This window comes from Mauremys mutica, chromosome 4 (assembly GCF_020497125.1).
Source record: "Mauremys mutica isolate MM-2020 ecotype Southern chromosome 4, ASM2049712v1, whole genome shotgun sequence".
NCBI classification, from domain to species: domain Eukaryota; kingdom Metazoa; phylum Chordata; order Testudines; family Geoemydidae; genus Mauremys; species Mauremys mutica.
The window spans coordinates 92,591,391-92,811,514 of NC_059075.1; the positions used below are offsets into that span (position 1 = coordinate 92,591,391).

At 42.7% G+C, this 220,124-nt stretch overlaps 1 protein-coding gene across 4 annotated transcripts; it reads left to right on the forward strand.

Moving 5' to 3' along the window:
• Window positions 1-56,039: 56,039 nt before the first annotated feature.
• On the forward strand, window positions 56,040-218,048 carry HIPK3 (homeodomain interacting protein kinase 3). Of its 4 annotated transcripts, XM_045014289.1 has the most exons (19): window positions 56,040-56,058; window positions 58,742-58,801; window positions 63,353-63,434; window positions 114,346-115,447; window positions 183,112-183,235; window positions 192,240-192,359; window positions 194,737-194,823; window positions 196,408-196,592; window positions 197,612-197,771; window positions 198,146-198,269; window positions 198,988-199,095; window positions 204,193-204,314; window positions 204,528-204,652; window positions 204,750-204,908; window positions 205,333-205,629; window positions 208,192-208,332; window positions 209,869-210,104; window positions 210,380-210,507; window positions 214,024-218,048. In XM_045014289.1, exons 3-19 carry the CDS (start codon window positions 63,413-63,415, stop codon window positions 214,498-214,500), a joined length of 3,717 nt encoding a protein of 1,238 aa, XP_044870224.1. In that variant the 5' UTR covers window positions 56,040-56,058; window positions 58,742-58,801; window positions 63,353-63,412; the 3' UTR covers window positions 214,501-218,048. The 4 variants fall into 4 exon arrangements, with proteins under 4 accessions (XP_044870224.1, XP_044870227.1, XP_044870225.1 ...); XM_045014291.1 differs by lacking the exons at window positions 56,040-56,058; window positions 58,742-58,801; window positions 63,353-63,434 and adding exons at window positions 78,414-78,511; window positions 79,199-79,268; XM_045014292.1 differs by lacking the exons at window positions 56,040-56,058; window positions 58,742-58,801; window positions 63,353-63,434 and adding an exon at window positions 77,048-77,152.
• Window positions 218,049-220,124: the final 2,076 nt, after the last annotated feature.

Sequence of the window (220,124 nt, forward strand, 5' to 3'; positions counted from 1 at the left end):
TACCTTTTCCAATTCCAATATATATTTTTTAGGATGGGTGACCAGATCTACACACACTATTCAAGGTGTGCACGTACCATGGATTTATATAGAGGCAATATGATATTTTCTGTCTTATTACCTATCCCTTTCTTAATGATTCCCAACATTGTTTGCTTTTGTGACTGTTGCTGCACATGGAGTGGATGTTTTCAGAGATCTATCCACAATGACTCCAAAGACTCCAACACTCTTCCTTGAGTGTTAACAGCTAATTCAGAAGCCATCATTTTGTATGTATAGTTGAGATTGCTTTCCAATGTGCATTACTTTGCATTTATCAGCATTGAATTTAATTTGCCATTTTGTTGCCCAGTCACCCAGTTTTGTGAGATCCCTTTGTAGATCTTCGCAGTCTGCCAGGGACTTAACTATCTTGAATAGTTTTGTATCATCTGCAAATTTTGCCACCTCACTGTTTACCCATTTTTCCAGATCATTTATGAATATGTTGAACAGCACTGGTCCCAGTACCAACCCCTCAGGGATATCACTATTTATCTCTCTCCATTCTGAAAACTGATAATTTATTCCTACCCTTTGTTTCCCATCTTTTAACCAGTTACTGATCCATGAGAGGACTTTCCTCTTACCCCATGATGGCTTACTTTTCAAAAGTCAATTTAAATTAAATACTTTTTTTTTTAATGTATATTTTTTTAGAAATCTAGACCTGTCATGTGTTTTGGTGTAACTTGCATTATTCTTATGTTAAATTTGCATAATCCTAACAAAACATTTACTTTATTCATATCTCTTTTATATATCTCATTGGTCCTGACACCCCCCCTGTAAATTCGAACACCCCCCCTAATTTCAATTCCTGGGGAAACCACTGATCAGTCATCTCCCACCGTTAGGATGACCAGATGTCCTGATTTTATAGGGACAGTCCTGATTTTTGGGTCTTTTTCTTATATAGGATCCTATTATCCCCCACACCCGTCTCAATTTTTTACACTTGCTGTCTGGTCACCCTACCCACCGTCGACTGGTTGAATTCCCCAATGCACCGACATCACCTACAATTTAAGCAGGCATCCTGCCCTCCATAAGGAAAGCATCAACAATGTCCACCAGCAGTGGATCAATTTTTTCACCTAGCAGGCCCACGTCAGCCAAAAGGGACTCCTCTTAAAAGGACAGGTTATACGATGAAGAGCTCCCAGCACCTCTAGTAACTTAGTGAGTATTACGCCAAACTCATCCAGAGAAGACAGCGTTTATACTGCTTTGCAGCCACAGAACCAGACAGCTCACCCTAAATCTGCTCAATTTTATCTGCAAAATAATCAGAAACTTCTCCACAACAGGAAGAAATTTAGATTAGCCAACCTGTCTACTTTGAGAAACAAATCCACTATTTATTATTTATTTGCATTATCACAGTACCACTGCCTAAGAACCTTAGCTAAGGTGAAAGCCAAAACCTCTTTGCCTCCTGCACAGCAATAATGTAAGAATTCTGAATTCTGTATGATACAGTCACTCAGCTTTAGTTAAAGACTTCTGATACTGGCATTCTAGTCAGCTTCTCTCCTGCCACATCTTTCACTTATCATCTGTTAAACCATGGAAGCAGGGCCAGCTCCAGGGGTTTTGTTGCCCCAAGCAGCCAAAAAAAAAAAAAAAAGTCGGTGGAGTGCATTCACAGTACTGAGGCTAGAGTCAACTTTCGGAGCGTTGCACTGTGGGTAGCTATCCCACAGTTCCCACAGTCTCCGCCGCCCATTGGAATTCTGGGTTGAGCTCCAAATGCCTGATGGGGCAAAAACATTGTCGTGGGTGGTTCTGGGTACATGTCATCAGCCCCCTCCCCCCCCATGAAAGCAATGACAAAAATCGTTTCTCGACTTTTTTCCTGAGTTACCAGTGCAGCCCAGAATTCCAATGAGCGGCAGAGACTGTGGGAACACTACAGTAAGCCAACCCTGTAAGCCATGTCATCAGTCGCCCCTCCCTGAATGAGAGCAATGCCTGAGAATCGTTTCGTGCCTTTTTTCTGCACAGATGCCATACCATGGCAAGCATGGAGCCCGCTCAGATCGCTGCGGCAGTTATGAGTACTGTAAACACCACGTGCATTATCCTGCAGTGTATGCAGCACCAGAACCTGCAAAAGCAGGCGAGGAGATGATGCAGTGCGGTGACGAGAGTGATGAGGACATGGACACAGACTTGTCTCAAAGCACAGGCCCCGGCAATTTGGCCATCCTGGTGGCAACGGGGCAGGCTCATGCCATGGAACGCCGATTCTGGGCCCGGGAAACAAGCACAGACTTGTGAGACCGCATAGTGTTGCAGGTCTGGGATGATTCCCAGTGGCTGTGAAACTTTTGCATGTGTAAGGGCACTTTCATGGAACTTTGTGACTTGCTTTCCCCTGCCCTGAAGCGCAAGAATACCAAGATGAGAGCAGCCCTTACAGTTCACAAGCAAGTGGCGATAGCCCTCTGGAAGTTTGCAATGCCAGACAGCTACCGGTCAGTCGAGAATAAATTTGGAGTGGGCAAATCTACTGTGGGGGCTGCTGTGATCCAAGTAGTCAACGTGATCACTGAGCTGCTGCTATCAAGGGTAGTGACTCTGGGAAATGTGCAGGTAATAGTGCATGGCTTTACTGCAATGGGATTCCCTAACTGTGGTGGGGCGATAGATGGAACCCATATCCCTATCTTGGGACCAGACCACCAAGGCAGCTAGTACATAAACCAAAAGGGGTACTTTTCAGTGGTGCTGCAAACACTGTGACTGGTGGATCACAAGGGACGTTTCACCAACATCAATGTGGGATGGCCGGGAAAGGTACATGATGCTCACATCTTCAGGAACTCTGGTCTGTCCCCAAAATCTTCATCCCTGTTGCATCAGAATCCACTGATGGGGCCCATGCACAGGGCTGGGGTAGTTGTAGGGGCACCCCCTAGAATGGCATGCAGCTCATCATAGAAGCGGTATGTCTGGGGCTCTGACCCAGAGCGGCCGTTTGCCTCTCTGGTTTTTTGGTAGGCTTGCCTCAGCTCTTTAAGTTTCACGCGGCACTGCTGCAGGTCCCTGTTATAGCCTCTGTCTTTCATGACCTTGGAGATTTTTTCAAATGTTTTGGCATTTTGTCTTTTAGAACAGAGTTCTGATAGCACGGATTTGTCTCCCCATACAGCGATCAGATCCAGTACCTCCCGTTCGGTCCATGCTGGAGCTCTTTTGTGATTCTGGGACTCCATGAGCTGATGAGCTCTGCATGGTCACCTGTGCTGATCAGCTCGCCACGGTGGCCAAACAGGAAATGAAATTCAAAAGTTCGCAGGGCTTTTCCTGTCTACCTGGCCAGTGCATCTGAGTTGAGGGTGCTGTCCAGAGCAGTCACAATGGAGCACTCTGTTAAGTTGACAAAAATGGCTTCGTCGTGTGGATGGGTAAGAACATAAGAAAGGCCGTACCGGGTCAGACCAAAGGTCCATCTAGCCCAGTATCTGTCTACCGACAGTGGCCAATGCCAGGTGCCCCAGAGGGAGTGAATCTAACAGGCAATGATCAAGTGATCTCTCTCCTGCCATCCATCTCCATCCTCTGACGAACAGAGGCTAGGGACACCATTCTTACCCATTCTGGCTAATAGCCATTTATGGACTTAGCCACCATGAATTTATCCAGTCCCCTTTCAAACATTGTTATAGTCCTAGCCTTCACAACCTCCTCAGGTAAGGAGTTCCACAAGTTGACTGTGCGCTCCGTGAAGAAGAACTTCCTTTTATTTGTTTTAAACCTGCTGCCTATTAATTTCATTTGGTGACCCCTAGTTAACCCTAGTGCGGGGTTAAGTTGATCTAATGCTGCAAAATTCGACCTAAACTCGTAGTGTAGACCAGGGCTAAGTTACAGAAATAAAATTCCTTTAGAAAAATGCCTGTAGATGTTTTGGTTGTTGCAAGTTCTGGTTGAAGCTTTGAATTATTTTTCAATTATGTTTATTGGCTTTCATGAAAGTGTGATTGAAAAGGAATTTTATTTTATGTGTGGGAGGTGAAGTCTGTTACCTAACAAGAGTCAGCCCAAATGCATTTGCAAAGGCAGTGTTGTTTAAATTATAGATTGTTGTCCCTGCCAGCAGGTAGGGGATCTTGGGGGACAATTACCACATGGGTGGGGTGCAAAATAAACTTTATTAAGAAAATGCAAAAACTGGGAAAATTTAATAGTGAGGGGTGTGGGGTTTGTTAAGGTAGACAATTGGGGAGGGGTTTCTTTTGGTGAACAGTATAGGGGGTTTCAATAGTGGGGTACAATACAGTTGGTAAACAATTAACACTGAGGTATAAATGTAACAGCTAACAATTTCTATGTAGAAAGGTGTGTCACAGCAGCATATAACCAACTAACAGTTATGGAAAAATATGTTAAATAACAAACAATTTTAGGTAAAAATGTGTCACAGTGGTGTAAATGTAGAATGTGAGGTGTATCAGAGAGGAAAAAGTAACCAATGGGGTTTTATGCTAGATTGGGATGGGGGAAGAGGAGCACGTGGTGGAGCAGAGGGAGATTTAAACTTAGAGAGACACAGAGAACAGACAGACTGTAAGGAGTCAGAGGGACACAAAGAAGCTGGTGGGGGGGTTGCAGTGGAAAGACAGACTTAACCACAATTATGCAAAACACAGCAAAATCTTATCTATGATCTAACTTAACCAAGACTACACAAATTAGCAAGTAACAAAACACAATGCAACAATTCTCTAAGCCTAACTTACAGAGTATAATGCTAAACCTAACTTAACCTAATGAGTGCACCTTATACTAGGGGTGGTTCTCCAAGGGTGTGGCTGCAGCAGTGGAGCAACTGCAAGTGAGCTGCCCAGGATAGAATCCAGGGAGGCACAGGGTTATTTCTAGCAGCAAAGGAGCTGCAGAACCAGAACCAGATTACAGATGCAGACCAAGGAGTTAACTTGGGTCTGTCTGTTGGGGAAAGAAAGGCCAGCAGCCAAGACGGGGGGGTTTGCAAGAGGGGGTTCTTACCAATCCCCAGGACAACAGCAAAGGCAGAAGCAGGCACAGCAGCAGCATCAGAGGACGCAGAGAGGACTCAATTTGCTCACAATAATCAGGAGATCTCCAGGCAAAATTCGTTGTTCGTGGGAGGGGAGTTTAAAAATGGGGGTACGCTCAAAAACAAACGAGAGCGGGGAGAGGGCCTCCCAAAGACCCCTAGCTGATCAGACCAGGAGGCAAAGCAAGGACCTTCTCCGAGGTCTGCTTAGAAAATGTCTGGTTATATAGGCAGACTTAGGCAGTTTCCCGCCAGTAACTTTGATTGGTCCCCCTTGTTAGAGGGGAGGAGAGAAAGCAGGGAAAAGTCTTCAGGTGTGCACAGACGTGTCTGGGCTAGTTCTAAGTCACAGGCATGACTTACATGCTCAGCTATGTGGCCATATAAGGTCTTGCATTCTTGGGCAGCACCCCCTACACCGAGCCCAGGTCTGAACAAAGGAGGCAGAGGCCCACCCCCACCTGAGCAGAGCAATGGCTCCGGTTAGTCTGCAAAGGCCATTCCAATGAGCAGGGCCAGGCTATGACTTTTGCTAGCCCATGGCCGGGAGGGGCGGACACACAGAGAGGAAAACAAAAAGGAATGCAGCAGGGAGGCAGCTGTAACAGACAGTTGTGTTTGGAAATAACATGAAAAACAGTTTATAGATCTGAGCTTGCTTGTTACACAGAGCTTCTCTTAATTTTTTTGAAAGGCTCACATAGTTAAAGCAACAAGACAATTTCTAATTTGAACTACACTGTAGTGATTCATGCTTTGTTCAGTAATAGGCATGAAGCTGAAGGGCAAATACACAACTAGATGTGAATTATTTGAGTAATTCACTGTGGACTCCACTGCTCAATAACTGACTGTGGCAGGAGTTATGCATCAGTGGATGAACACAAAGGAGTTTATGTATGGTACCAATATTTATAGCAGCTGTTACTGTGGCACCTTAGGTGCTTCAATTACAAAAATTAAAGATACAAATTACATGCTGCTTGAAGAAACAACTAAAGTAGGATCAGTCAGTCAAATGCTAAACAAGATAAATGGACTTTACATTACACCCTGAAGGTTGTGAATTTCAAACCCTGGCAGACCACAGAGTGTAGCAAATTTCAAAGGCAGCTGCTCTCAGAGATAGCCCAATCATTGGTTGCCCAGCTGATATTTAACTGCTACCTCAGAGTATAGGGTAAGAGGTAATTGTTCAAATAATTGAATCTCAAGCTATTCAGAAGTTTCTTGCTGTCAAACATTCAGCCCACTTCATGTATGTGGCCCTCATGACATATTCTAATTGTCAGAATCTAGGCTATAGTGTTTTAAAAACATAAATTTTGAAGAAAACCTACTAAATGTGAACTGAGTGTAGTGGATAACTATGGGCTTGGCTACACTGGAGAGTTGCAGCGCTGGTAGTGGCTTTACAGCGCTGCAACTCACTCACCGTCCACACTTGCAAGGCACATACAGCGCTGTATCTCCCTGGCTACAGCGCTGGTTGTACTCCACCTCGGCCTGGGGAATAACGACTATAGTGCTGCTGATGCAGCACTGCTCCGCCAGTGTGGCCACTAAAAGCGCTGTTATTGGCCTCCAGAGGTATTCGGAGGTATCCCGGGGGAATGCCTGTTCTGCCACTCTGCTCATCAGTTCGAACTCTACTGCCCTGGCCTCAGGTGACCTGCCCTTTAAATGCCCCGGGAATTTTAAAAATCCCCTTCCTGTTTGCTCAGCCAGGTGTGGAGTGCAATCAGTGAATCTTTCCAGGTGACCATGGCTCCTCGTGGCAAATGAGCCCCAGCATGGAGCAATGGCGAGTTGCTGGACCTCGTCAGTGTTTTGGGGGAGGAAGCTGTGCAGTCCCAGCTGCGCTCCAGCCGTAGGAATTATGATACCTGGGCAGATATCAAGGGCCATGCTGGAAAGGGGCCATGACCGGGATGTGCTGCAGTGCAGGGTTAAAGTGAAGGAGCTGCGGAGTGCCCATTGCAAAGCCCGCGAGCGAAACCGCCACTCCAGTTCTGCCCCCACGACCTGCCGTTTTTACAAAGAGCTGGACGCAATACTTGGGGGTGACCCCACCACCACTCCGAAGACCACGATGGACACTTCAGAGCGGGGGGAGCAGGAGGAGGAGGAAAGCGAGAGTGAGGGTACTGGGGTGGGGGGACACACCCCGGAGTCCCTGGAGGCATGCAGCCAGGAGCTCTTCTCAAGCCAGGAGGAAGGTAGCCAGTCGCAGCAGCTGGTACTTGGTGGAGGACAAACAGAGGAGCGAGTTCCCGTTAAGTGGCTTTTATTTTCATGATGGAAATTTTTCGGGAGAGGAGGGAGGGTTAGGGCTGCATGCATGCATGCCTAGATGCGGAATAGCGCATTGATGTGGTCTATCACGTCGTGGTAATCGGCCTCGGTAATCTCTTCAAAAGTTTCAGCCAGAGCATGGGCAATGCGCTTGCGCAAGTTTATTGGGAGAGCCACGGTGGTCCTTGTCTCAGTCAGGCTAATGCGTCCGCGCCACTGTGCCGCGAGGGGTGGGGAGACCATTGCTGCACACAGACAAGCTGCATAGGGGCCAGGACGGAATCGTATTGCTGTAGAAGACCCTCCCACGCTTCCCCAGAGTCATGGTTCTTCTTAGCAGGATGCGATTAATGGCCCTGCAAACTTGCATCAACATGATTCCAACGGTCGACTTTCCCACTCCAAACTGGTTCCCGACCGATCGGTAGTTGTCTGGAGTTGCCAGCTTCCAGACTGCAATAGCCACCTGCTTCTCCACCGGCAGGGCAGCTCTCAATCTCGTGTCCTTGCGCCGCAGAGTGGGGGCGAGCTCCTCACACAGTCCCATGAAAGTGGCTTTTCTCATTTTCTGCAGCCACTGCTCGTCATCCCAGACTTCCATGACGATATGATCCCACCATTCAGTGCTTGTTTCCCAAGCCCAAAAGCGGCGTTCCATGGTGTTGAGCATTTCCGTGAATGCCACAAGCAATTTCGTGTCGTACGCGTCACGCGACTCGCTACCATTGTCGGGCTCCTCATCACTTTGGATCTTAAGGAATAACTCAACTGCCAAACGTGATGTGCTGGTGAGACTTGTCAGCGTATTCCTCAGCAGTTCGGGCTCCATTTCCCACAGAAATTGTGCTGCACAGAAACCATTGAGAGAGTCAAGATGGCACCAAACGTGGACGGAAAAACAGGGATTGCTGGGATGTGAAGTGATGCATCACGGGGTGTTGGGACAGGAAGCAGAATGACCCGCACCCTCCGCCCCCTTCCCACAACCCACGGCGCCAGAATAGGAAGAGGTGCTCTGTGGGTTAGCTGCCCATATTGCACCACTCCCAACACCACTGCAAATGCTGCAAATGTGGCCACACTGCAGCGCTGGTAGCTGTCAGTGTGGCCACACTGCAGCACTTTCCCTACGCAGCTGTATGAAGACAGTTTTAACTCCCAGCACTGCACACCTGCAAGTGTAGCCAAACCCTACGTCTTCCTGAGTCTAGAGACATCCTGAGGCTAGTTCCTCACTAGAAATAGTGATACAGAAGCATAGTTGCTGCTGCGGTGCTGTAGCACTGTAGTGTAGACCCTATAGCAATGGAAGAGGTTCTTTCATCATCAGCAAATCCACCTCTCTGGGCTTGGCTACACTTGCAGATGTAGAGCGCTGGGAGTTAAACCAGCCTTCGGAGTCTGCAGCAGGGAAAACACTGCTGTGTGTTTATACTGTCAGCTGCAAGCGCACTGGCATGGCCACATTAGCAGCTCTTGCAACACAATAAAGAGCAGTGCATTGTGGTAGCTATCACGTGGCTGCAACGTGCTTTTCAAATGCGGGGGTGTGTGTGGAGTGTGACAGGGAATGTGTTGTGTGTAAGTGGAGGGAGAGACAGTGTGGTTTGGGGGGGCTGAAAGCGTGTCAGCATGCTGTCTTGTAAGTTCAGACAGCAGCAGACTCCTCCTCCCCCCGCTTCTCTCTCTCACACACTCACAACAGCAGCATTCCACACTAATGGTTTGCTTTGTCCTGGAGCAGATAAGCATGTTGGCTGTCAGAAACGGAGCTTTGAAAGGGGATATCCGCATGCCTGCAGCCAATTTCAAAACAATGAGAAGAGTGGCCACTTGACTTCAGGGGATTATGGGATGTTTCTGGAGGCCAATCACAGCACACTAATGCAACACCTTGTCCACACTGATGTGTGGGTGTTTCAGCCGGTGCATAGCAAGCTTTATGCTTCTCATGGAAGTGGATTACCAGGAGCGCTCCAGCTGCAGAGTCCAGGTGCTCTACGTGCCTTGCCAGTGTGGACACTTCAGGAGTTATGGCGCCCAGGGCTGCTTTAATGCTTTTTATCTTGCAAGTGTAGCAAAGCCCTGAGAGGTGGAAATAGGTTAATGGAAGAATTCTTCTATCGACCTAATGCTGTCTACACTAAGGCTTAGACTGGCTTAATTATGTAGCTCAGAAGTGTGAATTTTTCACATCCTTGAGTGACGTAGCTAGGTCAACTTAAATTTTAAGCATAGAGCAGGCCTGAAACAATGTCTCTAAGAGGTGTGAACTGTCCTGTTCAATTCTTATGGGTTATGTCTGAAACCCAGAGCTCTTCACCTCATCAGAGGGCTCTGTGGGAAGCCTTTACTCTTCCCATTCCATCATAGTTCTTCTGGGGTAGTGGGGTAGTGCAGAGTATACCAAACAGAGTCCTTTACTGGGTAGGATGGACTGTTGCTTGCCTGAAGACAAGGAAGCGTTGGTCGGAGGTTGTGGGGGGAAGGAGTCTGTGGTGGGCCCCACCATCAGGTCAACAGATATCTTGTGTGGGTGGCCCCATTACTACATAAAGGCTATATTCTACCCTTGAATTTTGTACGATCTTCCCATTGATTTCAATGGGTGTTCTTTGGTTTGAAGGGAGAATGTAGTCCAAAATGCATACCTCATCTCCACAGACCATAATTAAAAAACTGAATTCATCTGACATTCCACACTACACTATAAATGGAGAGACCCTAACTGTATTTCAAGAATCATGGACACCTTTGATATAGCCACCTTTTGCCAAAATAATTCAGCTGAGCTGTACCATTGGCTTTGTTGCTGCTCCCAGACTCTCAGATACAGTGAGGGTCCCTTTTATCATCTATAATGGCCAGAAGACTATAGTTATTTCTGATTTAAATTGCAGCAAGGAAGATTTAAGTTAGACATTAGTAAAAACTTCCTAGCTGTAAGGAGTGCACTGGAACAAATTACCTAGAGCAGATGTTCTCAAACTGGGGAGTGCAGAATGTATTCTGGGGAGCCTGAGAAGCTTTAAGGAAAAAAAGTTTACTATGCACATTCAGAGCTGGGCAGCTAGAGAGTGATGGCTGCTGGATGGCTGCCCAGCTGTGAAGGCAGTGCCATCGCCAGCAGCAGCTCGGAAGTAAGGGTGGCAATACCATGCCATGCCACCCTTACTTCTGTGTTACTTCTCGCGGTGGCACTGCCTTTAGAGCTGGGTGCCTGGCCAACAGCTGCCACTCTGCTCTGCCTTCAGAGCTGGGTGGCCAGAGAGTGGCGACTGCTGGCCAAGGTCCAGGAGGGTGTAAACTACCTCAGACACCAAGAAGGGGGCATGATCAAATAAGTTTGAGAACCACTGACCTGGAGAGTTTATGGAATCTCCATCATTGGAGGTTTTGAAGAACAGGTTAGTTAGACAAACACCTGTCAGGGATAATCTAAGATAATACTTAGTCTTGCATCAGTGCAGGGGACTGGACTAGTTGACCTGTCGAGGTCCTTTCCACTCCTACATTTCTATGATTCTTTCTGATTCATGCACTCCTTTGTCATCATCAGTCTTGAGTACGGCAGGTATCCCCACATACCTAGGGATAGCTTAAAAGATCAGCCAGCAGCTTCATCTGATGCAGGATGCCTTCTGAGCAGAATGGGGAATTGCAGGCATCTAAAGTGTGCTCAAGTCTTTGTGATCATAGCTTGTTCACTACCAAGTGCAATTCAAGGTGTTAGTGATTATCATTGATTTTGTCAGCATTACAAATGAGTGAAGTTCTATGGCTTATGTTATGGAGGAAATTAGACTAGATGATCATAATGGTACCTTGTGGCTTTAAAACCTATGAATCTATGAAATACTTCTGTCAGAGGACCCAGATACTATGTGAATAAAGGATGGTTCCATTTTGCAGAGTAGACAGGAACTTCTTATGTTTTAACACTAGTACACAAAAGGATGTGGAAGATGCTTAGAGATTCGGAATATTAGAAGTAGTCAGAGATGGCTTAGTGAACAGAGTGCAGGAAGGGGTGAAATGCGTAAATTAAATGTAGTTTAGCACAATAATATAAACTAAGGAATTTATTGATTTTTGTCACTGACTTCAGTGGGGCCAGGATTTCACCCTGGTTGTGTGTTTTAGCACAATACTGAAATAAAAATGAACATCCTTAGAAATATTTGGGTCAGCTTTCCAGGAAATATATACAATTCACCCATATTTAGATTTATTTCTCTCTCCCTAATTCCTGTTCCTTTTTAACTTGACTACTCTTCTCCACTCAATCACTTATTTCTTCCTTTCTTATACAAATATTAGTCAACTTTTATTATTTAATAATTTATTTACATTGTTCTTGTAAACCTTTTTGGAAACTTAATGAGCTGGAATCTATGGCTGCAGGTCTTTCTATTAGCACTTTATTTTCAGGGTTCACTTTTTAACTGAAGATGGACTGCTAAACATCAGGAACAGCATGACATCCACTTTAAGCCAACAATTAGATATTCTGGCTCTCAACTGAAATCTTTAGGAGTGAAATGGAGTCTATACAAAAGAGAATTATATGTTTTTCAGCTAATTTGAGGGCAGAGAGCAATCCTCTTTTGCATTAGTAATTTAAGGCACAATCCTGTGAACACTTATGCTTGTTCTTACCTTTAAGCCAGTGAGTAGTCTCATTTGCCTCAGTGGGAATGGTCACATGCTTAAAGTTAAGCATAGACATATATATTTGCAAGATTGTGGCCTAATTGTGTGCCCCACATTTTCTAGGTTCAACCTGAGACACCTAGGGCCTCCTTTTCAGAGGAGCTGAGCACTCACCACTGAAGCCGGAGATACAGCTCAGCACCTCTGAGAAACCAGGCTCTGCATGTCTCAAACTGGGCACCCAAAATGTGTGGATACTTTTGACAATGTTGGCTTTAATCTCTCAGTGATTCAGTTACCCTCGCTCTTAGTGGGGTTGTAAAGATAAATTAATTAACATTTGTGAGGCATTATGAACTTACTAGAAAAGGCCATGAGGAAATTAATACTGTATTCAGTGAAAGCTTTGGATGGTGTGCAGTAAATAAGGCATCACATGATGAAAGCAAAAAGAAATATTGATCAACACTATCTTACCTATGCACCGAATGAAGGGAATAGTATGTGAACATGTAATAAGAACTATGTATACTCACAAAGGTACATAATTAAGGTTGCACAGACAACCTTAGTTCTGGCATTTGCAAACTTTTGAGTGCTAGACTTTGCAACTTAAATAACATTCTTTTAACATAGACATTTTTGTGTGCAATTAAAACATATCTTTACCACCACCAAGTGATAACCAAATTTTTCTTTCTCAGGGTATGTCTACACTACAAGAGTAGTTCGAATCAACTTAAGTCGAATTTGTTGAATCGACCTTACAAAGTCGAATTTGTGTGTCCACAGTAAGGACACTAATTCGACTTTGTGAGTCCACACTAACAGGGCAAGCGTCGAAATTGGAAGCGGTGCACTGTGGGAAGCTATCCCACAGTTCCCGCACTCCCCGCTGCCCATTGGAATTCTGGGATTTCCCCCCAATGCATGCTGGGGGAAAAACTGTGTTGAGGGTGGTCTTGGGTAACTGTCAGCATTCAACCGTCACTCCCACCGGCGGGAAATCAGTTCGTGCACTTTTCCTGTTAGTGACAGCGCGGACGCCACAGCACTCCACTGCGATCATGGAGCCCGCTGCGATCATCGCTGCACTTATGGCCGTTGTCAACTCCTCGCACCTTATCGTCCACCTCTTCAACAGTCAGATGCTGAGAAATCGGGCGAGGAGGCTCTGGCAGCGCGGTGAGGACATGAAGTCTCAGAGTGGCACAGACCTCTCAGAAAGCACAGTACGTCGCGCCGTGGAGATCATGGTGGCAATGGGTCATGTTCATGCTATGGGACGGCGATTCTGGGCCCAGGAAACAAGCACGGACTGGTGGGACCGCATAGTGCTGCAGGTCTGGGATGAATCACAGTGGCTGCGAAACTTCAGGATGCGTAAGGGCACTTTCCTTGAACTCTGTGACTTGCTGTCCCCTGCCCTGAAGCGCCAGGACACCCGGATGCGAGCAGCCCTGAGTGTGCAGAAGCGAGTGGCCATAGCCCTCTGGAAACTTTCAACGCCAGACAGCTACCGGTCAGTAGCGAACCACTTTGGCGTGGGCAAATCTACCGTGGGGTTGCTGTGATGCAAGTAGCCAACGCAATCCTTGAGCTACTGCTCTCAAAGGTAGTGACCCTGGGAAACATCCAGGTCATCATAGATGGCTTCGCCGCGATGGGATTCCCAAACTGCGGTGGGGCTATAGATGGGACTCACATCCCTATCCTGGGACCAGCCCACCAGGCCAGCCAGTATATTAACCGAAAGGGCTACTTTTCAATGGTGCTGCAAGCAGTGGTGGACCATAGGGGACGTTTTACTAACATCAACGTTGGGTGGCCGGGCAAGGTTCATGATGCGCGTGTTTTCAGGAACTCTGGTCTGTTTAGACGCCTGCAGGAAGGTAGTTTCTTCCCGGACCACAAAATAACTGTTGGGGATGTGGAGATGCCTATAGTGATCCTCGGGGACCCAGCCTACCCGCTAATGCCCTGGCTCATGAAGCCCTATACAGGCACCTTGGACAGTGACAAGGAGCTCTTCAACTACCGGCTGAGCAAGTGCAGAATGGTGGTGGAGTGTGCTTTCGGACGTCTCAAGGGGAGATGGCGAAGCTTACTGACTCGCTCGGATCTCAGTGAAAGCAATATCCCCATTGTTATTGCTGCTTGCTGTGTGCGCCACAATCTCTGTGAGAGCAAGGGGGAGACCTTTATGGCGGGATGGGAGGTTGAGGCAAATCGCCTGGCTGCTGATTACGCTCAGCCAGACACCCGTGCAATTAGAAGAGCCCAGCGGGAAGCGCTGTGCATCCGGGAGGCTTTGAAAGCTAGGTTCCTCAGGGAGCGGGGTAACCTGTGACTGTTCAGTTTCTTTACAGAGAAGCTGAACCTGCCCCTGCTTCAGTTACTGTTGACTTTCTTCTGCGGTTACATACCCCGTTTACCACGTTTCCCCCCTTCCAACACATGTTTAAAAATAAACTTATTGGAATATTGTTAATTAGCAACGTTTTCTTTAATAATGATTTCGTGTTAAAGGGTTGAAACAGGGACGCAGACTGTGGTGGGTAGGGTGTGCAGTGATATACAGACCGCTTCTACACTCGAGGAATGACAGGCTCCTGCCCCTAGAGCGGTCTGCACTGCCGGACTGGTTGTTTCAACGGAGACTGCCATCCCTCCTTTTCGGGACTCTGTGTGCGGGGACTATGTGGCCTTGTGGCGGGGGAGGACTGGGGGCAGGACGTTTACAGGTGGGTGTGAAGGAAGGGGTGAGGGGTGCAGGCTCTGGGCTAGGGGTGGGGGCGTAGGAAGGGGTGAGGGGTGTGTGGGAAGGGGGAGGAGGTGTAGGGGGATGAGGGCTCTGGCTGGGGGTGAGGGTTTGGGGCATTGGAGAGGCTCAGGGCTATGGTGGAAGGGCAGGGTAAGGGTAGCCTGCCTTGCCATTTGTGTATGGCAGGCGCTAGGACCCTGGGGCACCAGACAGCATTTCTGCAGGGAGCCACTCTACTGTCAGGCAGGTACGGAGTGCGGCGGGGCGGGGGGGAGACCCATGGGGGCCAGGGCCCGATCCAGGCAGGAGCGGGGGAGAGACCCAGCTCCAAATATAGCTGGAACAGGGCACCTGCCGCCTATGCACAGAACATGAAAAACACCTCCCAGACTGACCAGGGTGCCTAGTGACTGCACTATGTGTGTGTGACCGGCTGTAGATCCTGCCCCCGTGTATGTATCCAGGTAATGGTGACCATCCTATGCAATTACCAAACCCCTCCCCCCCCTTCACACAAAGTCTTCTGTAAAGAAACATGACGGAAACAGTAATGAAGAGCAAACTATTTTTAATAATCAACTACACAGTGAGGGAACGAAACTGGGATTTGGGCTTGGGTGATCCAGGAAGGGAAGGACTTCTCAAAATTTAGCGAATGAGAGCTTTTTGGTACTTGAGCACTCTGCTGGGGTGGAGTGACAGTTTTCACGGCCCCTGGCACACCTCCTTCTTGTTATTTTGGGTGAAGGGGGTATGGGACTTTGTGGCGGGGGAGGGCGGTTGCAGATACCCTGCAGGGGGGTTCTGTCCTCCTGCCTGCGGTCCTGCAGAACATCCACAAGGCGCCTGAGCGTGTCCGTTTGCTCCCTCATTAGTCCAAGCAGCGTTTGAGTCGCCTGCTGGTCCTCCAGACGCCATCTGTCCTCCCGTTCGCTGTGTGAGCGCTGCTGCTGAGAGAGGTTCTCCCTCCACTGGCTCTGCTGGGCCGCCTCAGCTCTGGAGCAGCCCATAAATTCTGCGAACATCTCGTCCCATGTCTTTTTCTTGCGCCGCCTAATCTGCGCCAGCCTCTCTGAGGGGCATGCTGGAGCAGGTCGGGATACAGGTGCAGCTGTGTGATGGGAAAAAGGGATTGACTTCCTTATAAAGATACATTTCCGCAAAGAGGAAACATAGTCTAGTCAGTCTCTGTGAACAAGACCATGCACAGCACTCACTCAGGGAAAGTTCGAATTTTCGGAATTCGCTTTCATTGCCTGGGGGATTGCACTGTAGACCAGACAAGCGGGGCGGGACAGCAGAATCCGTGGAGCAGCCAGGCATGGTAAGCCAAAAACTTTTGGCTGCTTAAAAGTCAATGTATACCACTGTCCTCTTGCTACAGGCAATCCTGAAAGCATAAACTCTGCCCCTGTTGCACCCCCTCGCGTCTGTTCCCTGGGAAAGATCCCTGTATGATGCCACTCTGCAGCCTCCACCACGTGGCTGTAAAGTGACGCTCATTGTTATGCAAAGGAACAGTGAAGGACTCCCAATACTAATAGTACACAAATTACTGTAATTAAATGCAGGAGTCTCTGAGCGAGATCACCCTGAGGAGGGTCACTGAGGCAGATAGAGAGCGCATGCTGCGTGAAAGCCAGCACAAACCAGGGGCCTATGCGGCCATGCTCATGGAGGCAATGCTCCCGGAGTACCTGATGATAGCCTGGCGCGGAAAAGTGTGCTACCACGGAGCACCCAATAAGGCAGCTCTCCCCAGGAACCTCATGCGGAGGCTTTTCGATTACCTGCAGGAGAGCTTCTCGGAAATCTCCCAAGAGGATTTCTGTTCCATCCCCATATAGATTGACCTTTTCGCATAGTTAATATTCCTGTTCTGTTAGAAAAAAATGTTTACATGTTTAAAGCACTTACCGACTGATCCTTCCCCTGATTCAGGGTCCGGGGTAACGGCTGGGGAGGGTTGGTAGGGGATCTCAGTGAGGGTGATGAAGAGATCCTGGCTGTCGGGGAAATCAGCGTTGTAAGCGCTGTCGACTGCCTTGTCCGCGAACATCTCCGAGGAACAGTCCGTCGACAGTATCCCATCCTCAGAGTCCACGCACACTGGTGGGGCAGTGGTGGCAGACCCACCGAGAATGGCATGTAGTGCCTCGTAGAACTGGCATGTCTGGGGCTGGGCTCCGGAGCGTCCGTTTGCCGCTCTGATTTTTTGGTAGCCTTGTCTCAGCTCCTTGACTTTCACGTGGCACTGCGTTGTATCCCGGCTGTATCCTCTGAGTGCCATGGCTTTGGAGACCTTCTCGTAGGTCTTTGCATTCCGTTTGTTGGAGCGCAGTTCCGAAAGCACAGACACCGCGCCCCACACAGCGATCAGAACCAAGACTTCCTGGTCAGTCCATGCTGGGGCCCTCTTTCTAGTCTGAGATTGCATGGACACCTCTGCTGGAGAGCTCTGCATCGCTGCCAGTGCTGCTGAGCTCGCCACGACGTCCACACAGGAAATGAGATTCAAACTGGCCAGACAGGAAAAGGAATTCAAATTTCCACGGGGCTTTTCCTGTGTGGCTGGTCAGAGCATCCAAGCTTGGACTGCTGTCCAGAGCGTCCACAGAGTGGTGCACTGTGGGATAGCTCCCGGAGCTACTAAGGTCGATTTGCATCCACACCTAGCCTAATTCGACATAGCCATGTCGAATTTAGCACTACTCCCCTTGTCGGGGAGGAGTACAGAAGTCGAACTAAAGAGCCCTCTATGTCGAATTAAATAGCTTCGTGGTGTGGACGGGTGCACGGTTAATTCGAATTAACGCTGCTAAATTCGAATTAAAGTCCTAGTGTGGACCAGGCCTCACATCCCTTCCAATTCTGGCAAGTGTTCATTTCAGTGTTATTCACTAGATGGCAGACTAACACAACTCCAGCAAAAACTCTTTAGTTCTGGAAAGCATGTGGTCATGAGACTCAGCTCATTCCTGGCAATAGTCCCACAGGGAAAATGGAATCTCTGTAATTTCTGGTGGTTTTATATCTAGATTCCAGAACTCTACCCTCTCACATTCCTATGTCACATCGAACGTGGCTTTCTATGACTCCCCTCCAGGACACTCATCCTGCAATGACGGGTCACTTTTTAAGTATTCAAAGTATGCCTTATTTCAGAAGGATAGTTCTAAAGCTGTTTGCACTCAAGGTAGAGATAAAAGTAGCAAGCATGGAGATGTGGGAGGGAGGAAGCAGATGTTAAAGGCTGAATGGCACTCAGAGAGGGAACAGCTCCTAATATTGAGGCTATGTCTACACTACACAGCTTTTAGCGACATGGGTGTGTTGCTACAGCCGTGCCGCTAAAAGTTGTGCAGTGTATCCGCTGTTTGTCGGCTCTCCTGGCAACAAAAAACTTCCACCCCCAATGAGTGTGTTGTCAGCAGGACGCACTGTTCACACTGGCGCTTGTTGGAGCAAAACTTTTGCCTTTCGTGATTTTTTTTTAACACCTCTGAAAGACAAAAGTTTTGTCGTTCTATTGCCAGTGTAAACAAGCCTTAGAATAGTTTGAGCAGTGATTAATATCCAGTCATTACAAAAGAAAATAAAGCTCGAGGTGGGGCAGAGCATATTTGTATTTTGTGTGTCACATGTTTGGGTATCAAGTATCTGCCTTGAATGGTCCCTTAGAATATGTGCTAACTACTTATGCTATACAATCTGTTCACCTTACATTTAGTTCTGAGACGTGTAGTATCTTTCCTCGACCCGAAGAAGAGCTCTGTGTGGCTTGAAAGCTTGTCTCTTTCACCAACAGAAATTGGTCCAATAAAAGGTTGCAATTAACGCTTTCTGTCAGATGGCAGTTTCCCCAGCCATCCTCCCGGAGCTGGGCTTGTGGTTTAAGGCACCTGCAGGGTTTTAACCAGCTTCACCTTCATCTGGGGCCCCTTCTCCCTCTACTGCTCCTGGTGGCTGCCTTGTTGGAGGGAAGAGACAGCATATATGCTGTTCCCTATCTGTAGAAGGGGCACTCTCACCTCCTGAGTACCCCCTGGCAGTAGAGTGTGACTCTGTGTCCTGCCTTGGGTGGCCTCACTTAATTAGGTAACAATGAGGCCACATAAACAGCCCAATGAAGGAGAAATCAAACATTCTACAACAGTCTGTCTCCCTTTAATAAAGCCTTATGCAAGTGTTTAAAGGCTCTTACCTCAGAGCCCAAATAAAACTTAAAAAATCCTCACACATCTCTGTGTTCCAGCAGCAGAAGCAGCTCAGGCTTCTCTGCTGCCTGGTGAGCTCTGCAGCCTCTCCCAGACCTCCCTGCCAGGCTGGGCATCTGACTCCCTTACAGGGCCAGTCCTGTGACACCCTCCTAAAGCTCATTCCAGCCCTACCCAACCCACTCTTCAAGGCTCCTGGTTCATGGCCCTTAGAGAAAAAGTGATGGGATTCTTCCCAAACACTAATTACTGGGAGAGAGGAAGTAGACCCAGGAATATCTGCTTGGTCTTTGTATTTCAGACCTCCCAAAATCTTAAAGGGGCCATGCTACCTGCTAGCCACGACTACTCTTAAGCAGTCAGATCATCCCATCATAGGCAGCCACTAATATACATCAGAGGGGTAGCCGTGTTAGTCTGGATCTGTAAAAAGCGACAAAGAGTCCTGTGGCACCTTATAGACTAACAGAAGTATTGGAGTATAAGCTTTAGTGGGTGAATACCCACTTCGTCAGACACATGTGATGGAAATTCCCAGAGACAGGTATAAATATGCAGGCAAGAATCAGTCTAGAGATAACGAGGTTAGTTCAATCAGGGAATCTTTGTTTAATCCTGAGCTGATGGTGTCAAATTTGTAAATGAACTGAAGTTCAGCAGTTTCTCTTTCGAGTCTGGTCCTGAAGTTTTTTTTGCTGCAGGATGGCTACCTTTAAATCTGCTATTGTGTGTCCAGGGAGGCTGAAGTGTTCTCCTTTTAGGTAGGGATTGTCCAGTTTGGACAATGTACATAGAAGATGGGCATTGCTGGCACATGATGGCGTATATTACATTGGTGGCCGTGCAAGTGAATAAACCGGTGATGGTGTGGCTGATCTGGTTAGGTCCTGTGATGGTATCTCTGGTGTAAATATGTGGGCAGAGTTGGCATCAAAGTTTGTTGCATGGATTGGTTCCTGACTTAGAGTTACTATGGTGCGGTGTGTGGTTGCTGGTGAGAATATGCTTAAGGTTGGTGGATTGTCTGTGGGTGAGGACTGACAATCCACTGTCTACAGCTGTAAGCAGAGTCAGGATGAGCTCTACCCTGACATCTGGTGGTGAATTATGGGGAGTGTGGAAGGAATTTCAAGGAGTGGCAAGGATTTGCATTGCAATAGCCCATGGCAGCATGGGAGCATTATTTTGGCAGCTGGGATCCCCAATTTCTTTGTTATTGGGACAGGAAGGAAAAAAAGCGCTGTCACCCTAATTATGTGAATGAGGAACTATGAGACTGCTTTATAACAGAAATGACTCAACCTACATTAAATAGTACTTGCTAGACAAGGGACAGGGGTTCCAAAACCCAGTAAATTGAGAGAGGTTGGGGACTGGTGTGTGTACCTGATGGTATGGGCACCTTTTGAGGGCCTGGAACACCAATTGCACATCCTCCTCTCTCCATTGTTAAAGAGCAGAGCTAATTTTGAATCCTTTAGGAGTCCATCTAGAGGCTGCTGACCTGAATTCATGTTGGGCCAATGTGGCACTGGGGCTTCCCTACTACAAGCTGAAACCACTAAGAGCTGAAATCACTAAAAGAGCTAAGCTTACTGAGCTGAGATCACAGAGTGCTGTGTTAACTAGTTGGGGAGCCTGAAGCTTTATCGCTAAGTGGCTGGCAGAGTGGAGCAGTCTGCAGCACCTTGGAGCAGCCCATGGACCAGTGAGCAGTGTGGAGCGGTTTGTGGGGACGGCTGATGCGGTTCACGGGTCGGCTGGAGGAGCGGCACAGCTGGTGGAGTGGAGTCAGTTGTGGTGAAGGCTGCAGCAGAACTCCACGGAGAGGCGGAGCAGTCGGCCCTGGCCCACCTAAGGTGTCCCTTAACACCCTGTGTGTGCCCCCCCCCATTTCCACCCAGGCTGGGGGGGGGGTAAAACTCTGCAGATAAACTTTTGAACTCTGGGGTGGCACTGACCAGAGACAGAGACTTTTGGGTTGTTGGACTTTGGGGTGATTGGACTTAAGACCCTAAGGGGGAAAGGACAGTGCCAAATGTACTTGGAGGTGGGTTTTTGCTTATGGTTGTGTAGCCAGAGGCATGCTGGAGAGGTCGCTGAAGGCCGCCATCCGCGCGCTCTACGTGGACACCCTGAAGAAAAAGCCGGACCAGGGCAAGGCTTTCGAGGTCACCAGCAAGTGGGACTCCAGCAACCACTTCCTCCCCTCAGGCAGCTTCATCCGTTTCGCCGACTGGCGGTTCATACACCGCGCCCGGCTGAACTGTGTCCCCCTCAACGGAGCCATCCGCCACGGGAACCCGGACAAACGCTGCCGGAGGTGCGGGTACGCCATGGAGACCTTGCCCCACGTCCTGTGCAGCTGCAGGCCCCACGGCAGAGCCTGGCAGCTGCGCCACAACGCCGTCCAGGACCGCCTGGTGAAGGCCATCGCCCCGCACCTGGGAGAGATCGCTGTCAATCGCGCCATCCCTGGCACCGACAGCCTGCTGCGCCCGGACATCGTCATCACGGATGAGGACCGGAAAAAGATCATCCTCGTCGACGTGACGATCCCGTTCAAGAATAGGACCACGGCCTTCCGCCAAACCCGAGCCCGCAAACTCGAAAAGTACGCTCCCCTGGCTGACACCCTGCAAGCAAAGGGCTACGAGGTCTACACCAACGCTCTGATCGTTGGGGTCTTGGGCGCCTGGGACCCCCTTAATGAACGCGTGCTGCGGACCTGTGGGGTGGGCCGTCGCTACGCGCGGCTCATGAGATGCCTAATGGTCTCGGACGCTATTCGGTGGTCCAGAGACATTTACACAGAGCACGTCACTGGCCACCGTCAATACCAAGAGTGAGCCGGCGTGACTTCGCGCACCCACAAGGGGGAAGAGACCTGTAAACTTCCCCTGTTGGACTTTATCCCCTGAGCCCTGAACCAACCAAACTGAACTCTGCCCTGTGAGGGTCATCCTATCATCATTACCCAGTCCGCTCATTTATTCATGCCCACGACTATCCATAACCTGTTTGTATGAGTGATGTGCCCTCACTGCTTGCTGGCTGTACCTTGAACTCACCCACCGTATACCCCGCATTGGGGACATGACAGACTGTGTATATGTATATGCCGTCCAATACCCAAACGCTAACATCCCCCTACAACCTGTATGTTACCCCCAATGACACAATAACTTCAAACACTTTGTATCGTTTATTTTTAAAATATTCTCTAATAAACTTTAAATCCTGTTTGTGGTGTCTGTCCAATGTGATGCTGCATTGTTTCCCTCCTTTATTAAAAGGATTTTGCTACATTTGGACTCTGTGCTTGCGAGTGGGGAAGTATAGAGGCGCCCGGGGGGGGGAGGGTGGTATGTAATTGTCCCAGGTCACTGGGTGGGGGCTCGAGCTGGTTTTGCATTGTGTTATTGAAACGGAACCCCTGGATACTGAACCCGGCCCTTGTTGCTGCCAACTCAGAGGGGCAGAAGGGTTACACAGCCAAGCCCTGAGGTATAACCGCATTTGGTCCAACCCATTAGACAGAGACCAACACCTACAAGATCTTCACCAAGCATTCTCAAAACTACAATACCCCCACGAGGAAAAGAGGAAACAAATCAACAGAGCTAGACATGTACCCAGAAGCCTCCTGCTGCAAGACAAGCCCAAGAAAGAAACCAGCAGAACACCACTGGTCATCACTTACAGTCCTCAACTAAAACCTCTCCAATGCATCATCAGGGATCTACAACCCATCCTGGACAACGATCCCTCACTTTCACAGGCCTTGGGAGGCAGGCCAGTCCTCACCCACAGACAACCCGCCAACCTTAAGTATATTCTGCCCACATATTTACACCAGCAACACCATCACCATCTGTGTAGTTCCCATGTACTTAGCCTGTTTGCTTAGGCTGTAGGCAAATATCAGCATTTGGCCCAAAGAATATGGTTTTCCCCAGTGGCTGTAATGAGATTCTGTAGTAAAAGGCACAGGAATCCAGGAGCTGAATGCCAGAAAAAAATTATATCTGGGCCATGGGACTGTAGAGGACCCAGGTACAGCCATGAGTCAGAAGCAGAGGTGCATGTGTTAACCCAGTGCATAGAGGTTACTACTGAGTGACTACAGGCTGCCCGGTCTTCACTTTGGAGCAAAATCAAGAGTAAAGGGGAAAACAGAGGTGCGGGCAGAGGGGTGCTAACCATAGTTTGGCCGGGGGAGGTGTCTGCTTTGGGGGACACAAAGTTCTTGATCTGCATAGGACCTGTTTGTCCGAAATAGATTGCGGTCCGTTAAAGCTTGGTATTGAGTGAGGAAAAACAGGCAGGACCAGAATAACAGTGAAAAGCCAAGTGGCTGTGTTTATTTGGGGGATAATTACAACTTGGGCCAGGGGAGTAGGCAACTTTGGCTGGAATGGTATTAAAAGTAACAACACACCCCAAAACACAGTAATAATACACTTTATACTGCTCACCACACCACACCGGATAGGCAGGCACACCAATCACACAAGATGGGAATCGGGTTCGTCAGGGCGGTGCCCGGTGCAACACAGAGAAAGAGACCCACGGGCCACTGCCTCAGCCACCCTTGCTTTCACACTAAGGGTAACCCAGAGTGTGGTGCGGCTGCAGCTGGGCAGATTCCACTCACTCAGACCGCGGGGACGGGAACCCCTTGGTCTGCTAATCTCCAGGTGGAGACAGCTCCCAGATTCATGCACTCCGGACAAAGACAGAGCAGTGATTCACACACATGAAACAGTTTGCAATTAACAATTCACTAACAACTAGAACAACTATACAAGCTAGCTAAGCAATTGTGCAATTCTGAGCTCATTAATACAATCCTGATATCCTGAATAGATACTTGGTACAGAGTTAGGGAGGGGAAAAATAAGAGGCTAAATAAGCTAACTGTCAGATATCAAAAAGCAAATACCGCACTCCAGGCGCAGCTGACCAGTAGAACAGACACCGGAAGCATGACGAGCTGACAGGGATCGGGTCCAAACGACAACGAATCCAAACGATACGACACGAGCGCGCTTTACCGGGAGGAGACCCTGGCCGAAAGGGTGATCAGGTCCTTCAGCTAACACGCGGATGCTCCACACAAATTTTGGGCGGAAACCTAGTTTTATTGAGAGGTCTCACTCCCTCGTATCAGTATCTGATTGGCTCCCTGGTCCCTCCTCCCTCCAGGCTTCAAGCTGTTGCCACCCCACGTTAGCAGGATTTGCACACGGCACACTGGAGTTGACAAGTAAACAAGCTTGACCCTTAGATGACTGGGTCCAAAAAGAGTGGGAAAGTGAGTCGCTGGGCAGGATTAACCTGACCTCCAGACGACCGGCCCAAAAAACAGGTTGCCGGGCAGAACCAGGCCTTCACACACAGAACTAGCCTGACCTTTAGATGGCCCAGCAGGAGAGAGAGAAAAAAAAAGAAAACAGGAGAGCATACACAGCCAGTGTTGCTGGGCAGGATTGAGTCTCTGCCCTCTCCTATATACAAGAACCTAGTCCAAGATGGAGGCAGTCCTGTCCTTTTAACAGGACAAGATGGCCGTGGACCGACAATTGGCCATTCAAAGCCATAACTTCATATCGGATTGCGACACTGTTGAGCCTCCAAACTCCTTGCAGGAATCTAATCCTCTCTTGTAGATGTGTATATAATTGCATGTTTAAATTAAATAAGAGGTCAGTGCATCAAGAAAAGAAAACACCTCACAATGTGCTATGATGTGTATATATGTTCCCAAAAGCTCAGAACATAATCCTCAAATCCCCTTTGTGTAGGCTGTGTATAAAGAGGGACAGATTTTACATGGGGCATCAAAATGACTTCCTTCTCTATCCAGTATTTTTTGCACAAACAGTTGCAAGACCCAAGTACCTGTATATGCAGATTTTAGTGCAGGGGTCGGCAACGTTTCAGAAGTGGTGTGCCGAGTCTTCATTTATTCACTCTAATTTAAGGTTTTGCGTGCCAGTAATACATTTTAACGTTTTTAGAAGGGCTCTTTCTATAAATCTATAATATATAACTAAACTATTGTTGTATGCAGTGATGAGCTGCCAAAATCTTAACAATGGGTTCCCTATAAAAAGTTCTGATTTAACAACAGGTTCCCTATAAAAAGTTCTGATTTAAGGGATGTGCGACAGCATGCATTTTTTGTACCAATAGGGTTACCATACATCCATATTTTCCCAGGAGGTGATTAAGAACCGAAAAGCCTGACATGTACAATGGGTCAATGATATGATATTCTTAACCTTTTTCCAGAGGGTATGGCTGGAGAGTCTTGCCCGCATGCTCGGGGTTCAGCTGACCGCCATATTTGGGGTCGGGAAGGAATTTTCCTCCAGGGTAGATTGGCAGTGGCCCTGGAGGTTTTTCGCCTTCCTCCGAAGCATGGGGCAGGGGTCGCTTGCTAAAGGAGTGGGTGGATCGGCTTATGTGGCCTGCATCTTGCAGGAGGTCAGACTAGATGATCATAATGGTCCCTTCTGATCTTGAATTCTATGATTCTATGATTCTATGAAAATACAGATGTATTTTAACCCTACCTAAATTCTTTTTTAAAAAGATGGGGCTGAACTAGAAATGAGCTCCGTTTCACATGTGTGGGTGGTGATCAGGGACAGTCTCAATTTTTGGGTCTTTTTCTTATATAGGCTCCTATTATCCCTCACCCCCGTCCCGATTTTTCACACTTGCTGTCTGGTCACTCTAGGGTGTGCAGATGTGTGGGTCCCAGCTGCTCCCTGCCCCCCTCATTAAAGCAGGTGTGCAGGGTTACTGCCCTGGGAACTGCAGGGCACCAGTGGATGTGGGGCTGGCTGCAGATAGGGGCGTGGGGCAGGGCTAGCTGGAGGCAGGGAGTGACACGGGCTGGCTGTGGGCAGGTGATGCAGACGGGCGGGCTGCGGGTGGCTGTGGGCAGGGGGTGGCTGCGGGCGGCTGTGGGCAGAGGCTGGCTGCAGGCAGGGGGTGGCTGTGGCAGGGGCTGCGGGCAGAGGGTGGCTGTGGGCAGAGGGCGGCTGTGGGCAGAGGGCGGCTGTGGGCAGGGGCTGGCTGCAGGTGGCTGTGGGCAGGGGGTGGGGCAGAGGGCGGCTGTGGGCACGAGGTGGCTGCGGGTGGCTGTGGGCAGGGGCTGGCTGGGGGCAGGGGCTGGCTGTGGGCAGGGGCTGGCTGCGGGCAGAGGGCGGCTGTGGGCAGGGGCTGGCTGTGGGTGGCTGTGGGCAGGGGCTGGCTGCGGGTGGCTGGGGGCAGGGGCTGGCTGGGGGCAGGGGCTGGCTGCGGGCAGAGGGCGGCTGTGGGCAGGGGGTGGGGCAGGGGGCGGGGCAGGGGGCGGCTGTGGGCAGGGGCTGGCTGCAGGCAGGGAAGGCGGGGGAGGGGCGCAGACACTCACACGGGGGGGGGAGCAGCTGGGAGCAGCAGGACGCAGCCGGGGACTCACCGGCAGCAGCCGGAGCCTCAGGGCCAGAGGTCCAAAGAGCAGGAGCAGCAACAGGGCCAGGAGGCAGCTCACATGGCTCTCGCAGCACAGCGCAGCGCCCCCCGGCGGCCGGGAGGAGGAATTACAGGCTTCCCAGGCAGAGCCCATCAAAGCTTCCCTCGCAGGGAAGCTAGTTAACAAGCGGTTCTAAAACCGCTTCTAAATTTAACAACGGCTTCGCGCGAACCGGTGCGAACCGGCTCCAGCTCACCCCTGGTTGTATGTAAAGTAATAAGCTTCTTAAAATGTTTAAGAAGTTTCATTTAAAATTAAATTAAAATGCAGAGCCCCCTGGGCCAGTGGCCAGGACCCAGGCAGTGTGAGTGCCACTGAAAATCAGCTCGCGTGCTGCAGGTTGCCTACCCCTGTTTTAGTGTATCAATACACATGAAAAGGTGGAGGCTAGGGCCTGAAAAATAAGTATCAAGTTCCTGTTTGTGACAGATAAGACAATATCCTTTCTGAATTAAGCATAGGTACTTTAGGAGTTAATTGTATTAAAAATATAAATGCAGTGTTTATGTACTATTGTGGGATTATATGTAATTCCACAGATCTCCAGGAACTAAGAACAGTGGTGGGGTGGTTAGGCAAATTCACTGAGGTTGTAACACCTCCAGAGAGCTACCACCACCTGGAAAGGCTCACATATACTGGTTTGAACTAGATTTTCAAGGAACCAACAGAAAAAGAAAGGATTTTTGTTAAATAGCCTCAGGGCCACCCAGAGGATTCCGGGGGCCTGGGGTCTTCGGCAGCGGGGGGCCCTTCCGTTCTGGGACCTGCCGCCGAAGTGCCCCGAAGACCCGCGGCGGGGGCCCCCCCACCGCCGAATTACCGCCAAAGTGGGACCCACCGCCGAAGTGCAGCCCAGTCTTCGGCGGTAATTCGGCGGTGGGGGGCCCCCACCGCGGGTCTTCGGGGCAGTTCGGCGGCGGTTCCCGGAACGGAAGGGCCCCCTGCCACCAAATTACCACCAAAGACCGAGCTGAACTTCGGTGGCGGGTCCCGCTTTGGTGGTAATTCGCCAGTGGGGGGTCCTTCCGCCCCGGAGCGGAAGGACCCCCCGCCAGCGAAGACCGGGAGCGGAAGAAGCTCCTGGGCCCGGCCCCGCAAGAGTTTTCCGGGCCCCCTGGAGCGAGTGAAGGACCCCGCTGCAGGGGCCCTGAAAAACTCTCGTGGGGGCCCCTGTGGGGCCCGGGGCCTGGGGCAAATTGCCCCTCTTGCCCCCCCCTCTGGGCGGCCCTGAATAGCCTGAGTTTAAACTAACTCAGGGTCTTCTTTCTGATCCAGCAAATGGACAGGTCCTCTGGTCTAAAGGTGGCCCCCACCCTTAGGGAAGGGTTTGAAGGTCTTTGGCCTACTGAATCCCAATAACACTTGGTGCTTGTTCTGAGCTAAAGCTATGATGAACTTGTGACCACAAGAAAAACTCCTGTGTGGAGTTTGAAGGACTAATCACCAACACCAATTGTTGAAATATAAGAATGGCCATACTGGGTCAGACCAATAGCCCATCTAACCCAGTATCTTTTCTTCTGCAAGCGCTGGTGCCAGATGCTTGAGAGGGAATAAACAGAACAGGGTAATTTATTAAGCGATCCATGCCCTGTCCCTAATTCCAGCTTCTGGCAGTCAGGTTTAGGGACACCTAAAGCATGGGGTTCCATCCCTGACCATCTCAGCTAACAGCCATTGATGGACCTGTCTTCAATGAACTTATCTGTTTCTTTTTTGAACCTAGTTATACTTTTGGCCTTCATAACACCCCCTGGCAAAAAGTTCAACATGTTGGCTATGTGTTGTGTCAAGAAGTATACTGCTACCTTGATATAACGCCACCCAATATAACACAAATTTGGATATAACACGGTAAAACAGTGCTCCGGGGGGTGGTGCTGCGCAGTCCGATGGATCAAAGCAAGTTCAGTATAACATGGTTTCACCTATAACACAGTAAAATTTTTTGGCTCCCAAGGACAGCGTTATATCGAGGTTGAGGTGTATTTTCTGATGTTTGTTTTAACCTTGCTGCCTATTAATTTCATAGGATGACCCCTGGTTCTTGTGTTATGTGAAGGGATAAATAACACTTGCTTATTCACTTTCTCCACACCATAATGGTTTTATAAATCTCTAATAACACCCCTCTTAGTTGTAGCTTTGCTAAACTGAACTGTCCCAGTCTTTTTAATCTCTCTTCAAATAGAAGCTGATCCATACCCCTAATAATTTTTGTTGCCCTTCTCTGTATTTTTTTCATTTTAACTCAAACAACTAGTAATGTTTATTTCTCAAGGAAAATGTTCTAATGTTTAGAGTGGGGAGCGGGAGTCTAGATTCCCAGGCCTGATCTGCACAAAAAAGTGGCACCGGTTTAAACTAAATCAGTTCAAAAGTCATACCTTTAGTTAAACCAGGCCTGAGATTCTGTGTCCCACCAACTCGCTATGTGACTTTAGCCACTTGGGGAATAGTTCAAGACTTTGGAACAAACTTCCAGAGGAGTCAAGGCCATCCCATCACAAACCTCACCACCTCCCGCTATAGGTGCAAGGTGCACTTCTCCAACTTTGCCTTCTCTGAACACACAGCAGCCTGTGCATTAACCAAACCTCCCCTCCAAAAAAAAAAAAAAAAAAACCCCAAACAAAACAAACCCCCAAACCTACCAAAATAAATACTCGACTGCACACAAAATTCTCCTCCTGGGAATAGGATGGGAGAATAAACCACGTGTGACAGATGTTAGTCACATCACTTAATGCACTACTGGAAGGCACCCAGATACTGTGGTGATGAATGTAGTATAAGAACCTAAATATACTAAAATATCACTTAAGCTTAGTCCCCATGTCTGTAAAATGTGCATAATACTACCTGTTTCTTCACAGGGTTCCTTGATCCTGTACCCCCTGAAGTCAATCGTAAAGTTCTTATTGACCTCAGTGAGCCAGTATCGGACACTATCATCTACAGGTTCTCTATAAATTAGGGCTGTCAAGTGATTAAAAAAATTAATTGCAATTAATCATGCGATTAAAAAAATTGCAGTTAATAGTGCGATTAATCACACTGTTAAACAATAATAGAATACCATTTATTTAAATATTTTTGGATGTTTTCTACATTTTCAAATATATTGATTTCAATTACAACACAGAATAAAACTGTACAGTGCTCACTTTATATTATTTTTATTACAAATATTTGCATTGTTAAAAAACAAAAATAGTCTATTTCAATTCACCTAATACAAGTACTGTAGTGCAATCTCTTTATAATGAAAGTTGAACTTACAAATGTAGAATTATATACAAAAAATAACTGCATCCAAAAATAAAACAATGTAAAACTTGAGAACCTACGAGTCTATTCAGTCCTACTTCAGCCAATCGCGCAGACAAACAAGTTTGGTTACAATTTGCAGGGGCAGGAGATAATGCTGCTCATGACTTGTTTACAATGTCACCTGAAAGTGAGAACAGGCATTCACATGGCACTGTTGTAACTGGCATCGCAAGATATTTATGGGACAGATGCACTAAAGATTCATATGGCTTCAACCACCATTCCAGAATATATGCATCCATGCTGATGACGGGTTCTTCTAGATAACGATCCAAAGCAGAGCTGACTGATGCATATTCATTTTCATCCTCTGAGTCAGATGCCACCAGCAAAAGGTTGATTTTCTTTTTTAGTGGTTTGGGTACTGTAGTTTCCCCATCGAAGTGTGGCTCTTTTAAGACATATGTAAGCATTCTCCACACCTCGTCCCTCTCAGATTTTGGAAGGCACTTCAGATTCTTAAATCTTGGGTCGAGTGCTGTATCTATCCTTAGAACGCTCATATTGGTATCTTCTTTGCGTTTTGTCAAATCTGCTGTGAAAATGTTCTTAAAATGAACATGTGCTGGGTCATCATCCGAGACTGCTATAACATGAAATATATGGCAGAATGCAGGTAAAACAGAACAGGAGACATACAATTCTCCCCCAAGGAGTTCAGTCACAAATTTAATTAACGCATTTTTTTAAACAAGCATCATCAGCATGGAAGCATGTCCTCTGGAATGGTGGCTGAAGCATAAAGGGGTATATGAATGTGCCATGTGAATGCCTGTTTTCACTTTCAGGTGACATTGTATATAAGAAGCAATCAGCAGTATTTCCCATAAATGTAAATAAACTTGTTTGTCTTAGCAATTGGCTGAACAAGAAGTAGGACTGAGTGGACTTGTAAGCTCTAATGTTTTACATTGTTTTGTTTTTGAGTGAAGTTATGTAACAAAAAAAAATCTACATTTGTAAGTTCCACTTTCACGATAAAGAGATTGCACTATGGTACTTGTATGAGGTAAATTAAAAAATACTATTTTATCATTTTTACAGTGCAAATATTTGTAATAAAAATATTATAAATTGAGCACTGTACACTTTGTATTCTGTGTTGTAATAGAAATCAGTATATTTGAAAATGTAGAAAAATATCCAAAATATTTAATAAATTTCAATTGGTATTCTATTGTTTAACAGTGCGATTAAATCGGAATTCATTTTCTTAATTGCAGTCAATTTTTTGAGTTAATCTCATGAGTTAACTGTGATTAATCGACAGCCCTACTATAAATACTTAAAATACATAGATTCATATTTGTAAAATGCTTTGAAATACTTGGTAAAAAGATGCCCTACAAGTATCCTTATTATATGCAGATTAGGCACACTTCATTGGGTTGTGGAAAACTACCTGTCACAAAACCTGGAAACCCCTGGGGAGGAATCATCTGCTCCCAAATGAGCTCTCGTAGTCCAAAAAATGGACAGGGAATTGACTGTGATGTAGTTTTTATTGTCATTTCATATTGTATTTACAGTATTTAAAATACATTGATGTAGTTTTTATAACCAGTAACAGAAGTACAAGCACTCAAATGATCTGTTAATCATTCCGAGATATATACAAATTACAGCAAAAACATAATGAATATTTAAAAAAAACATAAGTAGATTAAAATATTCTAGGGTTGGTTCTATGCAAGGCTGAGCAGCTTCATTTCCCACTGACTTCAGTGGGAGTTGAGGACACTCAGGACCCTGCAGGTTGGGCCATAAACCATTAAAACATTACAAGAAAGACAATACAATAGAGTGTGTAAAGCATTCTACCTGATGGGCCTTCAACTGGAGATCAGTTTAAATTGGGCTGACTGTTTTCACTGCATGATGTGCAATACGAATCCGTATATCCTTTTACAATAATGAAGGCTAATGAATGAATAGAAGATAAACATACAAAACCCTCTCAAACAAAAACAACACATAAATAATTGTGGTTCAGCTGAGGAGTTGGAAGGGCAAGGTCCTTTCTGTTAATTAAAACTGATCACAGATTAGATAAGGCAATGGCTGTGCTCTTCAAACAGACCTGATAGAGTAAAAAGAAGATTACAGCTTTAATAATAATTCTGCAGTATAGCAGAGTAGCATGGATGGCAGGAGTTTTGGACATTTACCTAAGCCGCTGAATCACCACTGTTCGGCGGCCTCTGTTCAGGAAGTTCCCAGGACTTTAGACTAGTCAGTAATGCTGTGCATTGGCAGAGCTTTGAGGGGAAGCTGCATGGTGTCTGTTCACATCATGCCTGGCTCCAGCAAGTGGTGTTATTTTCTCACTTGCATCAGTGCTATCTTTCATTCAAATTAATTGCAAAATCAAATAGAGTTTAATGGATACATAAAAGTGAGTTAGTACCTTGCTCCCCAATTTAAGGCTAGTTTGTGCCCAGCTCTTGTGTGAACGTACAAGGGGAAGAGGAATCATAGAATCCCAGGGTTGGAAGGGACCTCAGGAGGTCATCTAGTCCAACCCCCTGCTCAAAGCAGGACCAAACCCAACTAAATCATCCCAGCCAAGGCTTTGTCAAGCCTGACCTTAAAAACCTCTAAGGAAGGAGATTACACCACCTCCCTAGGTAACCCATTCCAGTTCTTCACCACCCTACTAGTGAAAAAGTTTTTCCTAATGTCCAACCTAAACCTCCCCCTCTGCAACTTGAGACCATTACTCCTTGTTCTGTCATCTTCTACCACTGAGAACAGTCTAGATCCATCCTCTTTGGAACCCCCTTTCAGGTAGTTGAAAGCAGCTATCAAATCCCCCCTCATTCTTCTCTTCTGCAGGCTAAACAATCCCAGTTCCCTCAGCCTCTCCTCATAAGTCATGTGTTCCAGCCCCCTAATCATTTTTGTTGCCCTCCGCTGGACTCTCTCCAATTTATCCACATCCTTCTTGTAGTGTGGGGCCCAAAACTGGACACAGTACTCCAGATGAGGCCTCACCAGTGCTGAATAGAGGGGAATGATCACATCCCTCGATCTGCTGGAAATGCCCCTACTTATACAACCCAAAATGCCATTAGCTTTCTTGGCAACAAGGGCACACTGTTGACTCATATTCAGCTTTTCGTCCACCGTAACCCCTAGGTCCTTTTCTGCAGAACTGCTGCCCAGCCATTCGGTCCCTAGTCTGTAGCAGTGCATGGGATTCTTCCGTCCTAAGTGCAGGACTCTGCACTTGTCCTTGTTGAACCTCATCAGATTTCTTTTGGCCCAATCCTCTAATTTGTCTAGGTCCCTCTGTATCCTATCCCTACCCTCCAGCGTATCAACCACTCCTCCCAATTTAGTGTCATCTGCAAACTTGCTAAGGGTGCAGTCCACACCATCCTCCAGATCGTTAATGAAGATATTGAATAATCAATAGACAAAGAGAGCATGCCCCACCAATTGTGTGCTCCACACTAGGGCCAGACAACCACAGTTCTGCTCTTGGGGAAGAGCAGGAGCTTCTCCCTCCATTGACCCCAAAGGACAAACATTGGACAAACATTGCCACAAAGGAGGTGGGGACATAGAATCCTAGAATTGTAGGGCTGGAAGGGACCTTAAGAGGTCATCTAGTCCAGTCCCCTGCACTCATGGCAGAACTAAATATTATCTAGACCAGTGGTTCTCAAACTTTCTTTTTTGCGGACCACTTGAAAATTGCTGAGGGTCTCAGCGGACCACTTAATGATCTTTACAAATGTTGTTTGTACCATTAGCTAACTATTGTAAAGCGCTTTGGGGTGCAGGCTCCGAGTGGCACTTACCTCAAGCAGCTCCCAGAAGCAGCGGCATGTCCCTTCTCCAGCTTCTACGCTGAGGCGCAGACAGGCAGCTCTGCATGCTGTCCCATCTGCAAGCATCGCCCCTGCAGCTCCCATTGGAGCACCAGAGGGGGCCATTGGAGTGCATAGGAGCCAGAGCGGGGCCATGCTGCAGCTTCCAGGAGCTGTGTGGTGTGGCCCCCAACCTTGCACCCCAGCTGAAGCGGGGACAGCCCTAGACCCTGCTCCCCAGCAAGAGCTCGTGGGCCAGTTTAAAATGGCTCACGGGCTGGATCTGGCCCGCAGCCTGTAGTTTGCCCACCCCTGCTCTATAGGCTCAAAACCCAGAAGCCAAGTAAAAGGAACCCACAACTGATTATCTTAATTTAGTGAGGTTTAAGTCATTGTTATGATTTTTTTGGTGTGGGCACTATTGATAGTGCAACTTTCACACACCCAGGGACTCAGGAAAGGAGCTGTGCACCTGCTCACTGCTGCAGTGTAAAGGGACTTCTGTGTAAATGATAATCAGGGTGGATAAAATTCAATGTTTTTAAAAAAAAATCAGATTTTTTGGATAAAATGCTTTTTGAGGAAAAAACCTATCTAAAGATGGTTTTAATCAAGATATATTATAGCTCAAAGATATCGCATCATGCAATAGGAATTATAAAATTCTAATTCTATAGTAGGAGACAATATATTCATGTAAAGTTTAAGAAAAGTTTTGTAAATGAGTTCCAATAGTTCATGGATTAGGGACCCAATCTTATGGGGCTCCAGGGGCTTCTGTATAGATTATTTAGGTTAATCTTTCTATCTACCCAATGGGACTCAGTGCTCAGTCTAGAAGATACCATCAGACATGCTTAGTTTTGCAGTTCTCAAGCTGTGGATTTATGTCTCCAGAAATAACAGTCTTGTTAAGAGCAAAAAATGTTTTAAAATAAATAAATAATATATAGAAGTGAGAAATAACAGACCTCAATCCTACTGTCCCTCTGCAAATTTGTATACACAGAGTCAATCCCTTACCTTTCTTTAAAAGTGCAAAGTTTCAAAAAGTTCAATGAATAGAAGATTATTGGGGGCGGAACAGATCGGGACGAGGAGAAGTCTGAAGATAAATGTGAAAAGGGAGGGACAGGTAGTAGAAACAAAAGTGAAACTGTTTGAGCAGCATATTCCAGAAGACTTGAGGTCTTTCTGAGTGTAGCCTTCACTGATTTGAGATCTACCATACCATTCTGTCACTAGAAGGGAAAACCTATAATGGCAGCAGGCCGTAAAAGAGCCCAGTTTCGGAATATTTTAATGACGTTACTCTAAACTGGAGGTAAGACAGGAATGCGTGCAAAATGCAAACAGTGCAACAAAGAAATGCAAGGCCTGGTTTCCCAAATGAAACAACATTATGAGAAATGTTCCTTCTCAGGAGGAAGCTGCATTGAAGATGATGAAAAGAACATGTCTGAACATGCAGGATCTTCAGGTTGGTAAACTTTTTTATTTCATACGTCTTTCTTAAGGACTGCCTGTCTTCCTTCTGGACTATTCTTGAATTCTCATGTTTGAGCAAAAAATATAGTTGTTACTCTATGGCAGGGCCGCCCAGAGGGGGGGGCAAAGGGGGCAATTTGCCCCGGGCCCCGGGCTCCGCAGGGGCCCCCAAGAGAACAGCGGAGGCTCCCGCCCCTGCCCCTCTCCTGAAGCCTCAGCGCTTGATGTCTCCGGCGGAGCCCCTGAGCCCCGCCCTGCTCAGAGCCACGTGGTGAGGGGGCGGGGCTGGGAGCTCCGCTCCCTCCGCTCGGCGTGAAGCTCCCAGCCCCGCCCCCTCACCACGCGGCTCTGAGCGGGACGGAGCTCAGGCCCCGGCGGGGACACGCTGCCGCTGTTCCGGCGAGGCGCTGAGACTCCGGGCGAGGAGGGAGCCGGGGGTAAGAGGCTGGGGCCGGGGCGGGGGGGAAGCGGGACCCGCCGCCAAAGCGCAGCCCGGTCTTCGGCGGCGGGGGGTCCTTCCGTTCCGGGACCCGCCACCGAAGTGCCCCGAAGACCCGCGGCGGGGACCACCCCCCCGGCCGCACTTCGGTGGCGGGTCCCGCTTCGGCGGTAATTCGGCGGCGGGGGGCCCCCGCCGCGGGTCTTCGGGGCACTTCGGCGGCGGGTCCCGGAACGGAAGGGCCCCCTGCCGCCGAAGATCCCGGGCCCCCGGAATCCTCTGGGCGGCCCTGCTCTATGGTACTATCATTTTAGATGCAGTTCTAAAAATAAATAGCTGAAATAGGCAGGTCTTCCTTTTACAATGTCACCATTAAAATAGTACTGAGTATCAGTGAATGCAATGAGTAATACTAAATGAGCAGTATGCTAACAATAATTAAATAACTGCATACAGGATTCTGAAGACTATCCACTTTCAAGATCACCATCATTTTCTATAGTTTCAGAGTTATCTGCCAATGATAGTGTTTCAGTCACATCATGTATGTCACACAGCCACAGTATATCACCTATAGCAAAAAGAAAAAAAAATCTCCATCATTCAGAAACAACCATAGATAAGTTTGTGATAAGAACCAGGAGATTGCAAAAAGAGGTAATTGATTAAAAGATTGCCTGGTTTATTTATACAACAAACTCTCCTTTCCATATGATTGAGAACCCATACTTCATTAACATGGTTCAGTCATTAAGACCAGGATACAGTCCACCCAACAAGCAGATGTCGCAGGCAAATTGCTAGATAAAGTATATGAAAGAGAAATTGAGCACTGTGCGAAAGGTCTAGAGGGTGAAATTGTTAACCTGAGTCTTGATGGGTGGAGCAATGTCCACAATGATCCTGTTGTATGTGCTTGTGTGACAACAGAAGAAGGGAATGTCTTCCTTACAGAAACAATTGATACATCAGGAAATGCACACTCAGCAGAATACTTACAAGAAGTAGCAGTAAAAGCTATAACAAAATGTGAAAAAAAATTCAAATGTCTAGTATGCAGCTTGGTCACAGACAATGCTGCAAATGTATCCAAGATGAGAAGAAATTTAGAAGAGAGTGAAGAGAGTCCCAAGCTAACAACATACGGTTGGAGTGCTCATTTGATGCACCTCGTAGCCAAAGACTTCCGTGTTCCAGAAATAAAGGCTAATGTTGTTGAAATTGCAAAATACTTCCGTAACAACCACTTTGCAGCAGCTGCTCTGAAAAAAGTGGGAGGAACCAAGCTAACTCTCCCACAAGACGTGTGATGGAACTCATTGGTGGACTGTTTTGAGCACTATACAAAGAACTGGCCTAATCGGATGACAATTTGTGAACAAAATCTTGAAAAAATAGATGGCACTGTCACAGCCTAAATTCTCAACATTGGGCTTAAGAGAAATGTTGAATACAGGCTGAGTACCCTGAAGCCTATTTCTCTAGCCTTGAACAAAATGCAGGGAAATAGCTGTTTTATTGCTGACACTGTTGAAATTTGGAAGGAACTGAGTGAGATCTTAAGAAGAGAGAGTTAAATTACAAACATTAAAAAAACCCAGATGAGACATGCACTATCTCCAGCTCATTTTCTTGCAAATATTCTCAATACTCAGTTCCAGGATCAAACCTTAACTGCTGAAGAAGAGGAGTTGGCTATAACATGGACATCCAGCAATCATCCGTCCATAATACCAACTATAATAAGCTTCAGAGCTAAAGGTGAACCATTCAAGAAATATAAGTTTGCTGATGATGTTTTAAAGAAAGTCCCATCAGTTCACTGGTGGAAGTCATTTAAGCACTTGGATTCAGATACTGTTGAAGTGATAATCTCACTTTTAACAGCACTAGTTTCTTCTGCCAGTGTAGAAAGAATATTTTCTTCCTTTGGAAAAGATAAAACTAGATTAAATGAGCATTAACATGAATCATGAAAAACAATGACAAACATGTAAGACTCAAGATATTTAACTGTAAAGTGAGAAACAGACTGGGAGGACAAAACTTGTTTCACATAGTCAACAGAACAGCAGTAGCTCAATTTTTAAAGATTCTTTTCATTTTTACACAGTAAATAATCTTTTTCCACCAGGTTTCAGAAGTACTTTTAGTTTATGCTCTCTGAAGAGCCGAGGTGGCTATTGAAGACTGTTTCTGAAGTCAAGACTATGGCAACTGATCAGGATTCTGTTTATTTTTTCTTTTGTAGTCATGAGGCTTCCCTCACACATGAGAGCCTTTGCATCTTTAGTCACTTTTAAATGTCTTCAGCTGTTTGTCTCTCCCCCTCCTGCTGACTTATTTAATCCACCCCCAATAAGCGGCCGTAGCTATGCTGGCGGGAGAAGCTCTCCCAACGACACAGTGTTGTTCACACTGGCGCTTAGGTTGGTGTAACTTATGTCACTCAGGAAGGTGGCTTATTCACACCCCCGAGTGACATAAACTATACTAAAATAAGTGATAATGTAGACTAATCTTAGTCTATTACTGTTTCTTGGAAATGGAGCATCTCAATCCACCTATATTATACCCTCCCAAGAGCATCACTAACCTCCAAAATATCACAGTTACTTAGACACCCCTTTGAGATCTCCACCCCAAAAAGAAGTGAAGCCTCTGGTTTATAGTTTAACTCCCTCAGGGACCCACAGCAATTGTGAAGCATATAACACACTTTGCAGAGTCTAACACATTAATGTACTTTTGTATATCCCTGCCTCAGGTTCCTTACCACTGCAGGGCACTTTTTGAGTTGGAGTCTGAGTTTCTTGAGTTGTCTAGAATTCTTAGAGCAATTTGGGATAAAAAAGGCAGGCAGGACATCCTCCCTCCCCCCATTAGGCTGCTATATGCTGGGAAACCTCTCTTTCCTGCCTAATGCTTTCTCTGCTTGTCTGGGAATTCTATTCCTGTATAGCTTTATAACAGGGTAGCTGGCCCATTAAAGGAAATAGGGCTCAGACTGCTCTCCAGTTCCAGTGGAGGTGTGCACTAGTTTAGTGTAATCAGGAGGGTGATGTTATAAGTTAGAGCTCAAAAGGCTGAAAGGGGAGTTTACAGACATACCAACTCTTGCAAATTCCTTGTGAGTGATGCGATTTCTAAGTAAAAGTAAGCCTGACTCATGATCGCGCGATACAGCTCTCAAATGTCAGGATCTGGTTTTTGGTTTTTTTTATCCTGACATTTGAGAGTTCTAGCCCCAGAACATGATTCATTATTAACTTTACATACAAATCGCTAGGGGGCTCCTGCTGTCATCCAGCTCCGGTTTGCCGGGGCTCCCACTGTCAGTCAGCCCCGGTCCACGCTTCCGCTGTCAGCTGCCCAGGGGCTGAGTGCAGGATCCCCTCCTAACAGGGCAGGCTGACAGGCAGAGCCCCTGCTCCTGCAAGGAGAGGCTCCGGCTGTCAGCCAGCCCTGGTCGATGCTCCTGCTCTCAGCTGCCTGGGGCGCAGGCAGCAGGGCCAGGCTCCAGCTGTCAAGCCTCGAGCATGGTAGGGCCAGGCTCCTGTTGTCAAGCCCCAGGTGCAGGGCAGCAAAGGCTCCCACTGTCAGCCCTGGGTGGCTGCTCCCATGCTAGCCTGGGAAGTGGGAGAGGGGACCTCACTGCATCCCCCCCTAGGCCTGGGGAGAATGAAGAATGCGAAGGAGCAGAGGTGAGGCTGGAGGGCTGAACTATGGCCTAGGAGCTGCAGGAGGGCTGAAGTGAAGAGGGTGGGGGCTGATGGGTTAGGGGGGCTGTGTGATGGGGGGTTCTGAGAAGGTGGGGTGAGTGCTGCGAGAGTGAATTGAGGGCGAGGGGAGTTGCTGGGATGGGGGGCTGAACTGATGGGGTTGTGATGATGGGGGCTGAGGGGACTGAACTTGGGGGGGGGGCTGAATTGATGGGTGTTGGATGGGGACAGAACTGATGGGAGACTGGGGGATAGGATTATTTTCTGGGCAGATGTAGGGGTGAGAGCTCCTGCAGCAGGGGCCAAAATCACCTTATCTAGTACATGGGAGAGTGGGCAACACAAATTGTCACATGCAAACACCCTGGGTGTGGGCTGGGGGAGTTAAAAAATCAGGATACTCACCTAAAACACATTATAATCTTGTTTAAAAATGTCATGATTTTGGGAGGTCCGACTCACGATTTTTGATCTCTTGAAGTTGGCAATACTGAATTTAGAACCCAGAGGCCCGAATCCTGACACAGGGATAGAGCAGGGGTAGGCAAACTTTTTGGCCCGAGGGCCACATCAGGGTTGTGAAATGGTATGGAGGACTGAGTAGGGAAGGATGTGCCTCCCCAAACAGTCTGGCACCCACCCCCTCCCACTTCCTGCCCCCTGACTGCCCCCCTCAGTACTCCAAACCCATCCAACCCCCCCGCTCCTTGTCCCCTGACCACCCCCACCCCAGGACTGCCCCCCCAGGACCCCGCCCCCTATCTAACCCCCCCCTGCACTCCCTGTTCCCTGACTGCCCCAACCCCTATCCACACTCCCACCCCCTGACAGGCCCCCCAGGACTCCCACGCCTATCCAATCCCCCCGTTTCCCATCCCCTGATCACCCTCCCCAAAACCTCCAGCCCATTCAACTGCCCCCTGCTCCCTGTCCCCTGACTGCCCCCAGGACCTCCTGCCCCTTATCCAACGCCCCCCCCCCCCGCTCCCCTCCCCCTTACCATGCCACTCAGAGTGGCTGGACTGGCTTATTGGAAAGCCTGGGAGGTGGGCGGGCCCGGCAAGAGCAGGCCAGAGTGCTGCCTGCATGGCTGTGGGGGTGAGGAGCAGCAGGGGAGGGGCTGAGGGCCAATCTCCCTGGCTGGGAGCTCAGGGGCTAGGCAGGATGGTCCCGCAGGCTGGATGTGGCCCACAGGCCATAGTTTGCCCACCTCTGGATTAGAGGGAGAGTTTAGAATTTAAAAAATGAGAGAGTCCAGCTGAGAGTCAAAAAGAGAAAGTGAAAGTCAGTTTTAAGTTTGGTGTTCCTTGCTGGCTGAGGCAGCATTTTCAGGAATCCAGCTGTTTATCAGAAAGTGGTGCCTTGAGTCAATCTTTGAGCCTGCTTGGAAAGAGACAGGCTGGAGTCTGGGAATTTCCCTCAAGGGCAGAGCCCACAAAGGCTTTGCCCAGCCCAAGTGTATTTACCCAGAGGCCTGTCTGCCCTTGAGTACTCCCCTTCCACTCTCTTTTCTTGCAGAGTCTTTGTAACCCCAACAAGGCTGGGCTCAGGATTTCTGAGGGGGGGGCTTGACCCCCAACCCTGCTGTGGTTACCTAGGACAGAGGCTAGAGCGTTCCCACACCGGGGTACTCTTTCTGCACTGGGCACCTCCCTGACCCACTGATTATTCCATACAATTTAAAGCAAATACAAGTTGTTTACTTAACAATTAATTTAAAGAAAAGAATAAGGAAAAATGGGGAAGGTGAAAGGAAAACACATCACCCTGCTCTGTGGCAAGGGACATTACAAATAGTGTCTCTGGACATCAAGGCACTCTGCAGTTTGTTCCTTGTAAGTCCCAGATCATCTTCTTAGGCCCTGGCTGTGCTGCAGGTATGCTGCGGGTTGGACACTTGCTCTGGTGCTGGCCACACACCTCTGGGCTTTGGGTGGTGGGACCCTTCTTCCCAACATCAGCCCCCGTCAGGTTAAGATCCCCCTCCCAGTCTGGCCTGCAAGGACCCTTGGCTGGGGGTGTCTTTCTGTGCTGGGCCCTTTGCCCAGGTTCCTCCCTTGACTGGCCCCAGTTGCCCACTGCACCCAGCTCTGTGGCTGCAGCTCTGCTTCCAGCACAGGATCTGCTCTCCCTAGGCTGTGTCTCTGGTTCTGTGGCTGCAGCTCTGCTCCCAGCACAGGATCAGCTCTCCCTGAGCTGTGTCTCTAGCTCTGTGGCTGCTTTTCTGGACCCTCTGGATCTGGCAGACTTCTGCTCCTGAGCTCAGCTTCAGCCCCTGCTTTCTCCTTAGCTCAGTCCCACTCTGTCTGACCCAGGCAATTTTAACTCACATGGAGGACAGGACCCACCCTGGCCACCTGACGCCCTGATTAGCCTGCCCACCCTGTCAATCAGGCTGACCTGGAGCCAGGGCTGGCTCCAGACCCCAGCGCGGCAAGCACGCACGTGGGGCGGCCCTTTCCCGGGGTGCGGCAGGCTGGGCCGGCGGACCTGCCGCAGTCATGCCTGTGGGAGGTCCACCGGAGCCCCAGGACGACCGGACCTGCCGCAGGCATGACTGCAGAGGGGGCGCTCGTCCCGCGGCTCCAGTGGACCTCCCGCAGGCATGACTGCGGACGGTTCGCTGGTCCCGCGGCTCGGCTGGACCTCCCGCAGGCATGACTGCGGCAGCTCAAGCGGAGCCACCGGACCTGCGAACCGTCCGCAGCTGCGGGAGGTCCAGCCGAGCTGCGCAACCAGCGGACACTCTGCAGTCATGCCCGCGGGAGGTCCGCTGCTCCCGCGGCTCCGGGGCGCCTCCCGCGCATGACTGTTTGGGGCGGCCAAAAAGGTAGAGCCGCCCCTGCCTGGAGCATTGGCCTCTCACCATTGTTCCTGGGGACTGTCAGTCTCAGGGTCCTGATTTCCTATCGACCCCTCCCCTTTTAGTGCTGAGAGCTAGCAACCAAAACACCCCCTCTGAATGTTAGTAAGGGGGCAATAGTCCCCTTACACAAGGTTATGCTTCCTGTGAAACTCAGGGGTTTGGCTGCATGATCATCAGGGTGATGCAAGGCACAGTTTACAAAGTAACCCCTCTTTTTATAAAACAGAAAGAGTGCTTCCTCTACAATTAATTCATTGCTCCATGGCCTGCAGGACACCAAGCAATTTGCAGTAAGCATTGAAAAGCCAGAAATCTCCTGTGACAATCATACCTCTCTTCTGCATTCCCCTATGTAAATACCAAATGCCCCTGCACCAATCACATCAAATAAACTGCATTTCTCCAAATCAAAAACCAGATATTCCCCCATGTTAGAGTGGAACCGTCCCAAAATGCAGAGTTCAAGTCCCAGTCCTGGGCCGACTGACTCCAGGATAGCACTGTCCCGGATTCCCTGCAGTGCCACTCTGTGCCTACTTGAGACTCAGGGGCGGCACCAGCCTCTTCCTAGTTGGGGAGGCTGAGGTGAGCCTTAGCCCCCCTCATCACCATGAGGCCCCACCCCCTGCTTCTCCTCTCTCTGCTGAGGCCCTGCCCCCTGGCCAGGACGGAAGCCAACCAGAGCCAGGCAGTAGTAAGAGCCGCCCAGATAGTCCAAGCTGCTGTGGGGAGCCTTGGAGCCTCTGTGGCGAAGTGGGACTGTTCTTAATGTTTTCTCTGTATACTGTGTGGGTGCCTCAGTTTCCCCTATGCATTTCTTAATTATCTAGGTGGGGGGATAAGGGGGTGTGATTGTTGCAGAGCCCTAGAGGGCCAGTATGAGGCTGTCTGCACAGAGAATGGCCGACACCCTGTCTCCTGGCAACTGATGGCCTGGGCCCCTCCCCTGCAAGTGCCAACTGAAGGTGTTGGAGAACAAAGAGATCAGGTGGCCTCCTGGCTTGGGACAGAGACAAAGGCCAGAGGAGGGGCTGGAGAGTTTCAGTTTAGAGCTGGCTGGGGAAATGGAGGGAGGCCCAGATGGGGCTCTGGCCTCCCTGCCCCCCCAAGATGGACCTGACTGAGGGGTCCTGGTCTCTGTACCTATAAGCTCTGTTTTAGATCATGTTCCTGTTGTCTAATAAACCTTCTGTTTTACTGGCTGGCTGAGAGTCACATCTGACTGCAGAGTTGGGGTGCAGGGCCCTCTGGCTGCCCCAGGAGCCCCGCCTGTGTGGACTCACTGTGGGAAGCACACGGTGTGGAAGGGGATGCTGAATGCTCCAAGGTCAGACCCAGGAAGGCTGAATCTGTGTAAGCTCTTGCCCTGGAGACAGTATGCTCACAGAGAGAGGAGGCTCCCCCCGAGTCCTGATTGGCTTCATATGGAGTAGTTCCAGAGCATCGCCCGGTGACTCCGTGACACCCTCCACCTGCCCTTGGCAGGTGGAGGGTCCAGGACTCCCCACAGTGGCCTAAGCCCGCTGGGTGGTTCTTACCAGGGCCTGACTCTGCCTTCTGGCCTGGCCAAGGTGCAGGGCCTTGAAGGGGAGGGGAGAGGAGGAGCAGGGGGCAGGGCCGGGGCTCCTGAATGTGTCCCCCTTTTGCCTTTTGAAAAGGTGGTCACCATACCACATGTGGTTTCCCTGTTGTAATCAACCACCTCCCAGTTCCTGGGCCACTGCTTTTCGAAGTATATACCGTGCCTTTAAGAGCAGAGCACATGCTAATGAGAACTGGTTGGAAGCAGTCTAGCAGCAGCTTGATCAGATACACAGCTAGGAGTACATAGCTCTCCTACATAACTGTTTTGGCTCTAACAGAGCCTTACTTCTAAGGGTATGTCTACACTACAAGATTAGTTCGATTCAACTTAAGTCGAATTTGTGGAATCGACTTTACGAAGTCGAATTTGTGTATCCACACTAAGGACACTAATTCGACTTTGTGAGTCCACACTAACGGGGTAAGCGTTGACTTTGGAAGCAGTGCACTGTGGGCAGCTATCCCACAGTTCCCGCAGTCCCCGCTGCCCATTGGAATGCTGGGTAGAGCCCCCAATGCCTGCTGGGGGAAAAAATGTGTCGAGGGTGCTTTTGGGTAACTGTCATCATTGAGCCGTCACTCCCGCCCTCCCTCCCTGAAAGAGCCTGCGGGCAATCTGTTCGCGCACTTTTCTGGTCAGTGACAGCGCGGACGCCACAGCACTGCGAGCACGGAGCCCGCTGCAGTTATGGCCGTTGTCAACTCCTCGCACCTTATTGTCCACCTCTTCCACAGTCAGCTGCTGAGAAATCGGGCTACTTTTCAATGGTGCTGCAAGCACTGGTGGACCATAGGGGACGTTTTACCAACATCAACGTCGGGTGGCTGGGCAAGGTTCATGACGTGCGTGTGTTCAGGAACTCTGGTCTGTTTAGACGCCTGCAGGAAGGTACTTTCTTCCCGGACCACAAAATAACTGTTGGGGATGTGCAGATGCCTATAGTGATCCTCAGGGACCCAGCCTACCCGCTAATGCCCTGGCTCATGAAGCCCTATACAGGCGCCTTGGACAGTGACAAGGAACTCTTCAACTACCGGCTGAGCAAGTGCAGAATGGTGGTGGAGTGTGCTTTCGGACGTCTCAAGGGGAGATGGTGAAGCTTACTGACTCGCTCGGATCTCAGCGAAACCAATATCCCCATTGTTATTGCAGCTTGCTGTGTGCTCCACAATCTCTGTGAGAGCAAGGGGGAGACCTTTATGGCGGGATGGGAGGTTGAGGCAAATCGCCTGGCTGCTGATTACGCTCAGCCTGACAGCCGTGCAATTATAAGAGCCCTGCGGGAAGCACTGTGCATCTGGGAGGCTTTGAAACCTAGGTTCCTCAGCGAGCAGTGTGACCTGTGACTGTTCAGTTTCTTTACAGAGAAGCTGAACCTGCCCCTGTTTCTTTACCCAGTTACTGTTGACTATCCTCTGCAGTTGCATACTCCGTTCACCCCGTTTCCCCCCTTCCAACACACGTGTAAAAATAAAATACATGTTCCATTGTTACTTAACAAAGGTTTCTTTATTAATGACTTTGCGTTAAAGGGTTGAAACTGGGATGCAGACTGTGCTGGGTAGGGTGTGCGGTGATGTAAAGACCGCCTCTAAACTTGAGGAATGACAGGCTCCTGCTCCTAGAGCGGTCCGCAGTGCCGGACTGGTTGTTTCAACGGAGCCTGCCATCCCTCCTTTTTGGGACTCTGTGTGCGGGGGCCATGTGACCTTGTTGCGGAGGAGGACGGATACAGATTCCCTTGCTGCGTGGCTCTGTGGTCCAGGACAAGGACCGCTGCATAAGATCTGTAACCGCTCTCCCCCGCTACAAAGTCACGTACCCCCCCAACCCCCCAGAACATGGAAACCACCTCTCATACCGACCAGGGTGCCTACTGACTTCACTGTGTGTGTGACCTGCTGCTGATCCTGCCCCCGTGTCTGTACCCTGGTAAAGGTGACCATCCTATGCAATTACCAACCCCCTTCCCCCCCCCTTCAAACACAGTCTTCTGTACAAGAACATGATGGAAACAGTAATTAACAGCAAGGATTTTTAATAATCAACTAGACAGTTAGGGGATGAAACTGGGATTGGGGCTTGGGTGAGTCTGGAAGGGAAGGACTTCTCAAAATATAGGGAATGGGCGCTTTTGGGTACTTGAGCACTCTGCTGGGGTGTGGTGACAGTTTTCACGGCCCCTGGCGCCCCTCCTTCTGGTTATTTTGGGTGAGGGGGGTATGGGACTTTGTGGCGGGGGAGGGCGGTTGCAGATACACTGCAGGGGGGCTCTGTCCTCCTGCCTGCGGTCCTGCAGAACATCCACAAGGCGCCGGAGCGTGTCCGTTTGCTCCCTCATTAGTCCAAGCAGCGTTTGAGTCACCTGCTTGTCTTCCTCACGCCACCTCTCCTCCCGTTCGCTGTGTGAGCGCTGGTACTGAGAGAGGTTCTCCCTCCACTGGCTCTGCTGGGCCGCCTCGGCTCGGGAGCAGCCCATAAGTTCAGCGAACATCTCATCCCGTGTCTTTTTCTTTCGCCGCCTAATCTGCTCCAGCCTCTGTGAGAGGGATGCTGGGGCAGGTCTGGAGACAGTCGAAGCTGTGTGAATTCCTTGCAAAGATACATTTTTGCGAACAATGAACACAGTCTAGTCTGTCTCTGTGAACAAGACCATGCACAGCACCTATCTCGTGCGCACTCCTGCTGCAGGCAATCCGGAAAGCATAAACTCTGCCCCTGTTCCACCCCATTGCAGTCTCCCCCGACCCTTGGAATTCTGGGTTGAGATCCCAGTGCCTGATGGGGCAAAAATCATTGTCGCGGGTGGTTCTGGGTAAATGTCGTCAGTCATTCCTTCCTCCGGGAAAGCAACGGCAGACAATCATTTCGAGCCCTTTTTCCCTGGATTACCCTGGCAGACGCCATAGCGTGGCAACCATTGAGCCTGTTTTGCCTTTTGTCACTGTCACCATATGTGTACTAGATGCCGCGGACAGAGGCGATTCAGCAGCGCTGCACAGCAGCATTCATTTGCTTTTGCATGACAGCACAGATGGTTATCAGCCATATTGTACCATCTACCATGCCATTGTAAATTGGCAATGTGATGATGGTTACCAGCCGTATTGCATTATACTTTCTGCTGCTGTCATAGGTGCCCCTGGCTGAGATCAGCCGGGGGCGCAAAAGACAAAACTGGGAATGACTCCCCGAGTCAATCCTTCTTTTATGGTATCTAAAAATAGAATCAGTCCTGCCTAGAATATGGGGCAAGTGTACTAGGGTTCCAGTGTATCAGAGAACTAGAGAGCACAGACGCTCCGTGTCAGATCATGCAGGAATGATGAGCCGCATGCCATTCACAGGGGGTGCCCCTGCAACAACCCCACCTGTTGCTTCCCTCCTCCCCCGGGCTACCGTTGCAGTGTCCCCACATTTCTGTGCTGAAGTAATAAAGAATGCAGGAATAAGAAACAGTGACTTGTTAGTGAAATGAAATGAGGGGAAGGCAGCCTCCAGCTGCTATGATAGTCCAGACAGGACATTAAGCAGTGTGGGGGAGAGGAGACCAGCATCCTGCTGCTATGATAGTCCAGGCAATACAGAATCTTTTCTTTACACATGCAGGGCGGGGGCTGATGGAGCTCAGCCCCCTGTTGCTATGATGAAGACGGTTAGCAGGCCGTCTACTTATGGGCTGATGATGAGGATGGATAGCAGTCCTACTGCACTACACCATCTGCCACAAGGCTGATGATGACAACGGATACCAGTCGTATTGTACCATCAGCCACCCATGAGGCGGGGGGGGAGGATGCTATAGTACAGTGCCGCAGCATCGCGTCTACCAGCAGCATTCAGTACACATAGGGTGACATTTAAAAGAGTCAAGAGACGATTTTTTTCCCTTTTCCTTCTGGGGGTGGGGGGTGGGGGTACATTGACGAGCTATGCCCTGAACCACCGCGGACAATGTGTTTGACCCTACAGGTATTGGGAGCTCAGCCAAGAATGCAAATGCTTTTCGGAGACTGCAGGAACTGTGGGATAGCTTGCGTCCTCAGTCCCCCCTCCCTCCCTCCATGAGCATCCATTTGATTCTTTGGCTTTCCATTACGCTTGTCACGCAGCAGTGTGCTGAGTCTCTGCTACGCCGTCTGTCTGGAGATTTTTTAAAAATACTTTGGACCAGGCGTGACATTACAGTAATTCCCCTAATTAGGTGCAGGAGTCGCCGAGCGAGATCACCCTGAGGAGGGTCACTGAAGGAGATAGAGAGCGCATGCTGCGTGAAAGCCAGCACAAACCAAGGGCCTATGCTGCCATGCTTGTGGAGGCAATGCTCCCAGAATACCTCATGAAAGCCTGGCGCGGAAAAGTGTGCTACCACGGAGCACCCAATAAGGCAGCTCTCCCCAGGAACCTCCTGCGGAGGGTTTTCGATTACCTCCAGGAGAGCTTCGTGGAGATCTCCCGGGAGGATTTCTGTTCTATCCCCATATATATAAACCTCCTTTTCACATTGTTCAGATTCCTGTTACAACAATAATAAAAGTTTACATGTTTAAAGCACTTACCGACTGCTCCTTCCCCTGATTCAGGGTCCGGGTTAACGGCCGGGGAGGGTTGGTAGGGGATCTCCATGCGGGTGATGAAGAGATCCTGGCTGTCGGGGAAACCAGTGTTGTAAGCGCTGTCGACTGCCTCCTCCTCCTCATCTCCTTCCTCATCTTCCCTGTCCGCAAACATCGCCGAGGAACTGGCCGTCGACACTATCCCATCATCGGAGTCCACGGTCACTGGTGGGGCAGTTGTGGCAGACCCACCGAGAATGGCATGCAGTGCCTCGTAGAAGCGGCATGTCTGGGGCTGGGCTCCGGAGTGTCCGTTTGCCGCTTTGGTCTTCTGGTAGCCTTGTCTCAGGTCCTTGATTTTCACGCGGCACTGCGTTGCATCCCGGCTGTATCCTCTGTATCTCATGGCTTTGGAGACCTTCTCGTTGGTCTTTGCATTCCGTTTTTTGGAGCGCAGCTCCGAAAGCACAGACTCCTCGCCCCACACACCGATCAGATCCAAGACTTCCCGGTCAGTCCATGCTGGGGCCCTCTTTCTATTCAGAGATTGCCTGGACTCCTCTGCTGGAGAGATCTGCATCGTTGCCGGTGCTGCTGAGCTCGCCCCGATGTCCAACCAGGAAATGAGATTCAAACTGGCCAGACGGGAATTCAAATTTTCCCAGGGCTATTCCTGTGTGGCTCGTCAGAACATCCAAGCTCGGACTGCTGTCCAGAGCGTCAACAGAGTGGTGCACTGTGGGATAACTCCCGGAGCTACTAAGGTCGATTTCCGTCCACACCTAGCCTAATTCGACATAGCCATGTCGAATTTGGTGCTACTCCCCTCGTCGGGGAGGAGTACAGAATTCGAACTAAAGAGCCCTCTAGGTCGAACTAATTAGCTTCCTGGTGTGGACGGGTGCACGGTTAAGTCGAATTAACGCTGCTAAATTTGACATAAACTCCTAGTGTAGACCAGGCCTAAGAGTCCAGACTGTGCTTCCTTCTTATGACTCCACCCTTTCCCTTTCCTTGCCCCGCCTTGCCCCCATTCCAACCCCTTCCCCAAAGTCCCTGCCCCAGTTCCGCCCCCACCTTGCCCCTATTGGACCCCTCCCCAAATCCCCACCCCAGCCCTGCCTCTTCCCCGAGCGCGCTGCATTCCCCCGCCCAGCGCTTGCCACGTGAAATAGCTGTTTTGCAGTGCAAGTGCTGGGAGCTAGGGGGAAATAGTGGCACGCTCAGGGGAGGAAGCAGAGTGGAGTGGAGGTGGAGGTGAGCTGGGGTGGGGGGAGAAGCTGCCGGTGGGTGCAGAGCACCCACCAATTTTTCCTGTGGGTGCTCTAGCCCTGGAGCACCCACAGAATGAGTGCCTGTGCTAGGACAACAGGTTCCTGCTTCATTCCTACTTGCTACTTAGCACCTCAGGCTAGATTTTGCAGTTTAGTGCCAGTCCAGTATGCCTTGGTACACAGTGGATGCATACCTGCTACTGTGCCAGGGTGCAACTTTCCCTTAAGTTGTATAGTTCATTGATCTGCTGGAGCTGTCTCAGTTTTTCTCAGGAACATCCACAATAGATCTCTCTGTCATAAAACAGTTCCACTGGTCTTGATTCACATAATCAGGGTAACAACACTTTATTCTTCCTGCCCCAATAACAGAGAAACTGGGGATTGCTGAGCTCCATAGTTTTACCCTTTTTTGAATTTAGCAAGTATTCAGGTCTTGTGGTTCATTTCTGTTAGAATAAAAATGTCAGGTATGTCTGTGCTGCAATCCTCTTCACCTACAAAGAATATGCCAAAAGCCTGGTTCACTGCATGCAGTAGGATCAAACAGAGATAGTTTCCTTGATCACAATACCTTTCCGGCCATCACTCTTTCCAAACCACGGCCAATGGGAGCTGTGGGGGCGGTGCCTATGTGCGCAGGCAGCGCACGGAGCCTTCCTGGCCCTCTGTACACCTAGGGGCCACAGGGACCTGCCGGCCGCTTCCTAGGAGCCACTTTTGGTAAGTGCCACCCGGACCCCACACTCCACACTCTTTCCTGCACCCCGAACCCCTCAGCCCCAGCCTGGAGCCCCTCCTGTACCCCAACCACCCCCCAGCCTCAGCTCCACATCAGTCTCCACACCCCCAGCTGGACCCCCTCACCTCCCCCACACGCCCCCAACCCCCTGGCCCAATCCTGAGCCCCTTTCCATGTCTGCACCACCCCCCCCCCGCACTCCAAACCCTTTGGCCCCAGCCTGGAGCTCTCTTCTCTACCCCAAACCAGTCATTCCCCAGCCCCACCCCAGAGCCTGCACCCCCAGCTGGAACCCTCGTGACCCCCCTGCATTCTAACCCCCTGCCCCATCCCTGAGCCCCCTTCTGAACCCCAAACCTCTCATCTGAAGTGACCTGTAAACTTCCCCTGTTGGACTTTATCCCCTGAGCCCTGAACCAACCAAACTGAACTCTGCCCTGTGAGAGTCATCCTATCATCATTACCCAGTCCGCTCATTTATTCATGCCCACGACTATCCATTACCTGTTTGTATGAGTGATGTACCCTCACGGCTTGCTGGCTGTACCCTGAACTCACCCACCGTATACCCCGCATTGGGGACATGACAGACTGTGTATATGTATATGCCGTCTAATACCAAAACGCTAATATCCCCCTACAACCTGTATGTTACCCCCAATGACACAATAACTGACGCTTCAAACACTTTGTATCGTTTATTTTTAAATATTCTCTAATAAACTTGGAATCTAGTTACAGGCTGCTGAGCTAAATTCACTTTGGGCCTATGGTGCACTCAGTCTCTTCTACTATGAGCTGAAATTACTAAGAGCTGTGATCAGTGAGTGCTGAGTTAACTAGTGGGGGAGCTGAAGATATATTGCTAAGTGGCTGGCAGAGCAGCTGGTGGGGCAGAGCAGAGTGCCTTGTGGTGAAGGCTGCAGCAGAACCCCATGGCGAAGTGGGGCAGTTGGCCTCTGACCATGTAAGGTTCCCCTTAAAACCCCGTGCCCCCCCCATTTCCACCCAAGCTGGAGGGGTAAATCTCTGCAGATAAACTTTTGAACTCTGGGGCTGCACTGATCAGGGACAGAGACTTTTGGGTTGTTGGACTTTTGGGACTCTGGTTGATTTTTGGGTTGCTGGACTCAAGAACTAAAGGAAAAGGACATGGCCCAATTTGCTGAGGTGGGTCTTTGCTCATGGTTTGGTCTATTAATTCTAGTTGTGGTGTTTTCCCAATTTAATGCTGATGTCATCTACCACATGTTATTTAAAATTTTCTGCTACACTGAGACTCTGTGCTTGCAAGAGGGGAAGTATTGCCTCTTTGAGGCGCCCAGGGGTGTATGTAAGATTTTCCCAGGTCACTGGGTGGAGGCTTGAGCTGGTTTTGCGTTATGTTGTTGGGAGCAGACCCCTATGTACTGAACCCGGTCCTTGCTGCTATCAACTTGGCCTGGCAGAAGGGTTACACCTTCATATATCCTCTGGGCCATGCAGCCCTCCATTAAGTTATTCTTAAACACAGATTTTGCCCAGTTTTGTCTGCCACTTGACTCATGGAAATAATGAAATTCAGGGGTCGTGGGTCCCATAGGCTGGGGGAGGCTGTGGCTCCCCAAACAGCTAGGCATGGCCCCACCCAAACTCTGCCATGCCCAGGCCCCCTCACTCCTGCTTACCACCACTCTATGTGTGTGCGGCGCCAACTTCCAGTCCCCCTGTGCTCTGGCCAGGGCTGGAGGGGCTGCAGCAGTACCCTTGTCTGCCCTCCTGGTGCTCTGGGGCTGGGGATTTGGCGGGGTTGAGGCCCCATGCCACCCACTTTCCCATGCTCTGGGGCTGGGGGGCTAGCCTGGAGTGGGGCTTGGGGTCGGTAGCACCAGTGGGGAGGGCTCTGGGGCTGCGGGGGTTGAAGGGGTGAGGCTTCAGACAGAAGAGGCAAGGCTGGGGCTAGCCTCCCCAAGCTGTTGGTTCATGCACTGCCCATGATGTAATGCTACGTTGTACGTCTCATCTGACTGGATAGCAGGCTCATTCAATGGCACAGAGCTCCTGCTGCTGCTCAGCAGGGAGGGAACTCAGTGGGGAACTAGATTTAAAATAGGTTCAGGTAAAATAAATTTGCCCCCAACATTGATGGACCAATGATTCAGCAACAGGCACCTTGCAAAAGGATGGTGGTTCTCCCAGTTGGAAATTGATGTTAGACTCTTGCAGGGGGCACAACACACTTCAGTCATGCATCAGGCTATTTTCTTTCCCAGTAAGATGGCAGGCCCACTGCATCCAGAGGATTTCCTCTCTCTCAGTAGGGCCAATTTCACTATTTTGGCTGGTTTCACCATTTTGTTTTGTCTGAGTTGTTGTTTGCCCTCCATGCTAGTCCCCTTTCTTTATCACCCAGTTGGTGCTCTTTCTGAAGTTTGGTGGGAACTTGTATCAGGAAATAGTCATATGACTTGTAATAATCCGCCCGGCAACGGGAGGTTGCAAAAGGACTGTGTGCCCAGCACCAAGTGCTGTCCACCCAAGTGGCAGCCCAAGCTAGAACACCACAGTTGGGCTGGAGAGAGCTAAAGGCTGAGAGCTGGAGAGGGAGATGCTTGCTGGCTATCTGAGCTAGAGACCTAAAGTTGGAGGACTAGAGAGGGTTGAAGGCTGGGAATGATGGAAGGCTGAGCTGGCAAGAGCTGCCTGGAACCATAACTGGGAAGGAAACAGGGTGGTGAAAGATCCCAGGTATAGGAGCTGGGGTGAGCCGTGGTGAGAGATACCTCAGCTGAGCTGAGCCATGGTGAGAGAGATGCCAGAACTGTACCCAAGATGGGGTTTGGTGAGAGATGTTGGATGTGAGGATGAATGTTCTGTTTGGATTGTACTGGGGGCGAGGGGGATTAGGGTGACTAGATGTCCTGATTTTATAGGGACAGTCCTGATATTTGAGGCTTTTTCTTATATAGATGCCTATTACCCCCCACCCCCTGTCCTGATTTTTCACATTTGCTATCTGGTCACCATAGGAGGGATTCTGGTTTATGGTAGTGGTAGTTTTGGTAAAAAAAAGGCTTCTCAAAAAAGGGCTGTTCATGTACTCTGAAGACTGTTCTGAGTTCATGCCAGGAATTGAGGGAAACTGAGACAAGGGCCCACTTGCAGGCTGCCCTGAGAGCACGTGTTTACTTACTATCTAACATCCTCCCCCAACTCCCCTGTCTCAGCTTCCTTTGTTCTGTCTTTTTAGATAACTTTCCACCATTCCTGCCTTTTCCACCCCTTCAGAGGATTTAAGCTAAAGCTGGTTTTCTAAGGATGGAGCTCACCCATTGTTTGTTAGTCCTAAACACCACTCCAGTGTCTCTCTCTTTGTGTACTGTACAGGACATGTCAGCAATAGTGGAGCCACATACATATAGGCATTCACGACACAGCAGTTTTTCACAGTACCAACCAGAATTCATAAATTGTATAGATGTAGCCCCAATTCATCAAAATAGCATAGAATTATAAGACTATATTAACATTATAAAGCTTTTAAAAGCTATTTGTAGTGCATCTGGCATGAAAACCAAGCATTTCTAGGCGGGAGGGGGGAGAAAATAGAGTAATGTTTGAGGTAAATTTGATGGTGGAAGATGGGACAAAACATGAGGCACTTAGACTAATTTAATTAATGCCCTGGTGAATTTAAGAATATAGTATCCTCCATGAGCATAAACTCAGATCAGTAGCTGAATTAGGGAAGCACTATTAGACTGCACCTGTTGGGTTTCAAACTGAATTCAGGCCTTGTTTCAGTATTCCAGTTGGGACTGGCAGTTGCTGTAGGGATTAAATTATTTAAAGCCTTCAGCTGGCTAGTGTAGGCAAGGTTATAAAACACTTAATCTATTTTTTAAAATCTCTTCATATGGTTGCTTTACTTAGATTGTAAAAGTATACATGGCACACATCTGCCACATTCTGAAACGTCTTTGTAAGATATTTAAAATTTATAAAAAAATAATGTTCTTTAAACATTAACCATTTGCTTTTTTTTTTACAAAATACTTTTTTGTGAGATTGTCTTCAGCAAATGATGTAACAATATAAAGGAAAAAACAAAACAAAACAAAACAACCAAAAAAAAACCTGACCGCAGTTTAAATTTCTTTTATAAGGGTTAGATTTTGCAACTGTATCTGTCCCAGGCAATCTAGCCTTCTGATAGTTAACTATTGTTTTTCTTCACAATTTCTTTAAAGAAAACTGGTAATAGTATAAAAATTACTCTCAAAATTATTATTTTTCTTCTCTTTTAATTTGGACTATGATTAAGAATGATTGCAAAATTACTGAAATTCTGGAAATAGTTTGACTGTACAGTAGCAGTATTGGGGTCTACCTGTGCAGTAGAACAATAAAGCAGTTCAAAAATAGGTAATGTAGTCTTCCTTGTTGCAAGATGTTTTACTTCTTTCCAGAAAGCTAACAGTAAGTAACAAATAGTTACATATGGAGTAGACTGAGAAGCAATCTGGATAGCTCTGCAACACAGGATTAATTAGGTAAATCCTCTTAGGTTGATTAGCCATTACTTAGATCTCCAGTTTATTTTTTCATTGCTTGCTCCTATTAATGTCTTTTTCCTGTCAGAGTTGATTACTCTGGTTTCAGTTCTGCATCATTGCTTTTTCTGCATCATAATGAAGCACAATAGATTAAATGTACATCCTCTTAAAGCAAAGAACAATAATACATCCAACTTATATTACTTGCACTCACTATTAGCTCTTTTTCATCAAGGGGATTTTTGTATGCATAATTTAAGATAAAAGAAGTATTGCATTTTGGGCATGAATACAAAGTAACAGTACAATAATATATAGTCTTCTCATGGTGTGAGGATTTGGATACCTATCTGGTAACAAAGATGGGTAAATCACCATCCATGGAAATAAGATCACTTCCACAGTATACTGTTTATAGAGTATGTACTGTATTTTTGGTAACATTTGTTCATTTTCCCCTATTTTCCATTCAACTGAGACAGTATAGAGGGCATCAGGCAGGGAAGTAGGAAAGTTATGTTCTATTCTGAGTAACCCTCTGACTTGCTGCGTGACTTCTGGCAAATCATTTTATTACTCTGGTCCTCAGATTCCCCATGTGAAAACAGGAATCAGAAATTTACCTTCCCTTGTAACTGCTTTGAGATATATGGATGAAGAGCAGTATGTTGGAGATGAATATTACTACTGAATTTTAGTAAAATTAGTTTTGTGATTTATCCACTGCAAAGTGATAAATCCAATTAATCTATTCTGGATTTTGTTTAGCTAATATACAGCATATACTTTTAAAATTTTTAAGTCTGATTCAATAAAGCCCTTTTCTGTCTTAAATTCCTCTTCCTTACTTGAGAATATGATCACTTCAGGTGTACATGGGAATAAACTCAGAAGTTATCATGGAAGGAATGGTGGTGGATTATCATAGAAGGGAATGACCAGCACAGAGAGGGATACATGGTTTGTGACAGATCACTAGGAGGTCAGCTGCTGAGTGTGGGAAGTTAGCAATGGATTGAGAAGGCTTCCGAAAATTCTGCTATGATGTCACAATATTCAGAAACAAATAAATGGATTTTACTTACATTGTACTCGAGAAGACGGGGGAAAACATAACTCAGGGTGAAAATACATATGAGCAGAAATAGTGAGAGGTAGTGCAACCTTTTGCAAAATAGCCACATTAAGATTGCAGCTGCTTGGCTCTGCAAAATTTAAAGGGTCAGGCCCACAAAGGAATGTAGGGAAGAGAAGCCTAGAGCTTCAAAGGTATTTAGGCTTTCTATTTCCATTGATTTTAATGGAAGTTAGGAGCCAAAGGCAGGGCCGGCTCCAGGGTTTTTGCCGCCCCAAGCAGCCAAAAAAAAAAAAAAAGCTGCGATCGCGGTCTGCGGCAATTCAGCAGGAGGTCCTTCGCTCCGAACGGGAGTGAGGGACCCTCCGCCGAATTGCCGCCGAATACTTGAAAGTGCCGCCCCGCTCTGGAGTTGCCGCCTCAAGCACCTGCTTGATAAGCTGGTGCCTGGAGCCGGCCCTGGCCAAAGGATCTGGGCCAGCGTTCCTAAAGGAGGGCAATCCATGTCTAACTGTCATTGCAGTAAAAATACCAATGACTGGTCAACAAACTGCCTCCCACCTTTTCCCAGTATGTGTCTCTGCCTTGGTAGAGTTCCCTGAGCTGGAGCTGAACACTTGCTGGGCTGCTGTGGTTGGGTCCCACCCAGGGCCGTCCCTAGCCATTTTGGTGCCCTAGGGGCTGGGGCGGAGTAGGGGTGAGGGGAAGAGGCGAAGGGCTGGGGCGGAGCAGGGGTGGGGGCCATGGGGAAGAGGTGGAGCAGGGGCTGGAGCATTATGCAGCTGCGCAGGGCACCAGAAAATGTGGTGCCCCAAATTCCCTGGTGCCCTATGCAGCTGCATACTTTGCATATGGGTAAGAACAGCCCTGATCACCATAATGGGCCTGTGTGCCCTTCAGCTTCCCTTGTTCTGAATGGGCTGCAGCACTGTCTCATTCCTTGGCCTCTGTGGCACACTTTTTTTTTTAAATGAAAGCATAGATTAGGTACAACAAAGTTCGCAACACTTTCCAACTTTCTCAGAGAAGTTATAAGTAGAGCTTGCTGGAAATGTTCCAAATTTCCAAAACAAAGATTTTCAAACTTTTTTTGTGGGGAACTTCAAAATTTTTACTCTCCATTCCAATTCTGGAAAGAGGAAGTTTTGAAATATTAGAATTTCCCATAAACCACAAAGTCCAAATTTTGACCAGCTCAAGTTATAATCCCTACACAGATTGTTTCTTATAACTATAAGCTTTTACACTCCGATTTGTCCTCTGTGCACCATTGAGGATTAGTGTGAAAAACAAGGTTAACTTTGTTAAGCTAAATCAATTTTGTGTTGAGTTAAACAAAAAAGGTAGAAAAATGTTCAAAAAGTGAAAACACATCCCTTTATGAAACCTCATAATCCCAAAATGGTTTATCCAATTAACCTGAAATTAAAAAAAAAATTCTACCAGGGAAGAAACTACATAAGAAATATTATGGAAAGTTAGCTTTTTCAGAGAGTCAGAGGGGAGAGTGTCAAAAATAGCCCCATAATGGAAGCTAATAATTTCAATTCTGGAATCATTCAGTGAGTGTCGATACTATAATTATATTATTATAACTACACACAGAAAATCTACAGTAAAAGAACATTACTAAGATTGCAAAAGCAAGCACTCAAAAGTTAAGAAATTCCACTCTGTGGATCTCTTTGCTAGATCAGGATCTTATGCTGAAAACATTTTTAAAACAGGGAGACAAGTACTTATATCTAGGTAACAGCTTAAATTTATGAGGCAACAGAGGAATAGTAATATTCATTCATTAACATTACAAATGTGTCTGCAAACAACTACCCTGACACTGATAAAATTATTTTTAAAGTACCAGGAACATAATTAAAAAGTACACATTTGTAAGCATTAAGTATGCATTTCCCCACTATATTTGAATTAAAACATAGTATTTTGAGGTTGCAACTGAAGTAGGAAGGTGTTAAAGTAGCTACTGCTAAACATTAACTAGAGCCAGGGGCAGCTCCAGACCCCAGCACGCCAAGCGCGTGCTTGGGGCGGCATGCCGTGGGGGGGCGCTTTACCGGTCGCCGGGAGGGCGGCAGGCGGCTCTGGTGGACCTCCCGCAGATGTGCCTGCGGAGGGTCCACTGGTCACATGACTTCAGTAGAGCATCCGCAGGCACGCCTGCGGGAGGTCCACCGGAGCCACGGGACCGGCGACCGGCACAGCGCCCCCCGCGGCATGCTGCCGTGCTTGGGGCGGCGAAATAGCTAGAGCCGCCCCTGACTAGAGCTCTTCAACATCCTCCCCTCAGCAATATGCTATTCTAATTTTAAAACCTATTAATTAGCAGATAAATCAACCTTTCACACAGTATGTAATAGATACAACTATTTCATAAAAGATGGATGAAAAAACACATGCCCTGCTGTGAAGTAGTTATTAGTTTCTAATACAGTAGATGAATTCTCTCTGTGAGTATTGAAGAAATGCAATTAAATACTCAGAATAACATTTGATAAGATTGGTAAGAGTAATTATTGGCAAAGATTTTGGTATTTTAAAAGAAAAATCTTTTATACTCTTTCTAAACGCACAAGTCAGTAGTTGTCATAATGCGAATTTGGAGAGAGTTTCATGTTTTTTGTGACCGCTAAAGGGGAAACATTGAGTCTACCCTATTAAATGCAGCTGGGATCCCAATCAGGTATTTGTAGTTGCAATTTCAGAAACCATGTATGTTTAAATTATTTTTCTTATTTCTTTTGTAGGTCTGCAGAATTACTGCCTACTGGCTGCCAACTTAGTGCTTCTGCCAACCATCTGAATGTGTATGGAACTGTTGGCATTAGTAACAGTCGTGATCAGGGCTTGAAAATCCACCCACCTACTTGTAGATGGAAGGTAGCTGTTAGGGGCCATCATTTTATACTTTGGTTAGTGAGTTTAGTTCTCAGGGTTGTGGGTGTCTGGTATATTTTTCAAGCATTTACCTATGATCAGTGTCAGAATGGAAAGTCTGTTTATGGAGAAAAAGGAGGCAACAGGTGAAATCCTGATCCCATTGAAATCAATGGCAAATCTCCCATTGATGACAGTGCAAGTTTTTACCCCCAGTGTTTTCTGCAGTGTTGCACATTTCTCTAAGGTTCTCAGTGTTTTTATTTCATCATTCAGGGAAGGAAAAAAATTAGGGATCCATAAAATACTAAATAACCCTGGAGCAAACAAACCCTGAAGCAAACTACCTTCTGGTCTTAAGGACTTGTGAGACAGTTAGGGTGCTGGTACGCTGATACCAGAATTACCTATTATGCTGACCAGTATTGTCTCATTGATTCATTCCTTGTACTCCCCCATCTGTCTTCCTGTATCCATCTCTTGTCTTATACTTAAATTGTAAGCTCTTTGGAGGCAGGGACCATCTTTTTGTACAGCACCTAGCACCATAGAGTCCTTGTCTATGACTGGGATCTCTAGGTGCTATGCTTATACAAATAAATAATAATAAACATATAATTAATATTGCTGGATTATTTATATTGTGAACAGCTATCTACTAACCCCCTTTTGTAGACAGATAATGTTACTGTCTCATCTCAGAAAGTAAGAGACTTGAGTTATCATAGGATCATAGAAATGTAGGGCTGGAATGCACCTTGAGAGGTCATCTAGTTCAGCCCCCTATGGTGACGTGGGCCCAAGTATATTTAGACCCTCCCTAAAAGGTGTTTGTCTAACCTGTTCTTAAAAACCTCAAGTGACAAAAATTCCAGAATCTCCCGTGGAAGCCTATTCCAGTTTAGTTAGAAAGTTTTTTCCAATATCTAACCTAAATCTCCCTTGCTGCAGATTAAGTCGATTACCACTTGTCCTACCTTCAGTGGACATGGAGAAAAATTGATCATTGTCCTCTTTGTAGCAACCCTTAACATATTTGAAGACTGTTGTCAGTCCCCAGCACCATCTTTTCTCAGGAGGAAACATGTCCAGTTTTTTTAACCTTTCCTCAAAGGTCAGGTTTTCTAAACCTTTTATCATTTTTGTTGCTCTCCTCTGGACTCTCTCTAATTTGTCCACTTCTTTCCTGAAGTGTAGCCCCCAGAAATGGACAAAGTACTCCATCTGAGGCCTCACCAGTAACAAGTAGAGCAGGACAATTGCCTCCCAGGTCTTACATACAACACACCTGTTAATACACCCTGGAATGATATTAGTCTTTTTTTTTCTTTCCAAGTGCACCATTTTGTTGACTCTCATTCAATTTGTGATCCACTAAAACCTTCAGATCCTTTTAATCTAGCCAGTTATTCATCATTTTGTAGTTAAACATTTGATTTTTTTCTTCCTAAGTGTAGTACTTTGCACTTGTCTTTATTGAATTTCATCATGTTGATTTCAGCCCAATTCTCCAATTGTCAAGGGTTGCTCTGAATTCTAATCCTGTCCTCCAAAGTGTTTACAATCCTGCCCAATTTGGTGTCATCTGCAGATTTTATAAGCATGCTCTCCACTCCATTATCCAAGTCATTAATGAAAATATTGAATATTTTCCTAGAACAGACCTTTGTGAGGTTCTCTCAGTTTAACTGAAAATTATTGATAACTACTCTGAGTAGGGTCTCTGAACCAGTTTTTCACCCACCTTATAGTTATTTCATCTAGCCCACATTTCCCTAGTTTGCTTATGGGAATGTTATGTGGGACTATGTGAAAAGCCTTATTAAAATCAAGATACAAGTTATACCTGAACTTGGCTCAAACCACATCACTGTTAATCCACTGGCTCATTCTCAAATCTATAGTTAATGGATAATAACGTTGTTAAAGATAACAGTAATCCTTGTTGCATCATTAAAAACCTATCAGGAAACAGGATGTCTAGAGGGATTGTATGAAAAGTGTAAAGAGAAGAGGAGAAATGGCAAATAAGAAAAAGGATTCCCTGGTCACATATTGGGCACATTCACAATTCTCTGCTGTATGTAGAATTATGTGTGCATTGCTCATAGCTGTTGCCATGGAAACTGCTGAAAACTGACCCATTGTATCAATGTGGTACATCTGTAGTATGGGGAAACCTTCAGTACTTTCAGATGCAAATCTCCCATTGAGGCCACTATCCAAGTGATGTTTCCACTTACTAACTAAATTCAGTAAAGCCTCCTCACAAGACCCTGCCTTTTAAAAAAATGTGTTGCATCAATTTTTAATATATTCATGTAACATATAAAACAAACTAATAAAGTCAATACTAAAAGCTTATGTACATGTATACCAAATATTTGTAATGCTCCAAAACAAATTAAATAATAGTTTAAAATCTTCAAGCAGGTGATTCAACATTACTTTAAATGTATAAGAAGCAATAGATTGGAAAGTCCACAACTATTGTGTTAATAATGTTTTCTCTCCTATCCAAATGCGTGTGCGGGGAAGACCCAGGGATTTGAAGCTGTTCTCTGAAACTACTCCTTTGAGTTACTTAAGACATTCCAATGTATTTTACTTACATGGCTGTTAATATATCATGTCTTCTTTTGACCTCTTCTCTCTTGATATCATACATAACCTTTTCCATCAGACAACAGGGGCATTTTGAAGAAATATCCAGACGTGTAAAATGCTATTTTATGAGAAATGGTATACATGTTGTGAAGGACCTAGTGTAATGTTAAATACAGTGTTTAACATTTGTGAAATTGTACTGAATGCCAAAGCAGCTTAATGTTCCAGGCCTTTGACTCTTGGATGTGTATTTTTGTTACTGATTTAGAATCTGGTTTAGAGAGAAATCTGTAAATCTGAAAGTGCATGTTTTTATTTAAGTTGGTAAAAGATAAAATTAGTTTTCAATTACTGAGTGGCAGTCCATGTTTTTTCCCCCTCTTAGTCCAGGAGAGCTACATTATTTTTGTAATAGCTTACATTGTTGTATTATTATGGAAGCAATCTTTTTTGAGGAGAGAACTGTAATTGGTCTGATGTCTAAGCATAAATATTTGAAGGTCAATTTGGCAACATTTGTGGCTTTAAATAGTATCTTTGCAATAATCCCAATTTTTCTGTTTGTTTGTTTGTTTTTTTCAAAACCAGTACTCTATATCACATGAAACTGAAGATAATTTTACGGGGCTGCTCTTGTGCTTCTGTTTCCTGATGTTAATTTTCCAGTTGTTTCCCATCCCCTCTCAAAAGAAGCAGCAGTAGAACGATTTGATTGGTATTGTGGAGTGTGGAGAGAGATCATCAAAGTTGTTGCATGTACAATTTAAATAAAATCCCACTATAGCCTCTTACATAGCCTTCACTGTTGTATCCAATGTATCCATGTTAGATAATACATTCATTTCTTCACCTATTGTAACCTATTCTCATTTATTTTAGCATTGAGCATCAAGTAACATCAAACTAAATGGTTACTTATGAATACAAGTTTGCCATTTTCCTTTTCACTGCTGCTTTGCTATCTTGTGTTAGAGTCAAACACCACATACTGTACATACGATGTGGCACACACTTTATAAATGCCAGATAGCAAGCACTAATTATATCAAAGTATAAAAAAGAAAGGCACCCAACCATATTTCCTGACTCTGCCATAAAAATTTGGATCGTGTTACACAGATATAACATTGCTTTCACAGATACCACTAAATGGTGGTTTTGTGATCTTCTAATATATTTTAAAAATTAGTTGTTTAGTCCAGAAAGTGTTTCTGTACATCTAAATCTATGTAAAAAAAAAAAGAGCTAAGCGGTTACGTGTTACTATTAACAGGATGTAAAAAATTATCAGCAACTTCAAAAATACTACTTAAATTAATTCTTCCCCAAAAGTAGTGAAATCCCTCTACACTTTATAAACCTAAAATATTAGGGAAAAAATCAGTTAGCCAAGGAAGAAATGTAATCCTAGCTTCCCCTCCATTGTTTAAAGGGATATTGCATAGAGGTTAAAGAATTTTGTGGACTGTCATGACAATCTGCTGCTATTGTTCTTGTGATGTGATACTTTTTGCCAAATGTCTCATTACTAAGAGTGGACATGGTGTATTTCACTCTGTCAAAACAATTCATTAAACTGCTGTTGAACATCACGTTTCCCCTTGGAATGGAATCAGACTCTTGTTGGTTTGGAACATGAACATTATTAACAAAACATAAACACAAGCCCATTCTGTGAATCTTGTCTGGTATCTTGTAACATATTGGAAAAATGTATTTTAAAAACATTTTTAACTCAGAATAAACAAGAATTGAGAGGAAAATATGCTCGTTATTATAAATAGAAATGTTTTTCTTTTAAGCATTTGCAAGTCAGTCTTCTGGCTTCATAACTTGTGTGATTAAATCTTTCCTGTTTTTGCTTCTGCCAAAAGGAGAGTCTACCGAATTGTAATGGGAAGCCCTAGCAGTTTTCTTTAACTAATATTTCATTAATGACATCTCATTGGAAAAAAGGTGGGTGACTTTGAGGTAGCTTTTACGTAGCCTTTCAAAATTATAAAAACAAGTCAATACATACAATAGTGTTATGTAATATATAGTAATATATTCTACCACTAGTAAAGAGTTCAGCATCTTGGGAACATCAAGTACATTAGAAAACTTGTTGTAAGTAGTCTCAAACAGAACTGCTGAACAAGAAGGGCCTGTGTCAACACAGCAAAATTTACTGTCAGGGCCCTAACATATTATAGCAGAGTTTTTTTGTGTGTGGGAATGGTATTGAACTATTGTAATCATGTTATAGCACCAGATCCTCAGTTACTCTCAGGGCATACATTAGGAGGGAAAGGGACATGAGCGTTTTCTCAATCCAATGGGAGGTTTGGGATTGGTTCAGCCCCTGGCAGAAGTTAACCTCAGAAGTAATCTAACTTGTCCCAGGAGCAAAGGCCTTGTATCACTGGAACACAGAATGCTCTGGCTGTTTGGTGGGGCGGGAGCAGATTGTTTAGAGCTGGCTAGACTGTCTTTATATCACCCAGAGATTCACCACCATGGGGGAATCCTTCAACTGCCCCTTTTGGATTTGCTTCCTTGTCTATACAAGTAAAGGCAATAACAGTTTGGCATGCCCCAAATATGTTGTAAAATGGATCACACCCTTTCATATTAAAAATACGGGGCCTCAACATGGAAAACTTTGCTGTGCAGACAGATCCAAATGCTAAGATTCACATGATAATGAGGGGACTGATGATAAAGTAAAAAGGTCAGAATAAAAGAAAAAGGAACAGAGAATATTAGACCAGATGCCATTTCCTGTTCCTAAAATGTTCTGAGGTAAGAAAGTATATATTTCCCCATTCTCAAATGTATCCATAGAGATAGGTTCACAGAGATGTTACAGATTTTGGTTTGCAATGTATCAATTTAGCCCCATTTTCCCTCCAAAATAAATTTACATGACTTATGTGCCCGGAATACTCACTATTCTAGTATCTATTCTAATGCTGTAATGTGCTTACATTGTAAAACCAGTTACCAAGGGGCACTGAAGAGTGACTCATACCCACTGAAGATTAAGTGCCTTACATCACTGTTTTGCTACCAGACCAACAGGTTACAAGATTTGCCCAAACTAGGACTCCCACAGGACAGTGCTTCCTAAGGACCTGATTCCCTTTTACTTCAGTGGACTTTGGATCAGCCCTAAGAGCCCACTCTTAGAAACTGTTACTCAAATGAGTAGTTTCATTGAAGTCAGTGAAACTACTCACTAGTAGTCAGGACTACTCACTAAAAACTACTCACGTGAATAACATTTTACATGATCAGGCTCTAACTGAAAAATTTGACTGGCCTATGCCAGCTACTTTAATGACATTCACATTCAGGAACAATACATTTAGGAAAGTGAGGTCAGTTGGAACAGTTGTGGTGTTCACCTGTCTCCTTGTCTGGATCTTGCTATGGGTCAGTAACTAAAAAAAGAATGTGATCAGTCAATGAGTAAAAAAAAGAGGGTCAGTAATATTACTGGAGAGCACTCCTATTTATAGTCATGTTTTGTGTGACATGCAGAAGACACTTCCAGATAGCATTAATTACAATTATTTCTATAAAAAATAATTGCAAAAGCAACAATGATGTTATACTAAAATTTCTTTACATTTTATTTAATCATTCAGTTTTCTCTCCTGCTTAGAAAAAAGTCTCATGTACTTTTCTAGTTTGCTTTTTGAGGTAAAAATATTTTCATCCAACTTTGTAATATTTCTCAGAGTTGATTTTCTTACCGATTATTTTTAAACAACAAACTCCATACTTCATAGAATCATAGAATATCAGGATTGGAAGGGACCTCAGGAGGTTATCTAGTCCAACCCCCTGCTCAAAGCAGGCCCAATCCCCAGACAGATTTTTGCCTCAGATCCCTAAATGGCCCCCTCAAGGATTGAACTCACAGCCCTCCCTGGGTTTAGTAGACAATGCTCAAACCACTAGTTAGTGTGTAAAACAAAGTCCCATCTTTCATAGTAGGTAAATAGCTGTATTTTTTGTTTTTTAAAGTGGCAATATGGTCTATAGAACCTGAGTTCTAATCCTGCCTATCTCATTGCACAGCCTTGGGTTACTTCTCCTTTCTATCTCTGTTTCTCCATATACAAAATGGGCATAATTCCTGTTTACCTACATCACAGCTGTGTTGTAAGACTGTGTGTCTGTACAGTACTCTGAAGTTGCAAAATACTGTACAAGTGCTGAGTAGTAGTAGTATTTAAATTTGTTCTTATCTGAGGTGCTTTCTAATTTTTTTCTTGCATTAATTTTTTAATTGTTTTGAGTTAGTTGAATGCTCATGAAAGGTATGACTTATCTTTTCTGTACTTTTTTCTACTAAAGAAATAACAGTGTAGGCTTTTCCACATTGTCCCATCAATGAGCCTCCGTTCTGTTCTGGAGGCACCACTGTCAGGGTGATAGTGTAGTTCAAGCTCCATTACTTTGTCCTTATTCTCTTTGCTTTAACTACCAGAAAAGTAGACTTTAGTGCCAACTGTGATGGCTTTATTGTAATGTGAACACAGTAGGTGTGACATTATCTAATTAAAATATGACCATGCAAATAATTGTTGCTACTGTTATATAATTGCAACAAATCTTATACAAATGTGACATGTGCCCTGAAAAGGCTAAGCATTCTGCAGGATAAATGATCCAGATTCAATCTTTAGAGACATGTTAGAAAAGTATGTGAATGGTAATTAGGGCCATTCCATGGTAGATAGGCTAGAACTTTGAAATGCAAACCTATGTTGTTAGAAATTAAAGGGGATACTAATTGTATGTGTGTATTCATATCTTGTTAAATGTTAGCCATGTAAACAGACAGTTCCTGTCTGTCACTATAGCTATTGATTCAAAGATCAAAAGGGAATATTAACATGTAGATGAATCTTAGGTGAAATAATGTCATTGTCTATATGTCTCTTTAAAGTTTGTGATAGACTGCCTAATGGATAAACTGCCTTATGATAATTTGTGTAGCTAATTACTGGTGATGCTTAGGAAATACGTCTACTTCAAAATCCCCGTAATTGCCTATTGTTCGCCTAAGGACTCTGATTTGTCAAAGAAGGCCTGGAGCTGTATAAAAGACCCTTGGGTCCTGATCTTTTTTATCTCAGATCTGCTTGATGCTTCATGCATGGGAAGCTTAAGTTATAAAGCTGAGATCTCCACTCTTGACTGGATCTCCCAGAATATGAACTTTGGACTATAACCTATGGACTATTTCTAAAAGAACTCTTTGCAACTACAAAGTGCAGCGTCTCTACTATTAATCTAATCTCAAAAACTGTACTTATGTCTGTATGTAGACTGATCTTTTATCCAATACACACTCTCTCTCTCTCTTCTCTTTTTTAATAAATTTAGTTTAATTAATATGAATTGGCATAAGCATGTATTTGGGTAAGATCTGGAATATTCATTAACCTGGGAGGTAATGTGTCCGATTCTTTGGGATTGGTAGAACTTTCTTATATGATGAATAAGATTTTCAGTAATCCTCATAATATTTGACTTGGGTGTCTGGGGGGAGGCCTAAGGCTGGCTTACTTTAAGGGAACTGTGTTGTTGGCTTTTGGGTAACCAGTGAGGTATTATAGAAGCTGTTTTGTGCTGGTTTGGTAAATCTAAGTATTGGAATATCCACCAGCTTTGGGGAATTGTCTGCCCCATTCTTTGCAGTTCACCCTAACTGAGTGACATCAGTTGGCTCCCCTGGGACTCTGGTCACAGTAGGAAACGGACTATTTTTGTTCAAAATGTTATTTGAGTGTTTTATGCTGTGGTGTCATAGCTGTTGGTCCCAGAATATTAGATAAGATAGGTAAGGTAATATCTTTTATTGGACCAACTTCTGTTGGTGAGAGAGACAATGTTTTGTCATCCTCATTTATTTTTTTACTAAAACATTTTTGTCTGCATTGTTTAGCAGAGTAAAAATAATAAAAAGGAATGGTAATACTTAGGAAGTCTTTCTATCTGCTCCTTATGGCCCTCATTACCATAGTATCAGAATGCCTCACAAATATTTATGGGTTTAGCTTCACAACACCAGTGTAAGGTAGGTAAGTGTTCTCTCGTGTACAGTTGGGCAACAGACATAGATTAAGGGCCTGATGCAGGGTTCACTGACCTCAATGGGCTCTGGATCCTAAAAATCTAGATACATAGATACCACAAAAAGGCTTTAAACAAAAAAGTTTAAAGTAGCAAGTTACAAAATTAGATAATCAGTTTATACTTGGTCAAGTCAAAGCATTTAAGCAGCTCTAAATAATTCTGGGTCACTGTGAGTGGCCTGCTATTTTCAACAGCCCCAATGTATGTGTGCTCAAATCAAATAAAAAACAATTTAAAAAACACAGTAAAAAACAAAACATGCGAAGTCAGTACTCACTGCTGTGATATTAACACAAGATACAGATGCATAGAAATAAAATTTCTACAATATTCCAGTGTGAAATATGCTGTAACATTTGGCAAGGTGCCAATCATCTATTTGAAATGTAGATGTCCCACTGGGCATTTTCAACGACTCTGGTCCTCAACAATTAAAAGAATAGGGATATTGAAAAGGCAAATGTCTAAGAAATACTCATCTGAGGAAATTATTTTTGTAGTGATTGTTTTTGTAATACAAAAGGAATCTTTGACATCAATGCTTAACACTTAATTCAAGTTCCTCTCATTTTCTGCATGCTTTCTGTTGCTTGATAGACAACTATGACAAAAACATTATAGACTACAATTGTGTTGTCTTTCCATAATGCTGTTTTTGAAAACAAGGAAACATTAGTAATTCCCAGTACATTTCCTTTCCAATAGATAAACACCACCCTATGAGATCTTCAAGGTTATTTTCTGATATACTGTTTATTTACCAACCTTCCTAGCAAGTGTCTCCAGTGTAGACACTACAGTAATGGGACGTACTAATGTATGCAGCCTTGTATTTTCCAAATAACTTTAATGCTAAGATACCTTAAGAAAATAAATTATGTAATTTCTTAATTAAGAATGCACAGTGCTTTGAGTTTGAAAGTAGTTTTCCCTATGTGCATAGCAACAGAATGTATGCACCTAGAATTTTGGATGTGTATGGAAAATGAATCTGCAATGGAGAGCACTTTGAAGTAAGTTTAGTAGGGCCCAACTCATAATGCAACCTTACGCCCGCTTTACTTGCACTTACTGGTGGCTGTTCAATGTAATGGAATGCTATTTCTGCAAGTTTTGAGCATGACTGATTTTAGTTGTCTCTGTGGTGCAGAATAAAGGTTGTAGTTATCTGAGAATGATTGTGGTTTACTTTGCAAGTGCAACCTTAGTTTAAAATGTCCTGCTTTTCTATTTATTTGTTTTACCATTCCTGAATGGTACAGTAATATACAGTCAATACACTGATGTGTGTGCAACCTCAATTTCAGCATAATGAAGGGAGGGATTTTCAAAAGTTATTACCATTGGCCCAACTCAGCAACCTTTGAAGTTAAATTTCAGCAGGAATTAGGCCCTTATAAAACTTAATTCAAAGTGCACACCATTGCAGATTAACTTTCCATACTTTAATTCAGACTTTCCATACTTTAAGGCAGAGTTAGGCCAGTGCTAAGCACTTCTGAAAATCTCACGAAGTCTTGTTCATAGGAATTTCTTTATTTAAATATACTAAGGCATCTACCATAACTCTAAATACCTGTAACAATTCTGAAAGCACAAGAGGATACATATCCTAGACACAAAATACTTTAGCCCATGTAACCGCACAGTAAACCACTATAACAATTAATTAAAATCCGACCATAAATAATCCCCTGTAACAATCACTCCAAGTCTCTCAACCTACTTCTCTTAGGGAAGCCCCAAACAGATAAACCTTGAAAAAAGCACTGAGCTTAATGCTTCAGCTTCCCAATAACACTCAAGAGAACTCTCAGGAGGCCTGTGTCTTGAATTTATGTTCAGCTGTCCCAAGTATGATGAAATTTGCACTGTACACAAGGAGGCCTTTAGTCATAACACAGCATATACTTTACACGATAAAGTTAAAAAAAAACAATTGAAGGAGTATTGCATATACTTTACACAATAAATGTTTTTAAAAAAACTATTGAAGAAGGTTTCAGAGGGACTTGACAGATTACTTACTCATGATTATACTGTTGTAGTTTGAGTGTCAATCTGGCATGATCTAATTAACAAAAAACTGGAACAACATAAGGACAACATTGAAAAACAATGCAGAGAAGCTTTGGAAACTTTCCATTACTTAGCCAAAATGACTGATCCAAAATTCAAAGGTAAGCCCAGAGCTTTATAGTCCTGAGTTCCTTCCTTCTCTTCTAGTTTTTAAAATCCAGATTTTGACTCCAAATCTGTTTATGTAGGAGGTCATGTCACAATGTGTGGCATCAAAATGGTGGAAAACTGAGGTTAAAAAAAAATCATTGAACTCAGGATAGCTGAACTCAGAATACTATAAATTTTTAGAAGATCTGCACTCAGCCAATTCAGCTTCAATCAAGCTTTAGCACATTCACACTGAGTTGGTCAAAAAGTTTTAATAAATCAGGTGCTCAAAAAGTAAGTAAATTAGTAAAAATGTGTCAGTATTTAAGGGCAGATTCAAAAGCCTATGTAGTTAATATGTGGGAGCTTGGCTTTGCATTCTTGTGTTTTTTTATCTACAGCTTACAAGTTCTTTATTATCAACAACAGGTATACCTTTCTGAGAAATAAATATGCATGAGGGTGTTGCAAATAAAATGGAATGTGTTGTGGGGAGAAGACAAGAGTAAAAGGATATGCATGTTTGCATAGACTGGCTACGTGTATAGATTGCAGGTTACATTAAATGAAAAAAGGGAACATAAGTATGTAAAACTCAGTTACTTGCTCTAATCCAAGATTTACCTTGGGGTTGGCTGTTATTTGGAGGAACAGTGGCCCCTTCTTACTGCCTCTTTGCCCTGTGTGGGCTGAGTGTTACCACCAGAGTCAAGAATCCAATTTGCAGCAGTTGGCTAGTCCTGCAACCAGCAACTGATATTTTCAAGGTAATTGTGGTATGAGGGATAAAATGCCCCCCTGCATGCATTCCTGTGATTGTGTCAGGAACTGTGGGAGCAAGGAAAAAATGCTGCTATTGTCATGTGGGAAAAATATTGCTTTGCTTTCTCCTGTGAATATTTTGGTGATGTTACTTTAACAGCGGGATCAGTAGGTTCTTCTAGTGCTGGTCCCTATGTATATTCCACAGTGTCTTATGCATGCATTCCATGTGTCTGACATCGAACTAGCAAGAGTAGTGTTGGGATGGTAGCATGGGTAGTGGAGACATGGCTTAGCTGACTATGTACCTGCCTGAACCTGAACCCTGTAGCTAGTAGTGTAGACACAGCATAAAAGACTCAACAGCAACCTTCCTGTTCCTTGGGTATATATATATATATATAGGTTGAAATATCACAAGCAGTCCCAAATGTTTACAACGGTATTCTCAGTAGAAGCAGCATGTGTCTGTTGCAACAGCTCGATAGTCTTTCCTTACACAGACAACTGATCCTTGATAGGCAAGTTCTGGTTGAAAGTTCTGACATCAACTTAATCTCTGCTGAGTCTTCCGGCATCACTGGGGATTTGTGTGAATTTAGAAAAGTCTATCTTGTCTGCAACACAAACTATAGAATTCATCAGAACAACTTTGGACTCTATCAGGGAAAAAGCTTATCTTCCCTTAGACAGATTCCAGTCAATGAACAATTTAATCAACCAAAAAGAGTCCACAGACATCAGTTTGTTTCTGCCTTATCCTCTTGGGTCACATAGGGCATGTCTACACGATGAAATTAGGTCGATTTAATAGAGGTCGATGTTTTAGAAATCGATTTGATACAGTCAATTGTGTGTGTCCCCACTAAGCGCATAAAGTTGGTGGTGTACGTCCCCAGTACCGAGGCTAGCGTCGACTTTCAGAGCATTGCACTGTGGTAGCTATCCACAGTTCCCGCAGTCTCCACCACCCATTGGAATTCTGGGTTGAGCTCCCAATGCCTGATGGGGCAAAAACATTGTTGCGAGTGGTTCTGGGTACATGTCATCAGGCCCCCCCTCCCTCTGTGAAAGCAACAGCAAAAAATTGTTTCTCGCCTTTTTTCCCGGGTTACCCGTGCAGACAATATACCACTGCAAGCATGGAGCCCGCTCAGCTCACTGTCACCATATGTCTCCTGGGTGCTGCTGGCATATGCGGTACTGCAGTGCTACACAGCAGCATCCCCTTGCCTTGCCTTGCGGATGGCAGACGGTGCAATACGGCTGCTAGCTGTCATCATTGTCCTGTGGGTGCTCCTGGCCTACCTCAGTTAGGTTGGTCGGGGGTGCCTGGGCAGACACGGGTGCTCCTGGCCAGCCTCGGTGAGGTTGGTCGGGGGCGCCTGGACAAAAATGGGAATGACTCCAGGTCATTCTCTTCTTTAAGTTTCATCTAATGGAGATTCAGTCCTGCCTGGAATATCATGCCAGCTGGAGGCTGCTCTCCCAGTCGGCAGCACTGCGCGGTCACACCTACCCCAGCCTAGCCCTTGCTCCCATGGCTCATGAAGCCTGGACAGTAGTAAGAAGCAGTTCAACTATAGGCTGAGCAAGTGCATAATGGTGGTAGAATGTGCCTTTGGATGTTTAAAAGCTCGCTGGCGCAGTTTACTGACTCGGTTAGACCTCAGCCAAACCAATATTCCCATTGTTATTACTGCTTGCTGTGTGCTCCACAATATCTGTGAGAGTAAGGGGGAGACATTTATGGCAGGGTGGGAGGTTGAGGCAAATCACCTGGCCACTGATTACAGGCAGCCAGACACCAGGGCAGTTAGAAGAGCACAGCAGGGCGCGCTGTGCATAAGAGAAGCTTTGAAAACCAGTTTAATGACTGGCCAGGCTACGGTGTGAAAGTTCTGTTTGTTTCTCCTTGATGAAAACCTGCCCCCTTGGTTCACTCTACTTCCCTGTAAACCAACCACCCTCCCCTGCCCCCTTTGATCTCTGCTTGCAGAGGCAATAAAGTCAGTGTTGTTTCAAATTCATGCATTCTTTATTAATTCGTCACACAAATGGGGTGATAACTGCCAAGGTAGCCCGGGAGGGGTGGGAGAGGAGGGAAGCACAGGGCTGGGGTAGGTTGTAGGGGCACCCCCTAGAAAGGCATGCAGCTCATCATAGAAGCGGCATGTCTGGGGCTCTGACCCGGAGCAGCCGTTTGCCTCTCTGGTTCTTTGGTAGGCTTCATGCGGCACTGCTGCAGGTCTGTGTTATAACCTCTGTCCTTCATGCCCTTGGAGATTTTTCAAATATTCTGGCATTTTGTCTTTTGGAACAGAGTTCGGATAGCACGGATTCGTCTCCCCATACAGCGATCAGATGCAGTACCTCTCGGTCGGTCCATGCTGGAGCTCTTTTGTGATTCTGGGACTCCATGGTCACCTATGCTGATGAGCTCTGCATGGTCATCTGTACTGATCAGCTCGCTACACTGGCCAAACAGGAAATGAAATTCAAAAGTTTGCGGGGCTTTTCCTGTCTACCTGGCCAGTGCATCTGAGTTGAGAGTGCTGTCCAGAGCGGTCACAATGGAGCACTCTGGGATAGCTCCCGGAGGCCAATACAGTCAAATTGCATCCACACTACCCCAAATTCGACCCACCAGGGTCGATTTCAGCACTAATCCCCTCGTCGGAGAGGAGTACAGAAATCGATTTCAAGAGCCCTTTAAGTCAACAACAATGGCTTCGTTGTGTGGACGGGTGCAGGGTTAAATCGATCTAACGTGCTAAATTTGACCTAAACTCGTAGTGTAGACCAGGGCATAGTGTCATGCACCCACGTGACATCTTTTGCAAGGTTTCATCTCTGTTGTCTATAAACTTAGCTTCAAACAGATTGTGTGCCAAGAAAACACAGCATGGACACAGTAGTAATGATCCCCTCCAGACTGAAGGGTTCTCTAAAGTGGTAGATGAACAACGAATATGTGTGTGTGTGTGTGTGTGAATCCCCTTCATTCCTCCCTCCCACACTACAACGAGTGTGTGTGTGTGTGTGTGTGTGTGAGAGAGAGAATCCCCTTCATTCCTCCCTCCCACACTACGACGAGTGTGTGTGTGTGCGTGTGAGAGAGAGAGAGAATCCCCTTCATTCCTCCCTCCCACACTAAAGAGAATGCTGAACACAGATGAATTCCTACTTTTTACGGTGCCCATCTGGATACAGCAAAAGCATATGGACTTCTCAGGAGGCTAGAATATATATAAACCTAGTAGAAGCAAGAACTGTCCAGGAAGCTTGCAAAGCTTTTTTACCAGTTATATGATCCCATCATATTCTAGTGATGCTGGATAACAGGACTACAGTGTTCTACATCAAGCAGCAGGAAGGGGCAAGATCTCTACATAGAAGCAGTAAGTCTGTGAACCTGGGGCATTCAACATGAGACTACCCTATCAGCAGTTCACTTCTGGGAAAAAACAGTTCTCAGCAGACAGCCTCATTGGACATTTATTGACCGACCATGAGTAGATGTTACACAATTTAGTTGAAAGCCCTGTATTAGGCCCTCTTTGCATCCCAAGCGATCAGGAAATGCAAAATGTACTGCTCCAGAGGGACCGTGGGTCAGGGCTTTAGGGGCATTGCCCTGCTAATCTCATGGATACCTTTCCACTCATTGCACTCTTTTCTCAAGTCCTGTAGAAGAACCACAGGATACAGCAATAAACATTCTCGTGACTCCCATTTTCTTCACCTGTCAACCTGTCCATCTGTCAGCATCCAATTCTTTCCAGAGTCCTTGACCCAGGACATGGCAAGGTCCAACATGCCCCCCACTCTCCATTTCATAGCTGGTATTTGGATGGACATCAAACCTAGAACAGAGGTGTTCAGAAGACAAGTCATCCTCACCATAGCAGGAAAGAATCCACCAGAAAATGCTATATAGCAAAGTGGAAGAGATTCTCCATTTGGGCTCAGCATCATTACATGTCCCCAGAGAAAGTGGGGATTTCTGCTATCTTGGATTATCTCCTCACCCTCAAGTCTGCTGGCCTTTCCTTTAGCTTGCTGCAAGTTCAGATGGCAGCAGTCAGTGTCTGACACCCTTCAATTAACAACCAGACTATCTTCACCCACATGGTGATGGTATGTTTTCTCAAAGGTGTAATTAGAACCTTACCGCCAATAACCAAACCAACTCCAACCTGGGATCTTATCTTGGTATTCTTAACATTAACTAGACCACTGTTTGAACCATTAGGAATGTGTTTGTCTCATTTATTGATGACAATCACCAATTTTAGTTGCCGTCACTTCTGCCAGAAGCATAGAAAAACTTGGACCGCTGATAGGTGACCCATTGTATACAGTATTCCATAAGGAGAAGGTCTCATAGCAATTGGACCCTGTAACAGGGTATACTGTTAAGAGTGAAAGGGTCAGAAGACCCTGTTCCAGGGAGTTTGAATGAACAAGGTCCCAGGAAATGCCCTGATAGTGGAAGAGAGGAAGGGATCGGATGGGGAAAAACACCAAGGCATTGTTCCTTTAAAGGCTCAGGATCAGGAGCCATGTAGCATAGGATGGGGCAGGGCCTCCCCTGTCTTCCAGCTGATCAGGAGGCGCTCTCTGGAGGAAGGCAGTATATAGACTGCCTTTTTGCTCAGAACAGGGGATACACTGGTAAGAGTAGGAAGTTAGAGGCTAGAAGGCTAAACTCCAGGGAGACATAGCTATGAAACATGACCCTGTGAAGAGTAGGCTGATAGAAGAGCTCAGTATGGATGGCAGAACCTCTAGAAATCAGTATGAACCTTTGGATTGCAGTGATGGACTTAATTGGTGGGACTGTTTGAAATGGTTTGTGGGCACTAAACCAGCCCCAAGTGAAGGGCAACGGGACTTCTAAAAAGACTGTGGAGAGTCTCTAAAGGTATGTCTACAGTGCAATTAAACACCGGCAGCTGGGGCATACCAGCTGACTTGGGCTTGTGAGGCTGTTTAACTGCAGTGTAGTCATGTGGATTTGGGCTGGATCCCAAGCTCTGGGGCCCTCCTCCTCTTAGGCCTGGTCTACACTAAGAAGGGGGGTCGAACTAGGGTACGCAAATTCAGCTACGTGAATAGCGTAGCTGAATTCGAAGTATCCTAGTTCGACCTACTCACCCGTCCAGACGTGGCGGGGTCGAACTCCGCGGCTCCCCCGTCGACTCCGCCACCGCCGTTTGCAGTGGTGGAGTACCGGAGTCGACCGCAGCACTTCCGGAGTTCGAACTATCGCGTCTAGATCAGACGCGATAGTTCGAACTCCTAGAAGTCGAACTCACCGCGTCGACCCGGAAGGTAAGTGTAAACCTACCCACAGGGTCCCAGAGTCCAGGCTCCAGCCTGAGCCTGAATGTCTATGCTGCAGTTAAACAGCCCCATAGCCTGAGTCTGAGTCAGCTGGCACGGATTTTTAATTGCAGTATAGGGGCGCTCAAGAAAAAGAGAGCGAACAGAAGGAGGTAGCTGCATAGGGAACTCTGGCCATGAGGGACTGCTCAGGAAGCAGGGGCCCTGTTAGTTTTTGATGAATAACTCCTAAAATAATTTAATGTAAATCAGAGAAGACAACTACCTCCAACCTCTCCTCCCCACAAAAAAAAAAGTCTCATACCAGTGTTGAGGATAAGAGACTCCATTCCTTGCTGTGCATCAGCCTTTTACTAGCAAACAACAAAATCTATCTGGAAGTCACATGGACTATTTGTTTCCCTAGTGGAATGAATGAGAGGTCAAACAATCTCCTTTCTAAGTGGATTTCAGGTTACATCCTGCTCTGATATCAATTGACACATCTTCTTCCTGCACAGGGGGTGAGAATCCAGTCTACCAGACCACAAGCACCTTCAGTAGCATTGCTTCAAGAAGCATCACTCCTTGATATAAGCCAAGTGGCTACATGGCGTTCCATTCAGACCTTCATGAGACACTATGTTATAGTACAAGCCTCCACAGTGGACATCCTTTGTGCTTGTCAGTCACCCATAGTGGAATGAACATAGGCACTGCACTAAAAAAAGAAAAAGAAGTTCCTTACCTTATAGTAACTGAAGTAGTTTGAGGTGTGTGGTCCCTATCTGTATTCTGCTACCTCTCCTCCTTCCCCTCTGCCTTGGTCCGTGGTGGTGAAGGAATTTGAGAAGGGGTCTGTCCATGCTGCCCCTTATACTCTTGGTTTGCAATATGAGAAGGGTGTAGGTGCAGATTAATAGACACTGCTAGTAAGAATCTTCCAGTCTCAGGTGCCTAGAGCACGTGCACATCCACATCCACCAGTAGAATACAGACAGCGACGGCACATCTCAGAGAACTCTAGATGCTCCAATGTAAGTAACTTCTCTTTCTCTGGCCATCAGGGATCTGTTTAACCAGGAAGAGATGGAATAGTGCAGCCAGAAGGTTCCAAGGCAGTTGGTGATTGGCAGTGGACCCTCCTGGCTGCTGAGAGCTGCTTTCTATGGGAAGTCTCTGACAGAACATTAATGCTTGAAGCTTATAAAGCAGCAGTGCTGGTTTAAACAAATCAGGGACACCCTTCTGTTAATTGCATCTTCTTCCTGTCTGAGCTTGTAAGTTGCAAGAATCCATCTCTTGTCCTTACCACCATCTGCAGGGCCATTCCTGTTAGGTGTCCTGCCACGGTCTGTGTGTATGGACTAGACATTAAGTAATTCTACTGATGTTTCCTGCTTTAACCAAAATGTATCATTTTGATGTAAATGAAGTTACAACAAAAAACTCCCCCCCAAGCCAAAAATTAGTTGATTCCTTGCCCCAGCTCTATTTCTGTGAGCTAGAAGAGTGGGAATGGGAAAGGTGCCAGAGTTAGGACTGTGGTAAAGGGGAAGGTACCCAGATTTGTCAGGGGCTTCTTAAAGAGTTCACAGGCAGCACAAATCTGTCCTCCTCCACCCCACAGCAGGCTGGACATGAACAGTAGATATCAGACTGGCATTTCAGCCTGTCCTGTGTGACCTACTTCAAAGAGCACTGGACTGGAACCAGGAGACTTGTGTGCTAATCCCGGCTCCACCACTGACCTGACACACAAGTTCAGGAAAGTCATTGCACTTTCCCGTGCCTCAGTTTCCTCATCTGTAAAATGGAGCCAATGATGTTTACTCCCCTTTGTGAAGGGGTTTACTAGCTCCAGCTAGAAAGTGCGCTAGATTAGAAGATGTAGGCGTTACTGCGTCGGGGGAGGGCCCTGGCTGAACCAGGGAGTTTGACTTTGCGCTTCCCCTGCAGGCAAGGGGCTCACCCGCGGCTGCAGAGGGAGCAAGGGGCTCTCGAAGAGGGGAAAAGGGAACGATTCAACCGTCTCCTAGGGGCGGGAGCAAGGGCCTCTTCCCTGGGCTCCAGCGAGGAGCGTGGCAGAGGGGCTGGCGCGGAAGAAGGGAACTGGGGCAGCAGGCGGCGAGGCTGATCCCCCGGCGGGACTGAGCGGGGGTCAGGGCCGGGGCTCTGGGCAGCAGCTCCGATTGCGGCGGCGGCAGGCAGGGCCCGGGCGGGGGCGCTGCCGCTGCGGCGGAGGCCTAGCGCTCGCCCAGTCTCCGCTAGGGAGGGCCCCATAGCTGGGAACCGAGCCATGTCCAAGCGGGACTGAGGTGCAGCGAGTCCCGCGGGCCCCTCCGCGTGCACCATGGGCCCCAGCGCCTAGGCCGCCGGCGGAGAGAGGAGCGGCCGGGGGAGAGCCGGGTCCCTCCCCGGGAAGATGAGGCGGAGGCCTGGGGAACTGAGCAGGCTGAGCTGGGGCTCCTTCCTCTCAGCCGCCAGGACAAGATGGCAGCGTCCGAGGCGCCGGCGGCAGCCGCAGGAGCAGCAGCCGCAAAGAGCTAAGCCCGGCCTGGGAGGCGCCTCCCCGTGACTCTCCCGGACATGCCCAGGGCGGCGGCAGCTCGGACACTCGCGCTGCCCAACCTGTGAAGGTGAGGGGGCGGCCCTGCCTGCCGAAGGGGGGGGGGAAAAGACCCGGCTCCTGTTCTCTGCCTGGGGCCGGGGTCGGGCACCCCCCATGCCCCGCTGGGGGTGGGGCTGTGGGAGCTGAGAGTCCGGGCGGGAGAGGACGCGGGTCCGTCTCTGGGGAGTGGTAGCAGCTCGGAGCCCGCTGCTCCCGAAGGCGCCTCCTGCCAGGGACCAGGCGAGTCAGGGCGTGGGGAGGGGGGCGACGACGCTGGCGCTAACAAACTTTGAGCCATGGGCTGAGCCGCCCCTACCCTTCTAGCTTCTTCCCCAGGCCGTGGGGCGGGGGCAGGCGGTGCCCCACCTCGCACACGCACTGCGCAGTTCCCCTTCCAGCTCCCCGGGCACTGAAGTTTGCCCAGGGAGGTGACGCTCCCGCGAAAAAATCTAGTGGTAAACAAGCAGTCTGGTCCCACACCGAGTCTCCCTTCTGTTTTCCCGTTGTTCCAATTTTATCATCCCTTCCCTCTCTCTTACGCCCAAAAGCTTCCCTTTCCTTTATTCCTTTCCCTGGCTTTGCCCCATTCTCCAGTGCATTCTGCAATTTCCCTTTGGATGGGTTTGTTTGACGTGTGTAAAACTAACCGGAGGATCTGTGTGTGATGGTTGTTGTGATCGAAGAAATGTGATACCCTCCGTTTGCAACTTGTCAGGCCAGCAGGAAGGCGTGGCTGCCGAGCTTCTCTTGTTACAGCGATTATTGCTTCCCTTTGGGACACAGAGGTAATTTGCAAATGTAGTTTGGGAAGGAGTATGTCTATTTCCATTTCAGAGGGGGAAAAGAATAGCTTAAAATGGTATGTGGGACTGATGACAATTCAGTGGAGCTCCTTTGGAACTTACGTTGCTGCGATTTCTTCCCCCTTATTCTCCCCCCACCATGATTTAGTAATAAGTGTTAGTTTAGTCCTTGTATGGTGTTCTCAAACTCTGTGAAATGCTGCTGCTGTTCCCAGGTGACGGTATATTTATTCTGTTTATTATGAAGAGCTTGTTTCGAAAATGCTTATTTGTTGTTGTGTTGGCTCTTTAACAGTTTTGTTTTTAAATATCTATTCTTTGGCTGTTTTAAATCAGTCGAAATAGGAGCTTGACAAAAATTAGATAGGATATGCTGCTGCTTTGTACAGAGTGTGGCCAAAACTAACAATTCGCAGCGTTTCAGATGCTTTTTATTTTATGTTGACCTATCACAAAGGCACTTATTTTGAAAGGATTTTAAAGTACTGGTAAGCTAATGTCTTCTTGTATGTATAATTTGACTATTAAAAAACAACAACCAGTGTCTTGTTTGAACAAAACTTTGAGCAGACTCCACAGTTATAAAAAGTAACTCTTCCCCCCACCCCGGAGTCATTTCTGTATCCCAGCACCATTTTGGTTTTAGGTGCTGAGTGTTTTATCATACTTGTACCATATAAAATCAGCTACTGCATATGGATTAGTTAACTTTGTAAGATAAATATTGATAACTCCTTTTATATCAAGCCCTAAATGAGCTAGAAATCCTATAGGTAGTATTTTAAAATGATTTTTGTAGAGGTTCTTTTGATATTAGATGCTAAATATCTAATTTGTAAAATGAGAAAGCCAGAAACTAATGTATACTGCTTCCATCCTATGGTCAGCAGGTTATTCTTAGAACGTTTTGATTTAGCTAAGACTTCTGAATTTACTTAACAGATCTTAAATGTTTTTTAAATACCATTTTAAAAATGTGTTTTTGCTTTGATCACTAGCTTTAAATGCAGGCCAAGTACGTTGTTAGTGTGGGGGTAACATGTTAAAGCTGCAGGTCACTAGTAACAAGACTTAGAGTTAAATATAGTTTTGTATTTTCTCAATATTACTTTCACATACCATTACACCAGTTGCACAAAGTGTCTGTTCAAACAGAGCAGCTGATTTGAGAGCAAAATAAAAATATTGGCTAGTCTCCAGAGGTTTGGTTTATAGAGAGAGACCTTTGGCAAATTAATATTGTTACAGGAGGAACTATGTTTGAAATACACACTGTAACTAAAAACTGTCTTAACTTTAACAAGCGTGTCAGCCAGCAGAGTAATTAAGCAGCTGAAAAATAGGTCAGGACTGTATTATGAAGTGGCACGATGAGGTTGCAAATAGAGTACAGCAATATGTAAATTTTTTTGTAGGTGACTTAAATGAAGAAAATTGATATGATATTGATGACTGTATTATCTCAGCATATATGAAACATGCCAGTGAGTATATTGTAAACCAGATTTATCTAATCATGTAGAAGAATTTGCTAGACTAGTTATGCTTGTTTACTACGCTAAATGTTGGAGACTTCAATTGTAATGCTATTTTGCTTTCCATCCATGGCATGGTGTTATGTTGGTAAATTATTTCTTCATAGATTTATTTGAGTAGAAGTTATGACTGGTGCTTTTGTGGTATTAATATGATTCTGTGTATTTGCAAACATTTTAGAATTAGATAGACTCCATCAACTTGAAATCTGGTTAGTTTAAAAAAAAATAAGGTGGTTTAAGGAGCTACATCTGCCTTGAGCCCCTCTGCCAACTTCTGTGGTTTCTTATATTTGGATGTCACCTTCTGTCATCTTTGTTTTGTGAGAGACCCCCACACACAAACAGGGAAAACAAAGTGATATCAAATATACAAAGTAAAGAAATTGAGGGGGAGAAATCATAGTTATAACAGTATTAGAGAAAAAATTTAGACAAGTGTGTTTGTTTTGTTTTACTAGACTGCTTTAAAGGAACAACATGTGATGACTTAGAGGTGTGATTAGTGTGTGGACTTGATACCGCTCTCATTAAAGTCTATAGGAGTTTTACCAGTTAGGCCAATGCTGAGTGGTTCTGAAAATCCCACCCTAGATGTATGGCTGAGGGGTGAAAACATTATCTAAAGTTGTATCTGAACTTAGGACCTGATTCTTCAAGCTCATGTTCATAGGGGTCCACCTGCATGTATGAGCTTGTGGGTTTGGTGCCTTAATATGTTAGTGTAGAGAATAAAAATCAAAATACAATTTTCTCTTTTCATGCTACCACTATACTGATAAATTATAAGGTGTTCTTATTTATTCTGACAGACTTCTGAAGTTTTTTTTTTTTTAAATTACAAGTTTTCCCTCACTTGTAGAGTTCTCAGTTGATGAGTCTTTTTGCCAGGGACAATGATGTGATTACACTTGGCTGGGCATATTTTTTCTGAACTTCAGAAGTAATGTTAAATGCAGATGGAAAAACTTCAGTTTCAGAAATCTGGTACTATTTAACTTTCAGCTAATATATTGATTAATAACTGTAACTATTGGTGGTTGTGTGTGTACACGCTCCATCAGGCATGGAGGGTATGCAGTTTGGATGAAAAATACTACCAAACACAAAATAAAGTTAAATTGTATAAATTTAGAAGTCCTCTACATTATAATCTGCACTGTTTTGTCAAACAGTCTACAAGTTACAGGGTGAGTGTGTGTGTGTGTGTGTGTGTGTGTGTGTGTGTGTGAGAGAGAGCGAGAGAGTGAGTTTATCAACCTTATTTTTCCTGATTTGTGTTTATACTACTACAGTAAATGTAGTAAAGGTAGGTAGAATAGTCTAATGAGCAAACATGAAAAAATGAAACATGGCAATGACTATTAATCTTCTTTAATGATGTACTTCATGTTGGGATTAATAAAATTGCACCCATATCTCAGTGTAAGAGAGTTTCCAGTCATCTGTAGCTTTGCAAACCCCCTTAAGATGAATTCACTGAGGAGCTCTTGTTGTGACTGCTGCACAGTTACAAGAGAATTTAAGATTATTGCCCTAAAGTTAATTTATTGAAGAATGCGTTCTGATATGTACTATTTCTTCAACTTGGATTATGGTGGTCATTTAGATGGGTAATGTGGTCTGCAGAAGGTCAGGCTACTAATTTCTGACTGTTCTAAATATTAACTCTACTGCTATTTTAAAAATGTGGAAACAGCTGTAGATTGCACTTCGTGCTACAGTATTTTTAAAAATATTTTTATGTAGACGCAAATGCACTTGTTTCCAAAACAAATTTAAGTTTTTACTTCTAAAAAACTTTTGTATTGAAAACTAGGAAGATGCAATTAGTTAAGGGAGCCTTCACTAACACCTAAAGGATTTATGTTACTTGAGGGATGAGTGGGGGGAACACCATTTCTACATTGATGAAGCATAAAAGCTATTCTAAATTAGGAAGGATTACAGGCCACGTTTTATTCCAGTATGTGAACTTTTGGGCAAGAAGTAGTACAAGGTGAACTGGAAAGAAAAGAAAATAGGAAGTGTGTGTTCAGTGGCTGAAATGAGCTGATTGCACGAGACCAAAGTTCAAGAAAACAAGTTGTGAAATATTGTAGGAAAGAATTTTGGGCAGTTTTAGAGAGAAGATGAGTAGGCCACATATACCTGCTAACGAGTCAAAACAGTTTTTAACAGTTTAGTATTCCATTATATATTACAGGACTTCAACTTGCATATCTGTATTTTCAAGCTTTTTCTTGCCATTTCTGCAGCTAGCACAACTTGTTAGCAATGCCCTCCATATTTTTTCCCACAGGAAGATAATGCAATTTGAATGTTTTTTTGTTGATAATTTATCAGCTTTAGCACGTCTTAAACTGCTTTCCCTGTAGCATAAGAGAAGGTAGACAAAAGCAGACCTGAACTAGAGCATGTGGTTTGAAAAATCCTACTGCTCATTTGTCTATAGACAAATCTTAATTTAAAACCTGTTTTTTGTCTTAGTCTTTATTACATTGATGCTGTACTTTCCTTTTGGGGCATTAACTTTTCAGAAGCAAATAAGAAAAATATAAAGATGGCATTCAAAGTGAATGTTCTCATATTCCTGGCTAGTCTCCTAATTATCTTTTATGTTATATTGTATGGGTGCAGTTTGTTTATTTTTTAAAAGCTTAGTCTGATCCACCAGGTGTTCATTTGAAAAAGCTTTTATTTCTACATATACTTTAAGCTTGTTCTTTTAAAAGCGTTCTTCTAACAAGGCTATTGTACAATTTATTGAGAAAATACAGTCAAATTGAATGGGGATTTGCTTTTTGACATCTTGCAGAAATTTCTCAAGATGTGATCTCTCAGCTTGAGGTTGAGGGCAGGTAGGGAACATTTATAGTTTTGTTTTATACTATTCTGAAGGGTCATAGTAATCTGAAGTAATTCATCTTTCTGTATAAAGCCAATCATGTTAAACCCTATCCTGGGAATAGGAGGGCCTGTTCTACATTAGGAAATTAGGTCAGTATAACTATTGCTCAAGGTTGTGAAAAATCCACACCCCTGAGCGATGAAGTTAAACCCTCCAACCCTGGTGTAGGCACTTAGATCTATGGGAGAATTCTCTTGTAGAACTAACTGGCTATCACATCTCAGGAAGGTGGAGTACCTATGCTGACTGAGGAACCTCTCCCATTGATGTAGGTAGTGCCTTCACTGAAGCGCTACAGTGACGTAGCTGCAGTGTTTTAAGTGTAGACAAACCCAAAAAATAACGTTTTGTGAACTGTCATGACTTGTGTGCTGCACTCTCTAGTTCTAAAAGTTAATTTCTAATTTACTATTTTGCGTTAAAAGTGGAAGAGAAAATAATTATTTTTTAAAAACAAAACCTTAAATCAGTCAGCAATTTTATTATGAAATATTTCTGGCTATTTAAGGCTTTTAGATTAAACATTTGACCTGACTTCTACACTGCTGAAAACTTATGTGGAACATTCTCTAACTTCTTAATTAGAACTACATATTTCGAGTACACCCATAATCGTGTGTGAATATAAACCCTCTCTATTTCAGAGATTATTTAAAATGACTTACTGTTATGTGATCTACTAAAATATAGTTGTGATAGGGTTGCCAGGGTGCAGTCTGAATGGTGGGACCATGGAAACCTCTATCCCATCCCATCAACCTGGGGTATCCCTTCTGTGGTGCTGTTGGCAAGCTATAAACCTCTGACAGATACTGTACTTACACAGACATCTACAGGCAGGGACACCTCCAATTGAGTTACAGGAATGCTTCTCCCAGCCAATCATGAACCAGCAATAGAGAGGCTCCAGCCATGTCCCCCCAGCTTCCCAGCCTTGCACCCCAGAGCTGTACCATTTTGCCCTGGTCAGAAGCCTGATCAATGTAAGTTCATTACCTAGTCTGTCCCTCCCTCAATGTGGAGAGGACACATACTAGCCTTTGTAAACTGAGCTGAGATTTCCCAATTAATTCAACCAAAGCACACTGTTTGAGGTAAAATATAAAACAGATTTATTGACTACAGAAAGATATATTTTAAGTGATTATAAGAAGCAAGTGTAGAGATCAAAGATGGTTACCTAAGAAATAAAATAAAATGTCAGTCTAAGTTCTATAAATTAAACAGGATTTGAATCAAGCAGTGGCTTACCCTTCAGTACACAGGCTGAGACTTTCCTCCAGCCTGGGGCCACCTTCCCCCAGTTTAAAGTCTTTGTTCTCCAGATATGCTTCTAGGTGTTGAGTTGTTGGGGAGTGAGGCCAAGTCATGATGTCACTTCCTCTCTTTATAGTTTCTTCTAGCTTGCTGGAAAGATCTATGCTTGTGATGTGGGGGGATCCACCCCCATTGGTTAAGCATTCTCCATTGTCTACATGCTCTCTCTGAGAAGTCTTCTGGGATGGTTGTTGGGAAAGTGGATTCCCTTTACTGGAGCATCAGCCTGTCTGGCTATTCCATTGTTGTACCTGAAAGGCTGGTTGTGGGTTTTCCCAACCTCACAACATATTTCAGTAACACACACAGCAAAACTTCATAACTTTGCATACAATGATAGCACATACAAACCAATGGAATATTCATGTTCAACAGATCAAGACTTTAAAAATGATACCTCACAAGGCATACTTTATACATGACATATCATAATTATATGACAGTGGTGAATATGGAGGTTACAGGGTGCTGCTTTGAGGCACAGAGTGCCACAGTAGTGTAGTGTGTTCCTTTTCTGGCATGACTGAATGTTTGTGAGTTTGTGTATATGTGTGTGTATATATATATATCTCAGACATTCTCGCATGGGCTTATCTGATGCTTCATAGCCAATTTCAGGATTTTTGGGGTGGCATAGAAATGATTCTTTAGGGCTCTGCAAAACTGGGCAATGTATGGCTACAGAATCCACAGGCATCAAAAATAAACTCTGTGTATGTATGTCTGGTGAGACTGAATAACCAGGGATTGTTAGGAAAAATTACCATGACATACTTCCAAACTTAGTGAACATTTTCCATATTTAAGGCTATTTTAGAAAATAAAAGGGTTAGAAAAATAGCCTTATAAAAATAAGGCTATGATTAGTATTGTTGTTAAAATTTGCTCTACAATGGGGGGACTCACTTTGGCTCTCAAACCCCCCAATTCCATGGTGTCCAAAAATATTTGGGCATAATAAGGTGCTGTGTAAGTTGTAGCTGGGGCTAAACAAAACAGCTATGTTAATTTTGGCTTCCTTCAAAACACAGCAATAAAATAGTTGCTGGTAAAATGGATTAGAACAAAATTAGTAGGGGAAAATATTATTTTTTAGTTTCTAAGGAGATAGTGTAATCATATCTGTAAAAATATGAATGCCCATTTAAAAAGTAAAGGAATGAGGTAGAATGGTTCAGAAATGGTAAATTTCTCTGCAATGGGTAACCTATAGAATACTCGTTGCGAAAATTGGATATATTGCTAAACTCTTCCCCAGGAAACAATTCTTAATTTAAAATGTAATCTTTTTAAACTGAGCACATCTCAGTCTCTCATCTATTTAGTGATACCAAAATAAATCAATAGTTTTGGAAAAGAATATCTTCATTGTGTGGTGTCACAGCTTTCAAACAATTAATGATTTCCCGTTTAGTACCTCTTAAATTACTTTTAATTTAATGCGTGGTTTAACTTAATTTTCTATTTTGATTTCTTTCTTTTCCATACACTGTAGACTACTTGCTAGAGAATAGAAAAGATACATGTTTCCATAAATATAACTTACTGGGTACACACATAGAAGCAGTAACTAGTTATCCAAAATATATAGTAGAAATGTTATTGTCATGGAACTAAATATTTTCTGAAATGTTCATGGTTTTGAGGCAAACAAAGTATGGAATTTGGTGTTTTACAGACCTTGACTTGTGTCGTCACAAGGGTTTTTATTTTGGTGGCAATGTTGTAAAGAACATGAACTGTAAAATGGGTGATGATTTCATTTGTACAGTGCCCATTATGAAAGATGATAAAGAAACTCTTGCAATTAATGTCTAGGTTCCAGTATTGAAAAAACTTGACATAGAACAAAGAATAGATAAACTAAAGTTATAAAACGTTTATAGTGATAAATAACCATGCTTCACATGTGGTGGAATCTTTTTATTGCAGAGAGGTTTTCTTTTTATATTGGAATCAGAGAAATCACTAAGGCCTTGTTGATCCTACAAACTCATGCACATAGAACTCGTTAGGCCTACACAGAGCTCTATTGAAGCCAGTGATGCTCTGCAGGGGAACAGGAATCTGTACATATATAGGAACTTACTCATTTTAAGCCATGATCCTGTATGTTGTCATATAAAATGCAACTGTTGCAGTGAAATTTGACTCAACAAATGCAAATAAAAATAAGAATAAATTGTAGTTATTGGGAAAGTAATACATATCAACATTTTAAATCCAAAATGAAATAAAAAAAAATCCCCGTTGTAGGACCACAATAACCATTAACTATAAGAAATCAATGAAAATAGACTGGATAGAGTTTATTATAAAGTTATAACCTAAAATTGCAAAACAATTAAACTGTCGTTAAATGTAAGCAGAAATTTACGAACACCTTTATCAGTATCCTACATAGTCTGTACTGTATAGATTTTTAATCTTGGTTTTTGATTAGAATTTAAATGTACCCAACACCTATTATTTTAAGGATTGAGCCTGCTAGCCTACTCAAAAACGTGTGCAATTTCCCTCTCCCTTCATGCTATGCATGTTTAACTTCTATTCAGTCTTCTCCATCTTTACTCCTGGGGGAATTTTGCACTAAAAAAAAAAAACTTCTGCGCACAGTATTTTAAAACTCTGCAAATTTTATTTGTCAAAATAACACTACATAATCACGCCAATTTCAGTTATTTTGGTAATTTATTTCAAAATACCTGTCAGCAAGTATATCTGTAACAATACAGACACACACAAAAATTCCTCCAGGAGTAGAGAGTTAAAGAAACCCTTATGACAACCCAGTTCCTGTTTCTCTGCCCCCACCCCTCCTGCAGAGCCCAGCTGGGGGGCCAGATACCCACAATTCCTCCCCCCCAGAGCCCAGCGATGGGGCCCCCTCTTGCCTAGATACCCACACCCTCTTTCCTCAGAACCCAGCTGCAGAGCCCCACCATCAGCCCAGACACCTGCCCCCCTACCTCTCAGCCCAGGGATCCAGAGGGAGAAACAGCCTGATGCTTCGTCCCAGGCTTGTGTGGAGTTTCCTGTGTGCTGCTGTCTCCTTCCCTCAGGGGGTGCAGGGAACTGCAGCTGCTGGGAACCCTCCAGCTCCTCCTCCCCCACCCCCGGCAGTGTCTTCTAGGTGCAAGCTGGGCTCTGCCAGGTCCAGCAGCCCTAGTGGTGGCCAGCAGCACTGCAGCCCATTTCTGTCGGGGTGGGGGGGGGAAGGAAATTCTGCATGCACAACATTAATTTCTGGAAGACTTTGCATTGCGCAGTGATGCAGAATTCCCCCTGGAGTACACCCTCTAAACACACCCTTCAGAAATCTCTTTGCAGGGCTTCCTTTTTCCCGAGCTGAGAAGTTACTACTGCTTCTCTCCATAGCTTGGACAGGTTTTCCTGCCTGTCAGCTTCTCTCTTCAATCACTCTGCTCCCTGTCTCCCTTTTTTCCTGTGAAAGAGTCAGTAGCTCTTCAGACCACTTGCTAGTCCACATTTTCTATTTGTTTTGGTTGAGATTTTTCCAAGCCTCGTTTCTGACCATGTAAGCTATTTTCTTATGATGAAATTCACCCATATAGGAGGGGGTCCACACAAGGTTCTCTCCAGTCATTTGAGAATTTATTTTCGTAGATCTGCTGTTTGAGGTTAATGAAGGATAAATTAATTTTTAAAAAAGAGATCAGACTGATAGGTCTGCGTGTAGATGCTCAAGCTAGTTTAGATCTACTATTTGTGTTGAGGATAGCCTATGCTGATTCAGAGCTGGTGGCAGATATTTCATTTTTCTCCCTGTGCATACTAGTTTATTGCTTGCAAGCAAAGGTGGAAAAAATACGTTTGTTCATCCCATTTGTGTTTATCACTAAAATCGTATTGGAATCACAAAGTTTAGCTTTTGATGTGTGTACGCTATGAATATAATGATTATGCCTTTGTGCCTTCTTTAATATTACTGTTGGTATAAATGACTTTCAGAATAATTTAGGATACCACTAAGTCATGTGAAAATTCCTTTTTATATTTTATTAGTCTAACACTCGTTATATTTAAAAAAAAATGGAGTTCTGACCAATTTCATTTGAATTTATATTGCCAGTAAATGTTTAATCTTTTTCCTGTGAACTGAAAATCACATGATAGGAATGGCTCTCATCATTCTCTTCACCTATTTGTTTTGAATTCTAATTCTGTAGATAAATACTATACTTACCTGACCAATGGGGAAACTGAGGTTGCGTCTTGTCTATTTCCCTATTACAAGTCTGTTGCAAAGTTGGGAACAGAGCCCAGAATTCCTTATTCTCATTCTGTGCCTTCTCCTGATTACTTATCAGTTTTTGCCTACCAAATATTAACATTTAATATTGAGATAAGTGCAATATATCATCTGTGCAGTCCTACTCTTGAGATTGAAATGATGTTGGTCCCTAAGAGATTAGTATTGGATAGCTGTGCAAACCAATACCCCTCCCCCCTCCAACTCGTGGTTGCATGCCACCTCCTCTCATTCTTAGCTTGCCCTACTTATAATCTTCCAGTCAGTTATTTCAATGAATGAGCTTTCTGTAGGAGCTTTATCTCTTCTCCTGCTGTTCTGGCTCTTTTACCTGCTCAGTGCTTATCCTGCATTGAGTATCCTTTTATGTCTCTCCCTGCATTCCAGTCAGGTAGGAGTGTATGTGCTAAAGTATTTCCTGACCCTGGAGCTTTTTCAGGCTCTTCAGTACCACCAAAGGCTTGTCTACACTATGCAGCTTTTGGCAACAAGGCTGTGTTGACCTAAAAGTCAGCAAGTGTGAATGCTTTTTTGCGGTATTTTTTCGGCACTTTTGCCAACAAAATACTTCCAGCCCCGCGAGTGGCATAAGCTTTGTTGGCAGGAGAGTGCTTCTGCCGACAAAGCTGTGGTCACACTGTTGCTTGCGTCAGCAAAACTTTTGTCTTTTGCGGGCGGGTAGGGGTTTAAGTACCCGCAAAAGACAAACATTTTGGCGACAACTGTGCTTTGTAGACATACCCTAAGATGCCGGCCTCCATGGACTTGGGAGGAAACTGGACTCTATAGCCTTTGATTTGACTCCAGATATTTATTTGCCCTTGTGTCAGAAGCTCAAAGTGCCTCTATGGAGTTAGAGAAATGATAGGGTTTGATAAATGACAGCACAAAGGCAGATCTCCCTGGGATGGGATCTGTTGTGTCCCTTTACCCTTCCACCAATGGAAATGGAGGGTATAATATGGTCTGTTTGTTTTACAGTCTCAGTATTCTTCCATCCATCTCTTTCTTTCATGAGTGTGGGAATTCACCTTCATATACCTCTTCTTTCAGTTTGGGGAAGAAGCTGCATAATTTTATTAGAGTAAAAACTTAAGAGAATTTAAAGTACGATAGAAGTATAAGTGAATATAATCCCCTCTATTCATTTGCATGACTACTGTTATCTTGAATAGCCAGCAGGCTTGCATGCAGAGGAGGATGTATACAGAAGCCCGGTATTTCTTCAACTTAAATATACTTTATATCAGTGGGTCTCAAACTTTAGCAACCCGAGGACACCCATTTTGATTTAAAATTTTTCACAGGCCCCCAAATCCCCTGCTCAGCCCCAGGCCCTTCCCCCACTCCACCCATTCCCCCAAGGCCCCACCCTGCCCCTCCTCTTCCCTGCTTCTTTCTGCCCCCTCCTCTGAGCGCACCCCCTCCCTGCTCCTCCCCTCACTCCCAGTGCCTCCCACACGCTGCTGAACAGCTGTTCCATGGCGTGCAGAAGGCACTGGGAGGGGGAGTTGATGATCAGCGGGGCTGACGGCCCCAGACATGACTTGCGAAGTCCCAGAGTAGTTTGCGGACCCCAGTTTGAGAAACTCTGCTTTATATAACATTGTGACCAATACCACTCCAACTCAATGTCTTGCTTGGTCTTTTGGCTTCCCCCTTGTGTTACCATCTGGCTGTAGCAGGTGAACATGTCTGTAAGATGACACATCTGTTCATGCCCCTTGACCAAGAATCAGAGGATGGTATAGTTTCCGGAAAGTGTTTACTCTTCGGTACTTCTCCTTGCAGGTTACAAGGTTCTCTTCTTTTTGGGGACCTCTGCATGAAATTACCCATACAACAGTAATCTTAAAAGTAAGATTGATTAAAAACAGGAAATAACTATTTACTTACTATCTGGGTTTGCATCTTCCACAAGCTAAACTTAACTAAGGCATTTTAAGGTAGTTACAGAGAGAAAAGAAAAGTGTGGAACTCCTTACCTGAGGAGGTTGTGAAGGCTAGGACTATAACAGCGTTTAAAAGAAACTGGATAAATTCATGGTGGTTAAGTCCATAAATGGCTGTTAGCCAGGATGGGTAAGGAATGGTGTCCCTAGCCTCTGTTTGTCAGAGGATGGAGATGGATGGCAGGAGAGAGATCACTTGATCATTGCCTGTTAGGTTCACTCCCTCTGGGGGACCTGGCGTTGGCCACTGTCGGTAGACAGATACTGGGCTAGCTGGACCTTTGGTCTGACCCGGTACGGCCGTTCTTATGTTCTTATGAATAACGTACATCTCTTGAAAGCAATCTGCTCTCTGATCCCCCTTTTGGTCAGGTTGTCATGATTGCTTGATGTCCAGAGACAAATTTCTCATGCTGTGTCCAGAGATCTTTTAGGATTTGTCACATTTTGTTTTTGTATCAATTTAATTCTGTCAGTTTAGAAACAGATCAAGTTAAATCAGTGCTATCCTTTAGTGTAGAGAGTTATACCAGTATGTAGGGGGGCTCATGTCGTTATGGCTTATTTTCATAAACTTGTGAAATAGGCAATACTTCTATCAGCATCTTTCTACTAGTATAACTGTGTTTATGCTAGGGATCACACTGATTTAACTATTTGGAAACCACTCATAATAAAAGGTAGAACTGAATTATGCCTTTGGAAAATTTGAAGTGCCTTTAAGATGGGGGATAACATACTAGGTTGGTGTCTTGTACAGTGTGTTTTAAAATATAATGTAACAGTAAGCTGTCAGTAATGGTAATTGGAACCTTGTATTTGTTAGCAAATGTAGTATCTGGGGAAATCTGTTTAGGTAATGTACAGCAAAATGGTTTTAACAATTATGATTTAGAATTAGATGCTCACTAGTAAAAAATGGTCTGAAAGACGTTAGAAAACAAGTTTTTGTTAAAGTATAACTACTGTTTTAGCTTTGTAGCATGTGGTTAAGCTTTGCATATTATTATGGTTTCTGCCACAGCAACAGTAACTTGTACCTGATTATTACTGTAACTGTATATTAAGTAACTGTTTATACTTTAGTTAAAGCAGTTCTAAAATAGTGTGAACAGTTTCTTGAATATAAGTGCATAATTTTCAGCAATATAAGTTTTCTTTTTTTCTGGGATGGGGAAATCAAATGTCATTAAGAAGTTAATAATTAGTGTTGTAAAACTTGGAACAGTCCATGCTTTTCAAGGTTGTCACAAAGACTGCCAAGTTTGCCGTGCTTACAAACTTTCTAAGCCTTTTGGAAGACTGCAAAAATAATTGTAATAAACTTTGGGATCCTCTGAGCTTCCCTACAACAACTAGTACAGAAGCTAATAATATAATGTATTCCATTTCATAGTGTAAAAAGTTCGAGAGTTGCATGTAAAGTTCTACAGAAACTTCAAACTTGGTGTGAGGTTGTGAGAACTGTGTACTATTCTACCTCCTGTTTCTCTCTTTTTGTTAATTTGTAAACCTAGAGAGAATTCCTCTTGTGCTCCTGAACAGAACATATGTGAACATGTGACTCTCCCAGTTGATTTGTTCCAAAACAGTCTATATGTTCAGTGTATGGTCAAAACTCATTGACTTCCTGTGGTTTAACTATTTGTTTAGTAGAATGACCAGTCCAACTGTTTCCTCTAGGTTTGGCTGCTCAGCCGTCACCTCTCTGCTTTATACCCAAAATTCTTCTGTCAGGGAGACCCAGTTCTGAAGCCTGCTTTCTTTTGTTTTATTTCCTTCAGTTAGAGGCCCTCCCTCCAGACTTATTGTTTCTGGCAGGTGTTGTGGGACAGGGTAAATGTTAGCTCCTGTTTCCAGGAGAGATCATTAACTCTTTTCTGCCTCGCTCCAGTGTGGACTTGTCCTATCCTATTACATTTGAACCTGAAGATGAACTGTGGAGATTAATTCAGTTTGTGCATGCCAATGCCACAAGAGATGATCTGTGTGCTGGAATATAGGTATGATTCTCTTCCTTTAGCAGGGGAGGAAGACTATACAAACGTGAAAGAGCAGAGGTGAATGAGGCATACAGACAGAAGGAAGAGTAATAAAAACAGCAGGGAAGGGGCAAACAGACTGAGAAGAGAAGCAGTTCTGTTGTCTTAGTGACAGTTAATGAGAACTGTTGGGTTTGAGAGTGATGTGGAAGAAACAAAATCAGCTTCTCTAGTAACCCAAAACTTTGGATAGCTGATGAGGGTATCTGAGCAAGGAAAGGGGTTCCAAAAAAGGGTGGATGCTAGTTTAAATAACTGTGAGGGAAGAGACACACGTGCAAAGGCTCAGTGAAACTCGTCTAAAAAGTGGATAAAAATGGACTAACTCCTTGTAGGAGGAAGTGTATTCTAGTGTTTAGAGAAGAAACAAAGAAGTCATTGCTCCTGTTAGTAGTCTCAGCAAGAAGGTCCACACGAATGAGAATCTGAGTCCTGCAACAGGCTGATGTGGGCACTGTATGCAATTCTACTAACAAAAGTTCTTTCCCTTACCCTATCTTGTCCACAGGTGCATAGGTATGGCCTTTTTGGTCAGCATCTGAACCAAATTCTTTTATACCATACTCTACTGACTGTCTAGGTTATGGTTCAAGATTTCAAGTAGTGCTACTGTTTTCAAAGCAGTTTTCTCCCACCTTGTGTTTTGGCTGACATTAGTTTTCCTTGATAAAATAGATTTGAATGACAAAGGCTGTGGTTGAGTTATTGCTGGGTGCTTAATGGCTCCCATGTTAGACTAGAGTTTCTCAGTGTGGATTGATTTAAATCGCCAAGTGGAAAGCCTCGATTTAAATAATCAATTTTAATCAACTTTTCCATTTGTACTTCACTTCTTTTTTTAAAGAGAGGTGTATTCTCAATGGTTGAGATAACCATTAAAACATACTGATTTACAACTAAACAGAGCCTTTACATTAGAGATCGTACATCTTTTTGTTACCTAGGAGGGTACTGTATCGCTATATACATTTATTTAAGCAATTATATAGTTTAGTATTTTCAGATACATATTAATTGTACATTTTTAGTATGTTAGAAAATGGTGAATGATATATTTCTTATTTATACTGTTGTGCCATATTTATAAAGGTTGATCTCCAAATTTAGATGTTTTTCCCCTGATTTTTTTCTATCTATAGAAAAGCAGCCTTTAACGCTAATGTTTTTGATAGAGGCTAATGAATTCAGCATATTTATTTTTTTCCTTAAATGTTGTAAGAGATTTTAATAAGTTTAGGCCTTAATATATATTATATTAAATTCAGATTCCACTTTAAAGAAATTTATTTTTAAAAAGAAAAACATAATTTAACAATTAAAAATCCAATTTTTATTCACCCTGCTGTTGCTGCATTATCACTCTCTAATCTGCTCCTTTGTGGAGCAGTTTGGGGATCCTTGGATATGATTGGTTAGTTTGTGTTTGTACAGTGTTTTGAAAATGGAAGGCACTATGTAAGTACTAAGTTTTAAAATGAAATAATTACTTTGATATGTTTGTAAGGAAGGTGCCGAAAAATGTTATGATGGAAGCTAGTAATGAAAACTAAAATCTGTTCTATACTGACCCCATAAAGGTGACTTGCAGAAGAAACACAGGTTTATGCCGCGCGCATGCGTGTGTGTGTGTATATATATATATATATATAATTTGCTTTCTGATGTATAAAGAAGGCCTAACATTTTTAAAACCTTTTTTCCCCCCCTCCCCCCGCCTGACTTTTATCCTAGGGACAGGACTTAACATTCTTGAGGATTTTCAGGTTAAAAAAAACTTACAACGTTCAGACTTTCTTTATATATCACAAAGAAAGGGGGAGAAAGAGTAGAACAAACAATTTTTCTCTTTCCTTCACAGAGCACCTTTCAATTTCTAGTTTACAAGCATGCCTGAATAGTTGCATTTATGAAAAATCTCAATTCTTTCTATAATGCTCTTCTATTTTTTATTTAACAGATTATGGTATTTAATATTTTTTTTAATTATGAAGATAAATTTTCTCCACTTTATAATTAATTTATCTCATGGTCATGCTACCTATTTAAGTCAGCCTGTATTGTATAAAATATTTGTGGAAATATTAGTTGTATTTATAACACTGTTTTCTGACTGATATTTTGTACTGATTGCATTACACATTCCAGCAGCTATAACAAAAAATCCAGTATCTTCTTTACTGTTCAAACTTTTAAATATTTTTCTAAGTTATATGAATCTATTTAACAGTGAGCCATGCTGATATGTTTAGTCAGTATGTTCTCTAGATTCAGTTACAGTACAGCTGGAAAGTTAAACAGACTTTTGCATGCATATGAGGGTGACAACTAAACCTAATGAAAAGTCAATTAGTAAATTTTATACTGAGATTTTTAAAATATGCACACTTGCATACAGGGAATACTGAGGATTTTAGTAACTATTAATGGATTGATGAAAAGAGTCTACAAAGGCCACCACTCAAGCCCTACTCACAGGAACGGCCATACTGGGTCAGACCAAAAGTCCATCTAGTCCAGTATCCTGTCTTCCAAGAGTTGGCCAATGCCAGGTGCCCTAGAGGGAATGAACAGGTAATCATCAAGTGATCCATTCCCTGTCACTCATTCGTAGCTTCTGGCAAACAGACAAGGGACACCATCGCTCCTGCAAACATTTTTGCCTGTGTTTGGACTAGGGCCAAAGCTATATTTAAAGTTTTATGGTTTAGCATAATTTCACCAGTAAATCTATTTTCTGGAACAGTTCCTCTACTTTTATTATTTAAACAATTTTGGAACATGTTGTAGCATCTGCAAAACCCTACAGCAACCCTGAGTTGCTACTAAAATCCAGTACACTGTTACGTGGACTGCTGAAAAAGACACTTATCTCAACAGCTTTGGAGTTGATATAGGCTGAAAAGAACAGAGCTTCACATGAAGAATAACGTAGAGCACATATAGCCAACTTTTGCTGAAGTAGTGTCTTCTTTGGATGCAGATTTGAAACACAGGTTTGACTAATTACAATAGAAACTTGCAAAAGAAAATACAGGGATCTTCAGTGCTTTTACCATGCAGGGTAGTAATGTTGTCATTTTTTAATTCCCTGTCTGCTTACTATTTTATCACAGTTGTCCTCCGAATGGGTGGATGGATTAATGTATTTGCAAAAGGAAAGTCATCCTATTTATAATTTTGAGTTCTCAGAATTAAAACCTCCAGCAATCCCTTGCATTGGGTGACTTAATCTGCTACTCTTTCATGTTAATCAAGAAAAGATGCTACGAGTGAAGGATACCATCTCTGTGCATTTGGGAGGAGGGTTTACAATGGTGCCTTCACAGTAGTACTTTCGTAACAAAAATCAAAACCAAACTCGAGTAAAAAAGTTGATGTTATTAGCCTCAAATGGCTGGAGCATGGCCGCTCCTAGCAATCTGGGAGTCTGGCCACAGATGATCACTTAGACCCATGGCATTGCCGTCGGGAATCCCTCTTCCTACTGGCATGTCTTTTTGGTAGATAGAGCATTAGAGGCATGGTGTTTGAGGAGATGTATGAAGTCATTTTAGTGTCTCAAAAGGAGACCCTCAGACTTAGTTTGGGTGGGAGAAGCTTGTGTTTTGGTGCAAAAAAGTTTGTGTGGATTTTTTTTAGATATATCATGCACAGAAACTGCTTAACCACCACCTTTACTCTTCTAAGATAAACACAACATTTTCTTAATGGACAGTTAGCTATTTGTCTCTCATGAATGCACCAAAAGTATATCAGATTATCTGCAATCCCTTATAACATGTTTTGTGTACGGCTTGATGCATTAAACGTTTTTTTTTTTAAAAATCCCCACGCACATCATACGACACAAAGTATTGAAAATGCTATTTGAGCAGTTTGAGAGATCAAGTTTTGTACATCTCGATTTTTTTTTTCTTGAGGCACTGTTTTGAGTCCACAGAGTGGTGAACTTCAGGCTGTAATGACTGGTCCACCTTGCACTATTGTCTACAAGGTTAAGATGATGCTAGACATGTTTTGAAGGGCTGGATTCTCCAACTGAGCTGTTTAACACTAGACTGAAAGGGAAGTAGAAAGAGTGAGTTTGTGTCTCCTTGATACTCCTGGGTTGGTTTCCTGTTGCAGTTTATAGCAGCTCATGTTGCTCAGAATTGTGCTGGGTGCCAGTAGACCATAGGAACCAGTGTGACTGTAGAGATTTGACAAGTTTTTGGGGTTCCCTAGGAACATTCCCTGTGTTGGGATGCAGTATGTGTGTAGCTATGGCAGCTATAGACTATTCAAAGATTCCACTATGTTAGGGGAATCCTCCACTGGCTGGATCTTTGCCCTAATATACCAGAAAATGTTGGCTTTCATTTTTTCCAAAGTTGGCAATAAACTTGCATCGTAGTAAGCTAATTGCCATGCCTACCAGCATGCCTGTGTTGGCAAATTGCATTTCCACAAGCTTGATGTGACAAGGTTTATAGGTTTTTATCTGGAGTGTATTAGAGCCCTTAGATTGTCGTCCTCCCTCCTTCCCTGCTCTCTTTCACTTCAACCCAATGCAGTAGTTTCTGCTATTAATCAGCGAACCTGGTGTAAATGACTACCTGTCTTTGTTTCTCACTGTTACAGTTTGACAGGTCTGTAGCTTGAAGGTCATGTCATTTGGGGCAGAGCAGCTTGGGTGGCTAGTCAGGACTGTTTCTATCCAGGAGATGAGCCAAGCAGCTTCATGGTTATATCTGTATATGCTTATAAAGAATTATTGCTTAGATTAGTAATCTAAGCAAGAATCCAGGTTTGATATTGGTATTACAGAACATATTCCACCTTGAGGGATGCTCAAATTCTTCCAACACCAAACACCTTTTAGATGTATCTAAAGGTAGAGCAAGAATGTGGGTGGTGGGCACATGTTGAGAAGTGGGATAGTAGCGAAATGGAGCTGAGTTATATGAGAGCGCATGGAGAAATGAAGTTTGAAGTGGGGGTGCACTGAGGACCTAAACTGAGAGAAGCAGAGCAGAGAGGAGCTCTGTCCTTATGAATTTGAGGTGGTTCACCAAAGATCTCTGCTGGTGTGATGAACTGGAATGAAGTACTACTTCAGCTTGAGGCTTCCCCTGCCAATACATGTATACCTTCAACATTCCCTCCCATCCACTCCTCATTCCTGCTCAGGTCCCCAGGTTTACTGTACATGGCTGCTCATCCTGTCCACTTTGACTCCCTATGGTGTTGCTGGGGTTTGGGCAGCTGTGGTGTTGGTGGGTGGAGTTACTGTGGGTGTGGAGGACAGGGACAGAAAGTGGGGATGTACGGGGGCAGGGATCCATCCATGCCGTTCCCCCCTTCAGTTCTGGAAGAAGTATTCATCCTCTTCACATGTAGTCCACAGGTTGTTCACCAGTGGTAAAAGGGGTCTGGTGACAAGGGGAGTCTAAAGTCTTCATAGGCATCTGTGGCTCCTAGCTTCTCCATGTGGGGAAGTCTTTCAAGCACTGGTGCTTTATGCTGAGGCACTTTGCTACTGCCTGAGTTTGCCAAGGAGCCAAGGCAGCAGTGCTTTTGGAGCCCTTCACGTACTGATTTGTCAGTGCAAAGAGACAGAGATCCCTTTCTACACCAGCTTTGTCTCATTCCCAGCTTAGGGCCCCCACATCCTTCAGACTCTCACTCCTATCCCGATATGACTCAACAAGCTATGTGCAGAGCACAGCTGGTGAGCTAGCAAGACTAAGGGCTTGTTTACCCTGGCAATTAACAACGCTACAACTTTCTCACTTGGGTGTGAAAAAACACCCCCCTGAGCGCAGCAAGTTGCAGCTCTGTAAAGCACCAGTGTAAACAGTACCCCAGCGCTGGCAGCTGCCCCCCTCTTTGAGGTGGATTTTTTAGAGAGCTGGGAGAGCTCTTTCCCAGCGCTGTGCTGCGACCACACAAGGCATGTTAAAGTGGTGCCAGTGTAGACTAGCCCATAGAGTGTTGAATCTGAGCAGGTCTGTGAGCAAATCTTAGTGAAACTCAGGTTATCCTGAATTAGGAAGACAACTTTTGTGCTTAATTTCGAAATTTCTAAGTGGCTGGTGTGACAGATTGTCAATGTCCTGCAATACTTTGAATGAACTTTATTAAATTGTTGTACCCTATTGAAGTAGGGTTAATATCTTTGTGGTACATTGTATCAAATGCAACCTGTATATGTTGTTGTGACATTATTTGTACCTTCTTTAGTAGAAAAGAGGGAAGTTCTTCCTCTGTTATCATCCCTTTGAAGCCACCCCACTGGAGAGGCAAGCATATACTAGTTCAAATTAGATTTTCCATGGACCAAAAGACAAAGAAAGGTTTTTTTGATAAATAATCTGGCTCCAAACTGGCTGATGGCTCTTTTTCCTGATCCAGCAAATGGACAGGACCTCTGGTACATGGAGGACCCCAATCCTTGTTCTGAGCTGGAGCTGTGATGAACTTGTGACTGCAAAGGAATCCACTTCAGTGAGGCATTGAAGGACTGCTCCTGCCAGAATCTATATTAGAGTTGGGGTTAATTCTGGTAAGCTTATTAACAAGCGTGTAGGTTTTTATTGTTTTTAATATGTTTTCTCTCTTTTTTCCCCTTAAGAATAAAGTAGTCTTGCATAGGACATGCTGTGTGGTTTTACCTGTATAACTAGCAATTACACCTGTTAACCGCCTCTGAAGAGAAAGAAAGCAGTGTCCTAAGGCAACCAGTCTGTGCTGAGAAATACACAGTGAAAGCAGGGAACTGTGCAGCACAGAAATAACCGTGTCAGACAGGGGAGAGATGCATGTCTACACCCAAGAGAGGCAACAACTGAGGACCTGGAAGCCTTGTTTGGCCACCAAGGTGAAATACAAGTGCAGTGGCCCTGAACTATATTGACTGGTTTGTGATATTACCTATCTGGGTGAGAGAGAGAGGGAAGTTTCATGTTTGTGGGGACTCTAGTAGTTTAGGCAGAGGAACCGAAGAAATATAAGGGAAACATTAAAAAAGGGAACTCCTTTAAAATGTATAATTCGCAAAATTTAATAAATATTGTAGTAAAACTACCTAGAAAATTCTGTTGTCATGGGAATTAGTGTGCTGAATTTGCAGACTAAATTAAATCTCTAAATTGTGATACTGGGATTTTAGATTTGCTTTATGGCAATTGTTGCTACTGAAACCTCCATAGCTAGTTGAATACATTGAAATATATGTACATCCTCAGGTGCCTAATGGGAGCCGGATTTGGAGCTCTAGCTACTCCAGAAGGGATAAAATGAGAACTCAATTAAACAATAAAACTGTAGTATAACAAAGACATAGGCCCTTATTCAGCAAAACGTTAAGTAGGTGCTTAAATTGTAAGGGGTAGTGGCTCTCACTTTTTACTGGAATTAACACTAATACTCATGGGAGAATAGATTCTCTCCTAATATTTTAAAGAAATAAAGTAACAAAGCAGCATCACCACCTAACTGGTGGATGATCAAAGTCAAAATATCCTGTCCATCTATGGTGGATTGCAAAACAAACACAGTTCTTACATACAACACTTTTCTTGATTATCTCTGAGTGCTTATGGATCTGGGCCAGGGGTGGGCACACGTTTTGGCACGTTTTACACATTTGGGTATGGAAATTGTATGGTGGGCCATGAATTATCACGAAATTGGGGGTTCGGGTGTGGGAGGGGGTGAGGGTTACGGCTGGGGTGCGGGCTCTGGAGTGGAGATGGTGGGGTGCTGGAGGGTGCTCCGGGCTGCAACTGAGGGGTTTGGAGGGCAGGAGGGGGATCAGGGGTGCAGGTGGTGCTTACCTCAATCAGCTCTTGGAAGCAGTGGCATGTCCTCCCTCCGGCTTCTACACAGGGGAGCAGCTAGGTGGCTCTGCGCACTGCCCCATCCGTAGTCACCGCCCCATGGTTCCAGGCCAATGGGAGCTGCAGAGGTGGCACTTGGGGCAGGGGCAGCGTGCGGAGACCCTTGGCTGCTCCTATGCGTAGGAGCCGGAGGAGGGACATGCCTCTGCTTCCAGGAGCTGCGCAGAACCACAGCACATGCAGAGCGGGGCAAAATCCCAACCCTGCTCATCAGCTGGAGCAGGGCAAGCCCTGGACCCTGCTCCCCGGAGGGAGCTCAAGGGCCGGATTAAAACATCAGAAGGGCCGGATGTGGCCCCCGGGCTGTAGTTTGTTCACCCCTGATATAGGCCTTGAATCAGCAAAGTATTTAAGCTTGTGCATAGTCCTGTGTGTTCAAGAACCTTGGTGAATCAGTTTTATGGTGGTGACAGTGTTCTGTCTTCTGAGTATTTTCACAGTATGCTGTTGTGTTAGTTCCCTTGCTCAACACCACAAGGTTGGGCAAGGAAGGTTTCCTACAAGTGAAGAAAGTTTCATAGCCATGATACACTTAAAACCTGTTGTGAAAGGACTGAATGCCTTATATAAAATAAAGAATTTGTGTATTTTTATTAATATTTTACACTTCATAAGTAATATATTGGATCAAATTCTCTTTGTGATCTGTTCCATAATTTCAAGTTTTTGTATTGTGATAGGATTACAGTATTGTACCAAGCTATAACTTTCCATTATTAAGGTAGTTTAATTTTTACATGAATATGTGGTCATTTTAATAGAATCCAACAATCAAATTGTAACTTTCTTATGTACAGTTGTAGTTGAAAAGAAGCAAATCTCTGCTTTTCACATTTTTTTCCTTTTGAGACTTTCAGTAGAACTTCTGTGTGATTAGTGTAACAACTGTAGACATTTTTTAAATTGAATGTAAAGGTTTAAAAAAAAAAGTAAAAATATAAATTCAGAAGATACCATGGTCATATTAAAGGTATAAATTTCTGATCTCTAATACGGTGTTACATTGTAGGAGAGCCTCCTTTCAAATAAATGAAGTGAGGTGGTAGGCTAAGTCTTTTGAGGGAGAGTGGTTGGGTTTTTTTTGGTATTAACTGTTGGTCCAAAGTAGGTAAATGTGTAGGGGTTTAAAAGGATTGTTTACATTTCTGTTCCAAATATTTGTATCTTTACTCACGTCATTGTGTATTAGAAACAGTTGCTACATGAGCCTTTAAAACAAATGCACTGGACTATAGGCTGTTACTTCCTTGCTTTTGATAGTGTTGTATTACATTCTTTTGTCCTGTATGAACTTTCATTTGTATATCTGCTTTCTACTGGTAAAGGCATAGGTTTCGAATGAACAGATTTTATTTAATATACCTGTTGAAATAAAATACAGAAAAGGGATATTTTCCTGTTTGCCAGTGGCAATATAAAGGTCAGCAATTACAAATTGGCCTCCAAAAATGGATCTGTAGATTTAATAGAGGCAGCAATTTGCATACTCAGAGCCTGAAAAAACTGGGTGGTTATGTGTGGCATTCAGGGGCGGCTCCAGGCACCAGCATGCCAAGTGCGTGCCTGGGGCAGCAAGCCATGGGGGGGGGCGCTCTGCCGGTCGCCGCGAGGGCGGCAGGCAGGTTGCCTTCGGCGGCATGCCTGCAGAGGGTCCGCTGGTCCCGCAGCTTCAGCGGACCTCCCGCAGGCGTGCTGCCGAATCTGCGGGACTGGGGACCTCCTGCAGGCAAGCCGCCGAAGGCAGCCTGCCTGCCATGCTTGGGGCGGCAAAATACCTAGAGCTGCCCCGGTGGCATTTTTGGAGAAAAGTTGTCTCAAAATACCAACTTCAGCTTTTGTCAAATATGGCATAAACATAAATTAGAGACCTGGAGATGATTTCTTCTTGTAGCTGTGTACTAGATAACAAGTAAGATATTACTGTCCCTTTTTAAGAACTAAGTATATTGTCATGAGTGAAACTTCCTGATGCAATGAAAATTCTGTATACAATTTTTAATATCTGAACAGTTGTATTCCATTGTAATAATTATTAAAATAAATATTTTCTTACAGTAAACCCATTATGCTTTCCATAAATCAAAGCATAACTTTAGAGTTGCTATCAATTTTACAATTCATAAAATAAAACATTGCTATTTCTCATTTTTATCGGCTTCAGAAATGGTGTATGTATACAGTCAGAATGAATGATACAAATAAGAATACTTCTGAACAAAAATGAGGAAGTTAGTTGAACAGAATTTAAAGGGTACAGTGCCAAAAGTGAAATCTCTGCAAGCTGCATGGAAACTTTTAAAAGGCACCATAATAGAAGCTCAATTTAAATGTATACCCCAAATTAAAAAACACAGACGACCAAAAAACTGCCACCGTGGCTAAACAATAAAGTAAAGTAAGCAGTTAGAGGCAAAAAGACATAGTTGAAAAAGTGGAAGTTAAATCCTAGTGAGGAAAATAGAAATGAGCATAAACTCTGGCAAGTTAAATGTAAAAATATAATTAGGAAGGCCAAAAAAGAATTTGAAGAACAGCTAGCCAAAGATTCAAAGTAGCAGCAACAATTTTTTTGAAGTATATCAGAAGCAGGAACCTGCCAAACAAACCAGCGGGGTGATGCTAAAGGAGCACTCAAAGAGGACAAGGCTGTTTCAGAGAGACTAAATGAATTATTTGCATCGGTCTTCACAGCTGAGGATGAGAGGGAGATTCCCAAACCTTAGCCATTCTTTTTGGGTGACAAATCTGAGGAACTGTCCCAGATTGAGGTGTTGGTAGAGGAGGTTTTGGAACACATTGATAAATTAAACAGTAATAAGTCACCAGGACCAGATGGTATTCTGACGGAACTCAAATGTGAAATTGCAGAACTACTAACTGTGGTATGTAACCTATCATTTAAATCCACTTCTGTTCCAGATGACTGGAGGATTGCTAATGTGATGCCAATTTTTTAAAAAGGTTCCAGTGGCGATCCCAGCAATTATAGGCCAGAAAGCCGAACTTCAGTACTAGTCAAATTGGTTGAAACTATAGCAAAGAAAAGAATTATCAGACACATAGATGAACCTGATTTATTGGGGAAGAGTCAACTTGGTTTTTGTAAAGGGAAATCATGTCTCACCAATCCACTAGAATTCTTTGAGGGGGTCAACAAGCACATGGACAGTGGTGATCCAGTGGCTATAGTGTACTTACGTTTTCACAAAGCCTTCGGCAAGGTCCCTCACCAAAGGCTCTTAAGCAAAATAAGCTGTCGTGGGATAAGAGGGTAGGGCCTCTCATGGATCAGCATCTGGTTAAAAGATAGGACACAAAGGGTAGGAATAAACGGGCAGTTTTCAGAACGGAGAGAGGTAAATAGTGGTGTCCACCAAGGGTCTGTACTGGGACGTGCACTGTTCAACATATTCATAAATGATCTGGAACAAGGGGTAAAGAGTGAGGTGGCAAAATTTGCAGACGATACAAAACTACTCAAGATAGTTAAGTCTAAAGCAGACTGTGAAGAGTTACAAAGGGATCTCATTAAACTGTGTGGGCAACAAAATAGCAGATGAATTCAATGTTGATAAATGCAAAGTAATACACATTGGAAAACATAATCACAACTCTACATATAAAATGATGGAATCCAAATTAGCTGTTACAACTGAAGAAAGAGATCTTGGCTTCATTGTGGATAGTTCTCTGAAATCATCTGCTCAATGTGCAGCAGTAGTCAAAAAAGCCAACAGAATGTTGGGAATCATTAGGAAAGGGATAGATAATAAGACAGAAAATCTCATATTGTCTCTATATAAATCCCTAGTACGCCCATTTCTTGAATACTGCATGCAGATGTGGTTGCCACACCTCAAAAAAGATATATTGGAATTGGAAAAGGTTCAGAAAAGGGCAAGAAAAATGATTAGGGGTATGGAACGGCTTCTGTATGAGGAGAGATTAATAAGATTGGGACTCTTCATCTTGGAAAAGAGACAGCCAAGGGGGGATATGATAGAGGTCTATAAAAATCATGACTGGTGTGGAGAAAGTAAATAAGGAAGTGTTATTTACTCCTTCTCATAACACAAGAACTAGGGGGTCACCAAATGAAATTAATAGGCAGCAGGTTTAAAACAAAAGGAAGTATTTCTTCACACAATGCATAATCAACCTGTGGAACTCTTTGCAAGAGGATATTGTCAAGGCCAAGACCATAACAGGGTTCAAAAAAGAACTAAATTTCATGGTGGATAGGTCCATCAATGGCTATTAGCCTGGAGGGGCAGAGATGCAAAACCATGCTCTGAAGTGTCCCTAGCCTCTGTTTGCCAGATGCTGGCAATGGGCGATGGGATGGATCACTTGATGATGTTCATTACCTCTTAACCAGTTGGTATTGGCCACTATTGGAAGACAGTATATAGTAACTCCGCACTTAACGTCCTCTTGCTTAACCTTGTTTCGATCTAACGTCCCTGCTCAATTACAGAACATGCTCCATTTAAAGTTGTGTAATGCTTCGCAATAACGTCATTTGGCTGCCTGCTTTGTTCACAGCTGGCAGAACCCCTATTATCTCCCCTACACCCTCCCCCCCAGTGCCTCCCGGCTGCCGGCAGACCCCGCACATCAGCACCTTCCCCCTCCTCCCCCCGCTTCCTGTCCATGGCAATAAGCTGGCTTGTGGCGTTCAGGAGGGAGGGGGGAGGAGCGAGGAATCGGAGCACAGGCTTCCCCTCCCTACCCTGCCTCCTGAATGTTGCAGACCAGTTGATGGCCGCTGGCAGGAGGCAGGGGAGGGAGGGGGGGAGCCTGTGCGCCAAGTCCTCTCTCTTCCCCCTCCTGCCCCCAAACATCGCAAGCCAGCTGATTGCCGTGGGCAGGAGGGAGGGGGGAGAAGTGAGGATGCGTGCGGCGTAAAGGGGGAGGTGGTGGGGGAAGAGGAGGCAGGTGGGGGCTTGGGGGAAGGGGTGGCGTGGGTGGGCTGAGGGTTGAGCCCTTTGCCCCTGGTGCTTGCAGAGTAGGGGAAGCTGTCGCTGCTGCTGCACAACATGCTTCTCCTAGCCTATAGCACCTTCAGCCTCCTTGCTGCCTCAATGTCTCCAGTGCTAGTGGGCTGTGTCTGTGTGGAGTAAGGCAGAGGCACCTCCCAACTATAGTACTGTACTGTATGGCAAAAAAAAAAAATTCCCTGGATCCTAACCCTGCCCATTTACATTCATTCTTATGGGGAAATTGGATCCGCTTAACGTCGTTTCACTTAAAGTCGCATTTTTCAGGAACATAACTACAATGTTAAGTGAGGAGTTACTGTACAGGGCTAGATGGACCACTGGTCTGAACCAGTATGGCCAGTCTTACGAATGTTCAGTATACCATTTCAGAAGAATGAGTTACTCTTGTTCAACCTTTGATGGATATGTATTGCTGTCTGTTGTATCCAGTGATGATATCACAACAGCTTGTGTGTTCTCTTGTGGCTGTATAAACCAATCTGTGAGGAGCAAGGTTGTGAACAGATCTCATGTAGGAATGTGTAGGCTCTCACTGAAGACTTGGCATTATTCTTTGCCCTTTTATCAATCAGTTTTTCATGCCTGTCTTTCAATAAAGGCTGTTAACTCTTTGAGGCAGTGCTGTCCACTCAGGTCTGTCTTTTGCTCTGTTTTAGAAATTATCAATATTTATGCCTCATGAGTTAAGATTTGGCTTCTGGGTATCTTTGAAGCATTTACATTGCCTGCCCTTCCTGCGCTTTCTGAGTTTCAGCGCACCGTTGAGGACTTCTTTCAGGAGTCTATAATCATCCATTCTGATAAAATTACCTGTCCATCGAAGCTGAGCTTTGATAATCATTGCCTTGATGCTGGTTGTATTTTCTCTTTCAAGGATATTAACGTTTAACACTTTGTCTTGCTAGTGGACCTTCAGAATAGAGCAAAGACAGTAAAAGTACAAGTTGTTATGTCTAAGGTAAACTGTCTGTTTCACACTCATGTAAAAGGGATGCTCGCACTACTGCATTGTATATCACTTTTGTTGACAGTTTGATAGCATGCTGGTTGAAAGAACAGGAGTACTTGTGGCACCTTAGAGAGTAACAAATTTATTTGAGCATAAGCTTTTGTGGGCTACAGTTTATGCTCAAATAAATTTGTTAGTGTCTAAGGTGCCACAAGTACTCCTGTTCTTTTTGCGGATACAGACTAACACGGTTGCTACTCTGAAACATGCTGGTTGAGTATCCTATAGCAAAGTCTTCCAAAAGCCTGGCTTGCCTTTCATATTCTGTTTGATATTTCTTGATATTTTTTGATCCAGGCAACCATCACTTCAAATGGTACTGCCAAGGTGGTAAAGTTACTGATGATCTTTAGTTTCATTGATGGGGCTGTATGGATGAGGACTTCAGTGTTTTTTCAGTCTAATGGTGAATCCAAACTGTTTAGTTGCCTCAGAACCTGTGAAGGATAATCTGAAGTTCACTTTGACTAAGTAAAGCACAATATTTTGCAAAAAGAGCATCACATATGAGTTCCTCAAGGGCTTTTACCTTTGCAGTAAGATAGACATGATCTCTGCCAACAGATTATTATGCCTGCCAGAATTATTCTGTCTCCTGTAGGCTTTTTGCCTTACACTTCTTTTTTTCTGCACACTGCAGTCAGTTTTGAATCCTACTACTACTATTATTTACCTTCTTTCTAATCCAAATTTTAATTCTTCACAAGCAGGACTGAGCATAAGGAACAAAAATTGTTAATGCAAACTGCCCTTGCAATCAATCATATCCAGGTCAATTTGTGTTAATAATTAGGAAGCTGTTGTTTATCCTGGAGGTGAGAAAATGGAGACACAGTCCTTGTCTGATGTTGGAAATAGTGGTATGTTGTCACAGCAATAAAGGTGTGGAAAAAAGCAATTTTTGCTCTCTCATGACTTCTCGTCGCTATAGTCATGAGTTTAGGAATAGGAACACTAATTATCCAGGATTTTTAGTATTAAAATCAGAACTAAATTAGAATCTTCCTTTTCCCTTGATTAGTAGCCATATAGTGTGATCATATAGTGTATACAACTCCTGATTAAAAAAGAAACAATCACTTCAGGGATCCCAGACTATGGGGATTTATTTTACTATAAAATGAACTTTTTGGAGTGAAGAAGGCACATAGACAATACAAGGCACAGTCTTCTTAGAAGGGGAAGATATTTTGTCAGACTTCTTGGAGGCCCTCCCCCATCACACCAAAGTGAGAGATGTGACTAAATATTAGGGCTGTTGCGTAATTAAAGAATAATAGAATACCATTTATTTAAGTATTTTTGGATGTTGTCTATATTCTCAAATATATTGATTTCAATTATAACACAAAATACAAAGTGTACAGTGCTTACTTCATATTTATTTTTGATTATAAAGATTTGTACTGTAAAAAACAAAAGAAATAGTATATTTCAATTCACCTAATACAAGTACTGTAGTGCAATCTCTTTATCATGAAATTTGAACTTACCAATGTAAAATTACATACAAAAAAATTCATTCAAAAATAAAAAAATCTGAAATTTTAGAGTCTACAAGTCCACTCAATCCTATTGCTTGTTCAGCCAATCGCTAAGGCAAACAAGTTTGTTTACATTTTTGCAGGAGATAATGCTGCCTGCTTCTTATTTACAATGTCACCTGAAAGTGAGAACAGGTGTTCTCATAGTACTGTTGTAGCCAGTGTTACAAGATATTTACTTGCCAGATGCGCTAAAAATTCATATGTTCCTTCATGCTTCAAACACCATTTCAGAGGACATGGATCCATGCTGATGATGGGTTCTGCTCGATAACAGTCCAAAGCAGTGCAGCCCAACCAGTGTTCATTTTCATCAGATGCCACCAAAAGAAGGTTGTTTTTCTTTTTTGGTGGTTCAGGTTCTGTAGTTTCCACACTGAAGTGTTGTTCTTTTAAAGTTTCCCAGGTGCTCCACACTTTGTCCCGCTCAGATTTTAGAAGGCAGTTCAGATTTTTAAACCTTGGGTTGAGTGCTGTAGCTATGTTTAGAAATCTCACATTGGTACCTTCTTTGCATTTTGTCAGATCTGCAGCGAAAGTGTTCTTAAAATGAACAACATGTGCTGAGTCATCATCTGAGACTGCTTTAACATGACATATATGGCAGAATGCGGGTAAAACACTGAGCAGGAGACATACAGTTCTCCTCTAAGAAGTTCAGTCACAAATTTAATTAACACATTATTTTTTAATGAGTGTCATCAGCATGGAAGCATGTCCTCTGGAATGGTGGCCAAAGCACGAAGGGGCATAGGAATGTTTGTCATATCTGGCACATAAATACCTTGCAATGCCGGCTACAAAGATCCCATGCGAACACCTGTTCTCACTTTCAGGTGACATTGTAAATAAGAAATGGGCAGCATTATCTCCTGTAAATGTAAACAAACTTGTTTGCCTTAGCGATTAGCTGAATGAGAAGTAGGGCTGAGTGGGCTTGTAGGCTCTAAAATTTTGCTTTTTTTTTTGTTTTTGAGTGCAGCTATGTACCTTTTCAGGAGGCTGATTTGTCTTGCATACCCCAAGTTTCACCTCACTTACTAGCTTAGAAAATCAGACATAAAAATACAAAAGTGTCACAGTACACTATTGCTGAAAAATTACTTATTTTTCTCATTTTTACTATATACCGGTAATTATAAATCGCAACACCGAGGTTGAGAAAAACGGATGCATTATAAACAAGTCACTGTCTGTATGAAATTGTAGTTTGTAGTGACTTTGCAAGTGCATTTCACATAGCCTGTTGTAAATCTAGGCAAATATCTAGCTAAATTGATGTACCTTCTGGAAGACCTCAGACTCCTGAAAGGGTACAGTAGTCTCGAACGGTTGAGAACCACTGTTGTATGGCACCGAGCATGCTACTGACATATACAGTAATACATTTAATTTGTAAGCTCTTTGGGGACAGATTGTATCTTAATACGTGTTTCAGTACAGTGCATAGGCAAAATGGAGTCCTGATCCTGAGTGGGGCTTCTCGGCAGGACCGTAATACAAAAACAATGATGGTTTTAGTCTGATATGCTAACATTAGTAGAAATTCATGTTTTATTTGATCGTAGGATTCTGACACATCAATACACAAATTCTGAACTTACCATCTAGTTGAGAACCTGGTTGAGAACTACTGCTGTACAAGATAAAATATATACAGTCTGTGCCCTGATGAGTTTGAACAGTGCAGACCTAGAGTGGATGAGATGCTGGAAAACCCTAAAAAGGGAGTGACTAGGAGTCCTGGTTGACTCACTATTGGCAAGTGTCATTGAAGTGAGTCTTTAGGAGGGAATTGAATGGAAATGCTGCTGGCTTGGACTATATTTGGGACAGGATGGATTGATTTAAATTATTGGTTTTAATCATTATTTAAATCAGCAAGCAGGAAGCATTGATTCAAGTAATCAATTTTAATTTTGTTTTGCATTTGTATTACTTAGGTAGTTTCCTAAAGAGAGGTTCACTTCTCATTGGTTGGTAACCATTGTTACACTGAATCTGTTGCTTCCCTTTGCTACCTGGGAGGATACACTATATCTGTTCACATTTGTTTAAGCAATTATATCGCTTAATTTACATTGATTAAGATTATTAATTTTTACATTTTTTATTGTTAGCAAATAGTGAATGATGCATTTTTGTATTTACTATATTAATTTTTATTTGTATCCAGCACTATTTCCATGGAAATTAGAATTCAGTTAAAAATGTACAAAACCAGCATTTGTTTTTTTATTAGTTACATAAAATTACCTTAAATGTACCAGACATATATGGAAAAAAGTTTATCAAAACAAGTTTTGCATTTAAAAGAGATTGATTATACAAAAGTAGTATCCTCTGTAGTTAGTGAGTTGAATTGATTATTTCAGTTTACCATGTTCAAGATTTTAGAAATAGTAGATCTCATCGTTTCACACTTAGTTTTTGTTCACAGATTGGAAAAGAAAAATAAGCTTTCCTGTTTTTTTTTTTCAACTTCTAATCAGTTTCTCAACTTTGAATGAACTAATCATTGAACTGAATTAGTTGAATAAACACAAATGAAGGAAATAGTCCCTCTGCACCTGCACAAAAGGTTACTGTTGTGTAAAGCTGGTTTAGCACTTCAGCCAATTCTGCTTCTGTGTGCCTAGACCTTGACTTCCATCAGTTCAGTGGCTTGACTTTCTTTATAACTTTGGCAGCAAATGTGTACTGCTTAATATTTAATTTAATTTAAATAATTTAATAATTTATGGTAAGTTTAAACCTTAACAGATAGGTTGTCATACTTTAAAATTTAATTTTAAATAGGTTAATTTTTAAAAAAAAGACACAATTTAAATTTAAAAAATGTTATTTTAAACCCCACATTTATTTGTATCCACCCTGATTGAGGAAGGCATGTTATAAACAAGGAGGTTGTTGTGGAAGAAACAGATGAATGAGGCATTGAGGCTGGTATCCTTTACAGAGGAGAGGGGATGGTGTTCTGGGATGAATAAGAGATGAAGCTAGAGATATGGACTAGGATGGTATTATTTAAGGCAGGGGCAGGCAAACTTTTTGGACTGAGGGCCACATCAGGTTTCGGAAATTATATGGGGGGCTGGTTAGGGGAGGCTGTGCCTCCCCAAACAGCCAGGCTGGCCTGGCCCTGCCCCCTATCCAACCCCCCCTGCTTCTCGCTCCCTGACGGCCCCCCCGACTCCTGCCCCATCCAACCCCCCTGTTCCCTGACAGCCCCCCCAGGACCCCTCCCCCAACCACCCCCCCACTCCCTGTCCCCTGACAGCCCCCAGAACCCCCTCCCCTGACTGCCTCCCGTCACCCCATCCAACCCCTCGTCTCATTCCTGACTGCCCCCCTGGGGCCCCTGCCCCATCCAACCACCCCTTCTCCCTGTCCCCTGACTGCCCCCCGCCCCCCCATCCAACCCCTCCTCTCCTTTGCCCCCATTATAACCCCTGTTCCCTGCTCTCTGAGTGCCCTGAGCCCTATCCACACCCCTACTCCCTGACCACCACCCCAAACTCCCTTGCCCTCGATCCAACCCCCCTCCGTCTCCTTACCATGCTGCCTGGAGCACCGGGGGCTGGCGGTGCTACAGTGGCACTGCCCGGCTGGAGCCAGCCACACCATGACGCAGCACAGAGCACTGGGTCAGGCCGGGCTCTGCAGCTGCGCTGCCCCAGGAGCTTGCAGCCCCACAGCCCAGAGCATTGCGCCGGCAGCGCAGTGAGCTGAGGCTGCGGGGGAACAGAAGGGGAGGGGCCGGGGGCTAGCCTCCCGGGCCAGGAGTTCAGGCGCCGGGCAGGAGGGTCCCGCAGGCCGCATCCGGCCTGTGGGACATAGTTCGCCCACCTCCGATTTAGGGCCTTGAAAACAGGACAGATTTAACTTGATGCAGCGTATATGTAAATCAGATCTTTTTTCATTGTACAGTACTTTTGTATCTGTGTAAAGCTACCTCCCATGGAATTTCTTGGGAATGTTGGGTTATAAAATACATTTAAATGTTTTATATGCTGCTGTATTTTTAGGGTACACCTAAATAGATAGTACTGTAAGATTAATTAAATATTTTATCTACACAACAGATATCTGAGATTTTCTGTTTGGTATACAATCAATTTTCTGTGTACAGTTCAGAAGTATAGTAAGCATCTACATTTTGTAATAGGATTAGATGGTACATTTATAAATTATACATTGGTTTGAGAATATTTAATTTGTGTGTGTGTATATATATATATATATATATATATATATACACACACACAAATTAAATATTCTCAAATATATATATACACAGAGAGAGAGAGAGAGTGAGTGAGTGTATTGCAAGTCCTGGACACAAAGCCTATGTCTCACTTACTAGACACATCAAAAATAAGAAATCGTTTACAGCGAGTTGTGCAGGTCTTCATAATAGAATTCACCTCTTGTGTGCTCTGATAGAAATGATGTTAGCTGATCATCCCTCTTTCATATATGCTTTTATCATAGTGAAATGGTAGCAATGTTGACGTTTTAAATTAACCAGTTTCTGAGTTAATACTTCAGGATATTAGCAGCAGCGGCTCCAGGCACCAGCGCTCCAAGCGCATGCCTGGGGCGACAAGCCCCAGGGGGCACCCTACCGGACCCTGCGAGGGCGGCAGTCAGGCTGCCTGTGGCAGCACGCCTGCGGGAGGTCCGCCGGTCCCATGGATTCGGCGGCGTGTACGCCGAAGCCGCGGGACTGACGGACCTCCCACAGGCGTGCTGCCGCAGGCAGCCTGTCTGCTGTGCTTGGGGTGGCAAACAAGCTAGAGCTGTCCCTGGATATTAGGATATGCTCACACCCAGAGCTATTGTTGCTGGCTATCTGTAGACTCAGGCAGACATCACTGCATCAGATTGTTCTCTGCTCATAACTTGAAGATTATCTTCACAGCCATGAGAGCTAGGTTCTTTTAACTAAAGCTTAGATTCCGTAGTGCAAGAAGATTACCTTCCCCTTCCCAAAAAAGGATGGTGTTATTGAGCTGCTGCAAACCATCCCAGCGCCACCCTGTACAACCAGTCCAAAATGTACAGTAGCCATGACTCTAAACTCCTGAAATGTATACATTACACACACTGGCGGAGAATGGAGGCAATGTGAAACCAGGCTAAACCTTAATGGCGCTGCCGTCCCGTACAGTGGTGAACAGGGCCGAGCCTCATGGGACAGGAGCTGCAGCTTCAGGGTGTATGTGAGGCGGGCTCACTCTCTAACCTTGCTCCACACTGGGTTGGGATTAGGGTTGCAGTGCCAGGGCAGAGCATGCTGCCACATGTGGTCAGTGCCCCTTCAGAGTGGTGAGGAGGGAGAGGATACTGGCCTATGATGAATTTGGACTCTGAGTGGGTTGCCAAAATAGACAAAATGGAGTTGGTGGGTCGCCTTGGTGTAAAAAAAAATTGGGAACCACTTACTTGGGTAATTTAAGTATCAAACCATTTAATGGCAAACTGAAGTGGTTAATTTGAGTGTTCTAATTTCTCAGAGGAAGAAATTGCTACAAACTTTAAATTGTGGTTTGTTCTTTTTTCCCCCCCACCCCCCAACTTCCTTCTTCAGGTATGGCCTCACAAGTCTTGGTTTATCCACCATATGTTTATCAAACCCAGTCAAGTGCCTTTTGTAGTGTGAAGAAACTCAAAGTAGAGCCAAGCAGTTGTGTGTACCACGAAAGAATCTACCCACGGATCTATGTGAATGGTAAAAACTTTGGAATTGCTCATTCTCCCAACAGGGTTAGTACTTATTTTCAGACTAAGAACCCATTTGACAGACCTCGAGGACAGAACTTTTTGTTGCAGACAAGTGCTGTTGCTTTAAAAAATACTGTAGGTGCTACAAATGTATTAGCAGCGCAGGCGCAACAACCTCAAGTTGAGGCACCTCAGACAGGTACACAGGGAACCAGGTTAGATTTACTGGATGGATCCCAGCGATGTGGATTGAAGCGTAAGAGTGAAGAGTTGAATAATCAAAGTAGCGCAATGCAGATCGTTGATGAACTGTCTATATTACCTGCAATGTTGCAAGCAAATATGGGAAACCCAGTGACGGTTGTGACAACTACTGCAACTTCAAAACAGAGTGGTACTGGTGGAGATGGAGATTATCAGTTAGTACAGCATGAGGTGTTGTGCTCTGTGAAAAATACTTATGAGGTCCTGGATTTCCTTGGGCGAGGGACCTTTGGACAAGTAGTAAAATGTTGGACAAGAGGAACAAATGAGATTGTTGCAATCAAAATTTTGAAGAATCATCCTTCTTATGCACGCCAAGGACAAATAGAAGTGAGCATATTAGCAAGACTAAGTACTGAAAATGCAGATGAGTTTAATTTTGTGAGAGCTTATGAATGCTTTCAGCATCGTAACCATACTTGCTTGGTGTTTGAGATGTTGGAACAGAATTTATATGACTTTCTGAAGCAAAACAAATTCAGCCCTCTACAACTAAAAGTAATACGGCCTATTCTGCAACAGGTGGCCACTGCACTGAAAAAACTAAAAAGTCTTGGTTTAATCCATGCTGACCTCAAACCGGAGAACATTATGTTGGTGGATCCTGTCCGGCAGCCATACCGGGTTAAAGTAATAGACTTTGGGTCTGCCAGCCACGTGTCAAAGACTGTTTGTTCAACCTACTTACAGTCTCGGTATTACAGGTAGGTGCTTATTCTATTTTTTTGCCTTGTTTTTTCTTTTTAATGAATATTAAAATTCTCTTCCATGAAAAATAATGCCGAAGTGTTTTGAAAGTACAACTTTTAAGACAGTAAATAGTAATTTGATTCAAATTGACCATGTAATCATTTCATTAATTGTAAAATAAAATAGTTGATAATGATTTTAGATATAATTTGCTGACTTTGAGTATTTACAGCACTGGCAGTAAGTTTGTTTTGTACATTACAGTGAGTTCCCTCCAGAATTATGTTTTGAATGTTGCATTCTCTCCTAATGCACCATGCATTTGTCAAGCAGAGACTTTCTAAAAGAGAGCTTTTTTTTTTTTTAAACTTCATGGTGTATATTTTTTGTTAGATTAAAAGCCATTAAAACAAAAGTCTATGTATCAATTACACGTAACTTCCTGTGCAGAGTGCCTTTTTCCTTGTCTAACCTAATATACAAATTTCTCTTTTTAAGCAGCTGGAAATAATGTGGCATTTGTAGTGGTATCTTCTATAGAAGAGATTATAGATACCCTTTCTTTATATTTTCTCTACCGTGTATGTAAACTTATGCTAGATGCTATGTGCCCTCAACTCCAATCAGTTTCAGTGAACTTCAGGGACTAGTGAAGTGAATCCTGTACTTATGGCTCGTAGAGGTCCCAGAGCCTGGCCTCCAGCCTGAACCTGAACATTACACTGCTACTTTATAGCCCCTATAGAATCTGAGTCAATTGACATAGGCCAGCCGCAGGTGTTTTATTGAAGCACAGACATACCCAAAATCTTCTCAGTGAGGATCCTACAACAAAGAGAGGCTCATGCACAGCTGCTGTTCTCCTTTAGCAGTTCCACTTCTGCCTCCCAGTTCCCCTGTTGCTTAATCACTGACCCCAGTTAAGCACTAAAAAAACCCCAAATATCTGCACACACATCTTCAATGGGAAGCAGTTAAGAGTTGCTACACACACACACACACAATGTGCTTGACACAAACTCATAAAAGAGAGGAAATGAAAAATTAAGTGACCTAAGCATGCACTTTATTGTTCCCCAATTCAATTCCTGGCAGCCTTCAGGATTGGAAGAGGGTAAAGGTACCAGTCACCTGGTACCTGCTAGGAGTGCCAGTCCCCAGGTGGCATGCCTGGGGCTCAAGCTCTTAACATTTAGATGTCTAGCATAGCTAAGAGCACAATTCAATAGGTATTGTCTGATCCTGCAAGGTGTTGAATAGCTCCCTACTTAGAGATTTTATTAGCTCTGATGTTGGCTAGAATATTATAGTTTTGGCTATTGATGTATTATTTTTTGTGCTTTGAAAAGTGATGGACCAAGACTGTATGACCCTACTGAAACTTGCATAGATCTACTACTAAGTCATTTTTCTGCTTCTGATTCAGGTTGTACATCAGGCACTGACAGTTGTACAGCATTATTATGTTGGTGCAATTATTCTGCTCCCTATTAAACATTTTAGTCTTGTATTTATTTTCTTTGTGGTTACATTGACAGTCAGTGTTTTTATAATTTTCGTGTACCCATTGAAATTTACTCGCTGTGCTCTCAGCATAGAGAGAATGTGGACTATGGAAAGTTCTTATCAGAATAGCATTTTTTTCTAGCTTTCTTTAAATATGAAAAAAATACAGCATGTAAAACAAGGAAAGGTCAGACTGTCATAAATATTTATTTTCATGCCATAGAATTTGGACACATTCATCACGTGGAGCAAGTCTGTACATTGGAAAACTAACATGTAACCTCTTACCCAAGTTATAATTTAGATATTAGTTCTGTTGTATAGCACTGTACCTTACATGTATAGTGCTTGTTGTTGAATACATGCATTTAAAAAGTATTTCTATGTAGGAAAAAGTAATATCTCTAAATTAAGAGTGCTCAGATTTTGTAGGTGTATGATTTTTTGTGTGCCTACAGTCACTTTAAGAATTTCTCATAGAGAGAAGGCGTTAGCCTCATATCAAAGGATTATGAGGGACAAATGCATGTAGGTGCACATGCTGTAATTTAATTATAAGGTGCCTTGTAAATAGTCTGTTTGGTAGAAGATTATATTATTTACTTCCCAGAGTTTTATAATTGTGTAAAGCTATGTTTAAAAACATTTTTAAAAATAATTTTTTTTCAGAGATAATAAGTGTGATCTACTGATCTTGCAGCCTTCATGCTGCGAACACAAGTCCACCCACATGGAGCAGCTTGCAGGACTGGGGTAGAAATAAATTATAACAGATCTATACTGTATTGTAACTCATAGCTATATCTGTATGTGAAATATATTGAGAATTGGACTATTTGGGGGCGGGACCCCCAAACCTGTTAATGCTGATACTATTCTAAAACTATTGTGTTAATCCTCCAGCCAGAAACCTAACCCTTGGAAAGAGACTTGAAATTTATTACTTTGAATTTTCTGTCTTGTTCCAGTAACTGCAGTTTCATTTCAGTAAGTTGGGTTGCATTGCGGGTGCATAGCACTATAGACATTGAGCAATTCAAATTCCTTTGGGGTAGCTTGGCATGCTGTATGACTAAGGGCATTGCTGTCTAAAGCTAATAACACCGCTATAACCCTTGATACTATACAAGCACTTAGATAATGTTACTAATGTTAGACGATAATGGCTTGGTCTTGTAAGTTGCTGAGCACCCTCAACTCCCACTGACTTGAATGAGAACCAAGTGTGCTCATCACCTCACAGAACTGAGCTCTAATAGGGAATTTGGAGCGGAGAACAGCAAGGAAGTAGAGGGGAGAGACATGCAGTTCAGAGACTATATAGCATAAGAGAGCATATAAATGGGGAGAGGGTTGGGGGGAGTAGAGAGACAATTTATTTCACAATAAACAGTGCCTTTTGCCATCCAGGCCAAGATCTACTTCTTTAATAAATAAATGAATAGTGTAGCCTTCTCTAAATGTTAGATCCTTTTATTTCCTCCATCAAATTTATAGCACTGTTAAATTTACATAGAAAAACATAATGTATTCAATTTTAATAGAGATGTAATTGGATTTATAGAGATTAGCTCTCTTTTTATAAGAGGTTCTATTTAATGAAATGTCCATCAGGAGTAATTTGAAAATAGAGATTTTGTTTAATAGTTTAATCCCTCTTCTCTCCTCACATTCTCATTTGCTGTGTTTACTGTGATCATGTTGATTATACGTAGGTGCAAAGTCTTCAGCACTTGCTAATCCTTTCATTTGCTGTCATGAGTTCTATGTTTAATTCTCACTGGGGAGAATTTTGTTGTACAGCTGCCCAACAGGGCAAGCAGGGTAAGAGAGATTCTGGATTCAACCCAGATACTTTTCTCACAAACATATTTTACCAAGAAAATAACTGTACAAATATTAGTGTAGTGAGAGTGTTTTTTTTAAAGTATATTTTGAACTATAGATGCAGTCAGTACTGTAAGAGGTTTATGATATAAATGTAGGAACAGACTTGCCCCATTTTCTCAGCAAAGCACATAAAATCTTGATGCATAGTTATTTTTGAAAATAGGACTTAAGATCCCAAGTCACTTAGACATTGGTGAAAACTTTGCCCATATACTATTTTTAAAGTTGTATGATTTTGGAATTATTATTAATGATAATAAGAATACACGTTATTACCACGACACCAATTCATCCAAACCCTTTATTAAATCTAAAGTCTGAATGGTATTTGTATAATTGTTCTTAACGTATCCAAAAGCTTAAGCAATAAGCAGTTTTTACACCCATACAGTAACAAACATTTATAAGCCTTAGATTAGAATACTCACAAAAGAATCATTTCCAGGGATAATCCCGTCACCCTGGCTAGCTCCAGTATAGTCAGGTAGGATCTGATAAATACCCCTGAGAGCATGATTCCTTTATACAATGCAACAAATAAATGATGTCATATTGACACTTATCCTACCTAAAAGATTGACTGTTTTGGACAGTTCGGAGTTGACCCCCCCCCCCCCCTTAAGCCTGGAGTAGACAAGATTTTTACAAGTTTAGCATCCTTCCTAAAACTTTGGTTGTTAGATGCCACATTTCTCCTAGTTTTTGAGCATATTATTTTCAAGGCCTTGTTACATTTTGCTAACCACCTACATATTATATAAGCTACAAAGCCACATATATTTTCTTAGCCAAGCTAAACTAATTAATCCTTTATATACCTTTTTAATCCTACATGTGTGCTTTACTGATGAAAGTGGGGCTAATCTGTTTCTACATTTTGCCCATGTATTAGAAACTGTGCCTGCTTGAATTCTTTAGTTTGCTTGCTCAGCCTTTTAGGAGTAACAGTGCAACCAATGTAGGGATTTATGCTGCTGCTTTGAGTGGTTGCAGACACATATTCCACTCACTTATGTGTTCCCAGCACACCAAGACGTAAAACTTTGCCTAGTGGTACTCTTAGGAGTGGTGCCCTAGCCCCACCCCAGTCACCTTCAGTTCCTTCTCCCCCAACCCAGTGCTTGAGTTGGAGCATTTTTGTGGTATTTTACTTCACAGTTCTCTGTCATTATTTTCTGTGCTTTTGTGTATAAAGTTAAATAATTAGTTGTATTAGTACCTTAGAGTTAGCTTAGTAGAAATTAGGCTGTTCTGATGCCTTGACCAGGTTTTATACATTGCCATTTGTGTGGAGTGGCTATTCCTGCTGGTGACCTCCATTCTTGATGTTTGTTTGTGCTTGGGGAAGGACGAGTTAAAGAAAGGTGCTCCATCAATAAGGCTTTCAAGAAGAGGATGCAAGTGGCTAGAGACTTGAGCTTGAGGCAGCACTTTCTCAAGTAGGCCATGAGGCCTCTTTTGGCACCAGACACATCCACTGATTGTTAGGCTTGCCACAGGGTGTCTGAACCAGAATGGACTGTTGTTTAACCAGATTCTGATTCCTCTCCCAGGAGGAAGAGAGATCATTCTTCTTTGTCTGGTTCTCCTAGGAAAAGGACTCATAAAACAGACTGAGGCCATTCCACAGCTAGGAAAAATTCCTCCCCTTCTAAAGGGAGTGTGGACTGGGACTGTGTTTCCTCCAGTACGCGGGATAGAATAGGACTGTCCACCTGCTCTCCTGACCTGAGGCAAGAGCAATTGGACTCCATACCATTTTGTTCTGTACCATTCATGGGGCATTCGTTGAATCTGGTACCAGTGAAGTCAGTGTCATCATCGACTGTTTCCACCCAGTGGGCTTGCTTTGCCGGTCTTCCATAACTCTTCACTAATTCAGGATCATTTAGCCTTGATGACTTCTTCATCAGTGTCCTTGGCCCTGTTGAGGGCGTTTCTACAGAATGAATGATTTCAAACAATTTTTTGCCTGTGCCTGTCTTCTGCTCTCACCCTTCAGCTAGAATTTCTGTATGCCTAAAGTTACTAGGCGATATGGCGCCATGTATTTACATAGTCCAGCACACAAGATTGTGCCTTTGTCCCCTTCAGGGCTGGTTGAAGTTGATATATTGCATGAATCATCAATCCTTGGATGGCCTAGTGGAAAGTGCTACGTCACATCCTGGAATTCTTAGAGTGGATGGATCAGTGTGTGCGCCAAGGTCTTCCCTTTGCCCGTCTTCTTCCAATCAAGACCATAGTTACTGATGTCTCCACAATAGGTTGCGGAGTGCATCTGAGGACAGTGAAGATCCAAGGTTTGTCCTTCATGTGAATGTCCTGGAGCTTCAGGCCATTTACAATGCATGCAGAACTTTTTAGATGCAGATTGAAGACACAGCAGTTCATATGATCACCAGCAACACCACTGCAATGTATTAAGTGAACAAGCAGGGAGGAGCTGCTCCAAGCAGCTTTGTCAGGAAGCAATAAAGTTTTCCATCAAGGAGAATGTCATTCCCACAGCTGCTCCAGAATCATTTGGTCAATCATCTCAGCAGAAATCTTTTCCAGAATCATGAGTGGTCTCTGAAGAACAGTGTGCTAAGCTCCATCTTTGTAGATGGGGGCATTCTGACCATCAATCTGTTTGTCAGAAAAGACAACAAGAAGTGTCTTCAGTTTTTCTCTCAAGTGGGTCTCAGTACCAGCTCCTTAACCTTCCATCTCAGTTGGGGATTTTGATGTATGCTTTTCCGCCAGTCCCACTCATTCCTTGGGTTATTCTCAAATTGAAGCTGAATCATGCCAAAATTCATGCTCAAACTGAAGTTGAATTCTGATTCCACCAGCTTGGCCAGTACAGTGTTGATTTTCTAATCTTATAAAAAACGGAATTTGAGGACATTTTAGAACTCAGCTTCTAACTAATTTTATCTGTTTTGCAAATTTCCTAGCAAATTATCAAAGAAACAACATCACTTAATTTTAAGGGATGTTTTAAGCCACTGTATTTAAAGTTGTGGTTCATTTTCTTAATTAGACAAAGTAATTTTACCCGAGAGAGAGTATACCCCATCTCTTCCCGACCCACTGACTCAACACCATGGTCAGATTTGGCATCCAGTGCTGAGCAGTCTGGATCTCACAGCATGGATGCTGCATGAATAGATGAAGAAGAGGAATGCTGTTTGGAAGCTGCTAGACAGGTGCTACTCAGTAGTAGAAAACTCTGCCAGAATTACCTACTGGGTCAAGTGGAAGTGGTTTTTGATTTGTTCTTTAGCCCATAGGAATCAACCAATGCTAGCCTGCATTCAGAACATTTTGGAGTGTCTGTTACCTCTTCAGTCTTCTGGTCTGTGTCTCAGTCCTTGAAAGTCCACTTAGTGGCAGTCTTAGGTTTCTGTCCTTTGACCCCAGGAAAATCAATTTTCTCGAACTCCATGGTGGTGAGATCTAAAAGGAATCATCTGTCTCTTTCCACTGGTGAAAGAAATGGTTCCTTTGTGGGACCTTAATGCTGGATGCCCTTATGGGTCCTCCATTTGAGCCCCTGGTAATGTGTTCTCTGTCTTTTCAGTGCCCAAAAGAAGGCTTTCTTGTTGCTATGACATGTGCATGGGAATAAGTGAATTGCAGTCTTTAATGTTAGAGACCCTGTGTATGCAATTTTTCAAGGACAAAGTGACCCTGCATCCAAAATTTTTGACTGAAGTATTTTCATGGTTTCCACTTAACCAAATATACTTATTGGTAGTCTTTCCTAAGCCACAGTCAAACACAGATGAGCAGTGCTTTCATACATTGGATTTGACATGAGGCCTGGCAATTTATTTAGAGAGGACTAAACCTTTTGTTTATCACCTTACATTTTGTCTCCTATGCAGATTGGATGAAGGGTCACGTGGTCTCTGCCTAGGCAATTTCTAGGTGAATAACTACAATGGCATATGGAGTAGCTCAGTCCACAAGCTCCACAAGGGTTATGGGCTTATTCAACTAGGGGCCAAGAGACACTGATTGTATTTCTCAGTGATTTTTTGATATTTGACACTTGCACGCTGGTCTTCTGTACATACTCTAACCAAGCATTATGCTATTGCAGCTGTGTCTAGATCGAATGCAAACTTTGGGAAGACAGTTAGACTCTGAGCCCCGTCTCATACTAATCCAGCTTCACCAAAATGTAGTATTCATCTGCAACCACAAAGGAAATGCCTGTTATTTTCCTGTATGGAAACTGTTCAAGATGTGGGTGTTCCACATCTTGAACAGAATAATGTGTATTCCACGACCAGCCCTCCATCCCCCTGCAGCGGAGCCTCAACTCATGATGTTTAGTTTGAAGGAACTGGAGGGAGGGAGGAAGGAGCAGCACTGCCCTTACATAGCCATAAATAACTGGGGGAGGGGTCAGAGGGCAGGGGTCTCACCCTCACGGCTGCTGCTAGCGAAAGTTCTCTGGCATCAGTGAGCTGGGCAATCAAACACCTGAGTGGAATACACATCTGTGCCCACATCTCGAAGAACAGTTACCGTATAGGTAGTTAATCATCTTTTCTCACCCATTCTATTTCTTAAATTTCTCATCAGCTTTCCACCACTGCAGGGAACTCACTGCTTTTTTGTTGTCATTCTGCTAACTAGGAAAATGTCAATTTCTTAAAGCAAATTATCAATTTTTGTTTGTGTCCAGGCTATTCCTACTAAAGTGAAAAAAAAAAGTTGCTTTGAAAAATATATAATCCTGAGAAAATTCTATGCTAGCCAAATGCTTTAGTGATGTGAACAAGTTCCTAAGTAAAAGTAAAATATTCTGTCCATAATACAGTCTGTATTGTATAAAATAATGGGTAGAACTACAAAATAGAGAGTTTTCAATGTCAAATTTATCTGAAATTTAAATATAAGATCATAAAAACTATTTGGTTTGATACTTGTCAGTAAAATACATATTAAGTTAATGCCTAATCAAAAACCACCAAACAAATGGTGGTTTTTGAGGAGCACACTCAAACCCTGTCTGCGGAGGCAGAGTATTTGCCATCATATTTACCTGATAACTTCCTAGCAGGGGAAGAGAATGTGCAGGCACATGCACTAAACGGGAAATTGTATGATCAACATGAATGGTGCTGAACCAGTCTGTGACAGTTGTGACAGGGTCAGGCCAGATGGCTACAGGAGAGTGATAGAAGGCACATATATTAGCCCCAGGTTAAGTAGGTCCCCTTTCCCTGGGTAAGGTAACAGGGAAGGTTCCAGAACAATCAGGAACTTTCTGGAAACAATTAAGGTAGGCTGATTAGAACACCTGCAGCCAATCAAGAAGCTGCTAGAATCAATTAAGGCAGGCTAATCAGGGCACCTGGGTTTAAAAGGGAGCTCACTTCAGTTTGTGGTGCGTTTGTGAGGAGCTGGGAGCAAGAGGCGCAAGGAGCTGAGAGTGAGAGGGTGTGCTGCTGGAGGACTGAGTAGTACAAGTGTTATCAGACACCAGGAGGAAGGTCCTGTGGTGAGGATAAAGAAGGTGTTTGGAGGAGGCCATGAGGAAGTAGCTCAGGGAGTTGTAGCTGTCATGCAGCTGTTACAGGAGGCACTATGGACAGCTGCAATCCACAGGGCCCTGGGCTGGAACCTGGAGTAGAGGGCGGGCCCGGGTTCCCCCCAAAACCTCCCAACTCCTGATCCAACACAGGAAGATCTCTGGGGCTAGCAAAATCTGCCAATAAGCGCAGGACCCACCAAGGTAGAGGAGGAACTTTGTGTCACAGTATTATTATTCATCAGGTGGGGGAAATCACTAATTGAACAGAGCTCACAGGGACAGAAAATCGCAATCAGTATTTCTGTTGGATTGGAGCAGTTATCTCCCCTATGCCTCTCTGCCCCTTATCCCCTCTGATCATCAGTCATAAGGAAAATCAGATGGCACAGAGCCATTGTGGCCCAGACAGAATGGGTCCACAGATCTTCTCCTACTGGACAGAGAATTGCTGGTTTGCCTTCTGAGATTGTCTCAGATAGGGAAGGTTCTGACAAAGGATCCAGTCAGTACTATTGCAATCCAGCAAGTACTCTGTCCTGAAGTACTACACTACTGAAATGGACACAGTTTGTGTTGGGTGCAGACTAAAGGGTTAACCATGTCATGGGTGGGTATCCCTGCAATTTAGAATGTTGTACTAGAAATCACAGGGGCTAGTGGTAACTTCCCTTACGGTTCATTTGACAGCTATCTTGGCTTACCACAGCTTGGTCAGGATAAACCTATATTCTCTCACCCCACAGTTCCAAATTTGCTTAAGGGATCGAGTAACGTGTAAACCCTTTAGTAGAACCTCCCCTACCTGAGACTTAATCTAGCCCTGACAATACTTATGGGTCTACCCTACCGGCACCTGGCTCAGGCAGTCTTCATATATGTCTATCAAAATAGTGTTCTTAACAGCCATCACCTCTGCAAGGAGGGTTGGTGAGCTTTAGTGTCTTAATGGCCACTCTACCCTATGTGGTTGTACACAGAGAAAAAGTTATCATGATGTCTCACTTTAGCTTTTGCCTAGGGTTGTCTCCAATTTTCTCATTGCAATGTGTCTCCCTCTGCATTTTCTTCCCCAGACCCCATGTTCACTCACAGGAGTCCCATTTCCACTAACTGAATGCTAAAAGAGCTCTGTGTTCTTGCTTACAAAGGTTGAAATCCTGTGGGAAATCAGACTGGATTACAGGGAGAGATGTAGAGGGGAATTTAGTTGTAAGTAATCTCTTTCCCACTGGATTAAGAGATGTATTGAACACTGCTCCTCTTTAGCCAGGAGGCCAGGACAAATGGGGTTCGAGACACACTCCTCTAGAGACACTCCACAAGCTGTGCTCCTAGTTTATCTAAGACAAGTTCCCCTGGTAAAGATTTGGAAAGCAGCAACATCAATATCCATAGTTTCACTAAGCACTATTCTTTAGAGTGGGCATTCTGTTCTGATACTTGAATTGCTAAAGTGGTGCTACTGTCCATTTTTACCTAGAACTCCTTGCCTTCTGTTCTCTGATGGGGGCACTGCTTGCTAATCTCCCATTAGTGGGAATGCACAGAAGCCCTCAAAGAATAAAGAGGGGTCATGTATGGCTAACTGTTCTTTGAGAGTTGCCTCTCTGCATGCTCACAACAACCTGCCTTCCACTCTGCTTTGGAGTTCTTTCTATTTCAGAACTCTTCAGTCTAAGGAGAGGGAATTGAGGTGGGCAGGGGGTACACATATGGAGCTGATTGTATCCACCAAATGCAAGTGTTCCCTGCATACCCCGGCAGATACTTATTTAAAAAAAAAAAAAAAGGAGTTCTGCAGCTTGACACCAGAGGCTCCATGACCAATTAGTGTGAATGTACAGAGGCAGTTATTGCAGAACAGTTACCAGTGAGTAACCCCTCTTTTCTGCATGGAGTCCCAGGCACATCTAATTCAAAGTTTTCTCCTCAGGATTTTCATTCCATTGCCCTATTTGCCTATGCCACTAATGCTATCTCAATTTAGCAACAATACTAGACGTGTTACTAATTCCTGGTGTTGCCCACTGTCCTCTCTTCTGCTCCTCTAGTTTTCATGAAGCTGATGGTAGTTCTGATTCCCAGCCTAAGGCAGAAAGGCATTTATATAATCTCACTATTTGTATAGAATTGTATCTTTATGTAATGACTTGGTCCTTTTAAATGGTCGAGTCCCAGGCTGCTTCATCCATTTTCAGAGAAACCCTTCCAGCATACTTGTTGGTGCACCAGTTCTTATCAAACAAACATGATTGTAATCCAGTTGCCAAAGGAAAGATTTCACAAAATCTGGCATTTCATCGGGGAACTCTTCAGGTATCTGACCTCCAGTGTCTTCTGTTAATTAGGCCGATGATGACCTATGTGGAAACAGGTTCATGGTACTTCTGTACCCCATGCTCTAAATTTTCCTGATGTATCAGTTAAATTTATTGAATCAAATTTACTGAATCAAGAACCATGTTATTTTTTGCATCTCTGAGGGCTGAGATGTACCCCCATTCATCTCAGGGAAATTGGTCATCCCAGGGATCTCATCACAACTGCTTTCTGGAGATGCAGTTTAGGGTAGGATGTTCTTTTTCCAGTCCTAAAACTCCTTCTGGATTTAACAGCTGTTCATATGAAAAGTGACAATTGCATATAAATGGAATTACCAGGATGGAGCAAAGTATAAACAAACAAACGAAACCCCACCACAACCCTGAATGAAACAAGAAATTTTCGTGGTCTTGGACCACGTTGGTCAAAGCCACTTACATTCAAACAAGGAGCAGTCTACAGGTTGACTGGGCAGGTAGATGCAGGAGAATGAGAAGTAAACTGAGGAGTCTTCAAGCAGTTAACAGAAATGTAGAGGCTCAGTCAACTGTTTTTCCAGACTCTTACAGATTTCTGGTCTACATTCTTGGACCCTTCCAATCCAGGGACATGAGGGATTGCATCCAATAAGATGGATATTCAGGAGAGCTCATGGACTTCGTGCTCAAAAATCTAGAACAGTTTGCTTATCTGGGAATTTCAAGAGATTTTGAGAACTTGAAAGTGCAAGAAACTTATTTTTCATAACCAAGGTGATGTATTGGATTTCCTTCTAGGTGGGCTGTATTTGGATCTGAGAGCTAGTTTCATGATGGTCCAAATCTTAGTATAAGGAGCACTATGGCTTTTTCCTGCCACTTTTGGTCCCTTCGTTTTTCCTGCACCCTTGTTTCCTAGTTCCTTAAAGCTCCATCCCTGTAGAAACTCCCGGTCATGAGAGTAGAAGAACACTTAGGTGCTACAGGGTGTTGCCAATCTTCCTTCTGAATATACAAAGACTATCCAATGGTGGCTTTCCATTAAATTGATGTACAGTTAGCAGTAACACTGGCAAAGAGGCTTAATAAACTTGAGAGATTTAGCTGTCCAGACTGCTTATATGCAGCTTTTCCAGTTGAGATGATTCTCAGGTGCACACCAGAATTACTGCCCTACAAAATTTATATAGCTTTTTATTTTAATCAGTCAGTTTATTTGCTGTTCTAAGCCCTTCCACATCCAGGAGAATGTTTCATGCTTAGAATTTGACTGAACAGAAAAGATTCCGTTTATACAAAAAGCAACCTTGTAGAAAATCTGACATTTTAGGACTAGAAAGAAGACCTAAGAAGGGTTCAAAGGTTCCACATCTGCTATTTCCTCACAGATAGAGTAGGGATAAATAATTGGTGAGAAGTTCAAATAAGTCTCCCTTATTCACTGAGGACTGATTCAGCAAGGCACATGACCATTCTTTGAGCAATATTGCACAGGGCTTAATTTAAGGAAGTTTACAACATAAACTGGTTTTCAGTGCACTCTTTCACCAAGCACTATAAAATAGTTTGCTGTCTCATCAGATGAAAGGTCTGTCAGTCTTTAATATGTTTTTCCTGCATAAAAACCTTCCAAGATGTTTGTCTGTCTCTCTCGCTCTCTCTTTCACTGTTTCTCTCAGCTCTGTTTCTTTAAAGTTTGTTTCCTTGCCTAGGAGGGAGAAAGATAAAGTGTTTTTTTTTTGTTTTTTTTTTACTATGGTTTTATCCTTTTTCAAATGGATTCTATTCAGCTTTGCCTAAATTTGTTTTTATTTCAGGTCAGGGGTTCAGAATTACAGAGAGGGGTGAGATATCTTAATCATTTTCTTTCTTTTCCTCCCACCCCTTAAGGAACATTTATTGTAGAGAGGAAGATTTCCTCTTATTGAAAAGAAAATAGAAAAGAACAAGGGATTCTGCCTAGAAATGAATAATCTTTCACAAGTCAGTTAATCAGAATTTACAGTGTGTCTTTTCAGCTATGGCAGTTGGTTGGGGCAGTTGGTGATGCACGCAGTATTGTGAGCAGCTCCCCCTGCTAGCACAATATTAAGGAAGTGGGAGGAAAGAAAATAGGGAGGCACCTCAGTGCTTGGAAGATTGGGGAGAATCAATTGTATTGAATCATGGGGCAACAGGTGCCCACTTTAGAAATTATGATAAGAAAGTAAACGTCACCTTTTCTGAAGGTGGAGTCTGCCTTTTTTGTTAATGTATAGTTTAAATATGCCTAAAGGTTGTCTGTTGGACAGCACTTACAAATCTCAAAATAAATCAACATTGTTGGCGTTCTCAGCAGAGAGGCCAAAGATTGAATGGGCAGGGTGATGGAGCTACTTTCTCACTTCTCTCTCTTCCTGGTTAGGGCTGGCAGAATAATATGTGGAAATTTGCTCTGCCACTGCCAATACTATACCTGTTGTAGGTAAAGAGGATTTCCTTTCCCACCTTTCTTGAGAATCAGCATGCTCCATAATGTGTTAATGGGGGAAAATGCTCTATAATAATTGTACTGAGATGTTTGAAAATATTACTGTAACAATACAGTAGACAAAAAATTTTCAGCTCAACTGTTTTCTACTACAGTTTAAGAATGTAATGTATAAAGATATAAAAATGTTTCTTCCATTGACATACATAATAAAATACTCTTGACAAGTGAATACAATAGATGTTAACTGAAAAGAAAAATGAATAATGAAAAAATGAGATCTTGGCAGCAGAGGCAGATTACGGTTTTGTGGGGCCCTAGGCCAGAGCAAGTGGGGGCCCTTCCCCATCCCTTCCACCTGCAGTCTCCCCCGCCCTCCCCTGGCGCTCCTGCTGGGGAAATGGGGTCGGGCGTGGAGGCTTGCCCTGCCCCCCTACTTTGCGGTCCTGTAATGTAATTTGAGCTATATACCAATTTACCTTCCGGGGAGCGGGGTTGGGGCATGGGGCCTTGCCCCTCTCTGCTCGCCTGGTGCTCCTGCTAGGGACTGCGGGTGGGGCACAGGGGCTCCCATATTTCCAGGGTCCCCTAATTGACTGGGGACCCTGGGCACAGGCCTGTTGGCCCAGTGGCTTATCTGCCACTGCTTGGCAGTAATATACTTCCAATCTTGTACATGATGGCCATAAGCTTTCAATGTGACCATCGGGAAGTTACTACCTTTTAAAATCCAGACATTGTGTCATACATTGTTTTGTTCCAAATATGCCTTATATGAAAACATTCTATGCTTGATTATTTGTTCACATTTCATGGTCTCCTGTATTCTGTGAACAAAAAGTAATTTTTGGATTTTACAATGTAAACAGGAAGTGAAGCTCTGTTCATAAATCAGGTTTTGCTTTTTATAAGTAAGGGAAGCACAGTATGAGAACAAACCCAAAATTCCACTGTAAACAACTTGCATTTGAACATGGTAGCAGATGTTATTCTATCACTTTGAACTGTGCATCACTGAAATGTAGTGGGGATATCTTAAAATAGTCAGGAGTGGTGGCCAGAGACTGTTGACTACTATAGATGGTGAGGCTGTTTCGCTGTTGCAGTGAAATAAGCCAGAAGTACATACTGCTAAGGGCGTTCATTTGCTCAAGGTCAGCATGCTCAAAGTCAGCTGTTGTACTTGTGAGCATGGTTACTGTCAGGAATATATAGGGCTTCTGTATGAATAAAGGGTACTGGTAACATGAGTTTGAAGAGAGAGGTTCACAGTTCTAAGAATTTTCTCTAAAGTTGCAAATGTTGGGGCTTGAAGTATAGATATATACAAATTGCTTTATCATAAGAAACTGCTGTAACCTTTAACTGCTGAACAAATTTCTGTAATTGCCTGGCAGTCTTCTTACTTTGCTCCTTGTGCTTCGTTCATCAATCTGTTTTAACTGGCTCTATAATTTAAATGTTTATTTCACAGTTGGCAGGTCATAAGCAAAGTCTTTAGCTGTCTCCTAGCACTAGGAATCTTAATTCATCACAGCTAAAGCAGTTCAGTTAATTTGTCAGTTTTCATCCCAATGTCATACAGTCTCTGCCAAATCTAAGAATGGGCTCCATCCTCTCTGTATGTATAGAGGAATAAATGCAATTGATCTTTCTGTGTGATGTGGAAGGGGGAGGAAGTTACAAGTCTGCAGTGTCTTTTCCCCTGTCTGAGATGGCACATTAATCTTCCCCATCAGGGATGGGTGGATGAAGCAGGGCCCAAGCTCTCGTTCTGTGGCATTGTCTCTTTCTGATCCAGTGGATTTCCAAATGGAATTTAGATACTTCAAAGAGCATTAACTTGTGCTGTTTCCTTCATGGCTGCTACTGCCCACCTGCTGGGGGTTTCAGTGCATGTCACCATAGATTCTGAATTACCAGTGTTATTGGGATTAGATTTGTGAATCAGAATTCATGGGAGGATTTTCTTGGTGTTTAGAGTGATACAGTTTAAATGTGTAGTGGAATGCATTTCCTTTGACTTTGTAGTTCTTTGTTCTGCATATACATCGTTGCTAGGCTGACCATGATTTATCTACTCATCTGGTCACAGGAAAAGTAATGGGAAGTAGCTTTTGGGTATAGTTCAGAAAAACAAGAGAATAAGAACAGTTTAAATGGAATGTAATTTGAGCTATATACCCATTTAAATGTTCTGTTACTATGTCATGATATCTTGTTTTATAATTCATTTTAGAAAAATTTAAAATAGTAAATACTAAGGGTCAGATTTTCAAAAGTGCACAGGGTCCAGCAGCTTCTAATGCTGAGCTCTTTTGGAAATCTAGCTCTGTACTTCTGTCTCATAGCCTTATCTATGCTAGAAAAGTGCATCAATTTAAATAGATCTAAAATCTGATGAACCAATATAAACCTCTAATGTATACACACTTAGCCTGGTTTAACGCTTGCTTTTATTGGTCTAAACCAATAACCTAAAATATGAATAAAAATGTGTTAAAGATGTGAAAACTTCATAATATATATATTCTTTATTAGAATTAAAACACACAAAACTGTCAAAAGTGGTGGTGATTCTGCCTGGCATAAAAGTAAACCGGTAAGTAATTATACAGTTTTAGAATTTTATATGAAAATAAATTGTCCTAAATATTCACACTTCTACTATCGTAATGGTTCCTTGACTTCACCACACTAACATATTTTACTTTTAAAGGGTTTGTTCTTAAGTACCTTCTGACAAATGAAGTGAGAGACATTTTTATAGTTAAAATTGATTTCAGATAAGTTAACTTTTTCTTCCCCCTCTCATTATGATTATTAACTATGCAAATTGTGTTTGTAGATTATCAGATTAGTATAGCATGTTTACAAACGAAGTACATGGTTACAAATGGAATTAGAGTATGCAGGGTAGAAATGAAATAAAGGTTCATCTTCAAATGCAGGCTGAAAATACCACAAGACCTTCTTCTGTATCTGCATTGGGGGAAAATAGGTATAGAGCCATATTATAGTTGACTCTGAAATTGATGAGTACGATCTCTGCACTCAAGGGAAAATTGAGGGACTATCCCTGCTTCCCTGGGCAGCACAATGTCCCGAAAGGGGCAAGGAAGAGGAAAAGGCCATAGCAATATCTACTGCATCCTGATTGGTAGAGCTTTTGCCAGCAGCACAGAGGAATAGTGAGGTGCATTCCACAAAGGATGAGCTGTGGAAAACATTTTGTCTCTGATGCTGAATGCCTTCCAAAGTTTCTATGTGGATACTATGGCTCCACACTTCCCCTAAACAGCACAATCTAGCCCATAGTTAATAAAGCAATAGAGAAATAGCTTAGTTTTATCTAAACATTTTTCAGTCAAGCCGCATCAGTTCTTCTACCTTTCACCAGGCTTCATTTAATTTTTCTGTGTTTCCCAAAAGTCTGAGTTCTTTTATTAGCGATAAACAGGAGAAATATTTCATTACTGCAGAATTACTTGTTTGGTTGAATTTTTTTCCCAAAGGACCCAGTATTTAAAGTAAAAGAGGGGTGAAGAAAGCTTGTTTATTCAGAAAGTGTCTCTGTTAAAGATAATTTCAAAATCAGGTAATTTTGGAGGTATATATTCTGGAGAGCAGTGTACTGTACCTTCTGGACTACAGCAATGCTGTATACTTGGGAGTGAAGTCATGAGCTCTCAGGAAACTCTAATCACTAAAAAATCCGGTAGTGCATCTCCTTAGCAGTGTAAGCTACTGTGAGCACATCAGGTCTGTCCTCTACTCTCTACACTGGCTTCCCATAGAATATTTATTGAATCAGGTTCAAAGTTTTGGCCCTTATTTTCAAGGAGTTTGATGGCCAGGGCCCACCATATCTAAAATATTTGTAAAACTCTGAGATGAAGATTATGGTAGACAACTATCTTCCTCCCGTACAGTGGAGCTTTACAACATAGTTAAAGCTTATCTGTCCAGCAGACAGCTTTCCCAGAGACATGTCCGAGACTATGTGATGAAATCCCACAGGAATGAAGGAACATAATAAATCTCATCACCTTCTACTCCAAGTGCAGAGCATGCTTTTTTTTTTATCGAAGAGACATTTAGCAGCATGTACATTTTAAAAAAACAACTCCCACATCCCTACCAAAACATAACATGACACTGCATGCACAGGTCCTCCTCCCTCTTTGGGGGTGAGGGAGGAGGGCAGTGAACAAACCACACATGACACTTTAGTCACGTTACTTAATGCAGTAATGGAAGGCACATTGATACTATGGCAATGAGTGCAGTATAAGAGCTTCTGTGAAACAGAAAAAACACCCAACTTGTATTTAATGCAAATGAGGGAGTATGCAACTCTGGGTAAGAACAACACAGTATTAATAAAACAATAGCTATTACAATTGTGAATTTGACAGTCAAAACATGGTGAGCCTATTTAGAACTTTCATTAAGTGGCATTGGCTACACTTGCCAATGGATTTTTTTTATGACTAATGGGCTCAAATACTTGCAGAGCTCTACTAGTAAGAGCAATCCGTACTACAACCAGTGCTTCAGTTGGATCATTGATCATAATGTCATTACTGTATTATTAAATGTATTTCTAACCCATGTTTTCATACTTAGGCAATCCCTTTTCGTTCGTCATCCCACTCCCCTCTCTGTCTAATGTCTAGCTTTATTTTCACATATTAGCTCAGTGGTTCTCAGCCTTCTTGGGCTCAGCACCTATTTGTAAACCCTGATGTCCTGTTGTAACCCAGAGACACCTCCTAACCCTATGCTCCCCCATTCCTTCTGGGGTCTATTGGGGGGTGCTTCAGTACTAAGATTCCAGATGCTTTGGCCAGATGTGAACAGCCCCCACTACCCACAAGGGGGAGGGGCAGTGAGTTGAGACAGCCCACCCCCACCCATGGCCCAGGAGAGGCAGAGAGTAAAAAGGGGGAGGGTGGGAATTGGTTCCTTGGAGTAAAGTGGAGGGGATTGGGAGCAGAAGGGTCTGGGTGTGCAATCGGGGAAGATATGGGTGCCACGATGGGTAGTATGACAGAGGGAGAGTTGCCCGGCTGTGGGGGAAGGGAGTATACTAGGGGGCCTGTTTTAGAGGAACTTAGGGGGCAGGATGGGAATGGGAGAAGGGGCATTGCTTGGCTGTAGGGCAAGTGGTACATCAGAGATCTGGTTGGAGAACATGTTATCTGAACTGAAGCAGAAATCTGCTCTTTCCCACCCTTGCAGAAAGAAGGGACAGGGTATGGGAGCAGCTCCATCCCCCCCCCCCTCAAAATCCCTGGCTCCCGCCCACTTCTCCCCCCACAATGTCCCAGAGTGACCTGCTGCATCTAATGCAAACAGACACCAAATGCTCCCTCCTGGTTCCTGTCCCACAAGGCTGATTGGACTTGGCTCCTTGCTCTGGGTGTTGTGATCTCCTGGTTAGCAGCACTGTTCAGGTTTCCCATGGCTCTCTTGAAGGGGGACTGGCCATGCCAAATTAGTGTGAGTGGCATTGTGACCTACCACATGGAGGCTCAATGCCACTCAACTGCCCGTTATTATGATGGAGGGGTGGTTGGGCCAAACTTGAGTGACACTGTGACCCCATGAACCAGCTTTTAACTCCAGGAGCAGGGAGCCAAGCCCAGCTAGTCCTTTGACACATTCTGGTGATCCAGTTTTGGGTTGCAACCCACTGGCTGAGAAATGCTGCATTAGATAAAGCAATTTATTGGCCATACAAGGATTTTGGGACCCTTCCCGCTTCTCCTCAATAACTTTTTTGGAAATGTCAGCCCTGGTGGAGATTAGAGCAGTCCTGCTCTACATTGTGTCAGATAATTGCTTTCACCCAGGCCTTTTCCAGCTGGGGGTAGCTGGAGTGCAGCATGCTCCATCCATACCCTTTACCTGCCCCTACACTAGGTACTGCAGGGGAATAATTTAGGATCTAGCTATGTTAGTTTTGTGCTCAATGGGGTCTCCTTCATGCTGGGGGAATTCCCAGCTGCAGAGATGCAATCAATTGTCACCTCCTTCACTTTGCTGGAGCAGTGTATAGAGAGTGGAGAAGGGGCAAAGATCTAACCCTTTTGTTAATAAAATCATAGATGTTAGAAATGGGTAGGGAAAAACCTCTTTGATTATCCTTTACTTCTCTCCTTAGTAACCCATTCTATATTGTACATTTAATGGTCTCTTGTTAAGTTTAGTTTTAAATTATTCCAAGTGATGAGGTTCAGCAACTTTTGTTGGGGCACTATTCCTCAGTCTAAGAGCTTGTCTACTTGGTAAAATTTACTGGTATAATTATATTGCTGTGGTTATACTGGTATAACTCCCTGTGTGGACACTCTTATTCCAGAATAATTGTGTCCACATGAGGAGTTATAGCAGTATAATTATGGTGATGAACTTGTCTGTGGTGACAAGCCCTAATAGAGGCCACTGTTAGAAAACATCTATTGATATCCATGACTAATTCTTTCTACCTTCTATCCTCCACTTCAGCCAGTGTTAAGCTGTACTACTTTTGTATGCTCAGTCTGGTTTTTACCTTACCTTACCATTTACACCAATTGTGACTGTATTACTCCTAATATGTAACTTACACCACTGTTTACGTTATCATTGAGCTTGGACCCCTATTCTTTACTTAGTAGTTTCATACCAATCTTTTTAGACAGCTGTGGGCCAAAGTGCTATGGAAGGATGTTGATGTTAGACAATTGAACGATACTTAACTGCAGAAAAAAATTGTAACACTTCTATATTTTAAGATACAGATGAATAAACACCAGCTAACAGATGTCAAAGAGTCTGGGAAAAATAGTCACTTGGAGTGTTCCACTAAAGTAACAGTTACTAAGGGGTGGTGTAGTACATACTTCAAAAATTATTTTGCTGCCAAGTTAGTTTATAGTTATCGAATTAATTATCTGTTCTCTTGCTGTAAAATTTATAACGAATGCAGAACTGCTTAAACCATGCTAATGCTAATTTTATTTCATTAGTCTGCTTGACCTGAGAAATTTTTTTGATTGCTTATACCTGTTAAGTAGCGACAAACAAATGACAAACTCCGTTTTGTTGATGATATATTTATATCCATGGAGACGCTTTTAGCATGTTCTCTAAACCATATCAAATGACTTGTTCCCCTCTGTTCTAGAAAAGTGGTCTATCCACTCTAATATAAAATAAAAACCAGTCTGGCATTTTAGCAAAACCAATTTGCAGTTGACAACAGAGTTGGATTGAGTTCATGCCCTTATGCAATTGTGTTTGTGTGTGAGTTTCCTGACACTTCAGCATTTTCATTTGATATTGGCACAGATTCTAGCTCCCATGATGCCATTGGCAGGGCAAGTTCTGCAGGTCTGTGTGAAATGATGCCAGTGCAGTGGCCAGTAAATAATTCAGGTATCAACTGGTGTCTAGATTGTATTACCCAGAACAGTGAGTGTATGTTGGCTGTACGTGACCATGTCACAAAAAGAGAATGAAGACTTGATAAATTGGGATTACTAAGTATCAGAAGTGTATCTTCAATTTTTCACCTTACTGACAAAATTAGTGCAAAGCATCTATTAGACTTTACCCCTGAAATCTGAGTTTTCTACTTAGTGCTGTGTGTGTAATAAAAGAAATAAAAAACTTCCTCTGAAACACTCCCATTTTTGGATGAAATAGCCACAATTTTCCATTTTGTATTTATATCTGAGTCTTGTTTTGAACTTCTACCATCCTCTACAGGTCAGTGTGTTAATGTATCCTCAGAAGAATAGGAGAGAATGTGGGTCTGTAAAGAAGCAATGCTCTACATAACAAAAATGTTATTGTGGAGTACTGCATTTTTAAGAGTATGTTGTCCCCTTAATATTTAGCTATTTAAATGATGATGGTATTTTTGTGTTCAGTCGTTTCTATATTCTGATTCATGTGGAGCTGGCTAGGGAGTAATTGTTCATTTGCTAAAATCTTTAAACTTTTGCTCGTCTTTCTTTTTGTCCCTGTGCTTGAGATCTGTGAATTGCATGGGTAGGGGGGTCTGTACGCAAAAAAAAAAAATATTTTGTCTACTACAGCAACATCATCTTGTTGACTTCACCTTACTTTAGAGTTCTCCAAAAACATTTGTGCATTGTCAGCTACTTTTTTTGAGGGTTATGCAATAAGAACATTTTTCTGCACTTCTAAAAAAAAAAAATACATTATGTATCAACTCAAAAAGTGAATTGGTAAATCTTAAGTAGATCTGGTAAATGGGTAGTTTTTGACAAAACATTTTCAGGATTAAATGTACATTTTTTGCTGTTATTTTCCATAACTGAAAGTTTATCCTGGAGCAGAGACTGGCACATAAAATCTCCAGAGAAATTTGCCAGGAATTTCCCTCTTTCAAAATGGCAGTCATCTCCCATTATTATCAGTGGGGCTGAGAGCTCAGGCTGCACTCAGCTAAGTTGTTCACCTTTTCCCTACAGATTGTGCTGAAGGAAATTTAGACTGCGCTAAGCAAGTATGGCTAATTGACTTCACTCCCATTGGGAAGGTATCTTCTTTCAGGGAAGATGGTGACTCCTTATTCTGTTTGGATTCAGAGGAGATACTGGAAGAAACAGATGAACATGTGGGAGATAGAAAGGGCAGGAGATGGAAATGGGGGGAGAAGTGCCGTGTACAAAGTAATGTGTAGAGCAGGATAGGAAACCGTTCTAGTTTGTGCATTTGCTCAGAAATGTAAGGGATGGAGGAAGGTGTCATGTTCTGGAGTGCAACCCAGACCAGTGAGAGTTGGTCGCCACTTGTCTTGTAACCTTGAGTGCCTTAAAATGCTATTCTGCATTAGCTCTCTGTCTGGGTGATCCCAACCAGCCTACAAGCATGCACTGAATGTCTGTGTATTAAGCAGCCTAGTTTCAGAAACTCCGACTCCAGCAGCCTGCTTACAACACCTCAGCCACATGCTGGTCTCCACTAGCCTTAGTTACTACTAGTCAGGTGGCCCCGACACACCTCCAGTCCCAAATTTCCCCAAAATTGTCTGCCCTGAAATGTCCAGCCCTCTCCTGGAATGTTCAGAGGAGTAATAAGGTCCATTGCTCCTTTAAAGAGACAAAAGCACACAGTTTATTAATTTAACTGGCTAAATAAACCCTTCCCTTCAGCCACAGCACTGAGTTGGTTTATTTAAAAATAAAAAGTTTATTTACAAAAGGACATAGATTAAGTGATACCAAGTAGCAGGAATAAAGTTAAAAGGGTTACAAACATAAAAGTAAAAAATACATTTAGTGGCAAGACATAATGTAGCAACTTACAGCCTTGGTTCAGGGTAGATGTCTTACCAATCTTTTTCTTTCCAGCCTCGGCTGACTTTCTCTCAGGAGCTTGCACAGAAATACACAAGGTACTGGTTTCCCTTGTCTTCCTAGGTGAAAGATCTTTACCTAAGCAAGTATCAGAGGGGTAGCCGTGTTAGTCTGGTTCTGTAAAAGCAGCAAAGAATCCTGTGGCACCTTATAGACTAACAGACGTTTTGCAGCATGAGCTTTCGTGGGTGAATACCCACTTCTTCGGATGCAAGTGGGTATTCACCCACGAAAGCTCATGCTGCAAAACGTCTGTTAGTCTATAAGGTGCCACAGGATTCTTTGCTGCTTTTACCTAAGCAAGTTTTTCACTTATGTTCAGTTCCCAAAGACTTCACCTCCCTTGTTGAAGGACCCGTCCCTCTCAGCTTGTGAGTGCTCTGACCCCTTGTGATGAATGCCAAGATGGCGTCTCTCTGTGTATATCTTTCCAAACTCACTGTTTTGTCCCCAGACTCAGTATGACCTCATGCTGTTCTTCCCCACCTGTGGACTTCCCATCCCTTGCTCATTCGTATGTAAATAGGACTGCCATTTTTCTTGGTCACATCTTGCTTAACTTCATTGGAGACAGATAGCTACCTTCCCTCCTATCTGGGAGAAAACCTGTTTCTCCCTGTATTTGGCAACAGATTTTAAAGCATACTATCATTAAGTACCCATATTTCCTCATATAGTGCTAATATATACATTTCACAATAATATTAATCATGAGTGTCTTAGCTTTCAGAAAATATCTTACTTTGATACTTGTATAATACGGTAATATTGTATACAATCAGTTGATTATTTATCATTTGCAATTCAGACCTCTGCAAGAGACTTTTTCCTGCTCTACAGATTGATGGTTTAGTTTACCTGTTATGTAAATGATGTTACCTTCTTTGTCTCTGCCAGATGACCAGTCTGATCAGACAAATAAATACACATCCTTTTGTCTAGGATGAACTGTATTTATGCATTGCTTCCCAAACGCATTTTAATAACATAATTCTAGCTCTTGTCCGCAGCACTTTGTACACGTCCTATACACATATCACAGAAGAATATTAATGATCAGTGATTTATTTGTTTTCCAATAATGTATTGCATGCCACCTTTTGTGTATATATTATGTCAATAGTGGTTAGGTGTAGTGAGTATTTCAGGCTATGTTGCTGAGACAGAGTAGTAAACCAACATAAGAATGGCCCTACTGGGTCAGACCAAAGGTCCATCTAGCCCAGTATCCTGTCTTCCGACAGTGGCCAGTGCCAGGTGCCCCAGAGGGAATGAACAGAACAGGTAATCATCAAGTGATCCATCCCCTGTCACTCATTCCCAACTTCTGACAGATGGAGGCTAGGGTCCAGTGGGCCTGTGTCACAGAGGGAAATAAGAGGGAGAATGTGAGGGGAATGAGACTGAGGGAAGTATTAAAACAAGAGACTGGGGAGAGGCGTCAATGAAGAAAATGAATGAGAGAAAACACTAGGTGGGTCAAGGAGGCAGGTTAGTGATAGGGAAAGAATTGAGAGAAAGAATGCTAGAATAGCAGTTAGGCAACTTCCTCCAAGCAGTGAACAGAGAGATTTATATTTTTTTATGTTCACATAAGGTTGAATTTTGAGCCTGAAATTTGGAGTTGGCAGTTTTGCCCTAAATACTCAAACCAGAATAACTGGAAATAAGTGACATTTCAAATCTCACGATTTTTGAAAACTTGCATTTGGCAGTACTACTTTCACCCTCCCTTAGGCCTGGTCTACACTATGGGGTTAGGTCAAATTTAGTCACGTTAGGTTGCGTCCACACAACCAACCCCGTTCTGTCAACCTAAAGGGCTCTTAAAATCGACTTCTGAACTCCTCCCTGGCGAGAGGAGTAGCACTAAAATTGACTTTGCTGGGTTGAATTTGGGGTAGCGAGGACGCAAATTGACGGTATCGGCCTCCAGGAGCTATCCCAGAGTGCTCCATTGTGACTGCTCTGGACAGCACTTTGAATTCCGATGCACTGGTCAGGTACACAGTAGAAGCTCCGGGAACTTTGAATTTCATTTCCTGTTTGGTCAGCGTGGCAAACTCAGCAGCACAGGTGACCATGCAGTCCCCCCAGAATCGTATAGCATAGAATGTTTCTACGCTCCCTCTATCATCTCTGTCCCTGAGGTTATCGCAGATTAGAAGGCGAAAAAAAATGCACTCATGCAGACATGTTTTCTGAGCTCATGCAGTCCTCCCTCATTGATAGGGCACAGCTTAATGCATGGAGGCATTCAGTGGCAGAGGCCAGGAAAGAACATGATGAAGCATCTGTTGGAGCTGCAGGAAAGCCAACAAGAGCACAGACCCCTGCTGCATCCACTGTATAACCGCCTGCCCTCATCCCCGTGTTCCATAGCCTCCTCACCCAAACACCCAAGAACGTGGGGGGAGGCTCTGGGCACTCAACCACTCCACTGCAGTGGATGGCCAAAGCAACAGAAGGCTGTCATTCAAACAATTTGATTTTTAGTGTGGCTACAATAAGCAATGTGGCCTTGTCCTTCCCTCCTCCTCCACCCCACCTGGCTACCTTGTCCGTTATCTCATTTTTTTAATTAATAAAGAAAGAATGTATGGTTTCAAAATAATAGTTACTTTATTTCAAAGGGGGGAGGGTGGCTGGCTTACAGGGAATTAAAATCAAAGAGGGTGGGTTTTCATCAAGGAGAAACACACACAATTGTCACACCAAAGCCTGGCCAGTCATGAAACTGGTTTTCAAAGCCTCTCTGATGCACAGTGCGCCTTGCTGTGCTCTTCTAATCGCCCTGGTGTCTGGCGCAAAATGATTGTCTGCCATTGCTTTCACGGAGGGAGAGGCAACTGACAAAATGTACCCCAAACGACCCACGATAATGTTTTTTGTCCTATCAGGCACTGGGAGCTTAACCCAGTATTCCAATGGGCAGCGGAGACTGTGGGAACTGTGGGATAGCAACCCACAGTGCACAGCTATGTAAGTTGATGCTCAGCATGGTAGTGAGGACGCACTCCGCCGACTTAATGCACTTAGTGTGGACATACGCAATTGACTGTATAAAATCGATTTCTAAAAATTGACTTCTATAAAATCGACCTAATTTTGTAGTGTAGACGTACCCTTATTCTCCTCCATTACAATCCTCACTTCTCTTCTCTTCCTGATTTGTCCCATCCCATAAAAGATGAAGGGCTAGGGGGGACTGGTAGACAAATTCCTCTAAAAGTAGAGCTCAGGGCTTGACTAGCCAGTCCTAAGTCTTACAAGCTTCCCATAGTTTTCTGCAGGAGGACTTCCCCTATGGCAATCTGCAGGAACTGTATTTACTTGAGACTGCTACTAGCTTCCCTTCTCAGGCTGGGAGAAACGAGAAGCAAAGATTGTGTGAATTGCATGTGAATGTAACATTATTGCTTTTACACTTTAAACTGGAAAGATCTAGGCAAAACAACTTTGTTGTGACAGTTAAGTTGTTTCACACACAACATCTCATAACCGAATGGGCTGTGTCTGCGTCAAATTGTGTACTCTATTGTATATTGCAACTTCCACTTACTGCTGTGTGTTGAACACATTTCTCACCTTGCCCAAGGCCAAGGTAGTTATGATGTATACTTGGCAGCTTCTCAGCCCAGGAAAGGTGCTTGACATCCAAGTTGAAGTACTGTGACTGAGAAGCCATCACAGAGCAATCTGGAATCTTCAGTTTGGATTGTTTCTCAAATGCTGGCCCAATCCCATGTAACAGTAGAATTTCTACACAGGGGCACCAGCATGGCTGTTGGAGCTGTAGCTTCTCAGTCTGGGCACATGGTCAAAGTGAGCAAGACTATTTAGAAGGGGCCACTCATCACCATATGCAAGAAGATCAGGCTGGGGGAAGAGAGGGAGGGGGCAGGAGGGGCTTTGCCTAGCGTGAAACACTGACAAAACTTTGAACTCTCAAATTTGGGAAGGGGAGACGGCGTCTCGGGACTTCTGGTATTTTGCAAAGATCAGTAATTCTCTAGAGGTTTTTAAAGTGATTGTGGTTATGCAATTCCTTTGCTAAGCCTGAGTTCCTTGCTTTATTGTCCCCAGAGATGTTAAACGAGAAGTCAGAGTTCCCATAGCTAGGTGGAACTCATGCATACTGTGTGTAAGCAACTGGGAGGTTTGGGACACCGGTTTCAGGGACTAGGGCAGCTGGACTTGCCAGGTCCTTTGTTGGAGCCCTTTCTTGGGACAAGAGGCTTGAGTCTCGGAGTGCACTCTAGAATTCCAGAGCTAGAAAGAGTAACTGGACCCTACCAAGAACCCTGTTGGCTTAGAAGCACTGGGCAGCACAGCATGGGGAGGAGGTGACCAGCCCTCAGTGGAGAAAGAAGTGGTTCAGGACTATTTAGAAAAGCTGGATGAGCACAAGTGCATGGGGCCAGATGCGCTGTATGCAAGGGTGCAAAATGAGTTGGCAGATGTGATTGCAGAGCCATTGGCCATTATCTCTGAAAACTTATGGCGATTGGGGGAGGTCCCGGATGACTGGAAAAAGGCTAATGTAGTGCCCATCTTTAAAAAAGGGAAGGAGGAGGATCCGGGGAACTACAGGCTAGTCAGCCTCACCTCCCTGGAAAAATAATGGAGCAGGTCCTCAAGGAATCAATTCTGAAGCACTTAGAGGAGAGGAAAGTGATCAGGAACAGTCAGCATGGATTCACCAAGGGCAAGTCATGCCTGACTAACCTAATTGCCTTCTATGATGAGATAACTGGCTCTGTGGATGAGGGGAAAGCAGTGGACGTGTTATTCCTTGACTTTAGCAAAGCTTTTGATACGGTCTCCCACAGTATTCTTGCCGGCAAGTTAAAGAAGTATGGTCTGGATGAATGGACTATAAGGTGGATAGAAAGCTGGCTAGATCGTCGGGCTCAACAGGTAATGATCAATGGCTCCATGTCTGGTTGGCAGCCAGTTTCAAGCGGAGTGCCCCAAGGGTCGGTCCTGGGGCCGGTTTTGTTCAATATCTTCATTAATGATCTGGAGGATGGCGTAGATTGCACCCTCAGAAAGTTTGCAGATGACACTAAACTGGAAGGAGTGGTAGATACACTGGAGGGTAGGGATAGGATACAGAAGGACCTAGACAAATTAGAGGATTGGGCCAAAGAAACCTGATGAGGTTCAACAAGGACAAGTGGAGATACCCTGCACTTAGGACGGAAGAATCCCATTCACTGTTACAGACTAGATACCGAATGGCTAGGAAGCAGTTCTGCAGAAAAGGATCTAGGGGTTACAGTGAACGAGAAGCTGGATCTGAGTCAACAGTGTGCCCTTGTTGCCAAGAAGGCTAACAGCATTTTGGGCTGTAATTGCCTGCAGATTGAGGGACGTGATCATTCCCCTCTGTTCGGCATTGCTGAGACCTCATCTAGAGTACTGTGTCCAGTTTTGGGCCCCACACTACAAGAAAGATGTGGAAAAATTGGAAAGAGTCCAGCGGAGGGCAATAAAAATGATTGGGGGGCTGGAGCACATGACTTCTGAGGAGAGGCTGAGGAACCTGGGATTGTTTAGTCTGCCGAAGAGAAGAATGAGGGGGGGATTTGATAGCTGCTTTCAACTACCTGAAAGGGGGTTCCAAAGAGGATGGATCTAAACTGTTCTCAGTGGTAGCAGATGACAGAACAAGGAGCAGTGGTCTCAAGTTGCAGTGGGGGAGGTTTAGGTTGGATATTAAGAAAAACTTTTTCACTAGTAGAGTGGTGAGACACTGGAATGGGTTACCTAGGGAGGTAGTGGAATCTCCTTCCTTAGAGGTTTTTAAGGTCAGGCTTGACAAAGCCTTGGCTGGGATGATTTAGTTGGGGATTGGTCCTGCTTTGAGCAGGGGGTTGGACTAGATTACCTCCTGAGGTCCCTTCCAGCCCTGATATTCTATGATACTTGCTCCAGGTACTTCCATATTTCTGCTGGTATGCCATCAGGGCTAAGAGGTTTCTTATTTTTCATGTTGCTTAATGTTTCTGCAACTACTACATCTAGGACTGGTACCACCAGACCCTGGTTTGGTTTCATATTACGGCATGGTTCTTTTGGATTCTTTTCATTCATAAACCTTTCAGATTAGTTTCTCTACCATTCCTTAATCTTGTTCCAATTGGTTAACATATTTCCACTTTCATCTTTAATGACTTTGCTCTCACCAGTGATACCAGTCAGCTCTGTGCTCTTGGGGAACCAGGGTGCAGTATCCAACCTGACTCATGAAAGACACCCCCATCCCCCTAGCCTCTGCTTAAACCAAAACCCGTCAGAGGAAAAAACTTGCAGAGAGCAGTGATGGGCGTTGGGAGACACACCTAGACCCCTCCTGACAAGGGTGACAAGATTAAGACATCTCCATTAGCATACAGAATGAAGAACAGTGACAACTCCCCGTGCCTCATCTGCATGAAAGATGGGACAGGGAGACATCTCAATTTGCATACAGCATGGAGAACAGAGAACCGCACTGAACTCTGGGACCAGAAAAAGCAGGGAAGCACTGCATCATGGGCATCTCTGCTCCAGATGCTAATGAACCTATGCCTGCACACACCCAGCTCAGCAGTTATCAGACCAATTCTAGTAATGAATCCTTGATTGATATCCAAAATACTGAAGCAGCCTAGTTGCATTGTGAGCTCCCTGGAAGAAAACACCACCCATAGCCAAGAGTGATCAGCTCCTATTGTCTAGCCTAAAGAAAACCCTTAAGTCATCAGTTTACCCATAAACAAATCTAGTGTTCTCCCTTTAACCATTGTATTTTCCTCTACAAAACTCCCTACTCACCCTCCAGTCAGGATTCTGATGCTTAGATCCAAACTATGCATCAGTTCCACTGGGACTCCATCTTCTCCTGCCTGATCGTGCTGGGGGCTCTGCTGTCGCCATCACCTGGGAACCCCGACCGGTTCAAGCCTCATGGAGTGGGTGAGATCCCTCCTCTTTCTCTCTCTCTGTTGTCCTTTCTACCTTAGGTATTAACCTTTAATAATGTATGTTATGTTGGTTTAGCCCTCCTTGTGTACTTATCACTATTATTCAATAAATAACTTTTATGGTTAAGTTGGTTGCTTCTCTCTCTCTTGCCGAACTTTACTCTTTTGTGTTTTTAGCTTCACTCTACAGCAACGCTTCTTTTACCTAAGCTAAAGATCCCTGCAGCGCCCAAAATACTGTGGGGTTTGCTCATCAAGTAGGTTACTGCCAGTACAATTTTGATGTGAGAGTGGGGATAGGGATGTGCTGAATCCGGGACGCATAAGGGTAACAGCTTGAAAGTGCTGCTTGACCCAGTCCATGGAGCCCAGGGGCATATAAGGAGAGGCAGCTTGACAGTGCTGATTGACCCGGTCCGTTCAGACTTGCACTGTTAATGTATGTGTGGGTGTGGGTGTGTTCATCTGGTTCTGGGGCTGGAGAAGCCCAGCCCTAGGGAACCTAGGTCCTGCAGGATAGCTCCATTGAGAGGGGACTTGCAGAAGGGAGAAGTAGAGCTCCCTATGAAAACACAAGTGACACAAGCAGTACATTGATAGAATTACAGAATCCCCTCCTCCAGAAAAGTAACCTGAATAAATGAGCATACCCCAAAGTAATGGGCAAATCTGGTAACACCATTAATTTTCCTATTGCAAGTCACTGCCAGTCTGTAGATTTTTCTCATCCTCCTTCATTTCAAGATGGGCATATAAACCTTCCATGGCTTTAGCTTTAGCAGCTGCCACCTCCTTTCTTCACTATCTTTTTAGCTCTTTTATCCTATAATCAGTTACCCATATTTAGTTTCCATAATCTCATCAATTTTACTTGAAGATCCATGGATTCTACTAAGAGCAGTGTGTTGCTGAACATAGTTTTCAACTTTTGGCAATTGTTTCGAGAACTATACTAGTCTTTCTTTCCCGGAAGAAGCATTTCCTGAAGATTGACCCATTTATGATAGCCAGGACTTGGCTGGCTTGTTCCTTAGTTTCTGTTGTCTGGGTGTGTGAGAAGGTGTATAGAAACATGGCTAGCTCATACTGTTCTAAAATATTGTTTCCTCTATGTTTGTATTTCATTACCACATACAGATAAGGTTAAAATGCTGTTGAAAAGTTTCAGCTTCCTTTAAACTTAGGCAGACTACTTCATTGTTTAGTTTCAAGATCCAGTGTTTCGTGAAGTAAATGTTTTCAAGTTACTTCAGCCTCCAAGAATAGATGTAATACAGGGAAAATGGTGTGATCTGTAGTTGTGACTCGCATTGCTGGTGCTTATAGTTTGACAAATATTAATAAATTGTATACATTTTAATTGCAGATACCAATGCATTCTCTGTCTCTAAATACCAGTAGATAAGTGTAGCAGAAAGAGTACGTTTTGCTATAAATGTGTTGAGTCTCCTCTAGATTTTCCTAGGTTTGTGTGTGTGACACTGTACCTCCAGAATAGCACCCTGGAACCCCCATATTTACCACTGTCATATAATTATATTTTGTACAAAGTATGCCTTATGAGGTATCATTTTAAAAGTCTTGATCTGTTGAACATTAATATCCTGTTGGATTGCATATGCTATCATCGTATGTGAAGTTATGAAGTTTTTCTATATGTGTGTTACTGAAATATGTTGTGAGGTTGGGAACACCCACAACCAGCCTTTTAGGTACAACAATGGAATAGCCAGACGTGCTGATGGCCCAGTAATTGGAATCCACTCTCGCAACAGCCATCCCAGAAGACTTCTCAAAGAGAGCATGTAGACAACGGAGAATGCTTGAACAATGGGGGTGGCATAATGAAACCATGTCACAGCATAAATCGTAAACGATAAAAGAGGGGAAGTGACATCATGACTTGGCCTCCCTTCCCCCCACAACTCAATGCCTGGAAACATGTCTGGAGGACAAAGACTTTGAACTGGAGCAGGGTGGTCCCAGCCAGTGTATGGAAGATCTGCAACCTGCTTGTACCATCTGCCAGGGTGATACACTGCTTGATTCAAATCCTGTTTAGTTTATAGAACTTAGACTGAGATGTGATTTTATTTCTTAGGTAACCAACTTTGATCTCTATGCTTGCTACTTATTATCACTTAAAATCTATCTTTCTGTAGTTAATAATTGTTTTATATTTTACCTAAAACAATGCATTTTGGTTGAAGTGCTTGGGAAATCTCAGCTCAGTTTACAAAGGCTAGTGTGTGTCCTTGCCACATTGACGGGGGGTGAACTTAATGAATGTACGTTGATCAGGCTTCTGAGCAGTGCAAAATGGCATAGTTCTGGGGGAACAGTTTGGGGGAATTGGCTGGAGCCTCCCTATTGATGGTTCATGAGTGGCTAAGAGATCATTAATGTAACTCATTGGGTGTGTCCCTTGCTTGTGGTTGTCTGTGTAAATGCAGTATCTGCCAGAGGTTTGTGGATTGATACAGCATCATAGTATGAGAGGGATACCCCAAGTTGGAGGGAAAGAGGGCTCAGTGGTCCCACAGTTCAAGTTGCACCCTAGGGATCCCAGTGTACTGTGTTTATAATTAAAATTATACTACTTTGCTATTCAGTGTACAGGATTTATTTTGCATTATTGGGCTTATTCCCAGCCATACTCAAAAGATTACACAGCCTTGCAGTGAGTGTATTTTTAATTGTTATATTTTTAGCTTCTAGCATAGACTGAATTTAATGGATGTGTATTCTGGCCAGTGGTGTCCAGTTGGTAGATAAATTCCAAGATTATTTAGAAAAGACTGTTTAAAACTTTTTGAGTGGCAATATTTGGAGAAATAGTATCTCTTTTGTTAACTGAGCAAAATATTTTAAAGTTAATATTACATTTTATCTAACTGCTGTTATAGCAGCTTTTATCAGTTTAATATTTTGTAGAGGAAATTTGCTTTGTGATGCAGCATATTTTAAGTAAATCTCATTACAGAAACTGCTTTAATAACTTAAAAAAGCTAGTAATTTGCAGTGCTTCTTCATCATGTTACTTTCTAATTAATGGGTGTTTTTTATACTGCCAAGAAACTGCTTGCATTTGCTAACTATTTTTTAAATTTGAAGTGTATTCAGTTGCTTTTAGAAACCAGCTAAATTTCATGAAAGGGAAGAATTTTGGTAATTGTTCACTCATCTATATAATTATTTTGGGAGGATTTAAATACCTTTCATAATTACGCAACGGAAGGATAATTTGTTGACTTAAAAAAACCCTACCTTATCCAGTTGGGGGCCTACACTATAGTCCCACATTCACTGTACGCCCAAAACTACCTGTTGAAGTAGAACTTCGGGTATGCAAGGAAACAGGTTTATTCTATCACTAAAATTGGAAATGTACATACCTTGGCTTTCTTTCTGTGAAAGCCAAAATGCCTTTGCACTGGAAACACATCTGATATGACTGTAATGGAATTTACAAGAAACGTCTGTAAGCCTGGTCTGATCTTTAATCTTCAAGAATGTGAATACTTCTGCACTTCAGAACAAAAACTTACTTTTTCATGTATTAAAACCAAATATAATTTTTAAAAATAGTTTCAGCTAGCGTATAATACTGCAGAAAGCAAATGGGCATTTGACACATGAAGGGTAATACAATTGTCCTCCAGACACAGGCATTCAAATTCAGTTCTGGGAATATTTCTAAACCTTGGTTTTGACTTATAAAGTCTCTGGGGGTTTAAGTCTGAGGCCTTGGCTACACTTGCAAATTTGCAGCGCTGCAGCAGGGTGTGAAAACACACCCTCTCCAGCGCTGCAAATTGCGGCGCTGCAAAGCGCCAGTGTGGTCAAAGCCCCAGCGCTGGGAGCGCGGCTCCCAGCGCTGTACGTTATTCCCCACAGGGAGGTGGAGTACGGACAGCGCTGGGAGAGAGCTCTCCCAGCGCTGGCGCTTTGACTACACTTAGTGCTTCAAAGCGCTGCCGCGGCAGCGCTTTGAAGTGCAAGTGTAGCCAAAGCCTTAGCTACTTTGGAAATTGCCTCTTTCCTCATATTCTTCTCCAAGAGTTGAGATCAGCAGAGGAGTTCAAGATGACTGCCCAGATTTGAATGTTTGCAGTGTTGTTGTAGCTGTGTTGGTCTCAGGATGTCAGAGAGACAAGGTGGGTGTGATAATATATTGTATTGGTTCCTTTATGGGTCTAATAAAAGAGATTACCTCACCCGCCTTGTGTGTGTCAGATTTCAATGAGCTGATGGAATGCTTGACTGACAAGGTGTTTCCAGTGAAGGGCACTCAACTCTGAAATTAGCTTCCTTCTTCCCTCTGACAAAAGCAAAGCTTGTTGATCTTCAGGTCATGACACTGGGCTGATTTCAAGGTTTTTCTGAAGAAGTGGGTTAGGTGGGGAGGATTCTTTCTTTTTGGCGGTGGTAGGGAAAGAATTGATATATTTTAGGAAGATAAATTTTTGTGTTAAATTGACGCAGATGGTATCTAAAGGGTTTGTGTTTTAAAATGAGGAGTAGAAATAGTACAAGTAGATTCCTTCAATTTTTGTCATTCTTACCCTTTCTTGTGACAATACAACACTCAAAGATATCTTTCATATTCAGGCTCTCCATTCTTCAGGAGACAAGATCAGACCCGTCAGTCACCAGAGAGGGGCTTTCTGGAAAACTCCCCAGTGAACTCTGCTGCCTGGCAGAAGCAACAGGTGGTCTCCAGGCTTCCTGTTTTCCCTGAGCTTCTTGACATAAGAAATATCTAATTCTAATTTGAATCAAGATTTCTTCCTCTGTTTGGTCCAGCTGAGACCCATTCTGTATTCTCCAGCAGCCTCTCTCTCCAGGGTAAAGGATATTTGATTCGTAATATACAGCAGCAGAGAGAGAGACAGAAGTGCCTTCTGTCTGCCGCTATATCCAGCGGAAGAAATTTTAAAACCAAGAAAAACCCTTCCCCAGTAAGAGTAAAGAGCTCTCTGAAGTGAGGAAAAAGTGGTGTTCCAGCTAGGATCTCCAGATGCAGCAACAACTTCTAGTAGCTTGTCTCCAAACTGAAGGGAACCTGGCAGCCTGGGGAGTAACATTTCATCAGGAGTTCTTTGCAGCAGCACTGACAGCAGTCCAGTGCTACTGCAGCCAGCACTCTCCAGATGTGCACCAGTGACCAGCAGCTGCCATATGCCTAGCAGCTGTCCAAAAGTGACATTTCCATACAATCCTCTGTCAGCAACAAGAATGCTTGACTCTTTTTTTTCTTTGTGTGTGTTCTGAGGAGAATGGGATCCCTGGAGGTTGGGGAGTAGACTTCTCAGCCCAGTGCGCTGTCCTGCATTGATGAGCAGTGGAAGTGGTCTAGTCAGCAAGAGCTGCACAATAGAATTCCATAGACTCCTGATGTTTCAGCAGCCGATGTCCCGTCCCCCCGAACCCTCCGCTGTACCTCAGAACCTGATGAAGTACAGGCAGAGACTATTTTCTTACTTTCTGGCTATTGAAACAGCACCAAGCCTAGAGAGATGCTTGGGGAACCAATATTATGTTCTTTTTTTCTCTCATACGGGTTGACGGTACCTGAGCTATTTGGATTGAAGAACCTCCACAGGTCAGTAAAAACATCAACTTTCAAATGGAGACATTGAAGTTCACCTTGGCGGTCCTTTTATGTAGCATTAAGTTAAGCTGCGACCAGCATATCCCTAGTCCCGCGGCACTTCCCGCTGCCCCCATTGGCCTGGGACGGCGAACCGCGGCCAGTGAGAGCTGCGGTCGGCCAAACCTGCCGACGCAGCAGGTAAACAAACTGTCCTGGCCTGCCAGGGTGCTTACCCTGGTGAGCCGCGTGCCAGAGGTTGCCGACTCCTGGCCTAAACCAACATAACAGTTACATTATTGAAGGTTAATACCTGAGGTAAAAAAGAAGAGAGAGAGAGAGAGCAGGATCTCACTGCTTCCATGAAGCTTGAACTGGTCAGTGTTTCCAGGTGATGATGGTAGCTCAGGGTCCTGAGTGCTGGAGACAGGCAGAGCCCCCAGCATGATCAGTCAAAACAAGATGACATCCCACTGGAACTGATGCAGAGTTTGGATCGATGCATCAGAACACGTACTTGAACATAGGTAGGGGTTTTTGTAGAGAAACCACAGTGGTTCAAGGGAGAACATTAGATTTGTTTATGGGTAAACTGATCACTCAAGGGTTTTCTTTAGACTAGACAATAGGAGCTGATCACTCTTGGCTATTGGTGGTGTTTTCTTCCAGGGAGCTCACAATGCAATTAGGAGCAAAGAGTCCTGTGGCACCTTATAGACTAACAGACGTATTGGAGCATGAGCTTTTGTGGGTGAATGCTTGCTTCATCGGATGCATGTAGTGGAAATTTCCAGAGGTATTTATAAATATGCAAGCAAGAATCAGGCTAGAGATAATGAGGTTAGTTCAGTCAGGGAGGATGAGGCCCTCTTCTAGCAGTTGAGGTGTGAACACCAAGGGAGGAGAAACTGCTTTTGTAGTTGGCTAGCTATTCACAGTCTTTGTTTAATCCTGAGCTGATAGTGTCAAATTTGCAGTTGAACTGAAGCTCAGCAGTTTCTCTTTGAAGTCTGGTCCTGAAGTTTTTTTGCTGCAGGATGGCTACCTTTAAATCTGCTATTGTGTGTCCAGGGAGATTGAAGTGTTCTCCTACAGGTTTTTGTATATTGCTATTGCTAATATCTGATTTGTGTCCATTTATCCTTTTATGTTGGGACTATCCAGTTTGGCCAATGTACATAGCAGAGGGGCATTGCTGGCATATGATGGCGTATATTACATTGGTGGATGTGCAGGTGAATGAACCAGTGATGGTGTGGCTGATCTGGTTAGGTCCTGTGATGGTGTCACTGGTGTAGATATGTGGGCAGAGTTGGCATTGAGGTTTGTTGCATGGATTGGTTCCTGAATTAGAGTTACTATGGTGCGGTGTGTAGTTAGGCTGCTTCAGTATTTTGGATATCAATCAAAGATTCATTACTAAAATTGGTTTGGTAACTGCTGAGCTGGATGTGTGCACGCATAGGTTCATTAACATCTGGAGTAGAGCTCCCCCATGATGGAGTGCTTCCCTGCTTTTTCTGATCTCAGAGTTCAGTGCGATTCTTGGTTGGAATCTCTGTTCTCCATTCTATATGCTAATAGAGATGCCTCCCTGTTCCATCTTTGATGCAGATGAGGCTAGCTTAACCCTTTTTATGCATGTGAATATAATATATATATATTCACATGCATATATATAAAAAACAGTCAAAGGCCATTTTTTTAAAAACTGAAGGATAGAGCTGCGCAAGTTTTGGTTCATTGGCAGTTTTGAAAAATTGAAAAAAGTCTAGTGCCAGGTCAAACAGAAAACAAAAGGTTTGGTGAATTGAAGTAAAAACATTTTGAGTTAGATGGAATGAAATGTTTCATTCAACATGACTCTCAAATTTTTTTATTTCAATTTTGGACATTTTAAGTGAAGTTAAGGAAGACAGATTTCACAAAACGAGGAGGATGAATAGTTACAGGGCCAGGGAAAGAGACTGGCAGCAGGTAGCTAGGGCATTCACTTAGGAGATGGGAGACCCAAGTGCAAGCCAGTCCCTGACTGACTGCCTGTTATATAAAGTGGAACAGCTTCAACAGGAGACACTGGGAAAGACCCAAACCAGAATATCTCATAGCCCAGTGGCTAGGGCACAATCCTGCAATTGAGAAGACCCAAGATTAGTTCCCTTCCCTAAACATCAGGCTAAAGGTTGTAAGTAGAGCACCTCCTCATTCTCTACTACCTCCTCTGGCCATTTTATGACTTCAGCTTGAGAAATATCAAAATAATTTTTTTTTGACATTACCAAAACATTTTGGTTTCTTGGTTTGGTTAAAACTATTCAGTGAACCCAACATGAATTTATGAATAGTTTCAAGTTGATCAAAACTGAATATTTTGGCAAACAGACTACTTGCCAATTTTTTTGTGTGTGTCCAGCGCTCCTGAAGTGTATAAAGGTTTTTTTAAAAAGAGATGGAAACCGTATAATGTGAGGTACCTCTCCATTACATATCCCATGATATTAAAAAGGATTAAATGATCAGATTGCATCATTCTCTAAGAAACTCTAAGCATGTAGATTGTAACTGGAGGAAACTCCTTTCTTGTTCAGTCACCATCTGATCTTCAGTAATATGATAGCCTTTTAACAGGATTTAGAGAGCTATCCATAATTGCTCAGCACAATGAATTAACAGTCTGCTGCCTGTAGTCATGAAAGTAACTATAAACAGCAAACCAATGTAATTACCATTCTTTATCCCTTGAAACTAACATCTATAATAGATGATTCTACAAATAATTTTGCTTAAATTAAAGATAAAATATATTACTAACATAGTCAAAGAGGAAGTTTGTGCTGTAAAGAAATAAATGATTTTCATGTACTATAGTTTTAGTTTCTTTGTATTATTCCATTTTATTGATCACTATATTGCAAAAGTTATATGAAAGATTAGATTTCATTTGCCAAGAATTCATACAGAATATTTCTTAGAAAATGTTTATTGTGAGTTTCAATTTGTGATTAAAAGAACTTGGTTACTGCCTACAAATGAAAAAGGGAGTGCAGAGACTCCTCCTTGACTACAAACAGAACACTAAACAGAGAATGTTAATACACTATTTTCCCTTATCATGTGTTTGTAGAGACCTGTATCTGGAGATGAGAATTGTAACTTTAATAATGTTATAAGCAGTAGTGTTGTAGCCTTGCTGGTCCCAGGATATTAGATAGACAAGGTGAGTGAAGTAATATCTTTTATTGGACCAATTTCTATTGGTGGGAGAGAGAAACTTTTGAGCTTAAGCAGAGCTTTTCAGGTTTGCAGATATACAGTGCTGTTGGAAATGGGGGGAGAGGGAGAGTAGTCCTCCAAAATCCTCATTTGGCTGGAACAAGTTTTTTTACTGTGATGAAAAATATGTACAATGAATTATTTCATTGATTCATATATAAATGAGTATGATAAGTTTCTAATATATATTTGTCGAGGATAATAGCGACTAAACCATATGAAGCCATCTATCTTTGCTTTTATCTGGAGAATAAATCAATAAGAAATTGAAAGAGCTCCAGAGAGATTGAGAGAGCTAGAGTAAATTTTGAATGAATTTCACTCTTAGCAGTTACACCTAAGTGAGGAGATCCAACTAACGGTCTTTTATATCATTTAAGCTCCCCATTACTATTCTGCAGGAGTGGATGGGTGCAGAGAGCATGGCCATGCATGGATGCTGCTGCTGGGCCTGAGCTACTATATCCGTGCCTATGCAATACTCCTAACTGCCCATATGCAGTGTACAAAGGGAGACCTTCCTGTGAGGTAGGGTGTGCGGAGTCTATACTCTTTCAGCCTTTCAAAACAGATTACTTGAGTGCACTGCATGTGGGGTAGTGGATAGAGGGATTGTGGGGGTGCAAGTACATTTCACCCATAGTGAACTTGAGGTTTCAGAAGAAAAACATAAAAGATCTAAAAAACAAGAAATTGTAATGATGCTCATGAAATTTCTAAAATACAGTTTTAAAATTTTTGGTCTAGAACAACATCTAGGATTTGGTGTCTTTTGGCCTGCAGTCTGTTTCTGCGGTGTGAAAACAGGACAGTCTTTTCTGTAACATAACAAATAAGTACTGGAAAATGAGGTGTTAATCTCTTGCTTTCTGCAAATTATATTTAAACCCTTTAAATTGTACTGTCTGATTTCATTGAAATGGCTAATCCCATGTCATGCATCTCTTGAATATTCTTTACAACTGTTTTTAAATGCATTTTTGGAGCAAATTCATGGTGAGCTAGTTCTAATAGACATCCTGAATAAAGAAATAGCTTTATAGGTTTGTTTCAGAAACGATGACTTGACAGTAGCCCGTATCAGCAGAATTTAGCTATCAATAGCATGATAATCCACCTAAGTAGAAACCCTTTCATAGGGAAATAGGCAAATTGATAGTCACATGCTCCAGTAAAATTGCTTTTAAAAGTAACCATAGAACTTGTAAACATAGTATCACAGTGTCTCTTTTTTCTTTGACATGGTTATCAGATAAAAATGTATTGACAATGTCAGTAATACAGAAACCTAAAATGTAGAGGTGGTAATAGAATTATCTGGCTTTTGTCAGTTTCTGGGTTAAAACTTTACACTGGTTTAATCTGAGGCCATGTGAAGAGAAGAAAGGCAGTATCAAAATTAATTTAAGTGGTATTTTTTAAAGTTTAATTGCATTCACATATATTTTGTAATTAGTAGGATAAATCAGATAGACTCTTTGCCCTTTAGATTTCCCTAAAGCCTAGTGTTGGGGCACATTGAGTGGGTTGAAGAAATTTAGAAGGTTGCTTGCCCATGTTTCGTAGATTATAAAATTCTTTAAGTATCAGTGTATTTGATATTCTAGCAGAGCACCCCATCTACTGTAGTTCAGGCTAAGGTCAGCTTTTGTTTAAAGCTTGACTTTTTCTAAGTGCTCTAAAAGCTGAATGGTTACTCAAATTGCCTTTATATTTGGTGTGCCTTATGGGGTCATGGGGCTTGGATATATTCCAAATTTGGGGCCATTTTACCATGGGAATCCAAAGATGCAGACCCTTCCTTTCCCAAAACAAAACAACCCCTCAGCTTTTCTAAAGGCTGACACATTTTGGCATCTTTTATTTTTTGCACAGATAGGAATTAAACCAGTAGAGCCCTGCAGCCAAGTGGGACCTGATTACACATGTCAGCTTCTGTTAGGGTGGGAAAAGAACTGGACACTCTCTGGTTTGTGTCAGGTCAGTTCTCCTTGACCTGCCGGTGGGGTCAGTGTGGTGGCAGCGGCATGCCTTGCCCCTGCTGTCCACTGTCCCCTAATGCACTGTGTGAGCTGTGAGTGTGCAGAGTGAGTGTGCCAAGGAATCGCTGACAGCGCCTTTCACTCCACAGCATGCACCCAGAACAGGAGAGGGTGGTGGACAGTAGGAGCAGGGCACACAGTCGCTGCTGCTCTGATCCCATAGACAGGAGGCAGCAGGAGCAGTGGCAGTGTCCATTCAGGTTCAGAGTAAGAGGAGGTGTTGGGTTGCAAAAAGACTAGACCCACTTGAGTTGGGTCTGGGGCAGGTCTAAAAATTAGTCCTGAGCAGACCTCTATGATCCGGGGCCGAGATCCTCACACCAGATTCTCAAACAATCAAGAGTTACCCTAACAGAGTGCATGCCTCCCATTTGCCCTTTGAGGGGAAATCAAATCACAACATTATTAGCAAAGTTTGGTTCTCCAGATGGTGTGTGCCAAGCAGTTCTAAGGCTGATGTGCCAAAAGTGGGGGTTGACCCCCTGCCCCTACCTTCATGTGTGTGCCAGGATCTGGGGGATGCCAGATCTTGGGGGGAGGCGTATCTGACCTGCTGCTATTCCCCTCACATGAGCTGAGATATGGGGCTATGTCCCTCTGGGGGAGGGTCAGAACCCTTCTTCCTACACCTTTTCCCCATGTGAGCCAGGTTATGGGGGAGTTCTGCCTCTCTGGGTGTGAAACTGAGAACAGGTATACTAGGAGCAAGCACCAAGATCACACTGCTGACACTGACGTGAGGAGTTGAACAGATTTGTTTGTTTGCATTATCACAGGCTCTGTCCAAATGTTGGGGCGTGGGGATGGGAAATACCCACTGACATGAATGGAGCAGTTCGGACATCTCCAGAGCTATTCTTGCAGACTGTGTTCATCTCCATGGGGTGGTGTTCTTCAGTTGAGAACATCTCATTGATACAAATGGTTGTGGTTGCCAAAGTATCCCCCCCAAAAGTGACTTTGGTCTTTAATTTATGTTTTAAATAAGTTGATGCCAATGGGTTTTTCTCCCTAACTCTTACAGGTCACATTTTTCTGGGCCTCCTTTATTTATTTATTTTTTTGGGGGTGCTTCAACCATGTCTCCTCTGGAGTGACTGACGAACTACACCCTCTCATCCCCACATCACGCTCTAATGTCACCCTCACTCCTGCCTGACACAGCAAATGGGCTGCAATTATTTTTTTAAAAAGATGAGTGGAGATACGATTGGCCAGTCTGCTCACTTAAATAAAAAGATAATCATGTCAATTTCACAGATTGGTTCGGCGTAAAATTTCGTTTCTTTCCCTTTTGGATTCAGCAAGATGATTTTGGATCTTCAGAGGCTAGTGGACTTCACTATGGTTCAAGTTTTGAGTGGAGTTTTTGTTTTGTTTTCCTTTCTACAGATGAGCTATTTCTTGTGTGTGTTTGTATTCTATACCCTTGAAAATCCTTCTACTTAGCCATCCCCTCAGGTAAAGGGAAGGTCTACTATAGTTGAGGTCTGGACCAGCTTTCTGATTAAAGCTTGAGTCTTCTAAGTGCTCTAAAATCTGCACAATTACTCTGAATACTTTTTGGGGTAATTTGGTCAAGGGGTTCCCAAGTTACAGTCTCATTGGGGGAAAAATCATTTAATAAAGTTTGCAGATTCTACCACCTTTTTTTGTGCCTTCTAAAATGCTAAGGGCTTAATGGGATGGAAAGGGGAGGGTGAGCTGGAAGATGGTGGGGATGGGGGATATATATTGTAGGGAATTGGCGGGCAGGAAAGAAAGAGGCACCAATCTTCTTTCACGTGCTTAAAATTCCTGTAACCAACCTGTAATAAAATTGTCGAGTTCTTGGGACATATAGACTGTCTGAGATTTCTCTCACTGATCCATGATAGCAACTACACATTGCAAACATTTAAAAGCACAACCATTATGCACATTCTATTATAACAAAGTGTATGCCATGGAGAGCACAGATGACTCTTAGCAATCACATAGCATCTGTCTGGTCCACTAGAGACAGCAGTGGACTGGGATTCAGAAAACCTTGGCTGTATTCTTGGCTGTGTCACTGTCCTGTGGGATGACTTTGGCCAACTCATTTTACCTCTTTATTTCTGTTTCCTCATCTGACCTATAGAGTTAATGATGTTTCCCTCCGTGAGATCTACTGATGAAAAGCGCTATGTTAGAGCTAGGTAGCATCTGAACTGCACAGCTACAGAATTACGACTGTCTAAATGACCACTAACTCCTACCAACAACATTTTCCTTTCTGTTCAAAAATTGAAGAAATTAAATGGCCAAAAAACTTCACTAATGCAGTGTTACAGTAGCAAGATGGTTTATCTCTTGTCTGTCCTCTTTGAGTGATACCCCAGTTTGCCCATAAACCATACTGACAGCCTTTGCTCTGTACTGCACACGAGCTATCTACACACACCCTACACTCAAACACTTAGCTGACTCCACATAAACATGACATCCTTCATTGTTGGCTCTTCCTATCACTGTGAAGAATTCACCAGGCATTGGATTGTTCACCCACTAATAGGGAACGTGAGCTGGGTTTAGACCGTCGTGAGACAAGTTAGTTTTACCCTACTGATGATGTGTTGTTGCTATAGTAATCCTGCTAAATTTTACAACCTCTTCAGCCCCTTTTACAAACCCTTCACCCTTAGATACATACAATGCCATCTAACGCTGTTCTTTCACTTACCTTTTATTAAACCACACTCATCTGCCACCAATCTGATGACAATCCCTATGGCAAGAACTCTGTGCCCTGCTAGTGACACAACTTACACAACTCAGTGCTGAAATGAGACATACTGGATCTCTTGAGGCCCAGATGAACCTCTTTCCATTGATCACATAAAAGGGTCAGGGACAGGGGTTCACATATACGCCTCAGAGAGCCACAACCCTCTGCCCCCCTGATTGTTTCTTAACACAATCACTGCTTTTCCAAGCTACTCCAACTAATTCCTTCACCATTCAATACAGATACACCTAACACAGGGCATGCAGCTACAGTGCAGATAATTCCCAATAATTATTGCCCGTTCCAGGGGGGGTAGAGTTAAGGTTTCATGGGCATTCATCGTAACTTGGTATTTCCTGGTTTTCACAAGTTTGAGTTTTGCTGAAGGACATTCTGGAAGAACACAAGCTACACCACCAGGCAACCTTAACTCTGTGCTAATTATTATTATTATTATTTTTTTTTTTGCCATTTAACAGCAGCCTTCCAGAAGTGCTTTTTCCCTCATAAAGGCTAAAAAAGCAATTCAGATATTAATCTCTCTATCCTCAAGTGATTTTGAAACTGTTTAATAGGAAAAGAGAGTTTCCAGACTCAGAGCCTGTGTGATTATTTCAATTTAGTAAGGTTTTTTGTAGTATAAACCTCTGAATATAGAAATTTATAACAAGCATGGATAAAATCTTCATTCTAACATCTGAGATGCACCCTTTCAGTTTAATATCTATCTGTTTTGAATTAGTGTAATAATGTCAGTCAAAGATGAAGATGTGTATTGCAATAGGAATCTGTCCTTATTCTGTAAAACAAAACCTGTTTTTGAGATGGCTTTTTCTGGGTTTTTATAGATGGAGTTGGTAGCACTACCTATAGTTAAAGTTGCCTAACACTTTTCATTATAAGAGATTCATAATTTGTGTATAACTTTATTAAACTTCAACCAGTTGGTTTGAAAGTTTCCATGCTGGATATATCCGCCTGAGGCTGAATTATTTTTTAATGTTTCAGCTGAAATGGTTTAGCCATGTCTGAGAGAGAGAGAGAGAGGAGGGAAAATAATACAGTCTTTCCCTCATTAAAACAAAATCCTTACAACTGTTACGGGAAGTTCTAGAACCCTTATGATTTGGAAGACGGGCTTGAAATTGGGCAAGGGGGGCTCAGTCTGGTGTCAGGCATGTAACTTTTGGCTTCCGCATGAAAATTTGCCAAAACTTGGTTAGGTTATGAACCTCTGAAAAAATCACAATTTTAAATTTGTTAGTCTCTAAGGTGCCACAAGTACTCCTCGTTGTTTTTGCTGATATAGACTAACACGGCTACCACTCTGAAACCTGAAAAATCACAGTTGGCCTCTGCACCCTAGAAATTTGTTAGTTTGGCAGCTAAATTCTCTGAAAATTCCATCGGCACCAGACATGCTTCAGCCCAGAGGTGCCAGGGGCTCAGCAGGACTTTCCCTACAGAGGCCATTGTAGTGCTGCGCATAGGAATTGAGAGCAGAGACACTCACCCTCCTATGCCCTTACGTTTTCATTGCTGTCACCCAGGCAGCAAGGAGGAGGAAGTAGCCTGAATAGAATGCAGAGGGCTGAGGAATAGTGGGAGTGAGTTCAGAGGAAAGGAGGAGAAGGGAACGAGGGAAGGAATTGATGGGGCCAGTAGAGGGTGACAGGAGCTGGTGAGGAGGAGATCTGAGTGCAGAGGAGGAGGAGAGCAGGAGCCTGGGGATGGATGTGTGTGTATAAGAGCAGAGAGGGTCAGAAACAGGCTGAGTTCACAGTAGCACAAAGGTTTATAACCACTAGAGTATAGTCTCTTCAGAAGTATTGTGAATATAAATTCATTGATGTTTATGAAGTGCTCAGATATTATGATGAGAATTTCATAGAAATGCTCATGAGGAAATTAATATTTGCATTTACTGTAAGGCTTGGGTTGTGTGTATTAAATAAGCTGTGGGAGCACATAGTGAATGAAGAGGATAAATAGAAATATTTTTACTGAACTGAGGCATGGACACTGGGGAAAAATAGTATGTGATCATGTAATTAAAGACTTTCATAATACATATGCACAAGGAGGCTGAATTAAGATTGAATGGGCAACTTTAATTTGGGAGTTTCCTAACTTGAGTGCTTGATTTTGCAATCTTAAACTTCTTTTAATGTATTTTTTATGTAATATATGAAAAATGGTACAGTATCAAAATAAAAGCAGATTAGTTGTAGTTCTGCGACTGCTAGCTGATCTCAGAATTGATATCTGAAAATACATTTAAAGCACTGATTTTTACGCTTCTAAAAAAATAGATTTTATTGTTGTAGCTATAATTGTAACTATCTGTTGTGAATATATCCAGGAACTCAGACAAGATGTGCAGATCTTGGGTCATAGTAAAATCTTTTCATGACACTTAAAAGAATAAAAGGACTTTACAAACGTAGCCCCTGATCCTGTAAAGATCTACATACATACATATTTTTACGTAGCTGGAATAATCCCAGTGGCTTTAAATTTAAATCAGTATGCAGGTTTTGGAAGACCACGTCCATAACAGTGTTATATAAAGTCACTTTGAACCCCACAGAAATCTAGTCATCTTGAGGTTAAGGGAATTTAGTAACTGTTTAACAGTGCAGTGCCACCACATAATGTTTTTAATCTAGAAGGTGAACCCCTACCATATTAAATTGAAACTTGAAGTCTTTAAATCATGATTTGAGGACTTCAGTAACCAAGCCAGAGGTTATGGGTCTATTATAAGAATGGATGGGTGAGGTTCTGTGGCCTTCAATGTGCAGGAGATCTCACTAGATGATCACAATGGTCCCTTCTGGCCTTAAAGTCGGAGTCTATGAAACTGCCAGGAGACTGTGGCATGGTAGGTAGAATATAATAATCCAAGTTGGAATGTGGCCAGACACTGAGGTTCACTTTTATTATTTATTTTAAAAAAAGTTGTTTGTGATCTTTAATTACCAAATTGGTAAACACCTCTTTGCTTTACCTCTCACCCAACAGATGGCATTTCGTGCAGCACAGTGCCCTCTAGCACAATACTAGAGCATCCCTGAGCAACTCAAGTGACAGAAGGGAAACAGCAGTTTTCAGATATTTAAGACCAACTGAAAATTGTAAGGGTGTTAGACTTCTCTAACAAAGATCACAAGACTCTTTTATAACAAAGTGTCAGGCAACTTAAATATTGGGGTTGCCATCTGCTCCCCCTATAATCAAAGAACAATAGTTCTAAAATTCCACTACTAGGTTTCCAGAAGCATTTAGAACAGAGTTTAGGCTTTGGCCATAGGGATACATACTGTGTATAATATTGGCTGAGGACATAACATTGTTGTCATTTCTGTAATTCTTCTGCAGTTGGTATTTTTAGTAAATCAAGATCAGGTCCAGAGTTCAGCTGATAAATTTTGTAGGTGTACTTTGCTATAAACAATTTAAAATTGAACATTTCCTTGGAAGTATAGAATAAGTCATTTGGATTTTTTGGTCCTTAATGTCTGCGTATGAGTTCCTTAAGTTATCAAAATTATATCAGTATCAGTTTTAAAAACAACAAAAATCTGCCTAGTGGTTCTCATATTTCATAAAGTGTATTTATTTCAGTAATTGGTTTTCTGTTTTTGCAAGTGTGTACTCTTTTAAACCCAGTAGATTTTTGAAGTTTCTATTTACACTTTAAGCTGCCAACAATGTGTTTTTGTTTTGTTTTGTTTCATAAGACAATGTGAAAGTATTTTTTATAATGGTTTCCCTATATTTTAAAATAAAGTTATGCACTGGTGCTGAAGTTCCATTCCTGTTCTTTTGGATAAATGAATCATAATAAAACACCACCATAAGCTGCTGTTCTGTCAATGTATCGGAGTCTTATTTTGAAAGGACCACTTCTTTGAAGTGAGAGGATAGCTCAGTCTTCATGACCATTTGATCCTTGGTGCCTCTGTCAACAAGAGTGTCATAAGGGGTAGTTTTTGTTATGTGACTGTCTAACTATATTAGGAACTGGATGGAGATCATAGCTATCAAATAGTAACCACCTCCAATTATTACTGGCTTTGGCTGGACTCAGAGGATTTACCCAGAGTTGAAAACCGTTCAGACCTATTACCAGTCTTTCATTACACCAGTCTGTCAATTTTTAACTTTCATTTTTTATAATAGCCATCAAAAACTTATCAATTTTTTTAGCAAAAATTTCCCATCACAATGCAGTTATATTCATTTGTTGCTGAGCTGCTCTTGAGTTGTGGATGTCTGGCAAATACTTTTTTTTAAAAATTAAGCATTTAAAAAAAGACCCACACAAAACAGATGCTTTATATAAACTTTGCAAACAGGATACAAAGGAAGAATTAAGCTACATTTTATTTGCATGAAGTACTAATTTTAAAAATATTTGCAAAACAGAACTTGCAAAAATACTCAGTTTCTTTACTGTAGTCACATTCCTATTGCAGCATGTTGTGGTCAGATTCTGATATTACATCAATCCAGTTGTAATAGATACATAGTTAAGCAGTTTATTTTGGGATCTAAAACTGCTCTAAGAATAGAGTAGCTCTTCTTTCAACGGGAAAGGAAAGATAAATTCAAACATGAAACCAAAAAAGGAAAAATGGAGAAAAGCAGATAGGAGAAAACATATGAGTAAGAAACATGAGAGGAGAAAACATGGTAGGGGTGAAGGCAGTGGGGAAATGCATGAAGGGATGGCTGTTACTTATGGATTCTGTAAGCAAGCTACACAGTATGGTGACAAACATGATATATCAGACTGGAAAGTTGAAGCCTTAAATTTTAGGCTACCAAAACATACTTGAGTTTTATGGTAAATGATTTTCCTTACAAACAGTCTGAAGGTTTAACTTCAAAGGATGTTTATCTGTCTCACGAAGTTTCTTCATTTTGACAAAACGTTATCAGGGGACGTAAAAGCAGTATTTCCTTTAATTCTCAAATGTAAAAAATATAAAAATCTGTTTTCAAAGTGCTTAAATGTCTAGTCTCAGAAGGGCGATTTTAAGTAATGATCTTAGTGGAAAGACAGTACTAGTAACAAGTTGGGTGTTTGGGTTTTTTTTGCCTAATGATGGTAATTTGCAGACACACACTTCTAATCATTAAAATTAGAGATGGAAAAGTTTTCCTGGATCATCCATTCCATTCACTTGCTGGTGCAGGGTACAGGCCCCATTTCAGCAGAGCACTTAAGCTCATGCCTAATCTTTAAGCATGTGATTGAGTCCTGTTTGAATTCTTTGGAACTAAGCACATACTCAAAGTTAAGCGTATGTTTAAGGTTTGGGGTTTTTTTTGCTGAATTGGGACCATAGTCAGATATGCTTGTAATTGTTAAATAGCAGCAGATTTAAAAGGTTTTTAAAACGTTTTAATTGTTTTACTGCACAAATGAACAGAAGCATCATAAAGTACCCGATGAGGGAGTATCCACAATAACTGTGGAATGCTAGTTATCGTATAACACGGATATTAAATAAGCATATGCTCTCTATTTGTAAAGTTAGCCCATCAAGTTACTGTGGATATTCCCTCATCAGGCACTTATTGTGTCTGTTCATTTTCTTCCCATGTAGCGGCTGACATACCTATTAAATGACTAGTTAAAACTTGTATGCAGTGGTGGTGTAGCCGTGTTGGTCCCAGGATATTAGAGAGACAAGATGGGTGATGTAATAACTTTTATTGGACCGGCTGGTCCCTTTCAATATGCACTAACTGCTTATGCTAAACAATCTGATCCACTTTGCATTTTGCTGCTGGGAGTTCCTTTCCCAGACCTGGAGAAGAGTTTTTTGTGTGGCCCAAAAGCTTGTCTTTCTCACCAACAGATGGTCCAATAAAAGATATTACTTCACTCTCCTTGTTTCTCTAGTTAAGTGGTCCCCAAACTGTGGGGTCTGCCCCCCCCGGGGGCACAGAGAAACTTTGGGGAAAGGGGGACGGCAGGGCCCAGGTCAGCCCGGATGGGGGGGAAGGGAGGGAGAGCTGCTCACACTCAGCTCCACTCTCCGGCCTCTGGCTCTGCTCTCAGACCCCCAATCTCTAGTTCTTCCTCTGGGCACCAGCTGTGGTCCCCAGCTCAGACTGTGGCTCCGCTCCCCAGCCATGGTCCCTGGCTCCGCTTTCTGCTCCACTCCCAGGTCAGCCCTGTCCTCATTCCCTCTCCGCCCCCATCCCAAGTTTTGTTTCCAGCTCTGCCTTCAGTCCAAGCTCCGCTGTTGAGCCAACTGTGCAGTAATGGAGGGAGGGTGCAGACAGATTTCATTATTGGTAGGGGGGGGTGGAGCGTCCGGAAAAGTTTGTGCACCACTACTCTAGTTAAAACTTTACATTGGAGGACATGCAAGTGAGCTACCTTGAAATGGATCCCTTGTTCCATTAGTTCAGTGAACAGAGCATTAACTTTATATGGAGAACTATGGTAACAGTATTTCACTATTTTCTAAAATTTTAATTAATTTTGAATACTTACAATACAAATGCCATCTCCACCCCAATATTTTGTAAAAAAAAAAAAAAAAAAAATAAAAAATCTAAATTAGCTCCCTCCTGTGGGTAGCTTGTTTATATCTTGTTGGACTGCAAACTTATTAGGACTGGTTCTATCTCTAATTTTTGGGTCATGTATGCCACTGAATATACTGTGATTAACAAATAGCACAAGAATTAATATAACACTACTATGTAAAATTGTGAGTGCTGTGTAATAAAAGTATTTAATCCCTTGCTTTCTAAAATTAGTGCTTTTTCTTTTAAGGTATTATGAAAACTTCTGACAAATATTTCTTTGAGAGAAAGACTAACTTGTGGTCAACAAACTTCAGTTTACTGAAGGGATTGTTATTCATCACGATGTCATTCTTACTCTTAATACTATTAACACAGAAAACGAATACCAGAAAAATATATAATGTAAACTCCAGCCCAGTTTGTGTAATACAGCATAGTCCAACAGAATAAGATAAATGATGTTATTCTGGAAGCAAATCTGATTTAGCATCACTGGCACTAGCTAAATCAAAAGCAGCAGCAAAGACTAAACTGGCATTGCCTGTTAAGGCCTTAGTAGCCTTGGTGATGACATTGAAAGCACCCACCTCAGTGCTTGCTCCTACTCATTTAGCCCCATTACTCTTGGCACCAACTCTGGACCTATCCTCTGGTGCTAACACATCTGTCTTGTCACCAAAGGTCCATGCAGATACTTATCAGGGTCAAAGAGAGAAGAGGAAGCAAATCTCACAAGCAGGACATAAGAAGAAGAAGCACCACGCCTTTCCTCCTTTCTACACTTTGACCATGAGGGCTTCTAACTCTCAAATAGCTCTGCTGTCACCTCTTTTCCAAGCTCTTCCAGAGGTGTATGTCAGCACTCATTAACCTGGATTTCTCACCAGTTTGGATCTCTCTAATACCTTCTCTCTCTCCATGCCTGAGTGAGTTCACTGTCAGGGCTATTAGCCACCCCACCACCTGCTTTTCCACTGCTTGACTCCATGCCTGTTTTGATTTCTCTGGTCTTGATCTGGAACCTCCCTGGGTTACCTTTAGAGATGAGCCTGGAGGATTTCTGACTCGACCTCAAGATCCCAGTGCACTCCCTTTGCCTCAAAGCCAGACACTGTGGATGGACCATATTCAGGGCCCTCTTCAGCTCCTTGTGTGACTCTACATATGGGACTCTGTGAAACCCCCACTGGAGGCCAGCTCCAGCACTGACCTGAGCATGAGCATAAGCAATGTTCTCTCTCATTTTTTTCAATCCATATGCAGAATGAATTTTGTTACGTACACCAAATTATTGCGGTAATGTGTGGATGTGCACCACCAGTGGAAACAAAAAGCCTAGATTTAATATATATATTTAAAAGTTACTATAGGGCTAATTACTTCAGCCAGAACAGGTTAGGCATTTTAGAACTCACTACTCAAAGAATTCAATTTAAGTGCAACAGAGAAATAAAAATTATGAAATGCATAGACCAGTAAAAAAACTCAAACAGCACTTTGAAAGAATTAAATTACAGAGAATATATGTGCATTGCAGGAAGTGTCAAGAAGTAACAACCACAACAGTAATACAAGTAGGTGTTGGGAGGTGAGTGTGTGTGTGTGTGAGAGAGAGACAGAGAGACAGACATGTGTTGCCCCTTTAAGTACGTTCACAGCCTGGGAGGACTCCCTAATGGACTGTAGTGGCCCTGGGGCATCCTTCAGGTAATCAATACTGCTAACTCTCATGCTATATGGTGCTTTTCCTTGAAGCCCCAGTGTGTATACACGGGCACACCAGGAAGATATTGAGGAAGCAGTGTGTATATTCATCATCCCCTTGAGTTCTGGGAGAAGTGGAGCGGCTTCTTCCCATTCTGAGTTATAGTCATGGGACTAAAACTTGAAGTATTCCTATGCCCAGAGGGTGGAGTCCTGGCTGACAACTCTGACATGGAGCTGCACGCCGATAGAGAGGTCAGGCCATTGCCCCAGTCCCAGGCAACATGGGTCCAGGGTGAGAGAATATATCTCCCAGACCACATTACTCACTGAAAGGGGCCCTTTTTTAATTCTTCTTCTACAGAGGACCCAGCTCTCTCTCTCCACCACAGGCAGCTCTGTGGAGGTTACTGTCATTCTAGTGTTTACACATCAGTTTACAATGTTATGACTCTATATTCACAATGGAAAAAGATAGAAACTCAGGGATTGTTTTTAATTTAAGTACAGAATTTCAGATGATGGCAAAATGCAGCCCAAATGGTGGAACCTCACTAAAATCCTGAGCGTTACTGTTTCTTTTCAGCCCTATGATTTGCTTCTGTTCTTTGCCCTTTAAAGTAGATCAGCACTCAAAGCAGATGCAGAAGCAGCAGCCACAAGTACGCTCCCTCGTTCCACTCCTGAGCCCTGTCGGCCCCCTCCCAGCTCTGCAGAGATGCGGTTACAGGGGTGGGAGGAGTGGGGACACACTGACATCAGTGATTTCGCCCCTTTCCCCTGCTCTGCATAACAAGCAGGAGGCTCCCAGGAGCAGCTCCAAGGAAGAAGGCAGGAGCACCATGGCAGTGCGCAGAGGGACACCTGAAGTGTGCATCACTTGATAGCTTTCTGGGCGGCTGTCAGGCCGCACAGTTTAGAGGGAGCATGAGCACTCCTTCTGCAATGGCACCTTCTACTGTGATCAACAAAAACAAAGCCATCATGAGGCTCTATCCCAGCATTACGCCTAAAGAAGTCTTCCGTTTCCACGTCTCAATGTATTTCCTTGCCTGTATTCTTCCTCAGCCCTTATTCCTATCCAGAAGAAACTCTTCTTCATAACGTAGAGAGTGCTCTTTTTACCTGTAAAAGACCAGTAGGTAATTTGTTGCTGATCTCCCAGAGATTACTTACCAGTAACTTCTATTCATTGAGAGTCACCTCTGTGCATTCACGTTGCCTGCCCACCTTCTGCTTTACCTCAGAGTTCTATGTAGCCTTGGAACTCTGCAGTTAGGGAGAATAACTGAGGCTGTTTGGGAAAGGGAGATGCACTCTCTTTAATAGGCGATGATGTTGCCGATGCACATGATGTCTTATGCACCCCCAAAAGAGACATGGCTTTTCAAGATAGTTTGCAGTTTACCATATCCCACAATTGTGAGTCTATAAGAACAGTTACTTGTAAGTAACCTCTCTTTACATTTTGAATATTCAGAACCAAAATTTAGAATATGGTAACAGTATTCAAATATAAGAACTCATCTTTTTTTATCAGTAACAAGTTACAAAAGTTCCCTGGGGAATAGACTATTTGACTAGTCTTGTTTATGCATGCTAGTTCCTTCATTAATTTGCCTCATCAGCATTTACCTGTTAAGTTTCCATGTCATTGCCTGCTGTGATGGTTCCAAAACTGCATCCTCAGGGTAGTCAACATATAAATAAATCCCCTGATAAGTTACACCTTTGCTGAGACCAGTAAAAGCATAATCAAAACCCAAAATATAGATACTTTGTGCTATCAATAAAAGGTCCGTCTTTTCACCAGGTATGGTGACTAATTAGGAAGGAATCTCACAGAAGTCATTTTAAATTATATCTCCAACACGTCTTGTCCTTCTCAATTCATTTTCTGTTACAAACTGAGGTGCAGGCAAGCAAAACTGTAAATAGAGATTTCTGGTCCTCAGTAATTCTCTTAACAGTAGCAGGATAATTATAGATTTGGATTCCAGTAACCATTTCCACATGAATTCCTCCCAGCCAATACTATGAGTGAGTTCTGGTAACCTTGGGATGGGGACGATCTTCGTTCTTTACTTTGTTTTCCTTACCCAAACCAGCCATTGCAGTACTCTAATAATCTGTTTTGATTTCCAAATCAGAATTTTGCACTTTGTGTAGTTGTAAAATTGAGCCCAACTTTTAAAACGTATTTATTGCAGATACCGCTTCTTTTAATGATCCAGATTTTGGATGATTACCTCATTATATTTTGTTATATCAGTAACATTTATTTCTTTTTAGGTCAGATCTGGGTCAGGATTCAAAGTTGGCAAAGTGGCAGCTACTGACAATCTTGTGAGAGTATATGAAAACTGAGAATTGTGATGATTAACAGTTTGTTCTAACCCTTTAGCATCATCAGGTTTAATGAAAAAGTCATTTTGTCCTAAAATTAAGTTTTCAACAAGATGAAAATGCATTGTGTACAAGATTTCAGACAATATCACAGTATTAACTTACCCCCACATGTCCTGTGGGATCTGATGCCTGCTCTGCCCATCTTCCCTTCCTCACCATTCTGCTCCACCTAAGAATCTTGCACCCCTCCATGCACCTGCACGGAGGGAATGATGGTGTGGACTCCTCGTTTTGTGCCCCCTCAAGCAGAGATCCACTGAATTTCAGTTCCTTCTAAGGATTGGGCTATAGGGTGTATATAGCCCTAAATTGTAGAGCAGTGACTCAGGTTCCTTACTGAAACCTCACACACATGTGCCCTTGCCCACTATATTGATTTTCCTTGAGCTTAGGACCTTGAAACGGATTTGCTTTTAGACCAAAATCTCTCACTTTGTATTAGTAGTTTTTGATTTAAAAATGACAAACTACATACAAGACAATGTTTTGTCATTTTTAATGTAAAGTTATTACTCACATTGATCTGTTATTGTTCACCTTACAAGAAACCCAGGATGTGTAAGTAGTTAGTTGTAATGACTCTGTAGGATCAATTTAATAGTCCTCCCCACATGACCGGGGAAAAACTGGGTTAGCTCTCTGGCTTTTCATAGTGTCCTTACATTTCAAAGAGCAATTGTGAAGGGAATATGTGGCATTAGTCTGGATTCCAATGCCCAAATACACTTAAAAGCAAGAGACAACTAACCGGCCAGACTTTCCGAAGAAGAAATATTTACTCAGTTGCAGAAATACCATGATTTTTCATGTTCACTGAAATGTGCTGTTTAAGACACAATATTTTGGGTATTACTTAAATAGCTCTTGATCAAACAAAATGGCAGAAAGAAGCTAAACGACTATCTCAAACATGAAAGAAAAATTGAAATAATGTATTTTTAGCTTGGAGCAAAGAGGAGGTGTGCTTGAATAGCCTGTCTTAATGTGTAACAATGTAAATTTGAATATGCTATAGGAAAAAAGGAGATGCATACTGTGTCAGGCCAATGGTTCACATATTTTGGTGTCTTGTTTCCAGCAAGAGCCAATACCAAATTCTTTAAAGGATCTATAAATCCCCCATAATGGAAAATTATTTTGTAATATGCCTATTATGGAAGTTTCTTCTTAATCCCAGGTAGTTTAGGGTTACTTATCTGAATTGTTCATGGTTATGAACTTGATTGTATTAATTTTTATCCTACCTAGAAGAACTGTGGATATTGTCATCCATATACATCTCTAATATTTTTTTAATCCTACCAACCTATTTGCTTCAAATAGTGTCAGTGGATTCCAGAGGATAATAATGTTTTGGGTTAGAAAATCATGTGCTTTTATCAGTTTTAAGTTTGCCTTAATTTCAAAGGATATTCTCTTGGTCTTGTATCATCACCTGATTGACCACCTTGCTAGCTTGTATTATTTTATATAATTCTAAAATTTTACCAGTCATTCCTGTTCTCTTTAAACTAAATAGTCCTAATCACATTTCTTCTCATGTTGAAATCTTTCTAAGCCTTTAATATATTTTATTATCCTTCTCTGGGCCTTTTCTATTTGCTGTATCCTTTTTCAGATGGGGTCACCAAAACTGAACACAGAATTCAAAAGTGAGCACTCTATTCAAGGTGAGGGAATCCACCAGTTTTTATGTAAAGCATAATAATTTCAGTTTTATTCTCTTATCTTTTTCTTAATATATGCTAATATCTTGTTTGCATTTTAAATTCTTACTGCTCTTTTGAGCAGATACTTTTATTGAAGTGTCCACAAAGAAGTCTAGGTTTTTTCCTTGGGAAGTTAGTTTATTTAGAAACCATCAGTGTGTATGAGTAATCCAAATTATTTCTTGCAGTAAGCATTATTGTGCATTTATCTACGGTGTGTAGCCTGCTATCATGTTGCTCAATAGCCTAGCTTTGTTAGGTCATTCTTAAGTTCCTCATAGTCCTCTTTAGACTTCAAAGACTTTGCATCATCTACAGACTTTGCCACCATGCAGTTCACTCCCTCACATTTGAAGTGTGTTCTGTGTTGAATACGGATCACTTTATTGCTGCTGTTTTTAATCTCTTAACCATTTTTTGAGCTATAGTTTTACCTTTTACCCTGTGAACTCTTAGTTTGATTAAATGCTTTTGGAAATTCCAAGTAAATGTGTATATATAAATGTATATCCAAAGTTAAATCTAATGTCACAAATTTAAATATCTAAAATATATTAAGAGGTTCAGGAATTTATCTAAGCAAACATAAAAAATATTTTAAAAAGTGTAAATCCGTCAAGTGATATCTGTTGAAAAGAACAAATGGTGGCAGGTAGAACATAATGCAGTGCCTCTCACAGACTTCACATTTGCTTGTTTCTGGGAAGGGTGCTACCTTCTGGGCAGCAGTCCTCCAGCTTTACGCTGGAAACCATGGTTAGAATCTTGTGAGGGTTCTTCAGGCAGATAAACACAATCCCATATGGACTAACACACAGTATGTCCACATGGGAGAACAATTTTCACATTCTGATTGCAGGTTTTATTTCCCCAGGAAACTTTATCATGGAAACCTATGGTAACCTACTTATGCTAAGAGAATAGTGTTTGCAATCTCTAAGGGCTCACTAAAATACTGAAGATAGTCTATCCTGAACAGCTTTATTTAAAAAGTAACAGAAAGAAACTGAAAATATAAAACTGTAACAAAGGATGGATAAACAAAGATATGAGAGGATGCATGATGTAGTTGAAGGTGGAGTGCTTTCTGGAAGCAGTTAAGTCTCTTTTCCTGTGGGATTGGATCTTACCCTCAGTGGTTTGAGCATTGGCCTGCTAAACCCAGGGTTGTGAGTTCAATCCTTGAGGAGGCCACTTAGAGATCGGGGGCAAAAATTGGTCCTGCTAATGAAGGCAGGGGGCTGGACTCGATGACCTTTCGAGGTCCCTTCCAGTTCTAGGAGATTGGTATATCTCCAATTATTACCTTATTAACATTATGCAAGTCCCCTCACTTCGCCCAGGTAGTGCAAAGAATCAAGTGCTTCTGAGGATGACAGGGTCAAATAATCTGTATCCCTTGAGAAAGGGGGTCACCTCTTTTGCTTTGGGATCTGGTCTCTGGCCTGGAATATTTGCCGAAGTCCTCCAAACGTAGTTTAGAGAGTCTGAGGCCCCTTGTGTCAAAAATACTGACCGGTGCTTGCAGAGGATGAACTTCATTCTGCTGGAGCTCCCATGATCAACTCTTACTAATTTTTTTGCTGCCTCTAATCTGCCTTTTATTCTTCAGCCCTGTCTTTGGAGTAATTTGAGTGTCTCTGGTGACCATTAGCCAGCTTCCAGTGGCTGCTCTTTGACAAGCTGTATGTTCTTGTTGCAATTGTAATTATAGCCCAAAACAGGCTTCCAGTCAGAAATCTTTGTGGGTGGTATTGGTTCTGAAGTCAAATCGGATGTATTTACATAAGTTCCTTTGATTCAGCAGGGAAAGATGTGCACAGCTCACAAAAAAAGTATAAACCCCCAACAACAATGGGAATTTGCAGAGTTAAGAGGGGACTTAAAAAGCAACTAGTCAGAAATACAAAATCAAACAAACAAGATATTATTTAAGTTAATTAGAAGGAGGAAGCCTGCAAGAGTCTCAGTTGGTTTGCAAGGCATTCAAGGAATAAAAGGAGCTTCAATGGGCCAGTGGCCCTTCACTAAGTATCAGGGCCTAACTGGCCCGTGATGACCTTGTGGGGAGTACCTGGGAGCAATGAGGTGCTCCAACTGGCTATCCTTTAGCCAATTAGAAATGGAACAGCTGAGCTAGGAGGAGATTGGGAGAACAGTATAAAGAGGAAGTTGCCCAAGGGAGGGGAAAACTCTCTCTCTAGAGAAGCCCTGCAGCTCTTGCAGGCTGGAAGAACCCACAGGAGGTGGAGTAGGTTTCTGTGGGGACAAGCCCTGAATAATGGCTTAGGGCTCTTACTGTCACATCTAAGAGAACTGTCAGAGTCCCTAGGAAAGGGAGACTGTGGGGAGCTCCTGAGGCTTATGGTTTGAGTCTGGCTCTTGGGAAGAGAGTAGGAAGATGAAGTGTGTTCTGGCAAAGAGGGAGAGACACTGGAGAGGGAGCAAGTAACTAAGATACTCTCCAAGGAAGAATAGCAGAACAAGAGACAACCCTTCATGGATGGGGACAGAGCAACTGGAAAGCAAGAAGTACTCCTAGCAATTTATTGACAGTGGTGAGAAGAAGAATAAGACTCTAGTGAGGAGGAAACTTAATTCTTTCTTTCTTTCTTTATTAATAAATAAAGGCACCCCTAAACAAGGGATTAAGGAAGGTAAAGTCCGACTTGGGACTGATTTATATAATCAGGAGGGGAAACCGAGGTATGGTAGAGGGCCTGAGCTTATGATAGGAGCAATCAAAGAGGATAAGGACAATGTAAATAAGTTAAATAACTTTTTGCATGTCTTAACCAGAGTACAGTAGGAGGGACGGAGCTATACTTTGCAAAGATCAGGCATTATCACAGGTCAAAATGTTCAAAGAGTAAGTACTGGAACACATGATCAATAATTTCAAATTGCAGAAAATCATCAGGAGTGGATGGTATTCATACAAGAATTTGGAAGGTGCTTAAGAATGAAGTGGGAATAGAATAGCTGAGTTACCAATAAAATATAACCTATCATGAAAATTCACTACTAAATTGGAAGGTAGTTGGTATTGTATTTGTTGAGCTTTCCTCATAAGTGTCATACTCTAGGTCTTGCTTATAGGTGTCGTCATCCTTTCATTTTAGGCAAAAAATGCCCTTTTCCCCTCTCCCATCTCCACATCATACCATTTTGATAGAGGGCAGCCAGGATCTTTATAGTGAAGATGTAAAGTTTCTTCTTTCCAACATTTGGGGAGAGAAAATGGTGAAAGAATGAATAGGAAGCTCACAATTTTCTATACATCTAGCAATGGCCAATATTAAGGATGGGTGCCAGGACATAGCACTCTGGTAAGGAGCCTAATATTCCCCTGTGTCCAAGAGCCTATATTGAAGAACAGAGTGCAAAGAGGTAACTAACTAACTGTGCTTTGCACAGGGGTATGTATCTTTGTTACTGAATTTTACCTTCTGTAGGTGGATGGTAATTTCTTGAGCCTAAGGTATAGATGTGTTGGGGACTATTTTCTTAGCAGGTTTTCACCCATCTGAAAGGTAGTGACTATATTCCGTTGATTAAAATACTTGGAATTCTAAGTATTCTAAGGCATGGGGAAACAATAACATAGAATGGACAAAAGAGACTGGCAGTGAAAGGCGCCTTAAGTTTGAATCAGAATCTGTCCCTTAATCTGTACTCAATTATTTATTGAAGTGAAAAAAAAAATCACTATGACCCAACTGTTCTTGACTCAGGCAGAATTTTTTATAACATTAGTAATTCCTCTAGAGTTGTTATAACTTGTGTATACAGTTCAGTTTTAGTATATGCATTAACGTGTAAGTGTATATGTCGATATATACACATTTATATACATATAAACATAAAATTTTGAAGTCCAAATTCAGATTATGGTCTTCAAGACCTCTAGTTAATGATCATTTGTCTTGTTTGTCTCAGGAGTACTAAAGGCATGATCCCCTATTATGTGTCTCCTCTCCCCTCTTTTGCATGAGTCATTCTTCTTTGCACCTGATGGTGCTAGGACAGCTGGCACGTTTTATCTCCTAACCAAATTTCCACAGGTAATTGGTAAGTGCAGAATTTTGCTCTTCATAGGAAATTTTTTATATCACATGTAGTTGATATAAAAACGAAACTATGGAACTCTTTAAACCATTTTAGAGCACTTTATTTTTCTCATTTTAAAGAGTGAAGCCAGTTTTAGATCAAACTGATTTTTTAAATGGCTAATAATGAAAATTATTGTGTGCCTCAGAGTATAATTGTGTTAACAGACATTTGTTCCTTTCAAAAGTACTGGAGCTATTTAAAATCAACACATAGAAAATAGCTCAATTAAAAATATTTTTTCTACCACCATTTTTGTCTTCCTAGCAACATACTGAGCATGTGACAGTCAAGTCATTTTAGGAGACAGTTTTTAGGCAGACATGGAGGGAGCTGATGTTTTAAAATTTATTTATTTTAGTGAGACGACAGACTTTAAAGTATTGTGGCATAACAGCTGACTATGTTCATCTTCCTGGCCTTCAGCTGTTTGGAGATTTGTTTTTCTTTGGTACCCTACTAGCCTGTCAGGCAGCCCATTTTGGGAACCTGTTTATTTCCTATTCTTCTAGTAACGATGCTGACAAGCAAAGGATTTTAGATTCCCCTTTTCTGTTTGGTTATGCCCACTCTGTGGTTTATTAGCATTTTTATATATAGTATAAAAGTAGTTTGTACCTGTTGAAAAACTCACAGACTGGTACATTTGGGACCTTAGTGTGAGCTCCCTTTCTCTGCTGTACCTCAGCACCTCTCTCTCTCTCTTCCTGTACTTGTCCTCAGAGGAAGGGCCTACAGACTGACTGACTGGTGACTATTTTAGTGAAGATACTATGAAAGATTAAATAAATCATATTTTAATATAGTTTCAACAGATGCATTTGTTAAATTCACTATATTCATTAGCTCTGTAGTCATTATGACAGTTCAGATTTGTAATCTGATATAATACAAAAATATTTTAATAGAGATACACAGCAATACATGCGGTGGTGTCCATCCACCATTTGGGGATGTAGACATTTCTATTACTATTTCTAGTCTTGTGGCATGTAGGTATTTTTAATTTATTACTCAGCTGCCAAAACCACCAATGTTTATTGCAATGTCACAACCTAATGTATTACAGAAAAAAATTCCATATGTTGCATCTCTAGACATTCAGCATGGTCAAATCTTTGAAAGCAGTAGAAGACAGCCTTTGAGAAATAATCTAGTAGGCCACTACCCAGAAGCTTATCCTACAGATGTCAGTGCTGAAAGTGTGCATAGGATTTAAAGTGAAAACTAAAACCACTGAGATGAATGGAGGTAGTTAACTATTCTTTTGTAGCAAGTACCCTCAGCCGGGAGGATAAACAGTAAGGGGCCAGGCAGAGGAACACATCCTGAAGACGAATGCATTGCTCTGCATATTGTGTCAACGGGAGGGCTTTGGTTTCCTTGACCACAGGATGCTATTCTGGGAAGAGATGGGATTCATTTGACCAAGAAGGGGAAGAGCATCTTTGGACACTGACTTGCCAATTTAGTGAGGAGGGCTTTAAACTAGGTTCCAAGAAGGCAAGTGACAAAAATTCACAGGAAGATATAACAAAAAGGCAACCTTGAGAGAGTGGTGTGGGAGAGGTGGAGTGGGGGATGGAAAATTGCAGTAGGGTCATAGGAGCAACAAGAAGGAAATCAATGGGGAAATCTTCTCAGCATCTGAGATGTCTGTTTTACAAATGCAAGAAGTAGGGGGATGAAAAGAAAAAAACTGGAAGTACTGGAATGTAAGCTAAATTGTCTTAATTGGTATCATTGAGACTTGATGAGTAAATCTAATGATGTAGAGGGGATCATAGTTTGTTCAGGAAGGACAGGCAGGGAAAAAGGGAAGAGGTATTGCATTGTCTATCAAGAATATATACAGTTGTTCTGAGGTCCAGAAGGAGGTGGAAGGCAGAGCAGTTGAAAGTCTTTGGATGACAATAAAACAGGAAAAGACAGGGTTGGCATCGTGTCAGGAGACATGAGACATTTTTAGAATAAATAATATACAAAACACAAGACTTGGTAGTAATGGGGGAATTTTAACTACCCAGACATTTGTTGGAAAAGTGTCATGGCAAAACAACATTTGCAATAAATTCTTGCAATGTATTGGGGACAACTTTTTGTTTTAGAATGTGGAAGAATTACCCAGAGAGACAACCATTTTAGACTTGATTCTGACTAACAGGAAGGAATTGGCTGTGAATCTGAAGGTTGAAGGCAATTTGCGTGAAAGTGATCTTGAAATGATAGATTACATGTTCTAAGGAAAGGAAGGAGTAAGAACAGCAGAATAAGGTCAGTGGAATTCAAAAAAGCACTAGAGCAAATTCAGAGAACTGTAGGTAAGGTAGCATGGAGATGAAAATCTAAGGGATAAAGGAGTTCAGGAGAGCTGACTGTTTCTGAAAGACAATAGTAAACACACAATAACAAATTATTCCAATGGAAAGAAGGGGTAGGAAGACTAATAAGAGTCCAATATGGCTGCATAAGGAGCTCTTTTATTACCTGAAAATCAAAAAGGATTAGTACAAAAGAATAGCGCAAGCTTGTAGGGACAATATCCGAAAGGCCTAGGCACAAAATGAGTTACACCTAGCAAGGAGTGTAAAAGGTAATCTGAAGAGGTGCTTTAAATACATTAGGATCAAGGGAAAGAGAAAGGAGTGTGTTGGTCACTACTTAATGTGGAAGAAGAGCTAACAGTGGATGACACCGAGGTGTTTAATACCTGTTTTGCTTCAGTCTTCACTAAGAGGTTAATTGTGAGTAGTTAAAAAAAATAATACTAACAGCAAGAGGGAAGGAACACAAATCAAAATAGGGAAAGAACAGGTTAAAGTATATTTAGATAAGTTATAGTTCCTTATTGACCCTGCCAATTTGAATATATCTAAGTAATTTTGAAGCACTCCTGGAAGATGGGAGAGGTCCCAGAGGACTAGAGAAGGGCAAATATAGTATCTGTCTTTAAGAAGGGGAACAAAAAGAACCCGGAGAACTATAGACAATTCAACCTAACTTGAATCCCTGGGAAAATACTGGAACAAATTATTAAACTATCAATTTGTAAGCACCTAAAGGATAAGAGGGTGATAAGTAATAGCAAAAATGGACTTGTTAAGAATAAATTATACCAAACCAATCTAATTTCTATTTTTGACGAGGTTACTGGCCTAGTTGTTATGGGAGAAGTTGTAGATGAGATATATCTTGATTTCAGTAAAGCTTTTGACACATTGCTACATGATATTCTTTTAATCAAACTAGGGAAATGTGGTCTAAATTAAATTACTGTAAGATGGGTGCATAATTGGTTGAAAGACTATACTGAAAAAATAGTTATCAATCGCTGTCAAACTGGTAGAATGTATCTAGTGGAATCAGACGAGTGTGTCCTGGGTCTGGTAGTATTCAGTATTTTCATTAAAAACTTGGAGTGGAAATTTGCAGATGACACCCAGGTGGGAATGGTTGCAAGCATTTTGGAGGATAGGAGTAGAGTTCAAAATGACTTTGACAAATTGAAGAATTAATCTGAAATCAACAAGGTGAAATTCAATAAAGACAAATGCAAAGTACTACATTTAAGAAGGAAAAATCTAATGCACAGCTACAAAATAGGGAATAACCAGTTAGGTGGTAGTACTGGTGAAATGGATCTGGGGCTTATAATGGATCATAAATGGCGAAAAAGGCTAATATCATCCTGGGGTGTATTAACAGGAGTGACCTATGTAAGCACAGGAGATAATTGTCCTGTTCTACTCCACTCTGGTGAGACATCACCTGGAGTACTGTGTCCAGTTCTAGGTGCCAAACTTTAAGAAAGAAGTCAAAAACTTGGAAAGAGTCCAAAGGAGAGTAACAAAAATGATAAAAGATTTAGAAAACCTGATTCTGTAATTATGTAGCTACAGAGGCCCTCTTAGGAGTGTAGTTCCATTGTTCAAGGGTGGGACTGAATTTGGGGAATCTTTCCAGGGAATGTGTACCCCATAGAATTGGAAGGTTTTAAGCAAATGCACAGCAGGGATTTAGCGCCTGAGCTGGTGGATTCAGCTCTACGCAGAATCTGCTATGCATTTCCACTTGCCCCTCATGGAATCAATGGGTACACAAAAAGGGCAGAGGCTATCCATGCCCTGACTCTTGAATGTAATGACAAACTAGTGACTGTGTAACCACAGAATAACCTGAGGGGGAAGATTCTTTCCCTTTCTGTTTTCAGAGGGAATCCTCAGCACACAGGCTGCCACTCAAGGTGTGCAATTGTAACCCACACACCTTCTGGTCACTTAAATGAGTCTACTATACAGTCTTAGCTAACAGCCAGTTGGCTTTTAGCTCATGTGGTACAGGCTCATGCACTAAGGAGGTCCCCGGTTCGATCCTATCCGCCGACTACCGGGGTTACACAATGACATCAGGATTTGGGCTTTAGGCAGTCCAAATCTCTGTTGTGAAAGGCTGGCTCTTGTAGATTCAGGAAGGTAACAGAGAGTCAATTTCCATTCAGTTTGCATTTAGTAGGTTTTCTGTGTAACAGTAAGTGCTAGTTTGGGGGGGGGGGGGGTTGTTTTTTTTTTTTTTAATGAAAACTTAACTTCTGCAGAAAGTAATCAGTACAACTCTCCTTGACATGAAAGTTTCCTGAGAGTGGACTTGTCAAGCTCTGATAGAATGACTTTTGATGTATTCACCTTTCTTTCTCCTCCGAATAGACCAGGGTTTAAAGAAACAGAGCCACTTAGTCTATTGTGCAAATGGGACAACTTTTATAATTGTTTACTTGATAGATGGTAATGGCTTATTTAAATTCCTCAGTGTTGACCATAGAAATAGCTGTTAAACGTATTTAACATATTTAAAGTGTTTTTACTTATTTGATATGTATTTTATTTCAGACAATACATATGTTGTTACACATGAAAAACTACTAATACAATGTTGACTAGGGTGCAAAGCTGAATGCTCAAAAGTTAGGAAATTCTGAATTTAAGGTTGCTTGTATAATTTTGATTCCTCCCTCCCACTCCCCTGACATGTATGCAGTTTTTAGTTATGTAATTCTACTATTTAGTGATGCAGTGATACATAATCACATACTGTTTTTCTCACAGGATAGCTGCCTCTTTCAGTGCACAGGATAGCAAAATCAGTGAGTTTATCTTCACAAGTCCCATGTTAGATAGTAGACTGTTATCCCTATTTGAGAGCAAGGAAACTGAGGCACGGGTTTTTTTTTTTAAAGGCCAACATTTGCGAAAGTCTCCCAGTTTTATTTCCTGATAGCACCCCATACTCAGACACTTATGGCCTGTTCTTTCAGAGTAAATATTTTTATAGTACTTAAATGTACAAAGTGCTATATTGACATGAACTAATTGATCCTCACAACACCCCATGGAAGTAAGCATCCCAAAGAAGTCTGTGACAAAGACACAGATAAAATATAGTTCTACTGTAAAGCATTCAACTCCCTTATCCACAAGAACATTCTTGCTCTACCTGCCTCAAGAGAGCGTTGTTTTTCTCTGTGGACTACAAACTTTATGACAAAATGTAACAGACAGAAACAGAGAGTTACATATGTAGGAGTAGTCCTGTTTTATAGGAAGCCTAGTCAGGGACAAATGTTTGGCAGACTTTCTGAAAGACGATGTTGCTAAGTGGGTCTCCCAAATAAGAGATGTGGATTGTATTTCCAACATGCTCAATAATAAGGATTGTGAAGATCACAGAATTATTAATACCATTTAGTAAAAGAAGTGAATCTAGAACGCGTGACCTGGTTGCTCCTACTGTTCAGAGGTTCCACTCCATGTGCTGATTGCTGAAGTGATGCAACTAGGTCAGTTTTACAGGATAGGAAATAGTGACCTTTTTTCCCGCAACAGCCTTAACTCAGCTGTATCAGAATGGATTTTCATGAGGCTAGCAAGAGACACCTCCCTGACCTCAGGACTACCCCCTTGTTAAATTTGAAAGTCCTGCTGCAGATCATGAATGTGGAACCACCTCTTTTTTTTAATATGGGAAAGTGTTCAGTTATCTAAACAGAGGTTATTGTTCTCCTTATAATGAACTGAAAAAAAATCTTTTATGGTTGTGGGGAGAGGGAGAAATTCTAGCATATGCACTTTGGGTGGGTTTTGTGTGCAGCTTCTGTTGGTTTTTTTTAATGTTAAAGCAACCTGCAAATTAAAAAAGAAAAGCAAAATAAGTTAGCATTATGTACTAGATAAAAAGGTAACCGAGTATTTAGCATATTACTAATAGTTAACTTTATTTCCAAAAACATTGTTACTAATTTGCTGAAAAGCATTTTTTACTTTTTCTTTAATATTATGTTGAATGCTCTTATTAAATATTTTGTGGATTTTAATTTTAAAATTCTTGGCTCTTTTTAATTTAGACCATGTTGGGGTGTAATCATTTATTATATTTGCTGTCTCTGGGCTCTTTTTTTGTGTTTGTGCATAAATATATTTTCACTTCCTCTTATAACTTGGGTGAACTTACTTTTTAAAAAATGAAACAAGTTAAAGTAAGTGCTGCAGGATAAACATAGCATACTAAGTCGTGTTTCCTGAAAATAGAAATGTTGATAGCCCCATAACATTTGCAGCTTTATTACAACAATTTTTTCTACATTCTGTGTAGAGTTGCCAGTTTTGGTTGGACATGTTCCTGGAGGTTTCATCACATGACAATCTTTAAATAAAGATTAATCTTTAATTCCTGGAAAATCCAGGACAATCGTGAAGGGTTGGCAACCCTGATTCTATGTTGCAGTAGTTGTCCACATGCATACATTTGTATTAGGTAACAAAGAAGAGCAGCTCTATACTAGAAAAATGTACTGGTTTATCTAAATTGATATAAAAATTGATCAAGTTAAGTGGGTGCAAGCAAGGTTAAGGTGATCAAGATAAAGTGTGTCTGCATTAGAGGTTTGCAGCTGTGTAACTAAATTGATTTTAATGCATTTTTGTAGTATACAAGGGCTAAATGTATATTGCCAGAGGGAATATTTTATAGAGAAAATATTTATGTCAAGCTTATGTCCTAGAATACAGTACTTACAGCTGTAGGAAGTTTGGATTGGGGGTGGGGGGATGTTGGAGGAAAAATAGAAATGTTAAAGTATTAAATCATTCAGGAATAATAATTTCTAAGGCGATTCTGTGATTGCCTTCACATTTAATGAAGTTTTTAGACTGTGAAAAGAATCACAGCAAGTTAAGACACAGTAGTACAGAGTAGAAAATGCAGGCATATAATCACCTAAGCATAACATATAGGTCTTGCATAGAAAAATTGTCTCTTCAATGCTATTGTAATATTCTAATGTGGATTATCTTGAAAAGAAAAAACAACACCCTAAGGTTTTACTTTTAAAGATATAAATAGCACATTTTCAAATGATAAACTTTTTATCTACTTGTATTTTTAATTTTTTAAAGACAAAAATGTAATGACTGTATTTATTTAATTTGCAGAGCACCAGAGATTATACTGGGGTTGCCGTTTTGTGAAGCCATAGACATGTGGTCGCTGGGGTGTGTGATTGCAGAGCTGTTCCTTGGGTGGCCGCTGTATCCAGGAGCACTGGAATATGACCAGGTAGTAGAATAGCTTCATGAATGACTTTGTATTTTAAAAGAATGCATCATTTCTTTATTCTAGGCTAAATTCATATGGTGTGATTTTTCTCATGTGAAAGATAACCTGTACTACATTGTTTAATGGAATTCGATTACATGAAAGAGTCCACTTGAATAATTTACTTTTGATTTTATTAAAATTTTCTAAAGGAAAATACTAAATGTTCAAAGTATTGAGGTACTGTGGTAGGCATTATCAGCTTCTGTAAATTGGTGTAGCCCCATTGACGTTAATGGAGTTATGCCTATTTAAAGCAGCTGATAATTTGACCCTATTTGTACTCTGCAACATTCTAGATAAATATTGTTGATATGGAGACAAATAGGTATACATCCCTCATCAAATACTGTAAGTTTTTCTCATTTTTGTAACCCACAATCTGTTAATTGGAATTAAATACAAGTCTTCATACAGATCCTTTCTTCAAAGATACGTGCTGAAATCTCTGTTCCACTGTGGGATCTGTGTTCCTACTGCAAAACTCTAGACTTCTGGGTTATGCCCTGTTTTTGAGTGCTGTCTCTGCAGTAAAGACACAGCACATGCTATTACCTCCAGATTTCCTTCTGACTGTTAAAGGACTTATGGCTGCTGTGTTTGAATGCCTCAGCTGTACTGCAGTTTTCTGTCTCAAATCTGAGGGGCTTTTGTACCTTTCCTGGTACTTCATTTTGTAGTTTTTTTGTGGGGGGGGCATGGTGAATAAAATGTTTTGTGTCATCGGGATTCATGGCCTCTTAGTTCCCTATTCCCCTGGACTTCAGTCAGAACTTGCCTTTCCCTCCTTTGCCACGTCCCTATACACACACATGCCGCCCTTTGTCAGGCTCCATCTCCATTGCCTGAAAACCTGGCTTCACTCCATATGCTCACTAAAAAAAGTCAGCATCACTGCTAAAATAACAACTCTGACTAAGGTTCCACCCTCTCTTGTCTGGTGGACAAAGCCACAGAAAGTTTGAGTGGGGATTCCTTTCCTGATACCTACTACACCCGAGGCAACTATCATTACTGATGCTTCGCTCTTAATCTGGGGAACTCATATTGACCATTATACCGCAGCGCTCTTAGAGGGGACAAGCAGGTTTACTTCTCACTTTCCCTACCACTAACTGCAGAGATAAATATCTACAAAACAACTTCCAGTTATTGATTTAAGCTTCAAGGTGTTGCTACTTGTTGCTTCTTGCTACTAGTACAAGAAATAATCATTGTAATAATGCTTGTGTCATAACATTAAATGCATTCTTGGAGACCTGCTAAACAGACAAAAACAAATGTTGGATTATATAACCTTACCACACAGTTCTAAGTAAAGTAAGGCACTTGCCCAAGGGTCAGATGCCTCAAGGCAGGGAAATGTTAGAAAACCATGTAATTAATTGTTAGTCAAATATATATATTAAAATAATGGTAGAGAAACGAATATTCACATATAGTATTATAAATAATAAAGGAATTTTTGCTTTTTGTATTTCTCTTTGCTGATGCAGCTGTTCAGAACTTAGCTGAAAAGGCTTGAGTGTTGTGTAAACCAGGAAACCTGGTTTGTGTCTCTTATCTGTAAAATCCTCTATCTATGCAAATATCAGACTGAAGAAAGTGTTATGAGAGAATTGTTAGCTCCAGGTACACCCACCCCTCTCCCTCCAGCAAGACAGCTAACAAATAAAAACCCAGGGCCACAAAAACAGACTAAGGGTATGGCTACACTGGCGATTTGCAGCACTGGAAAGCCTCCACCAGCGCTGCAATTAGTAAGTGGCCACACCTGCAAGGCACTTCCAGCGCTGCAACTCCCTGGCTGCAGCGCTGGCCGTACACCTCACTCGGCATGGGGAATAAGGATTCCAGCGCTGGTTCTGCAGCGCTGGTCATCAAGTGTGGCCACACACCAGCGCTGTGATTGGCCTCCAGGGTATAAGGATGTATCCCAGAATGCCTGTTCAGCCACTCTGCTCATCAGGTCAGACTCTACTTCCCTGGCTTCAGGTGACCCGCCCTTTAAATGCCCCGGGAATTTTAAAAATCCCCTTCCTGTTTGCTCAGCCAGGTATGGAATGCAATCAGTGAATCTTTACAGGTGACCATGCCTCCACGTGGCAAACGAGCCCCAGCATGGAGCAATGGCGAGCTGATGGACCTCATCAGTGTTTGGGGGAAGGAATCTGTGCAGGCACAGCTGCGCTCTAGCCATAAGAATTATGATACCTTTGCCCAGGTATCGAGAGCCATGCTGGAAAAGGGCCATGAGCGTGACGTGCTGCAGTGCAGGGTAAAAGTAAAGGAGCTGCCGAGTGCCTATTGCAAAGCACGTGAGGGGAACCGCAGATCCGGCAGTGCCCCCACGACCTGCCGGTTTTACAAGGAGCTGGATGCGATTTATGGGGGTGACCCCTCTGTAAATCCAAGGACCACGATGGACAGTTCAGAGCCGGTAGAGGAGGGGGAGGGGGAGGCAGACAGTGAGGCTACTGTAGTGGGGGAAGACACCCTGGAGTCCCAGGAGGCATGCAGTCAGGAGCTCTTCTCAAGCCAGGAGGAAGCTAGCCAGTCGCAGCCCCTGGAACTTGGTGCAGAAGAATCACAGGAGCAGGTCCCAGGTAAGCAGCTTTTATTGCAATGCAAAGGTTTTGGGAGAGGAGGGGGGATGGTATGGCTGCATGCCTGCATGCCTAGACATGGAATATCCCATTGATGTGGTCTATCACATCGCAGTAATCTGCCTCTGTAATCTCTTCAAAAGTTTCTGCAAGAGCATAGGCAATTCACGTGACCAAGTTTAAAGGGAGAGCCATTGTGGTCCCTGTCCCAGTCAGGCTAACGCGTCCGCGCCACTGTTCCAGGAGGGGTGGGGGAACCATGCCTGCACAGAGGCAAGCTGCATAGGGGCCAGGGCGGAATCCGCATTGTTGTAGGAGACCCTCCCTTTCTTCTTTGGTAACCCGCAGCAGGGAGATATCTTCAAGTATTAACTCCTGTGGGAAATGGAGGGAGTGTTTCAGTGCTGGTTTCCCCAACTGCATACCGCGGCAGGAACCCCAGGGTTAATTCCTGAGGGACATGGCAGTGCTGCCTTTAACAAAGCCCAAAAAACAGGCAGTGTAGCCATGAAGCAAGAAGCACCCTGCCCAAGCATACCGCGGCAGGAACCTCAGGGTTAATTCCTGAGGGACATGGCAGTGCTGCCTTTAACAAAGCCCAAAAACAGGCAGTGTAGCCATGAAGCAAGAAGCACCCTGCCCAAGCATACCGCGGCAGGAACCCCAGGGTTAATTCCTGAGGGACATGGCAGTGCTGCCTTTAACAAAGCCCAAAAACAGGCAGTGTAGCCATGAAGCAAGAAGCACCCTGCCCAAGCATACCGCGGCAGGAACCCCAGGGTTAATTCCTGAGGGACATGGCAGTGCTGCCTTTAACAAAGCCCAAAAACAGGCAGTGTAGCCATGAAGCAAGAAGCACCCTGCCCAAGCATACCGCGGCAGGAACCCCAGGGTTAATTCCTGAGGGACATGGCAGTGCTGCCTTTAACAAAGCCCAAAAACAGGCAGTGTAGCCATGAAGCAAGAAGCACCCTGCCCAAGCATACCGCGGCAGGAACCCCAGGGTTAATTCCTGAGGGACATGGCAGTGCTGCCTTTAACAAAGCCCAAAAACAGGCAGTGTAGCCATGAAGCAAGAAGCACCCTGCCCAAGCATACCGCGGCAGGAACCCCAGGGTTAATTACCATTACCATTTCTGGGAGGCTGTGAATTCTCTAGCAGTTGCTGAAATGTCTGAGGAATGCTACTGTGTGAGACTTGAAACTAACTTCAGATTATACACAATGCAAGCTCTCTTAAAATGTATCATTTGCTGTATTTTTATAGTGACCTTGAGTAGTCCTGGGCCAGTCTTATCAGTGACTGAAAGAAAGCTTCAAAACCTGAGAAGGAAACCTAACAAAAGCAAAGAAGATCTGGTGAAGGCAGTTATGAACCAGTGTGCAACAGAGAATAAAATTGCGCAGGAATGGAGAGAAAAGATGCAGCACTGGAGGGAAACAGAAAGCAGGAGAAAGGCGTTGATGCTGAAGAAAACCACGAGGCAGCTTATAAACCTCATGGCGCGCCAAACAGACTGTATGCAGTCACTGGTAGCAATGCAGGCAGAGCACTACCGTGCCAAACCCCCACCCTCCCAAACCTCTTTCCCCTATGCACCAATGTCAGCTCCAAGTCCCGTTCCCCAGCATCCAGGTTCTTACCTACACCATCACCAGCTGCCCCCGACACCTGTACGGTCACCTATGAGCCCAGAGAACTTCGACCCTTACCCTCTGCACTCAACCCCCATCACCATGCAACAGTACAATCCTGAGGTGCACAGCACTCCTGGCAGTACATATGCAAAACTATGAATGTACAGTTCAACAACCAACCCCCCTGCCCGTTTACTTCCTTTTTTTTAAATAAATGATTTCTTTGATTATGAAACAGTTTTTATTATTGCATAAAGTGAAAGATAACAAACCCCAATGAAAACACAGGTAACAAACATCAAGGAAAACACAGGCACTTAAAAGCACTGTAACCAGTGCACGTCACTCCTGGTCAAGGCAAAAAAACATTACTGTTGGCTTTCAGCCTCAAATTTCTCCCTCAAGGCATCCCTAATCCTTGTTGCCCTGTGGTGGGCGTCTCTAGTAGCCCTGCTGTCTGGCTGTGCAAATTCAGCCTCCAGGACTTGCACCTCGTTGTTCCATGCCTGGCTGAATGTTTCACCCTTCCCTTCACAAATATTATGGAGGGTACAGCACGCGGATACAACCGCAGGGATGCTGCTTTCCCCCAAGTCTAGCTTCCCATAAAGCGCCCGCCAGCGCCCCTTTAAACGGCCAAAAGCACACTCCACAGTCATTCGGCATCGGCTCAGCCTGTAGTTGAAACGGTCCTGGCTCCTGTCCAGCTTCCCTGTATAGGGTTTCATGAGCCAAGGCATTAATGGGTAAGCGGGGTCCCCAAGGATCACAATGGGCATTTCAACGTCCCCTACTGTGATCTTTCGGTCTGGGAAAAATTTTCCTTCCTGCATCTTCCTGAACAGGCCACTGTTCCGAAAGATGCGTGCATCATGCACTTTTCCAGGCCAGCCTGTGTAAATATCAATGAAACGCCCACGGTGATCCACAAGCGCCTGGAGAACCATAGAGAAATACCCCTTGCGATTAATGTACTCGTAGGCTAGGTGGGGTGGTGCCAGAATAGGAATATGCGTCCCATCTATTGCCCCTCCACAGTTAGGGAAACCCATTTCTGCAAAGCCATCCACAATGTCCTGCACGTTCCCCACAGTCACGGTTCTCCTTAGCAGGATGCGATTAATGGCCCTGCAAACTTGCATCAACACGATTCCAACGGTCGACTTTCCCACTCCAAACTGGTTCCCGACCGACCGGTAGCTGTCTGGAGTTGCCAGCTTCCAGATTGCAATAGCCACCTGCTTTTCCACCGTCAGGGCAGCTCTCAATCTTGTGTCCTTGCGCCGCAGGGTGGGGGCGAGCTCAGCACACAGTCCCATGAAAGTGGCTTTTCTCATACGAAAGTTCTGCAGCCACTGCTCGTCATCCCAGACTTCCATGACAGTGTGATCCCACCACTCACTGCTTGTCTCACGAGCCCAAAAGCGGCGTTCCACGGTGCTGAGCATTTCCGTTACCGCCACAAGCAATTTCATGTCACCCGCTTTAGGCAAATCCATATCATCATCGGACTCCTCACTGTCACTTTGGAGCTGAAGGAATAGCTCAACTGCCAAATGTGATGTGCTGGCGACAGTCAGCAGCAAATTCCTCAGCAGCTCAGGCTCCATTTCACACACTGAAAGCATGCTGCACTCACAATGGCAAGAAACGTGGACGGCGAAACTGTGACTGCTGGGAAGTGAAGCGATGCACTACGGGGCGTTGGAACAGGAAGCGGAATGACCCACACACTTCCTTCCCCTTCCCACAATACTCAGCGCCAAAACGGCGCCAAAACGGGACGAGGTGCTCTGTGGGATAGCTGCCCACAATGCACCTCTCAGTACAGCGCTGGAAATGCTGCCAATGTGGCCACACTGCAGCGCTGGTAGCTGTCAGTGTGGCCACACTGCAGCGCTGGCCCTGCACAGCTGGACGACCAGCGCTGCAAACTACCAGCGCTGCAACTCGCCAGTGTAGCCATAAAAGCAACTGGATGGAACCAGGGGGATTGACAGCAGAGAGATGATAGAAATAGACAGATAAAAGGAAGTTTTAGCAGGATAAGCAAAAATGTTAGTTTAGGTTAGTTGTAATTTATGCATGAGAATGTTTTAATTAGAAGTTTAGAATAGATAGGTACACAATTGAGGTAACCTGGTAAAGTTATGGAACAAGGGGTAAACGATAGGTGATGGACAAAAAAGAGTGGAGGAGACATGGGAAGAATAGTCGAACATAGAAACTAGAGATTTAAAGAGAATCGTCCTGTCCCTGAGGATGGTAATTTGATCACTTATCTTTCTTGCCTTATCTGTTTTTGCATGTATAAGTAATTCATAGGGGATAATAGCTTTGTCTTAAAATGTACAAAATTAAGGCTAAAAGAAACTGTTTAAGCCTAAATTGAAGTGGATCTTATTTTTCATCCAATATTTAGCTGACCAGAGGTACTATTTAGGGCATTCTAGAACTGAATAGTGAAAATCCCCTAAAGAGCTCTTCTAGATACTACTGTCATTGTTTTATATATACACCCACTCCCCCAAACCATTTATAAATATTTTTTGCAAAATAAAATCGGCCCAAAATAACTAGAAATATTACAAGGGAGGATTTAAATAGCAATATGGCAATCTCACTTTCACAGAATGTTGCTACTGGAAACACATTCCAGGACTTCACTGTTACCAACATCAGATCATTACATGGTCTCAAGGATGTCTGCCAAAATTATTGCTGTTTGTTAATATAGTTTGCAAATTAAAAAAAAGGAAAAAATATAATGGTCTTTTGGGATTTTTTGGCAGCTCATCTATTTCTATAATACAGACTCCAATTAACCTGAAATTCTTAATCGTATCTTTTACAGTTTTTATTCTGGAGAACTTCACCTGTGTCCCTATAGAGTTAACAGTGGGTTACAAGGCTGCTTGAGTTGGGAATGAATCAGTCAGTTGCCCTCTTTGTATGCACTGTTTTAAAGTTAATGAGAAATGTACAAAATGTGGAGAAGTACCTGGTTGTGGTTTCAAAATCATATTTTCTCTTTTATAATTTGACACACAGAAAATTCAGGTTCAGCTAACATTAAAGATCTGATTTAAACTCACAACAGAAAGAAAATGTAAAGAGAAGGCTGTAACGTATTCACATATTGAACATCATATGATGTTCTTAGATCCCTACAATACTCATGCACAACAATGTGAGTTAAGGTAAAAATATCAGTCTTAGCGTTGGTTACTCTGTCATGTTTTTAAGGATATAAGTCAAATCTTGATACTTTTTAATATTTCTGATGATCCAACATTTTAAAATTGCAGTACCTAAAAGAAATACATGATTGTGAAATGATATGATTATAGTATGATGGTGTGGCTTGTTAATAATATTCACTGTTTTGAAAGAAATATATATAAAAACACCCATCATACCTTCTACACTAATAGTAATTTATGGATAATTACAGTAAAACATCTTGGTATACATTTAGTTATAGACCTGATACAATGTCCACTGAAGTCAACAGAGATACTCCCATTGTTCTAAATGGATGTTGGATCAGGCCCTATATAATGAAGGATTCCAAAGTACTTGACAAACAATATCCTGAAATTTCACTCACTGCTGAAATGCAGCCTTCTTTGGCGTGAAACACACATTCACTATGGTTTCAGAGTAGTAGCCGTGTTAGTTTGTATCCGCAAAAAGAACAGGAGTACTTGTGGCACCTTAGAGACTAACAAATTTATTTGAGCATAAGCTTTTGTGGGCTACAGCCTACTTCATCGAATGCATAGAATGGGACATATATACATTTTCACTATGTAACAGAGCACAACAACGTATAAAGGAAGTGAAAAAACTTCCAAAGAATACTGTATCTAACTGAAAACACGGGGACAATTTTAGGTGGGTAGAATGTGAGTAGCCAAATGACATTTGGCTGGACTGTGGGGCATTAACACCTGTATCAAGAGGGGTCTAACATTTTTATATAGCACGTTTGCAAAATGGCAATCATCAGAATGTTTGGAGAAAATGGAACAAAAAATTAACTCTTCTTACCACCGTGGATATATATGGTCTTGTCATTAAACAACATGGAAATTCTTTTAATACCTGTTGAAAGAACTGTGGCATACACCTAACCCATCCCACTGTAAAATGTTACTTGTGCTGGGACCCCATGCATCACTTGGTTTCAAATATGATTTTTGAATTATTAGAAGAATAGTGCCTTGTATGTTAATTATAAGGGGGAAAATTGAATATTCATGTCCTCTTCTGAATGGAACAAACATCTTTCCTGAGCTTATCTGTAAGGCCTCAGTACAGGTCTTAATAAGGATTTGAATGAGGGGAGGGTGGTGACTTTGTGAAACTGCTCCTGGAGAGCATTCCATGTATATGGAGTCATGATTATTGCAGAGTTTGCAGTAGTTTTGAACCAGTAAGTCATGTAAATAAAAGACTCATTGCTGACCAGAATTATGTCCTCGTTTAACTATACCACTTTAGATGCTTGGATATTTAGAGTTTTCTCCTGATAATAGATGGAGAGACTAATACAAAACTTTTTAAAGTGCTGTTTCTCTCTATATAAGAGTTGTTTGCCCACTCTCAGTCCTCTTTGCGTTTTTTCGTGTGGGAAATGACGAAGTGCAAGTTTCTATCTTTGTAGATCATGATTTGAAAACAAGAAGTTAAGTTCCTTCTACTTTTTCCTCCCCCAGATTCGTTACATTTCACAGACTCAAGGTTTGCCAGGAGAGCAGTTGTTGAACATGGGAACGAAAACTGCAAGATTTTTCTGTAGAGAAACAGATGCACCATATTCTGGTTGGAGGTTAAAGGTCAGAAGTATAAAATAATTGAAAAAATAGTATAATGCGCACACACACACACACACGCGCGCACCAAATTAAGGTTTCTTATTTACAACATGGAGATCTTCACAAATTTGCAAAACTAAGATAGAATTATGTCTTCTATCTAAGTAATCATAGGCCAGCTATACTCTACAAACCTATATTGGTATAACTGTATTGCTCAGGGGTGTGAAAAATCCACACCATTAGGCGATGTAGTTATACTGACCTAATCCCTTTCATAGGCAGGGTTATGTCAACGGGATATCTTCTCCCGTCAACATAGCTACTGCCTCTTGGCGTAGCTAATCCTCCTCCCCAATAGGAGAAGCTCTCCCTTCAGCGTATTAGCGTCTTTATTAAAGCACTGTAGCAGTGCAGCTGCACTGTAGCGCTGTATGTGAGACAACCCCTCCAGACATATGTGGTTTAATTTCTCTGCTGTATAAAGAATTAAGTAGCTCCTGTGTTATTTCTGGGGAGAGACCCACAAAGGCTTAGGCAGTATTGAGTAAAAGAGCCAAGTACAGATAACAAATGGAGTTAAATCTTGATGAATGGTCATGAAATTCTGAAGCAATAGAAGCAAAATAAAATATCATTCCATAGTAAGTTGTTTGGTATATTTTGCTTAGTATGCTTAAAATGCAAAGTGAGGATTGCTAACTGGGTGTACTGTTGGTGCCACTGTACACAAATGAATGCCTTTTGGGCCCAGATTATGTTAGAGCTTTCTAAGTGCTTCAGTGTGGCTATTCCTGGTCTCCAACCTTGATATTTCTGTTGGATCTCACTTTAACTTCCATCTGATCTCTTTCAATATGAATGGATGTGAATGTGGGCGTTTATTGGCTAGAGAATGTATCTTTTTATGTTGGATACAAGACAAGTCACCCTTCTGTCTCTGGAAATTAGGGGTACGTCTACACTACCCGCCGGATCGGCGGGTAGTGATAGATCTATTGGGATCAATTTATCGCGTCTAGTGTAGACGTGATAAAATCGATCCCTGATCGCTCTGCCGTCGATTCCGGAACTCCACCGCAGCGAGAGGCGGAAGTGGAGTTGACAGGAGAGCAGCAGTGGTCGACTCGCCTAGCTGAAGTTGCGTATCTTAGGTTGACACCCCACCCTGGTGTAGACCTAACCTAAGATTGTTAAATCTCCCATACCAGACTAAACACACTACTCCAGGGGTCAGCAACCTTTCAGAAGTGGTGTGCTGAGTCTTCATTTATTCATTCTAATTTAAGGTTTAAGGTGCCAGTAATATATTTTAACGTTTTTAGAAGGTCTCTTTCTGTAAGTCTATAATATATAACTAAACTATCGTTGTTTGTAAAGTAAATAAGGCTATTAAAGTGTTTAAGAAGCTTCATTAATAAAATTGAATTAAAATGCAGAGCACCCCCCCCCCCCCGACCGGTGGTCAGGACCCGGGCAGTGTGAGTGCTACTGAAAATCAGCTCGCCTGTCGCCTTCGGCACGCGTGCCATAGGTTGCCTACCCCTGCTCTACTCTTTAGAGGGAGAGAAAAGGGAGATTTTTTTGATGTATGGCGATCACAGCTGAACTATTTTCCAGATAGTAAGAAAAACATTGCTGAATCTAGTCTATATAATATGCTGAGGAAGCGTCTCTTTAATTTACTTTTAAATAGCGGTGGTGTTTTATTTTGGGATCGTGCAAGAGTCCCTACTGCAGGATGAGGGTGGGACTCGGGTGGGTTTTTTTATTTTATTTACTTATTTTGGTATATTATTTTGGGGAAATTATAACAGAAAGTTTGGTGCATTATGATACTGTCATGGTATATACTTGTCCTTTAAGCCTTTTTGTTTATGATGTTTTAATATTTCAGATACTTTCTCTGTCACGGTAGCTGTGAACAAATAAAATGTACTTGAAAACAAAACAAAAACCTGTAAGAAGAGAGAAATTGAAAGGGGAATGATTCTATTTAAAGTGATACTGTCACCTAGCTTAGTTCCAAAAGTTAGTGGTAGGTATATATGTAAAATAAACCAACAACAAACAAACAAAAACCTTTTATGTACGAAATCAAATACCAATAAAAAAGTTTTCATAAAGCAGGTTTTTTGTTAGGTATTAGCTATTTCCTGTATTGTTTGCAAACCAGATACTATAATACAGCATTGTGATTATTCAGAAGAGCCAGGAAGTGAAATTGGCTATTTTTGTTGTCTAAACTGACTGAAATACAAAACGTCAGCAAAAAGCATAACAGTAAAATAAATGTAAAATTAAAGTCTCTCAATTGTCTAAACTGTGATTACTAACAGTAAATATTTTATACTAACAGTGTCCTTTTAGTTGACCATTTTTTTTCCTCCCTTTTAAGACACTGGAAGAGCATGAGACAGAGACAGGGATGAAGTCTAAAGAGGCCAGAAAGTATATTTTCAACAGTTTGGATGATATAGTGCATGTGAGTATTCAAGTATTTTTCCCTTGCAAACAATACAGCTGAGAGATGCACAGTGATTTATTTAAAAACTTATATCAGTTATCTTTTGTGAATTAGAATACATTCTGGGAATATTTTCCATTCATCCATACCTGCCTAGTCTGCTCCTGTGGAAACTAACCATCTATGCCTGTCTATTTAGTTCCTTGATGCATAGATCTTTGCTTTCCTTTGTTGTTAAAGGTAATAAAAAAGGTAATAATTGGAGATATACCAGTCTCCTAGAACTGGAAGGGACCTTGAAAGGTCATTGAGTCCAGCCCCCTGCCTTCACTAGCAGGACCAATTTTTGCCCCAAATCCCTAAGTGGCCTCCTCAAGGATTGAACTCACAACCCTGGGTTTAGCAGGCCAATGCTCAAACCACTGAGCTATCCCTCCCCCCTTGTGTGATTTTTGTGCAATTATATTTGTGCTGGTGAAAAAGATCTTAAATAGTGTGCAGTATATTTCATATTCTATTGTAACATTTACCAATCCAGGTAAAATGATTCTTATATCTAGGTTTTTGTCTATAATAAAAGTATCATTTGTACAAAGAGCACAGGCGATAGAGGTCCCTGAACGAAACACCCCAAAAAGAGCCAAGGACTTAAAACCCTCCTTTCTCTAGAGACACTGACAGCTTCCCAAACCCTTTTGTTGTTAACTAAACTGCATCCTTATACTTCCGCTGCTTTATATGCCTTAATCACTAATAAAAGGAAATCTCCTCCCCCCCCTTTCTTCTTTGACATCCTGAGAAGATACTCAATTCCATTTCAGGACTGGTGTTACTATACACATTTGGAGTTGTCTTCTTCATGAACTAGCTCTGTTCTCACAGCTCAACCTTAAAAAAAAAATAGTAATACTTAGCATTTATTTAGTATTTTCCACCTTCAAGGCAAAAATAAGTAAGAGGATCTCGGGTTTTTTGTTACTTTGAATCTTTTATTCCTCTATTTTCAGAGGTTGGCAAAATCTTCTACTTAGTTCTGAGAGCTGGATACAGATTAGACCACTTCTGTAGACTTCCAGTGGCATGGAAGCAGACAGAGAATCTCATCTGTCCCATATGTCAGGCACATGTGTTCCCTAATCTGAGTGAGCATCACTGATTAAAAACGTATCAGTTGAAAGAAAACACTTCCAGGGTTGATGATTTGAGGCAGGTGGGGCACTAGTACTACTGATGATTGGGTTTCTTTTTCAAGGATTCTAATCTCTACCTCCTAAACAGACTTAAATTCCAAATCCCAAATTTGGAATGGCAGCTGGTATAAGGCTTTCAATAGATGTTAGGTGCACAGGTATTGTCAGAAGAGCAGTTATTTGTACAGTAAAAGCTTGAAGGGTGTTGGTTGGGTCAGATTCATTAGTCCCAAAACAAACATGTTTGGACAAGCTAATAAATTCCAAATATTTCACTTGGCCCTGCTTTTTAAAAGCAATACATTTTAGTCTCTTGAAGTGGAAAAAATTAATGAAAGGAACCAAAGGAAGTATTATCAGTATGCATGTTTGTTTCATCTGACTTTTTTTTTTTTAAATTATTCCATGCCAGGTGAACATGGTGATGGATTTGGAAGGAAGTGACCTATTGGCAGAGAAGGCAGATAGAAGAGAATTTGTCAGTCTGTTGAAGAAAATGTTGCTGATCGATGCTGATTTAAGAATTACTCCAGTTGAGACACTGAACCATCCCTTTGTTACCATGAAGCATCTCCTAGATTTTCCACATAGCAACCAGTATGTTCTATACATTTATAATAAAGCAATGTTGTGTTAGACCTACAGTAGTGCTTTACAGTCAAATAGGTGTGTGTGTGTATATTTTGTTGCTTAAAATGTATAGAATGTAAGTATATATAGTGTTGAGATGCCTAGAATACAAAATTCCCCATGCTGAGGAGCCAGTAGTCTTAAGGCCTGATTCTGAAAAGAACTGAGTACTATCCATTCTCCTAGAATTGGTGTTCAGAACTTAACAGAATCAGGCCCTAATTCCCAAGCCCAATTAAAGTATTTTTACAATGCTAGAAATAGATACTTGAACAATGGTTTCCTAAATAAAACAGATACACAGAAGTCTAAGAAAGGAGAGAATTTTTCATATGTCTAATCCAGAGGTTCTCAAACTGTGGGTCGGGACCCCAAAGTGGGTCGCGGGTCACCAGTGCTGCTGTTAAACTTGCTGGGGCCCAGGGCTGAAGCCAAAGCCCAAACCCCACCGTCCAAGGCTGAAGCCCTCAAGCTTCGGCACCCCCTCTCCCCCACACAAACACCCAAGGGCAGGAGGGCTCAGGCTTTGGTCCCCCTTGCTGGGGTCTTATAGTAATTTTTGTTGCAATGAAGTTTGAGAAACCCTGGTCTAATCCATCATCTTCTTTTGGTACGTACCCCAGTTATTAGCAGATACTCTGCAATACTGTTAGACACTAGAAGCAGAAAATAGTTAAAGTTTCTTTCTTGATATTGAACCATAGATTCAACAGGTTTACCATTAATCGTAGGAATTTTGGGCTTTTAGAGAAGAGAAGCTCATAAGTATAATTCTAGCTGTATCTTGCCTTACAGAATCATAAAATCACAGGATTAGAAGGGACGCAAGGGTCATCTAGTCTAACCCCCTTCCAGGTTGCAGGATTATGTTAATCTTGAGGTTGTGTTTTCAGAACCATTTCTCCTTCCTCCAATGGAATTACTTTATACTTTTTTAAATGGAAAATTTTAATCAAAACTACTTAGCTCTTCTCTCCTTTTAACAGAATGAAATCTTGTTTCCATATCATGGATGTCTGCAAATACAGATCTAACTCATATGACATAAGTAATTGCAATAAAACACCACTTATGAGACCAGTTGCCTCAGGCAGTACTGCTAATCTGACTGCAAACTTCACCAAAATTGGCACAGTGAGGAGTCAGGTAAGAACTTTTGGCTATTAATTTAGTTTCTCATTTTGATTTCAAAATATGAGCCAGGAATCATTGTGTTTGACAGTAGCGGAAAAATCTTATGTACATTTTGTTCCCTCTTCCTAGTGTTGTTCACTTTGAAAAAGTTAGTTTTCTAAGCCTGATTTAAAAAAACGTAGAGATTTTGACTTGTCATCCTGAAAGCAGTTTGCTTTATTACAGTGCCCTCCAGTGGTCAAATGGTATTTCTTCATCTGAAATGTTTTGAAACTTCAATTTCAGTGGAATTATTATTAATTATTTGCTCTGTGAGAGAGAGTGAGATAGATAATAAAATATACATTAATATAATGTGGTCATCCATGCTAAATTTATTGTTTCAGGCATTAACTACATCTGCCCATTCAGTTTTACATCATGGAATACCACTGCAGGCAGGAACTGCTCAGTTTGGTTGCAATGATGCTTTTCAGCAGGCACTGATTATATGCCCCCCGCCTATCCAAGGTAGGATTAACTGAAATTGTTTCATTTTCTGGATTTTGAAAAGCAGCAGCTGTTACTGGAGTAGTTAATTGTCTGTATTTTACTATAAATTTTGTCTGAGAAATTTACAAATCTGCTATAAAAACCTCCCCAGACTGAAACTGGAAATGTTTTTGATTAAGTAAATCTATCTGGATAATAATGAAGTCCTACCATTGCATTTTTAGGTGAATTAGCCTCATATTTTAATCCACAGCCCTCTGAATGAAATTGAATGTTAAAACAGGAATTTATTAGCCACTCTGAAATGTTTTGATAGCTTTCTGCCACCGCCCTGTTGTACTTTTGAAGTGTAATATGTAGTATAGCTGAGATATTTTAACTCATGATGTGAGTAAGACTTGCAGAGCATGGTCTCTGTTCAGACTAGATTTGACTGAGACCATTATGGTGCAAAGCACACAGATTTTGTTTGAGAGAGATATGCTAAATTTTCTGACCCTTTACATTTATGCCTTCACGTTTGGTGGGATAGCAGATGTTAAAACATAAAATATAGTGTAGTTCATAATGTTCATTTTTGTGAAGGTAAATGTTGTTACATATACTCAGCTTTGGTTATGTGACTCTAAGCATACATGATTTAGAGTCCTCTCAAAGCTTTCAGAAGTTACAGAAACCACTATTAAGGCAGCCCAAAGGAAGGTCTGTATACCATATCCTAACATCCAATTGTCAGTTTTCTCTCCTTACAGCAGTTTAGGAGCTCATTCACTCATTTTACCTGTGGGATTCCAGGGCAGATGTTGTCTTCTTAAAACTAGAGATCCTAGCACCAGGCCAAAAGGTATTGCTATGAACTGGAACTGCTATGCTTCTAGCACAAATCTGAAATACTTTCTTGTTTTTAGATATGTCTGCATAGATGTAAATAATAATGTGATACTGTGCTCTGTAATATCAGAGAACAAGATTTGATTTCTGTCCCCAATCTAGCATGAACAGTGTACTGGCACCCTTTGGTGGGGTAGAGTGTTGTTTATGTCAAACAGCAACCTCCTTACCAGTTGAAAAGAATGACATTGTCTAGGTCCAAAGCAGTCTTATGCAGTCCTCATCTTAAATGAGGATGATAACAGCATGGGATTTTAAGGCTCTGCATGTGTGAAATAGGTTTAAAGTTTGGGCAAAATAGGGAGAAACCTCTTGGGATTTCAGTTAGGAATGTTACAGATCCATGGAGACAGCATGTATAATTACCCTGAGTAATTACCACTCTGCTGGATCCTACAATTACCGTGTGTCATTATGATGAACTTGGACAGTTGCATCTGACCATTGCAGCCTGAACATACTGTTTCAAAAAGGTCAGGTGGCCACAACCATGTTTTGTGGCAGGTTCTCTGCCCTGTTGTGCTCCCATTATGCTACTTGGGCAGCACAGATTCAGCAGAAGCCCACCCCCAGGTCTCTTGCAAGGAATTGCTGCTATAGGGGAATCTACAATGTGCATAGAGCTCTTATGCCTTCCCCATGGCCCCTGGTGCATAGGATGTGTCAGGTGGAGAAGAGGAGTATCTTGAGCATGCTACTCTCTGGCTCATGGTCTCTTGAGGATTGTAGCCAGCTTGCACAATTTGAGCAACCTCTATCTCTAACCTGGGCTGGATAATAGGATCAGGGAGCTAAAACTGGTGGTTGGGTCTCCTCTTTTAGGCTATCATTGGGTAACTGTGGAGGAGAAGGGGGCCATCCTTTGCTAGGGGCTTCCCTAAACTCTGGCAGAGCCAGCTGAGCACTTATCCTGCTGTCTTAGGGGCTCCCACAGCTTGGTAGGGAACCCATCTAGATCTTCCTTGTAGCAGTATGGCTGACTCAAACATTTCAGATTAAAAATTACAAGTCACAGAAAATATTTTTAATTCATAATTAAATACAAATCTTAACAGAGTTGGAATCTTGAGAATCAAGCGTTGGACACCACTGTACTTGGTCGCCGCCCAAATGAGTATGAGACCAAAATAATCAGTGCAGAATGCTTTACTTTTTGGGTAAATAGTCTGAAAAATACAAAAATGGTAGGAACATTAGTCACTCTAAGCCTGATCTGAGCCAGTGACTTAGATGTAAGGATCTGTGTCCAGTTCCCTCTCAGAATGAATTTTTCTTTTACTACGAGAACCTTAAATTCAGGTCTAGAGCACATAACTGATTCCTTGATTTCTTCTGTATTAGCTTTATGATGGTTCTAAATTTCAGCTTTATATAGGAATTTTACCAAAATTGTGATATTCAGCTTGAGCCAAATATTCTAACAGTGTTTTAAAAGCTGAATTATGACTGTAGCCCAGAGGAGTCTGAGAGTCCAAGTCCCAAATGATTCATGTATCTGCATGATATTTTGGCATGTGCAATCCCAGTGTCTTATGGGCTGATGGAAAAAGCAGGTCTTTCAGGCCAGAAAATCCTGCAGCCCATGCAGGGGCTGGCGAAGGAGACTGGCTATTCCAGAAGATTCCTTATGCTCTCCAGGAATCTATCTTTGGGAGCATGGAGTAGCAATGGAATTGGGGTAGTGGACTTTGAGGAAAATTCATGCTCTCAGAGGCTTATCTCTGTAAGTGTGAGCAATGGATAGGGGTTTTAGAAAAGTGTGGTAGGATTGGTCCTGGAAGGAATACAATAGGAGGAACGCTGGGGGGAAAGGGCAAGAGAGATACAGAAGAAGAGGACAAAAATAACAAAAAGAAAGGGGGAGAGGAAATCAAACAGGATATAAAAAGGAAAATGGATTTTTATAGAGAAAAAAATAGAAGTGGGAGATGAAGAGAGACAATCAGTTTCAAGTTGAGTAATTTATTCTTATCTTTAGCTAAAACACCATTTACAGTTATCATATGAACACTAAAATTAAGCATTTGATATGCACTTAGAGGCAGCACCATCAATAATATTTATTCCACCTTACCTTTGGAGATATTGGTTAAATTGCACTGTTCTTCAGGAAGGAGATAACAAGTTGGCAGAACCTTTCCTTATAATAATTCTGTAATATCCCTTTGAGATGGATTTTTTGGAATTCCTGAAAATAAATCTTCAGATAATGCCTAATACCCTGTTATTGGAAATGTTTGGTAGCCTATGAGGTGCCAATGTTAGCATACAAGTACTTCCTCTGAAGCAGACTAGAAAATAACTGGAATACCACAGGGATGTATACCTTTGTACATGTATATAAGAACACAGATTAGGCTTTATTCCCTAAACAAGCACATACACATCATGTGAACAGAGGTTTTATTGTTTGAAGGACTTGTATCAGACAGTATCTGGAATCTGACAGTAGATATTTATGAGAAAAGACTCTAGTTTTTGCTCTTTGTATTTTTTAAAATCAACCCATCAGATATAAACTGTTTTGACAAGAACTCTTTCTCTTGTCTCAAGTCACTGCCAACTATGGAGAAGAGAAGGTGGTTTAGGTGACACTTGGGTGTTGGATTTCAGTTTGGTTGTATTCTTTCATCTTTGTCTTTTCTCTGAAGAGGTTACCCATTGCTGCAATGCATCTATATTGATAGGGCATGTGTTCTTGTTGGAAAATGGCCAGACTTTGAAAGGGAAAATAAAATCATTATGAGAATTGCAGGTGTTAAGGAGTTCTTTGTAAATTATCCTAAGTCCTGCTTAATGCTTTCTCACCAACTAGAAGTCATTGAGACCCTGATAGACATAGGCTGAGGAAAAGCCTTTCTACTTAAATTCAGAGCCCAAGAAAACTTGCCCTTTTTTAAGATAAAGATAGAGCCAGCAGGTGTTACCAACAATGTTATTCATGGCTGTTGCCTCTATCCTGGGTTGCAGAAATTTCTGAAAGCTTTGAGTACACCAGTCCAAAATGTTAGACTATTTGAGCGAAACATATAACTTTATGCACAGATTATTTCCTTCTGAGTATACTCATTATAGGTAAGTAATTTATTATCTGCTAATGGTACATGTTTTTGGTTTTTTTAAGATGCATGTTACTATTTTAGTAATACCTAATACATTGGATATTGAAAAGGAGATAGTACAGGAAAAATAGTTGTCATTGGATTCCATTGCCTGCTCTCAGTTCTGTGCTGAACTGCTGAATTAGAGTCCTGATTTAGGCATAGCTTGAATGGGGGGGAACAAACATATTGGTTTCAGCACCTACGTGACAAGCTGAGTTTCTGGTGGGGAGGTGATGGAAGAGAAATGTTAACAATATTTGGTGCTGTTCATCATTCCTGTTTGCCTGCTGTGTAGAATATCCTAAGTGCTGAGTTTTGCTGCTCTTGGCAGTTAAGGTGCTTTTACTCTATTTGGCTGGGTGGAAGAAATTACTCAACAAAGTTTTTTAAATTCCAAGCCTTTCATCAAACTGTTAGAACTTAATATAGCAATGTGGCATGCTCAAAGATGTTCAGTGGATTGAAATAAAAGATTAAAAAAATAAACTCTTAATGAATAAATGAATTTATAATCTTAGGCAGTAGTCATCCATATGTGTATGGCTTAGTAATTGACTGTAGTGTGAGTCATGTAAAGGCAAGACCAGAAGTCAAAATCAGCATATTCTCATTCACAGTAGAACCTGCAGTGAAAGAAAACTGTTCTATTAGAAAATGCTGTTAAAAAATAAAAAACTATTGCCCTCCTCCCTATTTATATTGTTAGGCCATCTGAAAATTGACTGGCGTAAACATTGCACTATTTTTTTATCTGTGACTATCTGAGTCAGGTAAAGCCCAGTGGGGATAACAAGCCATTAAGACACTCATAGAACATTAGAGAGGGTGTCTTTCCTGGACTGCTCTTGCTGTAATATTTCAGGTGTGCATCAGCTCACAGTGCCAGGACACACACAAGAAAAGCAGGTTGTGGGTTGACTGTCATGGGCTCCCCTGGAAAGATTTTATGGACTGTAGGGAGAAACAAATATTCCCCACAGAAGATCCTAAAACCAGACAGAAGCATGGGCAGCATGTATAAGAGGCTTGAGGAGGCTAACCCTCCCCAAAATAAAAAAAGGCTGGCCATGCAGGGCGCAAATACTGGATGTGGGTCACCTCCACTTTTTTTCCTACCTTAAGGGCAAGCGACGAGGGGGGCGGGAAGTGGAGCGAGCGGTGGGCAGGCTCTCGGGGGAAGAGGCAGAGTGAGGGCAGGGCCTTGGGGGAAGAAGTGGAGTGGGGTGGGAAGAGGTGGGGCGAGGTGGGGTGGGGCCTCAGGGTAGAAGGGTAGAGCAGGGGGCGGGGCCACAGTCTGCATGCTGGTGGCCCCCCCCCACTTCTAGAGTGCTTCCAGCAATCCTGGAGTAGCTTTCCCAAATGAAATACATATGCCACCTATGGACAGAAGGGGTCACATGTATGTGGTTTCCTTAGAGGCATAACTAGAGGAACTGATAAGGACACATTGTGGAAAGAAAAGATGTCAGCGAGTAGGAAGTGATTGAGTTCCATGAGACTCCATAGGTACAGGGAAGTTAGCCATTGATCTCTTCCCCCGCCCCCCTCCCTCCGTTTTTGCTTGGCTGCCCTGCAACCGAGAAAATTTGTAATAGACAGTAAAACTCTCAGCATTGTAGAAAGCTTTTCACATGAGTCATTCTGATGAGGATAAAATATAATTGGTTCTTTCTATAGTATGTGTTCTCATAGTGATTACACAAATTACAGTAACACACACTTGAACAGATAGGTACTGAAACAAAATCTCCTCTAAGATAAATCACATTGATTAATCCAGTTTGAAAAGTCTAAATCAGTAGTATAACTAAATTATAAGCATAGCAAGAAAAATGAGTAGTCTGATTAAAAATCTCCTCATCATTTTTTCATTTTGCTCAAGTTAGATCATAATAATATTTTGTTTAAAGCTTGTATAATTCATTTGTTTTTCCTTTTCCCATTAGGAATTCCTACAAACCACAGTAAGCCTACTGGTTACACATTAAGGGTAGATAATACAGTTCCATTGGTGACGCAGGCCCCTACCTTACAGCCACTACAGATACAAGCAGGAGTCCTGTCTCAGGTTGGTTCATTTGGAACTGTGTATTTTAAAAATGGCTATTACAAACTTTATATTACTAGGCACTTAAGAAAACTTGTATTTGTAAAGATTACGTTTGATGTTTCCTTAAAGTGTCCCATTTAATCACTGTTTTGTATTTATGCTGAGTTTTAAGAAGCTAATATAAATACTGGTCATTTGCCACTTAATGAAATCTGCTTTACTTCACAACAGCCATGGTCTAATCGAACTCAGCAAATATTGATTCCTGCTTGGCAACAAATAACACCTGTGGCTCCTTCTACTACAACTCTAGCTTCTGATCCAGTGGCTGGTCCACAAAGATTTGGAGACTGGGGGTAGGTCTTAGGACTTCTCTTAGGACTTTTGCATAACAAAGAATATGGATTTGAGTTGAAGAGTTTACAGCTAATAACTCCCCTCTTCTCTCCTTAGGAAAGTGATTCCTCATGGCAGCCATTACAATTCAGTGATGCCACAGCCACTCTTAAATCAAATAACTTTGTCTGCCACGCAGCCAATTAGTGTGGGTATTGCACATGTTGTCTGGCCACAGCCTGCAGTTACCAAGAGAAATAAACTGTGCCAGAACAGGTTGGTAAAATGGTATTATTTGTATTTGGTGTAGATTTTGATATATCAGCTTCACAACCTTTGTACAGTGGATAAGAGAGATATGAATAATGTATGCTCACTAAGGTCATTGACTGTACTCAAACTGTCCTGTTGCCGTATCAATTTCTCTGAAGTATTTTGGTAGATAGGATGGGAGACATGAAATGGAAATAAACTTTTTTTTTTACCTTTGATCTACTCTCTGCCTGTGATACTAGCAGCTTTGTCTACATATGTGCTTAAATAGCCTTTGGCAAGGGTTTAAAAATATATTGAGATAATCCTAATTAGATGCTCCTAAATCTGTGTGCATGAGGACTCATCAGGTTCAAAGAATAGAATTAAGTTTTCAAGTATGTTACAAAGTTTCTACTAACTGTCTAATGAGGTGTCTTCTTCACAGGAGTAATGTGTTACAAAATACCAATATCCAAAATTCAGCATTTATATCTCCAAAGATAATTAATATGAAGGCTGTCAAGAGAGTAAGTTGTATAGAAGCACAGGACAATCATAACTCAGAAGGACAGGAGAGGAACTGTTGCAAAACATCTGTCAGGCAGGACCCTGATTCATCTGTTTCAAACAAACAGCGCCAGGCTATCATCATTGCAGATTCTCCAAGTCCAGCAGTCAGTGTGATCACCATCAGTAGTGACACAGATGAAGACGATACAGGACAAAGACATTCACTAAGAGAGTAAGCTTATAAATAAGTCTAGTTTTGTTAAACTGTTATCTATACTAAAAAACGTGTGCAGCGATTACAGCAATATTCTCTAGTTCAGCTACTATGTGTAGTCAGTATTTGATTTTAGACACAATCACAGTCAATATGCTTCCTACTTTTTGGTAGAAAAGGCAACACCATGGCAGTATCTTATTTGGGAATTGAAGGCTACAAGCAGTGCATTCATAACAGGGACTGACTATTTAGAATTATTTTTATAACAGTAGATGAGTTGTTAAAGTTTGAAAATTGACTACTCTTAGGTATAGCATGTTTATTGATATTATTTCTTAATATTGGGTTGCACTGTTCATGCGTACCCACCTCTGTAGCATTACATGTATCTGTGTATGAAATTGGATGTTGAGTATAGTCAATAGAAATTCCATCCTAAAATGATTTTTCTCTAATAAGTTATGAAATAAATTATTCCATATTAAATTACTGTGAATCAAAGAAAAGATGTCATTTTTGTTTGAATGCACTTACATTCCTTATGGCTGTGAATTAGGGGCTTTTCCTTAAACATAAGTTTGAGGAAGCCTAATGTTATCTGATTGTTCAGGATGTGATTTTGAAACTGGTAAACAGGCAAGTAGAAGATCAAAATTTAGGGCCATATCTTCAAAATATGATTGTAGTATGTGTACAGTTTTTTATGTAAAATTAATTGTTCATATAATTTTTGCACATTGCTTGTGCACACAAATCATAGATTCAACATATAAAATACTCACTTCCATGTGTAAATTGAGTGCAAATAAGGTTTGTATGTATACCAGCATTTATGTTCAGTAGCGGTAGTTAAGCTTGGCAGTATTTGGGGTTTGGGTTTTTTTTTTTTTTTTTTGCAAGTTTTGACAATATAGATTTTTATCATCCCCCCCAGTTTTTAACTATTTTTATTTTTACAGTTGCGGGGAGTTAAGCGGGGGTAGGGTTGGAGTTAGTGCAGCACTGACAGTGGGACTGCAAGGAGCTCTCTGCATGGCCAAGGGGCCAAAGACACTCAGGTGCATGGAGGCTGCAGTCTTGGCCTGGCAGAGTAGAGACGGCTGCAAGTTGGACAATGACCCTCTGGCTTTGGGGGAGGCCACCCTGTTACTGACCATTCCTGCCCGGGGATGGCCCCTGCACTCCTGGCTGGTGAGCAAGTGGGGCTGTGACAGTGGAGCTGCAGAGGATTCCCTGCACAGTCACAGAGCTGGCAACACCAGATTCATGCAGGCACAAGGTCAGTGGAAGTCTGTGGCCCTGGTGGGTCAAAGCAGAGACCTCCAGCAAGGGCCACGAGGAGAAGGACGAGCCCATGGCCGTGGGGAAGGCCACCCCATTACTGAATGGCTCCTATCCGGGGACAGAGATATGCAGCAGCAGGGTGGCCTCCCCCATGGCTGGGGGCTTGTCCTCCTGCTCGCAGCCCTGGCTGGAGGAGAGGGTCTTTGCTCTGACCCATCAGGTCCACAGCCTTCCTTACACATTCTGCCTGCCAGGATTGGTGTTGCCAGACCCATGACTGTCCAGGGGTGCAGATGGCTCTGTGCGCTGCCGCAGGGCCAGTGACACCCAATCCTTACCAATGGATATTTTTTGTTGTTGATTTCAGTGTCAGCTGAAATCGATGTTTACCAACATCTGTCCATTTAAATCAAATCCTGCCAAGCCTAGTGATAGTGTACAACAAATTGAACATGTAGGCACTCGTGTGTGTGTGTTTATATACAAACACATTTGGTTGATGTTTTTCAAGGCAGTCCAGGGTGCCACATAGCTCAAATTAATTCTAATAGAAGATATGTGACTAAATACCCTGGACTGCTTTAAAAATCTCTTTCATACTTTCATCCATACTTTCCCCACTTGTGCCACATTTCATTTTCATTGCATGTTGTGGGGATTATGAAAAGAATGAGCTACTTCTATGACAGAGATGGTACAGAGGTTTTGTTTTTGTTTTGTTTTGTTTTTTTACAAATTACCTAGGGCCATAGCCTACAGTTCTTCATAAAACAAACCAGTGAAGCCAGCAGAAGACTTACTTGAGTAAAGACTGCAAGATTTGGACTGGGCTATGGCCAATTTTTTTTTTTTTTTACTTTGACTGCCTAAGGATCCTAATTCATATTTAGGCACCAAAATAAAAATGACCTAATTTTTCAAAGGTGTTGTGTACCTTCAGGAATACCTGAATGGGTATTTATAAATTATGAACTTTAAATATTTTGAACTTAAGTGCCTAAATATGCATTCAGGAGCCTTATTTTAGGCTTCAGAGTTTAAAAATTTAGGTCAAACTTTCCAAAGGGACCCAAAAAAATTTAGATTGTGTATGAGTGGAACAATAAGCAGGAATAAGAATCATTGCTTTTTATCTTTTGAGAGATAGGCCCCATTCCCTTTCCAGTGTAATACTAAATAACATTAAAGATCTGTCTTTATTATTTTAAGGCTAGCTGTGTGTAAAAGGAATGAATAACATGCCAAATGAGAGGTAGTATTTATTTTTGGCTTAATTTTTTTTCTTTGTTTCAGATGTAAAGGTAGCCTAGATTGTGAAGCCTGCCAGAGCACTATGAATATTGACCGTGTATGTTCGTTAAGCAGCCCTGACAGCACTTTGAGCACCAGCTCCTCTAGCCAGTCTAGTCCATCCCCTTGCAAGAGACACAACAGGTAAAAAATTGTTATTTCCAATATACAGTGGAAGCCTGCTTTTACTGAAACGCCTGACAAATTTAGTTCATTGTATTTTACATCGCCAGATTTCGCTCTCTTTCACAGGCTAACTTATGTTTTGAAAAAATTATATCATTCTAAGAGATGTTATATGTATGTTAATGATGTATATTATTTATATACCATTGCTAGTTTATTAATTGTTCCTGATAAATTGTGTTCATCTCATTGAATGGCTTCATAGTGTTGAATTGAATGGCAATAATTCATACAGTGTGTTTAAAAAAAAAATGCACACAAAAAACTCCATTAGAAGAACATTGATTGCAAAGTCAAGCACTGGGGCTGGGAAGGAGCGGAGTCTCTCCCCCATCACAGCAGCCCCCGAGCTGGGAAGGAGGTGGGGTCTCTCCTCCTCCACAGCAGCCACAGAGCTGGGGCTGGGAAGGAGGGCCATCTCTCCCCGGCAACCACAACCCTGAAGCTGGGGAAAGTCACCTCTTTCTCTGGCTGCCACAGCCCTGCACATGCCAAATTTCCCCCACCCCCTCTTCTCACCCCACTGCCCCTTTCCAACTACCCTCTATTCTCCCCAAGGCCACCACCTCACCTTACATGTGCGTCTTCTCCAGGGTCCAGGCACCTAATTAGTGGAGCCATGCCTGCGCATCTCCATTAATTAGGTGAGTTGGCCCTTCATTCTCTTGGCCATCCACGCGCGAACCTTAGAGGCAACTATCTGTGGACCACCTGAATGGAGCTCGCAGACCACTGGTAGTCCACAGGCCACAGTTTGAGAACCTCTGTTCTATAGACTATAGTTTGCGAATGGGGCTCTGCTTTTCCTCTTAACCTAAATACTGTCAAAAATAATCTGTCAAACCTATGTGCTTGGCAATACTATATGTAAAATGAGTGTTCTTCCTCTCTAGTGGCTGATCCAACAACTAGCTACTATGCCAGGAGTGTTCTCCTGATTCCTGATGCATGTAACTGTGCATCTCTTTGGGCTAGATAGACACTTGCTCCATCTCCCTAGGCCTGTGGCTTGTTTTTAGAAGCATTATTTTTTCTTCATAAAGTATTTCCTCCTCTGCTTATGGCATGATAACCATGGGGAGGCTTTTATTCTTTGGATTAGAAAGAAAATGAGGTAATTAGTGTGCATGTGTGTGGTAGAAATACAATTTAAAACTTAATATAGATTAGGTGGATTTATTAGAGCAAGGTTAATGTGCAACTCACCATAACCCTCGCTAATTTCTTTTAACAAAGTAACTGCGGCCTTATCCTTTCCACCCCTGCTTACAACTTGTCATTTAAGGTTGGAAGATGAGTTTAGACTTTTAGCTTCCATCTGAATTCCCAGCTTGTGTGGTTTTAACTTGAGACACTTACCATAACTAAAATGTAAATTTTCTTTCTGCAGTTTGTTTTATTTTTAAATATTTTGTGTAAATATCTTGTCACACATTACAAGAACGCTAATGGAAGAACACTCTGCTTATAATGCAATATTTATTTTTTGAATAGTATGTCAGATGACGAACAAGAGAGTGGCTGTGATACTGTGGATGGTTCCCCGACCTCAGACTCTTCAGGACATGACAGTCCATTTGTAGAAAGCAGTTTTGTAGACAACACCAATCAAAATACAGAAACCAGAAACTCAGTTAACCCAGAATCCAAACCTTCTGTCTGCGCTGTTGTGGTGCCACCAATAAGAATAGAAAACAGATTAAATTTAGATGAGCAGATGGTGAATACAGGTAAACTAATTTAGTAGTTGTTCTCTTTTATAATAATGGGTAAGTCAGAAATTTGAGCAGTCTATTCAATAGGTATATGCACCAAACATAAGATTTAAGCTACCCCCTCTTATTTAATCATGTATTTTACCTAAATTATTAAATCTTATTCATAAATTAATTTTTAAAATGTTTTCTAAGTTTCTTGGTTTATTACTTTACAACTATTGTCTATTTGAATAGTTGAAAGAATTGAAGGTTTGCCTTGGTATTAGTATTTGATTTTTATTTGCCAGATAACACATGCCAGCCGCTGATAAAAGGCCAATCTATCACTGGAAGAGTAAACCAGCCTCCTGCTGTGAGTAACCGTCAGCAAAAATTGACATCAGCATTCCATCAGCAACCTATAAATTTCAGTCAGGTATGTGTATTCATTCACAGCTCAAAACTGTTTCACTGTCTTAAGGTTGAGGGCCTGATTTTAAAAAATGCTGGACACCCGCAACACTGAACTAAATGGGAGCTATGGCTCCTCCACGTTTGAAAAATCAGGTCTCAAGACAGTAAAAAATATGCCCAACGTGTGTAGTCAAGCTGCTGAAATCCTGAAAAATGGGCTTCTCTAGCCTATTGTGCAAGTCAGAAATATCTTCCACTTTGTCCCTAAATTAGCAGCCATGGTAGTGGTTGAACAGATGAGTTTGTAAAGATGATGGAAAAACAGCACTGGGAAAATTGTTACAACCTACATTAAATTTAGTAGAAAGCCTGAGACATGATCATAATATACTTGACCACTTTTCCTCCTTCCAAATGGTAAAATATTTGTACCATGGAGTTAAGTGTGGGGCCATATTTTCAGCCTTGTTCCACCTGCTTTGTGCCTCACCTGTGGCACAAACAACTGGAAACCCAGCATATCTGTCCAGCTGAGAATTCTGTTAGTTGAGGGGAATCCCAGAATATAGTAGAGCTGATGCACCCAATTGTAATTCACTCTCTCTCTTGTGTGTAGTGAGCATGGCTGAGGAAAAAAAGAGACATGTTCTTCGAGTGATGGTCCCTGTGTGTATTCCACATGTGGTACATGGTTCTTAAAGATGTGAGGTCCTTATCTGTATTCTACACATGGTATTCATGTGGCACCATGCACATGAATTTCAGAGATTTTTAGTAAGCAGTGTCCATTGGTCTGCACATGCGCAGTTGATCTCCTCGTGCTCTGAACCGAGGGTAAAGAGTGCTGTTTCTCCAGTTCCTTCTTACTGCGGCATGGCCTGAGTAAGAATCTTCTGTGTCTCTAGCTTCTTCCTCAACTGCGTCATTCTGTAAATATATTATAAATCGTTTTTGGTATTTTAATCTTTTAGACTTAGTATAGCCTTTAGTGAGTTGTTTTTTATCTCACTCTGGGGAAATTCTCCCAGAAGGCTAGGATTATGCCCATAGTCCTAGGATTCAAGAATTGTTTTTCCTGCCCCTGCTTGTTTTCTGTGAGTGACGAACACCAGCACTACCTCTACTGGCTAGGCAAGTTTCACATCTCAGCCAAATGCAGCATTTGGCACTCCTTCCCTCTCAGAACTCATGAGGGTTGGGAGCTAAGACTTAAAAATTGGATGCAGCAGGCCATGAGACCCCAATCAGATGTGGACTGGGGAGATCGCCCTGTATGTTGGCCGCCTCCAGCAGGGAGCACCCCTCTGAGCATGAGCTCCAGAATTGAAGCTAAGACTTTCAAGCTTAAGGAGAAGGCTTTTCATGAGAGTAAGGAGCACTCTCGTTAGTATTAAGACAGACCTCCTTTATCCAAGCCTGCTCTCGAGAGCGAAGATCCTTCTCTGAACCCTTCAAAGATAGGAGAGCCCTCACACATGGATACTAAGGCTATAGACCCAAGTAAAACTCTGGCACAAAGAGACACAGATCTGTTTGTTCTGGTACTGGTTCATACATCTAAAATGTACGACAAACTTCCAGGGCCACTCCCTTCAATATCCAGATCAGACTCCGTGCCAAAACTGTCACGGCCCCAGAGGGAACCGACTTTCACTGTGACCAGAGAAGCACTAGAGCCGACAGCTCCACAATGAGCTCACCTTGCACCCCAGGGCAGTCAGAGACCTATGTCTCCCCGGAGGACACTTTCGCTCTCTACTACACTCACTCATCCCTCCTCTCTGGTTTCCCTTTATTCAGAGACATAGTTACTTACAAAGCCAATTTACTACTTCCTTAATGCTACACCAAGTATCTCTCTGCTGCAGCCCGGGGTCTAGCCCATAGATAATATAGAAAACTACATTTACTAAATTTAAGTTATTTTAATTATTTTACTTTGAGCATAAGAACACAAGAACAGCCATATGGTCAGACCAATTGTCCATCTAGCCCAGTAACCTGTTTTCCGACTGGCCAATGCCAGGTGGTTCAGAGGGAATGGACAGAACAGGTAATCATCAAGAGATCCATTCCCAGCTTCTGGGCAGTAGCTACATTAACACAACTCTTTTTAAAATAACATCTAGGTATTTGGAGGGGCAGTACATTTAAAAACAAAACCCTGCTTATCTGTTTGTAGTAAATATTAAAACAAAATGTTAAAGTCTGCCATATACAGATAGGAGGCTTATTAATTATTACTTAGAATAATTCAGATTGGAAAGGATCTCTGGGTCATCTAGTACATCCCCCTGCATCATCATGGAAGGATTGATTTTAATTAATCCTAAACTAACCCTAGAATGATCATCTTATTCTAACTTTGACCACTGCCAAAGACTGCAAATTCCTCAACCTTTAGACAGACACCGTTCCACTGCAGGGCTTTACTATGATGATTAATTTCTAATTTACTGATTAATATATGAATAATTAATCTGAATTTTCCCTGCGGTAGTTGAAGCCCACTACTACTTCTATCCTTCTTATTTAATGAGACTAATAGTCTTTCTCTAATAGTTGTAAACAATTAGCACATCATCTATGGCAGTGGTTCTCAAAGCCGATCTGCCGCTTGTTCAGAGAAAGCCCCTGATGGGCTGGGCCAGTTTGTTTACCTGCCGTGCCTGCAGGTTCGGCTGATCGTGGCTCCCACTGGCCATGGTTCGCCGCTCCAGGCCAATGGGAGCTGCGGGAAGGGCGGCCAGCACATCCCTTGGCCCGTGCCACTTCCCGCAGCCCCCATTGGCTTGGAATGGCGAACCGTGGCCAATGGGAGCTGCGATCAGCCGAGCCTGCGGACGCAGCAGGTAAACAAACTGGCCTGGCCCACCAGGGGCTTTCCCTGAACAAGCGGCAGACCAGCTTTGAGAACCACTGTTCTATGGGTCATTAGTCTAGACCTAGTTATGTGTGTCAGATATTTTTCAAACCATTCCTCATTTTTTTTTCCTGCTCCCCTCTAAATTTTCTCTCCTGTTTCCATTGGTTGTGCCTTTATTGTGAGATGAGGAGACCACATCTGTACGCAGTATTCAAGATGTGGGCGAACCATGGATTTATATAAGGGCAATAAGATATTTTCCATCTTATTCTCTATCCCCTTTTTAATGATTCCTAACATCCTGTTTGCTTTTTTGACTGCCGCTGCACACTGCGTGGACGTCTTCGTGAGTAGTGAGTGCAGTTTGCCAGGTGTGCAAACCACAACTGAGCAGAGTGGAATAATCACCTTGCTTGTGTGATATATGGTACTTGTGTTTAAAACAGCATACCATTTTGTCCTTGTCTTGCAAGAGGACTGCATTGAGTTATAACCTTCAAATTTCCTGTTTGTGTTACTATTTCAATAGCTAGTATTTGTATTTGTTCATTTGATTATTCCTTTATATTTCTTTATAGAATTTGTTTATTAATTTTAAACATTTCTCCAGATTGAGTTCATGCTCTAGCTGTACTCGAAAATTAACATATAGCAATTTCTCTGCGTGGACAGGTTCAGCACTTTGGATCTGGGCCTCAGGAGTGGAATGGAAACTACAGTCATCGAAGACAGCAGACATACATTCCAGCTGGTGTTGCCAGTCATCCGTTCTCCCTTCCACATGGAAGTCCAAATCACAGTACGGTGCATGCACATTTAGCTGGAAGTACACACCTTGGAGGACAGCCTGCTATTCTTCCATATCCATCATCTGCACCCCTTAGTACTGCGGCACCTGTAGCCCACCTCCTAGCCTCATCATGTACCTCAAGACCTATATTGCAGCATCCAACCTACAATATATCTCATCCCAGTGGCATAGTTCACCAAGTCCCAGTGGGCATAAATCCCCGTCTTTTACCTTCCCCAACCATTCATCAGACTCAGTACAAACCTATTTTCCCACCACATTCTTACATTGCAGCATCACCTGCTTACACAGGATTTCCTCTGAGTCCAACAAAACTCAGCCAGTATCCATTTATGTGAGAACTTGAGTACAGTATGTAGAGGAAGCTCAATGATAAACGCTTGATTTAAGAAGAAACATGGTATTTAATAAAAATTAGCCATGGCACAACAAGAGAATTATTTTTTGAATCATGTAGACTTGGGTGCAATTTAAACAACCTTGAGCTTTAAATAACAAAACAAAACTCACTTTTAATGTGTTTTGCACATTTGGTATAACTTGTATCTTTGGTCATATTATCTTCTTATATAGTAACTCCAGACAGGTGACTTACTGGAGCAGAATTCCAGTTTTGCTCCTTCTATTTTTTATAAAATTGCCTTCTAACTAGTGCAAGACACGTCTACATTTGGGAAGCCATTCAGTGTACAGATTTAGAGCAACAGATGCACATATGTCAGCAGTACAGTGTACAAGTAAAATGTTTGTATTGTGTATCTTGGTGTTTAAATGTTGAGTCACTTATCTAAAAAGTTGAGCTGTTGTTCACATTGCATGTGTCTTTTGCATGGGCAAAAAAGAGTTGCCTAAACATTGCTCTAAAATGTTGTTGTCCTAATAATCTCAGCTGCATTGTAAACCGTTCCCACACATAGTGCCTTAAATATTTGAGGTTGTTAATGTTATTACTTATATATACATGTTGAGGACTGCAGCACTTAAAATTCAGATCTTCTGATTTTTTGATAGAGTAATGCTCATTTTGGGTTTTGTGTGGTATGATTTTAGTATTGGGTGTTTTTCCTTGTCAAGGAGGCAGCATGTTTTGCTGTAGCTGAATTCTGCTGTCCGATTTTTTCAGAATGATCTAGCTTCAGGAGAAGAATTTAGTAGTGCATAAGAAAAGTCAATTCAGTAGCTTTTAGTGATAAACACAAAACAGTATTTTATACTGTTAAATGGAACTGCAATACAATCTAAGTAGTATATTTTCAAAGTGTTTGTCTAATTGGATTTAATAACATGTTTAGAGGTGCAGTAGGCATGACTTTGACTAGATTATGAAAGAAAAAGCAAAATGCTCATTGATTCATGATGTGATTTCATCTTAGCTTGAGCAAACCATGCAGTATTTAATAAGTAGTAGCAGAATATTTACTATTGAAGCTTGAAAAGATGTGAGTTCTTTGTGTGCAATTTTTCATTTATGCATGGGAGAGATTTTAGCCTTTTTCATTATAGTATTTGTGTTAGCTTGTTGGGGTGTTTGCTTATTTAATACATTCCGTCAGGGACGTAAATTACATGCTTTTTGCATTTTTTTCCTAGAAAGTTTTGTCGTCTTTGTTTTTGTTCAAATGAAGTTGCTTTTGCAGCACCAAAGACTTAATCATCCATTTCCTATAAAAGGTAGCTACTTTTTCATAGACCTCAAGTATACTGTAGTGTAGAGATGGGATTTAAAGAAGGTATTAAACAGGCTGTGTGTTAGCTTATGGGTAAGTAATAAATTGTATCATTATCTTGAATGTATCATAGATAAGCTGCTATATCATGATTGCCACTTCAGATAGCTGTGAAATTAGTTGATTAACTAGTTCTTTCTTAGCCTTCTAATTTCTGTATAAGTCTAATTACATGAAATAGAAGTGGGGGTTTTGATTTTTATTTTGCTTTTATGTTTGGAGTGTCGTAACTACTATATTGTAAATGATGGAAGTTTAATTGAATATGTTATTTTGGGGTGTTATTTGCATCAGTATTTTATCTCCATTAACTTTGGGCTCATCACTGCATATAAGTGGATGTATGTATGTATGTAACTTAATTTTTTATGTTTTCATATTGCATTATTGTAGACACTTAAGAAGCTGTATCTTGCAGGCTTGACTTAACTTTTTTTTAAACAAAAAATATTCTGGAATACAATATTTGCAGCATTGACTGGAATAAGAGTGCAAAGTATTTGTGTTTAACTCTGTCAATAAGCTAATAACTGGTAGATTTTTTTCTTTACTCCATTAATACAAGCAGTGTTTTATTTAATGAATGTCCAAATGAAATAACTGTGCCTATATTTGATGTTGTTTTTTAAAAAACAAAAGTTGAACTACAACAGTGTTATATCATAAACCAATACCAGCAGTACATTTTTAATCACACTGCAAAAGAAACCTAACTTTCCCCACAAGATTCAGTGTTTTTAGTAATCAACTCTATGCATTTTGTACAAATATAAATGTATATATAAAGTATACATTAGAAACTAAGAGTAGCCTGATTAATTTGAAATCTTATCAGCACATATAAAGTCTAAATATATGGAGTCAAGAAAATACTCAAGTAAATTCGTCATACACCCTAACACTTCAAACTTTTACTATCTGTTCTAGCAGATTCCTGTCCTCTGTTAACACCTTAGTGTTGGGAATTGAGTCCTCTTGGTGTTATCTCCATTGCGGGCAGTGGACACACCAAGAACCACCAGCACAAAAGGATTAATTGACTTTTGGATTATGATAACCAAAAATACTGTGTTCTCTTTATTTGGAGCCATGGGAATCTCCATTGCTTTAATGTATTTACTGTACTTTCTTTTTACTGTACTTAGGATGTAAAGCTAATATGCTTGTTAAATTGACACATTTACCTGTATGGCACAATATTATCCTATAAATTCACAAGAAAAATGTACTGTAAATGTGCCCCAAATTAAGCCTGCTGCTCTTTATATATTGTAACAATAGAAATGTGTTTGAATTTCAAAGAACTAAATATTTGGGATTCTGTCACAACCTAAATTCTGAATAATGAAATGATTGTGTAGTACTGATCCTGCAATGAGCTCCTGCACCCATGTAGAGTCCAATTGACTTCAATGGGATTTTGTGCAGGTGCCAAGGGTCCATCTGTAGAGAACTACTTTCAGGATTGGTGCCTAAATCTGTGCAAACAGTTAACCCTCATCAGTGAAACATATACACCTCAGATTGTTTTAATGCCTTTTTTAAATAAAACACTGCATGAATACAGAATTGCATATTTGCATACTATTTTAATTTGTGAATTATTTTATATGAATTTCTTGTATTCAGTTTTTAACTTTAATTCAGGGTGTTTTTATTAATCAGATATGCTACTGTATTAACTAATTCTTTTGGTTTAAATTTTTAAATTTTCTGCATTTCTAATTTTAACTTGATTTGTGTTAAGTAAAAGTTAAATCACACTGCAAGCTGTAGGAAGATTGTTTTAGAACTACCCAAGGATATAGACTTGATTATTAAGTTTGAATTGTTACTGTTTAACAATTTGTAGACTTGTGGCTTTTTTTTCTTTTTTTTTTTGCCTTTGGTTTTTATGCTACACTAGTTTGCCATGTAGCAATTGCACTGTGCAATATTACAATACGAGGACTGGGAAAAAATTTTATGGATGTAATGTCTCTTACAGTTTGCGATAGTATTTCTCTCTAGTTCTCAGTGATTTAAATGTGACCAAGCCTTCTGTACTTTGTCACAAAAAGCGGGTTTTCCAGGTGACTATTTTGGTGAGTGTCAAAATAAGAATTTATGGTGTATTACTGTTGAGATTCACTTTGGATTAAAATATATATTGCAGCAAAGAAGTTGTTGGCAGCTTTTATTTTTCATGACATCAGTTCAAGGCCAGATTAAGGCACTATAAAACCAGTGTGTAGGGCTCCAGGTCTTAGATTCTGAGATATTCACAAAGCTTTGCTTTACTTAAAAACAGTATGTTTCTGGCTCTTGTGGTTCTGAGGGGAAAATCTGAAAATGTGAACCAAATGTAACCAATGCCTGAATCTGCAGACAGCCAGAGACATTACCTATGAGAGATGTGGGCACTTCCATGCATCTCCAGAGAGTATTAATGGATCTTGGAATTGTTTTGGGGGTAGCCCACCACTGCCACCCCAACAAAGATTTCTGTGTGTGGCAGCAGAAGAGTGCATTGAGCCTGGCCCTCATACTCACTCAAGCAGATATACTCCACCTACTGGGGTAAGTACTAAGGCCTGATCTACACTACGCTTTTAAACTGAATGTAACAGCGTTAAACCGAATTAACCCTGCACCCGTCCACACAACGAAGCCCTTTATATCGATATAAAGGGCTCTTTAAACCAATTTCTGTACTCCTCCCCGACGAGGGGAGTAGCGCTGAAATCGGTATTGCCATGTCGGATTAGGGTTAGTGTGGCCGCAATTCGACGGTATTGGCCTCCGGGGTGGTATCCCACAGTGCACTATTGTGACCACTCTGGAAAGCAATCTGAACTCGGATGCACTGGCCAGGTAGACAGGAAAAGCCCCGCGAACTTTTAAATTTCATTTCCTGTTTGCCCAGCGTGGAGCTCTGATCTGCACGGGTGGCGATGCAGTCCCAAATCCAAAAAGAGCTCCAGCATGGACCGAACGGGAGATACTGGATCTGATCGCTGTATGGGGAGACAAATCTGTTCTACCTGAGCTTCCTATCTGCCTCGTGAACCTATTTCTGCATTTAGAAAGGGCTGCAGAATCCCACCACACATCCTTACAGGAATTATATTCCCTGTAGGCAAGGAAACAGGCAGCCTATTCAGCTCTCTGTTCTCTCCAGATAAGTCCCAAGATATTTTTAAGGACGTTCCTGGACTATTCCTCTTCAACTTCATTCTAACTGAGAATGGAATGGGGAGACTTCATTTGCCAACCTGCTTTGGCACAGTAGTTTCTCTTAGTAGTTGAAAGCTGAGGGCAGATGTACAATGCCCACACTACTTGGCTAAGGGATTGGCTAAGAGAAGCTGTGGCATCACCAAATTGTAATAGTCCTCATAGGGAAACTATCCTAAAGAGAGAGGGGAGTTGCAAACTATTTGAATTAACTCTCACTATTTCTCTCCAACCTTGTTCTGAAGGAGAGGAAAGGGGAGAATCTCCCAGCCATGGACAGAAAAAAGTCAAAGGGCCAAAACCTGTCACCAACCTGGGAAAATGCTGACATGGATAAATGCTTCTGTAAACAGGCCACAAATTTTTAGGAAACATAGGAATGTTGCTATAAGTAAAGATGATGCAGTAGTAGCTGTTCTCACCAAAGATGTGGGTGATTCTCTCTGAAAGGGACTTCTTATCCCAAGATCTTGTAGACAGAAAACTGGAAGGAATCGTTAGGAGAGACTTCAAAGATTTCAGTCCTAAAAGCATCCTTAAAGCATCCCCCCCGCGTGCTTTTTTTTTGGGGGGGGGGGCAGGATGACCATCTAAAACCACAGGACAGCATCTACCTCTCCTCCCAAAAATAAGGAATTCCTTCCAATATTAAAGAAAATGTCTCTCTTGCTATGGTTTTCATATGTGATTCATTTGTGGGACTCTGGGTGCTTTGGTACTAGGACCATGGCCTCAAATTTGATAGCACATCAGCAGCTTTGGCTCAGGCCTCTGATGGCAGTCTGCCACTCAAAGCAGCTCTTTGTGTGTGTGCCTAAGTTATAACACTCCCTTCCATCCCCTTGCAAGGACTCCAGAAGAGATAAGCTATCACCCACAACAGAAGGGCTTTTTCAGTCAGATACCAGCCAGAGATGCCAAAGAGAGGCCATGGAACCAAAGAATAGACAAATGTGCCTGCAACAACAGAGATACCTAGGAGGCTGAATCTCTTTTTCCTAACAATGAAGTCAAACAGA

Excerpts from the sequence above, each read along its gene's own strand:
- HIPK3 (XM_045014289.1), top strand. The coding sequence starts at position 63,413 with ATGACATCTCATTGGAAAAAAG. Across the intron at positions 198,270-198,987 it reads ATGCCCCCCGCCTATCCAAG|TTTTCTCTCCTTACAGCAGT; the intron begins GTAGGATTAACT and ends TCCAATTGTCAG. Across the intron at positions 210,105-210,379 it reads TGAGCAGATGGTGAATACAG|ATAACACATGCCAGCCGCTG; the intron begins GTAAACTAATTT and ends TTTATTTGCCAG.